General features: G+C 41.5%; 2 protein-coding genes across 7 annotated transcripts; both read left to right on the top strand.

Annotated features, from left to right (window-relative positions):
• Nucleotides 1-45,587: 45,587 nt before the first annotated feature.
• Nucleotides 45,588-196,148, top strand: pacrg (PARK2 co-regulated). The gene is made up of 5 exons (XM_063497714.1): nucleotides 45,588-45,659; nucleotides 68,700-68,834; nucleotides 127,687-127,858; nucleotides 137,523-137,672; nucleotides 195,941-196,148. Exons 1-5 carry the CDS (start codon nucleotides 45,588-45,590, stop codon nucleotides 196,099-196,101), a joined length of 690 nt encoding a protein of 229 aa, XP_063353784.1. The 3' UTR covers nucleotides 196,102-196,148.
• A 12,794-nt stretch (nucleotides 196,149-208,942) lies between these two features.
• On the top strand, nucleotides 208,943-284,698 carry qkia (QKI, KH domain containing, RNA binding a). 6 transcript variants are annotated; one of them, XM_063500171.1, is made up of 8 exons: nucleotides 208,943-209,357; nucleotides 238,531-238,673; nucleotides 249,292-249,408; nucleotides 257,740-257,883; nucleotides 277,207-277,294; nucleotides 278,688-278,987; nucleotides 281,158-281,232; nucleotides 282,473-284,698. In XM_063500171.1, the coding sequence occupies exons 1-8, from the start codon at nucleotides 209,213-209,215 to the stop codon at nucleotides 282,487-282,489; spliced, it is 1,029 nt and encodes a 342-aa protein (XP_063356241.1). In that variant the 5' UTR covers nucleotides 208,943-209,212; the 3' UTR covers nucleotides 282,490-284,698. The 6 variants fall into 6 exon arrangements, with proteins under 6 accessions (XP_063356241.1, XP_063356238.1, XP_063356239.1 ...); XM_063500168.1 differs by having other exon boundaries at nucleotides 278,688-279,128; XM_063500169.1 differs by lacking the exon at nucleotides 282,473-284,698 and having other exon boundaries at nucleotides 278,712-279,128; nucleotides 281,158-282,049.
• The last annotated feature ends 3,660 nt before the right edge of the window (nucleotides 284,699-288,358 follow it).

Below are 288,358 nucleotides of genomic sequence, written 5' to 3'. Positions count from 1 at the left end.
TTTTTTAAAACCATTTTACACACAAACGACATTTTTTAAGGACTTTAAAGGGAAAGTGTGCTCTAGCAGACTGTGTTTCTCCTGCTGTAGCGCTGCAGTCAGTCACTGTATGTCTGTGACTGCACAGATACCTCTTGCATGCATAAATAAATACAGGATGCATTGTTTCTCCACTTGAAATGAAACCCGAAAAAAGGCTGATTTTATTTCATGACGATTCTGTATTCCCTCCCTGCGTTTTCCCATCACTCAGATGTATATTGTGACCCACGTCTTCTGCCAGGGTGACTCATCTTAATTGCTGATTGCCTCTTCTCCTCCATTTGTCTCTTCCCTCTTGTTGCTGATCCTCGGTTACTGTAACAGTGGCCACCGGAATAACGTTCCCCCCCAGAGGCTGGGTTAGGGGTTACAAGAGAGACTTGGCTGTGTGCGAAAACGTCTCCCTTGGGGGCCTCTATTTTCCTGCAGGTGGTGAATGAAGGGGAAGAGCTATCCATTTATATCACTTAATCCACAGGACACACTATTAGAGCGCTAGACAGGAGGGAAACTCACACGTCGTTGCCTATCACACACACCCACACTGTGATTAAGTGTACTATTTCACGTGTATGTGCATTAATGCCTTCTAAATATGCATTTTTGTGTTATTAGTGAAGTCATAGATTTGAATATCAATCACACCGATTTTTTGTTTTGGAATTGTATTGACACATTAACTGTGTCCAAATTCACGATGCAGTTGTCAGAATCCATTAATCTTAGTCTTTCTTGTGTCAACGTTTGTCTTTTCATTGCTTTTTGTGTGCACGGTTTAATGTTCACACTCATGTTAGTGAGTGTAATAGCATACATTACTGTGCAGCTGATTGTGTACTTTCTATTGACTGTGTAATATGACGTGACACACGGGCATTTCGTTTTTCTTTGTCATGACAGCAGCAACGCCTCCCACTCAGTCCTGAATGTATGGCTGACTGTGCTGGTTGTGTTTTTTTTTGTCATCGCTTCTCTCAGTAATCTGCGGGACTGCACATAACAAATGTCTTCAATCTGTTGTCTAATCATGGCTCAAACCAGGGGAACAATAACACGCTGACATCATACAGCAGATTACGGTGAATCTGCTCTGCTCTCGCAGGGCTTTGCCGAGCTGTTCCGCCACACTTGGGGGAGGAAAGGAGTCGAAATTTAATAGAATATTCTCAGGTATCACTAATCTGGTTAGTTTCTCCGACAATTCCTCTTCCCTCCAAGTTAAGGAAATGCAAATTGTGCCACTCTAACTTTGAGAAACTAAAGCTTCATATTTTACAAATAGCAATCATAATAAGATGCAATTCAAGCAATGCAATTTAGGATGAAAAACAGCTATAAAGACGAGTCTCTGAATAATTTCTCCCACTGCTTTTGTCATTATTCCCAGAAAGATGACAGTGTTCGTTTGACGTTCCATTTACAATGGGCTCCTACTGTGGCTGAAAATACAGTTCATTTACATTTAGTTATCAAACTCAAACATGCACAAAATGAATGAGATCCATCCACGCGTAATACATTTAATATTAAAAACGACCGGCACCATATTTTATCTGTATGACCACGCCTTTGGCTTATAACAACCTTTCCAATCTCAGCCCTGCAGAGTCCAGATGTCACTCAGCTGCAGCGCTATTACGAAAAATATCAAACAGGGAGTTGAATCAATTGGATGTGGTGTAATGATGTAATCAATATGCATCATGTTCTGTGTTTCTCATATGGCATTTAATCATACTAATGGCTGTTCTTTAAAGTGGTAAGTGAAGCATGATGACACATCTCAAATGCTACACTTGTCCTCTCGCTCTGGTTTAGCTTCAGCTGAACAAATTGACTGTATGCAGTGAGCGAGGCAGCGCCGTGACCTTTTCCCCAAACAGTTCTACAGTACAGCCTGCCTTGAGTTTGATATCTACTGTGTACAATTGAAAAAGATACCGGTTGAATTGACAGCCCACTCCTCTGTCTCTCCTGCAAATAAATCTGTACGTCCCCCGTCCTGTCCCCCCCCTCCACCGTACCTTTCTGAATCCACTTGTAGTAGACCCCCAACCAATAAAACGTGATCTTCATAAGTCTTGAGGGGAGAGGTGGGCTAAGTTTGGGGAAATTGCTGCATGGAAAAGGCAATATATGGAATTAGAGATAAGAGAGAGCTGAGGGAACTAGCTGAGGATATTGCCTGCTTAAGGCTCTGATTTACACTCGGGATACGGGGACCGGAGAGGAAAGGGAAGCCCTGAGCCAACTGTTGGCTACAGACATTAGTATATATGGTTAGTAATTAAAATTTCCCACACTGTAATGATGTATTGGTAAGATTAAATTTAGCTGGCTGGCAGATTGTGTTAGAAATATTACTGAAAAATGAAATGACAGCTCATTCAAGCGCGAGATTGCCACCAACCAGACAAACCTTAGAGGTATAATTTCTTCATCTACCATCTTTTACTGTTCCTCCAACACTTACATCCTCCTGCGCATCTCACTGTTCAGCCATCCTGTCCCCCAGAATCCACAAATATTTGATCTGACATCCTACAAACATGCAGTGACGACCAAATGAGGGACAAAATGGGTTTTGTACTCTGTGGCGAGATTCGGCGCCACCTGATTTTAAGACATGGTTGGTGAGGTGTCATGTTCACTTCTTCAGCGCTCAACCTGTTTCTCTCAATTTATCTCTCAGCAGTATATTGGATAATAAATGGCATGACATTCAATCAGCATATTTCTGCATCCCCGCGGTGTGTTCTTGTGTGTGTGTGTGTGTGTGTGTGCATGCGCTCTTTGTGTGCGTATATTGTAAACTTGATTGATGGATGGATGACGACGGAGGTGTCACGCAAGGACTGCTGTGCATTTTTTTTATTTGTCTGCCTGGAAAATGATGCATGCCTCAGAGTCGTCCCTACTTAACCCACACACAGATCTATACTCGCACATGATGTGTATACCCACTAAGGAACACGAACACAGTTTTAGCACAGTCGCATCGTGCATATTGTGTGTTTTTGCCCAGTAGCAGACAGGATAGGCCCATGATGAGGGAAACTGGGCTCTAGTCAGGATTCACTGGAAACCAGAGCGAGGGAGAGAGAATTGGGCAGAAACAAGAAGAGAAAGGGGAAGTGGGAGATGTATCGATCACCGAGCAACAGGCAATGTCACTGAAACATACCTAATAGATACTACAAATAAAACACCCATTCCAAAGTTGGAACGCTGTGTAAAATGTAAATATAAACAGAATGCAACGATTTAGTAGCTCCGCAGTGTTTCCACATTTGCCTAACAAGTGAAAAATTGCTGGTTTGATCCCGGGAAATAACACACATCCCTTTGGGGTTGCATCAGAAAGGACATCCAGCGTACAAACTGCCAAATCTAACATGCAGAGCTACCCGTTGCGGCAACACCTTGTGAGTAAGGAAGCAGCCGATAGCAGCTTCTTTTTAATGATTTGCAAATCTCATAAAACCATATTTTATTTATAGTAGAACACGGAAGACAGAGAAAATGTTCAAACTGAGACATTTTAAAATTTTATGTGGCAACTCAAAAGTTTTGGGACAGGGGCAACAAACAGATTAAAAAGTATGCGGTAATAAAAAAGAAACAGCTGGAAGAATATTGTGCAACTAATTAGATTAAATGGCAACAGGTTGGCATCTTAAAGGGGCAGAATTTCTCAGAAATAAATAAGGACAGAGGTTCACCAATCTGCAACAAACTGCATCTACAATTTGTGGCACAATTTCAGAATAATGGCCATTAACATAAAATTATGAAGACTTGAATAGTTCATCTACAGGACATAATATGGGACAAGGCTGAAAATCAGTATTTTTCCTCTGTGAACTTTAATCCCTCATGCAGCACTGCATTAAAAACAGGCTTGATTCTGTCATGGAAATCACTGCAGGGGCTCAGGAAGACATATGTGAACGTGATCCTGAAACACTGCTGTCTTCTCCGAACCAAAGCTCATTTAAAATGTCCTGATGCAAAGTGGGAAACTGTTCTGTGGTCAGACAAATTCAAATTTGAAATATGTTTTCAAAACATGGACATCGAGAGGAAAAGAACCATCTGCATTGTTATCAGTGTGTACCCAAAAAGCCTGCATCTCTGATAGTACAAGGGTACATTAACGCCTATTGAGTTGGCACCTTGTGCACTTAAAAAAGTTCCATCAGTGATGAAAGGGTTATACAGGTTTGGGAGCAACATATGCTCCCATCCAGATGAGGTCATTTTCAGGGAAGTCCTTGCATATTTCAGCAAGACAATGCTAAACCACATACTGCATCTATTACAACAGCATGGCTTCATAGTAGAAATCCAGGTGCTGAACTGGCCTGCCTGCAGCTCAGACCTTTCCATCACTGAAAGCATTTGGTGCATTATCACACAAAAAATATGACAAAGAAGTCCATGCATCCAGGATCCTACATCAAGCAAGAATGGGACAACATTCCTCTCCCAAAAGTCCAGCAGCCTGTCTATTAAGTTCCCAGATTTATATTAGATAAAATAAAAAAAATTGATATGGTTTATTGTGATTAAATATGAGGTTTGCAAATCATTGCATTCTTTTTTTTATTTGCATTTTCAACCCATTTTGAAATTTGGGAGATGGAATTAACTTGACATTTTTAAGGATGTCAGGCTCTTAAATCATTGCAAATGACTTAAGGATCTTATGGTTGGCAGCTTAATGTTCTTTGAGATGCATTGTTTGTGAAATTTTTATAGCCAGAGTCAAGCTCCTCTTACTCAGATGGGAAATGAACAGTATCCAATTAAAGTGCAAGGGACAATTAGCAGTAAGAGAAAACCAAGAGAAAGTAGTCATATGTATGTATAGAATATCATCTTGTGGGATTTTTGTTGAATGTTACCGGGCAGTTTCTGCAGTAATTTTGTAATTTGTACAAATCATCTGCGATCAATTTTACCATCTACATCAGAAGCCTCAGCAATTTCTAAGAAAACTGCTCTTCGTGTGTAAAAAGAAAGAAGGATGGAGAGAAACAAAGAGCCTTTCTGTTTTCAAGCCCTAACTGGCAAGTAAACACAGGAGCCAATCACACTCCTGCTCGCTGCAGTCACATCACTGAGAAGCAATCTGGATCATCTTCACTCAGTCAGGGTGCGTGTGTGTTAAAGCACCCTGCTCAGAGAACTGTTTAGCTGTACGCGTTGTGGATCTCTGAAAACACATCAGCATCCCAGACACCTAATTTCAGCGATCTCCCTCTGCCCCCTCTCTTTTTTCTCCTTCTTCTCTACCTCACTCTGCCAGTCGCCATCTCTCTCCGTCTTTCCCCTGGTCTCCCTTGAGCACACACGCACAACACCCATACTCATTACAGTCATTCTCATTGTCCAGGAAGTGGAAGCGATAGCTTTTTCCTAGTTATTTCCATCACCCCTCGGCTTTGCCAGCTCTTAGCCTCCCCTAAGATAATACCCATTTATCCCACAGGGTGTTTACGCAAGCGATTCAGGTTAAGTGACTTTCTGAGAGGAATGACAGACAGCAGCTTTCCTTTATTCAAGGAAAATTGGATTCATCAGCCACTGCTTAATGGTTGCATTCAAGCTTTTGACTACACTCCATCTGACACATTAGTAGGTGTCTGTGGCGTATTTATTCGTGTTTTTGCTCACATGTATGCCTGTATAAATGTCCAAGCCTCATGATCTCAATAAGGGATAGAAAAATATGCTGTTGGTTTTTGCTATCAGCGGTTCAACAACCATAAAGCCCAAAGCTTTTACATCCCTGAGCCTTATAAAAATCGCTCTCCAGCTTCCCTGCCATAAACTACAGCAATAAACAGCCTCACATTCACTATGCTAATTTGCAGGCTTTTTGCATGTTTCTGCCTATTTGCATGAAGTGTGTTTCTAATGTGTTTTACTGGGAAACACGAGGAACAGTAGCTGATCCCAAGGTCATTTCGAAATGTTATTTCAATTCAGCAGCTCTACAGTAGCATGAGCACACACACGCAAAAAAACAAAACAACAAAAAAACACCTTTCACTGATTTTCTCCATGATTCATTGTTTTTTTATTCCCTTTGTTTTATATCTTCCTTTTTCTCTCTCTCCCTGTTTCCTTTGCGTTCAGGACAAATCTACTATATCTGCCTTGGCACTTGTTCAATTACATGTGAAATGCCCCATTACTTCTTTAGAATGACCTGTGGTCACCACAGAAGAGTAGGTTAAGTGCACTTTTAACACAGACCAACATTTGTCTGTTGCACATAAGGCTATAATAGAACAGAATAAGAGAAGGTTAAAAGCAATTCCGAATTCCTTTTTGTGCCATTTGAACCCTTTGTTTTAGTTTATTACACCCATTTCAGCTACTTATTCTAGCACAAAATGACTGTTTATCATGGAGGATGTTTTCCACTTGTACAACAATGATCTACTCCCTATTCAAACAAGCAGGATGCACATGTTTACACTTTGTGCTGAAAGGATTATTTTGCAAAATGGTTTACTTGTACCAACAAGGACTGCCACACTCTGAGGAACATGTTCTTATAATGGATAAAAACACACAAAAAATGCATTTTTTAAAATCAGCAAATGTAGATCATTTAGGCCTAGCAAGCAGAAACTGCAGAAAATTATATGTTTTGAATTTATAGTATGCTGCATAAGACTGGGCCCTTTCACTGATTGTAGAAGAAGAAGATGGATGAATGGATTATAATTTATAAGATTTAAACGCTAAATTCATCACTTTAAAGTACATGACAAAATAAGATGGTTTTAAAACGAGATAAATACAACTTCAGATGAACAACACATGACGTATTACACTGTGTCATGATTTATTTAACAAAAACTAATTCAAATTTCAGAAGCACCGTATGGAAAAACTGAGTACACCTTTACTGCTTCCACGGGAATTAGGAGAGTAAGTAGCAGCTGGGTAGTGCTCTTGATTGTCCTTGATTAATTAATCATCAGCAATTGTGAGCGTCTCTGTAAAAGCAGAAGTTTTGTCTGTTTGCTGGTCTGGAGTATTCAGCTATGTGTTAACGAAATGCAACAAGAGCAAAGATATCTGCAATGATTTTAAAGAAGCAACTGTTGTTGTCCATCAACGGTTATACAGCCATTTCTAAGCAATTTGAAGTCCATCATTCTAAAATGAGAAACATTATTCACAAGTGGAAAATAGCCAAGATAGTCTGCAATCTTCCCAAGAGTGGATGTCCCAGTGAATTCACCCCAAAGTCAGACTGTGCAAAGCTCTGAGAAACTGCAGAAAATCCAAGAGCCACATCTCTGATCTCAAAAGGTTGCCAAATGTTAAAGTTCATCACAGTATAATTAGATAAACCACTGCATGGGTCTTTTGGAAGGATTACTAGCATGGCTCAGGTTTGCAAAGTTGCATCTGAACAAACCACACGACTTCTGAAACAATGTGTTTTGGACAGATAAGACCAAAGTGGGCGTCTGTGACCATAATGCAAAGTGGCACCAGACACAACATATCAGCATAAAAGCCTCTAGTAAACACCTATACTAACTTTGAAGTACACTGGTGAAGTGGTGATGATTAGGGCTTGTTTTGCAGCCACAGGACTTGGGCAGTCACTGAGTAAACCATCAACTCCTTTGTATACCAAAGTATTATAGAGTAAAATGTGAGACCATATGTTGACCCATACAACAGGACAATGATCACAAACACAGCAGCAAATCTACAACAGATTCGCTGAAAAAGAAAAGAATGAAGGTGTTGCAGTGACCTAGTCAAAGTCCAGACCTCAACCTGATTGAAATGTTGTGGCAGGACCTTCAGAGAGCTGCGCACGAACGAAGGCCCGGAAACCTCAACGAACTGAAGCAATGTTGTAAAGAGAAAAAGGCCAAAATTCTTCCACAATGAAGTGAGAGAGAGAATCTGTATTTGTATTGAAGTACAAATGCAGACACAGAGACATGCAGTTCAAGCAAACAAAAGTAACTTTAATAAAAATTTTCTGTGAATAAAAGCTGGCAAACAAAAGGTGTCTGGGAGTTTTCTTTGTTCCCGACAAAGAACCATCCAAAGAGAAAAAGGGGAAGGATGAAAAACACGTGGACGCACAAGAAAGGTAAACAGCAAGTTTGATAAAGGACGGAGGGAGAAACACAACACTTTCAAAGAACAGGTGGAAGGATGTTGGACAGAGCAGACAAAGGCACAACTCTTTTTCAAATGTGAATAAAGTGTTTAGTAATAATTGAGCTCTATGTTCCATGTATCTACTTTAGTTAATTTTTTTTTATTGTGAAATGTTAACAGATATGCTTGTACACTAACTTGAAGAAAAACAGAAAATTTAAGTGAAAATAAGAGAAAAATGTATCTGTATAAGAAAAAAATCATATTACATCTTGAGTCATGCCTTTGTTTTACTGGCCCACCTTTCTAATGGGCGTTAGATAGCGAGCTATTTCATTCCAGTTTGTTTCACTGGTGTAAGGGCTCTCTCATTGTAATTAATATCTGTGGAACAACAAACCGTCACAAGTGCGTGCCTTGTCTCTGATTTATGAAGCATTTAAAAGGTTGCAGGGTGGAAAAAAGACAAAAGGTTCCCAACTAAATAAAGCAGGTCTGAGCCAAGCTCTCACAGCCAATGTCAGAAAGAGAGAAGAGGAGAGGACAGGGACTGAGAGAGAATTCATGATTAACTTTCATTTCCTATGCCTTATTATTCCTTGCCCAAATGAAATTTCAGAGGAGGAGATAAATCTTCCGGCAGTGCCCGCTTTTTGTGCACCTAATGTCCAGGAATAGCTTCTGCTCGCCATTGCTCAGCTTATCGCTTTAAATTCACAGCAAACTAGCTGTCTAGTTTGGCCTGGCAAACTGTGAAAGTCTGCATCATGCTAGTTTGTGTGTGTGAGTGTGTGTTACTGTGAGGAAGACAAAACGATATCAGTCTGACCTCCTCTGTTCTGATATTTAAAGACATCTATATAAAAGGGTAAATTAGAAAATATTAAAGGATGATGCTAAACAATAACCAAAGGTAATGCTAACACATAGTAACTGCAAAAGCTGTTATATTGCAACAATTTTGTTACGCTTTGCGGGCATCATTGTGTGTCTGTCATGCACATGCAATTTCCAATAATTTTTATGCAGGAGCATCAATAAAAGTGAACCCATGAAGCACACAAGCTTAATCACACTTTTCGTGGCTGATTTCTGAACGGATGCATGAATAAGTAAGTATCGATGTCATGACTCAACTGTCCCTCCTGCTCATTATTCTATTTTAGTGGAAAAGCCAACTGCCTATTGATGCCTCTAACTATTGTCTCGCCTGCTTTTTAGAGCAAAATGGGTAACAAGCTCTTTCCTGTTTCTCACTTATTCCAACCAGAGAGTTAGATGGCTGAAGAGAAGATTTGCAAGGTAAACAGACTCAAAATATGATATGTGAGACTGCAAAATTTTTAAGTTTTTAAGTTTAACTTTAATTCACTGAAAGCTGGAAAATGTGTTGTTTGACCTCCTGGACAAACAACAGAAGCACACTTGCATCTTTTGAGGACTGACTGTGTCTTGCTCATGTCTCGCTTCCTTCTGTCTGTTTTGTCCTCTGCACGTGCTCATTATATTCTCTCTTCCTGGCTCGGTTCACTTTCACCCACCAAACTCATTGACTTCTACTGTGAGATGACATCGAGCACACATCAACAGCTTTTTTGGAACCTTTTTGATGTGTTAATAATTTAACAAGTATTACTTAGAATATTGGTGAGAGTTTACAGAGCTCTTTTACAACAGTGCTCTGCGGTTACAGCTTCTTTTTAATAGCAGATGTCTTTTCCTTTGTCACTGGGTTTTCCTAGCAGCACAGCAGCCATGCAGAGATGTTTTCTTGCCTCTAAATCCATCCACAGCCTTAACAAGAAGCTTTTGTCCTGAGTTACAGCAGGATTCAGGGACAGTTGAGCTTGTACGGGTGCATTGTGGGTCATTAGCTTGTGTTTGGCACACCTTGTAGCGGTTGGTTCATGCTGGAATGAACCAACCACTCGGGTATCCTCAGGGTATCTTCAGGGCAAAATTAAGCTTATGATAATCAATAGTTTAATTTTGTAGTCACCTTCAGGTAAATTGGAAAAAAATCACAACACACATTATCAGGTCCCAGCAAGTCCTTCAGCGAAATTATATTGGTTGTTTTGTTTCTACTTTATGATATTAACCCTTTAAGTATAACTGAAACGAAGTGTAATATAGTGCAACATTGTCCAGCTGCCCTAAAGCAGGACAGATTTTCAGCCAGATGTAAAAACATGTATGGGAGGAAGTTTTACTCACTATTTGCTTGTCTTTGAGTCTGTTTTTTGCAGCCTTGCATTTAAGGTAGGTTTGCTCGTGGGGCGATCGTGGCTCAAGAATTGGCAGTTCGTCTTGTAATCGGAAGGTTGCTGGTTCGAGCCCTGGTTCCGACAGTCTCGATCGTTGTGTCCCTGGGCAAGACACTTCACCCGTTGCCTACTGGTGGTGGTCAGAGGGCCCGGTGGTGCCAGTGTCCAGCAGCCTCGCCTCTGTCAGTGCGCCCCAGGGCAGCTGTGGCTACAATGTAGCTTGCCATCACCAGTGTGTGAATGGGTGGATGACTGAATGTAGTGTGAAGTGCTTTGGGGTCCTTAGGGACCAAGTAAAGCGTTATACAAATACAGGCCATTTACCATTTAATTTAACTGAAATCAAGAACTTGCTAATATGTGAAAGTTTTGTGAATTTTCTGAGTATCAATTTATTTGTACTTTTAAAAATAATGTATGTTTAAATCTGACATATAATTTAGTAAAACATAAAAAAAGTTTCTCATTTATACATATTCATGTGTCACATTTAAACCCTATGGTGAATGTCATCTGCTGTTACAGCAATGTGCACCTTATGCACACAGCAATAACACATGCATAGGATCTATCTATCTATGATAGATAGATAGATAGATAGAAGTTTTAAATAGTGAAGTATGATAAGTTAATATTTTATATTTGTCTAAACTAGTACATAACTTATGTTTTGTGCTGTTCATCATCAACGTTAACTCATATAAATTTATATTATATACTGGAAAATAATATGATGTTACACAGGTAAAGCCAGTTTTGGTTGTGGCTCCTTACTCCTAGTCTACTAGACTGGTAAGTTTCATCCTGTGTTAAGATCACTGCACATTAAATATTGAAATATTCTCATATTTGACATTGCTTAACTTTAAAATTCAACAGTAGGTTTCAGTGACAGGTTTTCCATTGTGTAGAGAGGATAAACATGAAAGAAAGCTGATGTTTTTTTTTCTTTTTCCATATCAGCCTTTAACTTCCTACATCTGCCGGTGGGATAACCTCTCAGAGAGTTTGCTCTCGTCTTGAAGAAAGAACAGCAACCACTTTTCCCCATTGCTTTAAAATAAATTTGCAGTTTTTCAGCAAAAACCTTAACAAAAGTTCCCGATCACATTGTCAATCTTCTAAGCAATGACTGAGACTACTAAAGCTAAATTATTTGTTTTGTCTTCTGAAAGAGGATATGTTGCAATCAGGCTGCAGTCAAGTGATTTAACATTTCAACATTTAAATCAATATAATATAACACAATTCAATTTTACTGAATCTCAGCAGGATGCTGATTACTTCTCTATATCTAGGCTTACCATAAACTCACATTTGATTAGGGCTCTGTCGTAAAGACTGTGAAAAATATAATTAAGACACACTGCAGAATGAAACGGGAAAAGTCATCATGAGCCTTGGGAAATTTTGTGATCCAGTTTATGGTTTGGAAGTGCCCAAGATTTGCTTGCCCAGCGCCTGCTTTGTCAGGACAGTCATATTTCCCATCGTTCATTGATATTCATGATGCCTGAGACTGAGCCATTTGTTCACTTTCTGTGCCAACTACGGTCCACCCACCAGTTATGAAAATTTATGGGCATGTTTGGAGACCGTGGAGACTCATTACAATATCAAGGAGAAACAGCGGACCAAGTATATGTCGTCTCCGAGCACCTTTGAATTATCTATCTTGCCTCATCCTCCAGCGTCGCCTGCACATACGGTGCACTATTTGTGTGCTTGCTCATACTGTACTGCTGCAGTGGGAGGATGGCTCACACCAACAGGCACTTCTGTCAAATATGTGGAAACACATTCAGCTTGGCATTATCTCTCTGTAATTATAGGTATGGAGGAGATCTGTACACTATCGGTGCTGCAGGTGGTAATTAATCTCCTCATACATAAATGGAAGTGATTGACAGACAACAATGGACATGTCAGATAAATATAGTAGCTCTACCTCAATTACTCTTAATTTCCATCAGGTGGCTACGTCTAATGAGTGAGCATAATGATTGACTGCTTGTGTTTGTTAATTACCTCCTATTTTCAGTGTACTATAAATAATATATGCATTTTACAATAACAAAATACATCAGTACATCAGATTTTGGTTTTCAGATGAACCTGATTTACCAGATTAGGATTGGTGGTTCAGGCGCTCAGTCCATAGGGGCTGGACCCTGGCGTGCTGCAGCACATAACTGGAGGGATGTTTATTTCTTTCCCAGTGTGCATATATAATTTGCGTGTGGGTGTATGTGTTTTGCATATGGCCCCCTGTCATACTGTGGGCAGCAGAAACAGGGTCCCTGTGGCTCGCTGTATGTACTGTGTTTGCGTGAGTGTATGTTTGTGTCCCTATGCCGTGACTGCTAATTCTGCCTGCAGTTATGTCTTAGCAAATCCCCCCATATTCGCAGACATTTGCAGCTCTCTTCTGTTTGACTTTCTTTGTCTTGGCTGCCAGTTCAGTCAAACAGGTATACACGAGCAGCGGAGCCGTACGTGCTGACACAAAAACAAGCGAACAAAAACAGAAAATGTCTCTGTGCACGCGGCGTCGGCAGATGCTTTTATGAGTGTGTTGGCAGTATCTGTGTGGGTGTGTAATTGCCATCAGACTTGGATCAAACAAATTCATAGATTTTGGGAAGACTGAACTTGTTGATGGTGTGTGCTGCCTGCAGCAGGCTCATCTGAGCAAGGATTTGAAACGCTGCCTAAATCTGGGAGAGAGGATGGGCAGGGCGCAGAGAAGGCCTTTAAGGGATGTATCACGTTCTCAGGCCATTAGCCTTCTAGGGTTTTCTTCTGCTGCTTCTTGGTTTCTGTTGGTGGCACGGTCAATAGTTAATTAAAGGCTGACACAGGAGAGGAGCCTTCATACTTCTGGAGTGTGGAACGGTTCTTTTCTGATTTACTTCACTTTCTCTTTTTTTACTTTTAATTTTATGGTAATTTCTGGTTTCATACAACTTATTAAAACTAGTATCTGCTCACCGATAATAATAATAATAACACTGCAGGGACTTAGCTACTCGGTTTACATCCAAAGCTGATGATTCATGTTTTACGTCATTTGTAAAATTTCATTGACTTTGCCCTAATAGTTTAGCCTTCATGTCTCAAGGCAAATGGTAAGTCATGATGGAGGATGAGTGTGCATTCTGCATGTTTGACTGTTATTCGGGAGACTGGAATTAATGCCACAAACTTATAATTAAAGAAAAAAAACTGATTAAAAATACCAGAAACAAAAGTCATACTGTCAGTGTTTGCAAAGAGAGCTGACTCTTTGCAACCAGCTGACCTTGTAGCTTATGTATTTCTGAGAGTTACTTTCTCATGTTTTGCACACATTTACTGAGCAAGAAGCACACTCTTCTACATAAATTTAGACTTTAGAGTTAATTTAACTAAAGAAAAGTAAAATCCACATCCTTTTCCCGTTACTACTGGAGTCCCCCAGGGATCTGTACTGAGCCCTCTTTTATTTCTCATCTATGTACTTCCTCTTGGTCATATCTTCCATAAATGCAATATCAGTTTTCATTATTATGCTGATGGCACCCATCTCTACCTGTGTATCAAGCCTACCAGTGCTCTACCACCCACTGCCCTCTTTGTTTGCCTCCAAGAAATCAAATTGTGGTTCTCATGCAACCTTCTCAAATTAAACAGTGATCAAACCAAGGTCGTCCTCATTGGCACCTTGTATTAATGTAACAGTTGACAACTGTTCAATTTCTCCTTCCCCACAGGTCAAGAGTCTAGGTGTCATCTTTGACAGGATGCACTCTTTTCAAGAGCATATCAGTAACATCACTGGGTCCTCATTCTTCCATCTTCATAACATAAATCGCCTCTGTCCATTTTACGTTGATTACACATTGATTGATTACTTTAACTCTCTTCTTTTTGGTCTTGCTCTCAAGTCCCTACATAAACTTCAACTGGTCCAGAACTTTGGTGCTTGCATCACGAGATCTCTTTCCATTAGTCACATTACGCCTGTCCTTCAGCAGCTCCATTGGCTTACAGTTAACTATTGTGATGATTTCAAAATTCTGCTCCTCACCTTTATGGCAACCCATAACCTCACTCTGCAGTACCTCTCCAAAATGCCATTTATACTCTCAGTTTTTTTCTCCTTCTTCTCTCCATCTCACCTACCTACATCTACTAAGTGGTCTAGCCTTCAGTTGTTGTGCTTCTCCCCTCTGGAATTCCCTCCCACCAGATATTTCCAACATTAATTTGCTCAATTTTAAAATCCTGTCTCAGAATGCACTTCTTTAAACTGGCTTATTCACTCTGATTGTCTTCCTCATGTAGCACGAATCTTCTGTTCGCAGTGATTTTAAATATTTGACATTTGTTTTTTTTAATTTGATAGATATTTTTGTCAGTTTTTACTATTCATCACCCACATAATTATCCAGAAACAGATAATCTTGAGTTTATTGACGTTGTCACAAGCAGTTTACTGGGTTTCCAGAGTAGCCACTATATCGAGCAGACATGAGAACAACAATGAAATAAGAATTCTGAAGGTGTTATAATTTGTAAATACATAAGCAGTAAACCTTCACAGCAACGGTGTGTTTTCACAGTAGATATTTTGACTTGTCGGAGCATGAACAGCATAATAACACTAAAGATGGCTCAGTTTCATGTCTCTCTAAACCATATCAATAAAGCAGCATAAACATCCACATTAAATTCAGCCAATATTAATTAAGACTCATCAAAATGTTTGCCTGAACAATACCCTCTCAAATGTATGTTCCTTCGCATCCCTTAAGTGCTCTTTGTGAGTTCTCCATACCTCCACTTTCTCTTCACCGTGCTCTGGTTTATTTATCTACAGAACACAAGAGCTCCTCATGGGAAATAACAGCAATTAGACCTCTGGCTGTCAGATCCTTTGATATTTACTTTTGATGGTCTGCCCTCTATATGTACTTGGTTTGATCGGCTCGCAGCCTGCTGGCCGCTGCGGTTTGATGGAACGTAAACCATTGTTCAGCTTTTTAAGATCGACAGGCCAGTTTATCCTCCATCGGCATTGCTCCTGATGAATATCTCAGTTGTTACTGACCACAGAGCAATCTAGGGTGCCCTGCTGATTGCTTGCCCACAACACCAGTTCCCCTTCAGTGTGGAGCAAACATCTTTCAACTAATGATCTACTTTACATTTGTTTTAATTAGGTGTATTTAAATAGCTCCGAGCAATAATTAACTAGCCAGAGCATCAAAGTGGGAGTAAGTGATTGAGTAAGGCTTTTTTCTGTTGTGGTGTGTTGTTGTTGTTTTGCCTCTGCAGCTCGTTCCATCAGCCAGGGCATGGTGCCAACACTGCATTAAAGAGGAGCTTGTTCTTTCTCCCCCTTTTCTTCTCCTCTGAACATCTCCAGAGGAGAAAGGGGCCACCTCTGGTAGCCTCCCATCACCTGTGTGACAACAAACAACCCCGCTGTGGAGCAGGTGCAGAGTGAACGGATGGGAGTGCAAATCGACAGGCTAACACAAATATGATTGAAACGACAGATGAGCAACTGAAGGAAAACGAGAGGGAAAGCATGACACAAGGAAGGAGGGGAAAGGCGGGAAGAAAAGAGGAGGAGAAGCAGGTGAAGGTGGGTGGATGCTTCCAGGGCACAGTGCAAGATGGTGTTTGAAGTGCTCCGGGGTTCTCTTCCCTTTATTGTCTCTTTTAATGAGCCTTTTATGTTCTTGTGTATTTTACACACCATGTGATGGTCGCTCAACGCCTCCTTCACGGCCATCTGATGGATCTGTTCTTTTTTATCCCGCTATTCACCACTGCATGTAAATTTAATTATAAGCATCTGGTTAGCGAATAGGCCTAATTAGCAGATAGGGGCTAGAACATCAGGTCAGAGGCCCTTCTCTCCCTACCACTCACCCACTCACCCTCTCCCCTCTTTCCCTCAGGCAGAGATTATGCCGCTTTTTTGGACCGATGTCTTGGCTGTGTTTATGTTTCTAGTTATCAGTTTTTAGGACAGAATAGATGCAGCAATAGCAATTTGCGTGGAGAAAAATAAGGTTAGGATAGCTGAAAAGCACTTCAAAACATAACTAGGACCGAGCTGTCAGGAAAATGAGATGAATAACATTCAGAATTCAAAGGCACAGTGGACTTATAGGAAAACAAGAAGTCTATAATTAGAGGATATCGGTGAATTCTGATTGAGGTGAGCGCATAGCCCATTAAAAGGGTTATGTTAAAAAAAAAAGAAAAAGAGAGTGATTCCAGAAAGTCCAAAGAAACACAAAAGTTTGCTTTCAAAGATTCTGTGTGATTTCAAACAGTGTTCGCTCAGAGCCAGGAGCTTCTCCTTGGGCATGTTTTCCACCAAAATATTGCCTATAATGATGCAGCCTGCGGGGCCTAGAGGTATCCCCACAGACTTTTAAATTAAGCTCTTTTTTCTGCACTCTTAGTACTTCAAAACTTAAAAGAAGCCCCCCCACTCAGCGAGATATTTCTTTTAGTTTAGCTTGTGGATAGATGGTCCTGTTATATTTTTTTCCTTTTTCTAAAAAGTCAGGGTTATTTGTCTTTTCTAAATTGACAAAGACTTCTTGAAAGATTGATTCATTCATTTGTTCGGTGGTATTTAAAGGCTCGCAGGAAGAATAAATGCGCCCCCAGTTTCTGTACCATGAAATGATCTGACAGCTGATGTTTAAATACTGATTCTCTTACTGTCTCTTTGTCATGTGATGGAAAGCTTCGACTTGCCCCATTTCAGCAATCATTGCATCCTTTAGCAGCAGGTTATAACTCATTGTCTATTGACGTTTTGCTACCAGCTAGAGTATCCGGGGATCTTTGGGCTGTTATTTGACCTTTTTTATCAGCATAAAATCACCAATTAGTGGTTAACATGAACATTAGCCCCCTGTCTAACCCCTCTGCCTTCACGAAGCCCTGAAAGAAATAGCCTTGGTCAAACAATAACAATTCTGTTCAATATGTCAGTTTAGAGCCCACTAAATAGATGTGATGTTTTAATGAGGAGCAAAGGGAAGAGACAGGCGAGATGGTGGAGGGTAGGAAGCAGGAAAACATGTAAGGAACAGGAGGAAGTGCTTTCTTACCTTGGAGGAGGACACGAGTCATTTAATTGTGCTGTAATGGAGGTCATTGCTTACATGGTCTCTTGGCAGCCACCAACCCCTCGGTCCCCCCAGCCAGTCCCATATTCTCCAAGGCTGCATGACTGAAATGTCGGCTGTCTGTTGAAAAGATGAAGAGCGATCACGGAAGAGGATGAAACAGAACACAACATGGAGGACATCTAAGTCCTTGTTTCATTTAGTCCTCTGGTCACATGGGGGAGTGGTGACTGACAGTAGAGGTGACTCGCCTGTCTGCTCAGCTGATTGTCGTGCTGACTGACTTTGCCTCTCTGCAGCAGTCTTGTCCTTTTCTTTACAATACCAGAAAAAAATTAAAGCTAAGTCTAAAGAGAAGTTTAGACCCAGAAACTGAAGCGAAATAAGGTTGCGCTGTATGTATTTGTAAAGGTGCTTTTGGACAAAGAGGTTGCTGCCATAGAAAAGAGGTCAAACTCAATATGACACAGGGAGTTAAACAGGAAACACACAGGACAAGTTACTTGTTTTTTTTTTAACCTCCATGTCCTTATAAAAACAACAATTGAAATGTTTTTTGTGCAATGGGCCGCAACTTTTTGATATAACCAAAACAACACACAATAAGTGGCAGCCTAATGGCTAATAAAAGAAGTGGTTGTGGACTTAATGTTTTATTTAATTCATTGAGAAAGAATTGTGTGACATTACGAGCGCCCCACCTCCCCCTCTCCCTGTAAATGCAACATATGCAGAGGCCTCAAACATTAGGCGAGGGGGCAGAATGAGAAAAGAAAGTGGAGAAAGCATAAACAAGTCAGGTCTGGCTGAGTGAGCAAGCTAATTAACTCGAAAAACTATAAAAATGTAAATTGCAATTTGCTTCCGTGGGCATCTAATTAAAGCCACTGGAATGTTAAGGACCAAATTGAATTTGCTAAAGAAGAGGAAAAATATATGATTTTGCCATATTGTCAGGTATTGATCGCCTACAGTGGTCTCCCTCACAGCAGAAAGGGAGCGAGTGAGAGAGAGACAGAAAGAGACGGAGAGTGAGGTGTGGATGTGAACGGGAAGCAAAGAGAGAGGGGGGAGGTGATGCAGAGAGGAGGGTGCTGATGAGGAGGTTTGTACAGCGAGAGCTAGGGAGACTTCTACGGTGAGCTAAGTGTTCCTACAAAAGCAAAACAGTTTGGCAGAGAAAATGTGACAACAAAACACAGTGCTCACCAGAGACAGAGGATGTAATCAGAGCCAAATGGCCCTCCTAATACTCCACAGGTGCTCAGCGCAGACGGTTACCTGATACATGGAAAAATGATATGAAATGACTGGGACCTGCTACAAATCCTCATAAGGTTCACCAAGCCTCTTAGATCCTCTGTGGCCCTGGAGTTAATTGTGTTAGCTTAATTGGTACAGTGTATGTATGATACTTCGTTGTAATTATTGTGCATGGAAAATTATTGTGGTTTATCTCGTTATATCATGTCCTCTGGGCATGTGATTAGTGTGTATACTTGCTGAGCGGGCGCGTGCACGCCAGCGCGTGAATATATCTTTGCTGGTGTGTGCGTGCACTTGCATATGCCCATGCATGCAGGTAAATAAAAGATTATCCCTCGTGCGTTACCGCTGAAAAGGAGGAAAGCAGCTGATTTTAAATGCCAGTCCATTTCTCAACCTCAAACTTGAGGTGAATGGGGGCAAAAAAAAAAGAAACCCTAAGGGAAAGCTAGCCAGCAACTACACACACTTTATCTTTTACACATTCTGTTTTTATTTTATGGCTGCGCAGCTCTGAATATTTAAGCTGTCATTATACCAGATGGGCACAGGAAGGCTGAGGATTGTATGGTTTTTATTGGGGTAATAAACAATAATCACTAGCTTTGCCAACAAACAGAGCAGGCCAATTGAATACTGTGGCTTTCTCTGCCATGGTGTTAAATTCATAAAGCTAATGAGAGGGATTCTCATCCAGCAGAAAGGTGTGTTGTTGGGTTTTTTGTGGCTTTGCATACATTTTCGTCACCACATTTAAGCCCCTTTTTCTGTTACCTTTCATTTACCCCACTTATTCCAACCTATGTGTGAAACAGGATCCATCCAACAATGAAATAGCAGCTTTAGAAGCTTGAAAACTATTTTTTCCTCCTCCCACTTCCAAAAATAAAACATCTTTTCATTTGAAGTTGAATATTCCTTGTTTAAAGGGTTACAGTGGAAGTTAAACAGCTCATTGTGAAGCCAAAGGGAGCAAATGTAGCCGATAAGAATGAAAGCTTTGATGGACACATTTACAAGCTGCTATAAATCCTTCCTTTTTCTTCTCTCCCTCCCATCCTTGGTCTACCAGGGTACCTGTCGACGGCTGCAGTTTGCTAGCCCAGTAAAAGTTTTATACGTGCAGAAGATAGAAATGGTCTGTCTGCTGATGACATGACTTATGAGCTGCAGTAAACAAACTTAAAAAAAGGCAATAAATAGAGTGAATCCAAATGGCAGCTTTAATAACACATTAACAAGAGTTGCTGCCACAAGACATGCTACTGTATGTTTAATGTAAGAGTATTTCATGCAAGTGTACACATTTCTGTTTAAGGCTTGAGGCTCCAGCATAAAAGCATTCTGAATCCCTAAAAAAACAAAAGAAGAAAAATGTGCAGAATAAACAAACCTGTATTTGGCTCTGCTGTGTCTCTTTGATAAATTTGGGGTCTGGCAGTGTAATGCTAAACTGTTCAAATAAAGAAATCAAGGTAAAAGCTACAGTTTACCATGCAGTTATGAAAGCACTTATTCTTCTCATCCTTTATATTTGTTTTGACTCAAACTGGCATTCATGTACTTTCGCAGATGCTGCAAAGTCACATGGCACATTAACTGATTGATCCCGGATGAGACCCCATATGTTGCAGCTCTGCCTCACGGGTTAGCAACACGGAGAAGAAAAGAAACTAAGTTTCGTATTTATTAAGAGAATGATCAAATAATGTGGTGCGAGAAAAATGTGGTCCTGCAGAGCCTGCTGACTGTGAAGAGGAGAAATATGTGAATTTTAAAGGGGGAACTATATATCAAATCCATATTGTATTTTTATTCAAGCATTTTATATTCTCTTAGAGTAGAATTATATGTTATCTCACACTGGGCCTTGGCACAGCCTCTCAGTTCATCTATGTTTTAAACAAACCATTAAAGCTCCTCTTCTTTTAAGACTATGCTACTTTTAAGCTAGCTTTCTTCTCACTGGCTGCCCCTTGCAAACAAAAGGTTTGAATACCAGCTGGGTAAAGCCTAACGACCAGAGGTGTGTGCTTGTGATGACTATAGCCATGTTTAGTATGAGCACTCTGTTTCCTCCTACAAGCCAAAAATGTGCATGTCAGATTAACTGGTGATTCAACGTTGGCTGTAGATGTGGATGTGAGAGTGTGGAATCATCTGTGGCATTGCATTAGCCCTCTAATGGACTGGTAATTCTACATCTTGTCCTGTGGTGGACTGGTACCCAGCCCCTGCAGTTCCAGCTAAGAAAACAGATAAATATCAGGTCAAATTTCTATTAAGAGCCCTTATTAGTCAGTAACAGTTTAGCCTATCTGAAACAGCTAACCAGAGCTGGCAGGTATGCTGATATACTCATGGATGTAACATATTTCCGGAGCACTTTTGTTATCTGTATTTACACTGATTTAATCTTCGAAAAATGTATTTTGTCAGTAGCAACCCATTTTTTTATTACACATACACATTCATACATACACAGTTATCGATCACAAGTGAACCACTCAGGGAGAAAACTGATTGAGCACGACAATATAAATTTATGAGTTGTAGTAAATGACAGTTAACGATTGCTTCAACATTGTTTTTTCAGCAAGTGAATAAAGACATATTTTTCCTCTCTGCTGGTTGTGGCACCTCAGGGCATTTCTTTTCGCCAAGTGCATTCCAACTTTACATATTTCTTGCCTTAAGAGTGAAATAATTTATTACGACAAACAACTTATTAATAAGAAATCAATAAGAGACTCCCAGGAGTGTTTTGCACAAAACGTTAATGAATTTTTAAAAACCTGGTAGGTGAAACAGATTGAAAAACTGAAGAAAGTAAACTAAAAGGGTGCTGAATGCCACATACAGATTATGAAGTAAATGATATGGAAAAAATGCAAAATTTATTTATATTTTGTCTGCATCCAGTCTCGGTGATGAAATTGTTTTGTATGTAAATGTGTAAATGTGTGGGTGAGCAGAGAGGGAGGGTGGAAGTTAAAAAAAAATATTGGTCCTTCTAGAGAAGCGAAGCCATTATACATCATATTTATTGCTCCCCACATATCATTTTAATTTACATTTATGGCGTTGTTGATATCTGTTAAACATGTATTGATGTGTTGTGAGTTTGTGTTTCATATTGCCGGGCTCATTTCCTTTTATTTGACCTCCAAGTGCCTTTTGACTGCTGCATGTCTGGAATGAAAATGAATACATAAGTCACATTAGTGGCACCTCCACTTTCCCATGTTTTTTTTTTTTTTTTTTTACATTTTATGTAGTCATATACAATAAAAAGAGGATGAATGTTTGCATAAAAATTGTAAGGATTTTTTTTTTTTTGATACAGTGCTATGAAAAGATATTCACCCCCCCCCCCTTCCTAAATTCTTTCTTTCTGTCACACCTGCATGTTTCAAATCATCAAACACATTTTATTAAATTAGACAAATATAACCTGAGTAAATACAAAATGCAGTTTTTAAATGATGACTTCCTTTGTAAAGGGATCATGAATTTAATTTTCTACATTTTGAAAAGGAGTTCAATCTCACTATCCACACCCAGGCCCCATTACTACCAGACATGTTGAATCAAGAAATGGCTTCAGTACAAACTGTCTGACAAACTAACCCAAATAAACCCAGAAAACAACTGAAGGACTGCACGCCTCACTTGAGTCAATTCATGTCAGAGCGTATGATTCAATGACGAAGACAGCGTTTCATAAAAAGATCACTGTACCAACAGTCAAACATGGTGGAGGTGGTGTGACGGCCTGGGGCTGCTTTGCTGCTTCTGACCTGGACAACTTGCTCTAATTGATGGAACCTCTACCAGAAAATCCTGCAGGAGAATGTCCAGCATATGCAGCAGAACAATGATCCAAACTAACCACCAAGTCCACCTCTGAATGCCTACAAAAACTAAATTGAGTGACTTAGTTAAGTCTGGATTTAAATCAGATTGAGATGCTCTGGCATGACCTTAAACAGGCCATGCAAGCATATAAACCCTCCAATATCACCAAATTAAAACCATTCTGCAAATAAGAGTGAGCCAAAATTCCTCCACAGTCAACTGACAGACTGACTGCCAGTTATGACAAATGCTTGATTGCAGTTCTTTCTGCCAAGAATGGAACAACTATTTATTAGGTTTAGGGGGCAATTACTTTTTCACACAGAGACAGGAAGGTTTAAATGGCTGTTTTTCCTCCAATAAATGAAGTCATCATTAAAAAAAAGAAGCATTTTGCATCTCAGGTTGTCTTTTACTAAAATTTAAATCTGATTGATCATCTGAAACATTTAAGTGTGACAAATACGCAAAACAATGCAGAAATCTCTTTTCACTGCATGTGTAAAAGTTTAGGCTTTATCTCAACAAACCACCACCACAATCTCACAATCCCTCTTCAGCAACCGACTTCATTTTGTTCTGGAACAATGTGTCCATCTCTGTTTAATATTTTTGGTGTAGAAGACAGTGAAGATCAGATACAGTGCTGCTGGCATTCACTTAACAGTCGCCCATGACTGATATAGACTTATATCACATTTGACGTGTAATTTTGCTGAATCTATGGTGTAATTTTCAGTATATATGAATAATTACCCAAGTTTTTTGTTTTGTTTTTGTTGGGTTTTTTTTAAAAAGGACACAGAAATTATTATTTTTTTTAAATGAGTGCTTCAGTGGTTTTACAAAACAAAGATTATGCTGTAGTGTACATTATACTGTAAGTATTTTTAAGTGAATTAGTTCTGCATATTTCAGATGAAAGAAAATTTAATGTTTCGTCCTATTATTTATAATTTGTAATAACAGCTGTTTAATAGACTCTCCTAGCTTCCACTTCTTGCATTATATATCAATTTACGGCACAGTAGTATCTTTTACATAGTCTACACAGTCTAGCATTTGAAAGAACAGATCTCTTCAATTTTACATTACTGACAAAACAAAACTCCAAAATAATGTAAAATGAAGATGTTAGGATACTCTCTGATACAGAAAATTTTACATAAAATACCAATTTCTCCTAAAATACTCAAAAAAGTATAATTTACAAAAAAGCTGTAGTAGCTAAAGTATTACAAGGAACACAGGGTTTTTTATGGACTGAAAATTACAACCAAATTGACCAAATACATTATATGCTGCACACCAGACTCTGTTGTTTATTTTATTATTAACTTTGAGCTCCACTTCTGTAATTTAGCCATATATTTTTAATGAACGATGAAACATGCAAGTAACCACCGCAGCTACACCACACAGACACATACACAGAAAATGGCAGATTATGAATTAGCTGCTGCAGCTGCTGTAAAATCTTTTTGTTTGTACTGGAGGGCATCGGGCTCCATGTGGCCCTTTGTGCGTCTGTGTTTGTTGTGTGTGCCTTGGAGGAGATGGACAGACTCTCCCTCTCTCTCTGCTTGCAGGAAGACCATACAGAGCCTTGGTACAGAAGGACACAATGAGGTGGCAGCTCCGCTTGGCTGACCAGGCATAGCCGGAACAGGAAGAGAGATTACCTCCCAGAGGGTCTCTTTGGGTGCGTGTGCATGTGTGTGCTCACATGAGTGTGTGAATGCATGCATGTGTTTGTGCTCGTGTGTGTGTGTGTGCATGTGTGTGTCTATGACATCGCCTTCCAATTAGGGACACATTCCCCTCTTTGCCACCAGGGTCATTAGAGCATTATCTTCCACAGCCCTATCTCGGCATACTTTCCAAATGTTGGAGCAAACAATGTGACAGGGTCAGTTCAGGTATTTTTATTACATGGAGGAGTGTGCACTTTGAGATAAGATGGTACAAGGCTGTACAGAGGTGGGGTTGAACAAACCTTACATTTAAGGTTAGTAAAAATAGTAAAGCTGTGATTTTACAGCTCTACTATTTCTTTAAAAAAACACACACACACACACACGATGCTATTGCATGCATAGTAGCAGGACTGGGATTGTATTTTTCAATGAATTTCATGTATGTTGTGGCTGAAGCCTGTCACTGCATGATCTGGGTAAAAGGTAGCGGTGGGGAGATGGGGGGGAATCAATAAAGCAACAAATATTGATATTTATGTTAAATAAATTAAAATACTCTAGGAATACTACAAACAAGAGGGCTCATCTCATAAGCCATCCTGAAACAATTAAATAATTAGCAGCAAAGCTACCTCCTTATTCAAGCTTATGCAAGCTAATGGCTGTCTTGTTTTTACAGGAGTAAAAACAGGACAGCGACTTCCTCAGTAGCTGGCTAGTGATTATATTTAACTTTTTCACATTCTGCTATTGACCGCAATGTGTGGTGACTAAATGGTTTGGGGGATTGCGCACTCATGCACCACTGCAAGACAGGTGCACAGGTTGCCTGATAGGAGGCGAACTTTCTGCAAACAGTCCCATTCTCACTTGGAGCAACTGCAAGGATTCTCAGAGAGATTGTCAAAGGTTTGCAAATAATTGCTGTCTAATTTATAAATGTTGCTGATCTGCCTGGATGAGTCTTTTTCAATGAGCACAACTTGAGGGAACTCAACTTAACTGGCTACCTTCTGGTTGTATGGTTATATTCCCATAGTTAATTGTTGTGTCATTAGAAACAGCTAAATTGATCCCATTCAGTCGCAGACTCATAGCAGATTGACTCAGTGTTATTGCAACATAACACAATAAATTGCAATATATGTTATCACAAAATGGTAAAACCCAATAACGTGTCGCAAGTAAAGTATTGTGATAATATTGCATCGTGGGGTATTTCACCTCTTGTAAGAAGTGGATTACACAGCTGATACTCCAAAGAATACATAGTTGAACATCTTAAAATAGGTAAAAGACACTTTCACCTCAGCTGCTGCGCCTCTCTGTCCCACTTTATACTTTTTTCTTGGCATCTTAGGCAATCAGATAACAATCACTCAAGTATTTGCCTAGATGTGCAGTCGAATGTAAACACTAAAATTTCCCAATGCTTACCCAACAAGGATATAACAAGAAAATGTCAGCAGCGTAGGACGTGATGGTTCTTTTTCATCTTATCTTATGACCTTTCCCAAATTGCAAATAACCTTGTCCTCCTAATTGCAAAGGCTGAAAGAAACCGTACATGTACATTAGTTCTTATTTTTAATTTTCTTTGCAAGCGCTCCCAGAACAAATCTGGTGCTTGAACGGCGACAGACGGTCGTAATAATAACTGTGTGCTATACTGTAACTGTCCATGATGCTCTGGCGTTTGAAATCTCTTTTTGTTCTTCAACATATGGTTGATAAACTCTTTAAACTCACCCAAGTCAGAGGAAAAATGGCAGGACTCTGACAGGCACACACACAGAGTGGGAGTCCAGCTTTCATAAAGGATAATAACTACTCTTTTAGCTACTCTGTTTTCTGTGACATAGCGCCAAAGGCTAGATAAAATACCACGCGTTTCCCACTAACCCGATTTTCATGACGCCGAACGTACATCTATGAACGCCATGCAGACAAACAGACAGATAGACAGAGAGAGCAGTAGACAGACGGGACATGTATCTGGAGGGGAGAGTGGTATTCTGTGAGGATTGATAGACTCCATATTGTGAGCTAATGATCTCCCTAGGGCGCTGGGGAGAAACGATGAAACCAGTCTGCATGACACTGTCACACTCCCTATGTCACGCTGCCACCTTCATCTCTCAGTCTTTTCTCTCCCTCACTTGCTCTCACTCTGTCTTCCTCTCAACCTCTCTTTTTTTTCCCCCTTCCTTGGGGAAATGCATCGATTCACCTTTGTTTGTACTGTCACCCACACATATTCAGCTGTCACAGCGAGGAGCGGAGTTCACTGAACTGATGGAGCTGATTTAGAATAAGAGTCATAAGCTGTCCCCATTTCCCCAAAATGAAATTCTGTGACATCTATTCTCATTTAGTTCAATCTGGACAAAAAAAAAAAACACAGAAATGTCTGTAGGAGGTGTTTAAAAGATGGTTGAGAATAGGTGGGAGATAGCATCATACTCCAGGCTTTGCAGACATAATAGGGAAAAGATCTTTCTAAATCAATTGTCAGCGCTCTTACAATCACGGGCACAATGAGCGCATTCACCAGTTGTGTTGATGGAAAAGCACAATCATTTCCTGCAATCTGATTCACACTGCCTTGCCAAGCTGTCACCGCTCCAATAAAAAACAAAGCGGGAGAGGAGGCAAACACACAAAAGTATAGAGGTTTGGAGCTAACTGGAGGTGGAATGTTACCTGTTACCTCTGACACGTTATATCCACCAGTATTGTTGCTGAATTGTTGCTATTGGAAAAACCAAAGAGTGTGTTTGCATGTGCACTAGACAGATTATGAAAGAACAAACCCTTGGGCACAGACCCAGACGCACAGGAGCAAGACACTAGGTGTGACAATGACATTTTGCGTCTCTTTCAAACTGTATTTTTGCCTTTGTATAGTCATTTTTCATGTCTTTGAATTGTTGCTGTTTTGTATCTCTTTGTAGTTCATGTTGGGCTGTTACACTGCGAATGTTACACTGACCTCACGTCTCAAACGGAGGCTGCGGCACACACGCTCCCTTACCCCCTTGGTTTTCCATAGGCTCCTCCATCTATCTGTAGCTGTGCCTGTGCTTGTAGTGAAGACAAACAGGCTGAAAAGAAAATGATTTTTCCTGGCACCAATGCATCAGCTCTCTGCCTCTTAACGCGGGCCTTGTGCTTCTGCCCTCATCCGGCTCTGAAAACAAATAATCTCCTTTCGGTGCTGACACCTTGGCATCTTCAGTTCATTTCTACTTTTCCTGTGAGGAAAAAAAAGCCCAGAATTACAGTTTTCTCAGCTTCACCTCTCGTTACCTCGCCTCTCTTCTTGATCAAATGTACACAGCTAGGGCTTTGTTTTGATTACTTTGCAGCCTTCATATTGTCGACTTGCTTTATACAGATAAGGACGCTTAAGAGAGAATGACAGAGTAGGTGAGCCACAGCCGGTGACGTCTGGGTAGTTGTCGGCTGTATTATGTCTCGGTTTCTTTGAAACGGCTAAGACTGTCTGAATTTCTCTGCTATTTCAGCCATAGTCTGTGCACTCGAGTGTGGACATGACTGACAAAGAAAGTGCAGCATTTGAAGAGATTTATGTACCTGGCCTACTGTTTGAGAGTGCACAAACGCCCTCTGTACATCTGACTCAGCATGCCATTTTCTGATAATGGTTTGCTTTCCTGCGTCATTCTCTTAGCTTCTCTGACATTAAAAAAAAGTGAGTAAAAAGTGTCATTATGCATGCCATTACAAATCTCAGAGGAAAAATAACATTGATTGAAGGCCCAGGGGACTGTGAATCACTTACTGAACAAAATCCATCTCAGCGGCTTCATCTTGTCACATGCAGGTGCCAGCATGTTGTCCTGTTTGTGCCACAAAAATAATGGCATTTCTGAGTGTCTGGAAAACATATTTTGTTTCACTTGAACGTTAAATTATTCTACACTGCAAATTGAAGTAAAGTCCTCTGAGTAAAAAGCTTTAGTATTTCTGCGCCAGACATTAGTTTTTAGCCATAAAGTTTACTGACCAGACAATAAGATTTTAATATATTCTTTACCGTCCAATCACACAATAATCATAGGATAGCCTATTTGACAGTGTTATTGATCAATAACGGCTCTGCCATTAATTTGTCATGCTTTCCAGACTTCCCAGATTGCACTTTAGTTTCTCATAAAACCACAACCATTATATTTCATGCCTACTCATGTATTTATCTGCCAAAATATGTAGCCTCGACCAGTAAACCGCTATGGCAAAATAAAATGCTTTTATAGCAACTCTTCTCAGAAAGCTTTAATCACTATAATTTCCTGGGCCCTTATGACTGCTTGCTTGGATTGTACCAGTTGGGGAAACTGATCAATATGGAGGATATAACCTATACAGGGCATTTACTCAGTAATAATGGCTCTTTAATTTGCTAGCTTTGTCATACACCGTGTCAGACAAACTGCAACTTTCTCCAGCAATGGATGACACAAATTATTCTTTGTAGAAAAACACCAGTGGACAAATGTAAATGTGAAGAGGGGGCCCCATTGAGAAGATGATTGCTTCCACAGACAGATAATAAAAACAATGAAAGGCCAACATCTTGCCCAGTTAGTATGGGCTGTTGGATACAGATATATTGATTCACTGTGTCTCATTTTGGACGTTTTTTTTTCTGCATACACTTCCGTGCACACTATACACTTAATAGTACAGTGGGTGTATTTCACATGTGTGACGTCTAAGTTGTGAAGTTGTCTAAGATGACATATCCAACATTTGACCTTGACTGACACACTTGCTGCAGAATTTAACAAACATTTACAACTTGTCAAGCATTTAAAAACCTCTTAAAACCCATATTTTACTCACAATAGAAGGTAGAAAACATCAGATGTTTAAAAATAAGAAAATGCATTTGTTGCTTTGTATACCTTTTAACACTGATAGTGCTCTTTCAGATACCCAAGCAGCCAATTCCATTCACACAGATGTAGTTATGGATCATGTTCACATAGGGCTTCTTCTTTGGATAATAGAGCTTTAACCTGCATTTGCAATTTCTGGAAGTGTTCCACAATTTGTAGATGCCATCTTTGCAGAATGATGAAATTTGCCCGTCTTTACTTCTGAGAAACTCTGCCTTCGTGAGATGCTCCTTATACCCAGTCATGTTGCTGGCCTGTTGCTAATCAACCTGATTACGTGCAATTTTCCTACAGTTATTTCTTTTTTGTACCTCTTACTTTCTGTTTTTTAAAAGTTTTTATATTTTGATTTTACAGTGTCCCAGATTTTTTCCTGAATTTGGTTTGTAATTTGTCTGTATTGAAGACAATAATTAATATACATAAACACAGTGTGTTAAATTAGCTAGCTAGCTAATTATCCTGCTAGCACTGGAATCATCATTGCAGATGACAGTGTAACCTCCTCCTACTAGCAGAAAAGGGATCGGTGCTCATTCCCCGTCTGCATCACTGCCTGGATGGAGATCAGCCTTCCACCCTCAACTTTTAGACTATTATGAAAACACCATCCGGGTAGCTAGTAGTGTAACACTTGTAAATACACACACTTGTGCACTTAAAATAGCAGGTAAATATGCATGATTTGAGTCACAGTAATTATGTTCCTGAGCACATGAACGGTACCAATTGCTTAGTTGGGGGGAAAACTGTTTGTACATGATAGCATCGATTGGAAAAACAAAAGTGACAATTGGGAGTAAAAGTCTCTGTGGTGTTTGCTATACTGCAAATGGGACTGTAAATATGCATCATTGATGAACATCTGTTATTGTCCCTACAGAGACAGAAATGGGATACACAATTTGTTTTGGACTGTACATATTGTAGCTATTACAGGTGGGAGGAGATTATTAATTAGGCAGCGCAGCGGTTTGTAATAATTTCAAATGATGAACCTTTTCAAACAAAGCTATTTATTTGTGACCTCCCAGGTTGTCTTATAAACTAATTTTATATTTTTCTATTTGACAATATTTTAAAGTAAAAGGCAAAAAAGTTTCCAAAAGTCGGGGTTGCCATATTCTCCAGAATTAAATTGATCTTCAGCAAAGTGGATTTTTAGTACCTTACCTTCTTTCTTCTTTCTTCTACACACACACACAATACACACACACACGTATACACACTTATTCTCACTGCTAAAACAATTACAGGTAGTTTCCCTCTGTGTTAAGAGAGCGACTGAGGTGTTCTTGTTCTATAATTACAACTCTCATCATGCACATCCCACTGCAATGCCCCAAACCACCATATCTGCCTCAGCCACTTTGTTCAATGGATGTCAGATCTCACTGTGTGGTCTATGTTGAGAGACCATTGTATTTAAAGCACTGTAGGAAGTTCTGAAACAGCAGGGCCACTCGGTTCCTTTGTTCTAATTTCCTCTCTTTCTCTGAGAGGAAAAAAGACAGTGCCTTCTTGGCACTGTCTTTTTCTGTGCAGTGACACCTGCTCCTTTCCTCCTCTCTTTATTTTCTTTTCTTTTTTCCTAACCTAGTCTCTTTATGCTTCTCTTTTTATACCCCGGCCAATCTGTATGCCTCGTGTGCTTTCACACCCCATTTTCCAATGCTGGCTCTAGGTATTCTCACTGTGGAGAAATCTGTCTGTTTCATTTGGGTGTGGAAAGAGTATGCTAATATTGCCTGCTAATGCCCATTGGGTGGGATAATGGCAGCCATCACTCACTGATGCAGCACAAAAACTGACAATTTGCTCTCCTTACGCTGACAAACAGCATATACTTCCCACCGTTCTGTCACTCTGTCTTTTGTTTTTTTATTCCCTTTGTTCACACTGAATCTGTCTTCCCCCTCGACTGTCTCTCCAAGCCTCCTTACTATTCTGTTTTCATCCACCGTTCAGTCTTTCAAGTTGGTATCGTACAACAAGACATAGGCCATGACCCTTGAAGGATGCTATTGCAAAAATGGAAACTGCACTTGGATCTAAAAGCTTTACAACTGATCGTTTTACTCATGCATAAATTATTCAGTCAAGTCCTGAAAAGAGGGACACACTAAGAGTCATGGCTACAATTACAAGTCAATCATCCTACAGGGAATTATTTTTTGCTGTGATGGAATTATTGGCAGGATAAATGGCAGATATATGACCAATATGCATGCCCTTAAATCCTACCACAAATCAAAAAGGAAATATAGTATTTCTTCTCTCTGTATACGTTTCTTAAGAAGCAACTTTACACAACAATGCAGGATGTTTAAGTATCGACCTGCCAGTGTATATAATTTCATTCGACAGTGAAACACTGTTCTTTTAAAGTTCAAAATCAAAGTCATAGTCATTGTATCTTTATTGGGTTATTTCCTTTATAAATGCTTGAAATTCCCATAAACTGAAAAGTGATGACAAGCTGCAAATGCAACGTGGGAATATAATCGCTTTTCAAAGTTAATAGGTAAAGCAATTTCTTATTTAAATGCTATACTTTGCCTACTATATTTTGAGCACTTGCCACCTATCTTAAATTTATTGTCTTAATTCTGTAACTCTCCTATATACAAACCTGAAAAATGATTTGTAGTCAAAACATTTTGCAACTTCATTAAGCTCATATGTTCATATATTTTTCATTTAACCAGGACAAAACATGAAATCTCGTATCAAACTGACACAATTCTTGTACAAGATCATGACAGTTGATGAGAAGTGGGTCTTTGCACCACCTTTAGCTAAGAGGCCACACATCAGGTCACAAGAGTGAACAGAAGCATGCACTGAAAGTTTTCTGCACACCAACAAATTCAACATCCCCTCTACATTCCCTCTATTTGGAGTTCTGCAACTTTTTCCTCTTACTCTAAATTAAAGTTAAAGGATCAGTGGTTTCTTAGAGTGAAGGAGATCCTCAAGCATGTAATCAAAAAAGGACTTTGTATTGAAAAACAGTGGGAGGACTGTTACTATTTTATCAGACCCCTGGCGACCTCTGGTCGTTAGGGGAAAATGTTTATTCCCTAACCTATTGGCCAGTATTGAAGGTTGCTGGTTGTTGCCAGGTAAAATTGGCCATAGAGAACACACTGCACCCAAAACCTTCTTGTAATTGCATTGGACTCCAGCAGATTGCCACAGCTGCCCATAGTTTTTACGGAAGATGCCAAATTGTCTACAAACACTTGCCGTTCTAATCTCCAGGCTGCAGTGGAATTTGAAAAAGTTTGACTCAATCACTTTCACTTTCAGATTAAAAATTACAGCCAACAAATTTCAAGAGGTGCAACTTTCACTCTGATATCTCTTTTTCTAGTTTGCAGTGCACTTTTCACAATTTCAGCGCTGCTTGGTAAGCAGCTTGGAAGTTTTGCAGACAAAATCTTCCATGCAAATTACAGGCAACCACAGCAATGTCTAGCTGGAGGTTTGCTGGCTGATTTGTGTAATTACTTTGACAAGTGACCAAAGTACTCGCAAGGAGCTGCACTGTACACCTCTTTTTGACCAGTTTCACACTGCTGCGATCAATTGCCAATTGGTCTTGGAACATACTTTTCCCTAGCACCTGGTGATTGCCAGATGGTTGCCAGCAGGTCTCTAGGTCTGTGTAACTTTATGGATAGTGCAACTTAACATTCTGATCACATGTAGCATCTGACTAGTGTTGGTATATTATGTTGCATGCATGGTTGGTTACTGTGCTGTGCAGATTACAGATTATTGCTAATTAAATTAAAGCCACGTATGGTAACAGCACATGTCGGACTATTGATTCACACCAGAAAACAGCTTTTAACCCCCTGTCTATAGTTTGTATAAAAAGGCAGTTAATGAAGAACTGATATACACATATGAAATAAAGGATAAAAAAGCACTGAAAACAAACATCAGCCACTTTTTATGAGGGGGGCCTCGAGTAGGAGGCAGTGGTGATAATAGGCGAGAGCTTGCAATATGTTTCTATCAATTAGAACTGTGAAGGTATCTGGCATGTCTGGTCATTGCACACAAGGATAAACTGCAGAGGCTGATTTGCGTAATTACTTTGACAAGGGTTGGAGCCCAGAGGTTGGCCCAGAGAAAACATCACATAGTCCAGTCTGTTTATCCAACTGCACTGACTGATATGATAATGTAGTGAGTTGTTTTAAGTTTCACCATGGGCAAAATCTGAACTCTAATCTGATTACAGTAAAACAATATCACCTCTAAGAAGAAGGTGTTTGTTTGTCTGTTAAAACTTTGGAGCTGATTTGGATTAGGATTCAGGAATTTTGCACATACACAAACAAAATCACAAAGTAATCATGATCCAAGATCTGGATCAGGATTCTGGACCCAAGGATTCAAGTTATGAAGGAAACTTTCAGCCTTTCATTGTTTTGCAGTAGCTCAGTAATAGCCTTGCTACTGAGGCATACTGGCTAAGCACCACTTTGCATCTTAAACACCGTGATTGCTGTAAATTGACATATCAAAGATGCCTGCAGTATGACGCTACAAGTAGAATAATAGATGCTTTTTGCCTATATAAAGTCTGAACAGTAAATAACACATTAGTCTGGGGAAGGAGCTAAGCATAAGAGAATTCAGGTGAGGTACAGAGCTACCGTCTGTTTGTATTGTTTAGAGTCCATTTTAATGCACGAGGTTTCTAAGCTTTAAAATACAGCTATTGTGGAAATTGATACAAAGATTGCACATAAATGTCCAACAAGGTGAAATAAACATAAAGCAGCATTTGCTTGTCTCATGTGAAGCTCAAGGCTGTCACAAAATGTCATTTTCTGCTGTGGCAGCATGCACTTTACAGCAAAGCTTAGCCTTTTCCCATTAACCCAACTGATCTGGGAGCGGATTCGTCTGCCCTTTAAAATCGCTGTCTCCAGGGTAACTAAAGCAGTTACTCTTGCACCTGTTAAGAACTGAAAAGGAAGAGCAGATGATTCACCTGAAGCCAGACTGCAATCACCTCTATTCATAGATTAATAACCTCCTATGGTTCTAGACCGACAGCATTTCAGTGGGTGTTCTGCATTGTTGACGGGGAATGCTCAAACAGCATTGTACTTGCTCAGCAATTAGCTGAAAATGATTGCTAATTTTGATGGGGAATTTGATGTTTTGCTGTTTTCAAATTTGTGTTTGGTTATATCTTTGTTGTAACAATGCAAAAAATCTTATACCATAGGAAAACCTTTTTATTTCCCCTTAAAGTGATGTCACATTTATAAGATCTCTGGGTTGATCAGCAGAATTGAGCATGTGGGTAGCAAGCATAAAAAACATGCCAAATCTTCTCTGCCAATGCCAAACAGCTTATTACGCTACTGACTCTTGTTTTCAGGTTCTGGTACCCCAGGTGCTGACAACTAGGTGCCTGACTGGCACCTGATTATCAACACCAGTGAGAAATGGACCCCACTACAGCGGTCAGTTGAAATCTGCTGCCATGTTTGACTGATCTGGATGGGGCCCATGCCATAGAGGTACTTCAAACTGGTGTCCTGCAAAACCACGTTGCAGAATTATTTGAAGTGAGCCCTTGTACCATCACCAACTCAAAGGTCAAGTTTTGTAGTCAAGGTTTGCAAAATATTATGGCAGGTCCAGCAGACCTGTCATGTGTCCTCTACCATCAGGCCTTTTTGAGCTGATGTCAGCAACATGTGCACTGAAAACTGAACATTTGGGGGAATGTTATGATCAAATTCTGCCTACAGTTGGATTGTAGTGTCAAAGCGAGGAGTGAAGACATGGAGAAGGCTCTGCTGATTGTTGCACTGATAGGGTAACAGCTTTTGGTGGGGGCAATGTGATTGTGTGGGGCAGAATCTCCCTGACTGCAAAAACAAGGCTTGTCATCACTGGGGGCAATCTACGTATAGAGAGATATCGAGATGAGATTCTGCAACCAGTGACAATCTCATATGAGTCTGGGACTGAACTCGCCCCCATAGAGCAGGGAGTTCTTCCAGAATTTGGGAGGAGAGAGGATAGAATGGGCTCAACCCCACTGAGCGCTTGTGGGATCAACTTGGGCATGCTCTTCATGCCAAAGTAACCAACACAACCACATTGGCTGACTTACAACAAATGGGATGCAATCCCACAGCAGTGTGCGAACAAGCTGATGACCAGCATGTAGAGGGCGTGCAATGCTGTTTGATTGTTGATGACTGTTTCCGGCCTGCAGCTGCATAGGGCCCCATTTATTTTGGACTATCTCCCAAGTTTAAACTATTAAATAGCAAGTCCATAGAATCTGAGTTTTGCCTAATTAGTATGTTTTTGATATGACTTTTTTTTCCCCTTCATTGACTTCAGGAATGTATTGACAGGTGTCCTGCTTCTGTAGTTGAAACAGAAAGCGTACTGACATCTCATTATATAAAACATCAGCTACATGTTTAGTTATCTGTCTCCTTGTAGTCCTCTGAAAGATCTTTTTTTTTCTTTTTTTTTAGGGGTGTGACCACCAGCCCTCTTTAAAGATTTTAGTTAGCTAGTAATATTTTTTTCTGTCTGAGAGAGCAAAACTTACATCACTGAAACGCAAGAAAACAAAACAGACAAGGACGGACAAAAATCGGTGGTGTAATTTTTATTTATTGATTTTTTCGGGTAGGACTTTTTTGAGGTTGTTCCTGCAACTATATATAAATGTTGCACAATACTGTAATTGCAACTGACCAATAACCTTTGATTTCACAGCTCTGTGATTCAGAGAAAAAGAGCATAAAAATACAATATGGTAGTAGTAAAAGTACGAACAAAATTGGAGACCGGGTGGAAAAACTTTCACCCAGGAAATTGGGGTCAAAAGTAATAGAAAAGTTGATTTACTATTTTTGGATGTTGTTGACGTGGTGTTTTCACTGATTTTCAGATTTCAGGAGTAATTTTAGACCCTGTTACAATGTTTCACAACTATATGTTGGAAAACCATTTATCCAGAAAGCCCTAAAAAACACACTTTTCCCATGTTTGTTGTTTTTCCCCCAAGTCACAATATTAGTCAGCTGATCAATTGATTGTACTAATGGATCTGAATTAACTATGATGTTGTAGAAACACCAACAGGGTGATATCAGGTCATGCAGTTCAATATTCAGTGAATTTGTCATGAGAAGAAGACAGTTGTTGGGCGTTACAGTAATGCCAGTGGGGTTGCTGAGGGTCACTGATCTGCAGCCCCGCAGTCCCAGAGATGGTGGCTGTTGTGTGGCTGGAGCAAGACAACACTACCCAACTCTGCAGGGTCAAGGCACAAGGGACTACGGGGTGCTCTCCCTTCAAATGTGACAAATACGATGTGACATGTCAGTGCATGCTCAAGAACATCGCCCTCTTTCACTCATATTGGTGTATTATTTTTTTTGCTTCTGTTCCTTTCCCTGGTACACAAACACTCCCACACACTGGAACAGACACATACATCCAAAAAAAAAAAAAAGAAGGAGTTCACTCTGTCTTCCTCACAAAAGCAGACACAGAAACACAAATACACTCAAACAGGGAAATATAGTTACTCACTCTTGCATGAATACACACACACACGCACGAAGGTACACACACTCTACTCCCCCTGTGGCTGTCATCAAAAGCAGCCACTCTGCCCTATACTGTGTAAAAGTAACAGCTTGCTTTTATTTTTCCCTCTCCACTGTCTTCTCTTTTCCTGATGTTCACTCCTCCTCTCCACTGCGGTGCCTTCCAGTCATTCCATGTCATCCCACCTCTCCGACACCTCTCCTACCAGCCGACAGTTAAGTGCATTTGCAGACCCTCTCAGATAGGCTGTCATATATATTTCAAAACCATTTCAAAAACCGATTTAGATGGACAGAATGCACATTCACCAAGAGGCTGTGCGGGGCTTATATTCGCACAGTTGCTTTTCGGAGTCGTTTTTCCCTCCTTCAGTAAGACATTTTTGAATGTCATGCTCTCATTGTCAGCGTAGCGTGTAAGTGTACTCATGATTTTGTGACTTTCAAAGTGGGCAAATAAAATATTTCATTTTTTCCCCATTAGCTCTAAGAAGACATATTCACTTATCCAAAAAGTAACTTTTTTATTCCTTTAATTAAAGGGATATCTTCAGTGTCATTGGCAATATTTGCTGCCTTCTCTAGATAACAAATTACTCTTAACATAAATAATGATGCACAGATTAAACATGTGAAAATAGAAACGCTGGTGGTTGTGAAAGAAAACGCATCAAAGCAAGTGGTGACACTTGGAAAATAACCCCAATTTGTATTTTCTCCTTTGATGCTGGTAGATTAATTGTGCTCATTTCACCTGCATGTTTGCTTGTCCTCATAACCCCCACACCCAGTGCCGTGAATTCTGGGAAGTGTTAATAATATTTAAAGTTAAACGCCATCTGTTCCCAGGGTCTAACCTGAATACCAATATGGCTGCAAATGTTGCAATTAACAGAGCCAAGATGTCAGAAACACCAGAGAGGAAGGCTTTAAGCCTCCTGCTCCAGGAAAAGAGAGGCAGATGTGATGTGAGCAGAGATGACTTTCCAGTTCTCGGGGGGGGGGGACACACTCCTCTTGTCCCCTTTTCACTACCTCCATCTGCCCTTATTTGATGAGATTCTCAGTATCATCTTTACTTAGGGGAATCTGCTTTTTAAAAATACAGGCCTTATAAAATGCTTGTCTCTCTCCATTTGAATGTTTTAAACAGCGAGCACAGGCAGATCAGTCAGGTGAATGAGAAGGCTGCTGTTATTTTTTTCAGAAATTAAACCAAATTGCATTTGCTCCGCCATACGCAGTTCGTCGCCACGGGGATGTTCTGTATGCACATGTGCTGTTGTGAATGGCGAAGAGCAGGATCCATATGAACAGTTTGATTAAAACAAAATGTAGACTATCAAACTGTGTACAATGTGTTAGACTTACGCTAACGCGGATAAATCTGAAAATGTAATTTATGGGCGGAAAGTTTTATCATCCACAATCCTGTTTTTAGATCATTATCGAACTGTCTGCTGTCAATATTTACATTTCCTCTTCTTCTTTCACAAACAAAATGGTGCATTAAAGTCAGGATCTGCTAAAGCTGATTTGGCCATGTCACATCGCGCTTTCCCTGTGATTATGTTGTTTTTCAGTTGGCAGACTGCATAATGAATGACATATCGTTCTGTTTGCTACCAGCACTTGCACACACATACAGGCTGAGACTGCGAGAGCCTCAGACCCACAGGAAGAGCAGGTGATTGAACATTTAGTTGACTTACATTATGATCTACAGAAACAGCCGTCTTCTATGTAAGTTTTGACCACTGATTTTTTCCTTTTTTTACCATCAAAAAAAGGACCAAATTTGGGTTTAACATCTTTACATTTTTAACTTAATGTAGAGCTTAACACACTTATTAGACCATCTAACATAAAAAAATTAAATAAAACACAAATATTTTAGAAATTCTAGAAATTTTACCATTAAAAATATCTTTTTAGTTAAAGAGCTTGCACATACTCATTACAAAAGCACTAGAAATTATTTTTATATTATTTGGCGATGGTCTAATGTGAAATAACCCCAAATTCGTAAGTATAGATGGTAGAAAACAAAAAATAAATGCAATGAAATAAATAATAACAATCAGTGACAGAAACAAGCTTTCATAGACTTCTGAAAGAGATAAAAGAAAATCTTTCAGTAACAAGACGACACAATTTCCGCTTCCCAAACATGTTTTTATGCTACAAATTAGACTTAAACTCAACATATTTTCTAAAAACACAACGCCTGCCTGCATTCGACTACATTCAATTACATCTGATTACATTCAACATCCACTAGTTAACCAAAACAAAGCGGAAGAAAAATAGAAAACTGCAATGCATGTCAGGCATGATCCTTGAAATTTCATCATCTGACAGTTAGTGGCAAGTCTTTTAGTATTGACAAAAAAAAAGCTCACCTTTCCTCAACCACACATTCACACACCAGCATAAAGCAAGAATTTCAAAAGTGAAAATACATTTGAAATCACTCACCCTGGCCTTCTATTCACATTAAGCTGGTGGTTTTGACCCTTAAAGATGAGCTCTCAAAAGCAGATTCTGTCAGTTTCAAACTTCCTTTATCCCTTTTCCTCGCTCTCTTTCACTGCCCGCACTTCACCGAGTCAACAGTGGAGTGGTGGGGAGAAGAAGCTGGCTGTCCCGGTGGGATCATTGGTGTCACTGTTCACACATTCAGGTTCGTGTGACATTGACCTGTGGGCGACAGTGAAGCTCCTTGCTCTGAAGACTTAGGTGTTGCCAAGGCTGCTGAAAGCGCCACCAGCGAGGTCACACTGTGAGGCATGTGGCATTCGATGCATTTACTTTAATGATTCAGGCAGAAAAAGTCTAACAGTCCCGCTGTGACCCAGTGACCCGGAATCTGTTTAGTTTAAAGTCTGTCGATGTTTGACAATATCAAAGAGAAATATGCCACATGTGAATCAAAAATCGGTTTTACCCACGAGAAAAATAATCAGGTGAACACTTATCAACCAGAGTGCGTTGATACTATAAAGAATTTATTACCCATATGTTTATAATCTGGGCATGTGTCCGATTATTGCTGGGATGGTCCAGTGGGCATGTTAGATTGTATGCTCTTCAGGGGTGCAAGCCATGACTTCCAATATCAGCTGGCCTCAAAGCTGCTTCTATAATGCATGAAGATCAATACACTGTGGCTTTGTGACTGAGGCCTTGCAACTCTGTGCCCATATCAAGTATTCTCGGCAACTGCCCTGCCGTTTGAAGAGATCTATGCCTTTGGATTTATCAGGGCTCTGGGGATAACAGACTACAGGCTGGATAGCCAAACTGCTATTGTTTGGTACAAAAACAAAGCTGGCAGTGCTGTGTTTAGGGTATTTCTGACATTTGCAGTTTTACGACAGTATTTGATGATGGCTTTCAGAGAGGCATTTTCAAGAGATCAGAACAAAAGGGGCATTACACCAGTAATCCATCGCTTCTCCAAACTTTGTGCTCTAAAGCTTCCCCATTAAAGAATATGGTTGGTGTTTTTATTGGATTATTTATCTATTTTTTTATAAATTGTTTTTATGTCATGGTCATAATGGAAGCTTGGGCAGTATCAGCACATCACTGGAGGGATATCTGAAGCTACAGTTTCGAGAAAAAGACTAGTAAAAAAGTGTGGTCTGATCTTCATAGTTCAAAGTAACAGTCAAACACAACCTGACAACAATGATGACACACAAACTTGCTTGTGTGCTTTTAATGTCTTTGACCAAACAGTCCCGGTGCCGGCTGAAAAATGTAGCACACATCAGTTGTTTTCTGCAGCTCCTTGTTGGAATAAGTCAGGAATTGGGGCTGGTGACTTGGTTTCCTCTTCACAAATAGATTAAGGTCACAGCTGTGCCTTGGCCATTCCTTAAACATGAATGGGGTGCTATCTTACTTTTATTCTTCGGGTCATTATCTTCTTAATTGACTGGGTTCTCCTAAGCTTGAGGTGATGGATTCTGTTCTGTTCAAAAGTTTCCTCATTTGTCCGCATAAATGGAAAAAAAAAGAAGGGTTTTTTTTTGGAGAGCACTCATTTTATTTGACATGTCCTTCCATTAACATCATTTTATTCTGTGTTTTTCTTATACTGGGCACATGAACACAGATTTTAGCATCTCTGTGCGAGATGAATCTTTTTTTTTTTGCTTTTTTTGTTTTTTTCTTTTGCCAATGGATTATTTTTTACTTCTTTCATGATCTTTGCAGGACACCAGCTCCTAGGGAGAGTAATAAGATCCTGAAGTTTCCCACTCATTGCTCTTTTGTCTTATTCTGGATTGATGAACAAAAATGGCTTTAAACATGCTTTTTAGGGTCAGTTCCATCTTTCTGTTTCTGTATAAAACTTTTTCTAAGATCATATAAAAGACTTGTTGTTCACCCCAAACAATCTTTTTTAAAAGCAGACTTCAATAACCATTCTTTGTAAGCCATTAGTCATAGGGAGGGACACTTTGACGACCCACACCCCTAATCTCCTAATCGCAACACATGACTCTAAGCGGACATTGGAAGAGACATTAGCATAGAGGTTACTTTTTCCGGCCTGCACTGCGTGATTACTCTGTGTGTTCAATAAAAACATGAAAAGTACAGCTAATTCAGTGTTATTTGTTTTGTCCGATTGTGTTTGTAATTGCGACTTAGTTCAAGACTCCATTTTACAGGCAATGAAAATGATCAGTATTTTTGTGCATGCAAAACTGAAGAAAAATATTCATCAGCAAGCACAATGAGTACTGGGAACAGTCAAAGCTGGTCAAATCTGCTTCTCTCACATTCTCCAAAAGCAGTTCACCCCCCTTCCCCTGGTGTGGTGACAGTTTTGTATTACACTGAAGACACTCCACACTCAGCATAGATTAGTTAAAGATTCCCTGAAGATTTTTATTTTTTATTTTCAAGAAATGAAACCCATTTATGTTCAGCTATTTTCAGTGGAATACATTTTGTTCATCCCCTACCTCTCAAAATTGGTTTAATGCATAAGTACATTTATTGTGAAGCCTTATATCCAGAAGAACACATTACATTATGCAAGTGATTTTTCTAACACATCTACATGTTGTTAAAAACTCCTCTGGAGTGAGAGAATGGATGTTTATTGAGTCAGTCAGTCGTACTATTTCATTTCATATCTGAACTTTTTCAAGGTCAGGGTCATGGGCTGGAGCCTATTCCAAGATACACTGGGCACCTGGCGAGTAAACACAGTGGCCCTCCATATTGAGAGAAACCAGGTAATGGACTTGCCCATTTGGCATCATGCAAACTCCAAACAGAAGCACCTGGCTTCAGACTGGGGTTTCAGTGGCCATTAGGACACTGTTCTGCCAAAGAAGTTATCAGTGTTTATTTTCACATACAGCTCATAACATTATTAAAGCAGAGGAATATAAAAGCAGGACTTCTGGTGCTTAAAACTGTACCCCAGTCCACCTAAACTATATCTACTGATGTTTACTTTTCAGTGCACTTGTTCTGAACCTTCTGGGCTTGTGATTCTTAGACTTATTAAAAGCTGAAAATCTCTACTTGTGATCAATTTCAATAGGACTGCACTATTTTAATAGCACTCTTAAGTCCAATAGATAATTTAGTCCTCCCAGCAGGAATGTTATTAAAATATTGCAGTGATTTGTGTCCTGCTCTCTGCCATGTCCTTACTACACAGACTCACACAGACACACACAGTTTGTGGGAGAGATACACACATGGCCATGCTGGAAACAAAGGTAAAAACACCAGGAACATGAGGGGGAAGAAGTAAGGATGTGGCAGAGATCAGGACACAAATCACTGCAATATTTTAATGATATTCCTACTGGGAGGACTAAATTATCTATTGGACTTAACCAAGCTATTAAAATAGTGCAGTTCTATTGAACTTCACTTTTTTTTTTTTAGGTCTTAATATCTAATATATCTCTTCTATAGTGTTTCTATAGGACAGAAATATAGCTTGGGTTATATTTTTCATGTCTAGTTAATAGTCATAAAAATGTAACACAGTGGGAAATAGAACATGCAACTATCCAGATTCACTCCTACAGTGGAAGGCATTTATCTCAGCCACATACCTTGTATGCTTTGTGTGACTTTCACAACCTGATGAAGTGTTATACCCAACAAGGCCCTGGGCGCTCTCCCCTACTGCCTAATGGCCAACTCTAATGGCTGTTTGTCTTGTTTCATTGTAATTGGGGGGCAACTGACACTGCAGCAAAGTCTCTGCTGTCGCTTTTTACTACTGAGATTCGTCTGCTGGCCCCCTCTGGGTCCTGTGCTTTGTAGGTACCAGTTTCTTCTCTAATGATATCATAATTGCTGTTTTCCCACACAGTGGACAATGGTTGCCAAGCCTGAAGGTGGCCTAGAAAATGAGCTGGAGATCAAACCGGGGACACCACGATGATGAAGATAGTGCAGATGCATAAAAAATAAAGACATACTCATCAAAGGAGAATGTATTGCAGTCCCTTTTTAATACTGATGTGTCTCCCTCATTCTTTCCCTACCAGCCAAACCATATGGTTATCCACAATGCATCATTAGTGTAAAAAAGAAATGCAAATGTGTTTTCTCTGTGTCAGTCAATGTCACTGCAGTCAGTGTGTGTGTCCTTGAACAGGGTGTAAGAAGCTGAGATATTAACTTGACCCGTGTATTGATCCACACTGTTAGCCTGACATCCAGATGCACACTTACATACATGTACCAAGATGAACTAGCAATATTTTTCTTTTTCTTTTTTACGCTCCTTTCTTGAAAGGTCTGTTTCTACAATTAAAAAAAAGACCAGCTCCAGTCCTCTCAGCACACTCAGAAAAGTGAGATAGCGCAGCCAGCGCTGTTTGAACAATCATTTCTCAGTCCAGCTGAATTCATGCTGACGCTCCAGTTTGCTCAGTTTGCTTTCTGAAAACTCCCCTCTTCCTCTTTTTAATCCTCTGGGTGGTGAGGTAGTGAGATGGTGGGGGGGGGGGGAAGGAGAGACCAGCATTGAATGCTGACAGGGACATAACTTGCCTACCCTGCATACCTTGTTTACAGTCTCCCTCCCTGCTGCTATACCCTCCTCTCTCAATGGAGCCATAAAAAACAAATAGGGGCTTTTAGAGAAATTGCCTGTGCACTGAAGATTAATAACAGTTGCACAAGTTCACCCAAGAAAGTCTCCAGAAGCAAGAACGATATTGGAAGATTAAAAGTGCCACATCCCTAAATTGGAATGATTCAGTGCTCGGGCCGCTCTCTAACCAGCTTATTGGGAGTCAGGGCTTTGGTCTACCTGCCAGACAAAGAGCATCATTAAGTATTTACTTCTGGATGAGTGTCTACTGCATGATGAGCTGAGGGTGTTATCGATCCCGCGTGTCTGAAATTGAAGTGGCCTGGGAGTTGTGGCAGGAGCACAGAAAAGACAGGTCATCCTGTTTGAGTGCAGGTCAACTTTTTGACGTTTGCAGCCCAGTAGTTTAAAAAGAAGCGATGAGAACACCAATTTGACCCACTGACATCAACAACATTGTAGATTTTTGGCGGGCTGTGGGACCCATTCAATGCACATTTACTATGCATTATCCCTTTATATTGAAGACTGTGGATTAACCCACCAACCAGAAAGAGTGGTAAGAGTTTGTCAAATCAGTAACTTTTGATGAACTTACTGCTTGTCATCAGCAAAACTGAGAGGCTGGTTGATGAACTAAGAAGAAAGGAGGACAAGATACACACCCCTGTTTGCATCAGTATGGCTGAGATGGAACAGGTGAGGCTCAGTATCATAAAGAACCAGTCATGCTGCCATCCCATCTACACACTGGTGAAGAAAGCTCAGACATGACCCCACCTCTTAAGGAAACCAAGGCTGATCATTTTAGTTGTTTTTAACATAGATGAGGAATAAAAGTCATGGCAATTGTAGACATCACAAGCCCATACAACCCAAGGCTCTGCAACAGGTCCAGAACATCACAGATAAAAGCATTAATGAGGATGAGAGAGGTCTGAGCCTGAAGGACTTTAAAATTATCGAGCAGTATCTTTTATAAGAATTTTTCATAAGGACTGAATTCATCCTCAACACGTCACCATGAAAAACTCTGTTTTATTAAAAAAAAAACATGTTTTCTAATCATGGAAAAACTATATCTGCATGCTCTTGAAATGAGCTATCTAATGTCCATCATGAAAAAAAAAACACACTAAAAATAAGTTATTAAAGAATAGCTCATTTTTATTTTATTTTTGAGTTTCAAGTAAGGTCAAGTAGCCTCGTTTCCTTTGTCGCTGTAACAGTATTATCGTAATAACATTATATGTTACTAAGGGAAAAAAAACCTAAAGCTATTATTGTGAATATTCAGCCCCTGGTTAACCACGGCACTTTGATCTGCATATTTTCAGCGGCGCCCCATAGTTTCTATGGTAACAAGGAGGCGCACACGTCTCCGGGGCAACCGGGTCTAAGCGTCTCAGAAGTTGATAGCAACCACTACAGAACGCAACAGGCGTCAAGTTTTTAGAGCCGCGTAGAATAATTAGTAATTCCAGCAACATTGCCCTTCGTTAATTTGGACTTCCACCAATAAAAGCTGTGGGAATGTCGATGAGGAGGAAGACGGAGCTAAACGCAGAGGGCTTCACCGTAAAGGCCACTTTGAAGAACGCAGTGGTGAGTGTAGTTGTTTCAGTTAGCACTAGCTATAATAGCAGTGGGGAGCGTTCGTATACACTTTCTTTTTCTGAAAGAGATGACTGTCACCTTGCGTGCATCCTGGAAGCCCACGTGCAGATATTAATATCGTAGATGATGGGAAAAGAGGGATGGAGAATTTACGGTTTGGATTTTATAAGCAATTTTGTGAGAGAAGTGCCAAGCCCATTTCGGAAAAATTTATAGAGCTGGTTACATACAGTCACATTGAATTTCATTATCATTGTAACTTTACCTGCTACAGCTGGAGAGAACTGGCATATAGTCCTATATTCAGGAAGTAACTGAATCTAATTCACCTCATTGGCTAGTTGAATCTCCTCTCTTCGTGATTGGCTTGTACTTGTCATGTTTCTTTACATTAAATGGTAAATGGACTTGTACTTATATAACGCTTTTCTGCGCTAACTGAGCACCCAGAGCACTTCTTTGACACAGTGCTTTTATTCTATCTTTTTAAGTGCTATGTCTAGCATTAAACATAACACACACACACACACACACACACACACACACACACACACACACACACACACACACACACAAACACTTTCTCTCTCTCTCTGTCTCTCTCTCTCTGATGGCTGCATCCAGAGCAACTTGGGGTTCAGTATCTTGTCCAGGGATACTTCAAAATGCCGAATGGAGGAGCCAGGGTAAAACCACCAACTTTCTGATTAGTGGACAATCTGCACTACCTCCTGACAAATGTTTATTTAAGCATTTGTCTCAGACAATGCTTAAATATGACTATAGGGACCTGCTAGAAATGGTGTTAGACACATTTTAACCAATTTAAAGTTATTTATAAACGTTATGGGAAAAGAAAACAAATGTTTTCAAGCTATTGATCTAATTCCAGCTGAGATCATACTGCAGTTTTAGACTATTTAAGCTGTCATTCACAATTCAAAGAGCCTCCTGTCTGCTTCTTTCTTACACACACATACCTTTGGACAACTAGCAGTAAGGAACCTGGCAGTGACTAACAGCAGGGAACAGGTGACTGTAAAATTTTCAGAATAAAAGAACACAGTTTATCAAAAGAAGACCATTTTATCCATCCATGTTCTTCCACTTAGCCATTTAAGGGTTGCGGAGGGACTGGAGCCTATCTTAGCTGTCATAGGGCGAGAGGTAGGGGTACCCTCTAATCAGGTCGCCAACCTATTGCAGCCCTTAATGAATAGCCAATATGCTTTAAAATTTTGTAATCTACTAAAAAACCCACAGTTTCACACAGGAAGTGTTGCTGTTGATTACAGCCAGGATAAGTATAAGAGTTGAAAAGGAGTCTCACCTTTTCTAAATAAATGTCTTCAGTTCAGTGGATGTTATCATGATGCGTTCATGCTGTGAAATTTAAAAGAAAGAAAAATAAAGCAGCCACAGTTAACTTCAGACAATGAACACAAACTCAGATAATTTTGAAAACAGCAGACTTCAGTTATACACATTTATCTGCTTTAGGGGGTACAGATTTTCAAAATAAATACCCCCTATTGATTTATGTTTTTAATATCAAGTGCTATCTCTCTTTAGCTTTTCGGTCTACCTATTTATCTCCAACTTTTTTGCAGCAAGCCACAGACTCAAGCCTGGCGGTAGCAACAATCCTACCGCCATTTTTCCCAGAAATTGGTCTGTTATTTTTTGCTCTGCGAGCAGGGCAAAATCTCTGTGCACAAATCAACCCAGAGAGTTGAGGTAGCAATAGGAAAAATCAGAATGCCTGAACAAACTCTTCAACCATTATTCTACTGTATCTGTCTTCTATGTATATGTGTGTGTGTGTGTGTGTGTGTGTGTGTGTGCCTAACCCTTTTGGTCAGACAAGCCTGAGTGGGTTTCACACAAACATGGAGATTTGGGAACTCTAAAATTATCCAATAACATTTATGGACTAAAATGACACTTATAAAGCCCATTCAGAAGCTATATGGCAATGATTAGATGCTATGAAACGCAGAAACCGTGTGCTAAGAAAAATGCAAATGCTGTTTTTTATAACAGCATTTTCCTTTTATAGACTAACGGGCTTGTGGGGTGGTGGAGTTGTGTGCAGCACGTGGTTTGAGCTTAAAAGCTTATAGTTTTGTTTTTGATTGCCTTGCTACAAATAGAAAAGGAACTGCATTTATTTTTGTACTGCCTCTTGTCTTACACTGAGACAAACAAGAAACCTCCTGAATCTTGATTTCCTTGTCGAGAAGTCCCTATTTGGGACCTCAAGTGTAGTTAAACTGTTGAAGGGCTTGACTAATTTCCAAAGAAAGACTTTCTTCTTCTCATTTACTGCAAATGAAGATGGATCAGGAACGTGTAATAGGTTGTATGGCAGTGGACATTAGTCTCTATTGACTTCATGGACTTTATTGATTGGTCAGTAAAACTAGTTTTTGTCTGGCCAGAAATAGATTATTATTTAAAATCCACACTAATTGTATTTGGGCTTGACTGCTGTCTTGTGCAGAACTCCATATCATTTTACTTAAATAACTTATAGTTTACTGGAGTCTTTTTAATGAGTTTTTGGAAATCTACTGTGTCTGAGGAGTAAAGTTATGCTGTGCTTTGCTATTCTGGGATGTCTCACATTGAACATTTAAAGGGGAGTGATTATGTCTTTCCTTTTATTTCAGTGACATATACAGGGGTTTTACTGCATCACAAACAATTTCAGTGCCCGGCAAAGGAAAAAAACAGTGTATTAAAATATTTTTAAACATTTTTAAATGACTTTTCTTAATCAGTTGCCTGAAATAGCAGTGAAATGCATAGACTTCTGTTAAGCAGATAAAGCAGATAGACTCATTGCTTTAACTAAATGCAGAACAGTGTGCATAATCAGATGCCCAAATAATAATGACCCAAACATATGTGGTATACATATAGCCCTGCATATGCATTTATTCTTGTTTTATTAAAACATGGTCAAACTTTCAAAGAATGAGGCCAGAATTGACACTTTACTGTTTTTTTCTACTCTTGGGTCCATATTATGTCAAAAAAGGTAGAAATCGCAAAAAGGGTGATCTTATTGGTCAAGCCTTCTGTTTACAAATGGAAGCAAATCTAAAGGAAGCTGGTAAAAGGCTGAATGTGTGTTTCACACAAAGGATAAACCTCCAACGACCAGCACAAAATAAGTAATGATTTATTTTGAATGCTGAGTGCAAAGCTACTCTAGTCCAACAATAAAAATTCAGAGCTAAAATGAGCATAATAGGTCTTCTTTAAACACAAGCAGTGGTGTCATAGTCACACATTGTCAGATTACTTAAATGTAGCTTTAATAAAAGTTGCTCCAGTTCACCCACGAAAAGTCTCCAGAGTCAAGCAAGGCTGGAAGATTAACTGGAATGATTCAGTGCTCAGGCTGCACTTTAACCAGCTTGTTAAAAGTCAGGGTCTTGGCCTACCTGCCAGACAAAAAGGATCATTAAAGGTAGGGTGTAAGTTTGTAGAAGCCAACAAGAGTAAACTATATTTTTTGAAAGCAAACAGCCAAATGATCCCACAACCTTCCCCTCCCTCCTGACCTCCTGACTTCAGGAGCTTCTGCTCTGTCATTGTAAATACAGGGTGTATCAAAAAAAAAAAAAAACCCTGTCCCTTTTCAAAGGGCTATTGTTGCCTTTACAGTTGTTCTCGGTTGGCACAAAGGCAGTGGCAGCTGGTTAGAGGCAAAGCATGTCAGAGGCAACCACAATGTTTATATTTTGCTTAAATCTGACTGTTTTTTCCCCCAAACGCTCTGACAATTAGCCCTATTTCCTAGAGAACACAAAGCTCTTCATTAGAGCTTATTTCTTAAAGGGTGCATACTAAAAAAAATAAATATGTATTTTAAAAACAGGCCTCCAAGCCCACTTGACAATATCCTAACATGCTGAATTAATAAAAAAAACATTTTCTTTCATCTGTAAGTTCAAAGAATTCCTTACATTTAGATTTATTGTTGTAAAGCTGTTATGTTGACAGCTTTGAGTTGGTTCATGGCTGTTTATGGTACTGTATTGGAAAGTGTGGCATTCTTGAATGAATATGAGCATCAGTTTAAAAAATTTTGTCAGAAGGTTTTTGGTTCTCAGGTCTGAGACAGCTTGCCTATATGTGATGAATATTTGCAGAAGGGCCGCACAGTTCTGATGACAACGACAAATACTTGAACCTGAAGCCACAGCTGCCTTTTATTTTTTTGTAGCCGCGTCCGCCTTGAGATGCAAAAGAGGCTGTGTAGAGCTATCATTGACTCGCTCTTCCTTTCTTGAAGGTCATAAACAAATCTGTTGTCAAGAGCTTTCATGAGGAAGGCTCCTGCAAAGCCCTTTAATATTCACCATCTCCCCAGAGGATCTGCTGTGTCTGGAACATGAATGATACGCGCACACCGGCATACCACTGGCTAAATCCTCAACAAAAACCATTACATTTTTCAGGGGCTTGCTTGTGTCTCTTGCTCCCTGTTTTTTTTTTTTTCGTCCCCCGTGGTCACGGACATTTCACTCCAGAGAGGGCAGCTTTGCGGAGAGCTGTGATTTGTAGGTAACGACAAGGCCATTTCAAGCCTTGAAAGGGTATGGGGACTTGAAGCATAGGCTTATTATGCTTTAAAGTATTTGTGGTTATAGAAATTGAATCAATAGCACAGGCCCCTGAAACCCTTCCTCCTTTTTTTTTCTTTTTTCCAGTGATTCATCCTCAAGCATTTAAAGAGAAACAAGATGCACTTTACATTCTGGTGGGAGGTCGTCACTGTACGCTTCATACAGAGAGGGCAACAAAGCTGTTATTTTCGGTGTCAGAGGCTTATTCTGGCTTGATGACAAAAAGAAAAACCCAAAACAAAACAAAAAAAACAAGAAAAAAATAACAGGTTGGAGAGAGACTGCATACAGCTGCACAGTGCAGAAAAATGAATGGATATGACTACACACACTTTACATGGAAAGAAATCCCCCCAAAAATGGTGTGAGTGAATGATACACATCACAAATTATTTTCAGGATCATATGGAAATATTTTTGGCCACTTAAATAAAATAAATGCCTGATACTTAATAACTAATAATAACTAATTTAATTACTTTGTTAACAAGACTTAATATTTAAAAGTCACAGTATAAAAAATTCTTAATATTATTTTTGCACAAGTATGTTTTTATTAAGATTAGAATGGTTCATTCTTCTGTTAGAAGTAGAATATGTTTTATTTATGTATCTGTATTTAATATTGTCATAAAAGAGAAATAAAACATGAAAACAAGATAAAAAGATAAAAACAATAATTAATATACTCTTCCACCACAATCTTTACATATATCTTTATATATATCTGGCACAGGTGTAATCAGTCCTTAACAGTTAGATCTTAGTTTTTCATTCAACCATTTTAAAACACAGTTAGCATCTGGCTCGTTAGCGCTAATGCTTGGCACAGTGGAGCTGTGAACTGTATTTGGGATTATGATTCCAAACTTTGTGGCACATGTTGTTCTGAGTGGCAGAGTGTCCCGTTATCTTTGCCTCACCTTCTTCCCTGTCATAAGGAGAAGCTGCTTGAGCCCGGAGCACAGTCAAGTCCTCCTCTCAGGTGTTTTTGGTTCAACTTTGAGCTCCTGTTCATCACCTATGCTGTGGCTGAATGGAATGACAGAGCAAGTATTGCAGTGAAATTTTAGAGATTCACAAAACTAAGTATCTATGTATATACTTGGTAGAAGCAGATTTCTGTGGTCAACCTTGTTTGAGTTGTCAGAGATGTGGGCAACCAGTCAAAGGTGTTTAATCAGGGCATGTTATTATATCTCACTGCATGAATACCATTCTGAAAATAAAAACATTGGTCAATAACTATTGAGCTCACAGATCTGTCTTCTGGGTTGGGTATTGATTTATCGAATACTGAAGATTAAATTAGAGTAGAATATATGACCTCTGATGATTGTCATGCCCTGAGATTGATTTATGTAGTCTGTAATTTGTTGGATTTTTGCCATAACACATCCTGCAATGTTTCCTCTCTGTGCGTACTGCTTTTATGCTTAAACAACCTCAGCTCTGAGGTCTTTCAAGGTCTTAGATGTCACAAAGTCCTTTATCTAGAGAAATCCTCCTTTCTGAGGTGATAAAAGAATTTAAAGTTTCAAACATTTCTGCACTCATATTTCATACACTCTACATATAATAGTCTGCAATAGTCTTAGTAAATAATATGCTATACCTTTAAAGTAATGGTTCTTTTATGAGCAATAAAGTTTTTTAAAAAGCACCAGGCAATTTTTGGAGGTACTTTTTTTTTTTTACATTTGCACAAAATCAAGATCTAAATCTGGAGATTCATGTGCCAAAGGACATGCCAAAGGATGTGCAACTAGGGCAAGACATTATGGCCAAAAATATTTATCACGATATATATTTGAAAATTTGCGATAACGATATAACTGACGATATAATTGACGCGAGACAAAATACCTTACTCCACAACTTTATTAGTGCAACCCCCCCGGGCCATATCATACCATGAACGGTATGATATGGCCCAGCCCTAGGTGCAACCACTCTTTCTCAGATTAACTAATACTTCATAAACTTAAAGAAATAACAGCGCAATAACCAGTTGCATCTTCAGTGAGTCCCTCCAGTTCCACCTAGTTTTAAAAAGTTTTAATTTTGGGCTAACATATGAAACACAAAATGATGGCATGTCTTTTGGAAACAATGTGTTTCATCCTTGCAAGTAGAAGAAGAATCAAGGGGCTCAAATCCATGTGGTCATCCAACACCTTACAGCGACAGTTAATGTTGGTTTTTCCTGTAATATGTCACCTGTCTGAATCTCTGCAACGTAATACATGCTCAAGTACATGAACACGACCCTCTCATGCTGTGCTGCACAGTTCACCTTAGAGGGCAAATTGATACAATCTACACTAGATCCCAACCTCAACTTTTGTGTAACAAGGCTCTGCAGATTGCTGAGATGATAGATTTTGGAAAATCACAACTCATTTACTCTTTACTTGGTCTCTGTGGTAAAACCAAGGCCAGCAAACAGTGTCCCCAAGACTCATACAAGGCTCCCCACTATCAGCTAACTCCAATCCCCCAGTCCTGCCATCATCCTGCCTTTTCACCCCACTAACCTCAGGGGACAGATGGGATACTCCATGCCAGCCAACGTGACCTCCATATCTTATCCTTCCCCCGCAGCATTATCATTATATACCTGAGCAGATGTCTCAGCCCCTTATACAGTCTCTCCTCCTATTCTCTTGCTCTCCCTTGTTCTCTCTTTCTTTCATTTCAGAACCTTTATTCAACCAGCCAGCACTCTGGAGATGAAAACATTTATGCAGAGAAACAATGGGCTATCAGACAATTACTTCATATGCACTCTAAATCGTAAACTAAATCAATTAAATAATAATGACAGTAAATTAAAAAGCAACAGAGCATAGATGCATTTTGATTTAATTGTATTGTATCATAGTAATTTGCTTTAGTGGATAGTTTGGAAGGATGCTTTGTAGAGAGTGTGTCAGAGATGTGTATATGCACATCTTAGCTATTTGTTTTCGATGCTCTAGCCCCAGAGTGTCATCGTAATAAATGAATCCATCTGAACAAATTAAACAAGTGACAGCTTCGAATTGATCCTTGATTAGGGCTTTAAATGAATGTAGAATTTCAGTACAACTCGATTAAATGTAATCTCACTTTAAAAATGTAATGTAAACTTGGTTAAAGTGCTGTCTCAAATTTGATTTGTTTAGAAGATTTCAAAGTTTTTCTAATAGCTTTATGTGCATTAGTTAAAGCTTGATTTAAAATGATTAAACCCTATTCACTGAAAAACACCATAGGGTGGAATAATCATAGCAAACACAATAAGACAACAATAAGAGTCTGAAATAAAAATGAGGCTATTTCAGATAAACGATAGCAGCAGTTTTTTTCCTTTTTGACCAAGATTGAATCCTTGAAAGTTTTTATGAAGATGAATCTGCCTATTTACTACTCTCACTTGCCATCAAAATCATTCTTCGCCATCACTCTGAGCACGTTTACTGACACAGAGACTCATAATGTGCCCAGCATGAGCCATAAATTGCCCATGAAGCACACTCAGGTATTTTGTGTCTGTGTTGTGTCTTGCCTATGCAAGGCAAGGCATACTGAGCAAAGTTGGATGTACTCACCCATCTGCTTGGCCGCCACACTTGAACTGCCTCCCGGAAATGTTTTCTAAACCAGCAGTACTTGTAGAGACACACGCACTATTTTTCCGTATCCGTCTTTCCCTTCCCTCGCTCCCGTGTGTTCATCTTATCAGCACCAGAAGCCTGCAGTCCATCCCAGCAAACAGCTGGGTTATTTGAGGAAGAATTGAGTCATGGTACAAAAAAGGTTAAATTGGCAATGGACTCTGGAGGCCTGCTGGCATTTCCATTACTATCGATCAACCACGGAGCCTAAAGGTCTTAAGCGCACAAAACATTGGCTGACTTGGACATCTTACAGTTTTCCTCATAACTTCGTATGTTGTTCTTTGCATGAAATACTGCATAAAAATGAAAATACATTTTAAGCATTATATGAAGATATGTTTTTTTTTTAAATCCATGAAATGCCGCTAATTTAAAGTCACCTTAAAAGAGAAAATAAGTTTGCTTCTGTAATGCCATTTTGAAACTTTGCTTTGATCCTCCAAATGCCCAAATCTGGATTTTAGATCACATTGAAGATCTACATTTCTGCTCAGGGTAAATTTGGCAGAACTTACAAAAAGCAGTTTCTCTGATTCATGTTCTCTCGCCAGGTATCAACAAATAGATTAGGTTATAATTGATAGCATGCCGTCTGAAGTGCACGTCTGCTGAAATGTCTGTGACCTTTTCCGCGATTGAGGAAAAACACGGTCAGTAAACTTCAGTCAGATATGTGGAAGTATTTCCACAACATTCTATCATGACCTTACAGGAAGTGCTCAACTGATTATATCTATTATGTTTGCCTTCCTCTGAGCTTGGTTGACAATTATACTGGCCTCTGTGTTTGTTATGTTCTCCTTCATGCCCTTGTAGCTTGAATTCTAATTAGATAGCGTTTAATAGCGAATGTTTATTGTTCCTTGCAGGGCCTCTATTTTCGGCTCAAGAGTTAATTAGCCCTATGTCATGTGATAACCATCACTGAGGGCATCTAGACCTACGCCATTTCTATGAGCAGTGTCCTTGTATAAAAACAGCCAGTTTTTTTTTTCTTTTTGTTTGTTAGGTACAAAATTGCTAGAAATGGTCAGGAATTACCATAAAATGTGTTTTCTTAACGTATTTTGCTTAATATGTTGCCAGTGAAGTCTGTTCTAAGCTGTAAGCTGCTTTCACATTGATTTTCTCCCAAATGGTTGTGAGTGGAAGTTGCTGGAAGTCACTGTAAAATTGATTAATAAAACCCCAATCAAGCAGGCCTAGAAATCAGTCAGTGACCCAAGTGTTTTAGAACCAGAAGAACCAGTTCTGTTTACATAGTACATGCTCAGCTTAGGTAGGTAGCATTATTAGAAGACATGGCAGGGGTGTGGTCTCTGGCTCTGCAGCAGTGGAGGGGTGGTACAGTAGGCTCATGGGGCTGTGCCGGGAAGACGGTGGGGACAGGTGAGAGGGATTACAACTAATGAACTCTGCCCCTTTTTAGTGCCTGGACTCAGGAAGGAGCAGTGTGTGGTGTTTAAAGGAGCTGGAAAGCTGGCCTTGCGGTGGAATATATACGGTGCAGAAGCAGTGGGAATGCAGTATTTAAAAATAAAGGTGCTTAGAAGTGACACTTGAACACTGTGTGGGTCCTGATCATTTCACACATACATTTTCATTGATATCCAAATGATACCCAGCTTTATCTTTCTATCTAGTTAGGTTACAAGAATATCTTAAAGACATAAAGGCCTACAGGACCTCTAACCAGATGCTTACTTTGGAAGGCATTACCTTGGCCTCCAGTCACATTGTGAGGAATATTGGAGTTATTTTTGAGACACAAACTGCTTACTTGTGGTTCCTAGGATAAACTGAAGTATTTTTAGAAGTCCTTGTCACTTAACAGTCATCTTTAAGACCTTGCTCACACTTAATTGTGGAAAATTCATTTAAAACATTATTTAATAACTGTTTTAGCCATCCCCAAAACCGTATATATAAAATCTGATAAAAACAATTTTAAAAGTTTGCAGACTTTACCATAAAATAAAATCCCTTTTCCTTATAGTTATAACTCAGTCTTTGTTGTTTGCATAGTACCATGTCCCTGGCCCATTTTGGCAGCATGTTTGTTGTGCTTCAGGAACAATAAACAATAACAGTTTTCACTCCAGATATCCTTCCTGAGCCAGCCTTCCCATTTATCAAGGCCTGGGACCAGCACTAGGCTTTTGGCCCTCTGAGGCTGGCTTAATATTTCCTCCAAGTATCAAACCAAGGATCTTTCACATGTGAAGCAAATGGATTAACAACACTAAGTAGCCACTTCCAGAACCTTTCATGTTACTGCCTAGAGTTGCAAGGTTGCTTGATTACATAAGCAAGTCAGATTTACAGGTTTGTCCGAGGGAAAACAAAAATCAGTGATTTGAATTCTATTTTGCAATGAGTAGGCTTGTGTGTGGTGGTTCAGAGTGAAGGTGGCTGACTGTGAAACTTTAACATATCGCGTAATGCTAGCTTTTGCTCACGTAATGTGTTTTGTTTTAGACTTTTCAGTTTGAGTTGCTGTTTGGTTTATGCAATAAACCTTCTTGATTGGGCTTATACTGTGCTTTGAGCAGCTTTCAAAATGTTTACCTCATGATAGACATCTGAAAAAGACTGACAGTAAGGAAGCAAGAAATAAATCCTTTAAAATAAACCTTTTAAATCGCAGTGCTCTGTTCACTTTTTTTTTTGCTACATTCCTTTGCACAAAGCCATCCAAAAAGTTATACTGCTGCTTACTGTCACTGCTGCTGACAGTATTTCAGAAGCTGCACCCTCTCTCCAGCATTAGTGTGTTATCTTTAAGTCCGGTGTCCTCTTTTGGACAAGGTTGTATTGTCGCACCACAGTCCCTGCTCACGACTTTAAGTCCTTCATCTTTGGTGTCATGAGGAATGGCATGGTCAGGGCATTTCTAGGCATATACCGGTGCTACTCATAAACCATAATAATCTATTTCATGTGACTTATATGACCTAAATACCAGTCCTTAAAATCATAATTAGAAATGCTCCAAATAGTTAATTTCCATTCAGCAGGATTTGAGTGGTGTACATTGTGTGCCCATTAAACTACTATTAGTTTCAGTCTGTGACCACTTATTTTAATCCAGTTTGTCTGCATTTTGCCATCTTTTTCAAGCGTGTGCTTTGGCTCATTACCAGTTAAGAACTCTTTCATAGCTGAAAACAGTATTCATAATTTTACCTCAACATTAAGTCATACTGTTATGTGTGTGTGCATTTAGAATATACCTGCTAGTGACAGGGACAAACTTTAATATAAATGAGGATGCGATCAAGTGTGGTACACTGATGAGATATTAGATGACATACACACATCCTCCATCATTATCACCCGTCGCACTGACTTGTCCTTGCTAGAGGAGAATGGCCTCTTCTGAGTCTTCTAATCGTCCGATGTTAAGTGTGCGTTATGAACTTGACTACAGGGTCAGATGTGACAGCTCGCATACTGCCTACATCAACATAATGGGGACCAGTGGCAAAAAAAATCAATGTACCTGACAAACGCAGTTGTTCCAATCCAATAATACCAAGTGGTGGCCTTTGTTTCGCCACCCCCTACTTTGAAAATCTTTTAAAATCGCCATCACGCTAAAACATTGGCCTGACCTTTTGAATTTGCTGACCAGCACAGAGACCAAAAAGGCCTTTTTATCTGTAACCCCTCAAGGACAATAACAAAATCTGCTATCCATTAGTGGAACACAGCAATTGAAACCGTGTTATGATTTTTAGAAAACAAATGTGTTAAAAGTAAAAGAATGTTTCTGTCACAATGCTTATTAACTAGATGCTTTCTGTAAAGAGAAAAGGGATGGTAGGGCAGAGCAAAGCAGCACCAGCAGCGCAATGGATGCAGTTTAAAAAGCACAGCAGCCAACATCATAGATGGTGCTCCAGGGCTGTGGTGTTCTTCACCCGGTGCCAAGAAAGTAAACCTGCAAACCCTTTGAGATTAGAAGCAGTGTGTATGTTCCCTTCGAAATTCCACTGAGGATTACTCTGCTATTTAGCTCATGCCTTACATCCAGCTGAGCTGAAGTGCTCCCAGTTGAAGGTGTGCTGGAGGCAACAGCTCTGCTGCAGCAAGCTGGAGAAGGCAGGGAAAGGGAAGAGCTGGAAGGGAAAAGTACTCTGATACTGTCAGAAATGATCCACATCACGGCCCAGCAACCCCCCTCTGCTCCAGCCACTTCTGCTCATTACGATCGTCGTCCGGAAACACCAAGCAAATTCCACTAACGAGTGTTTGATCAACACGCCAAGCTGTAGCAGAAGAAGACAGGCAACCTGTTCATGACTCATTCCCTCTCTCTCTCTCTCTCTCCCCTTCTCTGTCTTTCTCTACCTTTCTCTCTCTTCTACTTCTGTCTGTATTTTTTCCCTCTTTCCCTCCCACTCCCTTAAGACAGAGGAGAACAAAGGGAGAGACAGAAGAAAAGCAATATAACCTCTTGGCCCTTATCTTCGGAGCACACCAGAGCATGTCTGGCCTCAGACAAGGCTTTGCCTGTCCTTTGAAGGAGCTCATCTCCCTTTGATTTCAGCCAAATGGTTCAGCACAGTGACAGATGCTCAACTTTCCATCTGCCACTCTGACACCCATCTCTTTAGTGTTGTTGAATCTAACTGACTTTGTTTGGACTGTCTGTCTGGCTGTCTGAATAAGGTTGTGACATGGATGCTGATGTGAGTGTTAATGTAAGATATTGTGGCTAAGACCTTCAGTTATAAAAGATAAAAGAAATTCCCTGCCGCCTTTTTTCCCCCCGTTTTTTCTTTTTGAGGTCGTCTGGACTGTCTTGGTTGTACTTTTATGATAACACTTTAGACTTTTAGTTGATGCTCTGATACTGAGTGATTTAATGAGGAGTCTTAAGGGTCATCATCATATTACCTTGACAATATTCCTCTGAGATGGGCCAGAGAAAGACATAAAAATTCAAGCCAAGGAGAGTCAGGCAGCCTTTTTATGAGAGGAAACTCAAGGCAGTTGAGGGGAAAGATATAGAAGAGTGATAAAATTCAAGAGGGAGAGGATGACGTAGCACATCCCGTAATGGGTAAGTGTTTTATGAGTGAAGGAGAATGTGCTGCTCAGATTGAACTTCTGCTGTTGCTAAATAAACAGGAAAATAATCTCTTCAGTGATTGCGCTGGTGTGGTCTGTTTCTGACATCTTTTACGCAGACTGTAAGCTAAATCACTGGTGTTTGAGAACAAGACTGGAGGCACACAGTTTGCTATTGTAGCAAACCCGTTATTTACTATTCCTCATTCACACAGCCTTGATTTATGCCTGTCATCAAAGGTGTGAGATAGAGGAGGTGGCGCAGCAAGACTCATACTAATAGCCTAGACACCTGTTTCACTGTCAGAGCATCAGCAACCTGCAATGCAGAGCAAGAGGTGGAGAAGTAGGAGGAGTGATTGAATAGAAGGTGGGTAGCTAGATGAATGGATCGCACTGTAAGAGAATGATACTGAAGTAAATCTCTATGACTTTAGTAGAAATCGTGTTTTTTGAATAAATCAGCTCAAAAGCCAGGTGTTGCTGGCACAGCAGGCTTTGAGGTATGGCTTTGCTTTAGTTTCTTTTTATTTGTTTGTTTGTTTGACTGTCTGCATGTGTTATTGCCTCCCTGTAGCTCAGCTAAAAGTGCCGCCTCTCTCTCTGAGAGAGCTGCTGAAGCAACAAGCTCAGTGTGTGATTTGAGAAGGTGGAGAAGTGCCTGTTTTTAAGACACCTGGGCAGCAAAATGTTTTTTTCTTTTTTGTATTGGAGGGACTGTCATTCAAAGAAGTATCTTTGCAGGAGGTCACAATAGTAGCCCTCTGGTCTTTTATTTTTCACTGTCTGTAACCCAAAAAACCTTTTTTGCTAAACATGCATTTGTGTGACTTGATGAGTTCAGCTGATTTTGGCTAGCTGTCCGTGTAGGGTGTTTGGTCGCAGTGATGTAGCCTTCAGTGTGCTTTCCTCCCTTTAATTTGTATAAAGGTCAAATTTCAGACCTCTGGTCTCTGTAAGCAAACTTCCAGCTTCGTTTCTAACAGACGACCTTACAGGCAGCAAGACTGATTTCCAGGAATTGAAAGTCACACTGGGCTTGTGATAAGACCAAGGGCCTGGGGTTCGTTTTGCAATACATACTAATCACCTAGATAATGTTCTTCAGTGTTAAACAATATTCCCATATCAGAGGTAGAACCTGTATCGCTTACCATGTGCAGTCTGCTTATCTCCTCACGCCTCCCACTGCTCCTCAGGGATCTGTCAGTGCTGGGCTAACTGTGACACCTGGGAATCTGTGTGTATGTGGCTGTGGTGTGGTGTGGATGAACCTGCAGACTGACCTGCGCTCTCCTGTCTCATCTTTATGGCTGTCTGTCTGCAGCTCTGTGGTGAAATCGATGGCCTCCTGTTGCTCTAGGTCTGTTCTTTTCCTGTCCCTGCTCCCGGAGGCTTGTTGATAACCCTTCCACAGCTCCCATGTTGCTCCCTTACTAAAGTATGTGGTCATACCTGTGTTTACCTGTTGGCTGGTCTCACCATTAATCGCCTCATCTCCTAGCCTAGACTTCTTCTAGCCTTCTTGCACATCTCAGCATTTCCCTGGTTGGCTGTTTATTTCCACTAATGCGTCCTTATCTGCTGAAGTGGCTGTCTTCTTACTGCCTGCAAATAAGACGCACGGTTAGGTTTAAACTTCTGGATGAGTCATGCAGATGTTTCTGAGCTTTGGCCACAACTAACAAAGTGTGTTGTTATACTGAGTTCGTGAACATTAAGTTTCTGTGAGGTGGTTTTCAGTTAGTCCTCTTTTAAATGCAGTTATGAGGATGGTTATTGACAAGAAGCTAGTTATTCAGTGAATAAAACTGGGAGGAGAGTCAAATTCCTGATTCTCGGCAGCAGAAGTGGCAATGGAAGGGATCTATAGGTCCTCTTGTGTGTGTCATTAATTTCACGGCCTTGAGCTGTGTTTTAATACCTTCAGGTGTCGTTACTGATTGGAGCTGTAAACTCACAGCATTGGATCAGCGCATGTCCTGCTCTTTTAACAGTCAGAAATAAAAAAAAGTCAGCTTGTCTTACAGAGATGTTTATATGCTTGTTTCCATGTATGTGTGTGTAATGATGTGGTCACAGTGACTCAGTTACGTAAAAGTCTATGCAGTCATCTGAATTACAGTAAACTGAATCTGTGTTTGTGAGGGAATGGCTGATTTCCAACTGCTTGATCCAGCCTGATGACCAGCTGGGATGCCTCACATATTTCTGTTTATGAGTTTCATACATTTAAAACACATACACAACTCAGAGCCAGCCACAAGCCAGCAGCCTTGGTATGAGCAAAGGATCCAAACATTTATAAAGTGGCACACAGGTGGAAATAAATAGCTAGAAAATGTCAGGATTAAGCTGGAGTGGACCTACATGCAGGAGACGGATGCAAACAAAGTGAACAAAACGTAAGCTCTTCATTTTGATGTTGCAAAAATCGAAAATTTAACAAAGTCCACAACTGAACATGAAACAGGAGTTCAAAACATACAAAAGGAGCTTAAGATTCACCAAGGGGATGCACAAACAAAGAAGCAGAAACAAAGTAGCTCAGCAGACTGCAAACAAAGAACAAACGGGAAGACATTTCTATATATACACACACAGGAGTGACTGATCATTAGACACAGGTGGGAAATGGGAAGTAGTCAAAAGGGCATTAATACTGAAACATGAACACATGAAACATGAAAAGGAATACTAAATATTAAGACCCTTAATTGGATGAGTGGATAGGAAAATAGATGAAAGGATGGTACAGATATTGGTCAATTTTGTTTGTTTGCCTTCCATTTTAAAACACTTGTATTATTAAATGTTCAGAAAATCATCTGCATCACTCTGATCAGCATTGCACCCCTGATCTTTATTATTCTGTATTTTGCTAAACAAATGAAACAAACACCAAAGTGCAAAAATGAGAACTAGCACTAAAAGATATATTTAAATAAAAGTTGTTAGAGTCCATCTGCATGACGGTTTATGTGGGTTCAACACCTCTTGTGCATATGTGTTGCACCATAAGTATTCACGTGGTCTTTCCTTTCTAAAGTTTAACCTCCCAGGCTCAGTGCATTTGGTTTTCCATTCACTTAACAAGGAGCAGGAGCTAACATTTTCTGCCTTTTCCATGCAGGCTTATTCACTGTGTGCCATCATCTCAACTGTGGTTTGGTGATACGAATCAGCCAATAGGGCTCCATAAGCACAAGGCTGCCCTGCTGCCTGGCTGATAAGTGGGCCACACAGAGAAGATGGAAAATACTCAGGGCATTCTCACTCCCTCTCTCTCTCTCCCTTGCTCTGTCTCGCTCGCTCTCTTTTCTCTCCCTCGCACAGCTCCTCTTTCATTTACACTCCTCCTCTCGCACTCCTACCTCAAACTCTTTCTTTCACATCCCCTTAACGTCTCCCCGTGTCTGTGCTGTTCTTTTAAGTGATGGGGTTAAACTAGAGGAGACAGAAAACAGTGGGGCGCTCTTCAATGCCTGACGATGCTTTTTGAAGTTCTTCTTTAAAGTTGTCCCTCTCGAGCACAGTTCAATAGTAGGTGGCTGTCACCTGTTTCATCCTCGTGTCTTTGTAGTGACATGAGGCGTGTAGTGCCGTCTTTACCTAGCCGTGTCGTCATTTTTCATTACAAACATCCCTGCCCTTGTGCCTGTGTGCACGATATCGTTGACGCAAACGCCTGTGACACAATGACAATAAAGCTCACCTCTATGTACCTGTGACTCAGAACAAAAGAGTCTGTTACCTTTCATCAGTCTGTGGTTTTCCCGTCCAGTGAGACCTCTTTACCCATTTGTTCTCATCCGACCTTGTCTCTCGCAACGCGGCTAATTTCTGCACATAATGAAACTCACTGCACTTGCTGTTTGGTCATGAGAAATTAATGAAGTGTTGCACAAATATTGTGCATTTATTCTTCTGAAAGGAATCTGCCTCCCACCAGTCTGTGCTTTGCCCTGCAGAGGGAATGAGTTAGCAGAAATATTGTGTTGAATGATTGCTTGGACATGGCCGTGTAACACTGGCTCCCTAACTGCCTAAATACCTCCATTATTTTGTCTTCTTGCTCATTTAAATTTTCAGACTAAAGTATGCATGTGTAACCCAGCTTCGCATCCCTTGTGACCAGCGGGCAGGCAGTCGGCTGGGCTATATGGCGGCGAAAAATGCTCTGTAAAAAAAAACAAGCTAATTTTGTTGCCAGTGGCAGCGATGTGCAAGCTGACCTTATCAGGAGAGCCTCGGCCTTTCTGTTCCATCCTCTGTGACTCACTTACCCCGCACCCTCCATCGGGAATAGCGGCCTTGTGCTTGGAAGTAGGTTTCAATAACTTCTCACTCGGGAAATTCAGAGAGAGAGAAAGAGCAAGTGAGAAAGCTACCAACTACCTAACTCCCTTCAGTGAACAGGTGATGCAAGTGCAGTGGCACCTTTGTTCCCATACAAATGCAAGGCAGCAAAATGCCTTTCTCCCCCCAGCAAATTGCAGAAAGGTGATGGGAGATGAGCCACATTTCAGGAATTCCAAGAAGTGCAATAGCAAAGGCAATCCTGAGCTGTCAATAATTGACAGGCCTTCACCAGACATCTATCAGAAGAATTCAAGGGAGTTTTAAGGTGGTGCTGGAGATGGAGAGATGTGAGAGAGCGGTGGAGCTGAAGGCCCAGGCAAAATGATGGATCACCTACACACTGCAGCAGCCCCGCCATGCTGAACTCACCCTCAGAATTGATGAGCCACACCTATTGTCTCCCTGTCTCCCTCTTCCTATCATATCCACAAGTCTTCCATCTCCTTCCCCTGCTTCCTGCTTCTATCCCTTATATTCTTCTCTGTCTTTCTGGTTTTTCTTATTCCAGTTCTTTCCAGCATTTTCAGTAGCTGTCTCATGCATCACCTTTATCTCTCATTTTTGGGATTTTTCTTGGCTCAGAATGGCCCTTTGAGAGGCGATGCAACAGTAAGCACGATTGCTTCATGTACAATAAAGCCCATGAGTGCGTCAGCTTATTTGACAGGCATCCATGCATTTTCCTGTTTTTTCTGATTATTTGATAAGGAAAAATGCTAATACTCCTGAACCAAAATAACCTCCATTTGAGAAATGTCTTGGGAAATAATTTTTATACAATATACAATATCGCATATATTGCTATATTGCCTGTTTTTGGGTGCTCGACTTCACTCTGTATGTCAACATTATGAGAACCATTGAAGTCCCATACTAATAAGGTTAGAGGGAGCATCTCTGTTTCTCATGATGACACCTGTATAAATGACAGGAGCACAAGGCCCTGCTGCTGTTCAATCATACCTCTGCTCGGCTTGCCCGTGGGGAACTCAGCATGTGTGGTGTGCGAGCGCGTGTTTGTGCTTTACTGCCTCGGTGGTTCTAACGGCAGCCAGGTTTACGGTGAATGTAGTTGGAGCGGACAACAGCATTAGGGAGGAAACAGATCTGGAGGCAGAGTGAAGACGAAGGAGAGAAATGACAGCCTGGAGCTCATCTGACCAGCACTGCCTTGTTATGACTCTCTGATATGTGCTCCAGGGGCACACAAAACAGACACTTATTGCCTTACACCACCTCTCTCTGTTCTGTAGTCTGTCGTCTTGCAGACTCTCTTTATGGCCTCTACAGAGGGGCGGGAGGTTATCTGCTTGTGCAGGTCTATGTATAGGCTCCTGTTGTCTGCCTTTTCTTTTTCTTTTTTTTCTGTTTATGCCAGTGTTTTAGAACAGGGATGATTTTAGGTTTGCAAAGAAGGTTTCTCACATTTTCTATAACATCAAATCCTGTTCTTATATGACTATTTTTACTTTGATTGCAGGATAAACCTAAATGACAGAATGAAGAAAAGACCAGGCTAATATTTACAATTTATCAACACATTTTCGCAGATATACAGAGTTTCTCACACATAGACGTTGCTTAAGTGAGGATTGTATAGCTTTTCTCATAGAGTATATGTTAGGAGTCAAATTGAGATAAACAAAGTTAGTGGCTAGTTATTTCTTGTGGGTTTCCTCACAGCATACAAAAGCTTTAGAAACACTTCTGAAAAATGGCAGAAAAGGAGCAGGCAAATAACAGGAATGACATCTGGAAGACAGCAGGTGGTAATCTCCCCACAACGCTATTCCTCTTATAGTTCTCTGTAAGCTGCTGGGAATGGTGGCCTATATCAGTAACAAAGGGGAAGGGGCTTCTGTGTTTGGCAACATTCATATGCACACGTGCATATGAATGTTGATGTGAACTGTCTGCCGGTGATGATAATTGAAGAGAAAACAGGGAGGTGACTGTGAAGCTTGCAACACTTCAGCTATGAACACAGGCCACTGAATTGACTGCAGCGTCATCATTCCTGACCATAAAAGCTGCTCAGCCAGTCAATGCAGTCTGGCTTCATTCTCTCCTCGCTGGACAGTCTGAGCTATTTTTAGCCTCCCCGTGCAGCGTGGCTCAACCACCGCCATAGCTACCTGGATATGAGCGCTTTGTCACTCCTGCAGGCTGGAGCAGCAGTGATCTTGCAAGCCTTACAGCTTCCTATTTCCTCAGCTATTTCCTCAGCTGGAAAAAAGGAAAAAAAAAAAAAACTCCAACAGTGAAGAGAATGAGAAAGCACACACAAAAAAGAGAGAGAGAAGGCAAACAGATAATAGTGGTGTGTGCTTCAGAGTCTAAATGAAACAACAATTCCAGTGTTGTATTAACTTATATGATGTGACAAGGCAGAAATAAAATTCTAATGAGGCCAGCTGACACTTTCTATTCATGAAAATGCTAAGTTAAAGCAATCCAAGCAATTATAGACTAATTGGTTTTGAGTCTAATAAAAAGGAAAAGTCTCTTTATAAGGGCACTGTTGATGGGATTATTCGAAACAATAGGTAACATTTATGGTAATGTAACTGAATTTAAACTCAAAATAACAGCCTGATAATAGGTATACGTGTTTGCTGGGATTCCTTAAGAGTAGTAGAGCAGCAGTACTGCAGAGTGCCTTTTCTTGTGTTTTACATGCATTGTTAGTCACAGACATTTTGTTTGGGTTGTCTTTTTCCTGCAGGTATACAAACCTGTGCCTATTAATCAGCATAATATTATTCAGTATTCCCTGGCATGGTAAACAAATGCTCCAAACGGATTCATTTGAAATGACTGTGCTGCAATCCCACGGTGCATTAGGGCTGTTTAAATGCACTGAGCGCTCGATGACACTCACCTGGGGTCCCTCACGGTAGTTTCTCTTTTTTGTTTCTCTAGAGTCTATTGATCCTGGCACCCACTACATCGTATTGCACGCGCAGCTTAAAGTTTGATCCACGTTGCATCATTCCTTGGTGGCAGTTTTACTGAGATACATTTGGAGTTGTAATTTTTTTATAGTCCTGCGAGAGCCAGGCAGAGGTATGTTTTCGGTGCAGTTTGATTGTCTGTCAGCAAGATTATGCAAAACCTACCAGGCTGAAATTCATGAAGCTTGGTGAACTCATTGGCCTTGGTGAAGGATACGCTATCCTAGTGCCCTTCTAGTATTTAAATTGAACTCAAGTCACCAACAGGCAACACTAGTGAGTGATGTAACATGAAAACTTTGAGTAGCGTGTAATAGCTCGGATCCTCTTTAAAATCTGTCAAGTTGGACCCCCATCTGAGGATGTCCTGCCAAAGATAACACATCCCAGACCCACTTTTCTGTGTGTGGGTCTCTGTGGCATAATACAGCTCCTCCAAGAGTGGTAATCTGAGGATTAATGACATCCACACATCTGACAGTCATGTGGCAGTGTGACACAGATGGCAAGGAATGCACACAAGGGACACAGATGGGGAAAATAGTGACTCTGGCTTTCTGCCATTCATCCACTACACTGTGTTGTTGCAAAGGTGTAATATTTTAGTCTTAACTATAAACAAACAAATGCAATCAAAAAATGAACCATTCACAGGGGAGGTAATGAGATGAACATAATATATATGAAAATCAAAAAATCTGGAATCACAACACATTTTGTAAACCCTACAGATGTTGTTTAACAATGTTTGTGCAAAGTTTCCTTCAGATTTGCCCATCCAATAAAAGAAAGACAGGATACATACAAACACATACATATACGGCGATCATTATTGTAAGATTTAACAAATCCAGCTGCTTCAGCTTAAATAGTTTCTCCACTCATATCACTGAGATGATATTTTGAAGTCCCCAAAATATGTGTCACCTATGAAAACAATAATAGGCTATGAAAAAGTTCAATTTCTTGTGTCCCAGTTGTACTGTAACATGGGACTAGGGCTGGGGCGATCTCCTTCATAGCCTTATCGCCCCCCTGTGTGATCGCCAGTACCCAGTGCTAGTGTTGCCAGGGAGGGGGATGTTTTTAATCTCTACCCATTATGGTAGCACTACCCACCCTCTATAATACACACTGTGTAGCCCAAACACAAGAAAACCCACACACAGCCTGTGTTTGTGTGTGTGTGTGTGTATGTGTGTGTGTGTGAGAGAGAGAGAGAGAAATAGAGAAAGAAAGAGAGAGACCGTGGGGAGATTATTTGCCAGCGTGATGAGAAACACGTGAGGATATGCCAGCAGGAGAGCCCCATTCACAGAGATGAATTATTCAGCAATTCAGTCTATTGTAATTAGTGACCATAAACAGATGAATATCAAAAGACCATGTAAAGTCATAATATTAAACATGGCTTTTTTATGCTTATTTGTCTTTAGGTCTATAGTACTGCTAAGTCATTCAGCCTGTTTTTATATAGGTGTGATAAAACTCTTTACTATTCTTTCCCCACACACACATTCGGTGGAACAAACTTTAGTAGTTGGGCTAAACTAGCATCTCTGTAAATACACAGGACAGAAAGGCTGTTGTCTCTTATTTTGAGATGAGGGGAACACATCAAAGATCGCAGAGGTGTGAGCGTGTTACCGTGCGTGTCCACGCCGTTGTCACAAATGACTACAGTCAGGCATATTAAATTTTATGTTAATCTGATAATAATAATGATAATCTTAACTGAATGGATTAATGGGAAAGTTGCTGTGATTGGCCAGCTATCTGCAGTCACGCCAAGCATGGTCAGTCCCCAGAGATCATCATCCACCGGCACAGCTCTACATGGAAATTGTTAAAAAATAATTTTCTCTACTTGCTCTCTTTTGTAGGGGTGTTGCATTTACTTACATATCTTATGTGGCGCCACCATCAATGGCTCCCACAGCAATAGTGGCAGACACTGTGGCTGATGTGTTAGGAGTCCCATTGGCTTTCAGTGGCACAGTAATAGCACATATCCAATATGGAGGCAGAGAAAAGATGATCCTAACAATGCCTCTGGCAGTGCCTCTGGCTACATGGCCAATGCAGACACACACAAACGCACACACTCGCTCAGTGTTTTGCCTTCCTTGGAGGAGCAGAAGAGCAGGCACATGTGTCTCCCCGAATTACTTTAAAGAAAAGGCAGTGGGAGTGATTCTATTCTTGTAGGAGAAAACACAGTCAATTCTGATTTCATAAAACAACACTCTCACTCGCTGTGCATGTCTCCTTCTGTTTAAATCTTTATTTTGCTCCTTTCTCTTAATTACCATTTTCTCTTTTCTGCCTGACCAGGTGGTGGGTCCCAGAGCTTCCAGGGTTTTTCATGAGTGCCCTGCCAAACCAAGCACATTCCGCAAATACTACGAGCGTGGAGAGCTTCCGATTGCAGTGAAACATGAAAACCGAGGGAACAGTATTGCATGGAAGGTAGGGACGCTACACTCTGATAAGAGATGACTTATCCTTGTGGTTTTCACAATCTAATGTATTGAAGCAAAGGCTGTAACGGTGTATGTCAGAAAAAAAAAGATACTTTAAATAACCTTTGGGAGCAATACAAAGCTAATAGCAGCAAATTAAAGTCTTGACAACCTCAGCAAGGCCATCCTTTGATAATAACCCCAACAATCCCAATTCTGGAATGAAATACAACTAAAGGCTTTTTTTTTTTTTTGCACTGTCTAATGTTTCAAACCATCCTTGCTGTCAAATACATGTGACGGTTGAATCTGAAGACTTGATAAGTGCTGTGCAAACACCATTTATCGTCATCATTATCGACTCGGCTGAGGTGAAGATGACAGTTTCTCACATATTCACGGGCCCAGTGTGGGCTGTTATCCTGTAGGAGGCAGTGTAGATTAGCTCACTCGAAAGGCTTCACCTGTCCCACAGCACCAGTCAGAGAATCCATCAATCACAAACTCCATAGGAACTCAGGGCAGTCGCAGCAAAAACTCAGGGAGTGACTGTGTATGCATTTGCAAGTTTATTGTATATGTGTGTTTCAACACTCCGCTCTGAACCGTTGCAGCGTGGGTAGGATTGATGCGTTTTTGTTTTTGTTTTTTCTAATCACCATGTTGCTTTATTTCAGCTCCCACTATGCTGCCAGCTATTCCATAACTTCACAACTGCATGCAGCCGCTATGCTTAATGGCATTTATTCATAGTAAGCAATGATAAATGAATCAAGCAAATTATGCCCCCTTCCTCTTTCTTTTTTTCCTACTTCAAAGGGAGAAGGAGAGGTGGGTGGGTGAGTGAGTGAGCTTTCTTGCTAGTTAGCTGTCTGTCTTCAGGTGAAAACACTGTAAAAGCATCTCCCTTTGAATGAATTATTTATGTAAAGTGTTCAAATGAATCTATGTGTTTGGAAAAAAAATAATGGATTTCTTTTGTGTTTTGCCGATGAAAAAAACACTCAGTAAATGGGATGTGGTGTATGTAATTGTTGCTGTCATACCCAGTGCTGCTGTTATGCTTATTGATCCTCCCTCCCAGCACTTACACACAGCCTCATCATTTTTTAAATCCTCGGTAAGAGAAGGGTTTTCCTGGGTGCTCGTTCACACTTAGGGCTTGCACTTTGAAGCATCTTTGGCGGTTATGTTCGTTTTGGCTTTCCTGAAGTGATCTTTTAGTCCAGGACTAGCTTTAATCCATGTCTGGGAAACCTGCTGAATATGACTCATTTTAGCCAGCCTCTTGTTTACTGGAGGCAGCCCATGTTGCACTGTATGTGTGGGTATACTATAACAAAAAGTGTAGCTATGATCGGAGTAAGTGGAGAGGGGTTGCTGCGTGTTTGCACTGAGCTGCCCTCGGGGCACGGGTTCAAGACGGCAGCTCAGGATCAATCCCAGTCTGAAAACACAGCCCCCTAGCAAATAAAAAGTCTGGGGAAGGTAAGAAACAGAGAGAGCCTTTCGCAAAGAAAAATGACTGGTGTGTTTATTTAGCTTGTGTGCTCATGTATACAGACTGTGAGCATATATGTGTATGCTGTACATATCAGCTTCTACTGTCAGCTGATTAGTCTGTGCATTCAGGTCAGCAGTTCAAGCCCCCTACAAAGATTTGTTATGCTTATTTACCTCTGCAAAGCAGCAAACATCAACGCCACTCACTTCTCAAATTGACCACAAAATAGACAAACAGGCTTCATGCACAGCCAAACAAATCTTTGCCATCAATACCAGCATTTCGCTTGTAAAGGTGCAGACAGGTAGTTCCTTTTTTCCCTATTTCCACTTACAGTACATAGTCATAGTCTTTCTGAGCAGCAGGGTGAGCAGCATGTGTTACTGGCCTCTCAATGAATCACCAGCTACACGTTATTAACATTTCTCCTCTTACAGTGTAGTAGCCCGGCGCTGGGGCTGTAGGCAGTTGCATGAGTTAATATTCTGGTGGAAAATCAGATATGTCATAACTTACTGGCAAAACATTTTGTTTCCCAAACATTGCTACGTGGCAGCGAAGAGGGGGCTATTCCCACTACTGGTTTTCCTACGTGTATAAATCCAGAATAAAACAATAACTACTCCCAGTTTTGCTCCTGTGATCAGACATTTTTGTGCGATTGTTCATCATGAACATGAAGCTTATTTGAAAAAAATATTTTAGATTTTGCCTTTAACCTCTTCTTCTTTGTTGTTTTGGTTTGTTTGTTTGTTGTTGTTGTTTTTACATTTTTATTAGTACTTGGATTTTCCCTATTTAGCCAGCTAATTAGAGTACTTTTATGCTACAACAATGCATGTGACTCCTTTGACAGTTAGAAATCAGAGAGGAGACTCTAACTTACTTTTTACACACTGTTGTGAAATAAAGCAGGTTGGTGTTTTTGACTTTTGGAAACTTCTTTGCTGTTAACTGTGAAATGTCAGACCAGAATTCACTCATGCTTTCCTTTTAGTCGGTTCAAGTACCGCTAAAAGAATGTCTCTTTCACTCACTAAATGCTTTCTTCAAGAGTGACTCAATAGATAAAACTCTCCTCCACATCTCGCTGGTCGGGCAGTGTGGAATTGTGAGCACTGCTGTGCATAACTGCAGATTATAGCGTTCACTCACAGGGGAATGGGCTCCAAACCAACCAAATAATTTAACAGGTCTTCATATAAATGAATGTTCATATTTTAAAAAGTGTGTAATTGGGTTTTTAAGGAGTAGTTGGTTAACTGAAGAACAAAACTTCTTATAAATGCGTGGGAATTATTAGGCGCGGGTGATCCATTATGATCACAGAGACGTGCAGCTTTGTGACTGTATGTGTAGCTTGCCGGTGTATGTGTGGCTTTATAATGTGTGGTTGAGTCTATATGTTCAGGGGGAAAGCAAGTGAACCAAATGTCAAGGGCAAGTTGAAAAAGGGAAGGTTGTATCTGAAAGGTAATTTGGCTCTCCAGAGGTAAAAGCCTCAGCTGTAATGGGGCGCTCAGGTAAAAGCTTTACACGTATGGGGAACATGTGCGGCAGGTAGATAAGAGAGTGTCGAGCGAGTTCCTATCCCTGTCTATGTGTTTTTGTGTGCCTGTGTGTTTGTGTGCCGTGTTGTGTGTGTGTGTGTGTGTGCATGAGTGCTTGTATGGTTTGTGCTTGTATTTGGCCACTGCCATAACATAGCAGCCAAAGGCCTGGAACAGCACTGTAATCTACAGCGATCCCTGGTGCCAAAAAGAGAGCGACAGAGAAAGAGAGGGAACAGAGAGAGGGAGACAAAGAGAGAGAGAGAGAGCTCCACAGGGACTCAGCAATCAGGAGACATGGCAGCCGTTTGGCTCTCAGTTATAATGGATGAGTTGAGGTCTTCCTGCGTTCCCTGCGGGGCTTGGTTTGACTCCCCATCTCTACCCTCCGCTGTGCTCTGCAGGCTTACAGCCAGACATCGTGGCACTCAGATACATGCACACGCGTTCACCTCACATGTACTATAAACCCCCTAAACAGTCTTGTATATTTCATTTCATTGATCGCTTATCTGTTTTATCTTGTCCCTTGATCTTATGTTCAGCTCTGTGTTTCTCTTGTATGCTTCCGGGTTGTTGTTTTATTCTCCTTTTTTTTTTTTTTAAATCATGCTTGTCTGCCCCCTCCCCTCTCCCAGCCCATCTACTTTATCTATTCCCTTTTGTCCTTTTACAAGGCCTGACTAGGGGCAGGAGGAAAAAGCCATTTTATAAAAATATCAATGCAAACCTGATTTCTGCTCGTCCTCCGCCACCACACTGACTTCGGCCAGTATAAGGGGGCGCAGAGATGCTGGTGGTGGGTATGGGGAGGGGACAATCAATTAATCTGATCAAGCGCTTTAGGAAATGGAGAGCGTAAGCGCTCCTAGGGGACGGATATCCATCTCCTTGGGATGATTGAATTACGCACAGAGTGAGAGTTGGAGAAGAGGGAGGGCTGGAGAAATGAGGTGGTTAGGGTGACCGAGGATGAGGGTGCATGTGCTTGAGAGATGCAGTGGGAGTGCGCGCTTGATACAAATGAAAGATAGACAGAGAATGAAAAAAGAGCACGGGAAAAAGAGTGGGGTGCACGAGAGATGAGGTCATTGCAGATACAGCAGTGGAAAGGAGGCTTCCTCCCTGCACATCCTCTTTTTATACCATCTAACTATTTGCATTTTTATGTGTCATACCTTATAGTTGATAACCCCCTCTTTTTGACAACTGTATTACATATTATCGGTGTATTCTTATTCTTGGGAGTCAATTTAGTGAACTGCTGATGATTTTTCACTTATTTAATAGCAAAGTGAAACACAGTCTGCGTGTGCACCAGCAGTATATAAGGCTATGGCATTTGTTCCACTGTCTCGCACCTAAATTAGCTATTACATGATTCATAGTTTTCATGTCTCAGATTATCATTGACAGAAGGTTACTGTAGCATGATGCTAAAATTATCCACTGAAGTTTTATTCAGACATTAGAAACCTTAAAGTAACCCATCTAAGAGCAAATACTTTTCCCAGCCAGAAATACGGCAGCAAAGCACTTCCCCAACAGCTGTTTCATAAATACGCTTCAGCAAGTGGGCTTTTCCATTGTTTTTTAAGATGCACATTATGGTGCAACATCTTGCTTGGAAATACTGCTCCTTTTGCAGAAAATGACCTTCTCTTTAATTTTGGTGAATGCATACCATACCTCCCTTTCTGCTTCTTGGCAATGATGTCTTATCTGCTGTGGGCACTAGAGCTTTGTCAGGGAACCTTTGAATAGACAGAATAAAATGGGGTTAACCATGCGTTTTCTACAGCTCCCTGGCTGAAAGCTGGATACTCTGGGGGGATAGTTCTGTGTCATAAGGAAAGAGATGAAACACAATAAGAGGAGAGAATATGAACAAGCCCCCCTGGGCTTTCACTGAGAGGAGAGAGAAGAGAGAAAGAGGGAGTTTAGATTAGAGAAGTGGAAAAAGCAGCATGCATCCTCGCTGAAAAATGAGAGACGAGAAGAGAAAGGAGGAGTAGATGAAGGAGGTGGAAGGAAAAGGCCTCCAACCAACAACGCTGGCTAACCATCAAGATGTGCATGGGCTGCCTCCCTGGAGGGAAAGAATTGCCGAATGACTGCTGGGAAGAAGCCCGATGAGCTGCACCACCTCCATGCTGCTGGTGTGACTGCAGGAATGAGGGGGACTGTTGGAATGGAGGCATCCAGTAGAGAGAGAGCTTGTCTGTGGATCTTGAACTGCTACACCGCCTGCCGCCCTGAGCCATTACTCATAGCAGACGAACGCCGCGTGAAGCTGATGATGGTTGTTTAGCCTGTGGGCCTTCCACTCTTGCTGTGATATGAGACAATAGGAAAAATGGATTTTGGGAGAAAATGGTGGATCATTGGAGATACTTTTATTTCAGAAGATGACTTACAATATGACTCAGTATAAAGCTGTTTAGCTCTTTGGTCCTTCCTCTGGGTCCTATACAGGACTCAGAGTTATGGCCATGCAAATGTAAGCCAAAATATTAAGGAGAAAAACATTGTTTTTAGATGCACTGTTTAATTTTGGGCTATAAGATGAAAGAAATCCAGAATTCACATGTGTATTATATTTTACTGGGCTTTGTCTGTTGAGCTTTTTCAGTTCACAAATGTCAGTGCATAATTTGCCTACAGTTGACTGGTGACCTGTCAGCTGGGAAAGGCTCCAGCTCTCCTGAGACCCTAAATTAAGTAGTTAAGAAAATTGCTGGATTGTACGTATTTAATAAGTTACTATTTGCATGGTTAGACATAAACATTTAGAAATCATGCAATGCAAGAAATTATCTGAAGATGTTTCATAGTGATGTCTGTTATTCATTTCTTTTAGTTTCCAGTGAAATGATGCATTTTAACAATGCATATCTCTAAAAGATGTCATCTCAAAATTTATTTTTTCTCAGACTCTGAGCCACAAATGTCCACTTCAGCACCACTTACTCTAAACCCTCCAGTTTTATACCCGTTTATATTTCCACAGTTTTTACAGAGAGGCTTGTTGCATACTGTTCACCACCTTATTTATAACACGTTTGATTCCTAAGCGATAAAAAGCTATTTCCAAAATCCCCTCTGTAAAAGCATTCAACTGAATGTGTCAACAAAACTGAACAGTGTTTTTTAACCTGGTTTTATGTGATTTTCTGGTTTTTATTCTTGAAATGTATGCACTTTTGGACAAATTTATGTGGACAATGTCACATTTGCAAATACTGCAAACACTTTGCAAATATTTTTACAAATACTTTCAAAAATCCTTTCTGAAAGTTTTTTTTTTTTTTTGACATAGCAGTAATTTGGTGAAGTTACATGATGATCGGTATTGTCTCACCTTACCTTCCTGATCCTGACTCCCAGCAGCAATGATCTTTATCTTGGAAAACTTCCAAACATAACGCTGTGGCAGGCAACCGACCAATCAGAGCATCTCTTCTCATCCCACATGCCACAGCCTAAATTAAGTCTTAGAGTGGCTCGATCAACTTCTAATTCATTTTTGTGATCTTTGGAGTCACTGAGAATCTCTTCCCCTTTGGCCCACTGCTCGTTTCCTCGTCTCCAAGCTAACATCATCCCTGTGGACACCCTGTTGATCCCGGCCCTGCTACTGTCTTCCCCCCTAGCCTCCCATGCCTCCAGCGCCAGATGCAACCCCACACAGCTGGCTTCCCTGTGCAGATGGTGACTAAAACAAATGCCCACGCACTCTCTTAGGGAAACATAGGATTGTGATTCCTTCTAGACAGATGGGAAGAGCCATGGATAGCTTGGGGTAAAGACGGGAGAGGGAGGTGATAGATGACATCACAGTGAAGTGAGGGAAGGAGATTGTGGAACGGGCAGGGTGGCTACCAAATTAGACAGAGACAGAGGACAAGACAGAGAGGGACATGGTGTGTCTGCCAAGGCTACAAATCATGTCCCCGAATGCAGCACCGGCACCGTTACCCCTCCCTCCCACAAAATAAGCCAGAGATCTATTGATTGGCACTCGTATTTGCTAGCGGGCTCCAGCTCAAAATGGAGCCTTTAATTAACTTAATGGACCGGCTGCAGCTGTGTGCGAGCCAGTAAGGGAGGAATAGAAATAGATAGATTGGGGTAGAGAGGGAGTGTGAGCCAGCATAAAGAATAAGTGGGGTTAACAGCAGACCCCTTCTATAATCAGTCAGGCGGGCCAGGACAGAGAAGAAGGTAAGACTGAAGGGACCAATGTCCTCCCCGTTCCTCAGTGTCCACCTTTCCTTTTTGGTGCTGATTTTCTTCGCCATTCTTCCAGTAGCGATGTCTACGACAATATGACATTTCCCCATTCAGACTGACCGCCAACAGTACTGGCATGTCTGTGTTAGTCAGATATAGCCTTTACACTCAGACCCTTCACAGCCTGCTTGAAGTCAGGAGTGACCTCGAAATGTTAGCCCCCTTCCTGCCAAGCCCATATTTCTGCACACACACTGCCCACTCTGTTCAACCTACCCCTCTCTTCCTCCCGCTCTCCCCTGCACCATTCTTATTCCTGTCCACTCATCCATTCTGTCAAAGGTTAATTGGTTTGGAAATGATTCGATTCATTCTCAACGTTAATGCTGTTATCATGCTTTTGTTTGAAAAAAAAAGAAAAGAGAAAGAAAAACTACCCCCCACATGCACTTAAGCCTAATTTAAAATAAAGGGGGAAAAGGAAAAAAAAAAATCCAATTTAATTTTTTTTCTTACTCTAGCTCTGGCTTGTCCCCACAAGTCTTTTCCTTTAAATTATGGCAGAATTTCATTACCTTGAAAGCTTTTCTGCCTCCTCCCTCTCCTCCCCTCCCTGTCTCCAATACTTTGAATGGATCAGGACTAATGTCTTTCTTGTAACCTCAAGGTCGGAATATTTGGATCCATGGAAGCGCTCAAGGGTCTCTGTGATTAATGCACTGTACAAAGTACCTTGGAATAATGCGGTGGCTGATGACTGCGCAGAGTGATCCGTATACACACACGCCTACATCTGCTGGAGGTAGTTGTAGATAGAGGTGCCCCTGTCAGTGCCCTTGATGTGGATCACAGGAGGCATTGATATTCAAATAGGGTTACCTAGAGGCCTTCTCTCAGTTCCCCTGAACAGTGCCATATAGTACTTGCTCCCCCAAGGAGCGTCCTGCTTTTCTCTCCGTAGTGTTGGAGCTTTTCTTACATGGGCTTTGTTGGGCATAACCAGGATCTCTTCCCTCAGAGCTGCTTATAAGGATGATAGATTTTTACTGGGGCCACCTCATTCTCAGTGTAGTCCCTGTATACGAAACTCACTTTGGGGACTCAGCAGCAGTGATTTCAAAATTCATTTAACTATTACCTATCAGAAAATTAATTAGACATCTAAATGTCAAGAAGATAATGTTTTTCCTACACTTGTATTTACAATAAAACAGCCAGGGCCTGATTGCTACTTTGGTGTTGATGGGTTTTTTCTTCATTTTTTTTTTGCTGACTCAGCTGTCTGATAAAAATGTGATTTTCTCTGTTTCCATGGCCACCTTGCAGAGGTCTTCACAGTGGCTGCTGTGCATGCTGTCCACGCCCTATTGATCAGAGAAACAGAGGCCTGTGTATTGAAGTTGTTTACAGGGCTGCAGATGCTATCTCCACTTCTGTTAATTATTTACATTCGGTTCCACAAATCTGATCAATAGTTAATTGAGCCAGCGGGAGCTGTCTGGGAGAAAAACAGAAACTTTGCGGAACCGAGGGACACAATCGCCAGTGCTGTAATGTAAAGGCCCTTTGTTTTCCCTCATAGTTTTAAGGACAGTATTACACAAGATTTGGATTTACTATATGCTTCTATATGCTCTGATCTAGCCTTCACCGCCTTAAAGCAGAAATAATTCTAAATGGCAGCGTTTTAAGGGAGTAGAGGACTCGTGGCCATTCTCTTGATTTAACTGCCATTTAAATTGGCAAGTGTAAGAAGATGGCTTTACCCTTTGTCTTTTGTGGACTTTTTTCTGGAAGTGACACCTGAAACCCACAAGCACACTTTAGTAAAGTGTGCATAAAACATAGTATATCCTACAAGTCTTCATACCTTAAAAAGCTTCTTTGCAAATACAATATATGGAAAAAAAAGCACTGGGCCACCTGCACATGACACCTACAGAAGCTGCTCCCCATGAAACTTTATGCACCATGCACCTCAGGACTCAGCGACCCTGCTCTGTTACTTTATGCAGTCTTCATGGCTGAGTTGCTGTGGTTCCAAGCCTCCTTCCACTTTGCATTAATGCCAGTTACAGTTGATTGTGGAATATATAGGAGGGCAAAGATTTCACAAATGGATTTATTCAAATGGTGGCCTCCTATTACAATACCGAGCTTGAATTAATTGAGCTCTTTAGAATGACCCATTCTGTCACACATGTGTGGAGACATAGGCTTAATTTTATACCCCTGTGCCAGTGGGACTGAAAGCAGGTTGCATAGCACCGTGCATTTGGAAAAACAACTCTGACACACTCTTCCCATGTTCAGGTTGTCCAATGTGTGAAAAATACGTAATTTAGTTTTATTTTTCAGATCTATATTTATTCACTGCACACAGTGTAATTATAGAGACAATTATAACACAATCTCAGATGTTGTATTAGTTTGGAGATTTTTAATCGCTGGTGATGAGAAACATATGCATCTAAAGATTTTAACACATTTTGCGCTTTTATATGAAAAAAATATTATTTGTTGACTTCAACAGCGGTAAAGTCAATAATATGTTCATCAACTATTAATCAGAGACCAGAGCTTTTAATTCCTTAGATATTTCAGAGTTTGATAAATTTAAACTCTAGTCAGAATGCTCATTAAACAAAATTCATGTTCTTGCAATTTGTAGATCATGATTTGGAGATTCATATTCATACTCAAGTTCAACCAATATTGTGAGGATCACAAAATGGAAATAGAGCATCTTGAGCTCTGACATGGTAAAAGATGTACATTTGAAAACAGCATTGTATATTTAGTCATGGTGAACTTCAACAAATGTTGGGCTTTTTATGTCAAACAGGAGCAATTTTCCTGTGAGCTTTGGGCAGTAATTTTATCTATGAAGATACCGCTTAGCAGCCAAAATGTAGGATTACTGTAGAAAAGTGGTGAAAGGCAGTGAATGTAAGCTAAATGGGGTTCAACAAACCGTTGCACGCATTTCTGCAGAAGTGGTGCAGAACATTCTGGCTTTAATTGTAGAAGACAAAGTAGCAGCAGTTATTTGTATTTAAAACACGTGAGAATACATCTCTGTCAGTCTCAGAGAAGACTTAATTTAGGAATTTAGCACACAGCTTATCCAACATTATCCATCCGTCATGAAACTGTGGTGCCAAATCATAACAATTTTAAAATATTGTTTGCAGAATCATTAAAGTTGTGCTCCACACACATGTTCAAAAATTCAGAAATTCTGTAATGGGTATCTCACATGGTTTTTGCAAAAAAAAAAAAAAAAGTCTAATTAGTAAATGTATTTTTATATTTTCTAATTCGCAGATTTATTTTTATATTTGCTAATCTGAAAAACTTAATGCCCTATAATAATAAAGTACATTAAGGTCTGACATGGTTTTGGGAGAAAGAAATATAATTAACAAATTTAGATATTTAAAATAGAACATACTGGCTGCCATTAAAAATTCCAAGACACAGGAAAATGCAAATGTTTTTTATTTCACTGGTTTCATTTAATTGCTACGTATGTCTATTCTCAGTCTTTGGTTAGGAGGCACCAAGTTTCCACATCATGTACACCCTATTATGCCATTATTGTATGCACACTATTTCACCAGGTTTGGTTGCCAAACTAAAAATTGTGCTTATAACTCCACCTCTTAAAGGAAACTGTGACTCTGAAGACATGTACAGCACATATTAAAATCAGCAAATCAAAAATTTCCTTTCACTTAGGCCCTCTTTGTTGTTTACATGCAGTCTGGTTAGGGACGTTAAATGTTGGCAATTTTCTTGCTTCCAATCTCTGGACCCTACAGCAAAATAAACACATATAAATATACCAGACATTACTGAAGATGCACATCAAATTGTAGACGATTACAGAGCTATGAATGGGGCAGAATTGTTGGTTGCTGTGTAGCAACCGCTCCTCTGTGCCAATCAAAAGAAAGAGAGTTTGTTTTAAAGAGCTCTGCTTTCTGTCATGAGCTGTTAGAAGCCTGCATATAAATCAAATTGTCACTTTATGATGAAATGAATTCCACTGACAGCCATTTTGGAGATTAGCATGAACCGCAGTAAAGTAGTCGTTTACTTTTTTATCCTAGTCATATTCTTGTTCATGTATGTATACATGGTCCACACTTACTGGTTTGCACACTTTCTATGGGCCATCTGCATCTGTCTGAGTAGCAGCATCTTAGGGCAAACATAAAGCTTGTGGGCCAAAATCGGCCCAGCAAAGACTCCAGTCTGACCCACTGGACAGTTTGGGAAAATGTGAAGAGCATAGATTTTGGACTTTTAAACTTATTTTCATAAGTGTTAAAGTATTTCCTATTGAAACTGAAATTAGAGTATTTCCTAGCATGTGAATGGTCATGGGTCACCAGCTGGTAATGAAACTGTGAAAAGTGAAATGCCAACCGGAAACAGAGACCATTTGCATCCAAAATTGAAGTTCCACCTCTTGAAATGTGTTGGTTGCAGTGCTAAGGTATATGTTACTTTAAAGGTATATGTTCCCCATTTCTGGTTTCCTGGTTAAGACCGAAGCATTCACAAAGAGGTTAGGCCACTAAATTGGAGAACATTGATTATTGATTTAACTGAATGATCATGCTGTTTGATTTCTGAAGCAGAAGTTGCCCTAGTGGATGGTTTGCTGCATAGCAGGAGAGGAGCTATTATTTTCTATCTTTCACATTTCTTGAAGCGATATTCACTTGCTTTATTAGAACATTTCCACTCCAGTTGTAAGCAAATTGTAAGCATTTGACTTTAGCTGTCTGGAGAGGCAGCAGCATTTCTGAGTTCTTTTACGTTTTTCATTTTTTAAATGCATGAGGGGAGAAATGCCTTAGGTCTTTCGGAAGTTGTTATTGCCCACAAACATTGTTCGCACTCTTTTCTCCTTTTCTCCTTTTCTTTGTTGACAGGAAAGCTCTGAAGCCTAATATCACTTCTCTTGATTCCTGTGGACTGAAAATTGCAATCAAAGGCAGCATAGTGTGGCGTTCTTTGACTGTGGACTGTTAGAAATAATAGCTCTGGGGTGCAACCAATTCACATCATTGACCTGGAGTGCACGGTGCATGCAAAGTCATGGCAAAATTCAAGGGTCAAAATATTTATTCAGTCTTGAGAATTTTTAATGCTACAATTTTTTTTACAATGTTCCCTAGTAGGAGAAAACATTTATAGTGTATTAAGACACAAAAGCAAAAATAGAGTTTCTTTTAAAATCTTGATTTTTTTTAAATGACCACAGAGAAATTTCACATTTTATTCAATGAAAGAAACTCTGTATCTTAATCATACAGTAATACAAATAGAAGAAGACTTCTTTCAACAGGAGGATGAGGTGGGAGTGGGGGGTTAAAACTTAATGTCTTCTCCACACTATTCGAACTATTGCCTCAAATTGGCATGCAATATTTCCAGCTGCATGTGCATTAACTTTCAAAGAGGCAGTCTGCATGAAATCATCATTCCTTGAAAATATCGCTTATATTTTGGGCGTGATGTTTAACTTATGCTATATCCGTAGAGCGTCGAGCACACAGCAGACAATCAGTAATACTGACATACTCAAAGGAAATAAGTGCACAAAGAACTGTTGGTTCACTCGACTGTTAAGGGCTCTGTTATTTAGATCAGAAGCAGATGCAGCTGAATTCATGTATGCGTGTAAATGTAACTTGTGTGTCTGTCTGAGTGAGTGAGTGACAGGAACTGATTAAGGTATGCAGTGGCAGCTCCGTTTTAGTAATCTGTCCCGCCATACCTCAGGGAACGAACAGTATGCGCCAGGATCTGGCTGTTAAAGCTGCGAGGCATATAATGCATTATGAGGAGAAATTCATCTCATTGTTTCTGTGCCCGTTTACCCGTTTGAGCTGCACGTATGCCATTGTTAACTGACAAACATGTCAATGAGTAATCTCCCCGGGTGTTCGACCACCGCACCTTGTATTGGCTTTGGCGTCTCCTTATCTCGCTTCTGTTTCCAGCCTGTCACTGATAAGAGGGAATGGAGGGAGCAGAAGCTGGGTAAAGAAGAAAAATGAGAAGAAAAAGAGAGGTGTAGTAAAAAAAATGAACCGAGAAAGGCAGAAATAGAGAAAGAAATAGGGCATGATTAAGGAGAAGGGTCTCTGTGGTGACACCCTCCCCACCCCCTCCTCTGTTTTGTGCTATGTAGGTTGTTGAACACGCTGTGTTGTCATTGTCAGTTTTTTTCCTGGGAGCAGATAAACACCATATCTGTTTTGTCCTCATCTACTTGGGCTACAGTATTGTAAGGAAATCTTGAGAGAAAATACACACTGAGCAATCAGCCGTCCTCGGGCGTCTTTCGGGTAGTCAATTTTATTCTGATTATGTGTGTGTGTGTGTGTGTGTGTAACTAAAGTGCAACCGCACACCCTCACAAAACACACTCCAGTCTATATTTCTTAGCGAAAGTGGGAAGGTTCGGTAATTTGTGTTCAGATGGATGAGCAACAGAAGAGGACAGCAGCGTGGTGGCAGCCGTGACTCTTACTTCAGTCTGAGTCTGACCTGACCCAGCAGTATTGCTAAATCTGACTTGTTACATGACGAGTGCTCTGGCACACCTCGCCTCGCTGAGACAACCTCTGGCCACAATCTGGGTGTCTTTGTCAGCTTGTAGCAGCTCAGCCCCCAGAATTGCTGAGGTGGTGGATTTTCCTCTCCTTCCTCACTCATTGTCAACCCCCCCTCTCCCTCCCTTATTCCTTCACAGCATCCACAGGTCAGCATTTTTTTTTCTTTGCTGTCACCCATTCACACTTCCACAGACCAGATGCTTTCTCAGTATCAAGGGACTGCATAGTAGTAGAGATGGAAACTCCCTAGATCATTTCCTTGCTGGCAATTAGCAGCACACAGACGTCTCACTGTTTGAGAGACCTGACAGAAACGAGGAAAGAAAAAAGGGAATGAACGAAAAGTATGACAAGAAAAAGAAGGGGAGTGCTGGGAAAGAAAGAGAATAAAACCATACACAGAAGGTCTTGATTAAGTGGTCTTTTAAATGCGCGAGTGGGTAGCAATTCAGCAGCTCTTTAGTCCCGGGAGGACCTGTCTCAATTACCCTAATGAGGCAGAGTGACTCTGGCTTTCCTGGAAGGGTATGGGAGTCAGGGAACCCAGCAAAGCCATACAGGGGAGGCAGGGGGAGCAAGAGCCTCGACGCGTGTGTGTTTCTGTGAGGGGGAGCACGCACTATATGGATGCCCTGTGAAGTTAAATGGAGCGTGCCGGGTTCCCAATGAGCCAGTGTTAGCTGGCAGACTGACACACAGTGACCTCCCACTGTGCGCATCACTTTTTCATCTGTGCTGTCGGGGAAGGGCAGTTAACCCCAGTCTGCCCTGAACCTTAGCCTTCACTAAACCAATACATATTTTCAATAAAGGCCAAGCACTAAGAATGCAGACATCCCAATGAGTAAGCCTACATCTGTTTCTACCCTGCCTCATGAAGTAAGAATGAAATAATTTGCCTTTATGACCAGGAAAGCCTCGCTTTTGTTATGAGCTACAGGTCAAAAATGTGTGTGTGTGTGTGTGGTGGTGGGGGGGAGCAACTGTTTGAAATGTAATAAATGTTCTGGTCTGAATGTTTCCCTGTTTACTGAGATAAGGTAATGGAACCTGGCTATGTGTTATGTATTACAGTATCCGTATCAACCTCATGTATCCAACATTTCACCAGCAAAGAGCCAGGTTAGCTTTTGAAATGGTGAAATCAGTGCAGCGATATCATGCAGACAGTTGGTAACTTCTAACTAAGTTCAAATAATCTGCACATCCTTGGAGAAGATAATAAAACCAACAAGTGTAAAGTAAACACAGACATTTGGAGATTCCTTCTTTCATGAGTGAAATTCAAGGGTCAAGTCCAGGGCTGAAAAGTGCCAAAAACTGCCATTCCTCAAAATGAGGCTTGCAAGGCATTAACCCACAGATATCTATAAGTAGTATGTTGTTAATTCAGTTTTATTTATCACGTCAAATCACAACAACAGTTGCCTCAAGGCACTTTGTATTGTAAGGTAAAGACCCTACAATAAGAGAACAGAGAAAGCCCCAATAATCAGATGGCTGCCTATGAGCAAAAGCTTTGGCAAAAGTGGGAATGAAAAACTCCCTTTTAACAGAAGGAAAGTCTGGCAGAACCAGGCTTGGGTGTAATTTCAGTGGTCTGCATTTATAGAATTCTTAAAGTATATTCTTTCCCCCTCAAGTTATGCTCCTACTATTCTGGTTTCTGAAATGATTTTAAACTTCCTCTGCGTGCATGTCAGTGCAACAATATGATTGATGCATTTTGTGTTTGCCATTTTGGTTGTTGATTAGCTTTGTGGAGAAAGGGGCAGGACAGCCACCATCTTTAGTGTTTCAGAATTCTTCTTCAGATTTCTACTCAGGATTAGTTGAGCCATTTTTAAAATTTACAGTCATATGAAAGTTTTGATAGGATCCCATGCAGTCTGGTGAAAAACTGAATACTCCCCATGAATCAGTAGTCTAGAGAATCGCTTTTACCAGAAATAACATAAAGTAATTGTTTTCTTTATGACTTTATTGTGATTTCACATTGTGGAAGAATTGTGGCCCAATCTTCTTTAGAGCTTCGTTTCGTTTCATTGAAGTTTGCAGACATTCATTTATGCACAGGTCTCTTAGTGTCCCACCACAGGATTTCAATCAGGTTGAGGTCTAGGCTTTGAAAAAAGGGGCCATTGCAACAACTTGGTTCTTTTTTTCAGCCATTCTGTAGTAGATTTGCTGCTCGAGATCTTTGACCTGTATACAGAGGAGTTCATGGTCAACTCCATGACTGCAAGGTGCCCAAGTTCTTTGGCTACAAAAGAGCTCCGGACAATTGCCCCTCCACCCACCTTTTTGACAGTTGGTGTGAGGTGTTTGTATGGAAATACTGTGTTTAGTTTCAAACATGGGAAGGGAAGGGATGGGGTGTCCACTCCTGGGAAGATTGTGCAATTGTGTTAAGACACACATGAATGCTTCAGACCAGCAAGCTGCCAGAATTTCTGCTTTTACAGGAGCGCTCACACTTGCTGATCAGTTAATTAAGTGCATTTAATTATCAGCACCTGGCTGCTACTTACCCTCTGAATTCCAATGGAAGCAGTAGTCTAAGGTGTATTTAGTTTTTTGTTTTGCAATTTGCTTTTGTGGGCCCTAAGGGACGTCGATCTAGCATTATTAACAAGTCAAGAATTTCGAATTATATTTTGGATTATGAAAAAAATGTTACAAAGAATATGCTATATTTCTTTAAAGTTTTCAGTGGTTATATATGATTGTTACTGTAAAAGAGAACCTTGCACATTGTATTTAAGGACGCATGCTCTGGTCAGCAGTTCATTTTAAAATCTCCATGAAAAACTTTCCCCATCAGCTAATGCATGCAATAAATATTTGTAAAGTTAATATAATGTAAAGCCCCCAAAGTCTTTGAGGATAAACAGTACTGAGGAAATTGAAACTTTTAGGGGGTTTTTTCCTTTTGTGTTAAAGCACTTCTTTTCCTTTACCGAACATGGTGTTATTGTGAGGCTGGAGCCCTCACTGATAGCCCTGTCACCTTTCACATTCAATCGCTGCAAAACAACTGGAATCATTTGTCATTCTTTCTGGGCCACTGAGTGAAATATGACTCATAGGTCTCAGAAATGTTGAATTTGAACAAGCACATTGCCTTGGTCTCAAATCTCCTCCTTCTTTCCTTTCTTTCCTCCGCACTCTCAGTCATACAGAAGAAATGGCTTCAATTTAGACACTCCTAACGGTCTCTCTTAATGGCTCCTTGTAATAGAAGTTATTTATGGGAAGATTCATTTTAATCTGTCAGTCTGGGGAGTAAAAAATCTGCCCGTGAAATGTTTGTCCCTACAGGCTGCACCCTGTTGCTGACCGGAACACTCCTCCTCTAATAAAAGAAGTAAGGAAAAGTTGTATGCCAAGGCCAGGGATGATTTAGCTCATTAAGTTGGGGTTTGAATTGCAGCAGAGCTCGCAGGGCTTGGCTTTAGGTGTGAAAATGTCAATAGCAAAGAGTGCCACGTCTCCCTTGTCAGCCCTGACGGAAGACCAACAACCGGCCAGCCTGCCATTTGTCTTCCTGAGTGAGTTTTCTAATAACCGTAATGGCTGTGGCAGTAAATTACCAACAGCCTGTCACAGAGAACATAGTGCAGCATTTAAATCTAACAAAGAGCACCCACCCTCCATCTCTGCTTTGCCCCGATTTTATTTTTAAAACTTAGGAACTCATTCCCTTAAGGAGCACTTCAAGCTAATAGAGAATAGCCAAACCCACTGCAGAGCTCAAGTATATCACATCCTAACCTGACAGAAAATCCTTGAGTCTCCTCTTTTTAAAAGCCTAGAATAAGATATTAAGCACTGCCATGACATGCTTCTTCTTTTATGTTAAGCAGACAGCACTATAATACCAGTTAACGATTTGAATTATGCAGCAGTGTCCTAACTGCATACCTCACCTGTCTGATGGAGTCCCACTTTAGTGAAATAACACATTAATGCTGATGGCTGATTGGAATTATATGTCATCTTACCCTTGACCCCCATCATTGTGTGCCCTCACACAAGCCAGTGTTTTTCCATCCTCCTCCTATGGAGTTGACTGCAGTCCCTCTGTGAGATGAGCACGCTCGGTAATTGGAGCAGCGGGAGTCGATTTGTTCACGTCCTCTCCTTCAGTAGCAGCAGTTTGCCAGTGGGCAGCCCGTGGAGCGATGCCATCCTGCCATTTGTCAGACAGGGTGCAATTTCCCGGTCATCTGTTTCCATCCATAGCTGAAGGTGAGGGCAAAAAAATGGTGAATGATGGCGACTTTAATATGGATCCTGATGCTGTAGGAGCTTACTCCTAGTAAGCAGTGGCAAGCAAGACTCACGCACTCTCAACTTTGTGGCAAATTCCTCAGCACAGTGCTCAGTTCTCAAATACTCACCATTTAAAAATGACGCATTTGTCAGTGATGTGGTGCTCGGCTGATTATTTTTGTTTGCAGAACTGTGGTATTCTACCAGATGGAGGAAGGTGTGTCATACTTTTTTAAATGAAAGCTGCCTAACATAAAGACTTTGCCTCTTAAGAGAGATTTCAGTCATTTTTGTCTTATGCATTAATCTCTTGTTATATCTCCCTGTAGACAATTGCTTTGATTCACTGAAAGAAAGACACAGAATGATTCGGTCCAAAGGTTAGATAATAGTATTAACTTTTGAAACAGACCTTCTTTGGTGTCAGTAATTCACAATATTGGATTTAGTCTATGTATTTGGAGCTGTTTTCCGCTGCCGCCGCCGGTTTAACACAAAATAATCTGTCTCACTAGCAATCAAGGCTCTTCTTTGCAAAGCGCCGTAAAACAAAGAAAGCATGCAGTGTGCAGCTGTGCAGCACGATAAGCGTGTAAACTCTGCTTCCCAAACTGAGCTGACACACACTTCTATCTATCCATTTACCAAAGCCAATTATTTTTTCAATCCAAAGGTGCCCATGATACCTCTCCTCATCTGACTGATGCAGCAGGGGCAGAAGACTTCTAAAGACGACCAACGGGTGGTATGGGGCAGTGCCCTTCTGATTCCGAGGACAAGCTCTGTTGTTTGTAATTACAAATTGATGTCCTTTGTAGCTATGGGTTGGTGTGATCTGTGTGTTGGGGGAGGCAGGAATCTTGTGAGGCAAGGCAGCTGCTCTTCCTTTCTTCCCTCCCTGCAGTAAAGGGTTTCCTTTCAAAGGAGCCAAATGTATCCCCTTTCAGCTAGGCAAAATGGAGTCACTGTAGTTCATTTGAGCCTTCAGATAAGATTGAACAGGTGTTAGGATGACTTTCCCACAAATATCTTTTCTTCTCCTTTTCTCGGGAATTTGGAGCTGCATGAATATGTTTTTGTGTGTTTTCTGTGCCGTTTTGTGATTCATTTATGTGTCTCAGCTGAATCCAGGATTTTGCTGTGTGTTGCTTTTTATGCAGTTATTTTTATCTTTATTTTACTAGGAAATTATGGCTCTGAGTAGAAATAAAAGAAATACGTGTATCCCGATGCATTTTCCTGAAACTGTTTTTATTTTCTCTTAAACCAGCAGATCTGGAGACCTGAGTATAGCTGAAAAACACAATTACTGGTAAAGGAAACAGTACTTTAGATGTTTATCGCTTTTAACTGCCGTCATCTACAGAATTAGACTTACTTTGAGTTTTTACTTTGAGTTTTGGTGTTTTCTTGTTACCATGACATCTTAAAAAATAGGAAGTGGATTTGCACAGAACATGAAGTAACCGTTGCAGTGGTTTTTACTCTGTTTATTGAATGACCAATAACAGCAAGAAGTGCTTATTACTCTTTTGTAATGCTTCATCTGGAACATAGACAAATAAATGTACCCATTAAAAGCGCTTCCAGGAGGTGAACGTGTTTTTATTGGAAAGCTTATAGACATAAAACATGCAATGCAAATAGAATTAAACTGTCAATCCACAAAGAGAGCTGCTGCCTTGTTTATATACAGTGCTGTGAAAAAGTATTTGCCCCCTTCTGGATTTCTTAGGGTTTTTTTTTTTTTGCATATTTCTTATAAGACAAACATAACCCAAATAAATACAAGATGCAGTCTTTAAATGAAGATTTCATTTGTTAGGTGAATGCTATCCAAACCTTCCAAGCCCCTTTGTGAAAAAGTAATTACCCCCTAAACCTAATAACTGGTTGTGCCACCAGCTGGCTATATTCTTGGCAGCAAGAGCAGCAATCAAGCGATGGCAGTAACTTGCAATGAATTGTTTGTGGAGGACTTTTGGCCCAGTGTTGTTTGCAGAATTGTTTTAATTTAGCCATGCTGGAGGGTTTTCAAGTATACATAGTATGCTTAAGGTCATGCCAAAGAATCTCAGTCTGATTTAAGCATTACTTTGACTCCAAAATGTTCATTTTGTTCTTTGAGCCATTCAAAGGTGGACTTGCTCATGGGTTTTATTATTTGGGTGGGGTAGGGCAGCGGTCCCCAACCTTTTTTGCGCCACGGACCGGTTTATATTATATATATTATATATTTTCACGGACTGGCCTTTAAGGTGTCGCGGATAAATACAACAAAATAAAACTAGTACCGGTACCGAAAAAAAGAAGATTTATTCATAACACACGTGAAAAGATCCAGGAAAACCGAGTTAACGATAAAAACGATAACAAAATAACGCTGAAAACCGATAAAAACCCTGAAAACCATACATTTCACACCTGAGCCTCAACTCTCGCGGCCCGGTACCAAACGACTCACGGACCGGTACCGGTCCGAGGCCCGGGGGTTGGGGACCGCTGGGGTAGGGTATATAAAAAATACTCAAACCAATAAGAAATCAAGAAGGGGGGCAAATATTTTTTCATGGCACTGTAGTTTCATGCTGCTGTTGAATAGTATGAAATGGAATGAATGAATAAATAGTATGAATAGTGATGTTGCTACAAGGCCAAGGATCCTGGAGTCCTGAAGTAGACCGCCATTAAGAGTGAGCGCCTGTTCAGGAAAGGCAGTCTGTGCTACTACCAATGCAATAAGGATGCACTGTGTGCGACCCCCAGAAGAGATTGATCAATAAGTCACTGCAATGAAGTGGCACATCGATTACACCAATGACAGGGCATTTACAGGTTTAATCTGTATAATGAGCGTAACCTTTTTCTTTCAGCCACCTGCTTTCTGCCTGGCACGGACCTGTCCAAGGCCAGCAGGGACCAAAGATGGGGTGAGAGCAAGATAAGATGAATGCCTCTGTGCAGGCGCGCTGTGTGGGGGCTGTTGTGGACAGGAGTAAGGGTGAGAAGAGGGAGATAACATGAGATAATGCAAGAAAAAAATATAGGCAAAAACAGGAAAAGGAGAGAGGAAAAGAAAGACGTTCATGTGAATCCTGGGTCTGTGATTGTGTCACAGCTGTAGGTAAGATTGTGGTGCAGAGGGGAGGATCATCATCACCACCCATTCGTATGCAGCGTAGAGGCCACCAGTGATTAATGTGTGCCATGGGTAACTCCAGGCTCTGCAGTCTCTCTAGCATTTACAGTGTGAGGCTCTCTCCTCCTCTTGCCTTCACAAGCCTGAACAGCTTCTTTTGCTCTTTCCTTGTGTCTCGACGCAGTAGATAACATCTGCTGGTCTACTTTTGTTTCTTAGACCCACAATGATAGATGTTACCAATGTTAACAAATTTGTACGGGACCTGTCTCTTCTTGTTATAAAGCAACTAAAATACTCTGTCAATTCCTTCTTTATTTAACCATAGTATATGTTGTGGTTTTGGGGTTTTTTTGGTTTTGGAAATGACTTGTTCGCGTATGGACTGCCTAGACGTTAAACCATCTAAGCTGTCTTGGCAAAAAAATTCCACAACAAGCAAACCACAGAGAAATGATCGGGCTTCAAAAGCATTAACCAAACTGTTCTTGTAACCTTTTTTAGGTGTCTTTTCAGTGAAACATCTTTATTTTGTATATCCTTTAACCTACAAAATAAAGGTGCCTTTAATGCAAGTTAACCTGTAAATGAACCAAACTGAAGTGATTTGTCACATGAATTTAAAATCCCATCACTGATGTTTTTAGTCGTTAGCACAGGTGATTGAGCTAAATCAGGACTGTCACTTTTTTGTGCCCACTGTTGTTGTTTTTGTGCATGTGCTTTTAAAATGATTGGCTAGGGCGAAACTTTTATTTTACTTTGTAGTTATTGTACTTTACAATTAAAAGTTTCTTACTCTGTGCTGTAAAAAAACAAAAGGTGGTTGTTCACCACTGTGTTGTAATTTTTGTATTCGTACTGTAATCTTAGTTACAGATTTAACTAAGAAGCAAGGTGGCGACCAAATCTGAAACATGAAAGACAGTGAAAGTGAATGCGACTTAATGCCGCTTTGGGTGAAATAACCATCGGCAACAGGAAGTGGGCGGGACCTGAAATAAAGTTTTCTGAACTTACAGTGAGAGTGAAAAATACTGTTAAATGACTTATGGTTACCTAAGCAACTGGAGCCTGGAGAGTCTGCAAGCTGTAAAGCGATGTGCAACAAGTGACTCACTTCTATTGTGTGCACAGCTGAAGTTGTAGCTTATACTTGGTTTAACAACCAACTTGATGCAGATGGTTAATCGCTATATGAATTCCAGGCTGTACAGTGCTAGTTAAACCTTAATGCTATTCAGCTACACAGACAGTGGAAACCACGTCACACATCTGCAGCAGTCAGATTGTAAATGTCAAATAACTCAAAAAAACACAGCAAAAATACAAAATTGAGCACTTCAATATTTTACACACAACTTTTAATTTTGGTGTTTTGCTTTGTTTGCTAAACGTATACAAGTCAAGTCAAATCTGGCGTCGCTGAAAAAGATGATGACTCGTCTATACTGAGATTGTACAGTAGCTGTCTGTCAGTGTGCTGGGATTTAAACTATTCAGATGTACCTCACTGTACATCATTTCCTGTGTTTTCAAAGCTTATTGCAGTGGGCCATTGACTTTTTCTTCCAGTCTAATGGTGTGCATAAGCCCGACAAGATTTAACGACTTTAACCTTGGACTCTACATATGAATTAAACCTATTAAACAGAACTATCAAATAATGCAAGAATTTTTTAAAAAAGGTAAAATCAGAAATCATGGTGGAGTTATCATTTAAAAGATTAGGGCTCTAAAAGACCGTCTGCTAAAGAAATCACAGCATGGTAAATGTTCTTCCCTATGGATGACGGAAAAAATGTCTCCGGGGCACAAAGTGCTCTGAGCATGTTGTCAAGGGAATATTACTGCAGTGTTATGATGTGTTTTTATTCTGTCAGTCTCATCCCCAAGGGCAGGAACCCCACTCACAACTGTGTTGCCTGCTGGTTCACTTAGACAGAAATGCTTCGACATATGCAGCACACAGACATGCAGACACAAACAAGCACAGCCACAGACAGACGGTACACACAAGCACTGTACACGTGTACAGTCCCACACACCGTCACCTTCAGAAAGCTGATTGCACGCAGCTGAAGCCAAGTTAAATGCTACTTTGCCAGTCCATCTTTGCTTCTGCTCCCTCCCCTGCCCTCATCCCCTCCCCACTCCTCATCTTTTTGACTCCCAAGGACAAGGAGACCCGCCGTACAATGGGACACCATTTATCACTGCAGGAACAATTACTGGAGACATTTCATTGTCAGAAAATTTCAAACCATTCTTCCCCATCCCTCTCTCTTTATCTTACTCCTCCTTTGCTTTCTCTCTGTCTTTCTTTCTTCTTTTGCCCTCCTGCCACCCCCTCTTTTTTCTCTTCTTCCTCTCCTCTGCCTCTTTGCATGGCTCCCAATGAGCTCCATTGCAGGTCAGACTCCCATTAGCCCAAGCACATCACTGTAGATTATAACACAGAGGCGGTGGTGCTCTGTATTATATCTCATCTAAAGGCCCTGACAGACTTTTCTCCCTCTGTTTCTAACAATGTGATCCTCTTTTTTTTCTCAAGGAAAAGGCATGGAAAATTGCCTCTGATACTGTATCTTCAGCCCTGTGCTTTAATGAAGCCTTTCAGCATGGCACAGTGTGAAGGAGAAGGAAGAGAGTCAGTTGTCCAAATCTTTCTTTTTGATCATACATGCAGGCCTAGTCCCAGTAAAGCACAGCAGAGCAAAGCAGGGAAGGATTTTAAATGCCAGATACGAATCAGATATGTCATGTGCCGCTTGTGCTCGAGTGTTTTTCCCCCCTTTGTTTTGCTTTATTTTTCTGCTGTGTGCTGCACAGATCCACAGCATTTTAAAAGTGGGTTAAAGTAAGTTTTCTATATTGATGACTCACTTGATGCTCAAAGCCTTTGCAATGATTGTAAAGGGTGAATGAACCACACAGCCTTGGTGCGTCACCAACTAAAAGGTTAGCATGAGTCTCTGCCCCCTCTGCCTTAGCAATTTGAACAATCTGATAATTCAACTCTGAAATGACTGCTTTGTGCTTTGCCTTTATTCCAATTAAACCTTTTAACTAATATTTCATAACCGTAGGCCTGGAAACAATCTTGGGTTCAGGTCTTTCTCATGCTTTCTTTATTATTTTTCATCTGCATGATGCTTTTATTTCTATCAGTCAGTGTTTGGATTTTACGCAGGAGTGAAATACATTTTAGCAGATGAGCAAGTTCAACCAAGCGGGGAAACAGCACCTCAGGTTGCCTGCGTAGCATCCTTGACTTCCATCGGTGCAGAATGGAAATGGGCCCTGAGTGTCAAATGTGCTGTGATTTATCTGCAAGTGCTGATATGATCACTAATAGATCGTTTTTAATGACTAATGACATTTGAAAAGTGCTTGGGTCTGTGCTGAGGCATAGAGGGCAAATTACCTTTACAGCACAGAGCATTGTTCTCCCTGTGGTGAAAGCAGCACTTCTAAGTCAGAGTGGATTCATGCTGAGTGTATGTATGTCCATTTGTGTCACTGAGCTGCTGGGAGACCCCAAGGCACTGCCCGAGGGCTGCTCAGTGGGTTCTAACATGTCCTTGACAGCCTCCAAATGTGTCTCAGTACTGGCCTTACAGCCACAGGTAAGCCCACAGGTTAATGCATACATGCATGTGTCCAAGCACACAGGCAGACCAGTCCAGTGCGTGGTTTAATGATCCCTGCATGATCTCTACAAGGCTTCTCCTTTTTTCTTCAGTTTGCTTATTTTTTCTATATATATATTTCCTACTCAAGACAAAGAGACAAACAAATCAAAATCAATTGTGAGATGTCTGTCTTTTTTCATTATTTTTTCTTTGCAGATAAGCTGAAATTAGCAATGCTGATACTAATGTGTAGTTCATATATCAAGGAATGGCTAATGGGGACTGTCCAGCCTTTGTAAGCAGCTAGTTCTACTTGTGTCTGAAGTTAAACAACTACAATTAAAGTTTAATTTAAGTATAATTGAGTCCATTGTTAGCTTTAATGTCGTGACACTTTGTGTTGGCCAGAGAAAGTCTGGACACAGTCTGGCCAGAGAAAGTCTCTGTGGAGGTGTTGGTGCATTGATCTTCCAAAACTCACAGTTTCTAGTGCTGTGTGCCAGTTTAATATTTATTTATTTTACAATTTAACATTTTAAGCCAGATCGGGATTGCTATTGGCATGCTTTACTCTTAATGAACAACATATTCAATAAAGTTTGCAGTGGATCTAAATGAAGTTTTTAAATTACAGGCAAGTAATTTAATCTGGCTTTTTTAAAAGTCATTGGTGTAATTCCTAAGACGCCTGTTGCTCTCTGTTTGGGGGAACAGATTTCACATTTAGACTGGCCAACAAATTGTAAACTGTAGCAGTATTTAGAAGAAGGCTGAAGTCTACTGTGCCTGAGCCACGTGACTTTTTGGTACTGTATGTGTGAGAGTGTGCCACGGAAGGAAGACGAGGGGAAATGGGAGACGGAGACAGAAATATTGAGGTGGGGTGAGACTGAATGAAATGTGTGAAGCAGTTGGTGGAGAGTCAGTGAAACATTATTGCGTCTACAGCTATGAAGTGTCTGTTTTGTTTTGGGGTTTTTTGTAGAGGGCATTTTAGTTCTCAGAGCAGCAGCTGGTTTCAGATGCGGCTCGACACCCCAGGGAACTCGCAGACATTCCTACAGGTCTGTTTTTGCAATAATTTTGTGCTGACAGGGGTTAAAAAGTGTCAGATAGATAGAACAACATAGATCCGGCTTGCCTAAACAAGCGAGAGGACAAAGAACTCGCCGTCTGCCTACGGTCTTCACTGAATACTGAAAAAAGACACCAAAAGATCAAAAATAAAATTGGGTACAGGCTGTTATATTCAACACAGCCTGTTCTTTTGTTAGCATACGGCCCACAGTGTTTTAACCAAAGTAGAAATTTCCAGTAACATTCAGTAAAACTACTTTGACCTTTATGCAGCTTTAATACTGAAGTTGCCAGACAGTAAAGTATATGGACAGTGCTGCAGTACTGGTATTTTAATTTCCATCCCATCTTCTGAATCCAAGAATAGACACAAACCACAGACGATCTATACAGAGTTTAATATCACTGAGAGGTCTAGAACAATGATTTAGAGCAACTAAATAGATGCTCCACATAATCAACTTTGCATATTTGATGTGAGGCACTCTCCAAAGTGGGCAGGCTTTCAAATGTAAATTTTGCCTGCAAACTTAAATCACTTAGTCCATTTTACTTGAAGCATATCTTTGACAACAATAAATCACAAGGTTGCTGCATCCATTAGCAAATTGGCTCTGCGGTAGATGGAAGAATAAAGGGAGAGGGAGCCAGAGTGAGAGTGTGCGGCAGCGGTCTTTTATAATCAGCTGTAACAGTTTTAGAGCTAGCCAGACACTGCAGCACATGGACACCCATAAACCTATGGCCGCATACATCACAACAATAGGCTCATTGATTGGCTAGCCTGGACAGTGGGTGGGATGCACTAGCTCTAAGTGATGCATGCCACAGTCAGCTCTGAAGAGTCCTCTGTTTTGTCTTGGGCCCTGTCACGCTCACAGTCCTCTCTGTGAGATGCTCGCATCAGATCCCTCAATGGGCGTCCTTCATGGCTCACAGTTTGTAGCCAGCACACATTCTCCCTGTGTCTCTGTCCGCCGTCTCATCCCCATTCTGTCAGACTCTCTCTCACAGATACATTTCAGGACACTGGCCTTGTCTTTTCTCTTTACTTTAATTCGCGCAGTTTTATTGTATTTGGATAAGAGCAGGGTACACTGTGTCCGTCCTTTCAGAAACATGCATCAGACAGAGTAGCTGGTGCATTCGCGAGCACAAAGGGAGAGAAAAGAGGAGGAGAAATGGGGCCAATTAGAAGCCTGGAGCTAGCACAGTCTTCTGATACTACTGGTCTAGGCCAGACCTTTGTGTGTGTGTGTGTGTGTGTGTGTGTGTGTGTGTGTGTGTGTGTGTGTGTGTGTGTGTGTGTCTGTTTGTTTCTCTTTGTGTAGGTGGATTGTTTGCAGGTACTGTATGGGAAGGGATAACTGAAAAAACAAAACAAAAGAAAGACCAGGAAATCCATTATTTCTATTTTGGTGTCCAACATTACTACATTCTGGCTGACATATGATTTATGGAAATGACTGTTGGGGGCTTTGAGCCCAGAAGCTTTGTGCAAAAAAAAAAAAAAAATCCCTGTTTTCTCTGGGGATCAGATATGATACCAAACAGTGGTTGCCAGGTTTTTGATATTATTTTTACTATATTTCACTGAGTATTTGTCTCCATGCTGCCGTGCCAAACAAAGTAGCATAAAATGAGTCCAGTGCCGTGGGAGCTGGGTGGATATTGTCTGCTTAGACCAGCTATGTAGTTAGAGCACAAATGCACCGGGAGCAGTATGGAAGCAGTATGGATCCATGGCATGGATTTAAAATAAGTAAATGTAAAAATGCACAGGAGAAGGAGATGGAAGGAGAGAAGAAAACGATTAAAAAATCATACTGTGAGCGTTTTTTCCACAGTCAAATCAGACTGCCCAACTCTACATTCTGTATGATCAAAGTTAGCAGATCAAACAACCCAACTGGCAGACAACTCAGTTACCTATCCCAAGGCTTCAGGAAATATTGCTCACACCCAGCAATTACTCAGCTGTGATGCAGGGAAAATTTCCAGCTGTTCACTGGAGGGTTGTTAAAGGGGCTGACCAACAATATTTGTCTTTATTATTTGAGGAGAGAAGCTCGTGTTTACATGCTGTCATTGCTCACTGTTGATTTGTTCCTGCATCCTCCCTGACTTCATATACTATGTATCTTTACAGCCCTAACTGCATCCTTGTTAATTAACAGGACCACAAACAGACTCGTTCCTGTTAGCTGTGGCGATTGCTGCATATTTCCCCAGACGCCGTCTGACTGGTAGATAGAGGCACTTTCTCCTTCACAATATGTTAATCAGCCTCCTTCATCTCAAGCTCTCCATCTTCTCTGTGTGTCTTCAAAGTCAAGAGGAGACCCTGTTCCCTCCTGTCCCCTGGCCCTGCTCAATCTCCATCTGCAGGTAGCTTAATCTGTCTTAACTTGAGAGCTTTGCTGCTTTACTTGGGTACTCACCAACCAATTACTATCCATTTCAAGTGGAGGTCTCATCAGGGCGATCTCACTAAGGAAAAAAAATGGACACGTTCTCTTGACCTTCTGATTGTCGTGATGCATCAAGTGCCAAGGCAAACAAGAGAAGTGGCGAGTGCTGACTAACTCATCGTCAGCCGAAAAAGTGCAACAGTGTAGTCATCCCTTAAATCTGTGCTGAAAGTGCAAAGGACTGTGTAACACTTTGGGCTTTATGTGGCATGGAACCTCTTTATTTTGGAGTGGAGCGTATGGCAGTAATCCGACCTACAGATAATAAGACGGCATGTCATAAATCCCCTTAGAAAACTAAGGCAGTTAGGCTCATATTTGCTCATTCCGTCAGGGCACGCACTGTTTGCTGCTCAGAGGGGATTGTCTCCATCCGCCATCCTTTTCTTTTTTCCTTTTTTTTTGTTCTAAGACTGAAAACTCATGAAATAGTCAGACTCTCTAAATATCAGCTGGCCTCATATACGCAGAGCAGACACCCACCCAGCTTTCAACGTAGCTGAAGTGTGAACTCTGTAAACAGAGATTGTCCCTTAGAGAGCGAGAAGAAGGAACATTATCATAAGCAACTGTCAGATTTTGTCTTTGCATTGTTAAGTAGAGAGAAAAAAAAATTGCAGACCATGATTTAATTAAAGCTAGACAGAGGGCACGGGAGGAATGAAAATATGATGGGGAGGGGAGGGGGGGGGGGGGGGGGGCATATAAGTTAATAAAGTAGTGCGAGTGAGTGGGTGTGGGTGCAGTTATTGTCAGGCTCTTTTGTGGATTCTATATTTTTACCTTTGGGTAGGTAGAACAGCTGTGGGGTTATGTGTGTTCCCTGCGGCAGGTTGAAGGCGAGCAGGAGTCGGGTATGCCAATCTGGTGGCCTCTTTCGGTCCTGCCAGTCTGCCCAGATCTTCAGGGCCCCCTCTGCTTTGCTTCTCTCTGGCACAGGGGCTAATTAAAACATGGCTAAATTAACAACACATTCACTGGCTAGCCTGCCTCGCTTATTTGAAACCCTCCTCCCCTGCTTCCTTTTCTTTTTCCCCCTCTGCCTACTGCATGCGCACAAACACACTCCCCCTCGCCTTTCCTCGTCCCTCTATCTCATTGAGGCTGCCGACTGCGGGAACATGTGTTTACCTTAAGGGGTTTTATACCAATTACACTCCTGTGCTCTCTTTGCCTGTTTTGTTTTCCATTTATGTGCTTATTTAATTGGCATTCAGTGTGCTGTAATTCTATTAGTTCCTGAAAAGGTCAGGGTCATACGAGAGCGGCTTCTGGCAGGCTTGCTTGTGAAATACCTAACGCTGAGAATGCTGCGTACATACACAGAGATAATTTTTTTAAAAAGGGGGCTACGCTCGAAGTAACTTCAAATCCTCATGCAGTATTAAAAAGGAGCACTGGATTGTTATCAAATCTGTAAAGTGTAGTTTGAATATAAATATTAGTTCCTACTGATCTGAGCTAATTTTTTATTCATGACTATTCTATACTTGAATTAAAGATTATTAAACATTATTGTATGAGAGAGTACTTGGGTACTTTCCAAGTGTTTTGTTTTTCTCTATGAACACCTACCAGCCCTATTTATGGTTACACTTCCCTCCCTTTCCTTTTTTGGTAACAGTATTATGCTCAAATAACGCTACATGTATTTCTTCAATGGTAATAACTGCTGAATGCATGCAGAGTCTGAGTCACTGATAAAAGCCTTAATGCTGTCACTTCAATATTAGCTGCAAGTCCCTCTGAGATTGTACGCAGTAAGGCACATTTCTGCTGTCAGGTCATCATCCAAATTACCCAGGAATTTTGAAGTATTTAAATTTTAAACTCCCATAAAGTGGCCTACATGGCCCCGGCTGCATTTGGCTGTTAATATTGAATGAAGATGAACAGATCAGCATGTGTAATGGGAACTTGGCTGCAGACGTGGCGTGAGCTGACGGGGTATTTCAGATGATTCGTCAGAATGTCGGCTGACCCCGGTGACCAGTTATTACAATTATGCAAGATGAGCTGCAGACATTTGATGGAAACAAAAGCTGACAAACCTGCAGTGTTTGTGTGTGTGTGTGTGTGTGTGTGTGTGTGTGTGTGTGTGTGTGTGTGTGTGTGTGTGTGTGTGTGTGTGTGTGTGTGTGTCGGGGGGGTGTCATTCAGCTTTTAAATGCATTATAAACACATAGTAGATGATATCATTATAAGTGGTTCACTCTGAAGATGGATTCGACATTTTATTTTTCAGTTAGAGAAAAATCACAATATATAAATTGTTTTGTGAAGAGGAGATTCTGTAATGGCAAGACAGTGATTGTCCCGCCCCAGCCCTCTCAAAAAGCCGTTCAGCAGCCTGACCACCTGTCTTATATTGTGTTGGTCGCCCTTTTGCTGACAAAATAATCCTGAACCATCAAGACATGGACTCCAGTAGACCCCTGAAAGTATGCTGTGGTATTAGGAAATAAGATTTTAGCAACAGTTAGCAAGCTGCTAACTTGCGAGTTAGCAAGTCCTGTGAGTTGCGAGATGCCTTCTTTCCTCCAATAGTTCTGGTGCTCGGTGTTCCCCATTTGAGTGAAACACACACACACACACCATCCACGTGATGTAAGAAACATGAGTCATCAGACCAGCCCGCCTTCTTTTATTGCTCCGTGGTCCAGTTCTGATGCTCACGTGCCCGTTGTTGCGCCCATTGTTGCCGACTGACTGGCTTGTGGATATGCAACCCCATATACAACAAACTGCAATGCTATGTGTACTCTGACACTTTTCTATTTGAACCTGCGTTAACTTTTTCAGCAATTTGAGCTACAGTAGTCTATCTGTTGGATTGGACTACACGGTCCAGCCTTTGCTCCCCACATGCATCAGTGAGCCTTGGCCTCCCAAAATCCTATTCCTGGTCCTTCTGTTCCTTTCTTGGACCACTGGTTCTTACATAGTGCTTTTCTACTGTACCTGAGCAGTCAAACCACTTTGTACAATATACCTCATTCATACATTCACACCCATTCATACAAGCTCTTTTTTTTTTCCTGTGTTTAAGTGCTTTCTATCTAACATTCACAGACATTCACGCTCCAATCGTCAATGCGTCAGAGAGAAACTTGGTGTTAGTGTCTTGCCCAAGGATATTTGGCATGCAGACTGGAGCAGCAAGGGGTTGAACAACCAATCTCCCGATTAGTAGATGACCTGCTCTACCTGAGCTACAGCCACGCCACATGAGCCGCAGTTTTAGAGATGCTCTGACCCAGTCGACTTTCCATCAACAATGGCCCTTCTCAAACTTTGAGGACATGGTGTTCACCTGCTAACATATCCCACCATCTATCAGGTGCATAATCGGTGCTTTTCACTTTACCTGTCAGTAGTTATAATGTTATCTCTGATCATTTGTTTTGCCCCTTTTCCCCCAGAGGGGAGGGAGGGATAGATAGATAGATAGATAGATCGATAGATAGATAGATAGATAGATAGATAGATAGATAGATAGATAGATAGATGAATAATAAAAAGTTATGCATCAGTAATGGCTGGCCAGGTGTACTCTGATGGTATTTCACTCGCTCACACCCCATTACACTGATATTCAGCAGAAAAAAAGAGACACAATCAACCATAATCATTCCATGTACTTTTTTTATGTGAAAGTATTTTTGTCTTGCTGCTCTGCCATGTTAAATACATTTTTACTAACAGCCTTCTCCCCCCCTCCATCATCCACCTCTCTCTGTCTGTCTCTCTCTCTCTCCTTCTCTGAGGATGGTGCTGATTATGGTTAATTATGTTGATAAATGGTAGTGCTGAGGGTACTCCATCAGCATTTCATAATCTGTCTTCGCTCTCTTCTTTTATCATGGCTAAGCTGTGCCAGTGTGCAGGTTGATGCAAATGGTAATGGTGTTTAAATACTCATACACATCATGCTTGAACTCTGACCTGGATAGGCTCTTAGAACTCAAGTCTCTCCACAGGCCACTAAAAGAATAAGAGGAGTCTTTGCCTACGTTAAATGATGTGGGCAGTTAAATTAAAATGTAAAAAAAAAAAGTTGTGCAACTCAACATGTTTTTACGCAGCCACAGTTATGCAAAATACTTTTTAGTGAGAAGGCTGTTTGACCAGTGTCAATGTGTCCTCCTTTATTTGCCTGAAGCAGCAGGAACGGGGGCTAATTTTAGTAATGGCAAAAAATTTGCCTTCATCATAATTCTGCTTTTTGTAGCAAAAAGTCTCCTTTTGTAAAGAGTAGTAAAGTGCTGGTTCAAAACAAGCCTGTTTGGAATGAGCTACATGTAATTATACATTGTCTTTACACGACTGCTGTAGTGCTAAAATAGATTGTAGGACTGCTGCATATTTTCTGCATCTAAAAAATGTTTTTCCTGCATATAAAAATGTTAGTGCCCAACAACAGGTTTTGTTTTTTCATCAAACAGAATCAATCAATCAAACAAACTGAATTTAATCTCAAAATTCTCACTTTCTTTATCAGATTTCAGATTTTTTTCTTACTTTTCCGAGATTTTTTTTTCTGTTGAGAATTCAAACATTTTCTGGAATTCTGACTTTTTCTAAGATTGCTGACATTTCCTATGAATTCATTTTTTTCCCTAAGAATTAAAGTAACACAGACACTTTGTTTCGATTCAAGTCGTACTGGTTGTACTACTATGTAACTACTAGCTGCAAAGGCGAGAGTGTTACTCAAGTAATTTTTTTAACAAAATTTACAGAAATAAAAAAGAATGCAGCAGCTCCTGCAATCTGTAGGAACTACACTTCACTGATCATTCTGCAGTACCTTAAATGCAGGCTATTAGTAGACTATACAATTTACAGATGTTCCCTGAACGCCTGACATTGAGGTGTTATGAAAGGACACACATAATGTTACTATTATGAAGAAGACACACGCACACGCAATGTGTGCTAATGGTAATTAACACTGCTGCTAATGAAGATAAATTCCTAAATGGATCATATGCAGGCACTTGGTGGTTATGAAAAGACTAAGAGAAAACAGTTATTCTCACATTAACTACATGAGAATCCATCCGAAGATCTTCAGAGTCACACTGCACTTCCACAGATCCTCAATAATAAACCTACAAACTGTGATTTAGGTAAGAAAATTGGTTATTGAGAAAACAGACACACATAAAGAGATTGCATAGTAGCACAATTTCATAGGGCTACCACTAGGGCCGAAAAGTGCAGACAGGGTAAATGTTCACAAAACCTCTATGATAAATACATAGATAGAAACATATTGAGATTCCTTTATTTATTGAGATCTGGAACAATTGTATAATGTTGCTTCTTTTTTCGGTATAAATTACAATAGCATTTTCTGCTTTTTGTTAGCAGTAGAGGCATTTTTCTTCTTTTGTATTGTTAATGCAGAGGAAAAAAGTACACATACATGCTGTAAACTGAGACTGACAGTCCTTTGTGAATGTAGATAAACAGAATAGCATATAACTTTAACTATTAATTCTTAATAATCAATTTCTCTTTCTGTGGTTTGTTAAAAAGTCTCTTGCAGAAAGTGGTTGTTTTTTTTTGTGTGTGTTTTTCTGTGGAGTGAAAATTTTTCCGGCAATCATGCAGTTATTTTAGAGTTGGCTGGGTCTTCCTCTGACATTGCTCTTGAATGTGCACTCTTAACATTCGAACAAGGATTATGCCCCATCCCCAACCTGCCTCTCACTTAATTGGCTTAGATGAATATCTAAAGAGCTAAAGCTGGGTTTAAGCCATGCAATTAGCAGACCGCTGTTATTGAATTTGCATGAATGCCACAGATGCTGTTTGTGTGTCATAAACAATGTTTAAATCATAATGCATATGATGGATACTCTGCATACTGTAAAATGTTTATTTATAGAAAAGAAGGGGCAAGAAAGGGAGAGGTGGTGTGAGAAAATTGCCTAAAATTCAATATGCTGTGCAATTATCATGTGTAATAGCCTGTAAAATCCTAATATCTATTCAGCCACTTGGAAAGGCATGAAGAAATGGCCTGGCCACTTAGCCCACTTTCTCTGGCCCCTTCCCGGCCATGACAGACGGTCCTGTCTGGAGAGCAGAAAGAAATAATATAAGCCATATTTCATTCAAAGGCCCTACCATGTATTCTCATTCTTTCTGTTTAACAGACCCCACCACCCCCCTTTTCCTTATCCTTCCGATTTCTCCAGTGCTATATTGGTGATTACCTCCGGTGAATCAGCAGAGGTAATGGGGACTGTATTCTGGAGGCAAAATGCACTGTGAGGAGGTTGTTCTTCAATTTTCTCACTGCTCCGTGCTATTTATTCCAGGGGCCCAGGACATGCTGAAAGTCAATTTTGGACCTGTTAAGACTTCTGTGACATCGCCTGTTGTAAATGTATCTATGCATGTATCTCTAGTAGTGCACAATGCGTAGCATATATATTCTCCAAAAGACTATTTCTGAATATCTTAACCAAACATGAAAAAAACATCCTTGCTATTTGTGCTTTATTAAAGTTTAGGGCAGCATATGCAGGTTATTTGAGTTTAATTTCTAGCAAGAAAATAATGTGCCAAGAGTGACAACCAAATCGCAGTAAGAACAAGGATTGATGAGCAGAATTTAAACCAAAATTGATTGAATCTCTGCAAAATTGTTCTCATTATCTTCCCCTCTGCTGCATACCGAAGATTAGGATAAAGGTAGAAAGTAGCTGTGGGAGACCAAGTGTATGGGTGGCATCTGCTTTTTGCATACAATAGGGAGCGTGTGCTTGTAGCTGCAGGGCATCATCCAGACCTAGCAGGTTGCACCTACGTGGGGTTTTTTTTGTTATTGTGGGTTTTTTTTTTAACAATAAACCTGTCAGAAGCATACCAATCTTCATCTCCTAGCTGTTTGTTTTGTCATCTGACAACTCCTGCAGAAATGATGCTCTCCAACACACACTCAGATGTACCTCACACCACAAACAGCAGAACACAAGCAAAAGAAGCACTAATTTTTTTGCAGTACTATTAAAACTCACAACCTATCTAAACCTGTCTGTGCCTGATGTGACAGTTTGACCGGTGTTGTTTATCAGCTTCATATCACTTTTCTCGGAGCAAAATTGGCAAAAAATAGAGATTGTCTCCTATCAGGAATGAAAGGAGGGACCATTTCCTTATTTGCTATCCTCTCCACCACCACCACTACCATCATCTTCCCAATGTGTCACTTCTGAAAAGAGCAGGGAGCACTCACCCACCCCTGCTAGAAGATTTCCTCATTCTGTGGCAAACTGATAAGCTCTGACTTACTTCCTCCATGTGGGTCAGAGAGACTTGGGGACGCACCGCTTGTATTGCCTTTTGTAATTACATCTGCTTCACTGCACTGTTTCTGCTCCCCACACTCTCTTCTTCTTCCAAATAACAAATACATTTGTGGTTGTATGTGCATGCATGCATGTAGGAGTGAGATGGGTGTGTGCGTGTGTGTGCTGGGGATGTTTGAACAAGCGTAATCCCTGTACACCATCTCCGGGCAACAGCTATTTTTCTTACATCCAAGCAAACATTAAATTGAAAAAACGCTTTTGGCTTTTCAAGTACATATATCTTTATTCTATCCATCCGTTGTAGTGCCACCCTCCACTGGCTATAATGGTTCCCCTACTGTGAGTCTTCACTGTCTTCTACAGACTGTAGAATATATTTGTCCACTGTTTCATTCTGAGAAACAGAAAATCTTCACATTCTCCAGCTGTGTGTGTGCATGCCTGTATTTTTGAGCTTGCAGTGGTGAAAAGAGATTTTATGACATTGCAAGTAGTTTATTTGTATTTTATTTTTTGGACAAGTGAGTGTTTTATGAAACAGCATGAAGAAGATCCACATTATGTCAGTCTACTTAGTTTTGTCTCCCAGGCCAGGAGTTGGAGTGTGAAATGAGAACCAGTACTTGTAGAGAACAGTTTCCCATTAGTTCAGTTCCTGGTTGCTTATCGATTCCACAGATCGGTTCGTCTTGCACTTGTGCTACAATCAGCTAATTTCAGTTAGAGTGCCGGTCTGCAGTGTGGATGTGAACATTACTTCATTACTTTTATTTTTATTGCACCAAAGGACGAGAGTGCGTTGGTTAAGACCAAAACACATCCAGGACAGAAACAACCGTATTTTGCTGCTAACACAGCTTCAACTCTTTCTAAGTATATCCACATGATAACATTAAGCTAGCAAGAATGCAGAGTGATGTTAAATCTGAGTGAATGCTGACCCCAGCCCATCAGCCAGACCCTGAACTTCATCTGGTAGCAAATGGATGAGTAGTCATGCTGCAGCTTCTGTTTCTACCTGTTCATGTTTCTAAAGTAGAATCACTGTCTGTTTGTGCTTTCATCGTTCCTTTGTGTTGTGTGGTGCTTTGTGTTTATACCTAAACAATAAGAGAAGGATCTTTGTGTCCTCGTTAGGTTAGGGATTTGTGTTGGTCTGTGGGACTGTAGCCTATAAGTTTATAATGTTCTATGTAATATGTGTAATACATTACTTTTTATAGTAATGACTCTAATGTTGATCACAACAAAGAGGGGAAATACCTCCAACATGCGCAACCATTTACCACACAGCATGCAATTAATTTGCACAAATGTAATGTCTCTGATATGCTGCTTAGTGATGGTGGTGACTCCCAAAGCAGAGCCAACGAGAACCCACTGAGATAAGGAATCGAATTGATAAGTAATAATGATAAGGAATCAGAATTGCTACATTTTCAGTATCCATCTCTAGGTGTACTATAATGCTATAGTAATCCTTTGCTTTAAATTTTTCCCAGCTACCATACCCTGTTTTCTTAAATGTTGTCATAAGTGCTGTAAGAGTTTTTGAAAAACATTTCCTCATTCATATAAATGGTTTCTGCAGATTTTTAAAAGTGTATTGTTTTAGGATGTTGCCTTTTCTTTTGTCTTCTATATTTATTTTATATTTTTTTATTTAAAAACGCACCAAATAACTGTGTCTGAGCAGGACAGCTAATCTGTTCTATTATTTTAAGTCTCAGTCACTGCAATAATATATGTAGAAAGTAGGGTTGTCAAACAAATTGATACTTAGGAACTGACAGATACTAAAAATTAATATGGGATTAGACACTCATTCACCAAAGAAACCAACAGTGCCCTCCTACGCCTCTCCTCACTAACAGCTCAAGTAGTTTGACATTTAACACTGAACAACATTTTAAGAGGAATTTCGAGAGATCAGTAAAACTAAAACTCCTGTTTGAGCAACAGTGATGTATTATACAGTTATCTTAGATGTTACCCTAGCCAGCACACTCTTGAACATGATATGTTCAACTATTAGCAATTAGCCACATCAGTCGTCTGTTATCATAAAGGTAGCAGCTAGCAACTGTAATTAAAGTTAATAATAAAACAATAATGTTAATGTGGGAACCAAGGAAGCAAATAATGTCAGTTCTGCCCATCTGTAATATTAATAAATGGTGTTAACGTCACAGGATAACAAAGTTATTTGTGTTTAAAAAGTGTTACATTAACTGGATGGAAACAGTAGCAGCCTCTCTTAGCAACTTGACTTGATTACCAACAAAAATATAAATACATGTAAGCAGAAGCACAACACTACCTCAGACATCCTAAAAATATGTATTTATTGCATTATATCAGACAACTTGAACAATTTTATTAATTAATGCTATTTTTTATATTGTTTTAGTCTTTATATTATTTTATACAGGTTTTTTTTTTGTTCTTTTTTCCACCCTGTGGTATCATAAATGGTGCTGAGTATAAAGTGTTTTCTTGGTATCAGTATCATCTTTGAAATACTCAGAGTGTGCAGAGTATTTTTGCCTGGCCTTGCTGAAATGAGCAAAGCTCTCCCTGAAAATAATGATTCTGCTAACAAGATTTAATCTTGTTTGAGATTTCCTCAATAAATAGATCTTAACTAAAATGTAACAGGTTAATGCTTTTTTATGTATTCTTGTAGTTGTGTCTCTGTGTGGGGATTTGGGTTGCTGTTCTTGATCAGAGTATCTTTTGCAGGTGTTATAGTTTCTTTGTCCTTTGTTATGAAAGGGTTTGCTTAGGTCTGAGTGGCCTGAATTTCATCATCAGATGGTACCTGGGTGTCTGAGGCTTTTTTGTGACCTCCGTGACATTTTTGCAGAGAAAGTTCTTTTTGCATGTGAACCCTACAAGCAGACTTTAGGCATAAGTCTGATTGAAATAATTCATTCCGTCTATACTTTAAATATTATAACAGCAATGGCTACTCATTACTCTGCTGTGACAAAACAAATTTCCCACGTGTGGGACTAATAAAGGTTATCTTATCTTATCTTATCTTATCTTATCTTATCTTATCTTATCATCAGCTATAATCTCTCGCTTAAACTGCGGCTGGATAAGGTGGGCAATATAGTTCTTTTTTAAATGTCTTTAGCTTCCAACTTCTTTGTCTTTGATATTTTCTTTTCTTATGAAAGCTTGCAAGAGTGGAAGAAAATTCTGTCCTTTCAGCAGTGCTGGGCATTGCTTTCCATTTAGTTATTGATATGATTATCAAAAGATAATGGTCAGGCTGTCCCAAAACATGAATCTTGCAGCAGTAGCAGCAGCAGCAATTCCATGTGTACTGGTGCATTGCTCAATTTCAAAAGCTTCCTTTCATCCCACTCGTAAAGCCCTGCATGTAGAGAGCATTAATCTCTCTGAAACAATCCTTTTCTTTGAATTCAGTCCTTCTGTCAAAGGTCTTGAGTGACTGTGTTGAACTGCAGGGCGGAAGATGCTATCATCAGCACTGGGGAAAGACATCTTTCTCCCCGCAGGTGGATGACGAACTGTGTGTTTGTGTCTGTGTGTGTGTTTCTTTCTGTGTGTAACGCTGTAAGTAGGGCTTTTTTCTCTTTTGCTGGCCACCCATCACGGTGCCTTTTTTTCCCCGCTCTTGATTGTCACCGCACGCGACCATGTTCTGATTTCTGGACCATCACCTCTGCAGCTGGCTGCCACTCATAACTCAAAAGGCTGATTCTATGTCATCTGACAAAGAGCTTTGCGCTGACATCACCACTGACCCTTGACAAAAAGGGCAGCCATGTGCTCACATGGTAAAACCCTGGTCAGCTTTAAATGTGAAGACGCCTCACTTCTCCACGTTAACGTTTACTGACCCAGCAAGTATGCCACATTTGTGGAGTCATGACTCTGTTTTGCAGGGCTGACTCTCGAAAGGTAAGAACCTCCAACCACACACACCCATATGTTGTTTTCAAACTCCATTGTGGTTTATTTCACACCTCAAACATTTAGTAAACAATTAAGCAAAAACTGCAATAAATTACAGGTAGTAATAAAATATACTACTAATTCTTTTACACTACGTCCGCACCTACACAGGTATTTTTGAAAACGCAGCTGTTTCTATGCGTTTGGGCCTTTCGTCCACACGTAAACGGCGTTTCGAATCACCGGAAACTGAGATTTTTAAAAACTCCTTTTTTGCATTTACGTGTGGACGAGGAATACAGAGTTCGTCACGCAACGTCAAAGGTATGTGCCTTTTTTCACATCACGCTAGTGATGTGCGATACCACTGATTTCCTTTCCGATCCGATACCAAGTAATATTCAGGGTGGTATCCACGATACTGATCCGATACCGATACTTTGTACAAAAACTTATTTTATTTATTGTATCTCAAATTATAGCATCATAATGATTACAGGACATCAGATTACTTGTTCTTATCACTTAATAATGCAGGGTTCATCATATAGAAATAAAAAAAACTGAAGTTGTGCGCTATTTTAACACCTTGCCTGCCTGCAGCACTAAAGGACTCCGTGAGAGACGTCTGTCTCGCCCTAGCAGCACCTGTCCCTCTCCTCCTCTTCAGTTCGCCTCAACATACGCTCGTCATATTCTGTGATATGATTTACTCTGAGGTGTTTGACAAGGTTAGTGATGTTGCCACAACCATACATGCCAACCCTCCCGATTTTTCCAGGAGAATACCAAATTTCAGTGCCCCTCCCGAAAATCTCCCGGAGCCACCATTCTCCTGAATTTCGGGAGATTTTCCACCCGGACAACAAAATTGACAAACCATATCGCAGAATTCATAGCGCGGCCCAGCCAATTCCAGTTTCCAACAATGACAGCAGCTACTTAGTTTTAATATTACTCTTATGTCTCTTTCTGGGTTGCAAAAAAACTTTTACCATATTTTCAGGTGAGAATGTAGCTGTGTAAACTTCAAATATCTGAGCCGACCGACACATCGTCTTCAAACCCCCGCGGTCTTTCGCTACTCGGGTTAAACATGATATACTTTGATAACTTAAAAATGTTATTGTTTTGGCTTTTTCAGTGTTTTATTTGTTTGTGAGTTAATCGGTTTGGCTGAGATTAAAGTTATTAGATTAGATTAAATAAAATTTAACTTTATTAATCCCTCGGGAGGGTTCCTCCAGGGTTTTCACACAGCTGAATAAACGTCAAACAGAAAATGATTAAACAGAAGTGTGAGACGGTCGAGAGTTTACGTATATTTTAGATAGCAAGGAGCAGACAGCAGAGTTTCACTCCACCGAGGGAGCCTGTGACGTACTACCCGGCTTTCTTTAGACCGCGAAGGCCCAGTCCTCAGGTGGAAGCAGCCTCTGAATTTGGAGACCCCCGATGTTACCGGGCCGGCCAATAATAACGGTGACATTTAACGTATTTTATCCGATAACTAAACCCTGTAAAATGTATTTACCCCCCCCCCCCAACAACCCTTTTGAATGTCTCCCTAGTATGGCCACAACACCTCAATCTGGGAGCACTTTTTTGCCACATGTATCGCAAACCACGTCTCAGCTGTTTGTGGAGGTAAAATAAGTCCGCACATGACTCCAATTACGCTCAGCCATTGTTGTGAGTGCGCACGCCAAGAAGCTGCGAGACATTTTTACAGCCGTATTTCGCACATGACTATGAAAGGCGGAAGAGGAAGTAGTTCCTTTGAATGTAGACAACCTGAATGTTATAGTTTCGTTCCACTGTGTTCCTGTTAATGATAAACTACAAATTTACTCTAAATTACTAAAATATCGATATTTTAATGTGAGAATCGATTCTAGAACATAAATGATTGGTATCGGAGGAATCGATATTTCAGGATCGAGCTGCACATCACTACATCACGCTGTGCGCCACGTTATTGTTTACTTGAGATGAATTGCAGAATGGCAGACAGAGACAAAATACTGTTACTGTTAATCTTACTATCTTCAGGTTTTATATACACACGCAGTTACTGTCCCTCTGTTTAGAAAGGCAGAGGCATCACAGTGTAATTATTTTACATGTAGTTGTTTTTTTCCTGTGTAATAATATTCAACATTGCTATCAATACATTTTTCAAAAAATTGCTCTCTGTGCAAAAGCATAAACAACTGTGAAATACTGTTTGTCTGTGATTTGAACCGGGGGAACAAATTGTGGCAGGATCAGCCTGATATTATTTGTATCCCACTGTAACTTTACTGTATAAAGAGCTAACATCTCCAAAATGTCAGGAGTAGTTAGTCATTACAAGAAGTGTTTGTGAACTAAAAATGGGATACTGTTTGTCCGTGATTTGGAGAGCCCAGCGGGTGCTCCCGACACAGGGAAAACCAATTCTGCAGGGGAGACCTACCTTGGCACTTGTGCAGGTGAAGCCAAAGGGAAGATATGCTTCATCATATTTTCTAGTCTTTGGCTTGGAAGGAAGTTGGTTTGGAAACATATTTGGTGATGCTTCATCTCCTGCTTTGCGTTTGTGTGGAAGCCCCATCAAAAACCTGTCCATTATGCTAGCAGTGTCTATTTTTTTTTTGTCTTTTCATACTGCGCCCCCCCTGCAATGGCTCTGCGCCCCCCCAGGGGGCGGACCCCACACTTTGGGAACCTCTGCTCTAAGTGATGCTGTCTTGTGCAGTCCCAACATTGGGCTACTGCCCACAGCCTTATCAATCTCCCAGCTTTCCTGGATTAGGTTTAAATAAAACACCACAGTCCCACTTGACTTTTATAGCTGCCTTTCATCTTTTTTTCTTCCTCGTCTCTTTCCCCTCACCTTGATAGAAGCAAAAAAATATATAAAAGAATGGGCTATAATCTGCCTGTGAGGGTGAACAAAGGGACACGATTTTTCTTTTTTTTCTCTCTTTTTATTCATCAATTCTTTCTTCCTTGCTTTGGTCCTTACCTGTTTTTGTGCTTCGTTCCTTTCATTGTTTCTTGTTTTTTACCCTTTACTTACCCTTTTTACTCTGTCGTCTGTTCCTGTCCTCTCCATCCTTGCAGCCTCAAGAGCTCTGCAGAGTCCAGGCCCTCTTTGATCTCTAGTCCAGAACACAGGATGAGAGTTATCCGCTGGCAACAACAAGAACATCCCATTAGGAGCCGGACAGAGCCTTGACAGACACTCTCTGTCACTGCTGCTGTGACTGCTGCTGCTGCAGCAGCTCGGCTCGAAAAGCACACTGCCTGCTGCTACCGATGCTCCTTAGTAGCTCAGGGTGGGCATTACTGGCTCAGTACACTTGACGCACAAGCTCAGAGTGAGGTTCACTTGTTGAATCGAAAATTTGACTGGGTCCATGGTTCAAGGTGTCTTAGCAGAATTTGGAACTTTAAATTAGGCAAGCAGTCCCCAGGATATTCTCTTGATCACGCAGTTTCTCCCCAAGGTCCATTTAGATGACCTATTTTGCACTTCGGTGACTGTTTCAAAGATATTATTTAACATCTTTGAGCCAACAGTTCCATTTTACACGTGACACAGACAGAAATCGACCTCTGTGCCGATCTCTCTTTTGCCTGATTTAAGGCATTACACGTGATAATGTGCAGATCAGTCAGACAAGTCAAGTTTGAAATGATTTAAAGTCTATATATGTCTACACCCCAAGGCCATCACCCTTCACTGATATGATACATCTAAAAATGAAGAGTGATAAGTAATGGATGTTGTATTGGTAGAGGGCAGCTTCCTTCTGATTGGATGTGAGATGTTTTGCAGCTTAAATATGATGCATAATTGGGAAGATGTGTTCGGTCAGGACATAAGGATAGTGAGGCATGTTAGATGCGTATCATGCCGTGCAGCTGAAGCTGCCAGCTGAAACTAGCTCACAGACTTTACTCCATGTAGTGCAGTCTAATGAACAGCTCAGGCCAATACTGAACACGAATCTATTCTCTCTGTAGAAAGACATTTATTCAACACCAAAATGTAAATGTGGTGGAAGTGAAAGCTGGGTTTTAAAAGGAATTGGTGGGCCTAGTTAGCCCTCAATCGACCAAGCTATTTGGGTCATTTATAACTTCATTATATTTTGTGCAGAAATCTTTTTTTTCAAGGTTACTTTGTGTCTGTTGTAACTGTACTGCTTCCTCTATCTATGAAAGATATTTTAAAATGTTCTAATGCAGCTAATTATTATTTCAAATTAGTTTTATGCAAAAAGAGACTACAAAATACACAAAATAATCTATTCAGATAAAGGTGTTGGTATTATATTGGTATACTGAAACGGTGTACATATTGACTCTCTGATAAGTCTATAACTGGATTTAAAATTCTTCTCTTCCCATACAAGCCTTGAATAATCAGGTCCCATTATATTTTATTATGATGGGTCCCATCGTAACATATTATTCTGTAGTGCACTTTGCTCTCAGACTGCAGGCTTAATTGTGGTTCATACAGTTTCCAAATTTTGAGTTTCCTATCTGCCACCTCTCTTGTGAAACCAATTTCCAGTTTGGATTCAGAGTACAGACACTCTACTCTTAAGATTAGACTTAAAATGTTAGGACTGTGGCTGCTATGGGCACTGAGCATGCACCTCTTTTTACTCCCCAGCTGTTCATACGGGTATACCACTGCTGCATGTCATTAAATTGTTTTTTTTTTTCATAGTGGCCAGTCTCCTTATGCTCTCCCTTTTCTTTTCTCCTAGCACCAACCTCCCAAAAGGTTAGTGCAGATAGCTGTGTCTCTCTGAGCCTCGTCCTAATGGAGGTTTCTTCCTGTTAAAAGGGAGTTTTTCCTCCCACTGTCACCTAGTAGTGCTCGTAGGAGATCATCTCATTGTTGGTGTTTTCACTTTAAGACTGTAATAGATTTATTCCATTTCAAATCATCACACTTTTAAAACCATCCATTAGTCCTAACCCCAACCTAACCAAACCCTAAAGCCACACCTGCCACAGGCAAGCAGGGGCCAGGCGACTGGGATGATAGCTGCCAGAATGAAAGCTCCAAGAAATGTAACATATACAACCATAAAAGGAACCATAAAATCGCATGTGGTGATTTCCCACAATGATTTGAGATGGAATGACCCACGACTGTCTTTACTGCCTAGTAGTTCTGTCTTTATCTTGAAGCAAAAAGGACCTTGATGTGGCTGTTGTTGTGATTTGGTGCTATACAAATAAGCTTGAAACTTAAACATGAACAAAAGTTGTATGTTTCTTCTTGCTAAGCATGAGGTATTCTTGATTAATTATGTATTACATTATGCAAGCACCATTTTAACACCAACTGGTGATCAGTAATATTTTGATCAACAACAAATTACACTGAATGCATCACAGTGTTTTTTTCCTCCTTTGTTACTTCTCTAATTCTATTTAAAACTAAATCTAAACAAACATCTTGTAGATGTGTAATATTTTAAATACTTTTTACAGAATCACTAAAAAAAAACCAACAGAAAAATGCCACAGGCAAAACCTTTTTCTTTCAGTGTTTCCCATTAGGGGTCGCCACAGTGGCTCATCTGCCTCCATCTCACCCTGTCCCTGACCCTAGCATCCTCCTCTGTCACACTAACTCTCTACCTATCCTCCTTCACTACATCCACAAATCATCTTTGTGCCCATCCTGATGCAAACCTCCCCCATTTTTCTGTTTTTCCATCTGACACTAGGTGTATACTGGATTGTGGCCTCCCTGCAGGTGGGTTGTCACTGTCAAAATAAGATGCTTAATTATGGAATAATTGCCAACAAATTATATATTGCAATAAAATAAAAGCCTGTTAACCTTATAAGTGATCCCAAATAGGAAAGAAACATTATTGCAACAGTTAAAAATATCACAACGGGACATTTAAATATATGGCTGAGGTCACAAATGACCCCTCTTGCTCACTTGAAGGTTAATAAAATGAAAGCCAAATCCAGTATAAACATAGAAATGATTATTTTTTTTGATTAATTTTTCCTACTTCACTGTATGAGACAACTGACCATCTTGGCAACAGAGAGTCAAGGTCACATTCACATATGTAAACTACCCGTTTAGTTGTTTTTATCCAGTCTTTGTTGACCGTTTTTCTTGAAACGCACTGAAAGACTGTCGCTCAACCTGGTAAAGCTCCCTTGTTATCTTAAACAGGCCAAGCATTCGTCTTGGTCTCTATTGTTTTGGCTTTGTGCACAAAATCAATGGAGCTCATTCATCACATGCTCATTGAAAATGAGCATATTTGTTTGAACATTTGTGAGGATTCGTCTGTGTAGTTTGAGGCAGAGGAGCGAGATTTATCAAAACTGCAGACAGTAGATGCTGCAGTCACGGTATTTGCTTGCAGAAAAAGTATGGTTCTGTCCCCATATCTTTCCAAGGCGTCTGACACGTACAAATCACAGACACATACACTTATGCGTGAGCAATTAATGCATGCATACCCCACATGCACTTGCAAAGTCATACGCGCAGACGCACACACAAGGAGAAATACTCGCTGTGGTTTCTGTTTCCGTCACAAACAGCCGGTGATGGATAGGCCTTTTCCATTTTAAACAGGGAGAAAACACATGCCCCCGGGGACCCTTGTGTGTGGAAGTACTTTGAAGTGTCCACATTTAATTCTTCTGTATGATAAATGAGAGGAGAACTGCAGTTGTAGCCTGTGAGGAAAAGCTCTGCTTGCTCAACAAGGGGAGCGGTAACAAATGTAGCGATAGCTGATAAGCTGACTGTGTCTCTTGCTTGTTGTTCTGCTCCCTGCAGACCCCCACAGCCAGATAACAAATCCATCCTATCAATCAAACCCATCAATGGCTGGCTGCAGATTAGAGACAGTGATTTTGGGGCTGATTGGAGGCGAAATGCTGATTGCACCTCGCTCTCTCCGACTTGATTACACTCTGCCCGTGTGTTGTCAAGCTCGGCTGCTGAGCTGTAATCACTGGAAGCTAAAAGCAGACGCTGTGGCTCTGGTAGACAAGATGCAGGAACGGTCACACCGCTAGATTGTTTTAAATATCTGTACCTCACATGCAAGCGTACGTGTAGGTCTGGACTTTTATTACTCGAACGAAACCTTTGATCACATTTATTTTGTTCCACGACTCCTGTCACGGACTCCTGAATCCCTCCAGCTTTTCTCCACTTTTCTGGCCTACTTCCATCGCAGTGGCAGAGGGTCCCGCACACCGAGCGGAGTCCTAATCCGAGCTTTATTTAGCTGCCTCACCTTTAAAACTGGAGCAGCTTCCGCACCGTTTTCTCAGCTTCTTCTAACATTACTGCTCTCAATCCCCTCCACTCCTCCATCAGCCCTTGCGTCACTCTGTTTACATTTTGTCATCCGCTGCAGTCGTACAGTGCCTGATATATTTTGGCAGCTCGAGTGCAGCTAGCAGAGGCAGCAGTGTATGTTTTGTTCAACACAAACGGCATGAGCTGATTGAAATTGGTAAACACATCCACCGGAGGATATTACCAGCTTTCTGCTGGCAAGTTTGAAATGTATGTGGCAAATTAATTGGTTTACTTCCTTTCTCGTTTGGAGAGGAATAATTGTGATGGGCTCTCAGTGGGAGTGCGAGAACGAGCCAAATTTATTCTTTGTTTCTTATGTAAACACACAAAAAAACTGTTGAAGCACAAACTTTGTAATGATTTTCACAATGACAGTTTGTGCAAATATGCCTGTTTTAGAAAAGCCTGCAGCATTTCTTCCCTCCCTTTTTTTGCTACATATTCAAATGACACGTTGTGGAGATATCATCTGAATTTCAGGAGCGGGACCACTCCTCCTTCACGCCCCCTCCGGCCTCAGGCTATAAAAACCCCCCTTCTCCAATACCTGCTGTTCTCATTTTCATGCCCCCCCCCCCCCCCCCTTTTTCTTTCCTCTCTTCTCCTGTCCTCTCCTCTCTTCCTTTCCTCCCTTTATTTCTTGTTAGTACATGGGGTTCTGCCCGGCCCGAGAGCCATCGCCAGTCTCCTTCAAGGCCTTCCCCAAACCGCAGCACTATTCACACTCCTCATCCCTCATCGCCCATCATTACCAAGGATGTGGTCCCAGCTAGTGAAATGTGAGCTAAAACATTCATTTGAGTTTTCTCTCCGTGCGATGAAGACTTTATCGGGAAAAATGGAAACGCTCCAACAGTTTGCAGCTTGTAACATCTACCGTGAATATTCGTCACCTTTAACAACAGTGTTAATAGAAACAGATTCTCAATGGAAACACTGTCTTACAGGGTCGCTCCTTCGGCTCGCCTGGCTAATGTTTGTTACACTAATAACAACCTCCTGCTTTTAATCCTCAACACCCCATTTAAGACTGCCGGCACGACTGCGTACCTAAATAAAGTTCTTTTCATCTCAGCATGTATTTGTATGCATGTTTTTATATGTGTATGTGTGTGTGTGTGTGTGTGTGTGAGAGAGAGAGCGGTTGGTTCACATAAAATTCATAACTCACTATGTCCCGGTTTTGAACTATCTTTGAAGCCACGAAATTGTCTCATCCAGCCTGTGTTAGGTATCATTTCAATTGACACCATGCACTCGGCTACTAGTGCTTTGAATTGAGCATACTTGCATGCTTGTTAGATGGAAACAGCTGTCAGGGGAGATAGCGAGAGTGACTCACTCCTCTTTCCCTCACTTATCGTTTGCCTATTCCAGTCTTGCTCCTCTTATTGTGACCTCCAAGAAAGTCAAAATATTCTCATCCTTTTCCCTTTAATTTTTTTTCCCCCTGTCTCGTATTCGCAGTGAGCTCACGCAGCATGCCGACTGATTTTTGGAAACATTGTGGCCACAGGTGTGCTGTGCACCTGTGGCACAGTTGGAAACAAGCTTGGATTAGTATGAATAAATTATTACCTGTCTGTGCTGTGCGCTCACGACAGTTTCTGAAATGTTGGAGAGGTGCTGCTATAACAGCTTATTTAAAAAAAAAAAAAAGCTGTGTGTAAGAGGTGCAGCATCCACCCAAACACAGTTTTGTTCAAAATAAAAGACAATATTTATGTCAGAGCCAGAACTTATTTTGCTGCCACTGTGTTAATTTAGTTAATGAGGAGACGTCAACATGTGTTAACACTTTCACAGAGAACAGGAAGCTGGATGTACAAAAGTGCTTCAGTGGTATTTTAAGAGACAAAGTTAGCAGCAACCTACAGTCAGGTGGGCACCAGCTGTTATTTCTCAGGATTTGGCTAACTCAGCAACCTCTACAGAAAAAAACGTTTGCACACATCTGTTCAGGCACGATTTTCCTATGTGTATTGTTATCTTTGTTCTCTGTGTGTGGAAAAAAATTGAAAGCTGAATTCATGTTTTTTTATATATAAGATGAATCTCGAACTAAACATGCTGAGCATCTCTGGCCAACTATTAACGTTAGTATCGACTTTACAGTTTATGCATTTATAGCAGTAAGAGTGATTTTGCTATCCACACAGTATGTGTCATGTTGATGGTGAACTGACCTTTCCTACTTATTGACTTGTGTCATGGCGGATTTATCTGATCTTCATAAAAAAGCCTTGGCCTCCACACTAGGGGGGGATTTAAACAATGACTGGGATTTCTGGGAAACGCTCCCACTGAATAACAATTTAATGCAATGCTTTATGTACCTATTATTTGATAATCTAGGAAGCCAAACCCCTATGATGAGATAAAGGTCAAGAAATACCAGCTCTGTACCACTCTGGAGTTACAGAGAGATTAGCCTTAGTGATAATCCTAATTGTTGGAGAGCAGCAGACCTTCTTAGGTAGAGGAAGACGCTTTGAGTTGATTTCCATTGATAAAATAAACAAAATCATACAAAGATCATATTCTGTAATTAATAGATATTTAGTGGATGGACATGTTGAATGAATTGGTAAAACAGTGCTAAGTCACAAGATTTGTCTGGTTCTTTATTCCTTTTCTAAACTTCTTTATGTTTTTATGAGCTGGTTTGATGCGTTAAAGCAGTGGCTGAAATTTTGGTCTAATAAAAATGTACTCAGTGCCTCCGCTCAGCACGGCATCTGCTTGCTCACTAGAGAAAACTGTGAATATACATACTCCATTTTACATATAATAATTACTATTATTTTGTTGGGTAAAAAAGGTGATTTTTTTTATTGTTATGTTATTACTGTTAAATCGTGTTTTAAAAGGAAAAAGTAAGTGGTGGAGAATTTCTAGGGCTTCTGGTTAAAGAAATTTCAATGACAGGGAGCACTGATGTATTACTACAATCACATCGCATTAATGCCCGGAGTTAGTGTAACATTGTCATTATCCTGAGTTTTTTTTACCCAAATATGCATTTTGCATATTTGGACTCCTAAGTTCTAGTGACTATTAATCGTCTGCAGTTCGATTCTTAGTTTGCCTATTGTGTTCTCAGTGCTTCTGTTCCACTTACTGTATTTCTTCTGTTGGTTTATAATGCTTCTCCTATGTTCCCCCTGTACAGTTAATCACCCTGTTAGTGTTTGCTGTTTATCAGAATGAGAAGCAGAATACTTTATTAATCCCTAAGGAAATTATATCGTTACAGTTGCTCCAAGACAATAAGAAGAGTAACAGAGTTACAAAATATAAGAAATGGCTCTAATATATACAAATAGCTCAATTATAAATATCCCAAATATTACAGAGATTAAATATTTATGACTGACATTTTACTCTAATCTGTAAACTGTAAAACTTTGTTATTTGTTATTTTCACTGTAGAGGATGTGCAAACGGATGGAACTATTGTATTGTGTACTGTTCATTAGATGGAGGAGTTGTACAGGCAGGAATGATTTCCTGTGCCATTCAGTGGTGCATTATGTGTAGTCTCAGTCTCTCACTGAACCTGCTCCTGTGTTTGGCCAGCACGTCATAGAGTGGGTGGGAGGTGTCCTTATCTTAGACAACATCTACCTCTCCGACACCACTTTAAGGGAGTCCATGTCATGGTTCTGGGTCGGTGACCCAGTGTATTTTAATGTTTTGGATTTTTTGTTTTTGGTTTCGTTCTCACGCTGTCTAGCTCCTTAGTCTTTTAGTATTTCTTGAGTTCTAGTTCTAGGTTTTGTTATGTGTTCCCCTGTGTTCTGTGTTTCCTGTTTTACTTTGTCAATTAGAATCAGCTGTGCCTCCCTCCTCTTTTGCATTCCTCGTTCCCCTCCATATGTATATATAGTGTGTGTTTACCTATGCTCATTGTCGGTCCGTCTGTGTCACCTCCAGTGTTGGGCAAGTTACTTTGAAAAAGTAATTCAGTTATAGTTACTAGTTACTTCTTCAAAAAAGTAACTGAGTTAGTAACTGAGTTACAATATTCTAAAAGTAATTAATTACTTGGAAAAGTAACTATTGCGTTACTTAAAAAAAAACAAAGAACGTTTAACCCTCTGGGGTCCAGGGTATAATTGGCCATTTTTTTACTACTCTTGATTTTCCCTCCACATTTTACCTTTAAAAACTATTTGCTTTGCCTTGTTTGGTATCATTCTTTTTAGCACAACATCACGTGTCTGAATTTACAGTCATGTTTTCATTTTGACAAACTGTATAACCAGAATTGATCTAAAATCAGACAAAAACCATAAAATCAGAGTAGAAAAAGTTATATTTTTACAGTAACAACCATAAACATGTTTAATGAATCATATTTCATAACTTCAAATGCAAATATTAATTGTCAGTTTTAAAATCCTATGCACAAGTTTTGCAAACAACAAATTTATTTGCATCCATTTACCTTGATTTTTTAAATAACCATTTCAAACTATTTACAGAACAATCAGCTGTTCTGCATTCAGTAAGATGCCACAAATTATTTGTGCCACTCCAAAAACATAATTTCTGTCCACTATAAAGGAGAACATCACAGCCTGATACCTGCAGGTCTGACAGCAGCAGGTGTATCACTCCTGTTTCTACCTGGAGACAGCAGTCGCTTCATTGTTCTAACACACAACACAAAACTATCCACAACACTACACACTAACTACACAAGACAACACATTAACTACACACTCCAAACACGCTAAACGTCACAAATCTCTCACATCTCAAAACTCGCTCTCTCTCTTTTTCTGCTCTCTCTCTCTCTCTCTCTCTCTCTCTCTCTCTCTCTCTCTCTCTCTCTCTCGCCGTCACTCCTAAAACTTCCCCTGTTTTGTTTTGGTTTTTTGCTCATAAGCAGAGAGTGCTTGCTAGCGCTAACGTGGCAAAACTATTGAGGTAAAAACGCCGCGTATATCTTGTTTATCATGACTCTGGTTTTACGTGGCCTATCAACACAATTTATAAACTGGTATATATCACCTTGTTGCTTTGTCTTTAAGTGGTCATGTGATTGACTTACCACGACTACTTTATTCTTCCTCAGTCAAACAGCAGCACTCCTGCGATTGTTTTGCCCCTTAGCTCCAGGTGTTGTGCTAGACAGTGATCGTGATTGCCGTCCGCGGGAGCGCGCGCAGCTGCTTAAAGCTGTAGCGTCCAGATTACTTACAGCTACTTCCTGCAGCTGATATAAGATGCGGTAAGCTGAACACAGCTTCAACCGTCTGTTTGTTGAAAAATAGTAACGGACCGCGTTTCCTTGTTAGTAACTGTAACGGCGTTGTAACGATAGGAATATTAAGTAGTTAGATTACTCGTTGCTGAAAAAAGTAACGCCGTTACTTGTAACGCCGTTATTCCCGTCACTGGTCACCTCCCTGTGCCACTCCGTGTCTCACCCTGGCGTCATTCTGTGTTTCTTCCGGTGAGCTTAGGTTTCATTTTCGTTTGCTAGTTTTTTCCCAGTCTAGGTTTGTCTTAGTTTTTGTCCTTGTCACCTCCGTTGCTGTCTGTATTTCCACCACATGTCAATAAAGCTCCCTCATCGCATCTCAGCCAGTGCCAGGCTTTGGGTCCGTTATTCTTCACTCCACACAGCTTGCCCCGGTAAACCATGACAGTCCATCTCCATCTCCACAACATTACTGGTCTTGTGGATCAGTTTACTGAGTCTGTTGGCATCTGCGACCCACAACCTGCTGCTCCAGCATGCAACGGCATATAGCAGGGGTGTCCAACTCCAGGCCTCGAGGGCCGGTGTCCTGCAGGTTTTAGATGTGTCCTTGATCCAACACAGCTGATTTAAATGGCTAAATTACCTCCTCAACATGTCTTGCAGTTCTCCAGAGGCCTAGTAATAAACTAATCATTTGATTCAGGTGTGTTGACCCAAGGCGATATCTAAAACCTGCAGGACACCAGCCCTTGAGGCCTGGAGTTGGACACCTGTGGCATAGAGGATGGCACTGGCCATTAGTTACGTCCTGTGTTATTTTGATAGACATGTGTCTGTGTCTTCCTGTGTCTCATTATTCAGATTTAGTTCAGCTGTATGTAGTTCCCAGGTGTCTCCCCTTTTCCCTAATTACCTCTTGTGCATTTATTTCCTCAGCTTGCCTTAATTTCATGTTGTGTACCGAGGCCTGTTTCTGAGCTTCCTGTGTTTTCCTGGTAGTCCTGCACTGCATGACATGTGCATGGATTTTGTTTTGCTTTTAATAAAAGGTTGTTTTCATCTGCCCAAGAGTTTGCATTTGGGATTGTTCACCACAAAAACTGACAAAACCTGACAAACAGCACGGTATCCTGAGCCATCCTCAGTATGCTTAGCAAGGTTTGTAAATATGTGATATGTGTTATATTGCTGCAAAAAGACACGGAGGATATCAAATTTATTCACAGCTTACTATGATCATAGCAACAAGACTTCTTAACAAAATATCAATCAGGAGATAAATGTTTCTGCACACACTCAGATACACTGAACTCTGCAACAAATTGAATTTCCTTTTTTAAATCTCGTTTAAGAAAATTTAAGAAAATTTGCTCAGTCATGATGATGTGGCTGCAGACTGACTGTGCCGTAATCTGACATCTACCAAAGAAGAATGCATGCATATAAAAATGAAACAGAATCTGACTTTATTTGTGCTTTTTCTCTTATTTTTTCTCTTTCCTATCTTTCCCCCAGTTTTTCATCTCTTTCATCATCATCATCTTTTTCTTTTCTCATGCTAATCTGACCCTCCCCGTCTGTCAACTTTGGCATCGGTACACTATCTGTTTATTGATATGAATAAAAAAAGAAATTGACTAAGAAGAGGCATCTATAGAGAGTTCATAGAGCAAGGCAAGAGTGTTTGGCTCAACAGATCATGATCCTGTTTGCTGAAGCTGCCGAACAACACAGGTTATAGAAAAAAAAGAAAGAAAAAAAAAAAAAAAACCCTGACCAACACACAATGTACAGTCAGTGTTTGGTTAGCTAATTACATGGTGGAGCCCAGACTACACTGTTGTGCTGTGTGTGGTTATTTTTAGTGCCGGTTGGTTCACACCTGCCTCCTGCATCCCTCATAACTTATAGCTCTTCTAGGGTGTATTTCTCTCCTGGGCCTATCTTTTAGATGCACGTACACTGTTTTTTTTTTCTGTCATGTGTGAGCTCTGTATTCTTTTTTGGTCTTGTGTAATACATTTACAGCAGAACTAATGGATGCTTGTTTGGCTACACTGACTGTGCGGTGAATGACTCACAGTGTTAGCGGCTCCAATAGGAAACCTGTTCTCCTCTTAAAGCTGAAATAATTGACAGCAGCTCATCTGCCAGCTCATCTAAATACAGCAACCTGTACTTGTGTTAACAGGAGGCAGAATCCAGGTCAAGTCATTATGGCATCATCAATTAAAATAGCATCACTGTCAAACAGCTGCAGTGCAGCCTGTTTCGTGCCTGTTCTATGAGGCAGGCTTTACTAAGACAGCAAGATAAGATGACAGCGTTTTTTTGTTTCAGCACAAAGTTCAGTTGAAAGTGCAGGTACAACACCAGTGCGTCACCAGGCCAGGATTTGATCAGCTACTTTAGTTTGATTAGATGTCTGCTGCTGCTCTTTTGGAAATGTAAGTTTACAGACAGCGACTCCCGCCCCCTCCCACAAAACCTTGGACCCACAAGCTAACAGTCGATGTAATGGGAAGTGTCAGCGTGTTGTTTGTTACATCAGATTACATGTGACATAGTCCACAGCACTTACCTCAGGTTCAAACCCCCCAAAACAACCCCCCGCCATTTTCCGTGTCACTTTCACACTTCCTCTATAGCCTCTATGTCCCCAGAGTGTGTACCAGAAATAATACACACTGCCACTGAAAAACTGCAGCTTATCACGTCTGTGCACACTCCCGGGCTTCATATGGAGTCGCACGTACATGAGTACGGGCACCCACACATGTATTCACACACCTCACACCAAATGGCGTCCAGGTATTATGTATTTAAAGTGGCAACCTGCTGTTTTCTGTTCCTCCTGGTCTCCTGCGGCTGTCAGGGGCCTCTGATACCGCTGTTTAATGAGCAGAGGCTGGCCTGCTTCTGTTGTCTGTCTGCCGTTGCAGCGCTGACCAGAGGAGACACGCAGGTCTGAGTCCCAGGGCTAATTGCTGCTGCTGGGCTGATAGTCTTTCTGTGCTCCACTCTCATTGACTCCCCAGACTCCGGGGGGATTCCCTCAGGCACCCAAAGACAAACAAACCTGGGCGGACAATCAATAGCGGATGCAAGAGTTAGCGCTCAGCACAGTGTCTGATTAAGATTCCCCAGGAATGTATGTGTTTATGTGAAACTGTGCGAGCTTGCAGGAGTGTTTGCTGATTGTCCTCACTCTGCCGGTGCTAACTGGAATCTTCAGTCAGTCCCTAAGTGCTTGTTTATGTGATTTTGATTATGAGCATCAGAGTTCACAACAGCAGCAAATTAATGCTTCAGGTAATTATTCACGCAACATCGCAGGTTCGCAACGTAGTCGTGTGAGAGCAGATAATGTGCTAACAGTGAAAAGTAAAACTGCGTGTGCCACTTTCTGTTAGCCCCAGGTATTACTTTGACTTTTTGCTCTCCTGTGTGTCATTTTTTTTGTTTCTGCAAGTAAGAATTCATTTAAAAAAGTCGCATATTACGTTAAAGCATAATTTGAAGCTAGGGGGGAAAGATATCAGATAAGTTTTCACATTCTGGTGTAGTGTTCACATCTTTTTACATTTAAACTAACTGCATTTTGTGGGTATTTTTTTCTATAGGCTGTATTATTGTATTATTCTTTTCCATTTACTCAAATTAGGGTGTTTTTCCTCCCTTTTTATGTTATTTAATTCCATAATAATAATTCAATTTATCTCATTTACAGCTGAATGAAATATCCTACTTTATGTCTAGCATTGTTTCTAATGTAGCAGTATTTAAATAATACATTGGGAAATTCACTGCCTGCTATGTCCAGTGTTAAGATTTTAAAGTTGCTTCTACAAGGCCAAGTGTACTGGTTAAAAGGGGTTTTGTGATAGTGTTTTATTGTGTCTGCTGTTTGTGTTATTTCTGTAGCCTCATCCAGAAAAGCTGCTTATGGCATGACGTGTCCCTGTGTACCACTGACTGCCACTGGCTAGTGAGCAGCACGGTGATGTAGTGTCATCTCGCCTCTCCTCACCCTCTCATCCCCTGTCCACCCCTGCTCTCTGGGCTCGTGTTTGCTTTTGTTCTTGTCTCCAGTCAGCCTGACTCACGGTGATGATCTTGACCAAGCGCGGGGAAAGGTCAAGGTTGGCCGGCAAATTGCCTCAAAGCAATCAGCCTTGTCTCTCTCTGCGCTAACAGCGCAAGCTCTCCGTCTCTGTCGCCATCTTTGCCCTGTCTCCATCTTTAGTCTGTCCTCCTCCATCTCTGTGTTTACCCGGGGTGGGGGGGCAGTTGGGGGGGAGGATTGGCAGCTTGAGCGAGGTAAGGGCGGTCAGCCCTGCTTTGAAGTCTCGGCTCTGACCGGCAGTGGGGCGAGGGACTTAAAAGCACACAGTGTCACTGCCTGGGTGACATTTCAGCACAGAGCAGCGTGGCCCAGTAGGGTGCGCCTGTACACACCAATCATCAACAACATTAAAGCCACTGACAGGTAAAGTGAATAACATTAAGCACATTGTCACAAGAATTCATGTGAACATGCACGTGGTCACTTAAAAATTATTTCAGTACTTTGGAGTTGGGAGGGATATGTCATTTTGGGAAGGTGACTTTATTGTAATTCTTATAGCCTTTTTTGCCTGTGCACTAAAGCATATATTGATACACACTTGGTACCTCGGTATACATGCACATGCTGTGTGAGCCACGGTTAGATGTAAGATTTGCGTGCATTTCGTGACTCAAGGACAGCTTCCTTTGGATCACCTGTGCATTCGAGTTCATTGTGCCTGAGTGGCTCCGGCCCAATAGCTTCTCGCACATGAAAGACTTCACTTTCACGTGTCACGCAATAGACACGAACACAGCTGAACAACATCAAAGTCTGCCAGCAGCCTGTAGCTGGACAAATGTCTTCATCTACCACCTGATTGTGTTTCTGCACGTCTCTCTGTCTGTCCTGTAAATGGTGTAAACAGGTGTTAACATGTCAGCCCCCACAGGACGCCACATGCTGTGGTGTCATGATCTTCTGAACAGCTGTCCTCTAGCAGTGTGTGTGTGTGTGTGTGTGTGTGTGTGTGTGTGTGAGAGAGAGTGTGTAGGTGAGTGTATGTGTTCACTGTGAGGGTTATAAATGAGGGCAAGAGGAGATTTAGCCCTAGTTTTCTGCAGAGCCAAGGACAAACAAAGAGAAAGGGCAAAGAATGAGAGGGGGCCTCATGGCTGTAAGCAACACATTCACCAGCTCACCGAATCCTGAAACTTAATCAGGACCTCTTTCACATTTAACACACACTACTCTTTTTTATGTTTAGGGGAGTAATCCAGAATATAACAATGCTGTGATAAAGTATTTGTCAACTTCCAGATTGCTTTTTTTTTTCCATATTGATCACATTTAGCCCTGACAAGGATAAGCGGTTTTGGTCACACTTACATGTTTCAGATCATCAAACAATTTCAAAGATTAGACAAAGATAAGACAAATAAATAAAAATACGTGTTAAATTATGATTCGTTTATCAAGTGAAAAAAATGTAAATCTTCCTGATCTTATGTGAAAACAATTTCACTAGCCACATGCAGGCCTGACTACTGTGAGACCTGTTGAACTGCTTAAATATAACCTATCTGACAAAGTGAAGAAGACTAAAAGATCTCAAGAAGAAGCATCTAACCACCATCTAATGAAAGAGCTGAGAAACAAAATCATTGGCATGATCAGTCTGGAAAGGGTTTGAAAGCCATTTCTAAGGCTTTGGGATTCCAGTGAATTATGGTGACAGCCATTGTCCCCAAATAGAGAAAACTTGGACAGTGGTGAACCTTCCCAGGAGTGGCCAGCCTACCAAAATTATTCCAAGAGTGTATCAGCAACACATCCAGGAGGTGACAAAAGAACCCAGAACAACATCTAAAGACATGCAAGGCTCACTCGCCTCAATTAGGTCAGAGTTCACAATTCAGCAATAAGAAAGACACTAGGAATAAATGGCATCATTGAGGCAGTTCCATCGCAAACAGGATGCAGCAGGATGCAGCAGGATGCAGCGTTTACAAATAAAATTCAACATTTGACTCATCAGTCCAAAGAACATTGGTGTGATAGTGTGGGTCCATGACAACCTGCTATAACTGATGGATCCCTGAATTCTGCTCTGTACCAGAAAATCCTGAAGGACAATGTCCATCCGTCAGTTTGTGCCCTGAAGTTCAGTCACACTTATGCAGCAGCACAATGATTAAAAACACATTAGCAAGTCCATCTCTGAATGGCTAAAAAACAAAACAAAATGAAGGTTTTGGAGTGGCTTATTTAAAGTCTACTTAAATTTGACTTAAATTTCAAAATCTGAGCTTTTACATTTATAACCTTCTGTTACACACCCAAAGCTTTAATGAGACAAGCTTAAGATTAAGTATTTTTAGTAAGTTTAATAGTAAGATTAATAGGGAGCTAATGTTACCTGTGATATAAATGTGTGTTTCTGTCCTCAGGTGGACGTCGAGACACTGGACTACCACCACTACCTCCCACTGTTCTTTGACGGTTTAACTGAGACTGCTTTTCCGTATGAGCTCTTCGCCCGCCAGGGAATCCATGACATGCTGGACCGCGGAGGCCCCAAGATCCTGCCTGTCATCCCCCAGCTCATCATGCCCATCAGGAGTAAGTCTGGGAGGGTGCCCGCACTCACGGTTTACCAACCACACAAAACAGAGCTCCTCTCTCACGTGACCCAGTGTGTCATGTCATTTTACCTTCGCTTCGCTCTCGTTTTCTCAGGGAAATGTATAGTTACCTGGAGACAAATCCAAGTCAGTTACAGTGTTAGTAGAAGCGAGGAGCCGGATTTAACATGAAAATCACATCTTTAAAGCTAATTAGAAGGAGAGAGAAACCACAGATGAAATTTCAAATATGTGTAACTTGACGGTTTTAATGATTACTTTTCAGGGCTAAAGTCTGCTTTGCAATCACACAGAGTTATTATCATGGCAATTTTCTGTGATGAAAATATAGCAGTGTTTCAATTAGCTTTGGCAGCAAAATGTCCTCATCATCTTCATCATCATTTACATTACTTTTCCAAACCTTTGTATATGTAAATATTATTATTATTTTATCACTGATAGACAGCAGAGTAATCATCTCAGACTTGAACTGCAGCCTTAATAAATATTTTTGCATGTCATTATTTCATTATTCACTATTTGGTGGCAGCCTCATTAGCTTATGATCTCTGACACTAAAAGGCATTCCCAGCTGCTGATTCCCATCTGAGATGGTGTGCCTTTCTGCTGCCTTGAATTAATGAGAGCTTGGTAAAACGCCAGAGGCAAGATGGGCGTAGCCACTGTGACGTCATTGTGATTGACAAGCATGTCCTGCATGAGTCACCTTTCTGACTCGAGTAATGACCCTAATTTACAAAATAAACTTCATGTTACTTTATTAGCGATTACTGAACCCATAAACTGGCCAGGAAAGTGTTCACTGAGGTCTCAGGATCAGAGAGTCATTGTACTGCGGGCAACTTCTATGTAAGCAGAGGTCTTTTTGCAATCAAAGCCAATGTTGGCTTCACTATACGGGCATGGAGGCTATATCTGCCATTACGCTGTGGGAAGCAGGCAGGAAAGGACCCAAAATGCATGACTCTCGGAGACGGAACTGAACTCAAAACACAGTTTTATTGCTGGAATTACAGATTACAAAACTAAAACTGGGAATATACTACAAATCCAGACAACAAACAGAGGGAGATGCAGACATTATTTACACACAAGAGCAAACGTGTGAGTGGACCACAGTTGGGAACACAGCTGAACATAATCTAACTGATGAGCAGAGATGGGCAGTAACGCGTTACAAGTAAGCGTTACGCATTACTTACTGTAATCCGATTACTTTTTTCAAGTAACAAGTAAAGTAAGGGATTACTACTGCAAAAAAGGTAATTTGATTACTGTTACTTTCCCGTAAGCACGCTGCGTTACTGCGTTACTAAAACTGTGATTTTTTTTTTTGCGAGAGTGTCTCATGACAATGACGTAAGTGAGTGCAACGTTTGTGGCAACAGCTGTGTGCAGATCAAAAATGGATAATATAACGAGTGCGGGAGAGAGTATGAGCGTGCAGCGTTTAAAGTGTGGAAGTACTGACCTTACTTTGAGTTTAATTCCGTAAAAAGTGACAAAAACATTAGCGTCCGCTGTTCACTGCGTGGGAAGAAAACTTCTTTTTACAGCGAAAAAAACCCTAAACTTCCGAGCAAGCACCGAGTACGCTGCCACTGGAATGTGAAATTCACAGAGAAACTGCCGTATCCTTCCACTGACCGCTGCGACACACCTGCACCAGGGCAAACCTCCGCCTGCCCCACTCCTGCTATACAGGTGAAAATAGAGCAACAGGACCACTGAGTCTTTGATTTTATTTATTTTCTGCTGTCTTTTACGTGCATCTATTTGAAAGACTGAGTGTAAACACAAAAAACTATTTTATTTTATGTGTTGGAATGTGCAGAAAATAGGTTTAAATGTTAAACAAATTTCTTCCAGTCAGAGAATGTTGCATATAATTTAATGTTTGCTTGATGCATAAAGTTAAAAGATTAAAACTAATAAAACAAGTTTTAAAAAGAGACTTTTTCATTTGATTGCATTTTATATGATGGATTATGCAGAAAAAGTAGAATTGGGCTGAAAGATCTATCGCTTTATTACCTAATTAGGGTGTAAATCATGTTTTAAAAAGCAACTAAGTAACTAATTACTTTTGAAAATAAGTAATCAGTAAAGTAACGGGATTACTTTTTGCGGGGGAAGTAATCAGTAATTAGTTACTGATTACTTTTTTCAAGTAACTTGACCAACACTACTGATGAGACAGGCAAAGCAAAACTGAACATGTTGCACACAAGACAAGTGACTATCAGAATAAAACAGGAAGTGACAAGAGCACTGAGACTTGGACAAGGACATTTGAGCTTTACACTACAGGGGATAAAAAGACATGGAAGCAAGCAATAGCCAAACTAGAACATAAGAATCACATGCAGACATGACATGACAGACATGACCTAAAGACAGAGAGTGAGAGAGCAAGGGACAAGAAAGCGAGAGAGACAGACATCACAGGGTGCTACAACAACACAGGAAACTAGACACAAGAGGACGGGGAACACAGAGAGGAATGATAACAGAAAACCTAAAGGCTAGATAACAAACTAAGACCTCAGGCTACAAACAGAGATCACAACTATAATAATGAAATACTAGGAACAGAATATTAAATAAACCTGAATCAAAAGTCAAAACACAAAAGCTGGGTCATAGATTGGGACCATGAAAATGAATTTCTAACCATGAATATCTAACTTTCACATTTCAAAAACACTCAAATAAAGGGCCTGGTAACGTTATAGTTAGGAGTAAGGGGCAAGAGTAAGAGGGTTAAGGAATCTGACCTTAATGAAAATGGATTTCTCACTTTGGTTTTATAGATAATATATATTTATTATATTTACATACATATCTTTCTTAGACTTTTCTCAGGCTTTGCTTTGGAGATTCGATGCAACAAAAATAGAACAACATGCTTTACCAGGAAAAGAATCACCTGTCTTGCAGTCTGCTGCTACAGCCGCTTCTAATATTATACAACCAGTCCTGATGTGACGTCCTAATTTGGTTTCGCTGTCATACAGTTCCTATTATTACATTAACCCTCAGGGTGAAGCGTCCTTGTTTTTTTTTTTCTGTTTTTCTATTTTGCATTTGCCGGAAGACGCTGGCTCTAAAAGTATGCCTGATAATCTGCCATGAATGTGGTGACATGCTACATTTAACTGTGTCATCATGCTGTGCCTCCTTACCTTTCCAGGCTGACACGTTTACACGCGTGCGCACAGTCTCACACACACACACACACATACACACACACGTTTAAGGAGGGCGGAAAGGTTGTGCCTGAGGGCGAAGTGGTGTACGACTTCAAAAATAGACTTCAGAATTTATAGGGATGCGAACAGGAAAGGTTTCATGCGCGGCAAGATCAAGGAAGACCAAGGAAAGATGAAGTTGGAGGAATGCAAAGTGTGGCTTTGTTGAAAAAATTTCAGCACAGGCACAAAGTCTCAAACACACACACACACACACACAGAAACTCTTTTGTTTGGCGCCACTGCCAAGTGGAGTGTCAGTTTCAAAGTGGGAGCCTTTAAGTGGCGCCCAGTGAGCCTGCGGTAGTGTTCATGTCATGGGCAGTTGGCTGGGGGTGTGTACGTGTGTGTGCAGTGTGTGTGCTTCTTGTTTATGTGTGGGTGTTGGATGTCTGTGGAGGCAGAGGGGCATGACGGCCAACACCAGGCAGGGCTGTTGGAGACACAGAGACACTGTGACAGACTGACCCTGGCAGAAAGTCGCACTGAGCACAAGCTGCTCGGTCTTAACTGTTTCACATCATACAGTGTAACAACTCCGAAGTGTCGTGTGTGCGTACGCTTTACTGCTTTATAACAACCCCGATTCCAAAAAGTTGGGATGCTCTGTGGAATGTAAATAAAAGCAGAATGCAGTGATTTGCAAATTTCATAAAACAATATTTTATCAAATGATTACGTGAAAATGTACCATTTTAAGAAAAAAGAGACAGGCCCATGTTTATCGCTGTGTAGCATCTCCTTCTCATTTAACAACAATAAATGAACTCGGGAGACCAGTTGGTGGACTTTTAGGAGAGCAGTGTTGTCCCAAATTTGGTCTGATGTAAGATTCTAGCTGGTCCGCTGACCTTGATCTTTGTTGTCATAGATTTCTTTTTTTTAATGTGACAGACATTTCACTTGTGGGAAGGTGTGGACTATAGGCTGGCCAGTTCAGCAACTTGTACTCTTCCACTACAAAGCCATGCTATTATAATTAATGTGGTTTAGCATTGTCTTGCTGAAATATGCAAGCTCGTTCTTGAAAAAGCCACCTGGATATGAGCATGTTGCTGCTTTAAAACCTGTATTTACAGCTCAGGACTGACGGTAGCTTTCAGATGTGCAAGCTTGTATTTCCATCTGAGATGCAGCTTTTGTGGTTTCTTCTTTGCATGATAGAGCTTTAACTTACATTTTTGGGTGGCACAGAAAACTGTGATTTCAGGCAGTGATTTCCATGTTTCTAATGCAGTGCCACCTAAGGGCCTAAAGATCACAGGCATCTGGTGTTGAATGTCAAGCTTGCCCTTTGTGCACAGAGTTTTCTGCAGATTCTCTGAATCTTTTGATTGATTTTTTTTTCTCTTGTTCAAATCCACCTTGTCGTGTTGAAGCTGGTGAAGATAGCCCTTCCTTTCCTATGCTGTGGCTTGAGGGTTACTCCAACCAAAACCTGCAGCTGGTGGAGAATTGGTTCATGAGCTGCCACTACACTAAGCAGAGCAAGAACTACCAGCTGCAGTTCAACCCCGCTCAGCTGGAGTTTGTTGATAAATGAGATAACCAATCTGTGCTTCAAATTTTTTTGTCAATAAGTATTTATATTAATAATTAATTCAAGCACTGGTTTACCTTCTTTTGCTTGCACACGTGTGTTTGCAACCTCCTCTACCACCACAGATAGATTGTAAGTCTCTATACAGGCACATGAAAGCATAATGTCTATTTGGCCCTCTGTAATGAAGCACTCACTTTACACACAACTAAACATTATACACAGTGGTACTTGGCTACTCAGTAACCCAGACAGCATTTTATAAGTTCAAACCGCTCAGCAGTTTTGGCCATTTGCCTTCTGGAGGCCAGACCAAAGGTGATGGTTATGCTCCTCATGAAAACACACACTTCGCCCTGATAATGGAATTTTAAATGGCTTGCTCCTTATTAACTTTTTCGTTTATTAAAAATCAGTCCCGTTTTGCCATCCACAAGGCAAAGCCGCCAGTCCGTGTCTCTGTTGCAGATTAATTACTTTTCTATGGCGTTGGAAAGAAGGAGGGATGGCAGAAAGAGGAAGAAAGTAAAAAGCCATCCACAGTTTAAAATGGCAAGATATATATTTTTCTCCTCTGACGTTAATACATCTTCAATGTGGCTGGCAGACTCTTATCTGCAGAGCGACTGAGCCACGTCAGGCCCTGGTGAATTTTGATGATGACTGCAGGTCACCCAATGAGAATACACAATGAGGAAGGCTCTGGCTGACATTATACTCTGAGGCCCCGTCCTCAGTGACTTAAAGACTGAACTCTTTCCTACTGTACACCATGCTCCCTTTTGCTTGCTTTAGAAAGAATACCTTACTGTGGGAAAAGAGGCGAGAGCAGATTTTCTAGCATTTAATATATTTTTGTGGCGTTGACGCATTTCAGAAGGCTTTTGTTTTCCCGGTGTGTGTTTGAAATGACAAATGGTTTGCTATGAAACATCAATTTGTGTAAGTAAAGTCGTAAAAAATGGTTTTGTTCAGCCAAACAGATCCAAGGTGACTCAGGAGACAAGGCAGAATGTTTTTGAAACGCCGTTGTTTTGGGCTTTCTCTGGCGTCCTTAAATAAGGAGGAAGATTCTGAGCCATGCCTGCGTGCAGTTGATTGGCAGAGCATTTGTTCGGCTTTGAACTAAAATGAGACTTTCATTACAAGGAGATCCTCAGTCACGCCTCTGCACGAGAACATCTTCGTCTGATCTCAGAAGTGTATTTATACCCCAAGCGAGAACAATTCACTGCTAAACTCTCCGAGGTGTCGCCCCTGCCTCTGACATTTCACAGGAAGCGGAATATGGGGTCAGCGTTGTTTTATTTCCACGCTGAATACGAAACAGGCCTTAGCATGAATAGATGATTATTCAGATTTGTCCCAACACAGGTTTTAAACCAGCATTAATATATCAGGCCCTCGGCTGCCTTCCACTCTGGCTCTTTTAATTTTTTTTTCCTTTCTCTTTTTCTTTTTTTTTCTTTTTTGCAGTGAGGCAAGAGTGCTGATGAATAATTGAACAGTCCCGCGGTCCAAATGTCACAGCAGGGAAAATTGTTTGCGCTGGCTGGTAATTAGAATTTCATTGTTTGTTATGTAGGTTTGAAATTCCTGTCATTCCACATTCCACCTTATCTCGGTGATGGCAGATATCACCGCGCTTGTCTATCCGGGGGAGAGACACTAAGGCAACGATGGAGAGATGGCGTGAAGCACAATACATTTGCTCATTCAGCACACACTCATTCACTCACTCGCTCACTCACACACTTGCACATTGTCGCCGACACAGATAAAGTCACGCTCCTTCTCATTCTCCTGCTCTCAGATGGACACAAAGCAGTGGCCCTGGTTCACATAGTCTTTTCTGAATGCAGTATGCAATATTCCTTGAACCTTTGAGCCTCATGTTGTTTATGTGACTCTTCTAACATTGCGTAACTTGGTTCGTGTTTTGTTACTGCCACATTCAGCGCTGCCTGTGCTCGTGACTGAGGCTGACATTTTTGTCCCATTGCTTGTAAAATGCTTGCACTGGAATGTGCACTCATGTACGTGCACACGTACGGGTGCGCCTGTGTGTGTGATGTGTGAGTGGTGTATGAGAGTGTGGCTTCGTGTGCTCGGGACTGCTCCATGTTTGCATATTAGCTGTTTTAACACTTTCACTGGGTGATGCAGTACGCTGTTCTCTTTGCTGCTCACACACAATCTTTTAGGGCTGGTGCCCTTTTCCTCTCTCTCGGTTAGTCTTATGTGAGTTTGAATAAGGTGCTGCAGATGGGTATGGGTAAATTACTACTTCTACTAATGACTTGAAATATGTATTGATTCTAATGTACAAAAGACTTAAGTAGCACTCAGAAAAACAGAGACCCATGAATGAATGAATTGAGATTCATGGAAGAATTCTGTCATGGCAGAGATCGCAAATGTCCCTCCAATTCCTCTGAAAGACAAAGGGTTTAACTTGGCTGCGCACAAACATGTAATCCCACTGGTTGGGTTAGTTACTGTTACAGGTTAGTTAGAGGCAGGTAGAACCACTTTCAGGCTCCATTCATTTAGACAGGGGTTCACAGTAGCAGTTTCTGGAAGTTAATTAGTCATTGTTCTTCTGGAAGCCTTTGAGCTACATGCAGGGCTATTCATATAGTGTTGCTGACCCTTACAATCAATTTTGTACTCATCTTGAAGCATACAGTATATACACACATGCTGCCGGTAGAAATTGTGTTCATGAGTTTGTGCTAAAAATACAAAACTCAGAGCTGCTTATGTTTATGATAATCTGCAGACTTTATCACGAAGGACAGCCTAAATAACTCCTCCACAAATATGCAATGCTGTTTCAACACTGTCCAACTAGTGTGTGTGTACATATATATGTGTGTGTGTATATATATATATATATATATATATATATATATACATATATATACATATATCTGTGTGTGTATGTGTGTGTGTGTGTGTACTAACCACTGATATGGGGGTAATAATCCAGAAACCTTTTATTTCGTTAGATTTTGTGACTTGAGCTCAGTGAAAAGAAATTTCACCTTTATTTTTTATTTAAAACTTATTTTTAGCAAACTTTTTCTTTTGGTATGAAGCACTGTGCCACTCATTTTGTCACTTAGGCATGTTTCTGATGATCTTTATAAACAGATTCAACATTTCAATAGAATTTTTGGAGCCCCCAGCTTTCATGTCATCTAAGTGCTATGGACCATTGACATGTGGGTTTGTTGCATGCAGGTAAGAGGTCCATGTTGACAAGAAGAGACGGATGCCATTTAGTGCAATGGTTCCATGAGCACTGTCTTGCCTTGTTTTTAAATGTTTTTTTAAATAGCATTTTTCACTAAAGATCAGCAGTTGATGGACTCCCAGAACGGCTTTCTGGCTTCTGGTGAATGTCAAGTGTTTCCTGCCTTTTAGTTCTGTTTTTAGCCTCTACCACCCACGACAGGGAATGGTAGAGACCTGCTGTTAATAGAAAACTGCTACAAGCAGTCCATGCTGAAGAGATAATCAAGCTGAAATTCTAAAAGATCTCCAAAGCAAAGTAGATTCAGAGTCAGTCATTAAGATGTGGCCTTTGTTCCCTGTAACAGAAACAAAAATCTATTTAGTTGCAACATCAGCAGTTTATGAAGAGGAGGAACCGAATACCTCCAGTTGGCCAAGATGACGAAAGAGCTTTCCTGTGAATTTGTGTCACCTCACGTTAAACAAACAATTTATTGTGTTTGAATGTTGTCATCATCAACATGACTGAAAGGCAAACCTGTTTGTTTCCAATCTTGACTGACTTGCCTGTCGATTGACATTTGTTCTGTGGCATTTACTATTACGACAGCTTTACTAACCAAAGTCAGTAGCATAACCACGAAGCAAAACCTGTGGCTACAGTTTCTCTAAATTGGCGTGGAGCAGTTGATATCCTCATTCATTGCATCTTTAAAGTCAAATGGCTGGCTTTAATACTTCTGCCGTGTCCTAGTATCTTTTACCAGATTGAAACTGTATAATAGCGGCATTTCTCTGCTATTCCTATTTTCCTCACCATCAACCACAGGCTCTGAGTGTTTTTGCACTCCGTAGCTGATTTCTTTGTTTTTGACTATTTCTTTTAAAAGGTTTTTCTTTTTTTCGTGCCTTTCATATTTGTTTTTCTAAGCGCTTACTGGCAGAATAGTCAGTGTGATGGTATTGCAAACCCCTTTTTTGTGAAAGTAGGCGTCAAATGACAGTTTAAGGTTTCATAAAGAGACCTGACTTTTTTTGGTGGGGATATACTGTTTTAGACTGCACAAAGGGAATTACCAGTGCTCATTCAAAGGGCCACATAAAATCCAAAGCAGCCGAAATAAAACAACAAGTATGAATATGCCAGTCTTAGAGGCTAATAACAAGTTATTTTCTAACCCCTTCCTTTCTGTCTTTCATCTATCTTAATCTCTGATTTGACATTTGTCTTATGTTGTTTTCTCCCCCTTTTTTTCCTCTCCATATTTGTCTCTCTGGATCACGAGCTCTCCATTTCTCCCACCATCATTCTCTTTTGTTCTCTCTATCGGTGGGAGATGGAGTTAAGTGCAGCTGTAGGCCAAATAGCCCAGTGATTGGCTCTCACTTACTCCTGCCTCCCCAGTGCATTTGAAATCACTGATTGCAGACAAGCTAGTCTAAATCAAAGCTCTGCTTTAAGGAAAATTCTTTCAAGGAAAAGGGAGTCTGCTAAACCCATTCCCAAGGCAGATCATCGCCTTCACTTACATGAAGAAACAATGTGTAAATTGACTGTATTTAACTGATATTGCTAACTGATATCAAATTATGTTGCTGCCCTCCAGATGCCCTGAACACAAGGAACCATCAGGTGATGTGCACCACCATGAAAGTCCTGCAGCACCTGGTGATGTCTGCAGACAAGGTGGGAGAAGCTCTGGTGCCCTACTTCAGGCAGATCCTCACCGTTTTTAACCTCTTCAAGAACAAGAGAAGTGAGTTTCAGGCACCAAGCTCTGGAGTGTTTCAAGGACAAATGATGTGGGAGGTGTTTGTCTTTTGGAGCAGATATTGTGTAAGCTTGTTCTAATATTGGCATGACTTCAGAGCAGCAGTCATGGGGGGAGGGGCGTGAACCAGGTGATTCGACAGTCCTGAGAAATGCCACGTAGAGGTTAAGTGTCTCTTTTTATTTGAGCCCAACTAAAAAAGGATTCTGTTTTCTGCATTTTCTTTGCTGTAGACTCAAAGCTTCTGCCCTCGAGTCCTTTTTACTTTTCCTCCTTCCACTTAAGCATCCACTTGACAGAGAAGCTCAATTTTGTCTTTTCTGCTGTCAGTCAGGCGGCATTGTGCAGTGCTGTTGAGGAGGAGACTTTGTCCTTGCTCTCACTGAAAGGCTCCACCTGGGTGACACCAGGACCTGGGGAGATTGGCATCAGATAGGCAGGGCTCTTTGTGTGGCTGTGTCAAAGCACTTAGCATGGTGTGACATGATGTGGGCCCATTGAAGGCTTAAAGGCACAACCAGCCCCAAACACCACAGCAGGGTGTGGAGACTGACATTGTGAATCAATCATCTAAACACAAGCTTTAACGGGAGAAAACACAAGGCTTTAGTCTCTTAATCAATATCCAATTTGAATCTGTTGTCTCTTTAATTCGCTTACATTTATCTGTTTGTTGAGATAGTGAGAAAAGACAAAGGACGGAACAGGAAAGCCCGCCTTATTAGCGCACGGCCTTATGCAAATCTCCTCCGTAAATTAGCTGTCAAATCAATCCCCTAAACCGCTTTGAAGCGCGAGTTTCTCCGCCACACCAAAAGCTCCGGAGTCAGCCGGTGAACCTCACCATGAATATATCTGCCTGGTAGTTACTGTGGCGTCCTGTCCACCTGCCTCGACTGCTCCTCTGTCCTCCTCTGGCAGGCATCGATTAAATCTGAGCCAACCTCTCACCTGGCAGGCGTCTCTGCTATCCACCTCTTGAGACCAGCCTCTGCCAGAGAGAGGTCCATACAGCTGCCAAAGCACAGGGCCCAATCTGCTAAACAAGGACAGAGCTTCCTCTTCAGTAGTTTATAGGCATCCGGCAGAGTTTCTCTCCTGTAAAGTTTGATGAGAGTTGAGGCTGAAAATGTTACCAAAGTAAAGCATGTCAGTGCAAGCGAGCGTCTATATACTGTAAGTTCATAGATAGCTGGATAATTTCCTTGTGTTTTCCCCCCCGATCACCGTCTGAGGCTTCAGCCTTAGATGAGCTGTCACAATTCATGTTCTGTTCTACCTACTCCCCTCTAACAGAGAAAGATATAACTTCAAATACAGAGAATAGATGCTTCCCTTTTGGGGAGGGGGGAACAAACACTGTGTGAACTAGAACTCTGTGTTCTTTCTGCCTAATCCACAAATATTTCAGGGTTGTTGTTCTCTCACAGTCTTTCTCTGTGTGCCTTTGTCTTTGTTTCTCTCTTCTGTTTTATGGCTTGTTTATATCAATATCAAAGCTTTCATTGAAGTCCATCTATTATCTAATATTACTTATATACACCTCCAGGTCCATCCCACACTCAGTCGGCTGTCTCAGCGCCTCAGACCGAGCCTCTAGCAGACAGGCACGATCATTGTGTTAATACAGTAGAAGACACAGAAGGCCGGCTAGTTGTGTGTGGTAACTCCCACACTGTAACTCACAGAGCTTGCATGGCATCCCTCTTATCTCCTGCGCCACAACGGGACCACTGTCCATTTCATGCCAAATGTGTGTGTCTGTGTCCACATTTGTGTACGTCTGTCATGAATAGATCTGTTGTATCCCATATGCAGCTGTTGCCTTCAGTGCTTTCTGTCTCTCCCTGCTCACTGTTGTCGGTCTGCCAGCCTTGGGCACACAATGCTTTACTACACATCTATGACATGCCCCACATATACCATTGCACGCTGGTCCAGATGAGGCTACACAACCTGACTCTGTTCCTGTCTGCCCAGTTGTTCGAGCTCCGAATCAATAGGCTGACAGCCACTGCTGCAGGGTCAGGGCCACAGTTAGATATCACCGACATCTCATCGCGGGACAGATCCCTTAGGCTGTGTTCCCACGCTTCCGCTGTGTCGCTCCCACTCCGAGACAGGGTTGTGACCTGTTAAATTGGTCTGTATACAGCCCTTATCTGAGCCATTTTTCCAAGGTCAGAGCCGGAACTTAACAGCCATCTCCAAAATGGACCCTCGGGTGTCCTTTCACTCAGACAGAGCGCTGGCCCTCTGACCAGAAGAACGGCGTTACAACCCACCAACCCACATGTTCAGTCTTTTTGGGATCCAGGCCTCTGTCGTTGTTCAAAGAGAGAAAAATATGCCTGTTTAACTCCGGGCTGCTGGCTGCCATTCTTCCCACTGTCACAGTAATGCGTCATTTTGAAGTGCACAATAATGAGCAATCACATAGTATCACCATCCTTGATGTACCCTTTTGTCTCCTGAATCAGCGCTCTCAGCTTTTGTTTGCTTTGTGTCTTTTGTTTATCAACTGTTCTTTGTGTATTTGTCTATGTGTGCATGTGTGTGTGCATGTGTGTTGGAGAGACAATGTTGAGGACAGTGTAGGAATTTCTCCAATACGATTTGCATGGCTCTCTTGTTTTCTTGATGTGATGAATCTTATCCCTAATGAAATGCAACAATGTTCCTTAAGAAGGAGAGATGTGCTCCGTCATCCAGCAAATTCCTCTTCTGAGCTCAAAGGATGGGAACTCATCTGCCATACTGTACATCATATCAGGAAGGGACTCTGCAGTGGAGTAAACAACATCGAAAATATGTTGTGGGGTTGTGAATGAAGATGAAATGCATGCCAGTACTGATTTTATTTAGTAGATTAGATATTGGCTATATCAGTGAATACAGATTCTTTATTACTAAATTCCACTTTTTCACACTCAGTTATGTTACCTTATGATAAATAGGTCCTGGTGAGCTGAGCAGATATAAAGAAAACTATGAACACTAACTCAAGTTTAAATTAAAATAAAATCCTGCATATATGGTGTCTTTTCGACACAAATCCCTTCCAGTGGGACCCAAAAATGGTCACTTCAGTGACTCGAAGCATAGCTGGGACGTTAAAACAATTCAACAGACTGGTTATATAAATAATCACCCCACAGTATACTCCCTAAACATTTCTGCTGTTAAGTTGTGCATTTATAATTCAATTAAAATTAACATCAGTTTTCAGTTTACAGTAGCAGCCATCTCAAAGCACTTCTGATGATCCCCTATGAGCGAGCACTGGGGAGCGGTGGGAAGGAAGAACTCTGTTTTGGCAGGAAGACAAAGCCAGGTGCAGGGAGGGGCAGCCCTCTGTTATTAAGGGAAAAGATACAACTTAAAATAAGGACAAACTAAGAAGGACAGGCGAGAGCGAAGGATTTGAAACTGTGAGTTTATTGGGGATGGCTTATTTTCACAGCCAGCCTCAAGTGGCTATTTAAGTTGCTTTTTTTGGACTTTCATATTTGCTTCATTTTTCAGCCCCAGATGTTGGTGCTTGGCTTCAGATGAAGTCTTCAAGTTCAGTTTTTTGTTCTTCTTTATCCATCTAACTCCTTTAATAGAGACAAAAGTGGATTTAACAGGGTGCTCCACATCAGTGGCAAGCATCTTGGTTGTGTGTTTATCAAAATTGCTCAATCATATAGCTTTCATATGCAGCTGTCGTATTAAAGCTGTTGTGTTTGGTGTAGCGGAGACTAAGCATTTAGAAATCTGTATGACCAGGAGGAGGGCCTGGCATGCTCTGCCACAGCGAATGAAACATGAGCTCTAAGATTCGTCTGGTTCCCGGGGTAGCATTGTTGTTGTTGCCCTGATAATTTTCTTCGCTTATCTGTAAGGTGTAGGTCCTTAAACACCTATTCATCACTGACAAGCGCACTCTCGCTGTCTCTCTCTCTCCCTCTCTCTCACACACACACACAGAAACACAGTTATTCACACGTATTGCTCACACACCAGTGATCTGGTTCATTTAGCCTCTTTTATCTTTCTGCTAGGAATGTGGCCAGCTATGATAGGGTCTCGCCCACATGCATTGCTGAGCCTACACACACATACACACACACAGACACACACACACACTCTACAAGTTGTGATAGTAGCTCTCTGTCTTCTGTGTCTGGACAACTGGTGAGGTTTTTGTGTTGGTGACAGATGCAGCACTGTGGCTGTATCTTATCTCATGACCGCGCTCTATCTGAGTATCACATGACGTGGTCACAGGCACACTCACAGGTCACGTTGGGCCTTTTTTATTTATACGGCGGCTCAGTTACAGCCCATACCGATGTTTGGAATTGAATGGAAATAAACACGGGTAGGTGGTTCACCAGACAACCGCCGCCCCCACCCCCCCACCCCCTCCATCACACCCTGATACAAGGACATGGAGAGTCAGAAAATCGTGGGGAAGGAGACCTATTCCACTGTGTTCAACTGTGATACTAAGAGAAAAGGCCACCTTGAGCAGAAACACAAGGAAATTAAATCCAGAGTCCTTTTTTTTTTTCCTCGGCTCATTTTAATAAGACAGAAGGCCAAGCGTATGCCTGTGTACTCAACCACCTGTGCTCCTGTCCACAATACAACATAATACTCCCATTTACTGCCACACCACTGCACTGTGGCGTGTATGATGTTGAAGCTAATTCCTGGGGATTCCCATTCACAAACATTTGCTTTATTTAATGACCTTTTCCAGCTGCTGTTGTGAAAAATTAATTCACTGCCACGCTTTCGTTGTGTACATAGCAACGCAATGGAGGAGCCGCGCTCGCACAAACACGCAAAAACACACACATAAGCCCATGCCCCCACTATAATCCATCATCTTCCACAGGCACGGAGAGCTCCTTTTCCCCCAGTGGACATCAGAACACACACCTCATCTTCAGCCCCGGGCTCCTCTTTCCACGTAGCCCCCCTCCAACTGGAGATATCTATCAAACCATCACATCCTGCCGAAACCCCTCCGCCATTACAATACGAGATGAATGGGAGAAACAGAGAGCCAAAAGAGAAATGGAAGAAGATATAGCATGAGTGAGCAAGAGATGAAATCCAGGTATACCGAGTTGCCTGTCCTTACCTGCTGCACTGTTAGCATGCTTCACAGCACATAATGACTTTTTTTTCTTTCTCTCCTGAAGCTTAAGAAAAGACACAAGGTTGAGGAAAATAGTAGAAATATAGTTTTATATTAATGCCGCCCACCCCCCCATTCCCCTCCCGCCTACCTCTTTCTATCTCCCTCCACTCCAATACTCCTTGCGCCTGCGGATATGCCCACCTGGCTCTGTTAATTTCTATTGTCAGCAGGTCTGAGGCGGAGCAGCCAATCAGTTGCGAGCGTCAGCCCTTGGGCCTGCAGTCACTCCGCGGCTCCAATTTAAAGGTCAGCTGATAAGCAGCCAGATTCATGCATAATCTGGGCTGCTCCGCAGTCAGACAGGCAGACTGCTCAATGAGCATGCACACACACACATATCCACACCCAGCATACACAACTCATTCTCTTGGTCTGATCGACCCTCAGAAAACGAAGAAGAAGACGTATTTCACCGTCCCTTTTCCAGCCGGAATAAATGCCTGCCTCTATTGTTCCATCAAGCCACATAATGTACTTTTACTAATTGTTTGAGAGGAGCGTCTCAAAAGAGCCCAGCTTTATGTTTGTTGATTTGTTCATCATTTTGTACATAGTGCCTTTTTTGCGATGTGAAGCACTTAGGGGAATTACGGGATCTTTAACAAAGCACCAAAGCTGGCAGTGTGCTTAAAATTAAATAGAATTTGGCCTCGTCGCCCAGGCAGTTTGCTACTTTAACAAGCACCACTTCAGCTGCTGCTGAGGACGGCCAGTAGAACTCACATGTTCCCCATCTTCTCAGTCCCACTGGTCAACAGAGTTGCTTGATTGCTTACCTTTCTATTTCATATTTCCTTGACCTTAACCACCACCACAAAAGGTTTAATTCATTTATTCATTTTCAGTGATCTACATTTGTAACTTTTACATTTTTTATTTTGTTTTGTTTGCTGAAAACTCAATTATATTTAGCATTTGACCACGAACAGGTGTGAATTGGTGAGTTAGACCAGGACAGCTATTCTTAAAAGGGTGCTGCGGCCCAGTTAAAAACCAGCCAACCCAGTCTTAAATCAACACTTAAATTAAATTACAGAGAAAGTGATGCATTTCCTTAAAAATTGTATTTAGAAAAGACGAAAACAACTCAGGCAGTTGGCTATAAATTGCTAATGCTACCAAGTCATATGCAAAGTGTTAAGACCAATGTGTGACCCACCTGCCACTAGGACACAAACTTCAAATTTAGTTCAGAGCAATGAGTAATGAATATCATTACAAACCACCACCTGCAGTACCTTCGCAGTCCACCAGGGGAACCTGGCCTACACCCTGGGAATCACTGCAACAGAAGATGCAGAAAATGTTTTTAAGCTGATGGATGAAGTAGAATGGGTGTTTTTCATTATAAAAATACATCCACAGTAATTCCCTTCACTGTGGTTCCTTTGAGTAGCTAGTTCAGCAATCTTCAGTAAAATTTAAATCTTGGATATTTATTGGACAAGAATTTAGGCTCTAGATGAGTCTTCTAAAAGCTGAATGTTGAGCTTTTAGACAGCTAAGATCGGGTTACTGAACACAGTAACTTCTGCTTTGTAGATGAATATGTAGGTACCGTATCCTTAGTGATGAGACATAAGTCTTCACTTTCAGTGGAGCTGCTCCTTTCATTCCCTCTAAATCCAAGAAGCACCCAATTACTTAATTGGATGAGTTATGAGGGTCCTTTCCTCACCCGATTCCCTCCCATCTCAATGAGATTAACACACTCTGTAATTAATGAATTTGGGGCACTTTGAAACGATTTGCAGGATTGTCCTGGCTCCGGGGGCCTGACATGTGTAACACAATTATCGAGTTGTCGAAACCAGACAAAAGAGTGAGATGAATAGGCCAGCATTAGCTGTGTTTGCTAAAAACAGGTGATCGTTCCAGTCACAGCCTGGATTAGATTCGTGGGCCGCTTTGTTGTCATTCAGATTAGAGTGCATGTGTGACGATGGCTCCCGTGTATTCATACGTATGAATCCGTGTCCCCACATGAGAATTTTTTGGGCTTCCTGACTTGGTAGCGGCAAGCAGAGAGCTCTCCTCCAGCTTCTTCCCACATCATTGTGTTTGACATCTCCGCGGGCAGGCAGCGACAGAGTGCTGGTGTGTGTGCAGACATTTGTCTGGCCCGCTTTGGATCAGCGTTCGCACCCTGCGTCAGGTTGGCTGTCAGCTTTCATAAGCGCACCTCCACGAATGGGTCCTCCGCTTGAACATGGAGAGAGAGAAAAAAGCACAGTTTTGCAAAATAAATAACAAATGGCATTTCTACAGCCTCCTGATTTTGTTGTCTCCGGCAAGGACACTCGTAATAAACAATGAATAAAATAGATTTTATCACCCCTGTCTGGATTCGTGTGATACACCCGAATTTCAAATAGGTCACTGTTTGCAAAGCGCTTGAGATTTTCAGGAGTCCCCACTGTGGCAGTCATATTACATCTGCGACTGTCATTTTTTTTGTCACCTCTGTCTTCTTTCACACAGAATTTCCACTTTAATGCTGCCAGGAAGACCACTCAGTCACCCATAGTCATTCTCACTGAACCAAACAAAGCCAGCGTAATGCTGCCACAGTGTGCCCCCCCAACCCTACCCCTTTAGAGACCCACACCCCATTACTGCCCCTTCTGGCCATATTTCACTGACAGATATACCTCCTTATCTCGTCATATGCCAGTCAGTCTCTGCACTGTCTCTGCACTGATGTGTTTGAACAATAGGCAAGTGACCACACCCCACATATTTTGCTCATACAGTCAATAACACAGCTTTTTTTGTCATGTTTCTATCATACAAATGTTTCAGAAAGAGTGGTATGAACACTGGAATTTTATTTACTTATACCATGTAGGTTCTATTTTATTCTGTTGTTTTTTAGTTTGTTTTTTTACATTGTACTGGTGACAGCTGTGGCCAGAGGTGTAACTTTCCTGTTGTCAGTCTGTCTGATCTGTCTGTCCATCTTATCCTCATTTACAGCTCGAGGGAACTTCTTTTTTCAGTCTTTTTTTTCAGTCTTTTTTTTCATCAGCTGATTGGATTTTGATGGTGAAATTCTCGTAAATGGACGGTCTCAGAAAGGACTGGACTGTTACATGGAGACTGATCGCTGTCCTAGACTGAATCAATGAAATGCCGAATTTGATGTTCAGCGGTCAAGATCATGGTTCACTCACAATTATTTTTTTTTGTTTTATCATAACTCCAGAATTCATATTCCAATGATGCCATAATAATTGTCAAAAATCAGAATTAGCCCAGCACAGACTCCAATAGATGGCTTTGGAAAATGTGAATGACAGCACATGTATTTGACTTTTAACTGTTTAATTTTCATATATTTTCAAGTTTTACAGCTTTTCATCCTGATAAAAGCATCCCTGCATGGCCATTCATACTGCACCAAAGTAATACAATAATACAATTTAACAATTAAATGACAGAAAAAGCCCTGTATGTTCCACTATTTCTTTTAAAAGGCTGTTTTCTGTGAATTAACAGAAACCTTTTGATTTATAATTACAGAACAGTCCGAGCAATGTGCTATCAAAACCTTTTATGTTGTTTTACACAATAATTTCTCACAATTTAAACTCAAAGAGTCATGCTGACAGATGTTTTTTTTTAATACAGGAACATTTCTTTATCAGGTAGAAAAACCTGATAAAGAAATGCTGCTTTTTCTTGCAATCATATATTGCAGGGATCAAATTTGCAGTTAAACTTCGTTTTGGTCTACAGAAAAGAGAGTTTCACTGGTTCTGCCCACTTAAGATCAAAGTGGGCTGTGTGTGGCCTGTCATGTAAAATAAGTTCCCTGACATAAACTGTCATCTGTAACCTGCACGGTGTTAAAGACGTACATGAAACAAATCTCTCAAATGTAGCACATGACTTCAGTATTCAGCTACGAGCTAACGGTGTGCTCAGAAATCAATAGAGTCACTTGAAATGTTTATCTCCATGGAATACGCTTCAAGCGCGTTGCCTTTTCAGTGCTGCAACATTGCTAATGGTTAAATTTCATTTAATAAAGGAAAGATTAATATTTAAATAGGCTGCTGGCGATGTACAGTATTATCATTTAGAATGCACATTGCACATTGTTTGCATAATTAATTCAGTGCAGCTTCATCTGTAAATAATATTGTTACCACACCAGTTGCACAGACACAGAAGACCATTATCAGGATATGTGTGTGTGCATGCGTGCGAGTGCAGTAGGGCACACTGTCACTGCTGCGCAAACACTGAGAAAATTCCCACTTTAGTGCCTTATTTACTTTCAGGATCTGTTCTGTCACACAAGCGTGAGTGCAGGATACACACACACACACACGTACACACACTTTCTGTGCCCTTCAAAGTCAATAGAGGGGATATAAACATCAACGTCTACGTCACACCGTCACGTGGAATGTAGAGTATGCCTGCTGCAGTCTGCTTGGGATCATATTTTATAGGCAGATTCTTGACCTCTGCGGTGAAAGTTTTGCACATGCCGTGCACTTTCTAACATCTTCGCTTTGGAAACACAGGATCAAAAGATGTTGGGAGCATAAACAAAACACTGCTGTGGTGATTTATATAAATCCGGTACTCCTAGTTTTCTTTTCTATGTATGTGTTGGTGATAAGGATGCAAGGTGGACCCTTCATCTAACACCTTGCAACAGTGGCCACATAATTAACTTTATCTGACTTTCAATACCAGCCAGGGTTTTAACATTATCTTTTATGCTCCGTGTTTGCTCCCAGTCCTCCTTTTCATAACCGAGCTGATGCATAGTTTTCGCTTTTTCCTTCAGTGTAGCCCAAGTGCTAAAAGCCTTAGCTTCTTTGTTCTGCTCTACTGTTGACCCAAGATAGATGAATTATTCACCTTGAGGTTTGTGGCAGCTCTTGTAACGTGCTGACCCGCCAACCCCTCTGCATGCCTGGGACACTTTACATTACTCCCAAAGGAGATGCACCCATGGTTCTCCTCCTCTCCCCTCAGCTTCTGTCTTCTCCACCACCTCCTCCCATCAAATATTTAGTCTGCGTGGATGGAGAAGCAAATCCCCAGCCTCTCTCACCTCATTTCTCTACAAGCCTCGATGTTCTCCTTTACTGTGAACCACATCTATACTACACAGATGTGGTTCACGGTGCTTTGATAGCAAACTGTTTCAGTATCTTCCTCTCACATTTTTCTTTAAAAAATGTATTTTTTCTTTCCTGGTTGCTTTTAAAAAAAGAATATATGGAAATATGCTGCTACACCAGGGACATTTTATCCTAAAGGTCCAGGGAAACTTACTATTTCCTCATTCAAGGTAACCTAATGACCAATGACAAGTTAATAAGTTTCCATTTCAGCTAGTACTCTAAAGGTTTCACTTCAACAGAAGTGTACAAGCCTACTAAAAATACAGTATCTTTTAAGTAGTAGTACAATTCATCCCAAGGAGAATCTGTTTTTCTCAACAAAAAAAGTTCACAAAACAATAGTGACTCTGATGCAAGTGTAATCTGTGGTGGAGCCGATGCTTCTACACACACAGCTCACTGGAAAGAGGCAGCAGTAAAGAGGTGCAGACACAGGGTTGAATACATAAATCTACCCATAATCTTATGAATCATATGGAGTTAAATTTGAATTAGGTTTTTTTTGTTGTTTGTTTTATTTTTGTTTTTTTAAGCTAGGCTAAAATATGTATGTAATATGATATCTGCTGGCCTGGGGGCAGAAGGGGGCTTTATGTGAGAGGTGACTCTAAAGTAACACAATTCTCTCTTAAAGTTTTGAACACTTTTTCTTTTCTTTCGTTGTTTTCTGTAGTCTGAACTGGGTAAGGTTCATGGTCATTTGTGAGCTCACTCATCTTGGAGTTGCCTGGCAACTGCACCATGACAACGAGAGTCGCGGACGTCACTATAGGCGGTCAAGAAGTAGACAGCCACGTGAACTTCAAAAGCAATGAAATACAGAAAAATGCTGCTACTGTTATCATTCACTCTTTGATTTTTAGTCTTTCTGTTAAGTTTGGCTAACCGTGAGACGGTTGTGGCTTATTTACCAACGTATGTGTGTGGTGTTTTACTTCTTATGTGACTCATCTAACTCTTCTCATCTAATGCCAAAACTATTATAGCATAACATGGTCCCCAAAGATATTCTTTCAACTATTTCAGCTCTGATTGTTGTTCATTTTATCATTGAAATCCAATATTGGAGAAATCGCTGATTTGAAACAAAAGTTTTAAGGCTATAGCATGCATATTTATATTTTATATGTGTGTGCGCGTGTGTGTGTGTGTTGCACGCAGGTGAGCAAGCTCTGGAGTTGAGCTTGTGTTCAGAGAATGTGTGTTGGCCCCTGCGGGGTCACAGTCACTCTCTTGTGTTTGTCACCATAGTCTTTGTTTCCCACAGGCCTGCTATTCTGGGAAGAGAAAGGTCATCTTCCCCTCGGATACTGGCACCTTAAGGATGCTCATAACTGCACACTGTCTACAGAAGAAGTCAGCAGGTTCTCTGCTGATGATTTTTTGCCTCTTTGGTTTGTATTGTTTTATATTTGTATTTAGAGTAGAGAGTAGTGGAGGCAAATGTCCTATTACAGTAGGTATCCCTAATTATATATGGAGACTTTCATTTGTATAGCTGAAAAACTGAAGTGTTGAATGTTTGTTGTGTTTTCATTTAGGGTGCTGTGTATTTGCATCCATATATATGTGTGTGGGTGGCCGATGGCAAGCTGAAACAGATGCTGTAGGGTAATTTAAGGTAGACTGAGAACATCTGTGCTTATTGAGTACTGAAGTATGCAGCAGTAGAAGCAGGGTCACTCACTTCCTTCTCTATTTATGTCTCCCTGTGTTTCCTGGACATATGAAGGCAAAGTAATGGGAAACTGATCCATGCGGGACCCCTTCCCCTGACCCTCTATATATAACAAAGTGACCCATCTATAGATTAACATGAGGCCTCCCCTCATTGGAAAGTACAGAGATTTAAAAAAACAACAACTTTGGTGTAGTATGAATTTCATCACCTGGCTCCATATGTGCGGAGAGATGGGACAGCTGCTTTTCAGCCATTGGAAAATAGCTACTAGGATACACACCTCCAGCTTTAGGGGCGAATAAGAGAGGAAACCATATGTTGCTGAAGGTTATGTGAGACCATGCAAATTGAAGCTCAGCTCTCTTGGTCACAAGAACGATGCTTTCAGCTTGAGAATTGTAGTCTGGCAGTTTAGTCACTGATAAATGCAGGCAGCAGTGCATTGATTGGAGCATTAAAGCGGGTGCGCCACCTTTTTCTCGAGAGTCTCCTGGAAACTCTCACGACACAGTGCCCTATCAAATGGGTGATGTGCATATTGATTAAGTCAGAGATACTTTAGAAGTCCTCACCAACAGGATATGTAAGAAAGGGCTAGAGTTCTTAATGAGTAATGCTGTCGGAGCAGCTATAGGTGATTTAGATTAAACTGCCTGCTAGCAAGTATGATGTGCTCAGTATTTGTTTGTGAGTTTTAGTCTTCCCTGTGCGTAAACAGAGACTTGGTTTCCTGTGTGGCTGTGTGTATTCATACTCCTCAATGCAGCAGTCACCACAGGGTGGGCTTTTATTAAAGAGTTGTAATGAGTGAGAGCCATCATAAGCCAGTTGCCTATTGATTACCTATAAAGAGCACTCAGTGGAGACGTGCTGTGATCCATAGATAATGCTTTGCACAGGGAGGCTCAACTTACCCTGGTTCCAAACCTCTGCATCGCCACCCACGTCTCAAATTTTGTTGAGCAATTCAAATGGATCTGGCAAACAGGTTGGAGAATGAGCCTTTGCAGGCAGGAGTACACAGCACAGTGGTAGTGAGCTGTGTCAGTTCAAGAGATTAAACGTACTTACAACCAACTGTTAAATATTTTTAAAACACAATTGCTAATTATTTGGTAGTTTGTAGCTCATTTAACAGCCACATAGTCATAGACCGGATATGGACTTGCTTACCCTACAAACAGCAGTATACCTGCTAATGCTGCCTCAGTGCTGGAAGAAAAAAATGACGTCAAAGCAGCCAGACATGTTTTTCAGGGCAAAATCAAAACCTCCCACAGAAAGCAGCTAACAAGAAGGCAATCAGGCAGAATAATGGAGTGGTAACGAAATGGGCTTTCAATTTGAACATCAGTGCGGGCTCAGCTACCGCACCAATAAGACCTCAGCTTTGAAGTCACGACAATAAGACGCACAGAGACTTGTGGGCATTCACATACACACAGAGCCGGGAACAACACACAGAACAAATACATTTATTCTTGTGTCAATAAAAAAATAAAAGCAATATTACATGTGAATGTTGCTATGCTAATGTATTCTGAGGCCTACTGCTAACAAACAGATGATTGATGGGTGAGTCTGTGACATTGTGCTTGTCTGTTTGTAAGACCACTGCAAGCTTTGCCTTTGCGACAAAATAGAACCGAGCAAAGGACGACATCAGTCTGGGTATGAATCTAAACAAAGTTTCCTTCTTGAATTTTTATTAGAGCCTAAATTTAATACATCTTAGACAACGCACATAATGTCTTCCATATAATGTTGAGCAGAGAGGCAATTTCATTAATGACTTTTTCTATTACCCTAGAAAATGTTTGCATAGGCCTAATGGTAAAAATGCTCCTCTGTTATTGGAACTGTCTATAATTGATTTGACTGTCTGTGATTTCCACATTATTTCCCCCCCTTTTTTTATTTTCTATTTTGTGTTTGTTTATCGCATTTGATAAATATTAGTTCTGTTAAAGGGTTTAATTAATGTATTACTAGCAATTACTACCAAAAGATGCTTTTGAGTATTTTTTATAATTGTAGTCCACCAGAATTTAGAGGCAAATGTTGGAATATATCGTTTTTAGTGCTGTAGATCTTAATTGCTTTACATATTTTTGCTATTACACAATGACTAATAAAAATACAGTGCTGAAGATCATAGCTAAACTAACTTTTTTTAATGTTTTTGCTAGTTTACTCTTTTCTTTTCTTGTCTGGCTAACTACAGTACGGGTCAGACGCTGTGTCACTGAATCCTGAGAAATTTCTCATTGTTTATCTGCTTCACAAGGTTAATGAACCATTTTTACAGAACAATCAGTGGAGTGAGAAATAAGTGGCAGTTTAATCAATTGATAATATTTTAAGTGGCTATATGCTGATTAAATCCTTTTTCCAAATGTGTCAGACCTAAGGTGAAGGGGTGTGGCCTTTCCCAAACAATTTAGTTTTTGGGCCTCATTTACAATATAACTGTGTGGCAGATTGTGAAGCATATAAGTATAATGTATAATGCCTAGCTATGAGAATTATAGCCATCGCTATAATATCTTAACCACCCTCTTAAACATATAGTCCTCTAACTAAGAGCAGGGTCTCTGTGGGTTTGTGTGTGTGTGATTGCTGCATGATGCTGAAGCCTGTAAGAAAGACAGCTGCGTCCGCCCCTTGTACACAGACTCCAAGAGAGGGTTCTCTCTGCTGGAGAGGGAACAGTAAAAATGCATCATAATTTCTCAGTAATGACAGCGGAGCTGATAATGTCAGAGCTTATCAATATGAGCCTTAGTGTTTTAGCCCCAGTGCTTGTTTAATGCTGGGTTTCGGTACCCATCCCTAATCTGAGCTGATTGCTCTCAGTGGAGAAAAATATGGAGTATTCATTTTGTAGGGGGGGCAAATGAGGAAAGAGGAGAGCGATGTTGTATTGAGACCAAGTGTAAACTGGCAAGATTCAATAGAAATTTTCTTAGAATAACAGCACTGTCAGTTGAAATCATAACACAATCTCTCTTGTTGTGAGTATTAAGTAAAACCATGCCCCGTAGCAGATTTGCTGCCAGACTCAATCAACTATTGTTTGATGTTCTCCAAACTAATGTTGTGGCAAACCCGGGGCTTAAAAGATTTAGGCTGGCTTGTGCAAAACTACATGTAAGGTACAGAAGGCTTACGCTGCAGCATCCACTGTTTTGTCTCTTAGCTATAAGAGAGCCGGAGGTGAAATATGTGCTCTACATCCCCATGACCTCTCACATAAAATAGATAAAAAATAAATCGTCCAAACTGTTTGGTAACCATGGTAATTAAGGTTAGGATCTGATTTAAAACAATTACAGATGAGTGAAGAATTAGCTATGATACCGTCATTTCAATGGCATTGACACTGCTATGTTTGCCAGTACTATAGGGGATTAATGGGAAGAGAAGGCATGGCAGTGGAGCTGGAATGGACAGAAAACACAGACTATGTGTAAGTACAGCTACATGCACACGTCCCCCTGGGGCTGGAGGCCGGGTGGTGAGATTGCAGAGTCACCCCCATCACTAGTGATCCATGCACACAAGCCAGCACCCTCTTGACAAAACACACAGAGCGAGTATTGTCGCCACACACAGAGACATACACACACATGCCTCAGACAGTTCATTTCAATGCAAATAAGTGTTCACCCCTCTTCTGGGAGGAGTTCTTGGCAGACTGCATTTTCTCTTCTCTATCATATGGAAGATCTAGATTGTATAGTGAGCTCTCGGGCAGAACCAAACAGCTATGAGTACATATAGTGCATCGCCTGCTTGAACTGATTTGCTGAGTTTTATGTTAAGTAGAAAGGACTTTTTTATCCTGCACTTTGTTCATGGAGAAAGATGCAGCCATGCTTACGCAGTGAAGGATGTGTATTTACAATGTCTTAAATGCGCAGTGTAGCTTTTAATTGTTTGGCATCACAGAGTTGCTGTATTGTTATGCTGATGTATGGTCCACTCTGCACTGTATGCCTGCAGCATTAAAGATGAAGCTACATTCTTCCGCCCTCCCAGCGGGCCTTTGTCCTCAAAAGAATGGAAGCTCCTCGCTTCATCGGATAGATTACAGCCAATTAAATGTGTCCGTTATCACCCATTAATTACCGCCACCACTTCTGCTAGAAATAGGCCTGACCAAGCAACGGCCGTGGACGTGAAATTGACCCAAATACATCAAGATGAGTTTCCATTTTTTACCTCTTTAATCAGCTCTCATCAACAGAGACCTATCATTGAACCAAGTCATCTTTCACATTGATTTGCAGTTAAATGAGTTTTGCTGGGCTAGCATGCCTACAGTACATGTATGCGCTTATGTTAGCAAACGAACATGGACGTATGCATGTGTTTGGGCATATATGTGCATTTGTGTTTGCACGCTACTACGTGTGCTTGTGTGTTTTTTGCATACACAGCACGTGCATGTGCTGCGTGTTGGGTATTTGAGGTCAAAGCTGATGTACTGGGCTTCCTGAGAGACATGCAGCGGCCCTGAAGGATTGACACTCTGTGACACCTCTCTCCGTCTGCCTGATTAGTCACCTCTTTGATGTAGCAGCCTATATTAAGGCTCTTAAGTAGAAGACAGCCTGACACTTGCTAGCTGAATAAGGCTCATAATACATAATACTGAAACACCATCTTCCATCATATGCCAAGCTTCAACACTTTTTTTACTTCCGTATTGCTACTTTTGGGATGTGTTGCAGTTTGTTGGACTGTTGTCAGTCCTGCATGTGGATTCTTAGAAAATCTGTAAAATTTCCGGGAACCAATGCAAAACGATTCCCTGTCCATCTACTTTTTTCATTTCTCCTCCCCCCCCCCCCCTCTCTCTCTCTCTCTCTCTCTCCCTGGTACTATCTTCTTTACAAGCTCAGGGGAGCCGACAGCTGCCCTCTAACCCTGAAATCAGGCATTAGAGGAACAGCCTGACAATTAGTCTGCTATTGCCTCACTGGGATGGGATCAGAATAACAAGACAAAGAGCAAAAGAGAGGAAGATAGACAGGTTTAAGATAAATTCCTGCCTTGGGAACATTTGAAGACACCTATTAAAGATTTAACTTTTTTCCCAAAGTGGTGCATTATCATGACCTTAGCAGTATGTGACATTTTATTTCACATGCTTCATTTTCACCTTCTGGCAAAATATGCAATGGTATACTGTCCCTACAGCAAGCTAATGCGATTCTTTCAGTTGTTTATGGAGCTGTATATATTCTAGAAAAGCAGGGTAAGATAAAAGAAGTTGATGGGAGACAGCTAGTGACAGCTTCTTCTCCAAGCTGGCATCAAATTGGTTTTCTTTTTGGCTAATGTTAGTTAATTATTGCTAGCTTTTCTGCTAACAGTACCTAGTTTCAAGACATGTCTTGTAGCAAAACACCCTGTATAAGATCCAGTGCTGATGTGGCTAATAATCTAGCTTACCATTTCCAAATTACGTCATCAGTCACAACTAATCCACATAAAACTATGTAGTAGTTAGCAATAATGCTGGCATGTAGATAACTGGAAATATAAATTGAACGGCTTTCCATTTTACATCATGAAGTAAAGCCTAGAGATCAGTTGAGGACCACCTAGCAACCACCAGTCACTACAGAAAAGGATTCCCTGACCAGTTGCAAGTCATTGCTGAAAGCTGTTATCTAACGCAAGCTATCTAAGAGACGTATACGGTGCTACACCAAAAACATCCTTGCGACTGCTTTGTTCATGAGCAGATTGCCACAGTCCCATGCTGTTTATATTGAAGATGGCAAGTGGTTTGCAAACACTTGCTAAGCGGTTATGAATAACAACACAAGGTATTTTTTAGAAAATACAAAATAAATACAAACTTAACTGTCCATTTCTTAAAAAAAAAAAAAAAATTAAATATGTATGCTGTACAATCATTCACCCCGGAGAAAGAGCGGTTCAAAGACTTCATTAAAAGCTCAAAATTACCATGACAGTCCTACCCTTGATGATGGGTATGGTGTATGTAAACTTTGGACCACAACTGTATCTACGTTTGTTGAAACTGTGTGCCGTTCCAATAGTATAATTCAGCTAAACCATTAAATGCTTTCTTCTTCTTCATAAACACATACACTTTACTCTGAAAGTAACGTTTTTCGACATATGGACTGTTAAAAGAGCAACGTGAGAGATGAGATAAGTGATGGAGTGAAAAATGGCAGAAAGTTTCGACCTCCTGCTACACATGTCAAAAAAAGTAACTTTATATGAATGTGTGTGTGTGTGTGTGTGTGTGTGTGTGTGTGTGTGTGTGTGTGTGTGTGTGTGTGTGTGTGTGTGTGTGTGTGCATGTGTTTAAGCGATCAAACTTCCTTGCAGCTCCGTCAGCTCCACGGTTGTAGAAAACATTTTACAAGATCAAAGCATTTAACACTCCCGAGCCCTGGGCACCAGCCAGCTTCCTCCCAACCCATTTCTTCACACACACGCACACACTTACATACACAAACACACACACAGACATACTAGGACATGTACTAGTTCATCCAGCCTTTACCCCTGCACGTCTCGGGGGATTTTATAACACTGAAGTCACCCAAACATTCCACCTGGAAACGACCGCCACCAGGTTCTGAGATAAGCTGAACATAGTCGAAGCCCCTCAGCTCTCATCTCCTGAGCGGCAGCCACACCAGCAGCAGAGTGGTATCAGCTCGACCGCAGCAGTCACGCTCCCTCCCTCTCTCCCGTCTTCCCTATCTCCCCCCATCCCCCCCCCTCCCCTCCAGGTGCTCTTTGACAGAAATAATTGAGGTGGGGAGGTGGTGGGAGGTTAATGAAGCACTCCCAACACACAGCTGACCTTTCCCCAGCCCCTGCGCAAATCATCGCAGCACAGTTTTTTGGACATTTTTAAATGAAAGCCTTTAAATAATTTATCTAACTATAGTTCCCGCAAGGCCCTTCATTAGAGGTTGGCCGTGACATTTTCCTCCTCCTCCTCTTCCCTCCCTCCCCCCCCCCATCCTCTCATACTTACCGCCTCACATCCAGTCCAAGAATATCACTGTTGATTTCTCTCGCCTTTGTCTCTCTTCTTCCGCTGTCATCTCTTTCTTGGTCTCGGTGTCTTTTCCTCCTTCCCTCTCTTCCCTTCCCTCTCCGTTTCTCCCTGTTTGACATTAGCCGCATTAAAGATTGAGATCTCTGGTATTCCACGCATGGCTGTGAAATGACAGCCGGGCGTCAAGACATGAGATGTGATTTTTGCCGTGGTGGAATGGAAATGGAGCACATTTAATCCTTAAATGTGTCGCGGGCCAACTGACAGTCAAATAGATTGCGAGGAGGAAACAACGGAAAACCTGAAAACTGATGAATCATTCGATCAAGTACTAAATTAAACGTGCACATTAACAAGTTTGCTCCTGTTTTGTTACCTGTGTGAGTTTTCTTGTGTAATTGAGTAGCTGGCATTACTTAAAGAGGACCGACTCTGCCATTAAGACAGACAGACGGGCAGACTTAACCTTTATGGCTTTACTTTACTTTGTCTCCACAAGAAACAGGATGGATGGCATTGATTTCTGCTTTATACTTGACTGTGCTGAAGACAGATTTGTAAAATCCTAGGTGCTACGAATGGGTGAGAATACAGGTGCAGCTACCAGGGAGGGAACCAAAGATATTAATTAACAAACTCCCTTGGAAACAGATGGATGTATCAGTGCGCCTGAATCAAACACAACATAGGCATGAATCAAACACAACAATAACAAAGTCACCCTGGTGCACTGGTGTGAAAGACAAATATCCAGATCAAATATATATTAAGTGAAGAGCACTGTCGTATTACAAGAAATACAATTCGTCAGGTCTGTTTTGCTGATGAAACTGAGAAAAATGAGATGTGACAAGCATTTGAGTTATACAATATTGATATTAGTGGAAATGTTATCAGATACAATGTGTGAGACAGTGCAGAAACCCAGGCTTCCCAGGGGACGAGCAGTAGTAAGGCAATATCCTCAGACACTCACACAGCTTGAAAGGCTTCTGTATAGCTGTAGGCAGTTTTCAAAAAAAAAAAAAAAAAGGAAAAGATCCCAGCAAGTCATTTAAGCAGACCTCAAAGAGTAAGTGTTATTTAACCTTTTTGGTAGCCAACACAACTATAACCAAAGCAGAACCCCAAGCAAATCAACAAAGCATTTGGCAACAAAGCATCAGGGTTTTCCTATTTAAAAAACATGTAAAATGTAATCATTTTCTTAAGTAGTGTTTATTTATTCAGAGTTAAGTAAGGTTGCACAGCTCCCACCCCCACCATGAAAAAAAACCTGAGCACATTCAGCAGTTTGACAGTCTTAAGGCTGCCTCTGCTCTGCACACAGAGAAAAATATTCCGATTAAAAACACATTTGTTAGTTTGACAAAATGCACATTGCGTCTGGAAATGCAAATACAGAAACGCTATCCCTCTTGGTTCAAGAGATGTGTTAGTCTGGCAGGAATAGACAAGTCCGGTGACTAATTTGTGCGTTCCTGCATCTGGCGCGCCGGCATTACTGAGGTGGCAAGTCATAGCGACAGTGTCTACTGCTGCCAGTGACGGGCAATCAGAATAATGATGTTAGCCAGTGGCCCGGTTACTGCTTGTGATGCTGGCTCTGGGTTGCCTTGGTTAGAGCAGGTAATGTTTTAACTGAAAATAACACCACAGTAGGTTGATTGAGTTACTCTGTAGCACTTAGGTAAGGTAAGGTAAGGTAAGATGCTGGTAAAGGGTGGGCGACATAGCCTCAAAGTTATATAACGATATTTATTTATGATTATGATATTTATGACAATATAGAAAGTAAAATACAGAGAGATAGACAGTGATTGTAACTTGCAGGCAGCAGCGATTGTCGCTGATGACAGACTGTCTAATTCAAAATGTGAATCAATTGAAACAAGGTGCCAGCAGCAGCTTTATAAGACAATAGCAGTGACTCACCATTATATACAGTGACAGTGACACAGCACATGACATGTTAGGCCTAGATAGTGTTTTCCATGGAAATTTAAAGTACACGTATAAAATAACTGCCTAACACTTGAGTTTAATGATAACTAAAGTAATTTAACCTTGAAACTCTTCAGAAGCTGAACAGTATTTGCCACATAATAAGGATATTTTCTACCTGGGATACTTTATCTTGGGTCAAGCTTTTTAACCATCTTCTTAAAGCCCTGCTTAACCACCATGTAACCACTCAGGTCTTTCCATTTCCTTATTGTGCTTTGAGTGCACTAATTGAGCACTCAAAGTGCTTTATAAAACATGTTTAAATTCACAGACACATTCATACAAGCATTTTTTTTCTATCTGTAATTGCTGTCTTTCTGACATTTGCACACATTCACTCTCTGATGAATGCATCACGAGCAACTCAGGGTTTAGTATCTTGCCCAAGGATGCTTTGAACCACCAACCTGCTGATCATTAGATGATTTGCTCTACTTCCTAAGACACAATCATTTATATATCATGATACGACATTGTTATTACTATTGGTATTATCACGGGTTGGTATGATAGAGTTAGAGGTTACTTTTGGTACTTAGGTAAAAGAAAAAGAGAGTTTCCACTCCACTCCTACTATATAAATCCTGACTGATGCAGTGATACTATCTTAAAATAAACATGTGATTAGATTTGTGGTGTCAGTTTACCCGACAGAACAAACAGAGCACAGAGAGCTGTTTTAACTGGTTCCTGATCAAAGACGGTTCTTTTAGCTTTGTTTTAACAGTCAAAAGCTAATCAGTGGAGTAAAGTATCTGTCTTGTTGGTATTGTCTTGAAACAAAAATCAGCCACACTTGAAAATGTTTGCATCTTTTCCATTGCTGTGTTTCATGGATGCAACTGGCCGTGAAGGAACATAGTATTTCAAACATATAAAGCTTTGATTGTTTCATTTGTTACTGTTGTTGTGTTTATGCACTTAATATAAAACTATTGGCAATAAAAACTATTTCAGTTTCGCTTCAACTTAATGGCAAAATAACTTTCTGCTTATTTTCTAAACAACATTCCCCTAGAAAAACATAAGATTTTTGGTATTCGGTATTTTGTCCGACTATGCGATTGCATTAGACTCCCTAATTGTAATTCTCTCTCACCATGCTCATTAGATCATTTGACAACAACACCATGAATCTTTTACTCACGTCATTAGTCAGGATGTGTTTTCACTCCTATAATAAATCTGTTTCTTTGCCACTGCAGTTCCCTCTTTCTCACTCTTGCTCTCTTGCTATATCAGAAGTTCTTTATTACCTGGAAACAAGAGCAGATTTATGCCTTTGTCTGGGACAGAGGTAGGTATGGTTTACAGGGTGAGTGGTGAGGGATGAGTTGTGTGCAGGATTAGTTTTCAGGCCAGAGGAGAGGAGAGGGTTATCTGCCAGTCTCTTACCTTGTGCTGTAGTGGATGCAGGCTGAGATATTAGGGAAGGACTGCTTCATTAACTCTCAGAGACCACGGCCATGTGGTCTCGCTGTGGCTAACTGTGTTGCTCACCTTGGAAGACTGCTGCTCTTGCTCTTTTTTTCCTCTTGCTCTCAGTTGTGTCTGGCCCTTTCTGGTCCCCCTTTAAGGCCAGGATTTGCATTAATAACAGGGGGCGCTAGGCGAGATGTATTGGATAGATGTGTAAATTTCACTTACATAAAGATGGATGGCTTAATCTACCAACAGGAAGACATTTATAAGTAATAACTCGGGCAACTTTCCACATGACATTATGGTTTTAAATGACACGATGACGTTTGGATGTGTGTATTACAGAGTAAAGGCAAGTGAGACGGTCCATTTAGACTCCTCTAATGCGCTTTAAATCCAGACTATAGCACCCAAGACTGAAGCATAAAAAGAAAGTTATTTGTACCACTATTTTACAAAAATAACAATGTCTCAGTGTTTTTATTGTTTTAACAGAGGTAGGTTAATGTTTTCACCTTGCAGACTTTAATATTTTCCCGTGGCTGCGTGATTGCATTTTGATGATCTCCTGTGTCGTGTGCCTGGCGATACGCTTTGCTTGTTTCAGCGGGTCGTGCTGTATTTCAGAGAGAGCAAAGGGCGAAATGCAGCGTTCGTTTCTGCCTCAAACGCATTGCTTCACCGTTCTGCTTTCAAGATCTAAGCATTTTGAGTGTAGGAGTTTTTGCATCCCATTTTTCTCTTGGTACGGAAATGCAGGCACACACACAGACACACACACCCAGGACTATCACAGTAAGTGATTGGATGTTAACCAGTCTGGAATAAAACAGATGGAAGGGCTGCGCTACAGCTCCAAACACAGGAAATGGATTTATTCAGCCCACCCTCCTCCTGTTTTCCCATAATCCTTTACTGTCTTCTGGCCTCCCACCATTACACACTGACATACAATGATACACTGATCATCCACAACATTAAAAGCGCTGACAGGTAAAGGGGATAACATTAATCATCTCATTACAATGCAACATTTGCTGTGAAACCTTTAGTCCCATCATTAAGGTGACACACACCACCCACGTAAATATTTTTGCTGACACCAGCAGAGGTCCCGTGTCTGTGCCCTGCTGGGTCGGAGCTGTTTTGGCGACATGAGCTGGATCTACACAATATCAAGCAAACGTTTTAGTAGTGTAGCTGATCTTTGTGCATTTAACCATTTCACCACTGTATCAAATGTACAGTCATTATACTTTTTTTTACAGATTTCCCCACTATGAAGACATTGATACTGAAAGAGATTTGAAAGGGATTTGAAATAATCCTTTCATTCATGGGCCAACATCACTGTTTATGCAAGAATGTGTTTAATTAGCGCCATAACGATGTTTTCTGTCCCGCCTTTTCAATTTGAAACTGGGTGTAATGTAAATTAGGAGAAATACATTACAAGACATTACTCAGACTCTACATCACAGGAAGCCAGGCGATGATCAGTGAGCAGCAGTACGGCTTCATGCCGAAAAAGAACACTGCAGATGTGATGTTTGCTTTGAGAGTGTTGATAGAGAAGTATAGAGGAGGTCAGAATGAGTTGCACTGTGTCTTTGTAGCTCTAAAGAAAGCAAATAATAGAGTGCCAAGAGCTGTGGTACTGCGTGAGGAGTACCGGAGGAGGGTTAAGGACATGTATGAGGAAAGTAAGACAGTGGTAGGTGTGTGGTAGGTCCTTGGTCTCAAGGTGGGGGATCTGCCCTGACCCCCTTCTTGTTTGCCGTGGTGATGGATAGTCTGACAGATGAGGTCAGAGGTCAGGCAGGATGTTGATGTTTGCAGAGGACATTATGATCTGTAGTGAGACTACATAGCAGGTTGAAGAGAGCCTGGAGAGGTGCAGGTATGCTCTGGATAGTAGAGGACTGAAAGTCAGCATGTCAGTCAGTATGTATGTGGGCAAATCAGAGGGGAGACAGGTGGAAAGGTAAACATGCAAGAAGAAGAAGAAGGTAGATGAGTTTAAGTACCTGGGGTCAACCATCCAAAGCAATGGAAAGTGCACAAGAGAGGTGAAGAAGAGAGTGCAAGCAAGGTGGAGTGGGTGGAGATGAGTGTCAGGGGTGATTTGTGACTGAAGGACAGCAGCAAGAGTGAAACGGAAGGCTTTCAAGAGGGTAGTCAGACCTGCTATGATGTATGGTTTGGATGCAGTGGAACTGACCAAGAGATAGGAGACAGAGCTAAAGTTGTTAACGTTTTATTCGGGAGTGAGCAGAATGGACAGGATTAGAAACGACTAGCTGAGAGGTTTGGAGACAAAGTTAAAGAGGCAGGCCTGAGATGGTTGGTTTGGAGATGTGCGGAGCAGGAATAGTGGATATTTTGTGCAATGCATGTTGAAGAGCTGCCAGGCAGGAGGAAAGGAGGAAAACCTCAGAGAAAGTTCATGGATGTAGTGAAGGAGGACATGGAGGAAAATGAGCTGCTGTGAAAAGAAGAATACATCTTAGTCGTTGCTTATAGCCAGCAGCATTTATGAGTTCTTTTAGTTCAATAAAATGCGAGAGAGAAGCACCAAAAACACAGCCATGTTTCTTTTTCTGAAGTTGTCTTTATCTGCAAATACTTTCTGGCTGTGAAGCCCACTTTGCTCACTAAAAACAAAACAAAAAAAATGTTAATACTCCCTTTAAATAGGTGTAGAAATAACACCTATATCCTTAACCCAAAATGCATTTGGCATAGTTATGGCTGACTTTGTGGGTCAAACATTTAGGATTTATAAAACAATTCATCTGTTTTACAGAGTCATTTAGCAAGAGAGCACATTTTAGGCTTATTAAGGCCCCCAAGTTGAAATAGGCTTCCTTTTAATGGAAATATCAAATCTGAGGATGGCTGAAATGCGCAACTGAAATTCTTGAGTGTAATTCAGTTGGTGCAGCTGTTGCAGTGCTTAATCAATGTACCTCGCCTTTCCCCCTCTGCTTTCTGCATATCAGCGCAACTTCCACAGAACTAATTGTGGAGATACTTAATGGAGATGTCTGGCTGCAGCAGCAGACTGCCGACCATAAGAACGTGAGCTTTTATGTTAAAAGCTGCTGCTCCTTTCCACACCATCACAGAGAAGTAAAGAAAAGGTTGCACTGCTTTTGTGTACATGCTGGCGATTACTGCGTGCATGCGCCTGTTTGAGCATCTGCTTGTTTATTTATCTGTGCCTACAATCCTGTCTTCAGATAACTTATTCACCCCTCCAGCTACTTGTTCCTTTTGCACAGTGACAGCCTTACACATCAGTGCTGTTGCCTTCTTTATTGTTGTTGCCACTCGCATTAATAATTCGCTTTTTTGTTAACCGGCTGATGTAAAGTGGGCTAATCCCTTTATGAGGGGAGAGAGTGAGGCTGAATTTGTCAGCGAGTGTCTGTTAATGAATCGAGCTTGTATCATCGGTATGCACAATGTGTTTTTGTGTAATGTGCAGGCGGGTGTGTGCGTTTTGTCTGGGAGGGGAGCAGGGCTAATTTCCACCCTGCTAGGGTCCTGGAGGACTAAGCTGCTTTTGACCTGATAAGCTCATTAGAATTCCACACTAATTACAACAGGCCCTGTTTGGCTGTCACCAGATGAGAACAACAGGTCCCGACCATATCAGCCTACCTTAGAGTGAGAGTAAAGTAGGGGAATAGAGGAAAGTGAGTACAGAGGCTTGTGAAGAGGAAGAGGAAGAAATGAGAAGAGGTGCTAGAAAGACTAAGAGAAAGGGAAATTAATCGTTCAGTGGTCTAGGTAAAACTGATTAAGAAAATTTGTCAAGACTAGTACAAAGACCAGTAAGCATTCTTAGCAGAGAATCATATAACCTTGATGCAAACAAAGGAAGACAGCGGCAGGAGGAAGAGGGAGAGACAGGTGGGAAAGAACAAGAGAGAAAGATTGTAAATTAGCCGGGCCGCCGCAGAGCGTTTTCTCCGACTTGTCGAGGCTAAACTGAGGGCAGCAGGGAGTGGGGCCCGATATGTCAGAATCTCCCTGGCAACCAATCCTTCAGCCGCCCCCACCCCTGCATGCACAAACACAAACACACATACACACTCTCTGTGCACGCAGCACCCTGTAGAGGCTGGGCTTTGGGTGTTGTTTGCATCCAGGCCCAGATTAAATCTGAAGCTGGGTTTCTTCTCTCGCTGCCTTTTACACATGCTGAAATGCAGACATGGCTTTCTTTTCACACTTTTACACTTTCTATTCCTCCTTCGTCACCTCCCTCCTGCCATTCAGTCTGCCTCGCTCAGCCTTTCATACGCCCCCCCACCACCATCACCACCAAAAAATCGTATTTCTCGCGCTGTCTTTCTCTTGTAACTCAGGACTCAGTGCCTGCAGTCAAAAGGATCACTTGTCTCTATTCAATGTGTGTCTCTTGTGTCTGTGTGCGCACTTGCATGTGTTCAGATGTGTGCATTAACGTATCTGTCTGTTTGAGCGTGGGATGTGCTGAGGAGGGGGAGCGGGGTGAAAGCACTCACAGGGGACCGTCAGCCTCGACCTCTATTATTCCTATCCATTTGCTGTTTCCTCTCACACCGCCACAGAATGTGAAAGGGAATTATTAGAGTATGTCGATTTGTTCTCTGTGTCAATATGAAGCATCCCTCTAATCCCACTGTAGTGCCATAGTCAGTCATTCAGACACTCTGTCTGCTATAGTCCAAAGCCTGTAGAGCCGGAGGCCTCACTCATTAACTTGGCCTTTCTAAGAGACAGGAAGCCACCCCCGAGGCCATCGCCTGTTTATGTGTGAGACATGAGTTAGATTATTTGTGTGAATCTGTGTGTGTGCGTCTGTGTGTGTGCTCACGTTCCCTTGTGTGTATGCGAGTGTATTCTTAACTTGTGTGTTTGTAATCGATTTGGCTTACTCTGGGGCAGCGTGTTTGCTACCCCTCAGCAGCAGCTGGTGGGTGGGCAGAGCAGAGATGAGTGGGTTAGCCCCTGGCACACATCTGCACCCTGGGAGCAGTAGCTGCTGGCGCCAGCCATCTTTGGCACCGCTTCTTCCCCAGGTCTTCCAAAGGCTGTGTCCCTCAGGAGATGTGCACGATTGCACATTGGTGTGCGTGCGTGTGTGTAAATGTCTTTTCTGTGTGAACAATCCGTTAAGATATGTGTTTTCCAGCTGTGAGAAAATTGTGCAGCCGTGTACGTGTTAATAGTTGTAGTGAATGTGTCATGAGGTTTGTGTGTTGAGCCACGTGACTAGCAGTGTGTCCCTGGAAGCTGTGGCCGTGTAGCCCGGATGGAGGAGGATGGTGACACTCTTCCCCACTGGGATGATACTTAATTGGATTCAGTGTTTGGCTCTTTCACTTTATTCACTTCCTTCAATCACTGCAACAGTACCTGCATCTACTGCTCTTCCTTTCTTTATGCTTTTTTGCACACGTGCTTCCCTTCTGCTCGTACGTTTTCAAATTAAAATGCTTTCTGCCACTGTCTACTTCAGTTCCCCTTCCCCTAGTCTTTCTGTTACTATCTGACTTTTTCTTCTTCCTGTCTTCCTCTTCCTCCTGTCTCTCGCGCTCATCCCTCCTTCCTAATTTGAGAAACAGTGGTGGGATCGATTGGTGGTCCCAGCCTCTCTTCTCTTCGCCCTGCACAAATTTATTATTCTCTGAAAGACTCACACACTGATGGTCCCCTGGAGGGCCAGGTTGTACAGCTACCAACACACACACACGCACACACACACACACACATACTCTTACACATACGCAACCAATGTCAGATGCTGATGCATTATCACATCACTGTAGAGAAACACACACAAACAATGGCATACATGCTCACGATAACATGCACAGTGTTGCCTCATACATTATAGATGCAGAGACTAAAAGCAAGATGTACTCACACATGCGCATTAATTTAAGCAAACACAGACACCCTCTGACACAGAAACCAGAATAAGCTGGGGGATCCTGGTCTGAGTCAGCATTTCACGTCTACTGGTAACAGTGTAGCTTTATGCGGATCAGTGATGGCATAGTTTTGGCAGCCTTGTGGAGATGTAGGAGGTTATATAATGGCCATAATGAGAGGTGTAACCCTAATCGTAAGTGAAAATATTGTATTTCGATAGAAAAGGCGGTCCTTCAGGACATCTTGGTTATAGCAATAAAGAATTTTCAAAGGTGGCGTTCTTACACACAGACAAGCTAAAAGATGTGGGTGATGGCCATAGTACCAAATATTGTAAAGATACATGTGTGATGAAATTAAGTAAAATCTTCAGTTTGTGCCAATCTGTGGCTCTTCAGTGCCTGAAAGGCAGAAAGAATAGCATGTGTGCAGGAGAGTTTTTGAACAGCGACGCAACATTCTTAACCACTGGTGTCATTTCCACTGTGAAACGAGAGAGCAGGACTTCTTCACTGATGTACTTTCAGTTAGACATCCTTTCTAAAGTCTCTCTAACCTGCATAAGTTTACAGTCCTGACACCACATATGCTGATACATTAACATAACCCACTTTCACCCAATTATGACCCGATTATCAATATGCTAATTAACTTAATAAAGAGCAGGTGTTGTGTGAAGTTTATCACTTTTCAGGCAGGGTGTTAGACACTAATAGTCTCTTTCACTGGGCATGAATTCAGCCCAAAAGGAGCAGAAATGATATTGATGATATCTGTGTGTGTTGACTGGACTTCATGAGCTCAATGAGAAAACGTAATTGCAAACTCATCATACAACTTTGTTGCTTTCATTTTGAAAGCAATGTGAAAATGTGTTGGAACAGCTCACACCACATCTTGCATTTGCTGTTGATGTGACTGCACTAATGAATGAGCTAAATACCAAACTGCAAGGCAAGGTGGAAGCTTTCACAAGAAGGCTGCAGTTTCTTTCAAGCCAAGTGACAAAGTTTAACAAATCCAGATTCAGATGCTCTCTCAGTGGAGATCACCTGTCTGCTGTCCTTCATATTTTAACCTCAGACATTGAACCTGACTCTAATGCCCTTGTTTAAGCCCAAGACAGACCACATTTCTCTCACTTAGCACATAGAAGTAGCACAGATTTTGTAAAAACAGGCGCATTTTGTTCATAATTGATTTTAGGAATGTTGATTAAACAGTGATAATAAATGCTGGTGTTTTTACTAGGTTCATTTCACATTTCCAGTGCCTAATTGTGGCGTGTGCTCTTACCAGCAGCAATTTTATAAAATATTGAACTGAGTTCAGCTTATTGGTGGTCCATTGGGAAAATTAATTGCCCTTCCCAGGTCTAGAGCATTAGCCATACACAGATTTATATAAAAATGTAGATTGGTTTAAATCCTTGTGTTTATTGCTAGCTTGCAGTGTTTTCCGTTTAGACGCAGACGTTTGAAATCCTTCAGCCCTAAAAAAAAAAAAAAAAACAATAAGAGAAAATAACAAAAGTGAAGAAAAATTAATTAACTCTGCACTCAGTCTGAATACACTTCACAACCTCTGAAGCAGTGACCTTTCAAACTCGTCACTTCACTGCACACCACATCAGCCTGGATGAATAAGCTAAAAGCTGGGCTTCAAAAATAATCGAAGAACAATAGTTTTACCCTCCTTTTTTATGAATTCCCCACATCGCAGAGCCACACAGGTGAACTTGAGTAAAACAAACTCTGTAAGTGTAAAAGATTTTGAGAGAATTTGAGCAGAATTTGAATTGTGGGGTTTACTCTCAGCAGAGGGACAGAAATGCAGCTTGTCTGCCAGCCTGTAAGTCAGTCCTCCCCATAGACGCTCTGATTTGTTATTTTGTACACTTTGACCCGGGGTGTGAGCAGAGGGTCGTGTTTTGACGAGATGGTTATTAAGAATGCGCTTCTGATCTACGGGAGGCTGATGGCCTTCATCAGTTCCCTCTCTGAATCTGAGCGCTCTCGTCCTCTCCTCCCTCCCGTTTACGACTCTGCTTTGACTCAGGCTGCAACTTCCAATTTCCACAGAGCTACAAATCACCCACACTAACTTCGGGATGCTGACTTGTCCACGTTCAAAGAAGGTTTGATGGTGTAAGCTAGGCTAATAGGCTGGAAGTAAGAGATGCAGGGAGAGTGCAGGTGGGTTTTTCAGATAATGAGGAACTTGTTTTCAAAGGTTTGGATGATGATACCACAAGCTAAAGCCAGATGGGTAGGAGGAGGGGGTTATATGACTTTCATCTACTTGAAGGCGAAAGCAGATCATTCTTTTTTTCATATTATGCCACAGTGTCTGCTCTATACTTTTATCCATCTATAGTGGAAAGCAAAGCTCAAATCATCCAAGGCCCTGAATGAGATCTGATCTAAAATTGCTGCTTTATGGCATACTCGACATGTTTCATTTCATTAGCCGTTTAAATTGCTCTAGCTGAGTAATTTACCTTGCATTTACCGCTGACCATCTTGACTTCGCTTTAAATACGACTCCCGATAGCTGCCTTTCATCAGCTTAAGTCTCCCTTAGATGTCATCTTCTCAGATGTTCAGTCTGATTGAGAAACAGAGAGAAAATGGAGATTACAGGGAAAAGTGTCACCTGCGTTGTGTTTGAGCTCACCGCGCGGTAATATCTCCCCTGCCTGATAATTTAAGGAAACTAGTTTGAATGAAACCCTGGCCACGTGAGTTCAACTAACCCAGCGCGCTGCATGCAGAGCAGAGAGGCAGGATTAGTAGCTACAGTGGGTGAATGTATCAAAGCCTGTGTTTTTCAGAAAGCCCTGCAGTTATTGCTTACTGTTAGGCCTATAAAGTGGTTTGTAGTGTATAAAATAATCATAAACATTATAATCTCATTCTTGCACAAACATCTTATCATAAAACAACAGCGGGCATAAAACTTCATTAAAGGACAGAACATAAAAGCAACATAAAAGGAGTCCAATAAAATAATGATTAGGAGAATTTTAAACTCATGCATAAACTCATGCATAAAAAATTGGATTTCCGAAGATTACGCTTATTTTTGCCAAATTGCACCAGCTGAAACGCTTGGCTGCACATGACAAAGACAGATATACACATATGTGTGTGTAAAATATCTCTGTCCATCTAGTTTTTTCCGATATTAGTTCTCAGACCATGAGGATGTGCCTTTGTTTTTTCAAAGCTGCCTTTGAAAAGTGGCATAAAAAGGACTGATGAGTCTGATAACAGCACACACACACACCTTGCAAAGCACTTGCACATGCACTCTGCACGACACAAGCCCGTATCACACAGTACCCAAGGATGGCAGACTTTCACTTTTAAAAGACTGTTATGGAAAGACCCATTACAGTGCAGAAGGTTTCAACCTCAATTATATGGAGAATATATAGTAGTCAGGTCGCTAATGAAAATGGAGGAGAGTGTCTACTCTTGCAAACAGCTTTCTGTGAAAGATGGGGAAGTAATCTATTCTCTTTACGAGGAGCAGTACCCCCCCCCCCCCCCCCCCCCCCCCTCTGATTGCCACAGCTTTAATGAAGAGCTTACATACCTGAGGGGAATGATTCAGGAGCAAAGCATCAGGCAACATATTGGATGTGGCTCTAAAATGGAAGTCAAGAAAAGCATGGTTTTACATTATTTGTGTGTGCGCATGTGCGTGTATGTGTTGTTGATGCCTTCTTAGTTTAGCTTGAGTTAGTTTTAAGAAGCAAAAGAAACATAAATGTAGTGTTTATACTGAATATGTAAGCAGGTCAGTGAACACAGGAAGGTGAGAACAGAAACACTTCTCTGACAATGTGAAGGATGCATTCAAACAAGAGTAAGGGTGCGTCCTAGATCCTTTTCCTACCCACCTTTCTTTGATCTAGATGGATACGTCATCGAGATCAAGGAAAGGTAGTTAGGAGACTTGATTAGGAGTTAGGAAAAGAGAAGAGCAGTGCACTGAGAATTTGAACGACCTTATCTGACGTGTGACCCTGGACATCCATCCAGTGTCGAAACTACAGCGAGCAGAAGATAGCAAACAAAATGTGCATCTTACTTCACCAACGTCTTCTTACCTTGCTGTTTAATGCAGGTCATGTAAACAAGAACATCCTATGACAAATATCCCGTTATTATAAAGGTTGGAATTTTAAAGAAACAGGAACATTTTGGGACAGATTTGCTAACGTCTGCAGAAGCACAAAACTTCTTTTGAGATTAAAAATATGCTGAATTTACTAAAGAGGCACAGTGTCAGTTCTGTGACTGAAAGGTATGGAGAGGAGCATTTTTGTGGCACTATGGCATATGTATTTGTAAGTTTCACTTTCAGGGGGTCGCTTGTGCGTCTTTATGGGTTTTGTTTTCTTTTTTTCTTGATCTTTTGCTCTGTTCTCTCCTTTCGTTTCACCTGTGTTTCATTCCCACATGTGCCTAATCACCAATCATCCCTCTGTATCTGTTCTCATTTCCCAAATTGCACACCCTGAATTCCTCCAATGAAGCCAAGTTTGATTACCTAAGTGAAACAGCGTATGAATAAAAAGGAGCTGTTTAGAGTTCCCCTCTTGCTACCCTTCTTTTGTCTGTCTGAGGTAAAAAAAACAAAAACAAAACACACACTTCTGCAAAGGATGCACCTGTGCGTCCTCAATTATAGCTCTGCCAGCAAGCCTCCTCTGTCCTTCACATGCATTTCAGAAGGAGAGAGATCCTTCAGCATGGCGTACTAAGATTGATTTCCTGGTCACAGGCAGGAGGCCTGAGGACAGAGGAGACAAGGAGGGTCAAATTAGTGAAATTGAAAAGCCCGCTATCCCGTCTTTCCCTTTGTCTTTGTCATTTCGGTCTGTTTATCCTCGTCATTCTCCTCTTATTAGATTCAAGTTTTGTTTCATTTTGGGGCTTTGTGTTTCTTGCTTTTTTTAATTGGCCAGTAAAGGCTAATTTTTCATACAGTCTGCCTCCAAGCCCTGCATTTGTGTCCTCTCTCTAGCACCACAACCCCTGACAGCATTTTAGACCTGTGCCATTATGATAGGGGTGACTAGGTCTGGCTGAGTGAGCTTGTTGGTGGGACCGCTTTTACTACGGTCCTCATTTAGACATGCAGATGTCACATGCAGATGCCCCATTAAGACATTAGATTAATGTCTAAAAGCAGCTTTGCTGTATATTCACACAACGCTGATACTGACACTTTGAGCACACATGATGTAACATCTTCTCATCCTGTATGTGGAAAATTACTCTGACCTGTGAAAGTCAGAGTTATTAAAGCTAAATGCAGGGTGTAACCGGGAGAGATTTATTCCAGTTACAAGTAGTTGTTTTTGGTGTCCTTAACTTTCTGGCTGCAAATCGTCTGGGTAACAAATTTACATTAAAAGCAGCCAGTGAAACTTATTCTTGGCAGCTGGTGGGTTTATTTATTTTATTTTCTGTCATTGTTTACCAGTCCTTGGAGGGTGAACAAACCCTAATCTTGGACACTAAGTAAGAGTTTCTGCAGACAATGTGCAATCAGTGTTGTTTACACTACAGCTGTCCTGCAATCGAATCCAATCAAGAAAGCTATGCCTCTGCATGCCTGCTCTACCTGTGGTCAAAAGAACAGCTTGTCTTGTTAATCATTTGTCATAAATATTGGTCGTGGTAATATCGACTGACGCACTCAAAACCAAAAATAAATAAATAAATAAACAAACATTCTATCCAGACTAACACGAGCTATTACGCAAAACTCAGAATAAAGAGGGAAAGAAAAAAGAAAAAAGATCAGGCCTGGGTTAATACACCAAGCCAGAGGGAGATAAAGACAAAGAGGCGGAAAGAGAGAGAAATAAGATTTTATTTAAGAGAACGCGCCGCTGCCTCGCAGACGCAGAGCGCAGTGATGTGAGGCTGACCTCTGGAAGGAAAGCAGCAGCAGGGGTCACAAAGGTTGATCCAATTCTGGGCAGCCAGTGCCAACACTCTGATTAAGAGGTGATGAAGAGGGCAGGCCGACCATCATCTCCACAGGTGGATTCACTTTGGGATGCGTGTGGGCCTGGGGGGGGGGGGCACTGAAAGTTCAAGCACCGTAGCCAGAGGGATAATCAGCAAAGGCGCTAGAATTACTCTTGAGCTGTTGTCTGTTTTTGCCTTATCCAAATATTGCCAGATAACAAAGACGCACGTCTGCTCCACTCGTATCGCTCCCAGGTTTAAGCATTGTTTGATTTGCTGTGGTCAGGAGCTTAAGTTAGCTGGTAAATATTAGCACCACAAGGAATGTGGCCTTTTTTCATGGTTGCAGGTTTAAGAAGTACAGTGTTTAGACAGGTTTGCACCATTTAATGTTAATCTTTATAAATGTTCATCTCACATGAACTATTACAGGCTTGGCCTTCTGTTTAAGGTGCACGTCATGTGATAGGAAAACTGTTGTCTCTTGTCATTGTCGTGGGAGAATGGCCCACCCATCAGAGTATCAACAAACATATGTCTGTGTGTGTGTGTATGTATGTGTGTGTGTTGGTGATTAGGGTGTGAGGGGTAAATGTCAGTGATACGGTGCTGGGGAGTTCCTCTGCTGGGCAAAAACCTGAGCGACTGCTCATCTCTAATTGGACCTATCTTAGTAACCTTTCCGCAGCCGGGGGTTCCCATTCATCACCCTCTGTCTGTCTGTCAGCCAATCAGAGCTGAGGCAGGTCCTCATGCACACAGTGTACTTCTGAACTAATGTTTTCATCTTTAATATTTTACATTTTATTATGTTTATACCTTTGTATTTATGTTTTTTTGGGGGGTAGGATTTTAAATTTAGGGGATTCCCTTAGCATCCTTCTCACTGACCTCACGCTTCAGTACGCGTTATTGTTGCCAGCTTAGTGCCTGTGTTTGCAATGCAACACTTGTTTTAATGCAATGACATTTCTGAGGACTTTAGGGACTTGCTCCCCTGCTACAGGCCCAATGAGCAGCAGAGCAGCAATGCCCATACATAATGCCCATTTATCTCACACAGTGAAATGTGTCGAAGACAAAATAATAGTCTCTCTGTTGGTTTAACTTTCTTTCTGAGTTATAATTTTATTTGATGTTGAATTAGTTGTTTTAGTGTGGACTGTCAGAAACAATAGACTGTTTATAAAAGAAGGACATAGCGACCACGAGGTCAACCATCTGTTAGCCGGGCCCTGTGAAGCGTCGATCTGAGGATTTTGGCTGTTGCTATCTTAAGCTGCGTCCACACTGGAAGCGGCCCACTCGTCGCACATTGCTTTGCAGCTGACAGCTGATTGCTTATGGACATTCCAGGCTCCGGTTGCTTAGGGAATCTTATTATGCATTTACTGCTAGGTCATATGTCAATCAATGTATTCTTCAGTGTCACTGGTAGTCACTTCTATTGCTCACCTGGAAATTGACAAAACTTTATCTCGCACCCTACCTATTTCTCATCTCCAGTGTCTATCTTTTATGTACACTCTATGGAAAAAAGGGACTTTTGTTATCTCTTCCCAACTTCCTGACAATGAAACTGAGCCAAAACATTAAAGCTAGGCTCAGAAACCCTTTGTAAATTAATCCTTCTTGTGTGGGAGCTCCTTTCCCATTGTCCTGAAAATGGATAATACTCCCGGTACGGCTTTGGTATGTCACCATATTTGTTTTGCAAAGACTCCTAATCTATTTTCTCCACCATGTCACTTGTGTGTTACTTTCAGTGACAGTTCCATTGTCAGTCCAAGCAAAAAAAAATACCATTGGTGTTTTGCTTCTGCAGTGTTTTCTGCAGACATCCAACCCTTAGCTACCTGTTTACACCAGCACACACATGCCCCCGTGTTCATTCAGCGTGATGCATTTACAGACAGAGATTATTTCGAAAAAATGTGCTAAAAGCTGGTTAAGGGTTGCATTAGAGAGAATATAGACACACATACAAGCTTGCAGCACACCGTCGCACATACGGAAAGTTTTGCTACGTTTTTGAATCAGAGGAGGAATTGGTCCTGTGTTGTCGAAAATGCAGAAACGGGTAAGAGACAGACGTGAAACCAGACGGATGCGCAAACAGACAGACTGACAGCAGCAGCACACAAAGACGGAGTGGAGGCCTGCAGAGAGATGTGAGAGAGTGTGTTAATCCACATGGCGTAGCATTTCCTCTGTGGATCAGTGTGCGTTTGAACTTTTCAAGGGTAGGATGGCAAGGAGCGATCGGCCACTCTGTAAATGTCAGTGGATCTGAACAGCCGGAGCCCAGACAGCCTTGTGCCGTCGCCTGCCACTCACACTCTTCTTTATCCATCCTTCTCTTTTTTGTCTCTGTCTGGGAGCTGTTTATTTTCTCCTCTCCTTCCCCATCCTCTGTTATCCCACCCACCCTCTCCCTCTCACTTTCATTATTGTCTTTTACCTTTGCCTTGCCATTGCCTGCAGGAATATAGCAGATCCTGTAATAGACATGGCTGGTTTTTGTTTCTTTGTTTTTCTCTTTTCTCACCCTTTTCTGGATTTCTGTTCAGCCTAACTCCACCTGACTAGTAACCGCTCTGTTTCACATTACTTGGTTTCAGAGACCATATTGTATTCTGGCTTCTTGCCTTTATATTTCCCCTAATTTATTAGCCTACCTTTATTTTTCTCTGCTAGTAATTAGATTTTTTGTGTGTGTGTGTCTTGTAGAAGATGCTGTTTTATTACATTCTTCCAAACCATCTTCAATTTCCTAGGGAATTATCAAGGGAGAGTCCCTTCATTTAATTTGTACGGAAATTAATTTGTCAGTGTAAGAAATAGGATACTTGCTAATCTGGTTAGGCCAGCATTTGTCCCACCCCCTCCCACCGCCACTTTAGGTCGCCTCTCTGCCAGTGTTCAGGAGCGAGGAGGCAGAGACAGTAGACAGGCACGCCGTTCTTGGAGACGAGGCAAGAATTCAAATAGAAGTGAAGGAAAATACAGATCTTTTGGCGACAAAAGAAACAGTGAAAGGGGAAGTGAGAAAGACACAAGGAAAAGAGGAAGAGTATTAAAATCAAAATGCCAAGAGGCGGGGTCATAAAACGACTGCCTTTATTGAGCGGGGCACAGTGGGCCAGTTGCTGCCTGCGGGCCTTTTCTACTCTTGTACTGCACTGCAACTCCACAAGTCGTACTCATACTTCAGTTCTGTCCAATGAAGCTTTCTTGTCAGGACATTTTGAGTAAAAACATAACAGTGGGAGGATAAGGCGATAAATTAAAGAAATGCATATATTTTTGTGCTGCTGTTGCAGGAATATTTTGATTTCTATTTGTGAAAATGATGTTTAAGTCTTTAGCTGCCAAAGCAGAGGCAGGGTGGGGTGGACTGGCAGGTGAATGACGCTCTTTGGCGTTAGTCCGGCAGACTGGGCCTGTGATGTGACGGCTGGCACAAAAGAAGGATCTAGAGTACAAGGAGAAAGAGCCAAGGATAATTCAAACTTAACAAACAAGCAAAATTCTAGGAATTAGCGTAAGCGTTACACCCTAGCAGCAGAATAGTCTGGCAAGAGTGAATGGAAGGACCAGGGATATATGTGCACTGCAACGTGCCGCGCCCAGGCAGACACACAGAGAGAGGTGAGGGAAACAAAACTACTGACCAGCAGTGAAGGCACGGGGACCATGGTATTATATTTAACTGAGAGATATGCAAGTTCTGGCGTCAAGGATGCCTCCTGGGTGCCTTCTGGGTGAAGTGTTTCAGGCAAGTCCCACCCGAAGGTGGCCCCAAGGCAGACCCAGGACATGTTGGAGAGATTACATCTCTCAGCTGGCCCGGGAACACCTCAGGATTAGCTGGAAGAGGTGGCTGATATGCAAGTTTCTTAGCTCAAACTTAATGAGTGAAATGTTCCATCATCAGTGTCCACATACTTTTGGCCAAATAGCAAGTATTGTTAAAAATGTATGAAGCCAGAATGAACATAGAAGTGCTCGCTAATCCAAGAAATATGGAAATTTATGTGCATTGCAGTATCTATCAAAAACTGGAGAAAGAATGAGAGGAAGAAGAAGAAGAGTGTGTGTGTGTGTGTGTGTGTGTGTGTGTGTGTGTGTGTGTGTGTGTGTGTGTGTGTGTGTGTGTGTCCCTCTCAGCTCGGTCCCATCCCTCCTGGCCATCTCTCTCTACACTCAGGCAGTCTCTCTGGCTGTTGTGTGTTTGTCTGAGATATGGACTTGGATGCACTGAGCGACCGCCCACTCCACACATTCCTCTGTAGTCCATCCGCTTCCCTTGGACGTTGAACAAATTGATTTGGGCGTTGATTATTCAAGGGGCACGTTTCATAACTTTTGACTGGCTTTTCTCCACCTCCCACTCCTGTTTTTTTCTCGCCGTGCATCTGGCTCTTTCTATCTCATGCCCATGTCCAGCTGCGGCTCTGCAGGATACCGCAGAAGGAGGCCCGTGGGTCGTGTAGTAACTTCAGATTGCAGTTTGAAGGAAGTTCATACAGCGAGGTTTTGACTTTGTTCACTTTGGGCGCAGTTTGTTAACGACATATTACGTTGATGTGTGCAGCTGCACATGAATGTGTTAACTTTTCTCAGTGTTTAATTATTTTATAACACTTCTGGCGATTAAAAGGAATCACTGTACCCGCGGCTGCATAAAAATCTATATGTGTACACTAATAATGAATATTCAAGAAAGATCGGACACCAACTAATAAAGCATTCATCACAGGAACATGAGCTGAGGCAGAGCTGCAGACACACTCCTGCTTGTTATTAATATAAATGATCACCAAAAATGACTAATCGACTCAACTCTGTCCCTCTCTCTTGAGCCAGGAAGTCAAATGAGTTTCTCTGAACATGTAGCATAATTTAAAAAAAAAAAAATCCTAATTATGATCAAATTTACAAGGGATTATTTTCCCGTGGTCTTCAGTTCTAGGCGAAGCTTTCAAAAAAGCTGCAACAGCTGTAAGTAGACTAGGAATTTAGTAATTACTTTCATAATTGATCGTTTTCTTAATTAAGCAATCAACTTTTCAGTTCAGTGTAAAAAGGCAGTGTCCTGAAATTGTTGTTTTTGTCTGCCAAACAGCCTCTAAGACCTCTAGATAATTATTTTTTTAAAAAAAGCTGGGATCAGAAAATGTGTCTTTTTTTTTGGAAACAAAAAAGGACTAATCAGTTATCAAAATAGTTGCTGATTAATTTCCTGTTGATAAACTAATTTCATCTCTACTTAAAAGAACAGCCTGCGCAGAGAGAAAACCGACTTCTTTGACACGAAATATCACACACAGCTAATTAGCTAATTGTTCAGCTTTATGCTGCTTGCATAAACTTGGGTCCATCCATTAATAAAGAGTAAAGCTGGCATTAGAGCTAACCAAAAATAAAATAAAATAAAACTATCAGTTATTTCTTTAGCCACTGCTACCCTCATCAAACACCTTACACAGATCAGCAGTGGGAGAAGACAGTGAGGGAAGAGTGACACACAGAAATGAGCCACAGAGTAAATGAGAGCGTTATAAAGAGAAAATGAGGCACTAGTGATTAATTAACTCCTCTCGCTTCCTCGTCCTGTAAGGCCAGGATAATTTTGTGACTTTATACGACTGCCGCAGTGCTGTGCGCTCCGGCTCGGTCTCGTACACCATGAAACATAGATCAAGAGGAAAGTTTGAGCACGGAGAGACTGTATTATATGAGCCTCTGCTTGATTGCTCTGCAACCAGAGAAGAGTGAGGGGGAGGAATAGCTTTGGCGAACTCACTAATACATCTGATGTATTTCTTCCTCTTGAATGTAATGCACTCGCACACCTTATGCAATACAGAAGTACTTGAAGATATAAACAGTCCACTCTGATGTACGAATCTATCCAGAATTTTGCAGCTACTGCTTCCTGTTGAGCCCTTTGGCTCTGTGTGTGTGTGTGTGTGTGTGTGTGTGTGTGTGTGTGCAGTGTTTGCAGTGTTTGCAGTGTTTGTGTATGAGCATAACGCGCCATGTGCATACGTCTTTTTATTGTCCTCCAGCACACTGCTGTAATCAGGTAAGCCTACCGGCAGTGTTATCTCTGTCAGGTACTGTTAACCACTAGCTAACTCCTCCACAGTGCTCCTTCTGTGTTTCATCCCTTTTCTAGCTTTTCTTTCCTTTTTTCCCCTCTTCAGCAGCCTCCAGGCTCTCTAATCTGCCTCCCCAATGGCTTCCCTTCCTCTCCTACCTCATCTGGTTCCCCTCTGGCACACTTCATCTCAGCGTCACCAGAACTATACATAAGCCTTCTTCTGTCTTCCTTTGGCTTCCTGGGTAGAAAAAGATCCGTGCTGTGTCATCTGGGATGTTGATATGCATCAGTGGATTTGGGTGCACCCTGTGATTATGCTGTATAAAAAGGATCCTTTGCACAGTGGACTCACAGTACATGTGTCACCTGTTTGCACCAGACCAGATCAAGTTAATGTAGTGTAGACTACATTGCTACTGTGACTTCAGAGCCTCAGCATAAGCATTTTTGCTAATCCCATGCTGCCTGTTTTTTATTGTTTTTGTTTTTGTTTTTTTAAGCAAGCCTGATCAAGTTTGAATGAGAGAGAGAAGTTTTAGCAAATCCCATTCATAACCATCAACAGAGAAAGTCATACTATGATACAGGTAACTCCATTAAATGTGTTCCAGAAGGCATTACCACCACAAAAACAGTCCAGAGGTGAAATTGCCTGTAGATCAAACCCATTCTTGTACCAAGAAGTTGGTTTCATGGTTGAAGCTGGGGGTTTGTGGGGATCGACTTGCCTGTGGAGCCAGCCTCAAGTGGCCAGGAGAGCAAATGTCTCAGGCGCTTCAATATGCAGCCCTGAAGACTGTCGCTTGGTTAAAACAGGTTCCACATACACACACTCATTCATTTGCATAGCTAATAGAAGCCGCTGATGAAGCTAAAACAACTCTGAAACATATTTAGAGAAAACCTGAGTTGTCCCTAAACACAACACTGGCACACAGGGAGGGCCTGTGTAAAAGGAGAGGCAAAGTTCAGAGTGGGTCAACATACAGGAGCTGTATGGCAAAAATAAGCGGATTGTGGAAATTTTATTTGTGATCCAGAGGGTGAGTTTCTTGAGAGGGTTGATCAGGTGGCAGACTGGGAATCCAGGGGCACTGGAGGAAACACAGGAGACAGGAGTTACTAAACATTGATAAATAAGCACAGGAACCAACTCAGAAATCTAATTTACTACCACAGTGATGAGGACAGTCTGGTGCAGAGCCAGTCACAGGCAGCTTTAAACAAACAGCCTTCAATGAGCAGATTGCTTGCAGGTGTGTGACAGCAAACCTGCTCTACCCGAGGGCGGAAACCAGGCGGGATCCACACATCAAACCACCTGCAACCAAACACAGAGAAATACGAAAACAGTCTTCCCCAAACCTGAACCACACACATTCATCACCATGATACATTTGTGGTCAGAAGTACATAAATACACTCATCATGGGAGTGAATGTCATGGTAATTTGGGGCTTTTTCCAGGCTGGAATAATTGTAGAACATTCATCTTTAATGACTAACCACTAATCCACACAGGTTCAAAAATATATATACACTCACCTAAATCTTAGCCATGGCCTATTAACTTATCCTAGTGGTTATGCTTGACTACAAGTGTTAGTTTCACTTTGCAACATAAAAAATATTTTTTTGACAGCACTCATTGGATTGACCGATACTCGGAACAAAGGGAAAGTTCAAGGAACTCAGTGAAGATCTAAGGAGGAGAACTAAAGATTCCAAGATCATGAGTTCAAATAATTGTACACAAGGAGAGGAAATTTGGTTAGGATGTTCAGGAGCAACCGAGGAACTACCAAAGCCCAAGCCTGACATTAACTGGAAACTGCTGGAACACCAGCATCACTGTCCACAGTGAAGTCTGTTTTTCAAGGGGCAACTTGCTAAGGTACATAGTAAGAGTGTGTGTTTATATTTGAGCCTGCGTATAGAACAGTTACAAAAAAATCAATAAAACCCCAAATTACCCTGAGATTTACTCACATGACGCACATGTAGTCAACCCCCAAAGGCCCATTCTGAGCCACCAAAGAGCCTGATCGCTAACAGCAGTTACTGATAACTTCTTGTAATTGATTATAAACATAAGTGCAAATACATTTAGGTCCATATGCAAAGTAAAACATGAATGCAGCTCTTCCACGTATCTTCCCCCCAAATTCACACCCACCCACTGTCTATCCTGTGTGTGTTTAGATTGAAAATGAAAGCTGGCAGTAAGAGTGTTTGCCAAGGTGTCTCTTTGGTGGATAGATGATTTAGTGGGTGATTCTATGAGGAGATTCCTCTGTGGTCTCAGCTGGGATGGAGCGAAAAAGATAGCGAAGAGAGACGAGTGGGGCGGGGACCAGACTGCCCTAGTCATTTGATGGAGAGGTGGAGTAGGACTGGGTAATAAGACTGCACAGGTGTCCGTGGGCACACACACACACACAGAAGCCTGAGCACATGCACAAAATAGTCCAGCAGATTAAATGCGCTGCAGGTTGTGTGAGACCAGAGAGCCAAGCAGAGAGAATGGGAGAAGGTGTTGAGTCTGTGTGTAAGCTCCAGGGCAGCAAAGTCTTCCTCTACCACTAAGTCAGCTACTGATCTCATTTCTCCCCAGATGGACTCCTAACACACTCCCATCAGGGGACAAATATATATTCTCTCTGTCTCTTTTGCTCACACATTCCTGCACCAGCGACCTTTTCTCTTTATTTGTCTCCCACTCTCTTGCTATGACTTCATCTGGGGCCCTTGCTCTTTGTGTGTGTGGTTTTTTTGTAGTTTTTCTTTTGTTTGTTTGTTTTATTCCCTCTCTGTCTTTACTTTCCTCCTCCACACTTATACCTCTTGAACTCAGTTTTCTTCTGTATGTCTGTCACATCATTTCATCCTATATCATGCAGTATCCCAAACACCATTGCCCTCTCTCCTCCTCTTTTGATCAATCATTGCATACAGGTGCTGTTAAACTGTGTCCTCTGGTGAACCGACCACCACAGAGTGTCCCTTGTGCCTGCCTCCATCCTTGCTCTTTGTCATCGTTCTCATCGCCTCAGCCCTCCAGCTCTTGCCCCAGTTTGTCAGCGAAGCAAAACTGGCTGAGTCTCGGAGCCCATCATTCATCTACCCTCCCCCCCCAACTCCTGACGCATTGGCGGCTTGGCTGGTCTCAGACAAATAGCATCACGGCAGATAATACAGCCACAGCCAGAAAAAGAGCCAAATAAATGGTCCCTTCTCTGCCGACCTAATGGTCCTGCTTTCCACTTGGCCAGAGGACAGTGCTTAGCCTGGGTACTACATGGATACAAACGTCCGCTTGGAAAGAGAAAAACTCACAAGCCTCACACGCACCTTATGAATAAAGCCTGTCAGCTGTCAACATATCCCTAGACAAATACAGTGCTTATCGGGGGGATGTTTATTGTGCTATTTGCATGGTGATGTATGAATGTGACATGAAGGTGTCTGTTGCAGGAGTACATAACGGGGAGATAATTCAAATCTCAAAGCCCTAATCACATCTAAAGCGCTATCACATATACGCTAATATTCATACGCATGCAGCACTCGATAACCTTTGGAGATCGGTGATAGATGCCAACATATTTCAAAACGTGCGTCTTATTCCGAAGTTCAGGGGGAAAAAACCCAACAAGATGTCAAAAGAAAATGCATTTTACGGTGTACAGTTTAGCGCAACTGCGTGTTACATATTGTCAACGAGAACGAGGTGTAAGGAGACTGCATAATTAAACAAGTCCGGAAAATCCGTTGCATTGTGACATTTCATTTGTGGTTCTTACTGGAGATAGTTATGCCATATGTTATGAATTTGTCTCCTCTGTCAACGCACCAGGTGGTGGGATTATTAAGCAGTTGTGATTATTGAGCTATCAGGGTGTATCACAACATGGCATCAATATATTATTACTACTATACTGTTTATCTATCAAAAACATAAAACGAGTTTTTCCTTCTTTCTTTTTTCATTTTGCAAGTCTGCGTTTATGTTGAATCGGCTTTTTCACGTCTTTTTTTTCCCCTCTCACTGGAGAAAAGTGTAGAATATTGAGTGTTTTAGGCATCGTCATGGAAAAGCAAAAGTACACCATTGCTGCTTTCATAAGAATTATGAGGGTGTGTAGCAGTGAGATCATGCTAATTAAATGTGTTTGGTTAAAGGATGATCAGGGAGTGTGAGCACCTCTATAAAAGGCAACGTTTTGGAAGTTTGTTCTGTTCTGGAGCATTCAAAAGAACAATCCTCCCAGGAGTTCATGTCCTATTGCCTCAAGGTCAGACTGTGCAATGTTCAGAGAAACTGCAAAAAATGTTAGAGCTTCATCTCAGACTGTTTGAAAAATTATAAGTGAACAAACCACAAGACTTCTGGGACAATCTCCTTTGGACATATGAGACCAAAATGGATACGTTTATGAGCACAAACACCTCAATCCAACTATGAATCGCAGTAGACGACAGATTGTTTTGCAGGTACAGGACCTTGACACCATGTAGTCATTGTGTTGAACATTAACTTCTCTGTATATCAAAGTATTCTAGAGTCAAACAGCGTCTGTCCAACAGCTAAAACTTGGCCTAAACTGGGTCACGCAACAGGACAATGATCCCAAGCACGAAAGCAAATCTACAACAGAATGGCTGAAAAAGAAAAGAATCAAGGTGTTGCAATGGCCCAGTCAAAGTCCAGACTTTAACCTGATTGATATGTTGTGGCAGGACCTTAAGAGCGCTCTGCAAATATCTGCAGACCTCCATGAACTGGAACAACGTTGTAAAGACGAGAGGGAAAAACCCCTCCAAAATGGTAATATTCAGAAACCAATGATAACAATTATATAAAGTTTTAGCTTCTACATGCTTCTACTCATGCGGCATACTTAGTATTTCATAAGACTTCTTTTTCACACAAGTGCATCAGCTTAGATTCATTTTAACCCAAATTTGGTTGTAATGTATCCAAGTTTTGCTTGCATGCTAGTAAGAATATCCTACATCTGGCTCTTCTGAAATTGCATTTATAGTCCCTCCAACTATAAATATAGTACTTAATACATGTAGCAAAGATTCATTTTTTCCGCTGTTGTTTAAAAAAAGCAAAAGTCAGATTGCTTGACTTTTTTTTCCCTTTAATTGAATATCCCAGTTAATTGTTTATTGTCCTCATCACTTTTTTAAGTTCTTAAGAAAGTTTTTTTATGACCTTATTGGAAGGACTAAAAAGGACATTGCAAATCACAGATGGGGAAAATGCAATCATTGCCGGTTTCTCATCTTGCTGTGATTAAGGCTTGATTATGATTTCTTTAGGGTCACGGAAAAAATCTGGCTTGGATTAAAAGAAACAAAGTTGAGTGGCAGTAAGAAATCAAAGGTGAGAGTGTGCTCTGTGAAAGCCCATATCCACCTCCTTTGCCCTGAAGGTGTTCTTTTTTTAAGAAAAAACATTTGCTTCTTGGAAAGGCAGTCGCCAAATAAAAAACTAAAATATGTCTAAATGAGATAAAGCCTAATCTGATCACCTAAAATGGAGAAGAAATGGAGGTCAGAGCATCAATAATTTACCATGTTGTCATTGCACTTGTAAACATTTGAAAGTGTTCTTGCCATCATCATCATCATCATCACTGACAATGACAGACAGGCCACCACCATTACTGCTGATGCTGACTATTTCCTCTCTTTCCATCTATCACTGATGGGCCTTTCTCCATTCTCCTTGATCATGGCTACTGTTGTCGCCTTCTCTCCTCTAGCGTAATGAGTCAGTGTGTGATGCTGGATGGTTGCTGACAGTGTGTCCTATGACTCACATCAGGGTGGTACTGCTGTCCCAGCACATCTCTACACCCCCTCATCCCGCCACCCTCTGTGCATCCTCCTATGCCTCCTATACTCTCCCCTTCTGCTTCGGTTTGGGATGCACCTTCCTCACTAGGTAGGGGACATCCGCTAATAATAAGTAAACATACGCACACCTGTGCAGTCCTGTTGGATAGTTGAATAGAGTTTACTGTGTTTTAATCAGTCATCTCCTTTTTTCCCTCCCATGAGGAGTGTGATAATAAATAAATAAAGCTGGAGAAAAAAGCGGAAAGCTGGTAGGAGACAAAGTGTTGGCCAGTGGAAAAATCCAGTGATGAGGCCACATTAACGCTGGAGACAAGTTTGACTGTGTCCTGAATGTGCTGGTGCTACAAAGGTATAAAATATTGCGAATTACACTTTATTACACACAGCTGCTCAGGTGTAAAACATACTATTTAAACAAGACAAATTTTAGTTTAGATCCACAAATAGAGGAAAAATATAAATATATAGTAATATTCTTACTCGTGATTGTCACGCTCAGATTATCGATCTATAAGAAATGCTAAGCATGTCCCGTGCTGCGGTGAGGTCTGCTTCACACAGACACCTTGGCTTGTTTTATGTAAATACCACACTTAAACTCTCCTGCTTTAAAGAGTTTGGGGAGTCATAAACCGTGACAGAACCCCAGGCCTTACCGCTGCCTATAAAACACTGACTGTTTATGGATGCCTGTACCTGCAGCTTCCACCCATAAACGCTTTCCTTTGTCCTTCTGGGAAGTGGAAGTGATGGAGGAAAAGGAGCAAAAGGGGACTAGATTATGTGACTTCAACCAGGAAGTGTTCCCTGTCCGTAGTTTTGGAAGATAGTTTGCCATCTGCAATAAAACTCAAAATGAGTGGAGAAGTATGTAAGTTTATGCAAGTAAATGAGATTTGAACCGTGACACTGACAGCATCTGTTTTTTGTTTTGTTCTTTTCTAACCCATTAACGCAGAGCATCTTAAGGGCTGTTAAAGATTTCCTCCCATTCCAAAATGACAAGGAAACACTTGATATTGAACATCGATATTTTAAAATGTGGAGCTAACCTCCAGGTCTGAAGCGGAAAGTCATAGTAATGCAAGAAATACGCATTTATCTTAATGGCCAGAAGGGGGCGACTACTGTTTTTGCAAAAAGCCTTTGGCTTTTTCGGTTATATAGACGTATATGGGAAAACAGCTTCCTCACCCTGACACCTCAGCGAGCACCTTCTTCATGACTTCATGGACTCACTCCCTAGTGTCGGGTCATATCGAATAGATAATGAAGTCCATTTTGTAAATTATATCATTCTGAGTCAGGAGGATTTGGTTGCTTTTGTGCTTACCGCTTACCCCCGTCTCTTGATTTTTTTTAACGTGGTCTCAGCTGAGTTGAAGACACAAGTGTAGATGTACACTTCTGTCATGTAGATTTTTGCCATGATTTTAATATTTCAGTTTGGAAACACGAGACTTTGTGGAAAAAACTTTGAAACAAACTCTCAGAAATGTCTTTGTTTTGGGTTTTGACTTCTTCTCTTCCTGCATCAGCACTGGTGTGGCGGTATTGTGTGACTTGCGACACCTGTTGTCCAGGAGAATGCTGCAGTGGCTTACTGCGCTTTAATGGTGAGCATAAATAGAGACCATTGGACCAATGCGGCAGGTATACTGACACCTTTATTCAGGATATGCTCATTGGCTGCTTACTGGCCAGCATAGGGTTTGCCAAGATGGCAACTCAAAGCTTCATAACGGGACTACTACATCCAAAAGTACTGCTTATAATATCACACAACAGATATCAGTATATGCGGCTCCCATTTATCCGATTAGGAGAAAGCATCCTCATTTTTCACTGGCTGAAAAACTTGATTTTCTGTCTGCATGGAGAAAAAAACAATAATGCACTTTTGTATTTATGTGCGTTGTCCTTTCTTGTAAATGTCATCAGTGAACAGCTTCCCCTCCCCTGCGCTTCTTTCTGCTTTGAATGTAAGTGGACTCGGTGCCGTCCGCTTGGTGCCATTGTCATTGTTGAGCCAAAGTTCTTTTAATCACACCGCTGCCCTCAACCCGCCGTGATTTACTAGCTCTCCCCATCCATGGGGCCTCTGCTCCAGCCAATTGCATTAAAGAGATAAATAACCAGACCAATAAAAGTGTTGTGAGCGGGCCGAATGGGTCCTGGAAAGCTCGCCGTCCATTTGGTGCTGTAAGCAACGGTGTGGGGGGGTGCGGTATCGGAGGAGGGGTGGGGCTTTTAGTGGAAGGTTTTTTAGGGGTGATATTGTGATTGGTGGTGGAGGTGATGTCATGTCATCCATCTTAGGGAGCCACTTCATTAGGCTAATGGAAGGGCTGGACCGCTCACTGTTCATTCCTGTGCGTAAATGTGTGTGTGTGTGTGTGTGTGTGTGTGTGTGTGTGTGTTTGTCCTTCCCTTGATGGCAGCTTCCAAGGCTAAAGTGGTTATGAAGGCTAAAGTGATTTTATTAGCCAGGCACATAGCCCATCACTGTGTATGGGCATAAGTATGTGTGTGTGTCCATGTGTGTGGCTGTGCAGTCATAAGGCTGTACAGGTACTATTTTAGGTGTGAGGAGAAAATACAGAAATAAACACACCTTATTTTTTTAGTGTTTCGACTGCAGTCACATTCCTTCAGTGACTTGCAAAAAACGTGAAGTGCAGGGAGAATACTCAGCAAACTTTAGAGTTACATCAATGAAGGACTTTGATTTGTCACTGACTTAAATTAGCACATCACTTCAAATGTTCCTCTTGTGACGAGCGAAGAGGACAAAGGGAAATGCTCTTGGAATCTGCTGCACCGCCCGACCTCCTCCCTCTGCGTCTCGCTCTGACTCTCCTCCTCTCTCTTTCCATCGCTTTCTATTTGTCAGTTTTTCCGCCTGAAACCCACACGGACTTCTGCTGCATTTACGAGACGTGATTCCTCTGATTCGAGTCCGTTTTAGCAATTTTTTTGATTTTTCACATGCCGGGACCCGTCTTTGAATTGTTTTGTAACAACCCGGGGCTTGCTCCATCATCTGAACTGCCCTTTTCCACTGAAATATCTCTCATCTTCTTTTTTCTGTTAAATAGTTAAATAGATGTTTAATGGTTGGCCTTGATGTGGGTCTGGCGAGTCTGTTCTTTTCATGCCTTTAAAGTTGAGATGAATTCAGTTTGTTACAGAACAAATTCAGTTTAAACTGATCAAAAGCAGCACCACCTTAGAAAACTCTTTCAGCTTCCCTTGCCTTTTGTATATGTGTGTGTGGCTCTTATCCTTAGACATAAACCACGAGACATAAACATAGGATTGTATTAATCTGTTTATTCACAGTGTTTATAGACTATAATATGAGGTTAAATGTTATACTCGTGCATCCAGATTTTCACCATGGAGGTGTTAATGGAAAGGAGTAGCCACACTGTTCCCAAGCTGTGCAGTATGTTTTATTCAATAGCTTAGTAGTTCTCAAGGAAAGTAAATCTTTAAAAAAATGATCGGCTAAAGCATATGCTCTCTGCACCCATTAAGATGTGTAAATGAGAGGAAGGGAAGGCAGGTAGCCCTAGCAAGGCGCCTGTATCCCCCACATATAGACACCTGCTACCAGAGCAAAAGTGCACGAGCCAAGCTGTTTGCTATTAATATTAATTCCTCCAGTATTCTGAAAGTCATCAGCCACCCTGAATAGGAATTAAACTATTCCCTTTTGTTTGTATATTTTTTGTCACCATGATTAATTTAACTTCTCTGCATGCTGAGATGTAAGGAATGCATGGTGTTGTGACCTCCACAGATGTGTAAATGTGCGGGGACATGTTTTTAAATTGTGGGCAAACACTCCACTCCTTAAAAAGGGTGAATCCATCCATATTCTACTGTATTTTTTTTAATTTAATTTATTCAATTGTAGTTTGTTTTTAATTGTTATCGGGCAATTAAACTGCTATTATTTATCTTTGCTAATTATTAATGATTTCTTTAATGCCAGTTTTTCAGTAGTTTGTGTAATATTAAATATTTATAAATGTATCATAGCTGATTAGAAACAGCTATTTTATTCTGGAAATATTTATTCTTTATTCTGAAAATGATTTCTTACCAGTTTGTTACTGCTTCTATTATTTTAGTATTTGAGAATGAAATGATTTGTTAAGAGATTTTAAGTATTATCTACATTCATCTAAATTTAAAGTCATTATGGGGTTGCTGATAACCATGTAAAATAGCCATAAACTGCATATATTCTTTGCATTAAAATTACAATTTTAAATCAAATAAATGCTTTTTATTTTATTTATTTAGTACGTGATTTTTAAACACTGTTTATATAGCTATTATAAAGATGCTGCAGAGATTTAGATTTGTTTTTTAAATCTGCTAATATGTATCACACAGTACCTAATTCAAAAAAAATTATTTGGCATTAATAATTACAATTGCAACCATTATTGCACTAATCTAATGGCAAAAGCAACATAAAATGTAACATTAATAAAAATTAGCAACATTGTTATCACTTTATTTTCATAGTAAAATCATTAATAACTAAACTTTAGATATGAATAATTGATTATTTATTAACAGTGGCCATTATTAAGTCTTTCTTTTATCTATATATAAGCTGCGCCAAATTCCTGTGGGCTCAGACTCTATAGTACACATTGTGTTCTGTGTACGTATGTTATGTGCTTACTCCTGTTTAAGTGGCCTTTGCATTTCAAAGCGCAGTGCGTGTTTGGCTTGTGTCCGGGTGTGCGCACTGCACACTGCGGTGGCCTTTAACGCCTGTCCCTGGTGCAGATCGATTTTGTGCCTAGCCAGCAGCCCGCTGCTAACCTTGAGGTAAGTTGGCGTAATGAGATCGCATCTGACGGCATTGACTCACACCTGACAGCACTGACACTCAGCTCCCAGCCAGGGAGAGACACAGACGGGCAGAGTGGGAAAGGGTAGGTCCTTTGTGGTCGGCTGTACTGTTAAAAGCTTTGTTTTGTTCTGCTTCCACTGTAATATATACGTTTTTCTATAAAAGTTATTGCAGTTTATGAAATCTTTCACTGGAGATGTAAGCTGGGTGAACATGTCCGTGGTCCACAATCATCTACTATAATATCTCTGTGGAGGATGTTGAAAAGAACGGCAGGTACGTTTGGCATTCTTCTTCCACGAGAAAGCCAAATTTTCAGGATCGACCTCTGTATTATTGAAGCCTGAGCCGCCGCAGCCTCTTAGAGTTCAGTACAGTTGAATTCAGAGTGTAGCTTTGCTGCTGCTCTGTGGGATTTGTCTGTAGGCGGTGCTGGGTTATGCATGACCCACTGTCTAGCCAGACTCGTGGTAAAAAGCATATTTTCTGCCCCAGATTAAAACCTCAGCAGGCCATCGGGGATCACTTATGCGCCTAAAACAATGTGAAATTTGATCTAAAAAGAATTAAAACGTATACTGCCCATCTAAGCCGTCACTGTAATGTACCTGCACACATATTATGGGATGGCTTTTTCCTTTAAACCTGTGATAAGCATGCTGGAGCTGATTTCGAGATGCATGTATCAAGCTAAAATTGGATACGATGAGCCTGGGATAACCATTATCTGAGTGGTGGTAATTGAAACAATAATGGACATGGTAACAGCTTGGCAAATAGCATTGATCCATCATCTAAGATGAGCCCTCTTTGTGCATTAAAAGCATGACTAAATGGTGCAAACTGATATTGCTCTCGGTCATGGCTAGGTCGTGTGGGCTAATTGAAAAAGAAATGAGTAAAATGAGGGTTTTGTGATGTGTGGAAGTGCGATGAGCCTCTCACCTTGCCTCGCTTGGGCTTTGAATCCCTCGCACAACCTGGGATTAGCCGAAGACACGGCATGATTTTGGCGGAAGCGTGGAATTGGAATTCAGTTTCTGTATATCCACGCACAGATGTAGTCTACTAAGCCAGTGGGACCCAGATCGATAGGAATCTAACAGTTTTAGCACCTGAGCAGCTCAGGAGCATCCTCGGCTGGTTACGTCTTAGTCTCAGCCTTGTCTACACACTCCTCCGGCCTTACTTTCCGGGCTGCAACCTGACCTTGACACGTTTTCTCATCCGCCTGCTTTGCTGCTTTGCTGCTTTGCTGATGTCCAACTTTCACAGGGTTGAAGTGGTACTCTGCTTCACCTAGCCTATAGATTGAGCACTGCTGGGCTGGATGAACACATGGAAAATGAGATCGCTGACCTACAGCAAAGGTTAGACTTCAGTAAGCACGAGCACTCAGATGAGGGCCGGTGCAGGAGCCGGGGCTTTAATAAACTACTGCTGACCATAAGCCTATTGTTTTACGTCTCTCCTCTGGATATCTGTGCATGTGTGTGTTTGCGTGTGTGTATGTGTGTATGTGTTTAATGTAATGTGACTGGAGCCGCAGCCCTCATTGGGGCTAGCTGTGTTAAGCTGAAATGTTATTATTGATTACACACAGAGGTTGTGATGAGCCAGGGAATGAGCCCAGCTCCAGGTGCGTGCATGTTTATGTATAGGTATGCGTGTGTTTGTGTGTGTAGGTGTGAATGTGGATGTGTATGTGAGCCACAGCTATGCTGTCCGTCAGCCTCTTGCTAATCCATTATGGTGGGGGGGGGGGACAATGGCACAGGGAAATAACCAGTGAGAAGGGAAGAACAGTATTTGAGGGTGAGGTGGTGTTTGTTGTATTTTTTAACATCCTGTGAGCCTTTCTTAGATTTTGCAAGTATATATCTTTAAGAAAGGACCCTTTTCCTACTTGCTCTCTAGCTCTTTCTGTCCTTGTCACATGTAATCACTTAAAAATGCTTATGTCATCTACACACATGTGCAGTAAATTCATAAAACTACATACAGTACTTAGAATTACACATATAAGAGCATATACAAGCTCCTTTTCACTCTGTCTTTCTGCCTTTCCTTCACAGACACCTGTGGTTACACACACACTCTCTCACACACACACACACACACACACACACACACACACACACACACACACACACACACACACACACACACACACACATCAAGTCTCACACTCTCCACCACAGTCCCTTTATGCGAGGCCTGCCTGGCACCCAACTGTGAGGCACTTTTAATTAGAGCCCTGCTGTTAAGCACAGACCTCCTCCAATGGTCCCATCCACTTCCCATCACCTCCTTCCTCCAACCCACACACCCTCCATTGCACACAGACCGCCGCTGTGCTCTCTTCACTCCTTGTCCTTTGAGACCTGAAGGTGTTAAACACTGTACCCAGAAGGTGAAGAAAATGCATGACCACTTTCTCTAGCCCTTTTTAAGCTCGAATTCTGTAAACAGTCACATTAAACTGCACCTATATAACTATGAAAGAACAATTACAAACATTGATGCTTTTTTTAAAAATTGAATTTCATGGAATTTACTCTGTTCTGTTCGGTTTTGTTTCTGAATGAAAACGCTCTTTAGTCTGCCTGAAAAATGGACTTCGAGTGCTATCGGGTTTGTGAGCAGGAAAGATATGCAACACATGCACTCTTGTAACACAGTCAGCTGTGCAGCAATGCTCAAAATATTCCTGGAACTCAAGCTGCTCCATCACACTCATAACCTGCATTCTTCCATTTCCCTTTTTCAGCAAGGCCAAAGCCCTTCAGAGGAAATAAAAAAAAAAGAAGGAAAGAAAAACAAGTCTCTCACATTCATTGATTCTCTTCAGCATCTGGCTGCTATGATCAAAGGGCTATTGTGTTGGGGGGTCTGTTCTCTAAGCTGCTTTCATTAGGAACCTCCATAATCAGGCGTAAGTTGATTAGAAACAAAGGCAGGTGGGTTGATGCTACGTTGAGCCAGCACTGGAATTTTGAGCTAAACTTCCCAAAGCCTTTGCATTGTGTGTGTCACTCAGTTCCTGGCAGCAGAGGGGAGAAGGGGATTATAACCTCACAACATACACATAATGCACGCTAACCTCAGTCAGAAATCTTTGGACTGGGTAAGAGCGCAGCTCCGTTACAGCTTCAGAGGGAAAAATGAAGCAATAAGGAGGTCTGCTTATAACCCATTAGACCCAGTTTGCCAGCAGTAAATATGCCTCGAAAGGCCGCTGTCTGTACATTTGGAGGTAATTCGGAGAAACAGCGAGCGCTGCCTCCATCTGTGACAGCTCGTCTTCAGCTTGATGTGGGAAGACAGGTTGTTTAGGACCGTGGGGATTGAGGGATGGAGAAAGACCAGGGTGTGAGTGGAGGAGGAGGAGGTGGAGGAGGAACGCTGCAGCTGTTGTTGTGTGTAGTTTAGATTTGGTCTGCTGTGGGTTGGCAGAAATCACAGCGGAGCCAGAGAGGCATCGACAGATATATAGATAGATAATTTCACCTCTTCCTTCCAGCTTCCTCACCTTGCTTTATGTGCTAAAGGCCCCCTTTAAGCCCGGGGATTTAGCATAAAAGGCAGAAACAAAGCGGCGTCTCCAAGCCACCTTGCGTTTCCTCCTCCTCCACCTTCTGTGTAGCAAATGTCGCTGCACCGAGAATCCTCCGCTGTCTGCCTCTGTATCGACCTTTCGTCTTCCTCAGAGGAACATAGAGCCGGCTCCTGCTACGGCCCTTTTCCTTCTGTTCATGGGGTGGGTTTTTTTTTTATTATGATTGTTTTTAAAGATTTTTTTCCCCTCTCTCTCCCTCTGTCTCGCTCTTTGCCCAGGGTTGCGGATATTGCCAAAAGGAGAGAGGAAAGAAGAAGAAAAAAAGGCAGGGAGGGGAGAGAAGGAAAAAAAGCAGGGGTAGAAAGAGAAGTTATTTTGCTGAAGGACATTTGCAGAGGCTGCTTTTAACACCCTCACCCCTCCTCTCCCTCCTCACTCCTTTTCCTCCATCCCTACTTAAACACACTTCTCCCCTTTCTGCTCTTTAAATATTGAGAATCACTGAAAATTCTTCTGCTCTCTGCCTTTAGACGCTACTGGCCTCCCAACAGCTCACCGGGCGAGATGTGTTTGGATGGGCTGAAAGGCCCCAGATTGCACAACCTCTCTGCCCCAACTCCAGGCCCCAGGAAACTGGTCGGAGCTCTGCTGGTTCCCAAGCTGCACCTCTTCCCCGACTCCCTGTGTTCTCTGTCTGAAGGCCAAGCTCCCCCTCTGGGCTGGCTTTGGCTGCTCATTTCCACAGTAACAGGGGGCAACTCTCCACGGACTTGGCTTTGTAACCTACACCAACATGCTTTTGTGCAAACACACACACACGCAGCTGAAGCAGACTGCAAGTCTGTAAGAGTCACTGTACTCATTACTTCTCACTGCCCAGCTTACACACATCTCTGATTTTCTTTCACTGGCTGCATTATAGATGCTATTTAAGATTTTGCTAACTAGTAGGGTGCGGACGCCTGTGTTGTGGGCCACTCCAAAACAAACCACTGCCTGAGTTTTGATGTGAATAAGAGCTTTTCTCGAATGCTGCATTCCTCAGCGTATGCGACTATTGTAGTTGTTGTATCTCTAAAAGGAAAACAGTAAATAGCTGCTAAATAAAGCCAAAGCTGTAAAAATCTTAAGTGTATCTGGGCTAACTGTTGGTCAAAGCACAGCTGGAAACCAACCCCCCACATATCAAAAAGCGAGAGCTGCAGACTGAGATCATAGACATGTTACTGCTTAACAGTCCACTTTATGGGACTGGCTGTCTTTGTGTTTTAATGAGGAGGCCATGGACAAGTGGAAAGGAGAGGAGAAAGATGGAGGGGTGGTGAGGGTTGGTGGGGTTGTAAGGGAAGATGAGTGATTAGAAAAGACTGAGAAAGAATAAAGGATGGAGTGTTTGGAAGAGGTGATCGTGAGGTTTAGTGTCCCCTTTCTCTCTCCAAGTCTAATTAGGAGTGAAAGAAGGGGTTGCCGGGTCCTCCTTTAAGTGCTGCTTTTAATTTTTCACATCACATCCTGGTGATTCTCTTCTCTTCTCTTCTCTTCTCTTCTCTTCTCTTCTCTTCTCTTCTCTTCTCTTCTCTTCTCTTCTCTTCTCAAATCTCTTTTAAGTCAAATGACCGGTTTGTTTTTCTTTGTTTTATTTTATAGCCTCCAGAAATAAAATCTACACTCTTTCTTCAGGATATGTTAGTTGAGCAGGGCCTTAAATTGGCAACAAACTTGGACGTCTGTGTGTGTGTGTGTGTGTGTGTGTGTGTGTGTGTGTGTGTGTGTGTGTGTGTGTGTGTGTGTGTGTGTGTGTGTGTCATTCCTCTGAAAAGTGTTTTGAGCCTCCGGTGCACTGGCATGAGATTGGCAGCTTGCTGTGTGCTGATAAAGTCAACGTCTGTGTGTGTGTGTGTGTGTGTGTGTGTGTGTGTGTGTGTGTGTGTGTGTGTGTGTGTGTGTGTGTGTGTGTGTGTGTGTATGTGTGTACGGGTTCGTACTATCCTGGTGGGGACCAAAATCTGACTTTTACTATCCTGGTGGGGACTTTCTGCACCGTGGGGACCAAAATCCAGGTCCCCTCGGGTTTGAAAGCAATTTTCACACTCAAAATGCGGTTTTACTGTCAGGGTTACAATTAGGTTATGGTTAGGTTTAGGGTAAGGGTTAGGGTTAGGCATTCATTTTTAATGGTTAGGGTTAGGGTAAGGGGCTAGGGAAAGCATTATGTCAATGGGATGTCCCCACGAGGATAGCAAACCAGACATGTGTGTGTGTGTGTGTGTGTGTGTGTGCGTTTAAGTGTGCCTGCTGGTGAAAAGGAAGGAGGAAGGAGGAGTGCAGCCTGGACACCTCAGGAATGTTTTCCTGATAACAAGTTCTTCCTGTGCTGTGTGCTCGGCTGTTGTAATTTTATGTGTTTTACTGCACTGTGACTGTGTGTGTGTGTGTGCGTGTGTGTGTGTGTGTGTGTGTGTGTGTGTGTGTGTGTGTGTGTGTGATGGTGGAGGGCAGGTTTCACTGCTTTTCAGTTAGCCACAAGTTTATTTTTAATCACAGTGGAGTATGCAAACATGCAGCCAAAGCGTAGCATTAAAGGAGTCCACTTGGGTCAAAGTGATGTAGATTTTTTTCATCGTGCAGTGAACGACTTTTGGTTACGTACAGATGTACGTCCACAGCTGTGGAATCTATTTAAAATTAGTAAACCACAGAGTCCAGGTCAGTTACAATCCCAGTTCAGCTAATGTCATTTTGAGCATTACCTGCAAGCCTCTTTGCAACCCACTGTGTCCGAGATCCCCGAATAAAGCCGTGATCCACAACTATAAACTGCAGGGGTCCTAACTGAAATGCAGAGGATCAGCTCCTTTGTGTGTTTTTGAGGATTTTAACTGTCTCAGATTTTACTCCAAATCAAAATCACACAATCACATCAGTAAAAGAAGATAGCAGCACAAACACACACACACACACCAAGCACATTCCTACCTTTGGAGCGTGACTCCAGCTCACTGCTCATGCCTCATGTGCACCGGCGCGTGCTTTGTGCAGCAGCAGAGCACACACTAACTCGCGCGTCCTCTCCGCCGCTCTCCCTTCCGCAGGCCGCCTCATTAAACTTTCAGCTGAACAGTTAAAAACTCTTTTTGCCGTTCGGTCCCAACTGGCCGCGGCATAAGAGGAGTAAATTAAATTCAGTCTGTCCACTGGGTTTGAAGTCAGATGGAAGGATGGCATTTGCCGACTCGGTCTGCAGTCTCAAAGCAATGCGCTGTGGCCACAGGTGGTGCTTTGTGAGCCCTGACATCAGCCTCACAGTCTGAAATGACCCGGGCGCTCCTAGAATATACGCCGTCTTTGTTTTGTTTTTCCTCATTTTGTCTGGTTTATGTCTTTGCTCGTCCCCTAGAAAATCTCGGAGATGGCATCGACTACGGCCAGTGGAAGAAAGAGGACATTGGCGAACTGATCGACGAGACTCTCCAGATCTTTGAGCGCTACGGAGGACCAGACGCCTATATAAACATCAAATACATGATCCCCACCTATCAGTCCTGCCTGACGAACTAAGGAGGGAGGAGTGGGCTGTCAGCCATGTCCACGTCTTTAAGATTTAATTTACAGCGGCATGTTTAAAGTGTTATCAGTTTGTTGTTCTGTTCCCGTTTCTTTAGTGATTTATTTAGACAGCTGATGGGAAGTCCTCGGTGCATACTGACGTTTGTTTCAAAGCCTCTTTTAAAATGTATGAAAACATTAAAAATTCTGTTGCATCTAAGTAAATCTTCACCCAGAATCTATTTTTTCGCCTTTCAAACACTTATGTTGCTGTTGAAGCGTTGGCCATCTTGGATTTATGTCGGCTAAAGAAGATGCCAATGTACAGCGACAAGACTTACGCTGGCATCCACAGCTCCAGCAGCATTTCCTTACAGCTGTCTCTGAAGCATGTGTGTATTTATGATATTTCGAAATATAAATAAAGTATTTTATATCTCCAGATCTGAAAGCCGTTATCGCTTCACCACAAAGGTTTCCTTTGAAAAGCTGATAATACTGTTTGAGATATAGAAAAGATTGATTTCAGTAACGCAGAAACTGCAGCGGGGTTTGGGTTTTTTTTCCTTTTTTGTATCGTATTGTACTACTGCACTCATTCTGTCACTAACCCAGCTGGAGACGGAGCCTGTCTGAACGTGCATTTATGTTGGATATTTGAACTCAAATACCCCACAGTGATCTTAGGGAACACTTGGTGTGTATGCGGGCTTATTTGTTGGTGTTTGTGCATGACAACACGCCTGCCTCGTTGTTTATCCGGACCAGCCAGTAACTCAGTAACCAGCTCTCTGTTCTCACACTGAATGAAGCTCCCCTCTCTCGCTCTCTATCCTTTGCCGTAAACTTCTTCACAGACACAGCAGAAGTTTTAGCAGCCATATTTCCCGCACGCACATGCACATACACTCACTGACACATATACATATACAACCCTGCGACTCATGGGGGAAAACACAGCGTAATTGATTTCTGAAACTCACAAGGACACTTGCGCCATCTCTTATTGTAAGTCATGTCTCCAGCGAAAGCAGCTTTACAGGCCTGCGGAGGAATCTATTCTCAAGCAGAAGACAGGTTCATAATGCTCATATTTCAACCTCAGCACATCCTGAAAGGAACGTTACTGAATAGGTGTTCCACACTGCTGAACTCAAGTCGAGCTGCTCTTGCCTCGTGCTTGATCTGTGTAGTGAAAGACGAAAGGGAGTGCGGAGAGGTTCCCTTCTGAGACAAAGCACATATTTCACCTTAATAACTGCAGCTGCATAGCAAAACAAAGATAGCAACGGTATAGCCACTTGACTACTTTTTAAAGGGGTGCGTTGTGGAGGGGGTGGGGGGCGTACAATTTCACCCGTGTTCTCACTTAATGAGCATATCGAACTCTGAATAGCCTGCAGTTCTGTCGAACTGTATCAGTGACGCCCCGCTGTCCCGCTTCACCTGTCCAATTTTACTGAGCCACAGGCTAGCAGCTGGCCAGCAAAGAGCTTAGAGATAAAGAGGAGAACTAGAAGAAAAGGACAAAGTGAAACAGGGCGAACAATTTTGTTAAGCTTTTTTTCAAATATTGGTTTTAGAAATGAGACTTCTCTCCCCTGTTCACCGCCGCCCCCTCCCATCTTTGAACACCGTGTCATGCAAGCCATATTGTACGGATGCTACAGAGTTCACTTTGCTTTGTCACACTCAAAGGGCCAGGCAATGTGATTTTTTTCCCAATTAGGTCACATCACAGGCGTTAATCGGCACTGAGACCTCGTCGGGAAGAAAGGGGACAGTGTGGAAAGGAACGCTTGAGAATATGGTTTCAAAAAGAAGATCAGTTCAGAGTGAGCCTAACCATAACTTCTACTTTCCTAAACCCCTTTCACCCCCAACCGATAGCTGCAGGAGGTTTCTTCCTGTTAAAAGGGTGTTTTTCCTTCCCACTTTCGCCAAGTGCTTGCTCATAGGGGGTCGTCTAATTGTTGGGATTTTCTCTCTATTCTTGAAGGGTTTTACCTTGCATATAAAGCGCCTCAAGGTGACTGCTGGTATGATTTTAATTTTTGCAAAAATGGCTTCAAAACGAATAATTTCAGCAGATAATGCCCGTATGTGGATTCATGGATTTTTTGAGTTTTTGGTCTACAGCAACATATTTTTAAAGGAGTTAGATGATATGAAATATGAAGAAAATCTTTATTTATTTATTTATTTATTTTTTATGTTCCACCTTCATTTACTTTGATACAGTAGCATCTGCTGTGATCCTTACACCTATGAGGAGATCTCACATGTGTTACCTTTATTTTGATACCAGGATGGTTAACAGAGTTTGCAATTGCACAGAAACACTCAATTTATCTTCATAGGTTAAACCTAACCCCAAACTAACCTTAAATCATACTTCCACCTTAAAAATCTAATCATCTCCTTGCTTTTCCCCACAATGTGAACGTGTAAACATATTTACACCCCCACAATCTGAGTAACACAACCAAACGCACACACGCAGTAATGGCAACCCAACGCCAAGCAGCTACACTGCTGTAATTGCTCATGCAAGTAATAGAGTGAAGTGCGAAATGAACAGGAATGAAGGCAGCCATTGAGGTTATTTGCTCTATCAAAAGCATCGCCGCATGGCTGGTTCAGACCTACAGGCCAGAAAGACATGCATGACATTACCCGAATTTTTTACCCCCCCACCTTATCTCTCGTCCTGTTCTCAGACACGGAAAAACAAAACAAAACACAGCGGCAACAAATTTAGCACAGAGCTGAAATGATCCTGATCATAATATGCTGACCCTTCTCCCCTCAGTCATAATGAGCAATTGATCATCTTATGACTGCAGGTGCACCAACATTCACAAAGAAATAAATTGCCACCCATTCGGTGCATTTCCTCCAGTCATAGAGCGCAGGTTACAGCAATCTGCTCCTCTTCCTTACAGCAGATACTATCTGCCGCAGATAGAGCCACATTATTATTTTCAGTTGAGCGGATATCCGAGTTTTGCTTTGTTTTTTTTGCTCTCGTTTGGTATTCCTTGTCTATTTTGAAAGATTTTGCTGATAGCTCGTGGAGTCAGTGGTATTAATCTAACGTGTTACTTAACCACCTCACACCAACCGTCCTGTTGTTGTTAACAGAGATAGCTGCAGAGATAGAGGGGGAAATCTGCTGATTCTGTTTGAATCATGGTTAGATTGCTTATCCCAGTTTCTGCACAAGTCTAACACCCTTCTGAGTGCATTTTGGAAAAACACCGTACTGATCACTGGCATGTTTTTTACAGGTTTGTGCTGTTTTAAGGTGTCACAAACCCAACATTAACCATTCCTGCACACTTACCTTTGTCCTTAGTGGGGATGAAAACCACAAATTCCTCTGAACCACTGTTAATTTTGACAGTAAATTTTGATTTAGCTTTAATCACAGTCTTTTGAACAAAACACCATTTAGTTTAGTCTAATTTTAGTTGACGAAATCATAAGATTATAGTAGGCGAAGTTTGTTGTGTTTTTCCCAGTGAGAGCTGCTTCACATGGTTTAAAAAGTGTCTTATTTTTCTTGACATTCAATACAAAATGTGTCCATATATCTGCTTGTCTCTTCTTCCCAAGTGTTGTTGCGTTTTCATGAGAAACTAATTCATGAGAGCTAATTGTATCGGTCCAACATCAATCAAACATCCCTTACAAACTTACCCCGACTTTCTACACTGGGACAGGACCACATAGTGTCAAAGCAACAATGTCGTCCAGCTACGTTGTTACTTGCAGGCTCTAGGTTGACTCCAGTAAGTCACATGTTACTGGGATGGCTTTCTCTAGTCCAGGATCTCTCCTGATGGCCACTCTCTGTTACAGCTCAACTTCAAGGGTCAACCATAGATGGTGTGGGGCCCACAGCCGCTCGCTCCGCTCCAAGGTTTATTATTAGCTTAGCAAGCTCAGCCACTCACAACAGCTGCCGCCGCCGTGCAGCTACTCCCACTGAGGAGCACGCGCGAGCTATTTCACTGTCGGAAACACTTCGGTACGCCGACATGGGACCATACATACAGAGACGTCATCCAGCCACACAGCTCAACACAGTTGACTACTCAGTCAAGTGAGTAGGTGCGTGTCTAGCTCGCACCCCAGCAGCAGCAGGATGAGACGCTTCTCTCAGAATGAACAGTGACGTCGTGAGAGCCGGCTCCACAGAGCTCAAGTTTGTCCTTGTGCATCTCCGTCTCGCCACATCATAGTGGTGGCAGGCCAACAAAGGCTTTTATACTGCAGTGAGCTGCGCAACAAAAGCTACACAAACACGCTGATAGCGTTTTGTTGACGGAGAGGAAAAAAAGGAGATTGAGAAAAGGCTGAGGAAGGAAGAGGAAGGGGACAATTATGAAGAGGAAAAGGCACCATGACAATGCCTGTGCTGTCTATTTGAGAGAGAGAGAGAGCACGCTGAATAAAGAGGAGGACAGGGAGATTGGTTGCACCTGAGCTCGGAGACAGACGGGCAGCCTGAGATGAATCCAGCAGGCAGAGAAATGAAGGGAAAGAGAGGCTGTGTGGGCCACGTCGAAATGGATGAATGGAGGGAAGGGGGATGTTGTGTCACCTGGTAGAGAGAGCTGTCTAGCTCCAGCCAGACCTGAGATTTAGGAGCAGTCAGCTGCAGAAAAGAGAAATAAGAGACTGAAGAAGAAACCACTTGTTTGTCTGTTTTTTTCCCCCCTTCGCAAGTGAAAAACAGAGGAGAATTGAGGCGACAACTGCCACTTAACAACATCACCACGCTCCCTTATCTGAACAAACAAGCTGAATGCGAATGTCCCACTTTGTGTGCAACATCTCCGCGTGTTGAAAATCAAATAATTCAGCCATGTGGGTCACACTTAATATGATAAAAAGCTGTGTTGTGGTGTTGCATGCAGTAATGTAGCCCCGTGCACACTGAAGGATTGATTAAGCACTCGGGAAGTCTTCATCTGTCTTCCTCTTTATCACTTCCTTCCTCTTTTCATCTGGTCCCTTTTTTTCTGATGTCCTGTCTCTCTTACTGCAGTGTTATAGTCTCAAAAGGCAGATTGTTAGAACCGGCAATGAAGGGATTGTGCTGTGCAACAGAAATAAATGCCCCCCGGGGAATGATTCGTCTTGTTCTCGTCTGCCTGGCGGACTCCGTTGCTCATCCGGGCAGCTACTGAGCATGTGCGAGACAGGACAGCACAATGGAGATTTATCTATCTGCCTCTCCATATGCCAGGTGTCTAATTCACAGGCTTAATTCAAGAGTGGATAAATAATGTAAACACTTTAAAGCTCAAATTCTGTTTCCCTCTCGCAGCCCTCCACAAAACTCCCCTTAAATATGAATAAAAATCTGCTAAAAACTCACATCCTGATTCACTGTTTAGGTGTGAAGTGATTCTCTTGCCAGTGCTCATGATTGCCAGTGTGATCCTGTGTGCTTGCGTGTGTGTTTATATCCCAGACCACACCACGGGATCAATCCTTCTCTTTGCAGATGTGATCAATGAGGATTCTCTGCCTCTCTCCCCTCCGTCACTATCCGTCTCCCACTTTCTCTGTTCATCTTTCTCCTCTTCCTCTCCTACAGGTCTTATCACTCACAAACACTCATTTCTTTTCCCTGCTACGGTTTGGCAGGCGCAAACAAACAGGCAAAAAAGCAAGTAAACAAATGCAAGCATCTTCGGGAGGAGTGGCAACGAGTCCACACTGTTAACAATTGGTACGGACAGATGTAGCATCAGCTGGACTTCTTTAAGCTGCGCTGACACCGGTGTGATCTCAACGAGGAATGAAACGAGGAGTGGGCGGCCTGCGAAACATATCCTCCGGCCTGTACAAGTGCCTCGTCCTGCAAAATGGTAAAGAGTGGTTTTTGTGTGTCTGATTGATGATTAGCAGGTTCAAGGTGGGAGTTTGGAGGCAATGTTTTTCCATCCACAGCCCACTATCACGAGTAGTTCCAGCTGTCCTACACCTGTCTCCCTCCCTTTCCCTGTCTGAGCGACAACAGGCAAGCCAACAGGCATTTCCATCACCAGATTGCCAAACCACTGGACCATCTACTCTACAACACCCAAGGTGACCTTTAACAAAATAGAAAATAGTGTATAGCTGAAGGGGGGTGGGGGTAAGAAGGGGCTGTGGAAACACACAAGAGCTTGAATGTTGCAGTGTCAGATTGAATTGTGATAGATTTTTTTTCCCTCATGCTGCCCCATGCTTTAGCACTTCAACAGCTGGCTTTTCTTTCTTTTCCTTTAAAGTGTAACCTGCACTATGTGAATGTTTTGCACATGGATATTTTCCTGGTCTGGTTTCCTGTCCATGAATTCTGCAACCACTTAGAGAGCACAAATCTAAGTCAGCTAAGTTTCAAAACATGCATTTTGCCCTTTACTAACCTTATAACGTGTTGAGTAGGCAGGCGTCAAATATAACGTGATGTATAGAGGTCTCTGACCCCGTCGCTCGCATCTGTAATAGATCACAGGGCGACATGCAGTCGAGGTATTTCGAGCTAGAAATTCACACAAATGAGACCGCACTCACACCAGTCTAGCTAAGTATATATATAGAAACCACTCCAAAGCACCAGGGTTTATATTTGTAGATTAGAGGAATCATTGTAAACTGTTCTGAAAGTTTATACGAATTTCCTCTTTAGATATACTCCGAAAGCTGCTGAGAGCAACTATTAGTAAAGAATAAACAAGAATGAAACAAGCAAAGGGAAAGGCCCTTCTAGCATGAATGACATTATGCTTTGTGAATTCATTTCCTACTGATGTGCGAAGTGACTGACTGACAGGCCACTGTTATGTGTTATCGGCTGTAGATAGAAGACAATGTAGCCACATTGATTTGGCATTTGGCCAGCGCCATTTCAGTTGAAATGGGACGTGACCATGTTTGGAAAAGAAGACTGAGCCAAAGCTAATGCTAGCTAGCTAGCTAGCTTGGCTATGAGTGATTCCCTGTGATATTAATTACATGATAGTTTTGGATAGGGAGAGGCGCTTAAAATGTACTTATCAGAGAAAAACAGCAGCTGATTCCTTAAAATGTCCTTCTTTATCTGGTCTGTCATCTATTTTAATCCAAAAGGGGACATAATTCCCAAAATTAGCATCTTTCGCAATAGTCAAAGTTGGGGTCTTCTTTTTTTTAATGTCTTCTTATTTGCAGCCACAGACAGTATAAAAAATGGATGTAACCATGATGTCGTCAGCCACTGGTCTCTCAAGTTGAACATTTTGAAATGTGACAGAGAAGGGCGGGTCTATCTGTGAAACTCATTGGCTAACAACTTGTGATTGGCAACTTTCATTTTATTCAGTTTGAGCCAAAACAAGCGGCTGAGCCCATAAACTGAGCGGGAAAGCTTTTACAGAATCACGACAGAAAGAAAACTGGTGCTCCAAAGCCTTCTACTGCGGGTTTGCATTCACGTGACCATGTGACGTTAACTTGTCGGCCATTTTGGATGTAAAAATCATATAGGTTTAAGTGACTAAGGCCCCCAGTCATGCAGGCCAAGACACTGGTCCACAACCATCTGGGAATTTGCAATTGATTTCACGCAGCAAGAGGTAGAAACCTCTGCCAATATAATTTATCCCTAGCAACCACTGGCTCCATCACATCGAATATGGCGGACAACCCTTGAGCAATGTGCACATGATGTCACATAGGAACAGAGGTCTTTTTGCAACCACATCTGCTGGGCTTTAGATAGACTGCAGCTTCCAGTCCGGATGTTATATCCATATTTTGTACCATCTATGATTCCAACATGCAGGGTCACCCCCTGTTGGTCATTAGAAGGATATCAGGCTTATTCATTACTTTCACAATGGCTTCAATTTTTCAGAGCTAAGACGGCTTCTTGTTTTTAAACTACAGTGTATGCTGTGTGCTTCAGTGAATGAATTTTTAATATTACACGAAACTAAAAAGATGATGTAAATTAACAGAACAGTTTTAATGCAACCGGTGCTGCTGTTCACTTATTATACTGTCAGGTAGAATTGAGTCTGATGAGCATTAAGAATTCTGACAGATGGCAGAGATATTTAGCAGCACTGGAAACACATTTTAGTAGCAAAATGGCTGTTCAAATCAGTATTTTCAGTGATGCTGCCCCAATTGAATCATTAATGTAACTCTCCACCATCGAAATATTTTTTCATAATAAATTATGGCTGTATTTTTGGAAGAATTGTGCAAAAAGGCAAATTACCTCTCAGCTTCTCAAAGTTAAGAACTACTTTTAATGCTAAAATGCAGTTTTTAATTACTCTGTCCAGAAATGTTTGGAGCTTCTCCTAACAATAGGCGATAGGAGCTACTGAGAGGTAAACGCAGATACAGTTAAATATCAACATACGTGGCAATACTGACATTTAAAATAAGTGCCTACAAAGCAGTTTAGAGGTTGTAAATTGATTGACCTTTGCAAATCTTTACAGACCACTAAAATATACCTAGAGGGGAAGTTCATTATTAGCCTGTCATCTGAACATGCCCCACCTTTGCTTCACTTACACTCGCTTACTCTTTGTCCATTGTATCTCCAATGCTTACATCAGGTGATTATTTGAAGACAAAAAAAAATACTGCACGGACACTGTTTAGTACCACCAAGCACAAACAAGTGTGAGGGAAACAATGCACAAGGAAGAATAGTGCATTTGTCATGTCACGCCTATGATACAAGTTAAAATGAATAATAGGGGCATTATGCGTTTCTCTGTATGAGCTGTGGTTGCTAGAAGGACATTTATTTCTTTCTCGTTGTGCTCACACCTTCCTCAAAATGTAAATGACCCAGATTCTACCGGCAGTTTTTCCCCACAGTCCCCAAACTAGCAAGTCGGTAGAAAAAGAGAGAGATGTTGTACTTGTTTGTATGTATGCGTGTTATCAGAGCCCGTGGGTCTCTCTCTGTTCGCCTCCTCCAGAGCTGCAGTCTTTATCGCAGACAGCCTTGCCTCGACAGAGTCACCAGCTCTGACTCGCATTCCCGCGGCTGTGGCCCCCGAGGCAAGCCGTGAAAAGCTGCAGGGGTCCTACCGAGGGCCCGATTGTTTCCAGCAGCATACTTTCATTCGAGAACCCAAGGCGCTCTCAGAGCTCATTGTGAGTGAGCTAACAGCGTCTCTTCAAAAGGGCCTAAACGCATGTTCATTAATTATCTGGATCCTTGTTAATTGGATTAATTGTTGAATAGAAACCGTGTTATTAAAAATGACGAAAACACAAGGGCAGGGGGAGCAAAAGGGGGGGATTAATATCGTTTCTGTTTACTCTCGGGCTGTCAGAAGACACAAGCATGCATGGGCACACACACACACACACACACTTACGTATGCTATTGCTGCGTCTCGCTCAGTTCTTCTAACTCTCTGTTGCTGTTTCACACACGTATAAACTCAAGCACACACACAGGGCGTATGTGACCCATCGCAGAAGAATGAGCGCTAGGCAAGGTGCAAATTACCATGCACACCGTTGGTGATAAGAACTAAACCCATTTTCAAAGCTCAGAATAAATGCCAGATTCTTTTTGATGCTAGAAGACTATGACTTTTTCCATCGCTTATATTCAAAGAATAAGGCAGGAGGGGGGAAAAAAGAGAAACATAAAGTCAACACCGTGAACAATTTAGCTATCTCCAAGTCACATGAAAATTGGGTTTCTCGTTCCCTCTGCCTATCTGCTTAGTCTTATCCGCTGAAATCACTTATCAGCGTTTGACTTCAAGGGATGTTTTATCATCTGGGGTTTAAGATAGCCCTGTGATAATGCAGACCATTTGGACGACGGGACTAATATTACATATCCTGTGTAATTGGTGGCAGTGTAAGTGACGAGCCTTTATGCAAAAGCGTTACTATCTGAGTTTCCCTGGTCACTGGTTGAAATTATGATCAAATAGTTAATTCCAGACACTTCAAGTATAGAGTTTTAGATCCTAAAGTCCTTTTGATGTATAATAGGTAGTTCAAAAACAATCTGAAGCAGGATTTTGTTTGTCTGACCTGAAGCTCAGTAATTATAGCAGTAATGTATGTAGCTATATCCACGAATGCGTTGCACCGGTTGTTAAGGCAACCATATCTGTCCTCCTGCTTTGACAGGAAGCCTCCTGTGGCATGCTCTTCTCCTAACTGCCCTCATCTAGGGCTGAACGGCTGGTTACACGTGTTTTACTAGTTTTTATTTCTTTTGGTTTTGAGCAGGCATTTTGAATGTAGCCCTGACGTCATACTCAACGGCCTAATATTGTATAGGTTCCCTCCTCGTTACACCAGAACAGGCGAAGAAATTTAAAACGTTCCTTTTTGATGAAACGTATAGTTAGGCTGGATCAGGTGACGGTGAACCCTCCCTTAGTTACACTGCAATAGGCCTAGGTTGCTGGGAACTTCACATGAAGCACTGATTGATTCTTTTTCACTCTCTGTGTTTTATTTACCTCTCTGCATTTAATTATTAGGTATTATTAATCTCTGACTCTTGTCCACGGTGTGTCTTTTCTCTTGTCTCCTTCCCCTCACGCTCAACAGGTCGCAGCAGATGGCTGCCCCTCCCTGAGCCTGGTTCTACCAGAGGTGTCTGTTAAAAGGCAGTTTTTCCTTCCCACTGTTGCCAAGTGCTCGCTCATGGAGTGTTGTCTTATTGTTGGGGGTTTCTCTGTATTGTTGCTAGGTCTGTAACCTGAAATGTAAAGGGCCTTAAGGGAACTGTTATTGTGATTTGGCGCTATTATAAATAAAATTGAAAAACACATCGGGGCATGGACACCAGTCCTTTGGGGTCCTGACACTGGGAGACAGGCAGATTCTGTGGATCCTATGAGTTTTACAGTTGAGCCTCTGTGGATCCTGAATTGGATTTGAATGTGTATGCACACTATCCTGCTAAGGGAGCCCACCGTTAGCAGATGGAATTGCAGTGGGACCGGTGGGTGCATTTGTTATGTATCAAAGAAAGATCCACGTGATTGCCGGCCCAAGGTTTCCCAACAGAACGTTGCACTACAGTGAGATGATCAATGCTATCTGCTTCACATCTCAGTGGCTTTAATGATTTGACTGATTGGTATGTTATGAGTGGCATATGTTTTTCGAGCTAATAATACTGCGGGACAATGTTAGTCCAAGCACATCACCACATATAGTTAGTGTTGTTTGATCAGTTTATTGGACATGCTGCACTGACTCTAATACCTTGGACCGGATTGTTTGTATTTCATTGCAACACAGTGGCGACAAAGTAAAGCCAGGAGGTTATGATGCAGCTGTTTAAGCACCCACTCAAGGGACTTTCTTTCTTTTTTTTGTTATACAAAAACACAAGTGGGTGAGCAACAAGCGAACAAATCGAATGGCTGCCAAGGTCATGGCTCAGACATAGTTGGGTGCCTCTTAACCAACAGCTGTTAAAATTGCACCAGTTGTGGTTTATTTTCACACAAAGTCAGATCTAAGTTGAGGTAGCTGGTTGCATGCGTGCATTTCATCGATCAAGTATTTTAATCTTCAAAGGACATGTTGAAAGGTTCTCCCAAGGACAGGACAATGCAAAGTCTCTATTGATTACCAGAGCATTGATCAATCAGTCCCAGACGGATAACAAGATGTACAAGTCTTGAGTAACAATAGGCATGTTGTAGGATATGGACTGCAAGTTTGATCTTTATTTCATATTTTAGCATCCCAGAGTGGAGCCCACACATGAAATCCACAATCATCCTGATTCGTAGGTTGGTCTTGGCAAGTGTACTGCCTCTGCTGCACACAAACCCTGTGCATGAAGCACTCAACCCACGTATGACTTTTCAAATCAGCTGACTACTCCATAGATTAGGAGACCCATACACGTCATTACCGAGACCTGGAATCACACCAGGCCTCATACAGTCTGAATGACAAGCGGGGCTGAAGTTTTGACACAACATGGATGTCCTTGTGCAATATAAAGGATTTCTTTGTTCTTTCTCCAGTGAAAAAGTTAATGCAATCACAGCGATGAGAACAGCTGAGCGACTTAATGGCTGAAAGTGCTCCACATCTAAAGACTCTGGAGACAGTCATTCTGTTGTTCTATGCTTACAACTATGTTGCTAGGGGGTAAAAATTGAATTATGAAAGCATTTCTTTACTGGAGGTTGTATGGGTCTCCTAATAATGACATATCTTATTTGGAAGATGAAAAAATATGTTATTGATATCCCTTTGTAGGAATTATATGGTATCCAGGCTTCTGATAGCTTCCCTCCAGGTCTCAGCCACTATAGGCTGTTTAGGCACCTGTATTCTTATTTCCATCTGGATACTACATATCCATGCATACACAAAAATCTGATTGTAAACAATATCTTAGGTGAAATTATCGCTGTGTCTGATGTTTGTTCTTTGGGCTTAAAATGAAGCCATTCCACTGCATGAACGTTTGACACACATATGAATGGTGTGGTATGACCGTTATGAACTCACTTATGGCAGTGTCAAGCTATTAAGGAACAAAGACTGAGAGACTAAGATTAAATCTGGAAAATGTTGCTGTTAGTTTGGGGGAAGGAGGAGGTAAATGTGTTCTATTCTGTTGACAACATATTAGAGGCATTATGTGCATTCCTGCGCACTGCGTCTCATTGGCTACAATCCCCGTCCGTCATTCCACTAACGACTCGACTCCGCCCCTGTAGCTCGGATCTGAGGAATGATTGGTTACTCTGTAAAGGAAGATGTCCAATGAGCGTTAAGGAGGACGGACCCTTTCCGGTGGAACAGGCTCTCGCGCCTACAGTGGTGGAATCGAACGTCCCCGAGCGCACACGGCGTAGAGGAGAGTACAGCGCACGAGTCTCTGGAAGGGAGATAACGGTTTCTTTTTTTGTCCCCCCTCTCCACTCAAACAACAAGAACAAACCAAACCTGATTTTAGGGGGGTCTCACAGAGTCTTCTGATCATCAGGAGGAGGGAAGCGAGGAGCCGCAAGTTTTTTTTTCTTTTTTCGTTTTTTTTCTCTTTTCCTTAAAAGAGGATTCTGTGCTTCGCGGTGGTTTGTTCTCCGCTCTCGCCGCAAAGATGATGGTCGGAGAGGTCGAAGTGAAGGAGCGACCGAGGCCGAGTCCCGACTATTTAATGCAATTATTGAACGAGAAGAAGCTCATGACCAGTTTGCCAAATCTCTGCGGCATCTTCACACACCTAGAGAGGCTTCTGGATGAAGGTAAGTGGCCTTCTGGAGAGACACACTCCTCGTTGGAGAGGTGGGGGAGTGGGTTAAAGCATGACCACGGTGCAGTCCGGTGTCGGCACGGCTTCGCTGGGCATCCCTGCCGCAAATCGTTAGCGAAACCCGGGGATGCACTAGCAGAGGGCACCCCGATATTCCAGGCGGTGGCAGACGTAGTAGTACCAACTTCCAGTGAGAATTGCCCCACAATACAACCCAAGAAACGCACTAATATCCTATCGGAGCGAGTTTGTTTCTCCCTGAGCTCCGAGTCCACCGGAGTTTTCTGCCGCTCTCTTGACTTTGTGACGACGAGATGAAAACTTTCTCTTACTTACCTAAGAAATAAAAACCGCATATCACTGTCATGTTGTCAGACGTGTTAACGGGCAAGTTTAAAAAATAAATAAATAATGATATAAGAATAAAAGCACACTTCAGGTTATACGAATGTTGTTCTCAGTTAAAAAAAAATCTCTGGGGCCCTGGTTCCACATGTTCCACACAGCAGTTTAGCCGCTCGGGTTAGCAACATTTTCAGCTAGCCTGTCTGGGTGTCTGCTGAACTCTTCAAGAACCAGGCAGTGGCGTTAACTTGGCCACGTATGTAATAAACAGACTGCAATTGCTGTGCTTAACACTGCTATAAACACACGTTGGGGGGTGTTTGGGTTTGCTCGTGTTCCTCTCTTTTTGCCTTGCTCCGAGGGTCGTGTTAGTTGTTGCCCAGCGGCCGAGTCTAACAGCACGGCGGAATGTCTCTGCTTGTTGCCCAAACAATGGCCACTGAGTTGCTGCTGGGAGGGAGGAGGAGGGGGGTACTCGGAAGATTATTTCAGCCGTCTAACTTTTTCATTAAACGCGGCACCGCTGTCTTTCTCCCTCTTGTTTTGGCTACTACAACATTTGCCTTAAAACATAGAGGGGGGCTTGTTTGTATTTCCTTCCCCTGCTGCAGCTGCCGTCGTGTTTTCTTTTTTCCCCTCTTTTTTTTAAACCAGTCAAGCTTGCCCTACCAAAACTGCGTCGCCCTTTTTTTGTCAGCGGCGCCGTCCAGGCTGGATTTGGCAGCCGGCATTTGTTTCCTGCGCCCTGTCACTGATTTTGGCCCCCCCTGTGGCTTTAATAACCCAGGATTGTTTGCCGTTTATGTTGATAGTATCATTATCATAAGCTGGTCTAAGCGGAAGGTTGGACCTGTGGTTTATGTAACTGAGCTGGGGACACTAGAGAGCGCCACAGCCCCCTGGCAGACTGTCCCCATGCATTTTGTGTGTAGCTTTGGATCGGACATCACCATGAATTTAAAAATAAGACTACCCCATAAGCTACAGCACGAACGGGCTATTTCTTAAGAGGAAAGAGGACCTGAAAGTAGCGCATGCCTATGAGTTTCGGTAACATGTCTGGATGAGTAGGCTCTGTAGTATGTAGTTGCTAAACCGGTCTGCAAAGATTTTCTGGCCGTCTTGATGGGCGATAAACAAGACACTAGAGGCAAATGCGGAGCTGTTTACTTATCACCACTATGAAACTAAAGCTTGCGTAACGCTAAAAGGATGCACATTGAATTTAAGTTTAAGCCTGGGTGCTACTTTGGTGCAGTAAATAGTGAAGTCTTCTCATTTGCCTATAGGACATTTTTATAGTGCTTTTTTTATTAGGAGAAAATTGCACTTCTTCTTCTTCATCTTTTTTATTTAGTTTGAGGCTTGCTAAAGTCTCTTATGCACGATGTTCTCAGAAAATCTGCAGCTCTGCAATGCACACGTCTTTTTTTATTTTTAATGATTTCGGCCTCCAATTTGATCGTCTCCACACCCCATAAATACTTCACAAAACTGATGAAAGATCTTGCACTTTTATTGTAGTCATGTGGGACTGCTGGGTGTGTTGGTGTTTTCATTTGAGGGAGAGTTAGGAAGCAGATGTGTTCTCCTATTTTTTTTTTTTCTCATCCACACTGTTAACAGCTCAGCCCTGCTGCTTTTCGTAAACTTTTGAGTTAACCCCTCAAAAAGAAAGAACTCCATGCAAATAATGCATTTCCGTCGTATTGACTTTTTATACATGGGGCCAACTAAAATGTATCTGTTTGCATCTCAGGAATACTAAAAAGGCTGAGCTGATAAAGGTTCCCAGTTGTGTTCATTAAACGGACTCTTAACTCAAGGAGGAGTTGGATAAAAATTGCATTTGACTCGGTGCTTTGGTCTGATGCTTCGTTGCAGCGCCCGTTGTTAAAGAACTTACAGAACCATCCAGTCCTCTGGTGTTTAAGAAATCACTTGTAACTTCCCAGTCTCGCTCCTCTAAAACGGCACATCTGATGTTTTTGAGGGTTTCCACGGCACCAGCCCAAACTTTACCCTGCTGCTAAAAGTTGCATGTGTGTATCAGATGAAGGTAGTGAAGGCCTGTCTGACTGACTGTCTGGTTTCTTCTGTTGTTTGGTTTCATCTCCCTGTGGAGAGGGCCAAAACTCTGATGTGGTATTTGGAGCAGACCTCCTCTCGGTCCCCTCGTCCCCTTGTATATATTGTAAGCAGGCCCCACCACATCTAGTAGAATCAGGCTTGTTTATGTTGCGTTTCATGTGATGTTGGATGTCTGCTCCTCCCGAAGTTCAGAAAAGTAGTGTAGAGTTGTGATTTTAAAAAAAAAGAAGTTTTTAATGGCGGTTGGTAGTTGACATTTGAGTAGTAAAGATAGCATCTTTCTTTCCTTTCTAGTCAGACTGGATAGACTGAGGTCTGACTTGTATTTGACCTAACAAGTTACGTTGTTTTCCCCACGGAGTATGCTACGTGCCTCCGATATCTCAGCCAATTCTTGCATATTGAAGGTGTCCCATGAACGCAAGTATACTGTGCCAAACAACAGAAAGTTAATGACTGTGCTAATTTGTTGACAAAGCTTTACATTAGTGTTGGACGTTTTCGTGTATTGTTTAAAACAAATTCCCAGAGGATGGGCTTTGCTTTCTGAGTCTGTTTTGTGGGCTTAAATGCGACTGAACGGCTTAAACGCCTTCCTTTGTCAGATTTAAGTGCTGCTAATGAGAGCAAAAATATAACCAGTTGCAGCTGAATATTTTAAACTCTCCCAATTCCTCCCATCTCTCAGTGCACCCTTCCGACAGCTGCTCGTCTCCCCCAACCCACCCTACCCTCCCGCCCAGCATTTTGTGCATGTCTACACAGCTGTTTCCATGTGCACAAGAAAGCCAACACCACCCTCCTTTGCGACCACCGCTCCCGCCCTGTTTTAGCAAGCCTGTGTGTACGGACGACCCCGTTACTTTCCCAGCATGCATGTTGTCCCTCAAGGTCACTCTGGCCGATTGACGTGCCCCCCTTTTTGAAATCCCCTTCCATTGCAGTTGTTCATCTCCCTGAGGTGACACCTGCTGTGGAGTTTTTTATTTCTCTTTACGATCTGCCTGCCAACAAGCTGCTTCAAATTGCTATATTTTCTCTTGGTAGAAGGCGACAGACCGTATAACATCTAGAAATGCAGTCCTAGTAGTGAAGTACGGGAAATGTTGAAGGCAAGATTTTTATTAGTTGTTGCCATGAAGTTTGATGAGTGTCTGTGGGTGGGCAAAATAGTCAGATTTCTCAGCAATATATTTATTCTGAGCTCCTGTTATGATGAAATGAGAATGAGGAAATGTAGTCAGATTACTCCACAGATATAAAAATTGGTCAGTTTTGCAAAGACATGTAAAGTTTTTGAAAACTAACAGCAGCTGCACAGCAGAGCTGCTCAGCGCTTTAGACAAAGGCTTGTTGTAAAATGGGAGCAATGCGATTCACATGTTAGCTTCTGTTTCAATTCCAAAACCACAGTTTAAAAATGGCTAACATTAGTGGTCTTACTTTCATTTTGTGTAACAAGACCGTGGACCAGCAAAGAGAAATTACACAAGCATTAGCTTGGTGGGAATAACATTGTACTCCCTCTCGCTATTTTGTTATTGTTGCCCAGCTGCTCTTAGTGTTTTTCTTTATAATTGCAATATGTAAACATTAGCAGTTGCTAGTGGTGCTGTTTTCTTTGTTTGTTTTGTGCAGGCCTTCAGTTTTATTTTAATAAGCTGTTTTTGAGTCACGATTTGTCTTGAGTGGCGAGTAAACGAATACATTGACGTAGTAAATCATCCATTAGCCTCCAAAATGAAAATTCAGCATTTTGGGCCACAATACCCAGCCTTAGCAATGTGCCTATTTTTGTGGATTGTTGCTATAATAGATTAAATGTGCAATTGTGCGGTGAAGCCACGTGGTGCAATGTGCCACTTGTTCTTAGCTACATCATTTCCCTTTGCATACAGTTTTAGTGTCTGCTTGTTTATTTCTGTGTGTCACGTTTTAACAGGACATTCCTGGGAGAGCTGTCAGCATTCTGGAGGACAAACAGTCTGCTGTCCACTGTGGTGCGTTTGTGGGGAATTGGTCTTCAGGGAACAGCTGTTTTAGTGAACAGATTGTGATAAATGGGAGACTGCTGGAAGTCTGAATTCTGTTCTCTACCTGACGTCCCACATTTCTGTCAGTCTTTCGTGTATAGCAGTCCCCCCTCTCCTCCCCCCGTATGCCTGTGTCTGCCATTGCTGCACTGCCCTCCCACTGTAGCTTGACCCTTGGCGTTCCTCGGCACAGGGCTGGACCTGCAGTAACCTCTGACATGCAATCAATTTAGCAGCTAACAAGATTGAGCACAGCTCACAAAGTGAGATAGTGCTCAGAGCTGTAAGGGAACACAGATAAAGACTGACAGGAAAAGAAAATTGGGGGGTGTTAGGCCAAGGCTGTTGTTGCAAGCAGAAACCTGTTAAATCCCCTAGAGCTGAATCCAATAACTATTTTGATTGCTGAATAAGTGATTATGATTATTGGTTATTCTGCATATGACTCACACAATGCCTCTTATATAGCTGTCGGCAGGTAAATTACTCTGAAGGGTTTTTTTCTGCATATGTTATCTAACAATAAAGAACAATGGTAAACTGATCATTACTTTGCCTTTCTCGGCGTTGACTCTCTATAGCAGGGATGTTCCTGGTTGTCCCAGCTCCAGACGCTCAGCTAGTCTAAAAGTATTTAAGAGTTCTTTAAAACTTTTAATTACATTCTTATATAATAAAATAGTGTTTTAAATGTTGCAGAATTGTGTGGCTCTTTGATCCATGCATTGCATTGCATGCACACAATATTAGATAAGAGCGGCAAGCGTTAGCAGCTGCAGTTTTTCTTTCTTCCAAGCTTGCACCCAGACACCTGTACAGTAGCTATATTGCTCCTTTTGCATAGTTATATACTAGTTTACTGCAGTTGTCATACATCTGGTCATTTTTCTACAGGTACAACAGGACCACAATGGTTTCTGTCAGAGAGAGAGGGCGAGAAAGAAGCGCCAGCGTCCATGGGGGCCGCAGCTACGGCTAGCAACAGGCAGTGTCGTAACATGATAGTTTCACTAGTTCCCTTGTGTCTTTTGTTAACAAAACATGAAATAATCTCAACCAAGCTCTATTTCAGATACCAGCTAACGAGGGCAGCAATGTTTAACCTTTTAACTTCTTTGTTTTAACTTCTCACATCTACAAATAATCTAGAAATGCTAGAAGTGTACCACTACAGCGTTTCATTGAACCAGTGTTCCTCCAGTTCTCATGTGCTGAGATCAGCACTAAACTTGGTTCACTTCCAGCATACGTCCCGTGACTTTGAAAACGTGCTCTCGCTGTTATATGTGGGTTTTTCCAGCATATGAATATTGGTTTATTTTTTTAAAAACACTTTCTACCAAGGAAAAAACTCTTTAAACAGCATTTTTACCAGAAATATCAGGGAAATAAACAGATCTTTGTTTAGTAAAGTAACACAGACTCATTCCCTTAACTACATTTGGCCCAATCGTGCTTGCTGTACATGTGTTTTCATCCACCCCTTCCCCCAAAGTCCAATTTTGAGACAGGAGAAACTCTGTATATAATCCAGTAGAGAATCATACCTGATGTACCACAAGCAGTTGCATATATACGATTGTGCATGCACATCGGGTAGACACACTAGTGGGCCTTACTCTGGCCCTAATGTGGTTCCTTGTATGCGGTCTCTCCTCCCTGGTAATAAATTAGGTGGTGGCACAAGTCTGACAGGGTGATGTGGAGGGTTTGTAGAAGGAAACAGAGTCACAGCGTTTGCTTGACACTCTTTCTTCTGTTGTACCTCTGCCTACCCCCACCGCAGCTTCTGTCCCTGTTCTAACTCTGGCCCTGGAGCCATCTTGCTCCCCTGGTGCTGCTCTCGCCCCGACAAAACCACTCCCACCCTGTGGATGCTGTATGATAAAGTCATCCACTGACAGTTCCAGGGTCTTATCTCAGGCCTCAATCCCGTGAGTGCTGGGGACTCCTTATCAGCGATTCCTCTGCCTGGCCTCCTGTCTTCGTGCCCTGCCCCAACTGCCTGGCTGACTATCAGGCTTGTGTCGCCAAGACTAAGTGTCTTTCCTTATGATGCCGCTGGCTGTTAGGCCACACATGGCTGCAGGCAGTTTTATCTCTCTTTATTTTTCCCTAAAAGCAGAGCCATTGCATCAGAATGAGCAATAAGAGAGTAAGGTAACCAGATGGACAGGAAATCTTCCTGGAAAATCGTGGTTCTTGTTAAAGTGGGAGTCATACTTGTTTCTGTGTTTCATTAGATGATGACAAGCAGGATTAAAGCGGAAGATGAACTGAGGGATGTTGTAATCTTACAACAGCTTCCTGACACAGACTTGTTCAGTAAATTGGGTTACTTGTTCCCGTCTCTAAAACTAGAGCTCCACCATTGCATTGACCCAAGTTTTGTCAGCTTTTACAATCTACTGTCTTAAATTTTTGGGTCTGATGGAATAACGTATCCAGGAAGTCATGCCTGGTTCAGACAGGAAAGTGTTATAAAGTAGGGGGAGTCAGTGGTTTGTTTTCCTTCAGACAGGCACGGGGAGGGAGGGGGAGCTGTTTTCTTGCTGTGGTGACAAGCTCTGTTTTTGTTTTGTTTTTTTCCAGACCCACAGAGGTGAGTCTGTCTCTCAGTTTATTTTATTTTTTTGGACTTATTTTAGATTACATAATGAATCACCTCTTATCTGGTTCCTCCGTTGCACATTTATCTAAATATGCAACTTGCACTATATTTCTCAGTTACAGAAGTATGGGCCCCACCCTGCTACATTCTTTGCATGCCTCAAACAGCTCTCCCACTGGCCTCACTCACAGAAGTCCACCTCATTTTCTCTCTTTTTCCCCTTTCCACTCTGTTTTTAAAGTCTGAACTGTCCCAACACATACACTGGTTATAATTGACCAGCACCATTTCCTGTTTTCGTCCCCTATTTTTATCATAAAAGGAGATGAGGGGGGAAAAAAAAGAAGAGCTGAATGCTCACTCTGTTCCCGTCTCACTCGCCCACCGATCTGCATTCATTTTCTTTCTCCTTTCAGAGGAGGAATGGCAAAGTGAACGTTGGCAGCCAGCTCAGGAATTTCACCGGGAGCACAGTCAGAACACTTAACCTCCAGCCTGGTGTTTGTTTTCCCCACACTTGCTCTCATAGAGTGTTTTAGCTCGGCTTAATGCGAATGCCTCCGTGACACGTAGGAATTACTCCTTTGCTTTAAATGCCTGGAAATGTTCGATGAATAATTTTGTCTTTTACTCCGTGGAATTTTTTTCCCTAACAGCCAGCAACAGGAAACTTGATTCAACTCCTGTGGAAATATCAAAGTGCAGAAACGTTCTTTCTTACTCCCCCTTTTTAGCTTTGTAACGTTTCTATACCCTCATATAACCCCTGTTTGCCCAAAGCGTCCTCTGGCCCTGTCCTATTCATAACACCCAGCGTTAAATCAGTCTGCCTGTGGTTTTCAGCCTTTGCAGGGGTTTCTAACTAGTCGCAGGCTGATGAATCTGAGATGAATAATTTAACTGTTCCTCAGCAGCCCTTGTTGTTTCTGTGAAGCTTGGCAAGAGCAGGCGGTGCTGCCATAACCTCCTGTAGGGGCCAAAGAAAGTGAAGTGGGAGGAGGCAGTGAGATCACTACTGAGCATTTTGCCACCGTGCTTTCAACATGTTTTCCGTCCTTGCATTTCAAAAGCCATACTCTACTATTCACAGTACTGTTGCTTGTTGGTTGTGTCGTTGTGCAACGTGCTGTAAAAATTTCACTGTAAATTGCATAATTTTGCGAAATGATGCCTTTAGCCTGTATACTGCGCCATTTGCTTCAATGCCAACTTTTAATCTGGCATCTACACTGCTGCCTTAAAGCTGCAGTTTTTATATATTGTTATTATGAGTTTTATGATTTTTGTATTTTTCACCTGTTTCTTATATTTTAATTTCAAACGTGTCCTAGTCTTAAAGACATTTGTAAACAAGCTTTCTGGCGTCCAGTTTGAAAAGGCGGAGATTGAGATGTCGTTTGATGTGTCCTTCACAGACTTTTTCTGGTTTGGGAGCTCTAATTACACAATGATGCAGAATTTTGCGAGTCGTGTTTTGTTTGTATTTTTACCCAGGGCAGTCGGCTTTTCATCTTGAATGCAGTCGATCTCTTGTAAAGACGCTCGCTGCATTGTTCTTTAGATGTTGTTGTCCCTTTAGATTTCTCCGGTCCTGCTTTGAACAGAATTGACAGTTCTGAGAAAAAAAACAAACCAGTGCCAGAAATAATGTCAGCATTGTTCCAAACAATTGTAAATATAATAAATATTTTCAGGATGTTGTTTGAAGTCCCAAACCCCCACAAAAAAGTTGAGTTCATCTTGTAGAAATCTCCTCAATGTTAAGGATTTCACATGCACGCAGACTTCTCTTAAATGCTTATATACTGGGTAAAGGCTTCGATATTATGTTATATGAGTACTAAATTACTTTCGTTTTTAAACAGGACAGGCCTTTGACATATTTACCGTTTACCAGTTATAAAGATAGTTTTAAAGACTGTGAAACTGGTTTTGTCACACATGCGGTGTGTGAACTGTAAAATAGAAACATGTCAGCAGAGTGAAGGAGGATGTCCTCAATCAAATCATGTAGCAAGGTTTTTTTTATGTATTTATTTTAGGCGTAGATGACATATGCATATGAGCTCTCTTAGTTTACAAGCTAAAATGCTGGTAAAGGAGCATCATTTATTTAGCAGGCATTCAAGTTTAAAGTGTTTCTATTACTAACACCAGGCAACATTTGTCCCTCTTATCTAATAAAACAGCATGTTACCAGTAGCAGACCTGTAACATGTGGTGGGGAAAAGATTTTTATGTGGCATGAGATGGTCTTAATTTTTAGACAGGTTAGAGATTTGGGATCAGGCGCATAAACAGATGTTTTTTATTGTATTTAAATGCACGTTTTACAACTTCCTACGAGGATAAACAAAAGCTAAAAATTGCTTTAATGCCCCTGAGTGATAGTCTTACAGTTTTAATGTCATCACAGTGTTACAGTGGTTTAAAAGTGTTACTTCAGCTTCTGTTCTTTCTGCTAATTATCGCTGAGTTTTTCTATTTATTCATCCATAAACGGCTCATGTCTTTGTCAGCCATGTTTCTTGTGAGACTCGCGTGTTGAATTTTGTTAGCTTGAACCAATCCAAGTGTGGTATGTTGTCTCAATATGTGGGTCGGGGAGACGAGGGATTAAAATGCTGTGCAGCCATACATTAAGTGGGACACCTGGTCACACTAATTGCAGGTAGCAATCCCTGTACTGTCCTTGTTGTTGTTGTCGTTGTTGTTGTTGTTGTTCTCATTCGTGTTTGTAGTGATGGAGTTCTGTTGTCTTGGATAGAGGTGCACACATTTCTTTTACAAACGGCAGTCTTTTTTTTGTCCTCTGTAGATTTTTATGTCATTGTTCCTTCAGTCTGTACAGCAGTGGTTCAATTGATTGAACAGGGTTTACTCTGACTCAGTGACACAGTCACACATAGTAACTGTCTGGCCCAACTCCAATTACATGTGTTGCACAGTTGTATTTTACAGTGGCTGTCTGCCCTGCAGTCTTCTGCTGTAATACAAAACACGGTTTGCTTAGCATAATTTATGCCCATGTGCAGCACATGCAGCCCACGGTGACAGGAGCAGCTCATGAACTAAGTTCTGTGACAGAAAGTGAACCAGTTTTGAGCCTGTTGTGTTTGTTTAGTGTTTGTTGCTGCTTGTCTGTTTGTAGCGAGGCTTAAGTCTGCCTATCCTTATCAGTGCATGGGTTGGGAGGAGATTACACAGCAGAAACAATAGGTGTTTTCATATGATTAGGCTTTAATTGGCAAAACAAAGAGTCCCTGTCACACTTTGTGCAACATGGGAAAGACTGGCATAAAAAACATGGATAACTGGCAGGAAAGAATGTGTCGTCTATACGAAAGGGTTAGGGCATGAGCTTGTCCCCACTCAGTTGATTTATTGTGTTCGCTAAAAGCAAAAAAGGCGAGTTAGGCTTCCGAGAGCAATGGGAGGATGGTGAGTGTGATAAAGAACAGTGGGGGGAGACAGAGGATTCCTATGTGCTGTGAATGAGGTCATCTGGTTGGTTATGAAGAAGGTCACCGACCCCTCCCTCAGCTCCACACGCCACCCCGCTGTCTCCCCATTCCTCCTCTCAGCAAATGATGCACAATGGCTTTTTGTGCTTTAATGGGCCAGACTCACACACTGGGTCATTCCTACCGGTTCACATAGCAGCATGCACACAAGTGCTATCTGTCAAAAAAGCCCAGAGGATTGCAGTTCATTTTTACACTCTGTATTTACCACTTGGTTAATAATCTGACCTGGATGTACCACTTTTTAAAGCTGCTGCATACTGCTGGTGGTATTCCTGACACAATATCATACATTATATAGGTGAGCAGAAAAAAAGACCACCGTGGCAGATCAAAGAGTTTATAGTCTATTAATGTCAATTTGTATGTATAAGGCAATTGATATTATGTAACCAATTCTACTGAACTATGAGTTCTGTAATTTGTAACACAAACTATTTGTACCACCAAAAACTGCACATTTGCTAAATTTCACCACCTACATAATGCTAGCTAGCCAAGTGGCAGTCTGAGACTCTGTTGCTACATTCAGAAGCGATAAAGACAGATGGAAGATGAAAAATATAACAGAAAGGAGTTGGGTGAGCTCTTTGTAAGGTTTTCAGTCTCAAAATGAGACTCGTCATGTCTCATTCCTGGACAGGCTCCCTCTGTGCTTAAAGTTCACTGCAGGCGGGGCACAGACAGCTCCAGGTGAGGTCAGCATAACGAACATGTTACTCTAGGTTAACAAATGCGCTTCCTGCATTTCCACCAAAGGAAAATCACCAGAACTGTGATTTATTTATTTATTTATTTTTTTTAAAGAAAAAAAAGAAAGAAAAAAGAATAAGTAGACAGCTGTTTTGATTTAAGTGTAGTTTAATTTGGATAAGATTAAAATGCTTTTTAATTTTTTTTTTATTTTGTCAAATGGCAAGAAATAACAGGACACAATACAGGCTTCTGCTAAGTAAGTTAACACACGCTTGTTCCCTTAACTATGAGCGGACCAATCGTGCTTATGAGCGTAACCCCCAAAGGCTCATTTTGCCAGGAGAAACCCAGCTAGAGGCTAACAGGTGCTTTTTCCTGGCGATACAATCATTTGTGCTGCAAAGTTTGGAAGAATAAGTCCAAACAGAGTTTGTTTGAAAGCTGCTCTCGGCTGTGGACACATTAATGCTAACGAGCCAGATGTTGACTTTGTTTAAAAACAGTGGCAAACAAAAAGTGCCATTACATCTAACAGAAACCATAACAGGTACTCTGTTATGGCCTGACTCTAGTATTTATTTTGTGTTCAAATCTTAGAGGTTAGAAGAGCAGATTTATTAGTTTGGCCACATGCTTTTATTTTGATCTCTGTTTAATTAATGTTTTATATTCCATACATGCCTGTCAGAAGAATGAGCCTATTAATTAAATAGTATCAATAAATAATAAACTGTGACATACAGTAAAACTGCCACAATAAAACCAAAAAATATCATTTGGTCACTGTTTAATGATTAATGTGGTTTATTGAAGGAGCTTCAAATCTATAAGCACTTTCTCTGTCAAAGTAGTGGTTGAAAAAGGCTTTTAAGTCCTTTTTTCCTGTATTTGTGGCACTTGTGGTTGCTGGACGAGAAAAACGTGTTGTTTAAATAAAAATAAACAACACTGTTTGACAGTATGCTGAAGTACTGCCCGCCCCTTTGCGTCAGTACATCCTGGGTACGAATACAGCTGCTTCTCTCCGGCTGGTGTGTATAGATTTTATTATAGAAGGTGCCAGGATAAGCTCGCTGACATGGAAAATGGTGATTTAAGAGATTTGTTTTGTTGTGTTTTGTTTGTGATTGCCAGTTGGTAAATTAAATATATATATATTTCTTTTTAGTTGCCTTCCTTCCAAGGGAAGAAAAGATTTATTGCAGCTGGGGATGGAAGGTGTGTAGACCCAGCAGGAGAGACAGGTGTGGGCATGAGCAGGGTGCCAAGGTGCCAGCTGCTGTTGACACCTTAAGGTGAAGAATAGTCTGCTAGGAGATGGACTTGTCTCTCTCTCTGTCCCCTTTAATCCCCTCTCTTCAGCTCCCTGCTCTCCTCTGCTCTGCTTTCCTGGAGAGTATTTGTCTGACACTACTTTAGGCTGTTTGTGATGGGAGTTCTTCCTGCAACCTTATTTTTATTGAACGTCTGACACTCTGAATGAACCAGACCTTGGTTCTGTCTCCTCCTCCCTCATCACCATGTGAAATCTTGCTCCATCTGCATCTCTAAAATGCACATACACATAGTTTTTTTTTCTTATTTCCCCTTCCTATTTCTTCCTTTCTGCCTTAAACATGTACATGCATCCGTCTCATCTATTTGTGTTACGTTGCCTTCCATTTTGATAACGTGGTGCTCGGCAAAAGCAACGTTTTCATTGTTGGGGAAAAATCGGTATCTGTTCTCCCCAGGGAGTGACTCATTTTTCCTAGTTTTGTCTTTTCACCTATTTATTTTAGCAGGCTGACTCTACAGCTTCCCATCATTGTTTTTTTTCCCCTCTGCCTTTTGTTCTCCCCTCTCATCTCCTGTTTCTCCAGATTTTTTTTATTTTCTTCTCCCACTCTCTGCTTCCATTTGTTTTCACTTCTCCAGCCTCCCTCTGTACTCGCATGTGTGGCAAAAATCCAGCCTTGGGGCTACATTGCCTCTTTCATGTGAGGACCAGTGGTGACATTAAAGGCCTGTAACGTTGTCTGTCGGTTTGCATCAGCCCAGCTCTAACTGTCTGCGCCCAGGACCCAAGCGTGCACTCAGCTTTCCACTCACTCACTGCCAAGCTCAATCGTCGTTTGGTAGGAAACAACATGCCTGCGCCCGCTGGCTGTAATTGTGCACATGTACATTGCACTTGCAGATTTGTTAAGCCCACCCCACCCCACACCCAAGCACTTTGAGGCAGATCAATGTTTAAAGGCTTAAACATTGTGGAAGCTTGGTTAATGACAGTTGAGTCAGCGACAGCGCTTCCTACTTTTTTTTTTCCTTCTTCTTCATATTCCTCTCCTCCCTTTTTGACACTCTGACCTAGTTGTTGTAGCTCATCAAAATCTTAAAATCCTTCTGTTTAAATACTCTGAAAGGTGCATGACTTGGCAGACAAAACAGATCTAATGGCTGATCTGTGGGGCAGCCAGACCAAACAGATGCATAGCTAAAGTGCAGTTTTTCTTATGATCTACAGATAGAGGAGAGGGTAGGTGAGGGGGAGCCCTTTCCTGTTTTGAAATTTATTTTTTGTTGTTGTGTGTCCTTCAAGATAAGCAATCTGGAAGTACATCACATAGCAGGAGAGTTTTTAAGTGTGCATTGTGCCAGGCCTGTTTAGTACATACAGCTACTCTATAAAGAACAGTCCGAGTTATGACTATCTAACACTTACACAATGCGTCCTTGGATACTTAGTCCAGAATAATTCCTGTTCTGGCAGAGGACCATGCATATCTATACAGATATTTAACACATTTGTTTTTGTATGCCTAATTTGTTTTGAACAAGAGTAGGCGTTTAAAGTGGTAAGATTTAAATACTGGAGGAAAAAAAGGGCCCATCAGACTGCAAAGCTGATGAAGAGCCGGCACAAAGACACAATAGCAGCTGGGATGTCTGTGTGTTGTCACACCCAGGGACAGCAACTGAGTGGCTGTTGGACTGGAACTTAAGATGGTAGCTACAAGCCCCAGCAGGCCCAGCGCCTGGGGATAAAAGAAGCTGACATACAGACACACACATGCATATAATCTGTGATGTAACCTGTTTGTCTTCCTGTATGTATAACTCATATCCTTCTCAAGCTTTTTCTGCACACAGACTATAGGCACGCACCTTAGTTAATTTCAGGGTTAGATTGAAATTCTTCATTAAAGCTTGTATTGCTATAATGGCAGGTGAATATAGCTGTCATAGCAGGGTGACTGCTAATGTGCATGGGCACAAATTTGAGTTTCCTATTAGTAAAAAATGTGGAGCGCAGGAAAGAGCAGGGCAAAGCGCCAGCCTTACAGATCATTTGTTAACTTATGGATTGACTAAATGTTTCAGTGGTTTCTTGTAGTTGTGGTACACAATACATGCTTAGTCTTCCTGTCTTGTTGTATACTGTCTGACACTCTTTAGAGAGGAGGTGAGGGAAGTTAATTGTCATTTTTAAAGCTTAACGTTCTCATTTGGTGGAACTGTTTTGGATTAAAAGGCGTTTAAAATATGTGCTCAAACGTCTGTATTGCTTATATGAAAGAGCAGACTGCATTTGTTATGGTTGCACTTACCTATTAAACCAGTAACCGGTTATGACAAGATCCATAAAGCCAGGAGTTGTTGCACTGCTTTTTAATTTAATTGCATCATATTTTATTTTGTATTTTCCTCGGAATATTTATTGTAAATATTTTATGTCGGCTTCTTCTTTTGAGCCAGATCAAAAGATAAAGCTGACTTGCTTACCTTGCTTTAAGAAAGTGTTGAGCTTGAGTTTGCTCTGTGGACACCTGAAGAGATTATGGATGGATCTGTCTTTTTGTTTTCCTCCCTTATCTCTCCCCCCCCACCCTCCCCACCCCCCATATTGTTCCATGGAAATGGATATGAATAAAAAATACTTAGTCTTCCATCTCTTATTCAAAATTATAAGGAAAATGTGTCTATTTCTGTACTTATTTCAATATGGGTCCTATAACACTGGATATTTGGAGACATCCGGTGTCTGAAATCATGACCAGGTTACTCAGAAATTCACCAGCCAACCCTCTCACCCCACAGAGGGAAGCACACATCTACATGCATTGAGAAGGGTCATCATCGTCGATAATGGCATCCATTTTGGCGACTCTGTAATATAAGCTCGGTGCATGCCACTTTTAACCAGGTTGTGATTTTAGGAAACAGACTTTATTTTTATTTTTAATGAAAGAAAACTGTTCCTACACTAAGTTCCTATATTAAAACTGCTTACTAGGTGAATTTAGTATTTTTGAGTTATGATTTCTTAAAATAGAGACTTCTGCTCAGTTTTTTTCGTCTATATTCTTCTGGTATTTTGAGATAAAAATCACTACAGGCAAATGGAAAATGTGCCAATTTGATTTAGAAGTGAAATTCCCCTTTTTAAATAAACATTTTTGTTTCTGTTTGACATTCGCAGTGCCGCACTTCTTGCAGGCTTCTGCTCCCATCTGTTCTTTGCCAAAAATCAGAAGTCTCAGTTGATGTTAGGCTTTGCCCAAGGTTTACAGTTAAAATGTGCATCTGTCTGAGTCTCTCTCTGTGCCGTCACTTGGCAGCGTTTACGTGATGGAATGATCTTTGAATATGCCCATCTTCCACTGCACAACCTTCACGTAAACCAGTATTTTGTGGGCTTCCTGTGGGTTCTGATCGGTTGGTAGGAAAGAGTTGAAGCATGGGTAAATTGTATAGTCAGGGGACAAACATCTGAGGAAGAGATCGGTTCACAAAGACGACGTAGGGGGTATTACAAATTATCCAAATAATCCTCCCTTCCATCCTCACCATTGGTTGTGTGCACTGTGGTCTCCTTAGTTACAGGGGTGGGGACAGGAAGCACAGCGCGTGTTATCTCCTCCAGTCACATTGACAGTCGGAGCCTTTCCTTCCCCTCACTTCCTCTTCTGACAGCTGGACCTTTCCTTGAATTGTTGCGTGACAAAAGGGGGCAGCTGTGTGCACACACAGCAAAAATATATTATGAAATGAACGGCGGCTCACCATCTAAGTGGTTGTGTATTTTTAAGCTCAAAGTTATTCTGCCAGACACTGGGTTGCGTCTTTGAGGCATAGCGTTGTATCTGGCCACTGACAGGAAATGACACTTTTCTTGAACTCCCTCCCGCCCCTTCCAGGTTGTGGAAAGAGGAAAAGGATACCTCCTTTTTTCACCGTCCAGGAGGCGAGCGTCAACACAAAATGGGCCAAGTCTCTCTCTCTCACACACACACACACACACACACACACACACACACACACACACACACACACACACACACACACACACACACACACACACCACATCAGCAAGCTTCCTTACTCTTCATCCTGTTATTCTTCCCATTCCTTATCTCATACTCTCACATCTTGTGGAGCTCAAAGAATGCATCCTGTGCTTCACTTTACATAGCATCCTCCGCATTGTTGTGAGGTGTGTGTATTTGTGTGTGTGTGTGTGTGTGTGTGTGTCTGTCTCAAATGTGAGTCCTGATTTGTAGGCATAATGCCTGGGGCGTTGGCGGATGAAATGCCTGTTTGTAGGTGCTTGCGTCTACATTGACTGAAACATTAAAAGTTGAGTTAAATGGGCAACAAGCAAAGTAAGAGAAGGGTTCTTGTGTGTCACCCCACAGCACGGTCAATCTTTTGTCTGCCAGGTGGAGAAATGAGTTCCCGCAGGATGCAGAAGAACAATCTAGTTTTTCTGTGTGCTTGGGTTAATACTAATTAACCCACAAGTTTTAACAGTTCCCATCATAACTAAGCATAGTTTGTAGTATGTGTGGAGCCACACAGATGGAGGTTTTATGTAAGGGAAGCAGATGCGCTTTCTCCTTGTGCCGCTGCTTTTTTGGGGACAAAGTATTTCCTCTCAAATTTGTGAAACCATTTTCAGCTCATGAGGCTTCTCTCTTAAAGCCAGCCTGTTAAATGACTATTGCTTTGGCTTCCAATTTAACGCTACATATCGTTCCCTCTTTAGATGGCAAAAGCAGCAGTAAAATAGCCTTTGCCTGGTATTTTAGAAGCAGTCTGAGTCTGCATTTGTGTGCATTAGGTTGTCTTTTTTTTTTTTTCTAGCTGAGCTAGCACGTTGGGCTACTTTTAAAGGTGAACTGAGGAGAGTATTAGCACCAAACTTATTTTTTTCCCAAAACTGCTGAATAATTAGCAATGAGAAAGAGGTTTAAGCTTTCTGTTAAGTACCGCGCTCTCCGGTGCTTCCTGTAAGGGAATTGTATCTGTGTGAGTGTGTGAAGGAAAGTAAACAGTTTCCACAGCTTTCCACCTTGCTCACTCCCCTTGGGGTGCCTCCCTGAAGTGTAAATGTGTGAGTGCAATTGCACTTATAAGTTTCGACCGATCAGAAGTCCCCCCACGCAGAGAGTAATGAACTTTGGCCCCTCGCGGGCAGCTATTAAGAGTAAACCATTATGGTTCGGTATTGAGCTGCCCTCCCCTGCCTCACTCTGTATGGTAGACCCCACTGAGTGCACAAAACTGGCACTCCTCTGGCTCATTGAGCTGCCAGCTTGCCCCCCACCAACAGACAGCCCCATAAAGCAGTTCCACATCATCAAATGTGATGATCCCCTTTTCTAAATTTAGACTGAAGTCCTAATAGCTCTGCAGATACTGTCTGAAACAGTAATTTCAGCCTTGAGCTGAGGGAAGTGAGGAGGATAGGTTTTTGCAGTGTCTCATCTGGGAAACATGTAAATTATTCACCTTGTTATTTTGGCCACATATGATTGATTGGATATCAGACATCTTTTCTTTTTTTCAAATGTATTATTAAATAATGATTTTATTTCATTATTAGGCTATGGTATGCGATCATTTCTGTTTGCGTGTTTCCCCCCCAAAAAACTACCACATATGGTGCCTGTTTGGGCTATTTTGTTTAGAATTGGGTCTTAAATGTGCTCACTATTTATTTGATTTACACTGAATCATTACTGTAGGTTAATCAAACCTTTAAATTATCTGAATACTGAAACAAAAAAAATGTCCATCACGCCACTCTTGTATTAATCTATGCGCTGACTGAAGCATGTTTGTGGGAATGTATGTGAATGTTTGCTAATACTTTTCTTATTAGCACTTTAAGTATTTTATTTATTGATTTTATTGAATTTTATTGTTTTATTTATATTTTGATATTGTTAGGGATGATGCACTGATCGGGGACCATTTCTAATTTCATTGTACCTGTGACAATGAAATTAAAGACATTCTGATTCTGATTCTATCCCAGTTGTTGTTATATTTGTCATATGACTTTGTTCTTTGGACACTTTGTTTGCATGTAACACAACTGAAAATGTCATTTTGGTGCGGATGAAAGGCGGTCCTGATGTGAGGACAGGAGTTTTGGAGACATATTACTCTTTTTACCATAGAATTGGTACTTTGTTTTAAAATGTAGTGCCATATGTAAACAAATATGGCAGGTTTTAAAAAGAAAATGTTGTGGAATGGCAAAAGATAGCCAAATAATTTTTCTGCTTGTCTTATTTTTTTCTTCCAGACCATCCCAAAGGCATGTTGCATTAACCTTGAATGTCTTTGCAGCTTAATAGCTTTAGTAATCACCTTTTAGTAATAATCCTGTTCTTTTTTTATTTGAGATATGTACAAAAGGTGCCAGCTGTGAGATCACAAAAGGATATTTGTCTTAAGTTTTTCAGGGGTATCTGCACCTGTTCAGCTTTCACTGCTGATGGGAGTTATCAAGTGACAGCAGTCACTCTAATCAAATGGCCTCTTTTGTTTTACAAGGGCTGTTTCCTCTGCGAGACGGTAAAGACATTTTGTTGATTTGTTAGACAACCCCGAGTCTTTCGAAGTTCACGCACAGGACTATGTGCACGGTGCTAATGTGGTGCTTTTTTTTTGACTGTTCACAGCACTTTGCAAGTAAAGAAAATGTCACTGAAATTAAAGTGATGATGCTTTTTACAAATGAGATGGAAATTTTTTTTATTCATCTTCGAAATGCTGTAAACAGGAAAGAAAATCTAAATCTGATGATTATTGGGTCTGCCCAGTGTTTGTTTGTTTGTTTTTAAAATAACAGCAAGCATCCTAGGTATACTTGTGCAGTTTTAAATCCCTTGTAGAGCTTTTTATTTTATTTTATTTTTTTACTGTTCTCTGGATTTTAGGCTCTCTTTATTTTCTCTCATTATTATACCATCTGTTGTAGAGCTTGTTGTTTATGTATGTGACTATTTTTTTCAAACATTACAGTCATTATCAATCTGTAGAAGCAATTTGTGGCCAGTCAAATGCAGATCTGCAGGCTGTTCCTGCTTCTCTATCGCCTCACCCTTGGCCACACCTTTCCTGTGGATCCTCTCTCCTCTTCTTCACTGTCTGTTTATGCAGTTTAATCACCAAACTAATGTGCAATGACACACATTTTTTACAGCACACCGTCACTGTTGGTGTCAGCAGCCGCAGAAAGCCATACTCAGCCTGGCACTTCTTCCCCCTTCCTGCATGCAGTCACTCTGACAGCCTTAGGAAACCTAGCATTTGCTACAGGTTATGATTAATGGCTTTACTGATTGCTGTTTTTTTTTTTTGCCACGAAGACACCTACACACTCCGCTTCGAGCATATATATTTTTTTAGGTGACTAGAGAAGGCGGTAAACCATGACACCCGACGTCACAGTGTTCTGATGTATTTGTGTGCAGTTTAGTTTGACTTGATGACTTCTGAGTTTAGTTTCGCAACCAACTCGGTTTTCTGTTTCAAGCATGCACACATTTGTTGTAATAATCCTAATGCTCAGCTATTAAAAGTAGATGACGTTATATTAACAGGCTCACCTTCTTTGTTACAAACTACAACTTTGCAGCTCAGTTTTCCCCCTGCTCTCAGTCATTATGATAAAATAAATTCACCAGTCAAGAGTCGTGAGACTGTGGAGAACAGCGTAATGTAGAGCAGCTGTGTGTTTCTCTAATCTCTGTTTTTAATCTGTCTTTTTGTCACCAGACTAAATATAAAGCAGTGGCTATTAAGGCAAGCTAGAGGAGAGATGTAGCACCATTTCCTTGTTTCCTGCTGTATTTGTTCAGCAGATTTTCTCCGAGGCAGTTTCCCTCCTCCTTCCGTGTGTAGTGTTATTTCTGTGGGTTCACTGTCTCAGGGGAGCCTTGCCTATAAACACACACAGGCTCATTAGCTTGTGTGTGTGTGTGGGTGTTTTAATGTTCGGCTGGATGTTTGTTTTTATATGTATCATATGTGCTTATGTGTGCGTTTGTGCGCATGATATCAGAGCATTGGCGAACCCATAGCTTAAATGTTGTGTGAGTTATTATCTACGTGTGTGTGTTTTCGGGCAGCTTCTGCTCATTATTGATAATCAGAGAGCAGAACGTGCTGCTTTCAGGGAGTGAGTTGGCTGAGATATAGACGTGTGTGTACAATCGCACAGCATTTATGTTTGCTGCTGTTTCCCAGCTATAGTTTATGTCGCAGACAGAGATTGTTACCGTTGCTGTATGTAAGGTTTTTTTTTTCGTTGTTCGTCCATCCCTAATTTGGCTGAAAGTGTAGCTCCACTCTCTCGTGGCTTGCAGTTTAACCAAGTGATGGGTAAAAGTGTGTGTATGTGAATGTGTTTTCTGTGTTTCTTTTTTTCTCTCTCTCTCTCACTCTTTTTTTAAACCAGGCACAGGCAGGAGAGAATCCAGAAACCTTGTTATGCCAGTCGTTTATTTAGTGGCCTATCTACTTAAAGACCTGACGCTGGAGCTTTCTACCCAGCCTGCCTCAGGAAAATCCCTGACACACAACATAAATCTCTCCCTCTGGCTGCAAACCGCACCGTCATTTCTGTCTAGAGCCTTTTAGTCCCCCCTCAGCCTGTGGGGGTCAGCGCTTATATCCACATGTCAGGGTTAAGCAACTGTGTAGATAAGTCGCTGTAAAGTAAAATTGAGATATACTGTATTTTTTTTAGTGCTACTTAGAATTTGACAGTTGAGATGCATTAGCATTTACAGAGACCTCTTGGCACAAGTTTTAAATTTAATGAGTACTCTTCCGAGCCTTTCTCAGTACTCTCGTACAATAAAAAGTTGTTAGTCGCTGCAGTTGCATATCATTTCTCCTGTCCTTGTAGAATGTTGAGCAGCCCTCTATTATTGGAGCAACCCGTACGTAAGGGATGGGTGACAAAATCCTTTGGCCTCATTCTGTCCCGAAATGTTCTGTGCCAAAGTTTATATTGTGCTTCAGCTGTCTGGGTTGCTCAGACTAAGTGTATATCTTCCAGCAATAAAATTGTATTGTGCAAAATTGCCTCTCTGTATTGCTGTTGCTGCAGGTCAGCAAAGAGACAAACTGTGAATTTTGTGCTTAAAAGACAAATCTTTGTGCGGTCTTCCGGGGACAAATAACATTGTGCTTTGCTCAATATAGCCACATAACCATTGCAAGAAACACGGCTACGCTGCTAATAGACACACTCGGGTGAAGCTTTCGGAAATGATCGGTGTGTTTGATGTAGCCATTTCCAAAGGCACAATACTGGCTTAATTGGCTTGAATAATGTTGATCCACAGTTATCTAAATCCTCTTTGTTCAGTGTTGCTGCTGTTTACTTGGAAACCATAAAGTCACATGACCCGTGATTACCTTATTCACGGGGACTATCAATGCGCAACAAATGACATATCAGACATAACATTCGGCACTGATTAATAAAGATTAATACACTAATTAATAATGATTAAATTACATTTGTTCCCCAGTGTAAAGAATTTTATATTTCAAAACGTAACCTTATTTTGGTTACTATGTATATAAGACAGCACTCATTAACAGCGCAGGAATAGATTGTGCATGAACATCAAAGGATTTAGCAGTGTAGGCCTACTGTTAAATCAAAGATATGCAAGTAAAAATAAGACAGAAGCACAGGGAAACTTTTTTTTTTCTCCCCTCCACAAACAGGGAGGGGTAGCGAGAGACAGCTGTGAGTTGACGATAAGACCCAGAAATGCATACGTTTTCATGGCTCAGTCACCCCCACCAGTGCGCGCTATACTTCTGCTCTCTGCTTTAAAAGAAACCCCCGTCTTTCATATGCTTGGCCTGCCAAACCCCTAAACTGTTGAAGTGGAGTGTCGTCTTGGATAAAGTCGTCTGTGCCGTGAATAAAGGGCAGGAATGCATTAAATGCCCAAATCCTTTCGCTTGCAACGGGTACCCAGGCTTTGTGATTGCTGAAGTGCACAGCTTTTAAGTGAAAAGGCTTGTTCCTCGCCCGAGTCTTGTTTCACTCGGCACGGCCACATTTAGGTGTATCTTTGATTGCTGTAGTTTTTTGGATGCGGCCGCATTCAGTCTATATTTACCTGAAATCCCAGTCACTCCCCCCTCCTCTGTTTAAAACATGAATTGAGCATTCATGCACGTGCAAGCATGAAGAGGATTTTTTTTTTTTTTTTAACACTACAGGTTTTTGATCTTAAATCATCCTAAACTGGAAGGACTCGCTCTGTCTTTCTGCAGGGTTGAACATTTGATCATTTTGGCTTGAAGATTAATTGGTGTTGGACTCGATCTGCTTCAGGTGCCAGATAATATCAGGCTAATGCCAGGCATCACAAGGCATCTAAAGCAGCTTTCCTTAGGCAAAGCTGATCACACTGATTGCTCAACCATTATATTTCTTTTGCTTTCACTACCGCTCTTGACAGTCTCTCACACATGCAGAGTACTTACTGGGACAGATGTGCTCTGCATGGTCAGAGGACGGTTTGCTGTGAGCTACAGGGTGAGGACAAAGCATTTATGGAACGTGTCTATTTTTGGGCTCTTAATGGACTTGCTCCCATTCTCTTATGGAGCAGGTCTAGTTGAGTGATGTTCACCTGTCTTAAACCTGATTACAGGATCTCCTGCTGGACCTCTCCATTGTTTTTAATTTTACTCTCGCTCTTCTATTTCCTCTCTCTTTGCTCCAATTTTGATCTCCCTTCCTCTGTTTCACTCCCTGTGTTTTTCCTCATGCTGTGGTTGAATTCATTACCTCAGATTCCAAACTTGTCCTACCCCACTTGGCTATTCTTTCTCGTCGTGTGCTTTTTCTCATCGCAAGCTCATGAATTGTTTGCCCTAGTTCAGCATGGGCTGCCCCTGTGTGATCATGTTTTTAAACATCTGGCTGGGTAAATACAAGAAAAGCTTCTCTGTCCCATGTCTATGAGTTTGCAGTGGCCAATTGTGATTGGCTGACAGTGTCACAGACACTTAAATAACTCGATACACATAATGGATTTGCTCTCGATCTTTTGCTTCAGTGTGCACATAATTCCCAAGTCTATCCCCCCCCCCCCCTTTTTTTTTTTTTTTTTTTTTTTTGGTGCTGTGCCCTGACAGGGATAACTGCTTCTGTTTGGGAGTACTAGTCTGACTGCCTGCTAAAGAACCAATTAGAAGCACAGTGACGTTGCCTTTTCTCTTGAAGGCTTGTTGTTTTGTTATATGAAAATGAGATTTTTGTCATGCTGTGATGTAGCTTCACCTAATTCATCTACATTTTCATTAAATGTAGAGGCCTGAGACGATCAAAATCACGAGGCATTATCTTGAGGATCAATTGGCTTTAACAATCACCACATGTATGGTTTTTGTTTTGCTACACGATGTCACCATATTTTATTTTGCCGTTACTTTAGATTCAAATTAAATCTATAAGTAAATAAAACCAAGAGTCATCAAGTGGCTTATATCTTAACGGTAAATTAGGATTAAAAACACCATATGTATAGTCCTTATGGTCTCTACAGATCACTTACAGTCACATCAGGGTTCCCAAGAGGTTTTCTGCCAAACAAAAATGGCCTGTGCGATATCAGAATTTTTTTAAATCTTAGTTTTTTAGGGTTTTATTTATTTCCTCATTACATACATGTTTAATTTATAAAATTCTCCAACATAGCAGGAAATCCACTGACCTCTACATGTACCACATGTTACCCAGGTGTGTTTAAGTGTCAGGGGCAAAAAACACCCCCTGAAATATGTACGTTCTAGTAATATGACCCCTTGAAATGGACACTGAAAATCAGGCATCTTCTTAAATTTCAATAAAACAAAATCAAATGTGATTTCTTTAACTTCTCGCAAACTTTGTCAAAGAGTTTGATGTTACCACATGATGAGGCTGTGAACAAAAAAGTGCATTTAAGCCAAATGGAGACAGCCACACACTGATGGTAGGCTAAAATAATTGGCAGGTAGTGAGCAGATGTTGATTTAAGATTTTTCTTTTTTTCCCGATCAGTTTTTTCTTCCAAGGTCAAGAATGAACATTTCAGTTAATATGCACTCCCCAAACCTCACTGAATATGGGCTCCCATCTTACAGACACTTCCTCTCCCATATTTCTCAGTCCACTGCCTTTTAAAAGCGCTTCACCTGCCATTCCTCACTCCCACACCCTTCCCTTTAGTTACACGTCTCTAACCATTGCTAAGATCACGGCGAAGATGAGGAGAAATTGTCTCTTTTGCTTGACAAAGGGCAGACAGATATGCAGCCTCAGTCTGTGACATTTTCTTTTTTCACCGCAAAATTGAGAAGAAAGGGCAGAAGCTGAGAGAAACAAAAGAAAGAGAACGATAAAGTGAAATGCTTCTTTTAAAAAAAAAAAAAAAACTTAAATTGAGGCAGAAAAGAGCAGCATGAGTCTAGAAGAATTCAGCTGCACTCTGCTTGCTCAGCACTGTGGTTATAATTCTCCGTCTTTGTATCATCAAACCCTCCGCTGTGCCCTCACCCTGCTCTCAAGGTCGATACTTGTTTCTTCTTGACAGATGTCTGAGTAAAAAAACTAAACAGATATATTATGCTTTCTTCCTGTGTCTATGTGGAGCCACCCCCACAGGTAAATAAACGCACAACTCTTTCTGTCAGAGTTGTCTGTGTGAAGAGCTGAGTCAGGTTGGAGATGACACACTGAGCTGGGTGATGTGTGACCATAGTTGCAGGGTTTACTGTGGCATTAGTAGGGTTTTGCATTTAATACCACTTATCAAGAAAAAGTCTCATTCAGCGGCTAACGTCTTTTCTCACTCCACTTGATTGTCTCGTCTTTTTACCCCCATCTCTTTTCTTTTCCAAGAGGGCGACACCCTCCCAACCCCCGTCCAAGATAGTGATCCCCACATGCACGCTTTGTTACAAAATCAGCCTTTTCTGCCGGGGTGGACAGCTAGACAAATGATTTTGTCGGCCGTGCGAGGCAGGGGGTAATTTTTAGGTGAGCGCAGCGCTTCAGAAAAGAGTTGCCGCACAGAAATTAGAGGTTGTCAAATGCCGCACGTCTCCATTGATGGCCCAGCGCGGCCTCCTTATGTTAATGTGACATTTCAGCAAGAGGAAATAGAATTAGAAGAAGGGGGTGGGGAGGCCGCTGGTGGTTGTTGGATTGCATTGTCACATATGAATACCACCTTTTGTTTTCTTTTGTTATCTTGAAGAAAAAAATAGTTCCCGGATGCAGACCTAGTGTAATAAAAAATTTAGATATAGGTGTAACGGTACGTGTATTTTTCTTGAATTACCACATAACAAGAGTGGTTACGATACAGTTACAATAAGGATAATAATACAAAGGATTCTGCTGATACAGTATCGGTACAGTATCTGTCAAATAGAAGCAACAAGCAGGAGATGTTTATTTATTCACTTCAGTTGTGTTGTTATGTTATGTTGCATTCCTCTTAACGGTGTTTTTTGTTTGATTTGTTTTATGCTTGACACTAAACCGAGCTTCTCTTTATTGACTGTTCACAGCATTTGAGTGCCTTTATTGTTGCAGTTGAATTTTTGCCAGTCGAGCACGTGTGAATGCATTTGTAAAGTTTTAAAAACTTAATGGATTTTTTTTGTGGATGATTTCTCTGCTGTAGAGAAAACATACCGAACCGTGACTCCAAATATGAAACTCATATCAAGCACAGTTGATATATACAGAGAAGTGATCTCTTAATTTAAGTTACAGATCTCTTCTTTAGTTGTCATTGACTTGCTTTTACTGGTGTTGAATAACTCTTCTTTTTTTCACTCATTGTCTTGAGAAGGCTTATAGAACTTGGTTTTAATTGCACTTTAGTGGTGATTACTTATTTTTAAGATGAAGGAACGAAATTAAACCTGCTCGTGTTCAGGTTTTTCTGATTCAAGGGTTCTTTAAAACACAATACATGTTGATTTGTCGTCAGCTATGTTGCGTTTCCTGTATGTTGTTTGTTTTGTCCTTCTGTCGTGGTCTACTCCCTGTATAATGTGTCAAACCAAAACTAAGACGTTGCCTGGCTGCTGTTTTGGTTAGGACTGATGTAATGTGTTTTCTGTGCAAGATACCATGAGGATGAATTCATCTTTGGGAAGGGCTGGGAGTATCTGTGGTCCTCACAGTACTGAGGTCATGTGGTTTGGAAAGGAGTTGGGCCGAATCTCCTGGCTGCCTGTTTGTACTCTTCCAATGTCTTCCGCAGGTGCTGTCCACACAGCTGCAGACCAGATGTTTTTTAGCTGTGTGCCGGTCAGTGTCTGTGACCTCACTGGTGACAAATTTTTAGTCTCATTGCCATGTCCGGAGATGACACTCTTTTTCAGTTTAGCAGTAAAAATGCTGTATTTAGGTGTCTTGTAGGACATAAAGGCAATATATGAGGAAATATTTTCTCCACTGTCCAAAAATTAAAACATTTTGTTGGCACTTTTAAACCACAGCACCGGTTGCTGTTCATAATACGAATTTGGATAAAAATGCAGGAAATTTCTTTTCTTCCTGCACCAAGTTTGGAAATGTGTCACAATTATGTGATTCAACAGGAACATTGACGGGTAAACTAAGGATGACTTTATTTTTGACCACTCATTACATTACTGTGAGTGTAGTAAAAGCTTTCCAACAAGTATTAATCTGCTTAAGATGACAGGAAGAGAAAGACTTGCCTGTGAATGTAATTGAGACATCGTCAGGGAAAACTGCTTTGCTGAGATTTGTTGGGACATTTTTGCCCTTTCTAATGCTGCTATTTTGTCTTTTGTTATAATTGCAAATTTTAACAAGCAGCTGATGATGCAAGTTTCACCCCACCTATCCAGTTTTGCATAGGTGCAGGGTTATGCTTCGCCTGTCATGCATGCCTTACTGAGGGCATCTATAGTTGAGTGTCAGGTTCCCCTGCTGCAGTTTAATATAGAGCTCCCTACTGCCAGAAGGTCTCATGGGTGATGGAAAAAGTGCCTAGCAGCCGCCCCCACTCCACCCTGCACACACGATTCCTCGAGGCCTCGCCAGCTCTACCATTTAGTTCATGCTGTTCATACTAGGAGTGGGTGACATAGCCACAAAATGATATCACAGTATTTCAGGAAAACTTGCAATAGTGATATTTATGAAAATATAGAAAACAAAACTACTGAACAATGTTTTATTGCTTGCAGCTTGCAGGCAGCAGCATTTAGAAGTGCAAGTAAATGAAGGGTATTTGTCATTAATGACAAACTGCCTAATTCAAAGTGTGACTCTATTGGAAAAAAGGTGTCAGTGTCTTGGGTTGAGCTTTTTAACATTGCTTAAAGGCCTCCTTTACAACCATGTACCTGCTACAGTAACATCCATTCACTGTTTGCTCTTCTTGTCATATGGAGTGCAACCACTGAGTTCTCTAGCAGTGCTTGGTTGACTCATTTGTTTACTTTGGGGTCACATATCACCATCTGCTAGAATGTGCTCCTCACGTGCCTTCTTAGCCTGGTTGTACTCGATGGCGTGTTTTCCTGTAGGTGCTATGGTGGAGAATGTTGAAGTAGCTTAGTTTTTAGGTGCTAAATCATCATCAGAGGTTTGCTGTCAAACATGTAAGAGCTTGTCTTGTTGTGCACGCTGGGGGAAGGTAAACACTGTCTTACTATGTCGTGATATTGTTATATGACAATTAATTTTTTAACATTTTGTCACATTAAATTGTATACCAGTGTTATTGCAGATCATATGATTATGGCACAAACGTCAAAGTGCGTCGTCTTTGCACTTTTGGATTCACTATGACCGTACTCTGAGGGTAACCTGGAAAGCAGAAATATGCCCTGCAGCAGCCGACACTCGTTTCACTGTCACATACCAGGACTTGCAGACACACGGGTTTGATTGTATGCATCGGGCTACACATGGAGTAAAAATGGGGTGTGCTTGAACATGTGTATGACTGAGTCGGCAGCATGTGCGTGTGGAAGAGAGAGAGGTCCATTAGTTTTATCTGACAGGGGGATCAGATCTAAAGGCGGCGTATACTTAAGCCTTAGTGATTCCCCTGTATCTGGTCTCCTGCTCAGGCTCTTGCACAGGCTGCTCTGTTAGAGAACAACCTCTGAGGGGAAAGAACAGAAAGTCGGTGGCCTTAACCTGTAAATAGTGCAGTGTTTAACTTTTGTCTCCAGCTCATAGACTAACTTGCACACAATCACAGATTCGTTGTTTCTACTCAGAGCAGTTTGTACTAGGAAAAAATGCCATTTTCTGTAGAAAGCAGGAAGTATTAATGCTCACACGTTTTTATACTCGAAGGCTATGTTAATATTACCCAAGTTACACAGTTGTTTATCTGTAAAAGACAAACATTACGCAAGGCAAAGATTTGTATGCTACATTAGGCTTTTCCCCATAAGTCAAAATCAATATGACAGTGATATATCTAGCACCGTTCTTTTTAAGTGTCACTGCTCTGTTTTTATGCAGTTGCTTACCACACTTTACATATTTTTGTCTTTCAGAGATCAACAGAGTGCGTAAAGACATGTACAGCGACACAGTGAATGGCCTTGTGGACAAACACCCACTGGAGCTGCCCGAACCAGTCGGACCCATCGTTCACCTGCAGGAAAAACTGTTTGTGCCTGTCAAAGAGTACCCAGATGTGAGTATCAGGGTTACACGTCTCTCACTTTTGCTGTTGCATCACATTGCCAATAATATCAGAGCATTTGCCTGAATGGTTGCTGGACTAATATTTAGACTGGAGCCAGAGGAAAGTGCATTAAGAGAAATCTTTATCTTATCGAGAAACTAGATTTTACTTTTCATATAAGTTCATGTTAACAGATAAAGACATTCTTTCACACACTGGTCCTTGTGCAGAAATACCTCTACACACACTGTTGGTCCTCTTGCCTTAGGCCATGTGTCTTTGTGATGTGTCATCATGGGAACGACAGCTGCTGATAGTTCTGCAGTCTGTCAGCACTGAGGACATATCTCATGACTGTTGTAAGCACTTGCTCACTGCTCATGCACTCTGCTCTCTGTTCTGTTCTTTTGCCTTTCAGTTTTTTGCTCTTTTTTAAAAAATATTTTAGTTGATAAACATGCAGTCCTTGACTTGTTTTTTTACTTTATTAGCTGCCCGACTTACACTGTGTGCACCAAGTTGTTAATGTACTACTGATACAACTTTATCAGACTGCACACTAATTTGGTCCCGGTCTGTGGAAAACGCAGCATGCTGGGGTGTTTATGAGCCAACTCAGCAGCAGATTAGTGCTGAGAGAGAAAGCGGGGGATTGAAAAGAAGCATCAAGAAAAGTAAACTGCAATTTCATAAATATTCAGTAAAAGGGAATGAAAATCTTTTGGAGTAACCACTTGGTTTTTACTCTGATGGAGAGATGGATACACACAGGTGGGGCAGGGGGGGGAAGCAGCACACGGTGGAGGTACCATGGTGTTTCTAGAGATGAGGAGGATGGTGGCAGCACAGAGCAGAGTGATATGTTTGTCTGTGTGTAAAGCTTTGGGACGTGTGTGTAAGGCGTTTACCACAGTCGGCCACATTCATGTGCTCATGGTAATCTTTGGCGCACACATGAATGATTGTGTCACGTCCTGAGAAGCAGCGTTTCTCTTCATAATCCCAGCAGCTGGCAGCAAGGAAATGAATGGAGGGAGGTGACGAGGATAAGAGACACCGTAGAGCAGGCCAAGGCTCAGTCGGGCATGGATTGCATTTTCCCCCTGACAGAATTGATAAAAGGCACCAGGGACTGGCTAGGATCAGCTTAGCTACATCTCACCCTGAGACCAGGCCCAGCGTCTGCGCTCAGGCTCTTAAGTGACTTCCAGCCAGTTTAAGTGACCCTTAAGTGTTTGCCTTGTTTTGCATTCACGTAATTGTGACATGTGTGGTCATAGCTGATGTGCAGTTGCCTTTAAGAGCATGGTGGTCGTCTTAGTGAGATCATCCACTGTGACATGCTGTTTAGAGATGAAGCCTGCTTTCAGTTACTGCCGAAGTTTCTGTGTTCTTTGTGTGTGGGTTTTGTGCTGCACAGGAATATGATTTTTTTTTTTTTTAAGCGAAGAAGTTCAATAAAAATGTGTGAAGCAGTGGGTGCCACCTGTGACTGTAGAGATGCTAATGAAATAACACACGCACAATCTATTAAAAGTGCAGCATCCTCAGATGACCCTGTGTGTACCCTTCATTCGCTTTGCTACACTGCTTTGAGCAGAGCAGAGCTGTAACTCTTGTATTCTGTTTATAAGCTGTTTGGAAAGCTAATAAATTAATTAGGCTTCCCCCTGGTGGTCAAGATGACTCACTGATGACCTTAGCAGACACAAATTAGTACACCCACTGACATGCACATAAAGAAGTGTGAGCACAGACGAACACTGAAACTCAGTGACACAAAAATAGGACATTTTTCAAATGATTTTTTTTCTGCTTTCATTTGATGAACACATTCAAGCATGGCCATTCAGTCTGTCAGCAGGGAAAGAGGACAATGGCAGACTTACTGTTAAATTTAGATGTGATGACTGCAGTTGGGAGAAATCAGCAGCAAGTCCAGATTATATTATTATTATTATTATTATTTTATTTATTTATTTATTTTAGCTCTCCTGTTTGGAACACAGTTCATGTGCAAAACTTCCTCAACATGATTGCCAAATCATATTTGTGTAGGTGCCAACAGTAATCTTGTGCCAGATATGTAATTTTCTTTTTTTTAAGGCTACCAGTTGAAGTTGAAGAGTAGTCATCCATTTGATTGCGCTGCTGCTGTCGCTGCTGTTTAGGATTTTTAAGTTAGTGAACAGAGAGGAAATGAAATCTGGCATTGACTATTTGAGCAGCAGACAATAGGAGATAAAGTGTTGCTGCGCGTTAAACTGATTTCCCAATAAAACAGTTAAAATGGTTGTCTTAACACGGAGAGACAGCGGTTCTACAGTTTGTGCTTTTAAAGATGATAAAAAGAAGAACCCTTTAGTCTTTTAAGAAAAAGGGGGAGGAAGCACGAGAGGATAGAAAAGAAGCAAAGGGAAAAATGTCCCTTTTATCCCCATCTGCCCACTTCTAAAGGATAGGAAAGTGTAATGAAAGATTATTAGACTGGGGAATTTCACCATCCTTTTTACATTTCTGTCTGATTTCCCAGAGTCCTCCCACTGAAAATCCTTGTATGTGTGGCTTGCTGATACAAGTCTAGGCTCTCCCAAGAAAACGGAGAATGATGTTCCAAGTCTCCTGTTTTGTGTTGTTGGCATCTACTCACCTGCCGTGGAACATTTGTCATCATTCATACCGTTTCCCCATCTGTGGAACTCTTGGCATCTACTTTTTCTCCTCTCAGTTTTCACTTCCATTTAAAAACTCCCTTTATTCATACCATATCCTTAGGCTGAGGTTACGCGCTCTCTTTGGGGCTTTCTCTGTCAGATCACCTATGTTTACCCTGCTCAGGTTTCACCAGCAGATAATTAGATTGTCCTGGTGCCTGGATGCAGTGCGGCATGTCAATTCTACCAAAATAACTTGCCTTGCCAGCACACTCCTACTCTAATTCCCTTAAGTGTGTCCCTCTTCTGGCCTGTGTGCCCCACATCTGTCTGTAAATGTGTTTGTGTATGCGTGCGCCTCCATCACTCAGTCTGCCTGCGCGTCTGTCTCCCCCACCCCCTCGCCATTCTTCAAAGTCAGCCATTTCCCGATGTCGTCAGCGGTGCAGAACACTGCGAAGCGTCACTGTGGTGACTGCATCTTGACTGACAGCTGAGTCGCAGGCTATCTGATAACTTCAACCTTCAATTAAATGCTATCTGTGGCTCCGCTTCTCTTCCAAGCACACGCTCGCATACACATTGATAGGCAGCTGACTGACAGCTCAGCATGTCATTTCCGTTGACCTTGAGGCGTCTGATAGGATGTGTGACATATCTTTTTAAGATGGTGTCTGTCTCCACTTTATTCCCAGTGTATTTGTATGTGCCAACTCTTAAATGCCCAGGTGGGTTGTGGGCAGGTCACCTGGTGTTGAGAAATGCTTAGGACTGAAAACACGCGAGAGGTGGGGGGAGACACCTCTGCTGTGCTGACTCTGTGAAATGAGACCCTCAGTTGCATGTAAGCTGTTGAGCAAGTGGTAAACAGGACCGTCTGAACTCGTCACAAGCTCAGGGGCATCCACAAGACGAAAATGATCACTTGTATAGCCAAAATTGTTTATTTAAAAAAAAAAGAAAAGAAGGGACACCCCAGCTAAGCCTCTGCTGTTGGTCTTTTCTGTTTGTCTAGTGTTCTGGGTGTTGTCATGGCACTTAAGGTTGTTTACCTCAGTAATGAAATCCTTTTAAGCCCCTGTCCCATTTCCGCTCTCTCACCACACCAGCTGTCTCCAAACCAAAGAACCTCACAGGAGCAGATGTTTGAAGTCCATGCGAGTTTCTATTTTTTCTTATTTTTTTAAAGTTTCTAAAAGCAAATTAGTCGATCTGTAAACTGCAAATAACTCGTCTCCTTAATAGAAGCAAATATTTTCTCTCCTTATATTTGGAGAAAGCACTGGGGGGATCACCAGCCTTTCATTGTTCCAAAAAATTTAAGCTTCAAATGAGGTTTTTAACTGTAAATCTTTTTGCAAAAAAAAAACCAAACAAACAAAAAAAAAAACTAGAAAGATACTATATTTTCTATACATTAATGAGTTGATTTTAAAAAAAAAAAAAAGGGAGAGAGAGGGAGAAAAAGTCCATTAACTATTCGAGTTCTGCGTGTGTTTGTGTGTGTGTTCTGTTGGATCATGGTGCTTCACTGCAAGGCACCCAGATTTGCGAACAGCAAAGAAAGAGGCTCTAGTGGTTTGAGCAGACAGAATGTCCTGGCCCTCTCTCTTTCACTGCGGAAAAATTGCCCGGCCAAACCAGCCAGGTCCCTGCACAGGGAAAGTCATTAAGCTTGCTCCCATGAGGGTGTCATCACTTATCATGCCAGCTCCTGATATCCTTCTGACCCCCTTAAGTCATTACGAGTCCTGGAAATGTACCGCCCCGCACCTCACCTCGGCACACTGGTAGAGCGGCAGAGAGGAGGATTTTGATAACTACAGCTAGCCAGCCATGCATGATGCTGATAATTTGATGAACGGATGGTTTTCCAGTTAGCCGTTTGATAAGAAGGTAATTACAATAATAATTTAAGCAGCGAGAACTCTATTTGTTGTTGTCAGTTAAAATGACGAAGAGCAAAAGTATAAGCTATTAGATGTGCTTCCGTTACTGCACTAATGCTTGTGTAGCAGCAGCTTGTGCTTGCATACTTTGGGTGGATGGTGCCACGTGCTGCTTTGGCCCGTCCGTCTGTGCATCATTAAGCTGACAGATACGGAGGGTGAAAAGTAAGAATCAAGGACAAAATGAAGCAGGTCGACCACACCGGAATCTCGAAGACTGCACTGGGGATGTCGTGTCAGCTTGTATCAATAGTGCTACACTATCTGCATACATATACTAGATCACACTGATACAGGATTTTTGAGCAAAGACTAATATCCATGCCTTTGACTTAAAAAAACAAAAAAACAGAGACAGCTGGCAAGACCTGTCCTGTTTGGACTCTGGCTCAGGTAATAGAGCGTTTCGTCTAACAATCGTAAGGTCAGTGGTTTGATCCCAGAGTGTCCAAGTCACCCCTGATGGGTCCATCAGTTTGCATGTGTGCGATAACTGGAAAGCACTTGAAGGCACTGAAAAAAGCACTGTATCAATGTGTGGGAGAAAATCACTTTTAATGCTTGAAGAGTGCTGTTTAAGTACCGGTATTTTACGGATGAACAAAAATCTTGGATGTAAATATCGACTATACTAATTTGATATTTGTGTCAGTACCAACATTATTTGTTTTATTAATTTTTTTTTGAAAGAGAATCTCCTGAAGGAATCAACAATTTATTGGAAATGGCTCATAATGAGAGACACTGCTGGGAGATCTAATACGCCAGGATAAATGCTGGATATCAACATCAACATTACCGAAAACTTAACAGGAAGTTGTTGCATCACAGGGTGTTGCTAGAAGCAGATCAGGCTATGAATGTGTATGACTAGCTGTTATCAGTTACATGGTTGGCTGTCATATTATGAATCAGTACAAGTGAGTAAAGAAGCTGATGGCTAATCAGCTGATGCAAGTGTGATTTCACAGCTTTACCTGAATTTGCATAATTCTGTTAAACTGAATGGATATTGATGAGATGTGACTAACCGGCATCAAGTTTTCCTGAGAAAGCTAGCATCACACGAATAACAGTAATCCACATCTTTCTCAGTCTTCTATTGATTCATTGTGATTATGAAACGTTTAACCATAGGGGTGAGGCTGAATGTAACTGAGCATGTTTCTACTTGTTTATTTTTTATCCCAGCTACTTGTTTATCTAAAGGGTTACAAACTTTGCTCCCTGCTTTCTTTACTCACATCTTCCAAACTTTGAGCCAACATCAATCTTTATGCTTTCCATCTCTCCGTCCTCACTCGTCTGTATTTCCACCCTGCCTGCAACCCCGAAATAAACCCAAACAGAATTATCAAAGGAGCTATGGATTAGGCACTAAATGCTGGGTGTGCTGAATAGAGAGCTTTGAAGTCTGTAGGGCTTTGAGGCGTAAATGTCACCACTGGAATCTAAGTCTAATTTTCACTCCTTCATCAGCCTATGGCCTTGTGTCCCCTGTCCCTCCTGAACATCAGGTATGCAGGTTTCAGTAGTTTATACACCTGTCTGCTCCATTTCATATTCCTTCTATACTGTTTTTTGGCAGGGGTAGGGATCAGGCAGTAGTGTGAAGGTAAATATGATGGATTAATTCAGTGATGCAACACTAGAGCCCAAAGATAAATGAGTGACTAAAAGCAGGGAGGTTGTCTGTGATTAAATGAAAGACCTGTCCACTACAGGGGTGGGGGTCACAGATAAGCAAAGGAAACGCCAAGGTCCTGTTTACTTGGACAAAGAGGAAAAGGAAGCCCACAGAGTTTCCAGAAGCTATGAATGGATACAGAAGGGAGGATATGGAAACAAAAGGGATGTATTTTACCAACTAAGCAGGCTGGTAAACTCTGTAAAGCCTCCATAAACTGTTACTTTGGAGAAATGAGACAAAATGTATCTTGGGTTGGAGGAAATGGGACTTTTGCAATAAATGGTGGGTATCATTGTTTCGCAATAATGCTTTCAGACTTTGAGGGAGGTTGAGAGTAAAGTAAGTGAAAAGATGGGGAGAGATGATGGTGCCTGGTGTAACCAGGTTCCTCCTTTCCATGATGCATTGCACTGAATGAACTATTCCTCATTTCCATAAGCCCAGCAAGGCTGGTTAATAAGTGATTGGTATTCTGCTCCTGGCCTGGCCCGGCTCTTCGATAAGCCTTCCACGCACACAGTCAGAACCCTCAGCATGATCTCATTTCCTGTCTCCCCACCACCACAAACAAACGCCGTCAAAGGCACAATTGTTCTGCTTCTTTGAGCATTGTTGGTGGAACTGCTGTTGTTTCTCAGTAGTTCACACAAAACCAGAATGCCCGTGCACACAAACCCGTGCAGCTCTGTATGCCGAGAGTGTCTGCAAGAGTTCACCCCATACATTGTGTCTCACACACGCTCACAAACACACGGTGACAGAGACGTAGATGCACACAGCATAACCCGCCTGTGGAGTAGCGATAACTGGGACTAAACAAAGGCCCTTTAATGTCAGTGTAAGCCTTTGTCCTGGAGGGGGCTTTGTGAGTATGAATGTGTGCGCATCTGTATGTCTTTGTGTTTACACATGAACTATGTGTGAATACTGTATATGTCTGTGTTTTTGTTATTTGTTTTTTGGGGGGTGTGAAACTTTGAGAAAACTCAGATAACGTGACACTGAACTCAAGAACTTGTCCTCTAAAGGTTCCATTGCAATTTTCTACTATTGTAAATAATCTAGCCCAACCCCCCTCCTTTTTCTTTTTAGTGAGGAAAATCATAGATCTGTTGACGATAATCAATAATAAAGCTCTGGAAGTCCAGACAAGAAAAATGATGGCTCCCAGATGTTTTTTAAGCCCTCAGTCTGCAGAAGCACAGAGTTGATTTAACAGCAGGAAGACAGAAAATGAAAACTAGCTTGATAGTTTAGCAGGCCCGGGTGAAGACTGGATAGTGCATTTGGCAGTCAGGGCACGGTATCCGTCCTTCTCCTCTGTCTGGCTGTACTGAGTGTAGTTCCTGGCAGAGTCGGTGGCCCTGTACCCTTCTGATAACTCACCCGCTTGGCTGTTCATTGTCTCTACATTCCAGTGGCTGAAAATGGAGGTCGCTTTTTTGTAAAAGCATATCAACATCCATGAAAAGAGTGTCAAACCCTCACTGCAGACCAGGGAGCAAAGCGAGCCATCCACTACAATTAAAATGCTGAGCTTTATTCTATTACTGAGTAGATGTGGCTTCACTCTTTACAGCAGTGTTACATTTCAAATTGCAAAGTTTAACTATGATGAGTGGCTGCTTTGTTGAAATGATCGCGTAGTCACGTCACAGCAAAAAACTGAGGTGTACTGCCAGCTTAACAAATATATATATTTTTGAAACTCATAGGAAGAAATGTGAAGTGTGCAAGCAATATATGGACATGTGAGACAAAGCCAGACGAGGCACGTGGCGTTTAAATAGCTGTGCAGAGTGCTCGCTGGGTTTTCTGCTTTTCCACCAGTCTTACTCAGCTGTACACAGGAACCCCTGCAACACAATAGAGACAGCACCACCGCAAGAGGGCCTGGGGCCATAACAATCCGCACACTTCTTTTATCTGCAAGGACCCGTCAGATGGAGTTGAGTAGTTAGCTTGTCTACCTGCAGAGTGTGGAAAAATGCGAGAATGCGCCAGTGCTGGCCTTTCTTACTCATTTCCCAAGTAGTGGTAAAACAAGATGTGGCATCATCTCTAACTTTTTCCTTTCTTTATTTCTTCCTGCTTTCCTCCTTCGTGTCACTGCTCTCTGACAAACACAGCATAATCATGTTCACATTGTACACCTCTGCCGTAAAAAGGTGAGTGGTTCGACTAGTTGCCACCTCAGAGCTTTAATCAGATATTCTCCTACCCCCTTCTATAATCCGATGATTCAAGCTTGCTGTGTAATTCATCTACTGTATGTATTTAATATATTCACGGTGAATAAATCTGTCAGGTTTGGGACTGATGGGTTATATTGTAGGTTTTAAGGCCAGTGGGAGCTGTCACATGTCATATTTGCACAGAAATCTACATGTACATTTAGATTGTTTTCTTTCTCTTTAACTTTGTATTTGCTAATTTGATAGCAAGCATTTTTCAAATATGTCACCACTGTTGTTAGCAGAGTGTAACACACATCACTGTAGCTTGAGTTTAGTGGGTTAGAAACTGTGTGTTTGTGTGGTATGTGTAGGAGTACCACAGTACTCGGGGTTCACCCTCGTCTGCAGCGGGAGCTGTGATGCAGACAGACAGCTCTCTCTTCTGTGCTCCTCGAGGCTGTGCATGCATGTGTGTGTGTTTACGTACAAGTCAGAAGCAGGCCACCATACCTCGTTGGTGGCTGACCTCCGAGGACAGGTGTCCTTACATCCTTCAGCTGGCACACGCACACACACAAATGTAGCCCCTGTGCCAGTTCCCTGCATTCGAGTTAACCAAACAGACAGTTGCCTTGTGACAGAGAAAAGCACGTTTGCAGCCTGTGTAGCAGCGCGCCATGATCGTCTGTGGGAGACTCCAGCCACAGGGTGTGTCTTTCCTGTTAGAGACAGGCCAGGGATGCAGGCAAAACCCACCGACAGGGACAAGAAAAACAAAAGGCCCGGAGTTTTCGATTGTCCTCAGTAGCATTTATGTTGTTTAGGGGAAATACTGGCAACATCACATTAAATTTGTAATCCCTCTGTAATTAAATGTGACTCCTCTGATAGCCTTTTGGATTTTGCAGAGGCACTGGTGCGGTGGCGTGCGTAAGCAGATGTGACTTCGTTTTAAGAATTTAATGCTGTGGTGTCACAGCTCATTGCGACAGCCCAAGAGACGAATAGTTGTGCTTCTGATTGTCAAGGAAAGCTTTCCGCTATGGCAGTGAGCATTTTCAGGTAGAAAAAGAAAGGGGGGAGGGGGCATCTCTTACCCGTCATGCTCTCTACCAGCCGTTGCATACGTTATTGAAATCTGGGTGGTTTGTTTACCTTTTTATACATCACTGTGCTCCTCCTTACCCTCTGTTTTTGTTCTGGCTGAAAATTGATTTGGATTATTCCAACATGTTTTCTCTTTATCCTGTTGGAAACCAGTTTCATGTCAAGAGGATTATGTTGGCAAATTTGTTTCCTTGTGGTACAAAGCTCCACAGCCACTCACCAGTGGAAGGGGGGCCATGATAAGAAAATTGTGTCAAAAACACACTGCCATACTTCACAACCCCTAGCACACTTTCCACCTCAATTTCCCTTGTTCCTTTTCCACCATGCCCACCCAGACTACACCCTCTGTAGTTAATATTCTATTTTTTGTTTGAGATCATTTTGACATCTATTGGGACAAGCCAACCTCACTGTCGTCTGTGATTGTGCTCTCATTGTGGTGAAGGGACAAAAAATACAACCAGTGCAGCTATTTTAGCACAGTTTCCAGTCAAATAGGTGGGGAAAAAACTACAAAGAGGAACTGTGTCTGCTGGTTACCAACTTTTCCTTTCCTACATTTAGCAGACAGCAGATTGTTTGTGTCAGACAAGGGGAAAAAATCTATTTTGGGTTAAGCATGGCCTGGTAGATCACAGAAAACACATGATGGACGGCACCTGCATGCGTACTCGCTTAAGTGAAGTGGACATTACACTGCATAGGGAACTGGCAGGGTGGGGTCAGTTTAATATCCTGTCAGACTGATATGGAGTTTTGTGTTCTCAGGCACAAATCCTCCAGTGTTGTTGTCGAGAAAAGTTCAGGGCTGTAGTTCAGGTGTGAAAATGGCTCCTGAAAGGCTGAAAGAGTGTAGTTTTGGCTGTGCGTGTAGTCTTTGTAGCAGAGGCGTGATATCCAACAAAGCTGAGGTCATGCTTTTTGAAAGCTCATGGAAACTGCTTATTTCTTATGAAGGGTTTCTCTGAGGTAAAGAAAATGTAAATTTTTCTGTCTTTTATGTGTCTGTATATAGACTCACAAGGTTTTCTCTCTCTCTATCTGCAGTATAACTTTGTGGGGAGAATCCTTGGCCCGCGGGGACTCACAGCCAAACAGTTGGAAGCAGAAACGGGATGCAAAATCATGGTGCGAGGAAAGAGCTCCATGAGAGACAAAAAGAAGGTAAGATCATCAGTGGCAGTGTGCCTGGTATATACAAGAGGAAAACTCATATTTTTTAATTTTCACACAATATTGCGAAAGTTTCTGGGCCAGTGGTCACACAAAAAGCTTCCCTCTGGTCTTGAAGAAACATGAAGCAGACACGCGCTTAGCTAATGCCCAGTGGCTGCATCCTGACATCTGATAGTGCTGTTTGCAAAACGCTGCGCAGTGGAAAGTATTGAAGCCAGTAGTAAACCAGTCGGCCAAGGCCAGGAGCAGCCACTATTTCTGGATATACCGAGCTGACTTTGGAGACATATAAGGTCTCTACATATCCACAAAGGAATGAAGTTATGCAAAACAATACCACCTTTTGTGTTATTTTATTTACAAATTGTGCATTTTAGGTAAATAAAATGAAATGATGTGAAACATTTTGAGCCCACAGTCATAAAAGGCCTGGAGTATTGATGTTGTCTCTCTGTGCGAGTGACATGGACACGATTACTCCAACGAGACGACGTAGGATTTTCAAATTGATATACCATAGGTGTGTGTCCTAAAAATCTCAGACGCGGTCAAAGTCAGACGCCAAGTTTGCTGAAATTCCTATCATAACACAATCCCAAAGTATGGCTGACAACAAGACAACAGCAACAAAAATGCACCCTGAAGGAAGATTTCAAGTCTGTCAGATCAGGTTTAGTGATGCACTTAAAATAAGAATACTTTATTAATCCCTGAGGAAATTGTGTGGAAGTTAATATAAGGACAATTTGACAGTTTTAAGATGTGTTGTTTCAATTAACTGTGCAAATTTTGCCCATCTGCCTCAAAGCCTCCTATAAAGGCTGCTTTTGACTGTATTTAATTAACTCATTATTTATATCTCATTTTTAAATTTTCCTTTTCTTTGTGTTCCCAATTGCTCATCATCATATCGGTGACTCTTTAGGTACACCTTACTAGTACCAGATCAAGCCTGCTTTTGCTTCAGTAACAAGGCACTTTTACCCGGAGAACTGCCTCTCACTTTGTATTTTGTCTTTTTCTGACCAATTTCTGTAAACACTAGAGATTGCTATGTGGGGAAATCCCACAGATCAACAGTAGATCAACAGTTTCTGAAACACTCACACCAGCCTGTCTTGACAACAACAAACATTCCAGTTTCAAAGTCACTTAAATCCTCTTTCTTCCCCATTCTGGTGCTCAGTTTGAACTTCACCATGTTGTCTTGACCCAACTAAATATTTTGAGCTGCTGCCATGTGATTGGCTGGTTAGATATTTGGCTTAACAAGCAGTTATACAGGTGTACTTAAAAAAGTGACTAGTGCATTGACACAGTGTGATGAAAGCAGCTGTAATTTAACAGTTACAGAAATGTCTTTTGCCCATGTCCAAATACTTACCTATCTCCTACATAAAAACAAAAAAGTCCAACAGTTATAAAAAAGTCCAATAGATCATACAGATTCCAGCTGAGTCATATGTTAGAGGATCCAGTTTGCTGCAGGCCCAGTGTTTTTGCTCCACTTTCTTTTTTTTCTCTTTTTTTATGGCTTCCTTCATTCGTATTTTAATTTCTATCTTTCCTTCTCATTTCCATTTGAGTAAGTTCATTATCACAGAACAAGATGGAGATGCTCAGCTGCGGCATCTTCTTTGGAATTAGATCCCGAAGTTGTTTAATGGGACCGAGCATGCTCACACATGTACCAGCCCACACATCCTTTTGTTTTAGCTCATTACGTGAATCCATGATTGCCTCCCTTATTTCTTACAGTGTTAAAAGTTAATGACGTGTGCCAGTTTGTTTTGTGTGTGTGTGATGCTGTGATGGGACCTGTCAAGGCAAATATTACACACATAAGCAAGCAGGATCATTTCTCCACTTGATATTTAGAAATTAAATGATCTCATGTTCAAAATGCTTCACAAATGGTCCTGAATACTGTGTATACATAGAAAATCTAAGTAAATGAGGAAAAGGTTTTGTTTCCTCCCCCAAATCCATTATAGTTAATTTTTTTTATTTCATTTCTCTCTTTTTTCCCTAGTATTGTGCTTTGATTTTAACATACACCCATGTAGGGGTACAAAAAAATCATTATTTAAGACTTATCGAGATTAAAAACATTATACATTTATGGAATTTAAAAATGTTTAACTGTGGATTTCCTTGAACTTTAAATTTAATTAAACTGAAGAACAAATAAGTGAATGGAAAAGAAATTAGGTGGTAGGGTTACAGGATTGTTTTGATGGAAGTTGAGCTCACTAGTCTCCACTTCAGGAGTTTGCTGGTATAGTCTCACCTTTGTTGAGGAAAAGGCATTTGGTGGACTCATAAAAAGAGACAAAACCAGAACACCATTACAAAATTGATTGCAGCACAATAATTCCCTATCTCGATTGTCTTTTTTTTTTTTAAACAAAATTATAACTGAAGATTTAATTACATTAATCACTCAACACTCCACTAATGTCGCTTTTTTCCCCCATTAATGTTGTGTTACACTGCATAATGAGGAAAATGCCTAATAATGTGACTGTTTTTGGATCCATAAATCATAATAGATACTATGAGATTTGTTTACAGGACCCCAAAAGCTTTGAAGCGTCTCATGGCTGTGGCTCAGCTGCAAATAAAGCTGCGTGAGGAGCTCCCAGTCACTGCATTCTCAACCTCAGTATTTTCAGCTTGATGCCCCGTGGCAGAAGAGGATGCCACGGCAGCAGCTTAGCCAGTGTGTTTATTCAGGATCCATTAGCAGCAGCATTTTTATGCTCTCAATAATTCAGCTGGTTACTCCCTCTTGGGTCGCACTGCCTGACAGGGAGTCAGTTCACTGGAGCTACGGAATGGGAAAGAGAAGTAAAGAACAATAGTGAGAGAAGAAAAGCAGAAAATAAAATAAGAGGGAAAGAAGCAGGTGAAGCGAAAAATAGCGTAGACAGATGGATGACGAGTGATGGAGATTTTTGTAATCCTGAACATCTAATCACACCAGATTATAATTATTTGTTGTATATTTATGTAACAACACATATCATGTTTTGTTTTAGGCTGTCTGACATAAATTTACTTTGCGTTGCAGTCTTCTTTTGTTTGCTGTAGTATTTTGTGTGCAAATTAAAAACTGTAGTCATTTAATTGTTTCCAAGCACAGTATTTAAGCATAGTTAACAAATGTCTTTTGTCTAATGGTGCAGTATTGGGTTATTTAGACTAGAATATCTAAAGTAGAAATTGAAACATGTTGGACAAGATAAAGTGATTTTCATGAATTTTCCCTAGAACAGCTGAATTTCTTGCCCCTGAGTAATAATCGAGTGCAAACCGTTCTTTCTTAAATGTTAATTTTTTTTTTTTTACAGAAGAAAAAAAAAAAAAACTAGAGAAAAATCTGTTTTGTGCCTCTGACCGAGTCACCATCGACATTTCCTCAGGACTGAGGCAATATATTTCTGTAATGACACACTCTTTGTCAAATGAGTTGCAGCACGGCCTGTGATGTAACGATTGCACGCCTGCACACCGTAGTGTTGACGCTAAAATAATGTTGGGCAGCCATAATGGACAGAGCCCAGCAGAAGTATATTTATCATTTATGGTTAGGCAAATACAGAATATGAAAATAGTGAAATTACTACAAATGTCTGTGTGTATGTGCAGGCATCTGAAATCCAGCTTAGGGTGAGACAGGGGAGTCTAACACATGAAAATAACTTGTGAGGTCTCTATAAGAGTGACTGGTATACGTAGATTTTTGCAACATCTCTGAATAGAGAAGTATGGTTGGAAAGATGAAAGATTTTCTGACACATTTGAGTAATTATTTTTCTGACAGCTAAAAAGGACTCTCTTTGCAGCCATATTCCAATCAGATTTTCACCTGACGTGGCAGCTTTGGTCTCTGTTTTCCAGTCCCGCAGTCGCGCTTAATGCAAAACAGCAGCAAGAACAACTGCAATTAAATTACAGGTACGCTGTATCGACCGCTGCACAGGCAGAAAAGGGATTTCCCTTCCCTTTTGCAAAACCAATTCCCTAATTCTATTTTGGCTGCTACATGGTGAAATTACGTAGATGGCTGTTTTATTTAGAGTCGCACTAAATGTCCTTTCAGCCTTGCACTTTGAAAAATGTTCTCTATCAAGTGAATTTGCTTTGATTTGTTTTTTTTGCTGATTGTCCCAAAACATAATGGCTAAAACTGTGCTATCAGCACGGTCACTGATGGAATAGGATCGGACTCCAATTTGAGCCATCAACTTGTGCCAGCCCATAGACAGAGTCACACTACAGCTCCTGCATTTATTGCTTAAGAGTTAATATGTGACATTGGCAGTCAATACACTGAATTCCATTAGCCTGCTGGCTCTGCAGCAGACCTACTTGTTTTGTTTACATTTTAATTTATTTTTTTTAGCTCCTCATCTTTGGATGCACTTCGATAGAGCCACAATAGCTTCTTTGTACTTAAGTCTTTAGAGTCCAGGTGTTACTTTAGTTGCCTTGGAGTTTTTCCTCTGCAAATGGCTTTAGGAGGTTAAAAGGTGACTGTCATAGAAAAGGACTAAGGCAGTTATTTAGTGTTGTACATTTCTAAATTATATATAAAATCCAATTTCATTTGTGAACATTAATATTTGATTGTGGAAGAAGCACAGGCTGCCAGGCTGATTATACACCAGAAAAGCTGGTAGACATCGGGACTGTGCCTCGGTTAACTTGGCACCATCCAACCGCAAAAGGGCACACTGTGAGAATAGCAGAGTATACATGCAGGTATTACGGCTTCATGCTTTCAGTGCACACATGCTGGTGCATGGAGAGAGAAAGCAGTGAATAATTTAGTCTACCATAATTAGTTAATATTAATGGCTGGTTATTAGCAATGTTTACCTTAAGCTGAACAACTTAAGGGAAACAGCGTCGAATCAAAATATCTGCCTGGTTCTTTCCTCTCATTTCATATTTATAGCTGTAACTCTTTCAAGCTGTTTTTATGTTTTTGAATTTATACTTAATCACTGTAATGACCAACTGTTAACAATAGTTTAGTAACATTAGTTTAGTTGTTGTAGCTAATGGATAAAATACACCCTAAAAACAATATGTCCCATTGCTTAGAGCCTGTGGGGTCACTTGAGGCCTGGTTTGCAATACACTGACTGAAACCGAATGCCTAATGGACACAAAGTGTCGCACAAAGTCACTTTGACTTTAAAATGAAATCAACATCCATATGGTATTGATGGCCGAGAGAATGATTTGTACTCCCTGCAATCTGAAAAGCCTTATTTGTAACGGAGTTGTGTTGCAGGCTGTTTTTGGTGTGTTTTGAGCACCCTTAATGTGATTGGCATTGAGCAGAGGTAATACTTCAAGTGTAGCTTGAAGTATTACCCAGCAATTCATGTCTTTGTTTCTCTGTGATAGGTGGCTATGTCCTTTATCCACAAAGATTTAAAGGTGACCTGTTTAGTAATGTCATGTTCAATCTGTCATTTTTGATGTTGTTTATTGATAAGTTGAGTTTTTTTAACCACTGTCATCTACATTTTGGGGGTGGATATGTTGGTTTTCTGTGTTTATCCTGTAATCTGCCTCATTTTCATTTAATATGTAGTTATATCTTTTCCCCTCAGTGCTTACTGTTCTTCTCCAGCGTTGCTTATCTTCTCTTGTCCTTCCATGTCCTTGCAGCTCTCTGCTGCACCTGTTTGGCCTGCTTGCATTCAGCCTCAGTTGTTCTGACCTTAGTTGGGAAATCCTTTAGGATCAAAGGCAAATGGGCCGTTCAGAGTAGCAAAGGCAGAGTTGAAACAGTAGCTAGACTGTCAAATACCAACAAAATAACAATAAAATCGTGGCGCCGCATGGCCAAAGATCCTTTTGAGTGTACCTGACTGTAAAGAGTGAATACTTGGATCATGAAATAAGTTTAAAAAGCCTACGCTGAATCACGATTTTTAGGACAACCAAAAAAGGGATCGTCAAAAATATCAGTGCTGTATTTTTGTAACCTTTTAACATGTGGTGAGAATTGAGGCCTTAAGTTTTCTGAGAGGTGTGAAATGCAACGGGCTAACAGGTGCTGCACAGACGTTGGAAGTCGGGCAACATAACTGACTAGCAGCCTTTCCCCTTGATCCTGTTCTTAGATGGTGTTTATAGATGCAATCCCCATGCTATTTATTCATGCTACGTGCTTTGCCAAAATCCATTGCCCTCCGGTACGTGGTTATTGCTGTGGCATTTGATGTTGGCCAGCATGGACATTGTCTTCAAAGGCCTTCCCAATATTCCTGGTAGGTCTCCTCTTACCTCCCCCTCCAGCCTTCCTCCTGTTTGTCATGCTGTCACATTCTCTCAGAGGCACACAGTGACCTTGTTCTCAGGCAGTCATGCTGGTGTGAGATGTGTGGGTGTACGCATCCCCCCCCCCCAGATATATTTGAATAAAATCCTTACGAAATCTGAATCTGTCCGAGCTTTGGTGGTCACACTTTGCACACATATGCGCACGAGCATGTGACCGACTAATCTTTTTTTGGTTCCAACTTGAGCAGGAGTTTGTCAGTGTAAATACTTTTACGTGTCAGCCATGTGTTTTCATACTGTGTCCTGCATACAGTGGCAGCCCTTGTGGCCTTTCTGTCTTGTCCCCTCCAGAAAGTGCTGAGTCACGTTCCAGTCCCCATGTCCCCTAATAGGCCATAAGCAAACAGCCATGGTGAAATAATGGCCTGACTGCTGAAACCTAGCCCCCCACCAACCCTCCCACCCACACCCATGTGTGGAAAAGGGGAAAACGAGAGTGGAATATTGAACTTTCTTGTGCGTGTGTGTGTGTGTGTCTGTGTGTTGTAAAGAGCAGTGCCATGGCAACAGCTCTCTGTGGAGTAGAAAGCAGGTGGGTGGCACTCAGCTCAAGCTCTTAGTACTGTGTGCGTGCGTGCGTGCGTGCTCCACCTCACTTTGTGGTGCTCGTTGAGTATATTGAAATCATGTCAGGTGGACCCCATGCAGAGCACTGCAATGCATTGTTTGTAATTAGACATCCTTGCAGCAGTTCGCTCACTACCCAGAAATGAGCCGTGATCTGGAGTTGAGGTGGTTTGTATGGGCGGGAGTAAACGATACAGTATTTATGAACAACAGCAGGAGGGTATGCAGCTGACTGCTCGAGACTCTGACCTCCTTTGGAAAAACATTTCTGATTTTACAATGCAGTCAGATTCATTTTCACTTTACACGTTTTGTCTTCACGAACTGAAACATTTGAGCATTATTATCCCTTTTTTTCCTTTTTGGTGCTATAATGTGGTGTCACACATCAAAATCTGAGGTTGTATCTTTTTCAGACAACCTAGACCTCAACTCCTCACCTCAAGGGGAAGTAGTCGGCTTTCAAACCACTGGCTTTCATGGTTGTACGCTGACATGCGATCCAACCTCAAAAGCTTTTTAGAGCGCTCTCAGTGTCTGCTCGCTAGATTTACTGTCAGCCGGGCAACAAGAAGAGGGAGGAGAGTAGCTATGCTAAATTGAGGATCCCATTTTTTTTTTTTTTTTTGCTGCAAATGTAGGATTTTTTTTTCTGTACATATATCCCATTTTACCTTTTTCACACGACTTGGGTATGACTGGGCTTTTCATGGAGGCAACTGAAAACATAAAGCTTCTCCAAACTTCAGTCTGCCAAATTTCAATTTTGAGCCTGCTTCCTATTTAACTGTGTTGAAAGGCTATCTAGCAGTGATGGCTGGTTTTGAATACAACCCATTTTTTCCTTTTAGGTGCTGCTATTGCTACAGTTTGGGACCCTGAGAGTGCTGTGCTGCTGCCTTTGTAGGAAGGAAAACGACTTCTTCATTGAACCTTTGTTGCCCTTACAGTGTATGTCAAAAAGTGTCAGAGGCAGATGCACACTCATGTACTTTCACATACTCTGAGCCCTAGCTATGTGTTATAATTTTATTCCAACAAGTGAAGTTGCTGCGGTTTAAAAAAAAAAAAATCCCCATCCATCTCTCTCTGATCCATCCATCTTTCACTGATATTAATTGCTGCAGGGCTAGCTGTCATCTTTGTCTCTGCGAAGCGAGGGATCTATTAAAGAAGGGTGTCCTTTCAAAGTTAAAGCTAAATAGCTGACTAAAGGGCCGGCCCTGTCATCCTGCCTCTCTTCACAGGGCCCCGTCGTCCTCTGTGTATGCCTGCCTCTCGCCTCCACTTTCTCTGATATGCCGTGTTACTGCACTGGTACTCTAACACACCCACACTGTCACATTCACTCACCGTCTCTCTCGCTCTTCCTATTTCTCTGTCCAGGAGGAGCAGAACAGAGGGAAGCCAAACTGGGAACACCTAAATGAAGACCTTCATGTCCTCATCACAGTGGAAGACACACAGGCTAGAGCAGAGATCAAGATGAGGAGAGCAGTGGAGGAGGTCAAGAAGCTCCTTGTACCTGCAGTAAGTACATACTGTCCACAAGCTTATACGTACACATTTTGTACTCAGCCTCTTGCCGGTCGGATGGATGTATGGATGGATGCAATGGTAGCAGCTTGTGGTTTAATGAGAGATTTAATGTTCTCCAATTGAGTTTCCCAGAAGATGAAGGACTTATATTGACTCTAAATTTATGGTCCTATGAGAAGCTTTTGGTCAAAACAACAAGATTACCGACCTACATATGGCATACTACCTCTATCCCGCTGTTAGCATCCTGTTTACTTCCATATATAGTTGAGGAGAACAGGTTGGCTTTACCTCCAGCGGAGTGGAAAAACATAGCTAGCTGTACACACCTCCTGTGACTGCCACATTTCATCTCCGCTTCCCCTCTGCCAAGACTTCCTCTTACATGGTGCCACTGGTGATAGCTGCTGGTAGTGCTTTTGGCATGCAATGCATATTTTTGCTTTTAGCTGTGGTGACCAGGTGGGCAGGGCAGCTGAAGGCACAGGTTTACCACCAGGTGGCAATGCACAGGGTTGGAGGTCTGTGGAAATGGGGCCAACCAATATCAGCCCTACAAGGTTAAACAAAGCGTTACTTGCATTTGTAACCTTGTTAAGCCGCTGTCCTTCATGCATTCTATCGTGCTAATGCATAATTATTCCTACATGTGTGCTTCACATTTAGATTTCTTTCGCCCGGGGAGGAACATACGCAACAAGGACAGCGTTTGTCCCAGTTGTAACTGTATTACAATTACAAGCATGTAATGTTTGAGTGTCAGAGTTATGATGCCTTCGATACCCCTAGAAAGTCAACATTTGTGGAAATGAGTTCAGTAGTGGGAAAAAATTTGATCTGAACACATCAAAATAGGGGTTATAGGATTACAGGGATATTCAGATGCACACCAGTAAGAACTGTATGTTAATCAATTTATCAAAAAATAGCTGAACAAACTTCACTTCAGACTTATAAAATGGAAACCTGAATCCCAAGAGTTAAGTTGAAGTCACCTATTTAGCTCTAAGACCAACATGTTTGAAACTTTATATAGAAATTCTCATGGGAAAGGCTCTCTGAATCCTGGTGTTGTATTAAGAAAAACAAGCGTAGACTATAAATTGCTATATTTTAATTCAAATGTTTACATGTGTCAGCTCAGGGTTATTAGTTATTTTATTGGATCTGCCACATCAGGAAAGTAATTGTTAAAACAAATGAGGTTTACCTCTTTACCCCTTGAAGCTCCTTTCTGAACAGAGTGCTTTCTCTCATATTTCTGGTCTGCTTATAGAACAAAATGACTGGGTGTGCATCAGAGGTTAGTGAGGGTAATCTCTGCCTATGCAGCTATGCTTGAAAAGACCTGGAAACTATCCTAATGGTCGTCAAACCACATTTTTATTGATATATACTGAGGTGTCAAAACTCATCACGGGGGAGGGTGTAAAATGTTGTTTTATAGTGTAAAGAGTTAAAACAAATCCTTGTCATTGCATCGTTCTAGGGCTGTGAACGGCATCTTTTCGTTTAGACCAGTTTAGAGCTTCACGTCTGCCACAGGAAGCGGCATCATGCATCTCCTGTCTTCTGTGATGTTTCTAACCTGTCTGTCAAAGCGGTATAAGGCCTTTCTGAGACAGTCTGGAAGGCGCTTTAATTCGTGCCATCTTGCCGGAGTATTTCTTGTCTGTATTCGGCTTACTTGTCATTTGTTTAGGTGCCGACTGTTTTGAATACTGAAGTGTTTCACAGCTCCTCGGGGAACTGATATGACTTCACTGATACCACACTTAATTGATTTTTTTTACCCTTATTGGTTGAATTCCCTTATTTTATTGTAGCAACAGTCAGTCAAAACTTAAAATGGATGCAGCGAGGGGAAAAAAAAAAGTTGTTTGAAGTCAAAGAGGAAAAAAAAATGCTAAGCTCGCCTGTGTTGCACGGATATACCATGCAGTATTTACCCTTGTAACGTGTGTGCTGCCTAGCTGAGAAGCAATAGTGTCTAATGGATTCCTGTTTTAAGCCCAAGTTGTGTAGACAGATGTTTCGGCATATTGCTGGTGTTTCCACCCGTACTTGAAATGATCATTTTAAAGCCATTAAAACTAGCACTGCTATCCTTTTTTCTCTCAAATGAAGCCATGCTTTGCACCGTTTCCTCCTTTTCATCTTGACTCCTTTTTGTTAGAAGTTTCCAACAAAGTAGATTCATGAGTTTAACAACATTGTTTTTGCAAGACTCAACAGTCAGAAAAACACGTTGGCATCAATAAAAAGAAAAAAGTAACCCTGGGAACATCCTACTCTGATGGATTGGACAATTTGGAACCGGTTCTCATTTCCTGACTTTAGTTTGGGGACTTGTAATTATGTACAGAGGATGTTGAAAGACTTTTATATGCACAGTTGAAGATGAAGGCCATATCTGGAAGCAGCATTATTATAAGTAGAATGAGTCACTGGCACACGTGTCAACACGACACAGCAACACCTTTTAAGATAATGGCAGCTGCTCAATGTTAAAACTAATCCGAATCAAGTGCCATGAAAATAACTTTATCACTTTCCTAGAAATCTCTGTGCATTTTGCACCCTTACAAGTACATTAAACACGGTCTGTTAATTTGGTACCTGAACCACTGAGTGGGGTAAAGAGGAGCTCTTTTATTTCTCAAACACAAGAAAGCTTCTTGCTCTTTTGAGACACTAATGAAATCTCTTTGCTCATAAAGTTTCTCTCTTAATTTGAATAAGAGTTTTATGGATCTAATTAATGACCAGATGCAGTTTGCCAAAGGCTATTTTTCCTTCAGGCAAAGCATCTTTGTTCATTTAACCATAATGAAAAGTTCTTTCCATTAGTTAGACATTAGATAGATAGTGTTTTTTCTGAACCTATCAAATTTGCATATAAATATTCTGATTTCTCAGGATCCATGTGTCCTGTTTTTGCTTTGGAATATAATGAAATAAGGGAAGCACATTTTCCTCACATTCATATCTATTAAAAAATGCTAAAGCTTGTTCGGCTAAGACATATTTTTAGTTAATACTCTACTTTATATTGACGCAAGAAATAAACCAAGTTTGACTTTGTTATATTTGTTATTTTACTTACCACAGAGGACTCTGACTGGCCCCTGGGTTCAATATAATTGTCTGATGTTCCTAAATACTGGGGTAGTGCATTATCTACCCAATAATTCTTAAGGGCTCTGCATTTCTTTCTTTTTTTCTTTGTTATTTCCTGCATCTGAATGCATACGTGTCTTGAGTATGTGTGGGACTGGGTGGCTGTAATGCCCTTTATCATGCTAAACTAAATTGGATTAAAGTATGAGTACGCTGAGTATGCACAGTTCTAATGAAGGGCATCTCCTCTACGTTTGGCAGCGTAAAATCGCCTTTATTACATCGCACAGGACACAAAATGAGGTCATGCTTTTTATTCCCTTCCAAGGAAAAGGCTTTACTTGTCATTGACGAGGTCCCTGCTGCAGAAAGGAAGCAAAGAGGGGAGGATGCGGGATAACCAAAGGTTCTTCAAATCTGGCCTTAAATTGAAGTTAAAGGCTTTATAAAAATAATAATAATAATTTTGCTCTTAAATAATCTCACAATTGACTGAATTGGGATTAAAAGCCAGGATGTCTGGCAGTGAAAATCCTCTCCTCCCACTCGCTTAGCCAACTAAACTCAGTCACGCTCATACTATTTATCTTTTTAGTAAGAAAATAGTTTGTAGAAGCTTGTTTAACAGTAATGATTTAGTTTAATTATTCAAAATGAAACTTTTTTCCCTAAGCTAAATAGCTGCATTAACAGAAACAATATGAGCTTATTTCTCATGTAATTTTCTTTTTTTTAAGGGCTTAAAAAGCATGACTTGTAAAATCATTCGGCTCATTTGTGGGTTTGTATGATGTATTTACATTTTATCTGTCATTTAGCCAGTGGCTGCTGCATTGCTCATGGTAGTTCTTCATCTTTGCCCCCGTGTGTTGCTCTTTCACTCCTTAGTCCTGTGAACTCTTCAACTCTAAATGAACTGGGAGCAGGGGAACGACGGCAAGTTGAGAGGCAGAAGGAAGGGAGGCGGGGGGAGATTGGTGGAAGAGCTTGATTGAGCTACTCTTTCAAGTGTGGATTTACTTCACTGATCCTACGCTAGTGCGCACACACACATGCGCTTGCACAGAAAAATGCGTCCACATGCGTGCGTTCGCATACACACCGACAAAAATGCTGCTCTCATCTCTTGAGTCCTTCGTTAAGGCCTCAAACAGAGCAAGCAGCAGAACCCCAATGCACTTTCGGTAACCTCAGCTTGCACAGTTGTATGCATAAACCCTGACTGGCTCATTGCACTTCTCCCCACTATCCTTAGAAGGGCAGGAGAGCAAAGATTATCAGCCTGTAGGAAGGCATTATCCTGTGATTGACAGAATATCATGGCCAATTAAGAGAGAGGCAAGAAATCCCCCCAAAAACCCTGATTTTGTATGCCAAGATTATGTAGAATGATGTTGTCATCACAAATAAGAATTGGCTTGCAGCTGACTTGTGTAAACAGACATACGCTTAGGTCCAAATCCATCTGAATTACTTCCACATGTTATTAATGATCTACTGCTTACTTGTACTCACAACCTCAAACAAAGCATCGATGGAAAACGTTTTTTCTGGTGTGTAATGAAGTCTTGGCTTGGCAGCTGCACATACAGGGGGTGCCACAAGCAATTTCTTTATAATCCTCATTAAATGCAATAACGTGACCTCTGTATGAAACATTTAGGCACGCCACACCTTTGGCCACACCCCTTCTTAATCAGGCCGGTGTAGGTACTTTACCTTTCTTAGGCGCGAGTGCCTGCTGTGATATCACTGATTGAGATGTGGCCTGACTGTTTCACTGCAAGCTGTGTGGCAGACGTTGTCTCCAAATTATTTAGTAGAGATTTACTTTTTAATTGGCAATAACTATGTTAGCCAAGAGATGCATTGTGTAACATTCTGTGTATGAGAGTGTGCAGGAGGAAGGAAAAGGGAGCAGCAGTGTTGCCTTTTTTAAAACTCTGCATAGAGCTCACAGATTTCTGATACAGGAACTGGACGAGCTGTCTTAATGTTTTTGTTCCAGACATACCAGACATAAATGTGGGGTAGCTGTAATTCAGGAGGTAAAGCAGGTTGCCTATGAATTGGCCGTTCGATCGCTTTGCAGTATCACAGCTTCATTTATGGCGACGTGATCCGTATTTATGGCTCATCTCACCAGAGATGCTAATTCATATTATAGATATAGCAAAGCAAGAAAAACAAAAATTGGGCTTACCTACATTTTTAGTAGAGGAGTGAGTTGATATGTCCTGCACTGCACAGTGAATCCTTTCGTGAACCTCCAGTCTACACATGATTGGCTAATATGTTTCCTTGTTCGACTTCTGATTGGCTCTTTGGAGACCGGGTGAGACAGCCTACATCTGTGCTGTTATGGATTTCTCCAATAATCTACTATTTCAGATTCTTTGAGAGCTATATTTCTGTCTTATGTGTCTGCTCAATCCCAAAAAAACACTTAGCACTTCACTCTTTCTAACAAAGCAAAATGTTCTGCTCTGTAGTGATAATTGAGCTGCTTACAGAGTTTATACTATTTAGAAAAAGTGAGTCAATTCTGTTTTAAATTTCAGGCATTTTTATGACCGTATCTGGTCTACAGGCTCTCATGTCAGCAGTGTCTACATCTGATTCAGTGCAGTGACAGTAAAGCACTTACTGTAAGGTACCCATAGTATATTAATAGAGGTAGCCGGCTAGCTTTGATTCCTTTGACATTCTTACACACATACACATTGAACATCCAAAAAGCAGGCACGGGTTAGGTTTGAAAGGAGAACAGCAAACAGAGAAAGAAAGAGCTGGTTGGTGCAGGGGCACGTTGGCCCTGGGGAGCCGAGTGCATGCCTCTCTGAATGAAACTGTCATCGCAGAGAACAAAGTGAGCATGGTAGCTGCCTGAGCAGCCCATGGCCTTGAGCACTACTCTCCATTTGTGGGATGGTGGAAACCCAGTCCTGACTCAGACTTACTGCTCCCTCTTGTGCTACATCTCTCTTACTTTCCACTCCATCCTACTGTTGTTGTTGTTGTTGTTGTTTTTTTACTTTAGAAGTTCTAGTACACATAATGCAAAATAAGACATTGTTTTCAGTCCACTTTTCTCTCTTTCTTTATAAATGCCTGAACAGCAAGCAGCAAAGTTAGAGCCCAGCTGGTTGTCATTTGGAGTCCCTTTATGCCAACACTAGGTTTCTTTTTTCCCCCAAACCCACTCCACCCCTTTTTTCTTGTTCCTGTCTCTTGCTCTCCTGAGTCTCCTGTCACTCTTCTCTGTTTTCTGCTCTCTCCTGTGGGCCACCTTTGAGAAAGAACATACAGTAGATGGTGTTTTTGTGAAAGGCAGACAGATGGACCTTAATGGATGCCAAGCTTGGCTATCTGTGGGGTGTTGGGTCTGTACTCACCAGTATGCATCCGGCTTGGCAGAGTGTACAATGGCAGCGCCATCAGAACCACTCAGTCTGGAAAGGCACAGAGAGAAGACGGTGCAGAACAAGCGGAGGTAGATTTGCACAGTAAAAGTGTGTTCTAGGCAGCAGTGTGCTGATTTTTGCAATCAATAAACACCTTTTTCTTCCTTTTTCTCTTTCTGGTTCTCACTCTTTCCTCTTTCTCTGTCAGCAGTGTATGACAAATGAGCACAAAACACCATCTGGCTGTGTCCATCCATGTGTGCCTCCCCAATTAATGATGTTTATTCTTTGTTGGGGCTACCTATCACGACCATTCTCTTTTTATTTACTCTTAATCTGCTCCCCTGCCTCACATTCTCAGCCATGCATGATATCAGCTATACCCATGAATAGAAGCTCACATTTCTTCATAATGTGTTTTGGTGATGCATGCACTTAACTGTGCTCAATGAACATGACTTCTAAAGAAAATACTCTGCAACAGGTGCTATGTAGTTGTGTAAAAGTATAACTTCATGGTAGAGTTGGGCAGATTGATCCAAATATTGATGGTATTGATACCAATGCTGGTATTGATCAGATAGGATGGATATGTTTTTTAAGTTTAATATTTAGCCAACTAAATTTGCATTGCTTAAATTTGCACCTTGATTTATTGTTATTGGTATTTGCATTACGTCATATCAGTTCTCGTTCCATGTTTGGTTTGTCTGCATTTAAATGCGGTGAATGACAAAAGTAGCTATTATCTCACTATGCCAGGTAGCTCAAGTAGGCTTACAGACGTTGCTGGCAGGTTGTGGGTATATGGTTTTAGTCAATCTGGCAGCCCTTTCTTCCCTGTAGGCTGTTATTACCTTCATCAGTCTAATGAAAGAGCTGGCTAGGATCATATTAACCTCCTGATCTCCACCTCCCAGGACACCGCAGCTACAACTGGCTGGACTGCAATATTCAGTGCACCCATTATATAGATATATGTGTGTGGGTGTGGGTGGGTGAGTGAATGGTGTGCAGGTCCCACCTGCACGTCAATGACGCTTCTCCCACATGAATGTTAATCATCTTTTTAATTGGCTTCCTTGACATGGTGACCTCTGCTAGAGACTGCAAGGCTGCATCACTGTGCTCCTGCTTCAGTGCAATTATGCTGTTTTCTTGGTTTGGCTGTGTGTATGCATGTGTGTGTGTGCGTGTGTGTGCGCGCATCTGTGTATGTTTAGTGAAGTGGTAGAGAATGTGGCCTGGAGGCACTGTGACCTCTGACTTCTAACCATCCTCTTGTCTTCCACTTTCATCATCATCCATCTTCAGCGCTCACACTCTTTACTCATTTATCCAACCTTTTCTGTGCCCTTGCTAATACATTTGAGACAAGTACCACACAGACTCGTATTGAAACCTTGTAACCAGGAGAGCAGTGAAGAGCAAACACTAAAATAGTGATGTATAAAGCAGCTCTGATTAATGGTCTAGATGTGATAAGTGGGTAATTGAAATGGACCACTTGAACTGTTACCACAGGAAACAGATGTGGATTTTCTGACACTTATGCCAATAATGATTACTAGTGCATGTCATTTAATGGGCTACTTTTTAAGAAGTGACCGTGATCGGCCATGTCAGGTTGAAGCGCTCTTTAATCAAGCGTGCAGACTGACATTTATACATCCCCTCCTCGAAGACTTTCCTTTTAACTTTTTGGTTTGGCTGTATAAATGGCAAACTTATCCCCAACACCCATTCTTCAGTAATACTTTACACACCAAATCAACAATAAAACACAGCCATCCTCCGGCTTAAATGTTGGTGTTAACTTACAACATTTCAAAGCGGGCTCAGACAAGACCTTCGCTAACATTCCAGTACGCCAGGTAAGGGTGGGTATAAAATAAATGACCACACATCTGGAATCTCTGAGCCATTTGTTTTACCCGAACCTTCCTTCTGTGCCTTTCTAAGAGAGAAGAGAAGGAAATATTTCTGTGTTTATTACTTCTGAAATGTGGAGAAAGGGAAGCCATCAATCACCTTAAAAGGCCAGCATTGTTGGCATATAAATCTGTTTACATACATTTTAATTTCTTTTCTTCTTCTCGTTTTTTTCTGAGAAAAAGGTTTCCACTTCTCACCTGTAATTGTGCTGGTCTTGCTGCGCGTACGCTTGATTTTGTAACACTGCTATTTATTGTGTGTGTTCACAGTTGCACAGTTACATCAATTCATGATTTATAGCGAAAGACATTTCTTTCATTGTCGTTCTCATATTTTACTCCATAAAGTATGAGAACAACTGCTGCTCTTTTTCTGTAGAATTGATTGAAAGCACAAAGGCTATTCACTACTTTCTTCTATTCCTTTATCTGCTACTTGTTTGGACCCAATTTTGATCATCTAGTTACACACATTCCTCCATTTTCTATCGCTCTACTATATGTGGTAATCGGTGAGCTTCTGTGTTGTGTGCCAGGTCCCTCCTCTCAGCTCAAATGCTGACCGGAGGGACTCGGTCTGGTCTTTCCCCTTAGGGATCCTCCCCTGCCATCTCTCCCCTCCACATCTCCATCTGCCCATCCCTCGTCATCTCCAGCTCTACCACTCTCCTGGGCGGCAGACAGGTGGTTCTGACCCTAAAGAAACTGTAATCCCGTAGGGAGCAACCTGTCTAATCTTGGCTACCTTCCCTGGCCTTGTCCTTCTCTTCTTTAATTTACTGGCCGTAAAGCTCAAAGGCAGGCAGACTTCTTCAACCAATTTGAGTTGAACTAAAATTGGCCATTTTTCCCCTATATGTAGATTAAAATGCAGGGAAAAACAGGGAACACTTCAAATAAGATGAGATGAAATAAAGCTGCAGAGCATTTAACTAAAAGGTAATTAATAACACATATAAAAACGAGTGAAAATATAGAATAGTATAACATCACATCATATAGCCAGGCAGCTCACTTATATTGCGTTTTGGTGATCTCGTCTTACATAACAAAGTACATAGACAAGTACAGATAAGGTTGAGAACACGTTAGAGTAACCTTACATAGTCTTGGACTAGTTAATGGTTACATAAATCTGCTGAACAGCTCTGTTCTCATGCTGTGCTCCAACTTTATCCTCACCGGTGTACTGAGACTCACCGCTGATAGAAAAGACGAGGGCCTGGAGGGCTTCAGCCTCAAAGCCTAGTTTCATGTTGGACACTAATATTCAGTAGAACTTTGGTTGTACACATAGATATTTGGTTTACTTTTTTTTTCATTAGAATATTATTTGATTGTTGAACTTTAACTTTATCTCTAGATTTAGCAATTTGGCCTACTCCTCGCTTCTCCACCCACAGAAGCTTTTCTTATACTTTCAATTTTAATGGCACCTTACGGATAGTTTATGCTATGAATTTACTGTTGAAAAATACTATAGTTAGTCTGTCAGCGTATTGACCACAAACAGAACATTTTTGCAAAGAGTGAAGTAGCCTGGAATTAAACTGGGACCATATTTTTAAACAGTCTTAGTCTGGTTTGACTGTCAGCTGTCCCCACATCCGGGAAGAAGTTGTCAAACGGTTTTGATAAAATTCCTTGCATGTGTGCACCTACCTAGATGTGCACCTGTAGTAAGCTGCTTGCACGCACTTAGTGACATATGAACAAGGAATAATGGTTTTGTGGCTTTGTATTCCACTTTCCCCGCTGTTCCTTCATCGTCAGTCTGCTCACAGAGCCAACCACAGGAAATGGTGAAAATCCAAAGCAAGGAGAAGATTCAGATTACAATAATATTCATGCTGAATGGTGTGTTTCATCTCCTTCCCCACCTCCTGCTTGTTTTATCCCTCTGGCATTCACCTACTCACGGCTGGGAAGAGTTGTGGAAAGAAGAAAGAAGCGCAGTGCCATGCATGTGTGCTGCCATGCAAATTACAAATGAGAGCCAAGTAAATTGGATGTAAAATGAGGATAACTATATTCTTAGACCATCAAATTTCACAGTGGGTAATTGGTCAGTAATTAATTGTCGATACAAACTAGCTGAACACCCGAAGAGGTCTCATTTGTGATGGCTTGTCCTTTGTTGTTGAACCAAACTCGCCACACTTAGCAGCTTCTCTCTCACGCGCTCTCTTGACTTCTTCATTTCTCCTTGAAACCTCATCCTGTTGCTAATCCATCTAGTTCATTTTTTCTGTCTAAGGAGAATTAGGCCTGTTTCTTCTCCTGTCTCATTCATTTAGATTTCAGTCACCCATGATCCCCTGTGAGGGTGCATTCTGTGTACACAGGCACCACTTATGAAATTGCCTGGCCCACTTGTACTGTCCTTTTAATTTCAGTTCACACACATACACGTGCTCTTCGGTCCCCACCCAGGTCCCTCACATCATTGTAAAATAACCTCCTTCCTAATCCACCTGGTTGTGCTCGGCTCCTCCGGGGGGGAGTTTCAAGTGTCCTAATACACTGCGCAGAAAGCAAAGGCGGGTAACAAGGCAGGCTGAGCAGCCCGGGCACTTTTAATCTGCCCTGGTCCTCCAGTGGTGAGGAAAGGGACCCTGCAGGCCCCTGGCCAATCTCTCTGCCGCTCTTTGAAGGTCCCTTTAATCCTTTTACAGAGAGGCAAGGAAATGCAGAAGTGTGCACATGGCTGCGAGTCAATTTCAGGGGAGTTGCAGTTAGAACTCTGTCTCCGACGGCTCAGTGCTGATCAAGACTTGTGCACATTGTCTCTCTGCCACTTTGTCTTTTTGTCTCTTGCACACGCCACTTTATACTGTCCACCCACAGTATGTTCTGAACTTCCTCAGGGCCCATACCAGGGCCAAGCTGCAACATCTGTGAAGAGGAAGCACACACACAAACACGCACACACTCGGTGCTTTCATCTCTGCCTCTCCAGCGACAGTGTGTCCCAGTGTTTAGGCAGGAAAATAGGATTGTGTAGAGCTCAGCGCTTTGAGAGCCCAAAGGCTGCCCATCAAATTCAGCTCCTACAGACTGTGATGCCTCGCTTTGCCAGCCATCGCTCAAGTCATTTCAAACTCCATTCTCTCAGTCCCACCAGCCAGCTCTGGACTGATGGCTTTCTTGCCTCCTCCATGGTCTCTTGAGAATAAATGCTTTCCCTCAGATTTTTGTTTTTTTAAATCTCACTTGGGTTGGTTTGATTTGTTTATCGCAGTGCCCTTCTTTTGTCTTTCTCTTCCACGCTGCTTTTGTTTGTTAGGGGTGATGTTCACTTGTTGGCGATTGCTGACTGGTCGTCCCGTGGTAGAAGTTGGGTTCTGTTGCCTGTTTGGTGTTTTTCTTCCAAACAGCTATGTTGAATGTGCTTTTGTATGAGCAGAGGATGCAGTCAACATCTGCAATACTGACATACTAAATAAAACTAAATACACTTTTCAACAGTGTATTGTAGGAACTGCTAGGATGCCTCATAGCTCTGTGCTACTTAGTGAGTGAAATCATCAGAATCATAGTAAACCTTTTGCTTTCTTGTTGATGTTGGTAATTAAGAGTTATAGCACAATGAGTGAACTGAGACTTGTTCCTTTGTTGAGAATCACAGTTCTAGCTTTCCCAGGTTGCACTGAGCCAGATAACCCAAGGACACCCAAGGAAGTTGTCTTGAAATATAATTGCTGGCCTGCACATGTGCACATCCATCCAAAAAGTTCCAGGGTTGAATCCACATCTTGCAGCAGGTACTTGGATCCCTGTTTCGGGAGAAAGCTCCAGTGATCAGCTCTGAGTCAGGATCTCTGAATCTGATGCAAATCCCCTAGCAGTATTTAAAGCTCCCAAATCATCCCTGGCCAAATCCCTTCAAGATATTCCCTGCTCGATTGGATGGCATTAAAGGATCGCAGCGACAGAACAATACACCGTCTGGCAGTGTGCTGGAATGAGGGATAAAGATAGGGGCAGGAACAGAGTGCAGAGCAGAAGGGAAAAAAATGAAATGGAAATGGATGAATAAGGTAGAGCTTGTGAGTGAAAATTGGGAATGTGGGAGTAGGCAAAGGGAATTTTATTGTCAGGCAAGCAAAACGATGATGAGAGTGAGTTCGGGAGAATCCGACAGCTGTTAGTTAGGTTGTACAGCACGGTGGGACTGCATGATCCTTTATTCTCTTAGCTTGTAACGTCATTGGTTTGTCAAAGCTAGAGCAGGCCAACAAGCTTTAATTATATCTGAATCATTTTGTTAAATCTGTGTGTATATTTTTTTCTCTGGGTTATTCATATGAAATTTAATCCGCTTTTAATGCTGTTATGTTACATGAAATACCAGCCCAGTTTCTAAGGATAAACATGATCACTCAGAATTTCTGCGTGGCTATTTCCCTTGTATTACTGGAAATGCTTTTCATGGGAAAGAAAAAACAGATTTTTTTAAGTTCTAGTTAGTTCAGTAAACTGTAAAAAATAAATAAATAAAAAAAAAGTATTTCTGTTTCCCTTCTTATTTTCTTGTCCTTTCTCCTCTCCATGGCAGAGTCTGTGTATGGGTCTGTCAGTTGATATTGATGGGGCTATCGGCAAGCACCAAGGCTGCCCACTTCGCTATTCTCCAGTACAATAAAAGGCTGTAATAAGCCCCATAGATCCAGTAACCATTTCCAGTTCCATGGCTCAGGCTGTTTCTACCACCCATACCTACACCGCACACTATGAACAACCCCAGAGAAGCTGTAGGAATAAAGTATGCAATTAAATTAATACCCTTTTGCAACATATGTCTTACATACTGAGCTACCACCGATGCTTCTCTAGAAAGAGCAGAGTTGGCACTTCTGAGCCTGAGCTTTTGGCACTTGAGCTTTGTTATGAAGCAGAAAGAGAAGTATTAACAGAAGAGTTAGCGCCTGACTTTATGTGCCACTTTCAACCGTACCTCGGTAAGCTGTCTGATTGACAGCGATGGGGCGGAGCAGCCGTGATGTGTTTGTAATAATCTGACTGGAGTCAGGTTCACTTCTATGCTAATGAGCTAGTGTGTTGGTGGTTTAGCATGACTAATGGCGCACATCGCTAACAGAGCTGTCTGGGTGTGAGGACGGGAGCAAAGAAGTGCAGCAGAAATAAAGAGGCTTTACGGGAATGTTGTGAAGGCATGAGGCGGCGAGAAAGCAAAGTTGCAGGAGATTGCATTGTTAGTCTTTGGGGAAAGGGAAAATACAGTTGAGGCCTGATTCCCTTGGCAGATATGTTCACAAAAGCTGAGGAGCAAGGCAGAGGCAAGAAAATTGCCTTTGAAAGTGCAGCAGTGAATTTGAAAAAGGACAAACAGCACTTACTCTACTAGACCCTTTAAAGGGCCTTTTTTTAATGAAAGAGAATAGATAAAAATGTGAGGCCCATTTATAAGACTTTTTTTTTTTCCCCCCCTGTAGTTGATTGATACATGGTGTTGTCGCTGAAAAGTGATAAAGGTCTAATATGTTTTTGCTCTGTGCGTGCATGTTTGTGTCTTTCCCTGGTGGAAAGACACACTTGTATATATGAGTGGCATGTTGGATTTTTTTTTCATTTCCAGAGCATCTCTTTGATTTACAGTCTTGTCTATGAAAACACTGGAATTAGGTTTGCTGCACAAGTGTTTTCATTTCTTCCCCCTGTCCAGGTTCCAAGTTTGCTTTAACTATCTTGCATTGATTAAACTTCTTGTCACTTATTTATTTAGTGTGGAGATGTTTTGAAGCTTGCTACAAGTACTCATTCCATCCTCTTCTCTCACACCCTCCACTTCTGGAGAGTGTGGAATTGTTGATAAGTCGTCTTGGCAGCATAGCAAGAGTAATCATTTCCCTCCAGATGTTAGAGTTTGGGAAGGAACCAAAAGGGAGTGAAAAGAGGGAGGGATACGGGGGGAGAAACCAGCTGCCGCCACTGCCAGTTCCACCCATATACATGAAGTCACCTACTCCTCCCTCCCCGAGACTCCCAATACCATCTCCTTCACTCCCCTCTGTTGAAAAATTTCCCCTCCCTTCTCATTCTCAGTTCTACACATACTGCCTTCCTATACCCCAGGAGGCAGCTAGGGCAGGCTGTGTTTACTGCTGAGGTAATTGGAGTAGTTTGGAGAGAGCCTGACCCTAGCCCTGCTAAGGCCTAAGATGTGTGTGTGTGTGTGTGTGTGTGCTCGTATACTCACATGTGTGCGTACGGCTGTTTGTGATGACTGGCAGAGAGGCCAAGGAAGGAAAGCAGGCCTTAGCCAGTGTCATCCCACTAGGGAGCAGACAAATTGGCTTTCACTACTCTGTCTGTCTTTTCTCGTTTCATATTCTTCAGCTATTCCTTTCTTCTTCCTGCCTATCTTTCCATCTCTCCACCAACTAAAGGACAATCTTTCACGCTTTCTCTTGTACTTGCTCCGCAGCGCTTTTTCTCCTCCTGTTACCCTTTTGTTCCACTTCTCTTTCTGTATCTCTCACTGCTCATCATTTCATCTCTCTGAGCTGAGCTGCATAGACTGTGACTCTTGCCAGATATGAGCAAAAACTCCCCCTCAGTTGCAGTCATAGACATGAGGAAACTCATCCAACCTAATCCAGGCGCCTGTTGCGTTTTTCTGTGGGTGAGAGGGGAAAGGAAAGGGCCTTCAGTCGGGGTGTCAGGGCGAGAGTGAGTGTGCACAATCATTCATGGGATGCACATGCAGTAAATGCCATTAAACACTATTGTCTAATAAAAACTAGCATTAGCTACAGTTTGTATTCATATAAAACGCTGACACGAGCTGTGATCAGAAGATGCACGGGAGACTGAAGCGTGACAGTAATTTAGCATGCATCTAGTGACCTCATCGCCGGGTTGTCAGGTAGGCATTGGGACACGGCTCACCTGCTTTAGCTCATCACACTGCCTGCTCCTCCTCTGACACCTTCCCTCATCCCTCCGTCTTGCTTGTCCCTGATAGCTTTTACCGCTCTGCTGATTTCACAAATAGGCCTCATTGATTGAATCTGATTCTTGTGGATAGAGCAGCTTTATTGAGTGGCTTTTTCACTGATGGACAGGAGCGTGTGTGTGTCTGTGTGTGTGTGCGTGTTTGTTACACACATTCATGTGTGCATGTAAGAGATGATAAGAGAAAACTTCCTTTCCCCATCCCTCTCATTCTGTAATCCAGGAGCTATTCATCTCCAGGGAATTCCAGCAGCCAGATCATTACAGACACACACAAAGAAGCTCTCACACACACACTTAGTGCAGCATCAGAGTGAAGATTTTATTATTTATTGTGCATGCCGACTGAGGAGTCTGTTAATTGTGATGACACCTTGAGCAAGACAACATTTAAGTGTTAACTGCTCTCCCAGGTACCGTTCATCATTTATCTAATCTGTGCTTCTGCGGGGGGAAGCAACATGATTTCTGCAGTGCCGTCTTTTGTTTCCTGCCCGTGTAAATGGCTGTGTCTTTAGCCATTTTGAGCCTGTCATTTTTCAGTTGTTGTTTTGCTCAAACTGTAGCACTAATACAACCAGCACTTCCCAAAACCTACCATTACTACAGAGAAAAGTGGTGGAAATGCTGCAAGAGGGATTTTGTGTTTTGATGCAGAAAATGAGCTTGTTTCAGATGTAAAACAGAAATGATCTGTCTTGCGTTTGGGGGTTTTAGTGAGCAAACTGTTAGAGGCTGGAGCTATATCGGCAGCCCTCCACTGAGGATGTACACATTTCACACACAGCAATGCACACCTCATCCTTGCAGCAGCAGCAGCAGCATCTGTGCTTTTCCCCTCTCGCTGCCCTCTATTTTGTCTCTCTCCTCTCAACAGGCAGTGTGCCACCTATGCAGAGTTGGATGGATGGTGGCACCCCCTTCCCCTTGCACCCATTTAACCCCCACAGCCCTGCAGATCCATCATTGCTCAACACACACAACACATGTAACACCCACATCCCTGAATGCATATGTCCTGATCTGCAGCTTCCTACTAAGTAACCCCTAATCGTATTGTCATATACTTTAGAGTCTCACCCCTGAAATGTGCTAATTATTATGTCTTTTTCTTTTTTAAGTGTTAGTCTGTTGCAACCAAACTGATGCTGAGTTCTTTGCACTAAGCTTGCTGGGATGCTATGTGCTCATTAAGGGCTAGATCTTAATATAAGAGACAAGCCTGCCAGTTCATTTAAATTATAGTTGGAGGTTTTTCTGCTTGTGTGTAAAGTAAAACTTGAATGCAAGTGTGGTTTTAGCGGAATTGGTATTCTTTATCCAGCTCTCCACGCAGGGACACGGGCAAGATTGTTTGATTTATTATTGTCAGAATAAACATATTGAGCTTTGAAAGCATTGCACATGCAGCCCCTCGTCATGATTTTCCTCTGCTGCAGTTATGTTATTCATTTTGTATTTTCTCTTTACTTTTCATCCCTCAATTTGACTGCCTTGATTATACTCTGTTACGGATACAGACCCGGCAGCCGAGTAGTCATTCTTCCAATATTTTATTTCAAGTCTTCTTGAAGTCCTCCACCCAGGGCGCTTGCGTAGTTGGTGCATTACAATGTAAATTCTCTCCACGGTTCCGGAAAACGGGCAGGTATGTAGACATTTGCACGAACCCTCACGCTCTGGGTCTGATGATGAAATTTACATCACTTGTACCCGAGCATACTTGTGGACGTGGAAAGCTTACGCTTGCTTAAGCCAGCTCCAGAGAAAGGATTATGGACTTTTAGGGAGACCCAGACACACACGTAGAGGGAAGCAGGAGAATAAATGGTTGTTTTGACTTATGAGAGTCATTAGCAAATAACGGCAGGCTTGTCCCACTTTCTGGACTGTGCAAGGTTGTAGACATCATGATTATATTGACTTTGTAACGTAAGTAACTAAAGGTGATCCCAGAAATGGAAGAAACAGAGACGATATTGGATTTAATGTCTAATGCTTGTTCATTCACGTGTTTGGTTGTTTATGTAGAGATTGCAGCATCTAATTACTAGTGATTTTGGCTTTCTATGGAAGACGGTTTATTGGTCCATGTTAGCGACTGACCTGGGCCGTGTTCGGTTAGTGTTGAAGCTGCATGTCAAGCAGCCCTTTGCTCACCTCCAAAGCTAATGGCGAGGGAGTAAAATAGCACTTGGCTGTCATACAGCACTGTTCAAGCCTGTAGCTTGATTTTTTTATTTATTTTAACCAATTTCTGAATGTGCTAGTTAGCATAAGTTGTCATTTGATTAGATGTAAAATATTTGATTCAGAGGTGAATATTAGAACGCCATTTTGAATGAAATGAATGATAATTAGATGTTAATTATTGGTAATGTAAAGCTGTTTGTTTAATCAATCAATTTCTAATTACCTGGAAAATAAAAACATGTCTGTTGAATCACTAGTTATTGTTCACCTTTGATCAGCCTTTGCAGCTTGGAATAATTCAGTGTCGTTTTCATGCTTTAAGACCTCCCTATTAAAAGAAAAGAGAGACAGATCACAGTGGAGGTAGCGAAGGAAAGAAATTTCCTTGCTTCATTAATTGGCAGCTCTGTGGTACACTAAACATGCCGTGTGCACACAGACACACACACACGCACGCAGACACACTGTTGAATGCTGTGACTGCTCTGAAGCCACAGCTTTATATTTAGTCAAGGGAGACCAGCCTCTGTCACTTTTTCTCTTGCTTAACCTCGCTCTTTCTCTTCCTCTCTCGGTGGCTGTGTTGAAGAGGAGTCTCAGGGGAGGGCTTAACTCTGAGCCCTCGTTCTTTTTCCGTTTCTTTCTCTCTCTCCTTCCACATCTTTTCTTCCCTTATCGTCCTGTGAATGGAGCTGCAGGCTGTTGTTGAACTGTGAATTAGTCCAGGAGACACACTCTGCACCTAGACAAAATAGAGAAACGGAGGAGGTTCAGTATCTGCCTTTCTGCTTTCATTCCTGCCACCCTGACAGGCAGGTTTGCCTTACTCTGTGCACACATGAGGCGTTTAAATGCTGGTGCAGAGTGTATGTGCCTACGAGTTGAACTAGTGAGGGAACAAGTGTCACAATTTTACCTTGAACCAGCAAAAGGTATAAAATCAATAACTGACTTGAGGTTAACCTGAGGTCAGCAAGGCTTCACGTGCACCCTCGGTTTTGTGAATAAGCCACGTAAGACAGTGCCTATATTGTGACGTACAACCTGGAAAATCACAGGGAGGGGTTTGTGTTGTCATGGTTATTGGATGTTCGGTAGCTTCAGGGGAAATTAAGTTTGGGTGGAGTGGGGCGAGGTGCAGAAAAGAAACAGGGAGGAATAGATGGGTGAGTGGGAGGAGGAAGGGGGGGTGCTATCTTAATTGCTTTCCGTGAATAATTTCAGTCCCCTAATTTGGCGATAATGACAGTGGCTGCTGCTTTTGTATTTATTTATCCAAACATTAATTGACAGGACTGACATTAGCCAGGGCGGTTATTGCGCATTTGATTGCGCACAAGGGAGCAAAGAAAATTACAGTAATTATCATTCTGATATGGATTATGAATATGCATTCCCACACTTAATGTCTCTGTCAGCATTTTAGTAACAACAAGGCACTCTGCCATGACAACAGCACTTTAGCTTATCTCATATCTGCTTCCCCAAACCCAGTCCAACCAGTGCTTCTGGAGAGCAGATGACATGTCGTGTCCAAATGATTTAACGGCAACACCCAGACATGCGGTTAGGTGAAATTGTCTTCATGTGGATTGTTTTAGTTGTCCGATAGTTGTCGGCTCATGTTAATTAATGTAAGGTGTGTTAATGTGAGTATTAAAATGTTTTGTTTTGTTTTTTAACAGGCGGAGGGAGAGGACAATTTGAAGAAGATGCAGCTGATGGAGCTAGCTATTCTCAATGGGACATACAGAGATAACAACGTCAAAACACGTAAGTGAGCTGCAGTGAAAAGCAACCATATCCCCGATTTCCATAATCCATCAGTTTTCTTCCATACATAATAAAAACCTTTAATATTTTAATGATATTTTTCCAATATTTCCCATTAACTCATACTTTTGGTTTTCATTAAATAAATGTGCAGTCAGATCCACTGTGTGCATACATCATATTATCTCTGACTCTTTTTCAAAACTGTTTTCCAACCATAAGTAGGAATACCTCTGTTCCATTTTTCTCCATATGTCTTGTCCTCTCTACCATCCTTTCATCCGCCCATCCTTTCCCCTGCAATCCACATGCATTCACCCTGTTTTACTCGCTCCTGGCAGACTTTAAATATTAAGCACATTGCTGTATTTCACCTGCTCAGTTCTGCATGTCAGTTGCTGATTCACTTGTGTTTTGTAATCACCAAATTATGTTTGAAAATGTAAATCATATACAGCCCCAATGTTTGACTTAATGGCAAGTTAATCTGAAGTTGTGCATGCGATTATTTTTGTAATAATTAATCAAAATTTAATTAAAAATGTCACTAAAAATTGGTTGTTCTGTACACATTTTTTTTAAAAATGAAAGTTTAAGCGATTAATTTCTTTGTTGAATTTTTCTCGTTTAACATCTGCCAAAATGGGAGCCATGATGAAGTAGCCCACCACCCAACTGCAGTTACAAAAGCACTTGATTTAATAGGCTTGCCTTTGGGGAAGCTTGTGTGGCACAGCTTATAGAACATGCTAATGCTTAGCCTCTATAAGAATGATATTTGTATGTCCATTTGTCATCCAACACAAACTGAGTGCTGACTTTGCAGAGGATGGGCATTTCTTTAAGTTTAAATGCTCCCACTCTGACCTTCACATCAAGTTCAAAATTCTCCTCATTTTGCTTATTTATTTATTTATGCCATAAAAACTGCTTCCTCCTCTATATGAAGTCAACAGCTCTGTTTCTGTTGGCATGCGTGTCGTTTAACTCACCCATATCATTTCCAGTAGGTGAATGTGTAGCTGCTGTGGTGATCGGTCTGCTTCAGATGCACTGGGATGATAGCGTTATTTCATTATTTTTGTGCTTCTTGTGTTTTGGTGTGTGGGGTGATTTTATTTTTTTTATTTAGTTTGGCAATGTTGGCAAAAGATTGCCGCTTTTGTGGTTCACCACCATGATCATTGCATGGACTAATTTTCCCTTTTGCTCCTCTCCCCTTTCTCTCTATCTCTCTCTGCCACTTCCTGTTCACCCTTCCTTTCCCCCTTTCGTATTTTCACACTTCACTTTTCATCTGTGATATTGTTCAACCACGCTACACTTTATCTCTTGTCCTCTTTCTTTCTTTCTTTCTTCCTGTTTCTGTCCTTCACTCTCTTGCTTATGGCAGCCACCCTTGCGTTCTCTCTTGCAGCGGCGGCAGCAGCCGCTCAGGGCCCTCGCCTCATAGCGGCCCCCACAGGTCAGGTGTTGCCTCCCCCGGCACTGCGGCCTCCGACGCCAGCCGGGGCCCCCATCATGAACCTCATCCGGCCCACTCAGATGGCTGCCATGCTGCCCAATGGCACCCCCACCCTGGTGCCTCCCACACCGGATGGCGGGCTTATCTACACCACCCCCTACGAGTACCCTTATGCCTTGGCACCCACCTCCCTGCTGGAGTACCCCATCGAGCACAGTGGGGTTCTAGGTAAGAGAGCCTGGGGAAGCATGGGTGCAGCAGGTACAGCGACCAGCTTTAGCCAGCCTGGACAGGAGGCCAGCTTGTTTTACCCCGGAGCTGGGGTGCTGGACGCGGCTTCCATGAGCCACAGTCAGGACTTGTTGAAAGGTAAATATGTCGTGTCCACCTGAGGATCAAAACAGACAAACTCACAGGGTGGATGTACTGATGAAGCTCTTGGTGATGGGATGACCAGCTATGTTGCTCATGGACACTTTGTTAAATGGCAATGGGGGGCAATAATTACCTTGTGTGAGGGCCAGGCTAATGGGAAGTTCTCTATAGACTAAGGATATTCACTGTTTAGTTACGTTCTTGCCAAACAGTTGCGCTCTCAGGTTTATATTGCCTCTTGTCTGCAAGGTTTATTATAGGTGGACTTGCACTTGCCTCAGCGTGAAACGAGGCACACTGACAGTAACACACTCGCATACACGCAGGTCTGCTCCCTAACCCTTTCATGCACTGGCCTAGAGGTATATTCAGTCTGGCGGCAGATCCCCTCGGATTTCTGCAGCTTTTGAAATTATTTCTCTGCGCTGTTGTCTGCAGGCAGGCCTCGATGCCTGCAGATAGTCCCTCTCTCACTCCCACTGGGGATGTTCATTAAATTCCCCCACTCACTCCCTTTTTTCCTTCTCTCCATTGTCTTAGCTCTACCCCTCTTGAACCGGAGTGCTGTGCTAACACCTGACGCTCCACTTACTTTTTGTGTCAGAAAAAAAGTCCAATATGGAGGGGGGGGGGGGGTCTAATATATGTTGTGTTTATCCCCGACGGTGCTTTAAGCTCAGCTCATTTGCTACCAAAGAAGAAAGAACTAGGTTTAGGCCTGGTACCGTCCCCATATGTTATATTAAGGCTCTAGTTAACACAAAAGAAAAGCCGTTTCCCGCGTTAGGCAGGAGAAACCTTTGTTAGCCGCTTTCCAGATTTAATTTGACACTGCACTTCACTAATGTTCACAGATTCATTTGGCAGCAGCAGACACAAGTGTGGTTTTAGCTGACCTGTGTATTTGAGGTGCCTCTGGGAGTCATGTGTAGAACAGACAGGGGCAGCTGACTGGCTTTTCTCTCTTTAACTTGCAGGGTTACACCAGCTTAGTGCATTTTATTTACTCACACTATCGATTGGTGCCTTCAGCAACACAGGGCCCTGTGGAACACGCTCCCTCATACTCGCGCGCACACACACATACTCACAGACTTGGCTGAGTTTCCTGCGCTACTGTATCTAGCCACCAACGGCTTCTCTGAGAATAAAGAAATGTCAGGCCATCTGCTACTTCAGAGTAGTGTAGTTAGCTGTGTAGTCATGGGCCAAAAAAATCCGCTCTTGATAATGCCAGAAGAAAATCTTTTTTTATAACTTATTTCGCATGTCCTCGCTTCCTCTGGGAAATGTTTTTCTATTTCATTTTTTTGTTGTTGTTGTTTTAAATCCATGCACACATCTGAAATTTGTAATACTTCAACATAGTGTGGCACACAAACAGTTTTTGTGATGCATACGAGGCGGTGTCAACCGCTGCAGTAGAAAGAAATCAGTTGTGACAAATATAGGAGGGAAATGACAGCCTGTGCCGCTAGTGAGCAGATTGACCTGGAGAGAAATGTTGAAAAGGGAAAGAGAAAATGAAGGAGAGAGGGAGAGGCAGGTGGTGTCTGGCACTATTCAATTACCATCAGAGCTGTATTGGATTTCCCCACCTTTCAAAATGAAGAGACAAATTTCTCTCTGTTCCCCTTTTGGATCCCACAGGAAGAATCACATTATTTTTCTAGACAGCCCTGGAGCCTGTACCCTTTACCTGCCCCCCCCACCCACCCACATATAACTCTGAGCACTGTGGAATTTTAGTACTTAAGTTATGCATTTTTAAATACCAAGTAAATCTCCAAAAAGGTGTATAATTTTTTTTCTACTGCATTTTTTCTACATGTAAAAGGAAAAAAAAGAAGACGACGTGTTTGTGTGTATATGTACTATAATCTGTATTATGTTATTCTGTGTATTGTTGTGTAATCCGAGCATTATAATGGTTAAAAATGTGAATGTTATCACTGTACAAATGACTGTTTTTGCCCTCCTCAAAGTGAACGGTTTCTAACCCTGTGGACCTGTTACAATCTAGGTGCAATGGCTACTAAAGTGAGACGGCATGACACGCGGGTCCATCCTTACCAAAGGATTGTGACCGCTGACAGAGGTCAGTTTAGTCTCCTAGCTACACTTTGATGTTGACTTATGCATTTCAGTGATTATTATATTATGCCTCGATGCCTTAGTTGGGAATTTCTACATTGTCTGTATTGCATTTTGTTTTGTTTTCCTGTCCCCCTGCCACCTTTCCTACCCCGTATCGCCACACGCCAGCTAAATGGTTGATTGTGGTATGCACATTTTGTTTACATTTAGTACTTAACATATGCAGTATGTGCAGACTGTGTATATGTCAAAGCTCAGGCAAAAGTGATGTTGAAAGGTTTGGGTTTTTGCAGCTGTGAAGCCAGGACAGGTAGTACTTTGCAGGCAGTGTTGAAAGTGTATAATGACATTCCTCTGATGTGAGATTAGAGCCTAAAATGGGGCAGGCTTGTTCCCATACATGATTTATCTCCTCGGCTCATAAGGAGCAGAGAAAAAGGAGACTCATCTCTATACTGTATCGTAAAGACATAGCAGGCATAAGGCAAGTGGCCGTGCTGCTACCAGGCCCCATTTCACCTTGAAATTTACATTTATTTTTGATTTTTTGATTTTTCTATGGAAGATAGGCACGCACAGACATAAGCTGAGGTAGCTTGCATTCTCTCCAGTGTATTGCAAATATATTGAAATAAAGCTAAAGTACATTTTTAATATTTCAGTTGTACATGAGGTACTGTCATTTTATATTTGAGCATTTTATATCAAATGTATTTATGGTTTTGTGTATATTTATATTCTATAAAAATATACTGCTAAATAAAGAGAACGAATCGGAAAACAGCGATTCATCTATTCATTGCACATATAACACTAGTCTCAGTTATGCTTCACATAACTCTAGTTATTAAGTCTCCTTAACACTAATCACACTGTTTGGAGCTTGCATTCCAACTCGAACGACACTAAAACACTAGATTTTTGTTACTTTGTTTGTCTGTTCGACCTCTCTTTGCTTCTATTTTTGGTATTGGGGGCAATGTGCGCTTTATTTAAACCACCGAGCTACCTGATTCAGGGTGGGGCTTAGTAGTTTGGATCATGCCGCTGTGGCGCCATGATCGCAGTGAGATTAGCTGGGTTCACCTCATATTGGCAGGGGACTAAGAGCAGGGGGCGACGTAAGAGATTGCATTCATTTTATTGTTAAAATGATGTCATTCCAGTCTCTTCTTGCTGACACTAATATCCTTTCTATCTTTTTTTTTCTGTTTGTTTTGTTTTTGTTTCTAACCACCTAGCCGCCACCGGCAACTAACACATGACCTTCTGACCTCTGAACTCTTCACCCAATGACGAGCCGCCCCAAGCCTGCCTGCTGATCAGTTAACTGGTAATTGCCTTTTGCTAGCCTCTCGGACGCAAGTGTGAGAGAGAGAGAGAGAGAGAGAGAGGCGCCTGCCCGTACAGTTACCCTAACACATTCTGACAATAAAAAAAACAAAACAAAAAAGAGAGAAAAAAAGTAGAAACCAATGCAGAATCTTCACAGAAACACAACGAAAACCCAACAAAGTTGTGTGATATTCATAAATATTTTTTTCCCTTTGTTCATTGAGTTCGATTCCCATTCTTTCTCTTTCTTTTTCTTCATGAATCACACACTGGGTGGACGTGTTTGTGGTATGACTCATAAATCTGCACTGAATTACATAGCAATAAAGACCCCCACCCCACACACCCCACCTCCCTTCCTCTAATTACTCTGATGTGGTGACCTCACTTGTATGAATCAAAGTTGAGTATTTATTTGACGCAAACCATTTGGTTTCAGAGTAATGGCCCTCAGATTGACAGCCCCTCCTCCCCTCCCCTCCCTCAAAATATAGATATAAGAGCGTCTACCTGCTCCCACCCTGTTCCAACACCCACCCACGGGGAGAGAAAAAGAAACAGAAGGAAAGAGAACATACACTCACATTAACTTGTTTAATTTCTGTCATTTTCACGTGTAGTTCAGTTGTTGAGCTCTAAGATGTAATTTTGAGCTGACACATTCTGGGTGTGCCCCTCTAAACAGCTTTCTGTCTTTGTTTTTATTTAATTTTTAAAAAAAGCATGGCTGAAATGATTGCTAAAGGAGCTTTTTATGATTTATGTGTTTTGTTTTTCTCCTGTCTGTTTTTAATGCTTTTTTTTTTTTTTAAGTCATTTTCTCCACTTGATTTTGTCCTTTTTTTCCCCTGTTGTTCATATTTGACTAATTAGCTTTTGCTTAAACCTGACCAGCCAAAACCAAGGCGAGGTGGTTAGCTCTAAAGCAGTACGCAAACTGATGTTCAAAGCAGGCCGCAGAAGCTTAAGAAATGATGAAGGGCAAGATGGGAAGGTCACTACTTGGGCTGATGGTTCTTTGTGTGTTTTTGTGTGTGTGTTTTTAATTAATACTACAATGAAAGTAGGGTGTGTTGAGGCTTCGGGGGGAGGGAGAGGGAAATTGCCCCCCATCCACACTACATCCACTATACAGTGCCTGATGTATTTTGACAAAAAAAAAAATCTCAATGAGTTAGCTGAGCTGTGATCACAAAGACAAAAAAAAAGTATTAAGTGTGCATATTTAGCCAAAGGGTTTGCCAGTGAATTATATATCTGCAGTTATGCATCTGTCTCACAGAGGGCTCTCTTTGTGATTTTTAAGAGTTTAAAAGGGTGTGAATTTTTAGTGCCTGCCTTCAGCTGTAACAGCCAGCCAGCCAGCCAGTCAGTTTAGATGATTTCTCACCCATTACTGCTCTGTTTTATTCTAAGGTGAAGAGATGCTAATCAACACTAAATCAACATGTTACACAGTGACAGCAAAGGGGGGAGGGGGGCACTTTGAAGTTCTGTACATAAATGCTTTTGCCATGTTACCTGGATTCTATATTAAGTTGTTTCATCAGCCACGTTGCCAAACAGATGTTTTATTTTGCCATTTTTTTTCCATCTCCACGTTTGACTAATTCTTTTTAAATGTATTTTAAGTTTTAACCCCAGTTTGAAGACATTACATGAGTTGAATCGTGCAGTTGGCATAATCTGAGCCTACTTGCATTTTTGTGTTTTGGTTTTTTTTACTGATGAAATTTCTTATTTCTTTTCTTCTTCTTTTTTTTAAACTCGAGGTAAACGATCCAAAAGCGCATCCACAATGTGTCACACCTCCCTGTGATCATAGTCTAGCTTCTGAGCCCACAAACTTTGTTTAACTCTCTCAAGAAAAAAATAGGATGTGAAAGCCATGCCTGCCTGTTCAAATTGCTTTATACATACGTCTTATATATATAAATATATATATAAATATATAAAAATGTAGATATGTCATTGCATATACAAATACAGAAGAGAACAAAAAAAAAAAAGATAATTTTACAGGGTGCTGGAGATGAGAAAAAATAAGATCTATTTTTGGCAATTTTAGCTTTTGATACTTTACTTGCAGTTACAAAATCAGAAAAAAATAAAGAAAAAAAGTTTAAAACAGTATAGGGGAAATGGGGGGGGGGGGGGGGGGGGGGAGACCAAGAGGGGGAGGGGAGGGGGAGAAGTGCTGTTGACCTTGAATATGATTGGAAAAGGAAGACCAAAACAGTCACGACCCTTCGGAAAGTTAGCGAGCATCAGAGTGAGACGGACGCCTAGAGAGCTTAAAAAGATCAAATCAAAGTGCCTTATCGACAGCGGTTTCTGTTTTCTAGTATTCCAGTTGTGTTCAATAATATCCAGCACCCACCAAGATGGCGCAGAGAGGAATGGCTGGTGTTACACGCTCTGAAAGGTCGAGCAGGGTAGCCGCCACCGTACCGTGGCGTTACCGAAGTTATTCTATGCAAAAAGAATAGCAGTCGTTTTGACCAGCTACAAACATGTGCCATGGTTTTGTCTTCCTGAAATGATTTTTTTTCTCTTTTCCTTTTACCTGATGGCCCTTTACTCTGCTGTATGAGCAGATTTTGTTCTCTGTTTTTTTAATTATTATTATTGTTATTTCGATTCTAACGATCAAACGAGATATTGTCTTGATTTTTGGTGACTTTGACTAACTTCCTAGAACAAATTGAACTGCCAGTCGTGACCCAGTAGTCTGCCGGAACATGTTTTTTTTTTTTTTTTTTTTTTTTATAGTTTGTTTGTTTTGTTTTTTTATTATGAGCTAAGAAAAATACATGACGTTCAAGGGAGCGGATGGAAGAGCGAACAGCGGGTGGGGAGGGTCGTCCCCATCACGCCTGTTTGGGTTTTTTGTTTCAACAGCTGCAAACTGAAAGCATCCAGTCCACATCTCTCAGCGTCAGCTTGACAACAAACTATCAATACAATCATGAGGTTTAAATTGGACAGCTGAAATGTTGGGATAATGAAACAAGCGAGGCCCGCTTCACCGCCAAACAGTTCTCAGCTGTTGAAACAACTGACAGTTTATTGCTGGAAGGTGAAATAATATTAAAATCGAGGAATTCTTAAATCCAATATAACACTTGGCGGTTTTGTTTTTTTGTTGTTTTTTTTTCTTCCCTCTATTCATAGCTCTTTCATCATGCTGTTACAGTGAAAGGTCAATGAAATATTCTTTTTCAGTGTTATTATTTTTATTAAATTGAAATGCAATATTAAAGTGGAGCAAGAGATGGTTATTCGGCATTTGACAGTATTAAGAAAATTCCCTCTGCAATGTTACAACTTGCTGTGTCATTGTGAAAGGCTGGATAAGACCATCAGGGGAAAGGTTGACTCTTATACCTACCGTATTCTCTCTGGCCTGCCTACTACATGTATGATAATGTAATTAACAGCCATTGTTACAGGTTTATAATGTATTTTTCTAATCTCATTTTATATGTATATTAATCATGTTTCTGAGTGCTTTTTTTTTCTTCTTCTTCTTCTTTTTTTTTTAAATGAAACCCACTGCAACCCCCCTCCCCCCTCGCCCTAAACGACCCTCTCTCCTCCTCCTCCCCCGCCCCCCTCCCTTCATCTCTTTTACATCTCGAAAACTGTCTCTTGTGGGGAGTGTTGCCTTTTTCCCTGTTACATTTTGTTTTGTTTTCTTGCTGATTCCCAGCTTGTTTAACTCATTAGCTACTTTATTAGTTTATTTTTTTTCCTTGTCACGAGTATTTTTACATGCTTGCATTTAGTTTTCATGGTGTATGCTGTTATTTTTTTCTTATTAACCTCTTGGCATTTATTTTAATAAAACATTCTTAGTAAGAATTTTACTAACTTGCTGATATTTTGTCTTGTGTTTTTAACCAGTTTCATGAATGTATTACCTCTGGTCTGGTTCACGGACTAACACGATTAAAACCAGTTGTCCTGCCACCACTTCCACTGACTGACAACGCACATTACATGAACGCGTGCGCTCTACATAAAACCACACTACACACACGCACAGATCTAACTGGAAACTGCACGAGTTGATAAGTGTCCCTCACTGCCGCTCACGCGCTCTCACCTCTGTGCTGAAAACAAAAAAAGAAACCAACATAAAAAGTCTTCTGACACTCTTCATACTTGCACCCAACACTGCTGCTGTGTCTTGTCGTCTCTCTCCGAAGCAACTTTTTGTTAGTTGTCCTGTCCGCCTGTGTCACTGACCCTCCGCTGCCCCCTCCGTGAGACGGCAGGAAGTGTCGCCCTGTCTGAAACAACAAGCCCCACATTGCTCGAGGTCACGGGTTAAACTCTGGGTCGGCTGTTCTCTCTCGAACGAGGCGCGCACTGATTAAAAAAACAAATACATCTCCACACGCAAAGTCAAAACGCCCTAATCCCCAGAAGATAAAACTCCCATTTCCTCCCTACACACACACACAGACACACACACTATCTCTAACCATTAGTTAGTGCAGGACTAATCGCAAGCTGTGCAAAAATACTCATATTAGTCATCTCAAAGGGATTAATTTTACTGTGAATGTAAAGAGCAGAACATCTCATCACTGCACATTATAGATGTAGTGAGTTATTTACAACAGACACTCGGGCGGGGGGGCAAATTTATAGATGGCAGTCGTGTGAACGTCTAAAGCTGTATTTTATTTTATTTTTTCCCCACTTTCCCTCTATTGCATCCCTGGCTTGTTATGCCTGGATTGGAGCATTACTGTTATCACCAGCTGTTGCCTGTTTGGTGAACACTTCTCCCCATTCAGCTTATTGATATAACGGCTAATACTAGGCCATTTGGGAGCATCTATAACGCTTAGACACACACCAGTACACCACGCCAATATGAAGTGCTCTGGGATCAAAACAACCTTACTATTTCTTCCAATGTTAGAATGCTGATATGGCTTTCAGCTTGCTAGTATTTATCACCTTTTTTTTTTTTCTGTCCAGGGTGGATTTTCCTCGTCTGAAACACTGCCAGTGTGTGTGTGGTTTCTTTTTTGTTTCGTGTTTTTTCATCCTCCTGCTGACACTACACTCGTCCTGGGGTTCATTGAGCTTTCTTCTTCTTTTTCTTTATTCAGCTCTCTTCTTCCTCCACTCTTTACTCAAGGTATTGACACTGACACAAGCAAAAGATTAACTTCATTAATCCCGATTATTACTTTAACCCGCTGAGTTGTTGCCTCCAGATCATTATTTTGTTTTTTTTTCCCTCCTTTTTAATATCTGCAGCAACCAAAACAACTTGGCCTTAACTTGTTGCAATTCTCTTCATGTCTCAGCGAGCGGAGAGCAAGAATTAAAGTGTCTAACATCAAAACTAACATTTCTCAACTTGGAAAATTAACATTAACATGTTTTTATTTTATTTTAACCTTTAACACCTGCTTATACACCAGCAAATAAAGGCAGAGATTACATTACAGGCAAGCCAAAAAATTGTAATTTTATTTTTTTCGCTGTGCGTTTTTTATTGTTAGACATAAGCTCTTTATTTATTAATCTAGGATTGGCCTTTTAATGTGGTTTTTTTTTCTTTTTTTCTTTTTTGATTGGCTCGTCTGTGTCGTAATGAGCAATTTGAGCTAAAAATCCGTCCACTAGCTGTCACAAGCCTTTCCTTTTTATATGTCGGAGAGGTTTTCAGTGGCTCCCGTCAACAAGCGAGCTGATGAAAAAGACAGTGAGCCGGTGGGAGTTCTTTTCTGAAGCACAATAAACTACAAACGCTGCTTAAAATACCG

Source organism: Pelmatolapia mariae, linkage group LG16_19 (assembly GCF_036321145.2).
Source record: "Pelmatolapia mariae isolate MD_Pm_ZW linkage group LG16_19, Pm_UMD_F_2, whole genome shotgun sequence".
NCBI lineage: Eukaryota > Metazoa > Chordata > Actinopteri > Cichliformes > Cichlidae > Pelmatolapia > Pelmatolapia mariae.
This window is presented reverse-complemented; position numbering and strand designations above follow the sequence as displayed.

Coding starts and splice junctions, on each gene's coding strand:
- pacrg (XM_063497714.1), top strand. CDS start 45,588: ATGTCGATGAGGAGGAAGACGGAGCTAAACGCAGAGGGCTTCACCGTA. Junction 45,660..68,699: donor CCACTTTGAAGAACGCAGTG/GTGAGTGTAGTT, acceptor CTGCCTGACCAG/GTGGTGGGTCCCAGAGCTTC. Junction 137,673..195,940: donor CCTCTTCAAGAACAAGAGAA/GTGAGTTTCAGG, acceptor CTCGTCCCCTAG/AAAATCTCGGAGATGGCATC.
- qkia (XM_063500167.2), top strand. CDS start 209,213: ATGATGGTCGGAGAGGTCGAAGTGAAGGAGCGACCGAGGCCGAGTCCC. Junction 257,884..277,206: donor AGAAGCTCCTTGTACCTGCA/GTAAGTACATAC, acceptor GTTTTTTAACAG/GCGGAGGGAGAGGACAATTT. Junction 279,129..281,157: donor CAGTCAGGACTTGTTGAAAG/GTAAATATGTCG, acceptor GTTACAATCTAG/GTGCAATGGCTACTAAAGTG.